The sequence below is a fragment of the Fulvia fulva genome, chromosome 12 (assembly GCF_020509005.1).
Source record: "Fulvia fulva chromosome 12, complete sequence".
NCBI classification, from domain to species: Eukaryota; Fungi; Ascomycota; class Dothideomycetes; order Mycosphaerellales; family Mycosphaerellaceae; genus Fulvia; species Fulvia fulva.
The window spans coordinates 2,075-278,829 of NC_063023.1; the positions used below are offsets into that span (position 1 = coordinate 2,075).

General features: G+C 49.6%; 69 protein-coding genes across 69 annotated transcripts; 33 read left to right on the forward strand and 36 right to left on the reverse strand.

The window, feature by feature from the left end:
• Positions 1-15,867: 15,867 nt before the first annotated feature.
• On the reverse strand, positions 15,868-16,341 carry CLAFUR5_13363 (uncharacterized protein; the record flags this gene model as incomplete). Its single annotated transcript, XM_047912511.1, has 3 exons — positions 15,868-15,963; positions 16,025-16,226; positions 16,298-16,341. The coding sequence occupies 3 exons, from the start codon at positions 16,339-16,341 to the stop codon at positions 15,868-15,870; spliced, it is 342 nt and encodes a 113-aa protein (XP_047768658.1).
• Positions 16,342-17,314: 973 nt separating this feature from the next.
• Positions 17,315-17,797, reverse strand: CLAFUR5_13364 (uncharacterized protein; the record flags this gene model as incomplete). The annotated part of the gene is made up of 1 exon (XM_047912512.1): positions 17,315-17,797. The coding sequence occupies one exon, from the start codon at positions 17,795-17,797 to the stop codon at positions 17,315-17,317; it is 483 nt and encodes a 160-aa protein (XP_047768657.1).
• A 2,355-nt stretch (positions 17,798-20,152) lies between these two features.
• Positions 20,153-20,386, reverse strand: CLAFUR5_13365 (uncharacterized protein; the record flags this gene model as incomplete). Its single annotated transcript, XM_047912513.1, has 1 exon — positions 20,153-20,386. One exon carries the CDS (start codon positions 20,384-20,386, stop codon positions 20,153-20,155), a length of 234 nt encoding a protein of 77 aa, XP_047769055.1.
• Positions 20,387-20,770: 384 nt separating this feature from the next.
• On the reverse strand, positions 20,771-21,342 carry CLAFUR5_13366 (Derivative of benzaldehyde biosynthesis cluster protein C; the record flags this gene model as incomplete). The annotated part of the gene is made up of 3 exons (XM_047912514.1): positions 20,771-20,815; positions 20,898-21,102; positions 21,164-21,342. The coding sequence occupies 3 exons, from the start codon at positions 21,340-21,342 to the stop codon at positions 20,771-20,773; spliced, it is 429 nt and encodes a 142-aa protein (XP_047768656.1).
• Positions 21,343-22,816: 1,474 nt separating this feature from the next.
• CLAFUR5_13367 (uncharacterized protein) lies at positions 22,817-23,653 on the reverse strand (the record flags this gene model as incomplete). The annotated part of the gene is made up of 1 exon (XM_047912515.1): positions 22,817-23,653. The coding sequence occupies one exon, from the start codon at positions 23,651-23,653 to the stop codon at positions 22,817-22,819; it is 837 nt and encodes a 278-aa protein (XP_047768655.1).
• Positions 23,654-24,380: 727 nt separating this feature from the next.
• CLAFUR5_13368 (uncharacterized protein) lies at positions 24,381-25,223 on the reverse strand (the record flags this gene model as incomplete). The annotated part of the gene is made up of 1 exon (XM_047912516.1): positions 24,381-25,223. The coding sequence occupies one exon, from the start codon at positions 25,221-25,223 to the stop codon at positions 24,381-24,383; it is 843 nt and encodes a 280-aa protein (XP_047769054.1).
• A 750-nt stretch (positions 25,224-25,973) lies between these two features.
• On the reverse strand, positions 25,974-26,891 carry CLAFUR5_13369 (uncharacterized protein; the record flags this gene model as incomplete). The annotated part of the gene is made up of 1 exon (XM_047912517.1): positions 25,974-26,891. One exon carries the CDS (start codon positions 26,889-26,891, stop codon positions 25,974-25,976), a length of 918 nt encoding a protein of 305 aa, XP_047768654.1.
• A 2,873-nt stretch (positions 26,892-29,764) lies between these two features.
• CLAFUR5_13370 (uncharacterized protein) lies at positions 29,765-30,070 on the forward strand (the record flags this gene model as incomplete). The annotated part of the gene is made up of 2 exons (XM_047912518.1): positions 29,765-29,955; positions 30,043-30,070. 2 exons carry the CDS (start codon positions 29,765-29,767, stop codon positions 30,068-30,070), a joined length of 219 nt encoding a protein of 72 aa, XP_047769036.1.
• Positions 30,071-31,222: 1,152 nt separating this feature from the next.
• CLAFUR5_13371 (T-complex protein 11-like protein 2) lies at positions 31,223-34,111 on the reverse strand (the record flags this gene model as incomplete). Its single annotated transcript, XM_047912519.1, has 1 exon — positions 31,223-34,111. One exon carries the CDS (start codon positions 34,109-34,111, stop codon positions 31,223-31,225), a length of 2,889 nt encoding a protein of 962 aa, XP_047768661.1.
• Positions 34,112-36,403: 2,292 nt separating this feature from the next.
• Positions 36,404-37,671, forward strand: CLAFUR5_13372 (Putative galacturan 1,4-alpha-galacturonidase C; the record flags this gene model as incomplete). The annotated part of the gene is made up of 2 exons (XM_047912520.1): positions 36,404-37,570; positions 37,636-37,671. The coding sequence occupies 2 exons, from the start codon at positions 36,404-36,406 to the stop codon at positions 37,669-37,671; spliced, it is 1,203 nt and encodes a 400-aa protein (XP_047769037.1).
• Positions 37,672-41,802: 4,131 nt separating this feature from the next.
• CLAFUR5_13373 (uncharacterized protein) lies at positions 41,803-43,482 on the forward strand (the record flags this gene model as incomplete). The annotated part of the gene is made up of 1 exon (XM_047912521.1): positions 41,803-43,482. One exon carries the CDS (start codon positions 41,803-41,805, stop codon positions 43,480-43,482), a length of 1,680 nt encoding a protein of 559 aa, XP_047768662.1.
• A 1,179-nt stretch (positions 43,483-44,661) lies between these two features.
• Positions 44,662-46,091, reverse strand: CLAFUR5_13374 (uncharacterized protein; the record flags this gene model as incomplete). Its single annotated transcript, XM_047912522.1, has 4 exons — positions 44,662-45,108; positions 45,164-45,236; positions 45,290-46,020; positions 46,050-46,091. 4 exons carry the CDS (start codon positions 46,089-46,091, stop codon positions 44,662-44,664), a joined length of 1,293 nt encoding a protein of 430 aa, XP_047769038.1.
• Positions 46,092-46,658: 567 nt separating this feature from the next.
• Positions 46,659-48,593, forward strand: CLAFUR5_13375 (uncharacterized protein; the record flags this gene model as incomplete). Its single annotated transcript, XM_047912523.1, has 1 exon — positions 46,659-48,593. One exon carries the CDS (start codon positions 46,659-46,661, stop codon positions 48,591-48,593), a length of 1,935 nt encoding a protein of 644 aa, XP_047769039.1.
• A 759-nt stretch (positions 48,594-49,352) lies between these two features.
• CLAFUR5_13376 (uncharacterized protein) lies at positions 49,353-50,699 on the forward strand (the record flags this gene model as incomplete). Its single annotated transcript, XM_047912524.1, has 2 exons — positions 49,353-49,355; positions 49,404-50,699. 2 exons carry the CDS (start codon positions 49,353-49,355, stop codon positions 50,697-50,699), a joined length of 1,299 nt encoding a protein of 432 aa, XP_047769040.1.
• Positions 50,700-51,439: 740 nt separating this feature from the next.
• CLAFUR5_13377 (uncharacterized protein) lies at positions 51,440-53,209 on the reverse strand (the record flags this gene model as incomplete). Its single annotated transcript, XM_047912525.1, has 1 exon — positions 51,440-53,209. The coding sequence occupies one exon, from the start codon at positions 53,207-53,209 to the stop codon at positions 51,440-51,442; it is 1,770 nt and encodes a 589-aa protein (XP_047768674.1).
• Positions 53,210-53,700: 491 nt separating this feature from the next.
• On the forward strand, positions 53,701-55,330 carry CLAFUR5_13378 (uncharacterized protein; the record flags this gene model as incomplete). The annotated part of the gene is made up of 2 exons (XM_047912526.1): positions 53,701-54,309; positions 54,425-55,330. 2 exons carry the CDS (start codon positions 53,701-53,703, stop codon positions 55,328-55,330), a joined length of 1,515 nt encoding a protein of 504 aa, XP_047769034.1.
• A 246-nt stretch (positions 55,331-55,576) lies between these two features.
• CLAFUR5_13379 (uncharacterized protein) lies at positions 55,577-55,783 on the reverse strand (the record flags this gene model as incomplete). Its single annotated transcript, XM_047912527.1, has 1 exon — positions 55,577-55,783. The coding sequence occupies one exon, from the start codon at positions 55,781-55,783 to the stop codon at positions 55,577-55,579; it is 207 nt and encodes a 68-aa protein (XP_047769035.1).
• A 295-nt stretch (positions 55,784-56,078) lies between these two features.
• On the reverse strand, positions 56,079-56,312 carry CLAFUR5_13380 (uncharacterized protein; the record flags this gene model as incomplete). The annotated part of the gene is made up of 1 exon (XM_047912528.1): positions 56,079-56,312. One exon carries the CDS (start codon positions 56,310-56,312, stop codon positions 56,079-56,081), a length of 234 nt encoding a protein of 77 aa, XP_047769019.1.
• A 1,867-nt stretch (positions 56,313-58,179) lies between these two features.
• CLAFUR5_13381 (Heterokaryon incompatibility protein 6, OR allele) lies at positions 58,180-58,955 on the reverse strand (the record flags this gene model as incomplete). Its single annotated transcript, XM_047912529.1, has 2 exons — positions 58,180-58,288; positions 58,333-58,955. 2 exons carry the CDS (start codon positions 58,953-58,955, stop codon positions 58,180-58,182), a joined length of 732 nt encoding a protein of 243 aa, XP_047768677.1.
• A 799-nt stretch (positions 58,956-59,754) lies between these two features.
• Positions 59,755-60,276, forward strand: CLAFUR5_13382 (uncharacterized protein; the record flags this gene model as incomplete). The annotated part of the gene is made up of 1 exon (XM_047912530.1): positions 59,755-60,276. The coding sequence occupies one exon, from the start codon at positions 59,755-59,757 to the stop codon at positions 60,274-60,276; it is 522 nt and encodes a 173-aa protein (XP_047768725.1).
• A 118-nt stretch (positions 60,277-60,394) lies between these two features.
• On the reverse strand, positions 60,395-60,803 carry CLAFUR5_13383 (uncharacterized protein; the record flags this gene model as incomplete). Its single annotated transcript, XM_047912531.1, has 3 exons — positions 60,395-60,498; positions 60,550-60,660; positions 60,737-60,803. 3 exons carry the CDS (start codon positions 60,801-60,803, stop codon positions 60,395-60,397), a joined length of 282 nt encoding a protein of 93 aa, XP_047768678.1.
• Positions 60,804-61,571: 768 nt separating this feature from the next.
• Positions 61,572-62,138, reverse strand: CLAFUR5_13384 (uncharacterized protein; the record flags this gene model as incomplete). Its single annotated transcript, XM_047912532.1, has 1 exon — positions 61,572-62,138. The coding sequence occupies one exon, from the start codon at positions 62,136-62,138 to the stop codon at positions 61,572-61,574; it is 567 nt and encodes a 188-aa protein (XP_047768723.1).
• Positions 62,139-62,369: 231 nt separating this feature from the next.
• CLAFUR5_13385 (General alpha-glucoside permease) lies at positions 62,370-64,003 on the forward strand (the record flags this gene model as incomplete). The annotated part of the gene is made up of 3 exons (XM_047912533.1): positions 62,370-62,573; positions 62,628-63,333; positions 63,390-64,003. 3 exons carry the CDS (start codon positions 62,370-62,372, stop codon positions 64,001-64,003), a joined length of 1,524 nt encoding a protein of 507 aa, XP_047768675.1.
• An 849-nt stretch (positions 64,004-64,852) lies between these two features.
• CLAFUR5_13386 (uncharacterized protein) lies at positions 64,853-65,660 on the reverse strand (the record flags this gene model as incomplete). Its single annotated transcript, XM_047912534.1, has 2 exons — positions 64,853-65,508; positions 65,564-65,660. The coding sequence occupies 2 exons, from the start codon at positions 65,658-65,660 to the stop codon at positions 64,853-64,855; spliced, it is 753 nt and encodes a 250-aa protein (XP_047768724.1).
• A 2,101-nt stretch (positions 65,661-67,761) lies between these two features.
• CLAFUR5_13387 (Glycerol-3-phosphate dehydrogenase, mitochondrial) lies at positions 67,762-70,346 on the forward strand (the record flags this gene model as incomplete). The annotated part of the gene is made up of 2 exons (XM_047912535.1): positions 67,762-69,847; positions 70,258-70,346. The coding sequence occupies 2 exons, from the start codon at positions 67,762-67,764 to the stop codon at positions 70,344-70,346; spliced, it is 2,175 nt and encodes a 724-aa protein (XP_047768676.1).
• A 591-nt stretch (positions 70,347-70,937) lies between these two features.
• Positions 70,938-72,184, reverse strand: CLAFUR5_13388 (uncharacterized protein; the record flags this gene model as incomplete). Its single annotated transcript, XM_047912536.1, has 3 exons — positions 70,938-71,578; positions 71,824-72,054; positions 72,103-72,184. The coding sequence occupies 3 exons, from the start codon at positions 72,182-72,184 to the stop codon at positions 70,938-70,940; spliced, it is 954 nt and encodes a 317-aa protein (XP_047768726.1).
• A 543-nt stretch (positions 72,185-72,727) lies between these two features.
• Positions 72,728-73,184, reverse strand: CLAFUR5_13389 (uncharacterized protein; the record flags this gene model as incomplete). The annotated part of the gene is made up of 2 exons (XM_047912537.1): positions 72,728-73,053; positions 73,109-73,184. 2 exons carry the CDS (start codon positions 73,182-73,184, stop codon positions 72,728-72,730), a joined length of 402 nt encoding a protein of 133 aa, XP_047768679.1.
• A 500-nt stretch (positions 73,185-73,684) lies between these two features.
• Positions 73,685-74,734, forward strand: CLAFUR5_13390 (uncharacterized protein; the record flags this gene model as incomplete). Its single annotated transcript, XM_047912538.1, has 1 exon — positions 73,685-74,734. The coding sequence occupies one exon, from the start codon at positions 73,685-73,687 to the stop codon at positions 74,732-74,734; it is 1,050 nt and encodes a 349-aa protein (XP_047769064.1).
• Positions 74,735-77,410: 2,676 nt separating this feature from the next.
• Positions 77,411-78,583, reverse strand: CLAFUR5_13391 (SWR1-complex protein 4; the record flags this gene model as incomplete). The annotated part of the gene is made up of 1 exon (XM_047912539.1): positions 77,411-78,583. The coding sequence occupies one exon, from the start codon at positions 78,581-78,583 to the stop codon at positions 77,411-77,413; it is 1,173 nt and encodes a 390-aa protein (XP_047768626.1).
• Positions 78,584-78,829: 246 nt separating this feature from the next.
• Positions 78,830-80,587, reverse strand: CLAFUR5_13392 (uncharacterized protein; the record flags this gene model as incomplete). The annotated part of the gene is made up of 1 exon (XM_047912540.1): positions 78,830-80,587. The coding sequence occupies one exon, from the start codon at positions 80,585-80,587 to the stop codon at positions 78,830-78,832; it is 1,758 nt and encodes a 585-aa protein (XP_047769062.1).
• A 3,140-nt stretch (positions 80,588-83,727) lies between these two features.
• CLAFUR5_13393 (uncharacterized protein) lies at positions 83,728-85,494 on the forward strand (the record flags this gene model as incomplete). Its single annotated transcript, XM_047912541.1, has 1 exon — positions 83,728-85,494. The coding sequence occupies one exon, from the start codon at positions 83,728-83,730 to the stop codon at positions 85,492-85,494; it is 1,767 nt and encodes a 588-aa protein (XP_047769063.1).
• Positions 85,495-87,749: 2,255 nt separating this feature from the next.
• On the forward strand, positions 87,750-93,653 carry CLAFUR5_13394 (Pentafunctional AROM polypeptide; the record flags this gene model as incomplete). The annotated part of the gene is made up of 6 exons (XM_047912542.1): positions 87,750-89,700; positions 90,112-90,151; positions 90,186-90,290; positions 91,039-91,084; positions 91,195-91,339; positions 91,462-93,653. 6 exons carry the CDS (start codon positions 87,750-87,752, stop codon positions 93,651-93,653), a joined length of 4,479 nt encoding a protein of 1,492 aa, XP_047769060.1.
• A 139-nt stretch (positions 93,654-93,792) lies between these two features.
• On the reverse strand, positions 93,793-94,720 carry CLAFUR5_13395 (uncharacterized protein; the record flags this gene model as incomplete). Its single annotated transcript, XM_047912543.1, has 2 exons — positions 93,793-94,575; positions 94,631-94,720. 2 exons carry the CDS (start codon positions 94,718-94,720, stop codon positions 93,793-93,795), a joined length of 873 nt encoding a protein of 290 aa, XP_047769061.1.
• A 309-nt stretch (positions 94,721-95,029) lies between these two features.
• On the forward strand, positions 95,030-96,541 carry CLAFUR5_13396 (RUS family member 1; the record flags this gene model as incomplete). Its single annotated transcript, XM_047912544.1, has 4 exons — positions 95,030-95,140; positions 95,191-95,282; positions 95,337-95,349; positions 95,396-96,541. 4 exons carry the CDS (start codon positions 95,030-95,032, stop codon positions 96,539-96,541), a joined length of 1,362 nt encoding a protein of 453 aa, XP_047769059.1.
• Positions 96,542-97,682: 1,141 nt separating this feature from the next.
• CLAFUR5_13397 (uncharacterized protein) lies at positions 97,683-98,382 on the forward strand (the record flags this gene model as incomplete). The annotated part of the gene is made up of 3 exons (XM_047912545.1): positions 97,683-97,789; positions 97,857-98,036; positions 98,163-98,382. 3 exons carry the CDS (start codon positions 97,683-97,685, stop codon positions 98,380-98,382), a joined length of 507 nt encoding a protein of 168 aa, XP_047768781.1.
• A 399-nt stretch (positions 98,383-98,781) lies between these two features.
• CLAFUR5_13398 (Aldo-keto reductase yakc [NADP(+)]) lies at positions 98,782-100,073 on the reverse strand (the record flags this gene model as incomplete). Its single annotated transcript, XM_047912546.1, has 3 exons — positions 98,782-99,431; positions 99,484-99,783; positions 99,845-100,073. 3 exons carry the CDS (start codon positions 100,071-100,073, stop codon positions 98,782-98,784), a joined length of 1,179 nt encoding a protein of 392 aa, XP_047769065.1.
• Positions 100,074-100,512: 439 nt separating this feature from the next.
• Positions 100,513-102,243, reverse strand: CLAFUR5_13399 (uncharacterized protein; the record flags this gene model as incomplete). Its single annotated transcript, XM_047912547.1, has 1 exon — positions 100,513-102,243. The coding sequence occupies one exon, from the start codon at positions 102,241-102,243 to the stop codon at positions 100,513-100,515; it is 1,731 nt and encodes a 576-aa protein (XP_047768647.1).
• A 1,809-nt stretch (positions 102,244-104,052) lies between these two features.
• CLAFUR5_13400 (uncharacterized protein) lies at positions 104,053-104,450 on the forward strand (the record flags this gene model as incomplete). Its single annotated transcript, XM_047912548.1, has 2 exons — positions 104,053-104,199; positions 104,259-104,450. 2 exons carry the CDS (start codon positions 104,053-104,055, stop codon positions 104,448-104,450), a joined length of 339 nt encoding a protein of 112 aa, XP_047768609.1.
• A 240-nt stretch (positions 104,451-104,690) lies between these two features.
• CLAFUR5_13401 (uncharacterized protein) lies at positions 104,691-105,185 on the forward strand (the record flags this gene model as incomplete). Its single annotated transcript, XM_047912549.1, has 1 exon — positions 104,691-105,185. The coding sequence occupies one exon, from the start codon at positions 104,691-104,693 to the stop codon at positions 105,183-105,185; it is 495 nt and encodes a 164-aa protein (XP_047768546.1).
• A 446-nt stretch (positions 105,186-105,631) lies between these two features.
• Positions 105,632-106,180, forward strand: CLAFUR5_13402 (uncharacterized protein; the record flags this gene model as incomplete). Its single annotated transcript, XM_047912550.1, has 1 exon — positions 105,632-106,180. One exon carries the CDS (start codon positions 105,632-105,634, stop codon positions 106,178-106,180), a length of 549 nt encoding a protein of 182 aa, XP_047769066.1.
• A 257-nt stretch (positions 106,181-106,437) lies between these two features.
• On the reverse strand, positions 106,438-108,154 carry CLAFUR5_13403 (Vacuolar amino acid transporter 2; the record flags this gene model as incomplete). Its single annotated transcript, XM_047912551.1, has 2 exons — positions 106,438-107,202; positions 107,252-108,154. 2 exons carry the CDS (start codon positions 108,152-108,154, stop codon positions 106,438-106,440), a joined length of 1,668 nt encoding a protein of 555 aa, XP_047768608.1.
• Positions 108,155-109,818: 1,664 nt separating this feature from the next.
• On the forward strand, positions 109,819-112,345 carry CLAFUR5_13404 (Vegetative incompatibility protein HET-E-1; the record flags this gene model as incomplete). Its single annotated transcript, XM_047912552.1, has 3 exons — positions 109,819-110,192; positions 110,259-111,401; positions 111,457-112,345. 3 exons carry the CDS (start codon positions 109,819-109,821, stop codon positions 112,343-112,345), a joined length of 2,406 nt encoding a protein of 801 aa, XP_047768612.1.
• Positions 112,346-113,339: 994 nt separating this feature from the next.
• On the reverse strand, positions 113,340-114,859 carry CLAFUR5_13405 (uncharacterized protein; the record flags this gene model as incomplete). The annotated part of the gene is made up of 6 exons (XM_047912553.1): positions 113,340-113,978; positions 114,112-114,157; positions 114,214-114,233; positions 114,307-114,380; positions 114,514-114,586; positions 114,725-114,859. 6 exons carry the CDS (start codon positions 114,857-114,859, stop codon positions 113,340-113,342), a joined length of 987 nt encoding a protein of 328 aa, XP_047768613.1.
• A 1,887-nt stretch (positions 114,860-116,746) lies between these two features.
• On the reverse strand, positions 116,747-117,169 carry CLAFUR5_13406 (uncharacterized protein; the record flags this gene model as incomplete). The annotated part of the gene is made up of 1 exon (XM_047912554.1): positions 116,747-117,169. One exon carries the CDS (start codon positions 117,167-117,169, stop codon positions 116,747-116,749), a length of 423 nt encoding a protein of 140 aa, XP_047768610.1.
• A 1,312-nt stretch (positions 117,170-118,481) lies between these two features.
• On the reverse strand, positions 118,482-118,778 carry CLAFUR5_13407 (uncharacterized protein; the record flags this gene model as incomplete). Its single annotated transcript, XM_047912555.1, has 1 exon — positions 118,482-118,778. One exon carries the CDS (start codon positions 118,776-118,778, stop codon positions 118,482-118,484), a length of 297 nt encoding a protein of 98 aa, XP_047768611.1.
• A 408-nt stretch (positions 118,779-119,186) lies between these two features.
• CLAFUR5_13408 (DNA-damage-repair/toleration protein, chloroplastic) lies at positions 119,187-121,199 on the forward strand (the record flags this gene model as incomplete). The annotated part of the gene is made up of 3 exons (XM_047912556.1): positions 119,187-119,400; positions 119,464-119,970; positions 120,019-121,199. 3 exons carry the CDS (start codon positions 119,187-119,189, stop codon positions 121,197-121,199), a joined length of 1,902 nt encoding a protein of 633 aa, XP_047768614.1.
• A 432-nt stretch (positions 121,200-121,631) lies between these two features.
• On the reverse strand, positions 121,632-122,078 carry CLAFUR5_13409 (uncharacterized protein; the record flags this gene model as incomplete). The annotated part of the gene is made up of 1 exon (XM_047912557.1): positions 121,632-122,078. One exon carries the CDS (start codon positions 122,076-122,078, stop codon positions 121,632-121,634), a length of 447 nt encoding a protein of 148 aa, XP_047768615.1.
• An 809-nt stretch (positions 122,079-122,887) lies between these two features.
• CLAFUR5_13410 (uncharacterized protein) lies at positions 122,888-123,106 on the forward strand (the record flags this gene model as incomplete). Its single annotated transcript, XM_047912558.1, has 1 exon — positions 122,888-123,106. One exon carries the CDS (start codon positions 122,888-122,890, stop codon positions 123,104-123,106), a length of 219 nt encoding a protein of 72 aa, XP_047768971.1.
• Positions 123,107-124,136: 1,030 nt separating this feature from the next.
• CLAFUR5_13411 (uncharacterized protein) lies at positions 124,137-125,360 on the reverse strand (the record flags this gene model as incomplete). The annotated part of the gene is made up of 1 exon (XM_047912559.1): positions 124,137-125,360. One exon carries the CDS (start codon positions 125,358-125,360, stop codon positions 124,137-124,139), a length of 1,224 nt encoding a protein of 407 aa, XP_047768970.1.
• A 550-nt stretch (positions 125,361-125,910) lies between these two features.
• Positions 125,911-126,764, forward strand: CLAFUR5_13412 (ATP-dependent kinase-like protein; the record flags this gene model as incomplete). The annotated part of the gene is made up of 2 exons (XM_047912560.1): positions 125,911-126,016; positions 126,070-126,764. 2 exons carry the CDS (start codon positions 125,911-125,913, stop codon positions 126,762-126,764), a joined length of 801 nt encoding a protein of 266 aa, XP_047768973.1.
• Positions 126,765-127,177: 413 nt separating this feature from the next.
• CLAFUR5_13413 (ATP-dependent RNA helicase, mitochondrial) lies at positions 127,178-128,896 on the forward strand (the record flags this gene model as incomplete). Its single annotated transcript, XM_047912561.1, has 2 exons — positions 127,178-127,275; positions 127,333-128,896. 2 exons carry the CDS (start codon positions 127,178-127,180, stop codon positions 128,894-128,896), a joined length of 1,662 nt encoding a protein of 553 aa, XP_047768972.1.
• Positions 128,897-129,213: 317 nt separating this feature from the next.
• On the forward strand, positions 129,214-130,676 carry CLAFUR5_13414 (uncharacterized protein; the record flags this gene model as incomplete). Its single annotated transcript, XM_047912562.1, has 3 exons — positions 129,214-129,621; positions 129,672-129,743; positions 130,323-130,676. 3 exons carry the CDS (start codon positions 129,214-129,216, stop codon positions 130,674-130,676), a joined length of 834 nt encoding a protein of 277 aa, XP_047768975.1.
• Positions 130,677-132,632: 1,956 nt separating this feature from the next.
• Positions 132,633-134,518, forward strand: CLAFUR5_13415 (uncharacterized protein; the record flags this gene model as incomplete). The annotated part of the gene is made up of 3 exons (XM_047912563.1): positions 132,633-133,429; positions 133,536-134,262; positions 134,333-134,518. 3 exons carry the CDS (start codon positions 132,633-132,635, stop codon positions 134,516-134,518), a joined length of 1,710 nt encoding a protein of 569 aa, XP_047768974.1.
• A 722-nt stretch (positions 134,519-135,240) lies between these two features.
• Positions 135,241-136,198, reverse strand: CLAFUR5_13416 (uncharacterized protein; the record flags this gene model as incomplete). Its single annotated transcript, XM_047912564.1, has 2 exons — positions 135,241-135,997; positions 136,026-136,198. The coding sequence occupies 2 exons, from the start codon at positions 136,196-136,198 to the stop codon at positions 135,241-135,243; spliced, it is 930 nt and encodes a 309-aa protein (XP_047768994.1).
• Positions 136,199-136,907: 709 nt separating this feature from the next.
• CLAFUR5_13417 (uncharacterized protein) lies at positions 136,908-137,678 on the forward strand (the record flags this gene model as incomplete). The annotated part of the gene is made up of 1 exon (XM_047912565.1): positions 136,908-137,678. One exon carries the CDS (start codon positions 136,908-136,910, stop codon positions 137,676-137,678), a length of 771 nt encoding a protein of 256 aa, XP_047768976.1.
• A 740-nt stretch (positions 137,679-138,418) lies between these two features.
• Positions 138,419-144,829, reverse strand: CLAFUR5_13418 (Nonribosomal peptide synthetase dtxS1; the record flags this gene model as incomplete). Its single annotated transcript, XM_047912566.1, has 1 exon — positions 138,419-144,829. The coding sequence occupies one exon, from the start codon at positions 144,827-144,829 to the stop codon at positions 138,419-138,421; it is 6,411 nt and encodes a 2,136-aa protein (XP_047768978.1).
• A 685-nt stretch (positions 144,830-145,514) lies between these two features.
• Positions 145,515-146,927, forward strand: CLAFUR5_13419 (Homocysteine synthase; the record flags this gene model as incomplete). Its single annotated transcript, XM_047912567.1, has 2 exons — positions 145,515-146,753; positions 146,811-146,927. 2 exons carry the CDS (start codon positions 145,515-145,517, stop codon positions 146,925-146,927), a joined length of 1,356 nt encoding a protein of 451 aa, XP_047768977.1.
• Positions 146,928-147,325: 398 nt separating this feature from the next.
• CLAFUR5_13420 (Efflux pump azaK) lies at positions 147,326-148,907 on the forward strand (the record flags this gene model as incomplete). The annotated part of the gene is made up of 4 exons (XM_047912568.1): positions 147,326-147,920; positions 147,978-148,553; positions 148,610-148,683; positions 148,746-148,907. 4 exons carry the CDS (start codon positions 147,326-147,328, stop codon positions 148,905-148,907), a joined length of 1,407 nt encoding a protein of 468 aa, XP_047768639.1.
• Positions 148,908-149,393: 486 nt separating this feature from the next.
• On the forward strand, positions 149,394-150,122 carry CLAFUR5_13421 (uncharacterized protein; the record flags this gene model as incomplete). Its single annotated transcript, XM_047912569.1, has 3 exons — positions 149,394-149,709; positions 149,766-149,857; positions 149,910-150,122. 3 exons carry the CDS (start codon positions 149,394-149,396, stop codon positions 150,120-150,122), a joined length of 621 nt encoding a protein of 206 aa, XP_047768640.1.
• On the reverse strand, positions 150,104-150,937 carry CLAFUR5_13422 (uncharacterized protein; the record flags this gene model as incomplete). The annotated part of the gene is made up of 1 exon (XM_047912570.1): positions 150,104-150,937. The coding sequence occupies one exon, from the start codon at positions 150,935-150,937 to the stop codon at positions 150,104-150,106; it is 834 nt and encodes a 277-aa protein (XP_047768641.1).
• A 1,346-nt stretch (positions 150,938-152,283) lies between these two features.
• Positions 152,284-153,984, forward strand: CLAFUR5_13423 (putative hydrolase M10; the record flags this gene model as incomplete). Its single annotated transcript, XM_047912571.1, has 1 exon — positions 152,284-153,984. One exon carries the CDS (start codon positions 152,284-152,286, stop codon positions 153,982-153,984), a length of 1,701 nt encoding a protein of 566 aa, XP_047768642.1.
• Positions 153,985-154,330: 346 nt separating this feature from the next.
• Positions 154,331-155,815, forward strand: CLAFUR5_13424 (uncharacterized protein; the record flags this gene model as incomplete). Its single annotated transcript, XM_047912572.1, has 1 exon — positions 154,331-155,815. The coding sequence occupies one exon, from the start codon at positions 154,331-154,333 to the stop codon at positions 155,813-155,815; it is 1,485 nt and encodes a 494-aa protein (XP_047768643.1).
• Positions 155,816-156,533: 718 nt separating this feature from the next.
• Positions 156,534-157,713, forward strand: CLAFUR5_13425 (uncharacterized protein; the record flags this gene model as incomplete). Its single annotated transcript, XM_047912573.1, has 2 exons — positions 156,534-157,427; positions 157,501-157,713. The coding sequence occupies 2 exons, from the start codon at positions 156,534-156,536 to the stop codon at positions 157,711-157,713; spliced, it is 1,107 nt and encodes a 368-aa protein (XP_047768644.1).
• A 1,123-nt stretch (positions 157,714-158,836) lies between these two features.
• On the reverse strand, positions 158,837-159,903 carry CLAFUR5_13426 (uncharacterized protein; the record flags this gene model as incomplete). Its single annotated transcript, XM_047912574.1, has 2 exons — positions 158,837-159,633; positions 159,753-159,903. The coding sequence occupies 2 exons, from the start codon at positions 159,901-159,903 to the stop codon at positions 158,837-158,839; spliced, it is 948 nt and encodes a 315-aa protein (XP_047768645.1).
• Positions 159,904-161,019: 1,116 nt separating this feature from the next.
• Positions 161,020-162,910, reverse strand: CLAFUR5_20353 (uncharacterized protein; the record flags this gene model as incomplete). Its single annotated transcript, XM_059463189.1, has 2 exons — positions 161,020-162,609; positions 162,671-162,910. The coding sequence occupies 2 exons, from the start codon at positions 162,908-162,910 to the stop codon at positions 161,020-161,022; spliced, it is 1,830 nt and encodes a 609-aa protein (XP_059319164.1).
• Positions 162,911-164,502: 1,592 nt separating this feature from the next.
• CLAFUR5_13427 (uncharacterized protein) lies at positions 164,503-165,239 on the reverse strand (the record flags this gene model as incomplete). Its single annotated transcript, XM_047912575.1, has 2 exons — positions 164,503-164,976; positions 165,039-165,239. 2 exons carry the CDS (start codon positions 165,237-165,239, stop codon positions 164,503-164,505), a joined length of 675 nt encoding a protein of 224 aa, XP_047768646.1.
• Positions 165,240-165,713: 474 nt separating this feature from the next.
• On the forward strand, positions 165,714-167,119 carry CLAFUR5_13428 (Histone chaperone; the record flags this gene model as incomplete). The annotated part of the gene is made up of 2 exons (XM_047912576.1): positions 165,714-166,533; positions 166,590-167,119. The coding sequence occupies 2 exons, from the start codon at positions 165,714-165,716 to the stop codon at positions 167,117-167,119; spliced, it is 1,350 nt and encodes a 449-aa protein (XP_047768637.1).
• A 6,361-nt stretch (positions 167,120-173,480) lies between these two features.
• CLAFUR5_13429 (uncharacterized protein) lies at positions 173,481-174,437 on the reverse strand (the record flags this gene model as incomplete). Its single annotated transcript, XM_047912577.1, has 2 exons — positions 173,481-174,212; positions 174,267-174,437. The coding sequence occupies 2 exons, from the start codon at positions 174,435-174,437 to the stop codon at positions 173,481-173,483; spliced, it is 903 nt and encodes a 300-aa protein (XP_047768638.1).
• A 60,085-nt stretch (positions 174,438-234,522) lies between these two features.
• CLAFUR5_13431 (Ecp1) lies at positions 234,523-234,967 on the forward strand (the record flags this gene model as incomplete). The annotated part of the gene is made up of 3 exons (XM_047912579.1): positions 234,523-234,668; positions 234,755-234,779; positions 234,848-234,967. 3 exons carry the CDS (start codon positions 234,523-234,525, stop codon positions 234,965-234,967), a joined length of 291 nt encoding a protein of 96 aa, XP_047769011.1.
• Positions 234,968-276,755: the final 41,788 nt, after the last annotated feature.

Consider the following 276,755-nt stretch of genomic DNA (forward strand, 5'->3'; position numbering starts at 1 on the left):
GTCCATAGCGTAGTCAGAGTCCGAGTATCCCTGGAGATTGCCCCCTCCCTTTCTATACATAAGACCTAGGTCTGGGTACGACCGCAGGTATCGGGAGAGCTTCTTCAAAGCCTTTATATGCTGCTGCGAGGGATCAGCAACAAATGAGCTAATTCTTCCAAGGGGGAATGCTAAGTCTGGCCTTGTCATTGTCATTGGCCACATCCAGGTACCATTGTGGCTCTGGTAATCCTGTTTGTTGCACCTCTCATCCATAGGTGCCGTAGGCACTAAATGCTCGTAGCTCTCCATAGGTAAGTGGGTTGGCGTAGCCTTCTCTCTAGCCATGTTCATCTTGGCTAAGTTAGCGTGGACATAGTGTCCTTGATCAAGCTTCAAAGTGCCTTGGGACCTGTCTCTTGTAATCCTCATTCCAAGGATCTTCGTAGGTTCACCAAGATCTTTAATCTTAAACACTTTTCCAAGCTCAGCCTTAAACCACTGAACATCTGACAGCTTCGGAGCTGCAATGGGTATGTCATCCACATGGGTAAGGACCATAAGGTCTCTATCCGTATGGATAAGTAGGCATGGATCTACCTGGGACTAGGTAAATCCAATCTTCTCTAGCTTCGTAACACAGAGCTTGTTCCAGTCTCTAGCTGCTTGCTTAAGCCCATAAAGGCTTCGTAGGACCTTGAACACTATGTTTGGAGCTGCTTCAACTCCTGGGGGTGGGATCATATAGATGTCTTCAAGAAGGCTGCTTTAGGTAAAAGCATTATTCACATCCACTAGGTGCATCTCGAGATCTCTCTCACATACTACTGCCATGAATACTCGGAGAGTATCATGTCTAACAGTAGGTACAAAGGTCTCTTCGAAGTCAACCCCATATTTCTGTGAAAACCCTCTTGCAACTAGTCTTGCCTTGAACTTCTCAATGGCTCCACTAATCATTCTTTTCACATCAAAGACCCACCTAGAAGTAATTAGATTCGCACCCTTTGGCGGTACAACTGCTTCCTAGGTGTTGTTGCTTGCTAAGGCAATAAGTTCGTTCTCGATTGCCTCTCTCCACATATGTCCCCATTCGGGGTCTCCTACGGCTGCCTTATAGGACTTTGGGATTGGCACTTCCTGCTGATAGGCTATGGCCTGCCCAATAGCAGCAAATGCATGTTCTTCCACGTCGTTCAGAATCTCCTCTACCCAGCTCATTGTAGGGTCTAGATGGAACATCTGGGCGATAAGAGCCTTATGGTGTTTAGCCTCATGCTCTTCAGAGTTATCATCTCCGTCCCCCCTTGACCTCTTGTTACCTACAACCTGAGGTGGCGCTAGGTGTTCGGATAGGTCGAACTGAACGACATCTTCTTTTTCTTTCATTGGAGTACCCTGATCTCCAAACTTCTAGTATTCCCCAATGTCCTTTGGGGGAGGGGGAAGTTGCACAAACAGCGGTTGCTGTGGTGTTGATGACTTGGGTAGGTTCTGTACAGATCCACCGTTATCGGCCTTCGACAGTGTTGAAACCGCCTCAATATTTTCTCCTGGCCTTCGTAACGGTGTCTCTGATAATCCCCTATCGGAAAATTTCGCCCCAAAGGGCTTCCTCCCAACAGGATTGCGCTGTGGCGCTCGACTCGGCTGGTTAGTGAAGGTGATACCAAGATCCATATCTCCCCCCTTCTCATTCTCAAACCAGTCGACGTGACTATGCGCTTTTATTACTTTCATGTCGGGATCCCAGAACAGCCATTGTTTTGTGGTGTTTTCTGAGTAGCCCACAAACACGGCTTCTTTTCCTCGGTTCATCAACTTGTCTCTCCTCAAGCCTTGAGGTTGGGCTCTTGGGTCTACATAGACCACAGCTTTGCATCCCTAGACGCGGAAATGGTCGACTGACGGTACTTGGCCAGTAAAGGCTTCTTCTAGTGAAAGAGCAATACCATCAATGATCGGACCATTAGGCAGTCTGTTTCTGATCACAGTCTGTGCTTGCAAAGCTTCTGGCCAGAACTCAACTGGCATGCCAGAGTCTTCAAGCATAGCCCGGACTGTGTTCTCAGAGGCTTGAATTGACCTTTCTATAGGTCCATTTTGAAGAGAGTTGTAGGCATCAGTTGTGTCCATCTGAGTGCCAAACTCCTTCTCCCACTCTTTTAGCAAGGCGAGAATTTCCTTTGCACTATCACTGCGGATCGTAGACAGAAAGCACCTTGACTGCCGTTCTGCCTAGACCTTCCAATCCCGTAGGGCTGCAGGAGCGTCGCTCCTGGCCTTCAAAGGGATTACCCACTTCTTCCTAGAGAAGTTGTCTACAATCTCAAGCCAATATTTGTATCCTAGCCTAGAGACTGCGCCCTGAAAAGGCCCACAGATGTCAATGGAGATGAGGGCCAGCCTCTCCCCTTTCCTCTCTGTGGCAGGTCCTTTGAACTTCCTCATGTTTGCAAGGGAGCAGACCTTGCAATTCTGGTGTTCAGAAGGAACAGGAATGGGATCTTTCTTGTCAGTGACTCTATGCAGGTTTCTTAGCAGTCCCTTGCCAAGGTGTGCACATCTTCTATGCCATAGCTCCCACTGATCTTCGGACTCAGTGTTAGCCATAGCGGTACCGTCACGTTCTTGAGAGAGTATGCCAGCATGCTGTGGCTCAAGAATTTCCGAGATCGAGTGGATAAAAGGTACTCCTCCTCGAAGTTTGGTCTGGACAACGGGTTTACTAGACAAGGATTTTAGGGTGAAACTGGGTGGTTGGACAGCAAACTGTTGGCTGAACTGATTCCACGAAACAAGACTAACTCCAAGGCCAGGAACAAACAGGACATTTTCTAAGACAATTTGCTTTCCAGAAGGACCACCCATTACTACACTTCCCATATATGTAGCTTGTAGATAGCCACCCCTAACCTTGATCCACTTCCTCTTTTGAAGAGGCTTCAGTGTCCTGAATAGTGAATCTTGGTCAGTCATATGTGATGATGCACAAGAGTCAAGCAACCACTCGGACGAGGGGTACTTGCCTTTGGCTTCCATAGTGGAATGGGCAACCTCATCAACATCATCATCTTCTGATGGTATCTCAGGGTCTGATGCGTCTTCCTGGGTCGCATAGGCCCTTGCAGGCTTACTAGAGGAGGCCTTTGGCTTGCGGCTCTCCTTCATCTGCTTTGCAAGGTCCGTCATCACCTTGAGGACATCACGAAGGTTTGGTGATGATGACCTCCTACGAGGTGGTGACGGTTGTCTCTTAGCAGGGTAGGTAATCCTAGCTAGTTTGTCCTTGTTCCTAACAGCCTGCTGAGCTGCAGAAAGGTGTGGGCACTTGCTCATAAAATGGTCACCACCGCAGAGATGGCACGTGAGCTTGCCCTGGAAACCCTTCTTAGCGAACATGGCTGTCCCTTGATGAATCATTGATTCTTGCTTCTCCCTAAGAATTGCAAGAATGTCTTGTGGTGAGAGATTCACCTGGGCATCAATTGCATCGCGAATTGAGCCAAATGAGTCTGGCAGAGCTGCTAAGAGTTGCTGGATCTTTCTGTCCTTAGTCTTGATGTCTTGGAACTGAGGCGAGATTGAAACAGCCCTCCTTGCAATTGAGCTAAGCTCCTGCCAGGCGTCATCTATAGACTGGTCTTCTGTCATCACGAAATTGGTGTATTGCTGAAGCAAACTTCTTCCAGTAGCGAGAAGTCTTCTCTTATATTTAGCTTCAGCCCATTCCTACAACTCCTTCGCATGCCGGATCTCGTATGTCATCTCTTGGTCATCTGTCGACAGACAGATGTACATCTTATACAGGGCCGTTGCATTGTGCCGTCTGTACGATGCCTTCCTTATCGCTTGATCCAAAGGAAGGGATGACTCCGATGATGTAGAGGGTGTCGCTATAGATAGGGTTGCAGCGGGAATGTCCGTGATGATGTCTTCGAGGACCTAGTCAACCTGCTTTGATACCAGGTGTATTCTTATCAGCTTGAACCATGTTTCGTGGTTCTCTCTTGTCAGAAGAGGTGCTGCTCTCTTTCTTATGAACCCAGTCTCGTTCTCCATTTTTTGTAAGTTGAGGGATAGGTTGGCTGCCCTTAGGTAAAAGGATGTATTCGGTCGTACGCGATCGGATCGAAATGGGATAAACCGAACGCGAGGTTGATAGCGGAGAGGATAGCTATCCGCCGGGAAGAGGAGGAAAGTCGGTCGGTAAGGATCGTGTTAGTGCTGAGACACTGTAGCGTAACTCTCTTAGCAGAGGGGGTTTCTGAGACACTGCGGCTCTCTTAGATAGAACAGTTAGTCGATGCGAACGCGATGTCCGGAGAGCGACTCTTCTCAGTAAGCTCGCCCACTTGTCTAAGGTATTGGCACAGGCTCCCTAACTCGGAGTCTGACAGTGCCTCACTAGGCTCTTTCACGTCTTATATACACCTACAGCGCGGCTATAGCTTCCTGTGCAATGCGGGTGCGGCCTCCAGTCTGCCTTCCTTTTGTTCTGAAGAGGAATAACTCCAATACGACTTTGTCGAGGGTGAAACACCGAGTTGCTAACCCGGGCTCATAACCTGTTAAATAGGTACGAGTTGCGCAGCAGTAGAAGACGGCGGATCACACAAAAGACGAAGAAGGACCCAATGGGATAGCGTGTATCTACATACAGTATCGCCGGTGTTAGTATAGGTAGATGCTAGGTGTCCGGATGTTGGCCAGCCTATAGGCTGGCAAACCCTAGTCACGTGATCTAATCACATGACACACCCACACCTACATGCTTGTCCTGCGGCCTGTATGTTCTCAACATCCTCGTAGTTATTTAGCGTAGATACGACTTGCTTAAGGGTCATTTTGACTATGTCCTCGTTTATAATACTCGTTTATAATACGGTTGTCGTAGCGCGAGTTTAACTTACGGAGTAGGAAGTCCTTCTCGAGTTTCTTTTCCTTCGCGCCGTTATTAAGGTTAACTATATCGGCGTTCTTACGGAAGGATAGGTAGAAGTCACTAAACTTCTCCTTATTACCCTACTATAGACTATTAAGCTTAGTTATAGCATTAGTATAGGTATTACGGGTACCGTAGCTCCGGGCTAGATCTTCTATTATCTTATCTATAGAAGCGTACTAAGTAGTCGTACCTTCCGTAGACTTAGTAAGACTAGGGATTCTTAAGTCGACATAGGTCTATATACCGTTCTTTAACTAGCTCTAGACGTTATAAAGGGAGTCCTTTATAGTACGGTACTTTAAGGCTTAGAGCTTAGCTTCGGTAGTACGCTACTACTCTTAGAACTTAATATCGTCGCTCTTTAGGTCGAACTTAGTAGGGGCCTTTAGCTCGTTAGAGGACTTAATACTAGTAGTTATATCGGCGTCGTAAGTCGTATATACGGAGATAGGGTTACTATCTAAGTCGGTACTCGGGCGATTCTTCCTACCCTTACGACTACCGTCCTTACGGCTATTCTTACGGCCCTTATTACCGTCGTCCTCGTCGTCTAATAAGTCCGATAAATCCGGGTCCGACTTCTTCTTATTAGGTTTGCCTCTATTTTACCGACGCTCTAGTGACTCTTTAGACTCGGTTCGCTAAGGTAGTAGGTCTTACTTCTCCTTAGACTAGCTACGGTCTATCTCTTACTTCTTAAGCTTAGTAATACGCTTCTCGGCTACTATAAGCTTAGTCTCGGTCTCTACTAGCTTACTCTCCGCTACCTTATACTACGTACGATATACCTTCTTTATATCTTTAGCCCTTATAAGCTCGTCTAGGTCGATAATAATAGTATTACCGTACTTAGCGAGCTCCTCCTTTAGTCGCGTGACCTCCTCTTCTAGGGACTATCTAGTCGCCTATTCCGTATCAATTATATCCTCGAGTCGGTCTATCTAGTCCTTAGTATCTTACGCCTTACGGAGGTTAATACGGTTAGCTATATCGAGCGTAGTATTAAGTTTATACGTACGTTAGTAATCGGACTCGATATTATAGAGGATCTTATAGATCTACTAGGGATAGTTATTGACCGTCTTCTTGAACTTGTCTATATTTAACCCGTTTAACGAGTCGAAGGCTTCCTAGAAGTTGTCGATAGTAACCCTCCTCTTCCTTAGTACCTTAGTACCCTTATCTTCTGTCTTATCCTCGATAAACTCCGCCCTATATAGGTTAGCTAAGTTTAGCTCTATCTCGACCTCCTCTTCCTTAATCGCCTTAAGTTAGTCGAACACCTTCTTATACTACTTACGGTACTAGTTATTCTCGTCGAGGAGCCTATTTACGATATCCTCTTTACGTTCTTAAGTCTATATCGCCGGGTTCGCGCTATCGTTATTAGGTAGACCGGATAGTAGGGTAAAGAAGGATAATCTATTAAGGGACGCGCGATAAACGCGTCTATTAGTATTCTCTATACTTACGCCTAGTACGCCGGTACCGGTCTGTCTCGCTATTATTACTATATTAGCTAAAATCTACTTTAAGGTACGACTTAGCGAGTACGATACCTAATCTTAGTACTTCTTTGTATACTATTGCGGTTTCTCTATAATCTCGCGAATATAGCTTCTCGTATCTCTCTATACGTTAGTAATAATCTATTCGAGGTATTATAAGTAGGTATAAGTACGTAGTCGGGTAAGGTATAAGTCGAATAGATGTTCTATCTAAGGGAGGCGCGGAGGGCGCGAGAGTTATATACGGGCGCTAAGCCGCTAGTCGGATTAGTTAGCGGGCGCGAGGTCTAGGTACGTACCCGCGGATTTAAGTAAATATACGCCGGTACGGTAATATAGGTAGGCGTAACTAACTATTACGGGCGAGAGTACTATAATAGGATCGGGTAAAGATATATATAGTTACGCGAGCTATCTAAGAGAGCGCGAGAAGCGCGAGAAGATAAAGTCGCGCGAATCGAGCTAGCGGGTACTAGCGGCCGCTAGCGCGCGGGCGTACGGCCGACGATACTATATTACGAGGCAGTTCGTAAGAAAGGCTATCTCGTAATAAGTAGCTATAACTATAAAATAGGTTATAGGCTAGTAAAAGTTCTACGCCGGTTTACTAGGTCTAGGGGGTACTACTATACTAGTTATAGTAGTAGTACTATAACGATATAAACTCTACTTTAGGGCTTCCTTATTAAAGCGAATATTAGTAAGCGCTAACCGGGCTTATAACTATTACGTTAGAAGTATAGGAAGTTATTATACGGGCTAAGACTATCGATCTCTACGCCAAAACACGACATATTCGAAAGCTCTTATTAAGGCTATTCTAACGATATATAAAGTAGGCCACTACCCCTAGGACTAAGGGAGTTCTACCTTATTCAATCTAGATAGCTTAAAGCTCTCTTCACCCCGTTTCTTCAGCTCTAAACGCCGCGGAGGTGCCTAGCTATATTAGGCAACTCCTAGGTAATAGTAGCCTAGGCTACGGTACTAACGGCGCCTACGGCCCTATAGGCGAAGCCCCCCTAAGACAAGTAGTAGCAACTTATAGAGGACGTAAAAAGTATAGAAACTAACGATCAGCTCCCTTACCGGTCTCTATAGGTAATGATCACTTAGCTACGCACGGCGCTTGTACTATCGTATTACCGAGGGTAATAAGAAATAAGGACGACGTCCTAGGCGATTAGTAAGGCCACCCGGAATCAACACCCCTATAGCTAGGCATCGGTCGCGGCATCGATACTAGGCCCCCGCCTAACGTACGATGTAGTTACGATCCGTATTATAGCAAAGGAAGACTAGGCCGAAGTTACGAAGCTATCGAATAAGGAGCTCGCCTAACGAATTAACTAACTAGGGGTAGTCGTAGTGAACTAATAGTCTAACGGCACTCTATAGATCTATACTAGCTCTACTACTACTAGGAGGCACCTAGAGGCATAGCTATAGTAGGCATCTAAGGTTACGGTATTAGCGAAGGTCTTAACGAAACAATTTACGATCCTAGTCTACGATATACCTAAGGAGTTTGACCTAACTAACTAGGGTCACCTACGCGCTCTCTAAGAGGACAACCCGGTCACTCTTAACTCTCTAATCTAGAAGGCGACTTGGCTCTATAGGAAATGGCTAGAAGGCAAGAAGGCCTCGGCGCTAATAGTATCGCTATAAGACGCGAAAGCGGCGGATCTAGCGATAGAACAAGGCCTAGTCTAGTAATATAGCCTTAAGATAGTAGAAAAGTACTCCTTATCCTTTCGTGTCCTCTAATGCTTCAAATGCTAATAGTATAGACACTAAACCTACACGTATATAAACAAGTAGGCCTACTCGAACTATATAGGAGACTATATATCTAGGGACTATATATCGACTACAAGACGGTACGCGAACTGTCCGGGGTACTACCTATCGTATAGTACGGAATGCCTATAGCGGAAACTAGCGAAAAACAAGGCAATCACAAACAGAACCGTCGCCCTAAGATTCTACGGCGACCGTAAGGCTAGCCTATACCGGAACTAACTAGCGGCGGTCGGGTATAAGCGCCCTAGGGCCGAGAACAATATAAAGGATACGTAACCTAGGGCGTACGGGAGGCTACGTGCTCTACTAGCTACGGCGAGGGAATCTAACTAGGCCCGGCTCCCCTTTAGTATATAGCCGATACGCGTAGACTAGGACGCGCTAGGTAATAGGATATAGGACATTATAGAGGAAATAATTGTCGATAACGATAACTAGCCTCGATAGGCTTAGTATTATCTAGTATAACGTTAACTATAGTAAGGATATAGTACAGAACTATTTCCTATACGAGGCGGACCCGTACGTCTACTACGTCCTAGTAATCTAGGAGCTATAGATTAACCCGTACTATAAGAGGCTAACGACCTATAAGTTACTAGGCTATACGATATATCTACGAAGCGACGGTAGACCCCGTACGTGCTTCTATATTAGTAAGGATATACTAGCCCCCGAATAGGAGGTAGTGTACTACGTAGACGAAGAAGGCGGGGGAAATATTACCTCCCTCTATATAGGTAGTACTTGAATACACAACATATATATAGATAGATAGATTTGTCATTCCCCTGTTCTAGGACCCTATCCGGCCTATATAGGTATATATCTATTATTATATATAAAGGGAAACCCGAATAGGTGAAAACCCTTCCCGCCCCCGACTACTCCTTATCTAGTTTAGCTTTCCCTCTAAACGTACGTAGTCTATGTCACTACCCCGTTAGCCCCCGCTCCTAGCCGGTCTTATCGCGCTACGTCGTGTCCTCTCTTCCTACACTATTCCTACTAGGCGGTACTGTTCTAGCTAGCCCTTCTTTAGTATCTAGTTCGTAATGCGCCGTAGGTCCTTAGCGTTGTTAAGAAGTGCCCTAATCGTCCGGTTCCTCGCCTTTGCTATCTAATCCCCCCTTCCTAGCGACTACCTCGGACAGACGAGGAGTACGTACCGTACGTTCTAGGAGCGATAGCCGTAGGGGTAGCTAGTATTTGTGTATCCTAGAACCTTCCTCTATAATAGGTACCCCTAGAGGCCGATATGTTCGCTTCGTAGTTAGGTTGCTATACTACTCTATGCCCTCGTAAGGCGGTAGTAGATAAGCTTCGGGGGGTGCTTAACCGCGGATTTTGTAGCTAACTATTCCTTAGGTTATCCCGCTAGCTAAGGGCGTCCACTATACCCTACAACCTAGTTGTTCCACCTCTCTTTCTATAGTTGCTCTACAAACGATTTCTTACCTTCCTATTATGTTACTAGCTATTCGTCCCTTACCCGGTAGTTCGGCTCGTTTCCGGGTCGAATGCCCTTATACGCTAGTACTGATTCGCGGGCCCTTACGACTACACTAGCGATAACCTTCTATACTAGGTACTGTGCCGACTTGCCTAAGTAGGAGGTCCGTAGTCCCTAGATATATAGGTCGATCGGCGGTATAGCGGTCTCGTACTTAAGCATCCTTATTAGTATCGACTTGTATACCCCGGTGACCTTCCTTAGGCATTAGTTTTAGATCTTCGCTAGCGGCGCGACGAGTCCCTTCGATAGGCAGGCCCTCTCGCCTAAGGACTACACTTAGCTACTATAGGTAAGGACTGGCCGTATAATAGCCGTATATAGAAGTCGTAACTACCGGAAGTCCGCCCCCTATATAGACGTAGTGAGCCTCTAGTATGATGCTATATTCTGTTTAGCTTTCCGTAATATTGCCTATACGTACTTCCTCTACCGTAGCGCCGGGTCTACCTATAGTCCGAGGATCCTAAGCTAATTTGCCGGGTTAGTCGTATGCCCCTATATCTAGATAGAAGCTTACATATTGTGGAACCGTGGCCGGCGCGTAAAGTGTATCAGATTGTACTTTTCTGGGGCAAACCGAGCCCCGTGCCTCCTAGCCTAGTCCTCGTAGATCTTGTGCTTCTCTTCTAGTAGCCTATAGTTCTCCTTAGTCGAGGAAGACTACGCTAGGATATTTATGTCGTCTACGAAGCCGCTCGTAGCGGTGTTCTGGGATTCTAGGGCTAGGAGTAGCGTCGCTATAAAGAAGAGGAACAGAATAGGTACTAGCGTTAAGCCTTACGGGATTCTAGTATAGACTACTTAAAATGGGCTTCTATACTAGCCGACTAGGATCGACGTACTACGGTTTTAGAGGTAGGACCGTACGAAGTTAATAAGCCACTTAGGGAGTCCTTTCGACCTTAGGATATAGAGTAGCCGCGGACAATATATATATATATAACCGCTAGCCTCGAGGTCTAGCCGCGACCTTAGGGTCTATAGATACCTAGACAGTACGCTTAAGAGACAAGGCTATTATATCGTAGTAGGAGACTTTAATATATACTACCCTTCCTAGGAAAGCCTTATATAGCCGTACCCTATAGCCGACGAAGTAATCGACTTAATAGCGAGTAACGTAATTGCCCTTAATACCCTAAAGGACCTAGGTACCTAGAAGAGAGGGGGACTCTAAGGTACAATCGACCTCTCCTAGATCTTAGATAGCTACTACTATATAGTAACCTACTATAGGATCGAACATAAACTCGAGGCGTCGTTAGACTATATACTAGTTAGGACCTCTATTACGATATAGATATAATATATACTAGCGAGAACCCCTAAGCTAAACTAGGGAAAGGCCTACTAGGCTAATATCTAGGTATACCTCGACGACTCCGAGAGGCTAGTCTAGATCGCGTAGTAGTAATATAATAGTAAAGACGAGATAGACAAGGTAGTCTAAGGGTTAATAGACGAAATAAGAAAAGCGACCTTACTCTACGTTCCGCTTATCTAACTAATAATATAGTCTAAACTATACTAGACGCTAAAGTACACTACGATAGTAAGAGAAGTAAGGAGAGCCCGCCGGGTATAGACGAGTAGCTATAGCGAGGAGGCCTAGAACGTATATAGGGAGGCATACTAATAGAAGAAAGCTATAATACGGAGGGAGAAAGTAGTCGGCTAGAGAGCTATAGTAGAAGAAATCGCCGACAAGCTAGCGAGGATATAGAGGCTAGCGAAATGGGCCCGATAGGACCCTATATAGGGCCCCTCCTTCTCTATCCTAGCGCTATAGTCGCCTAGTAGCCCGGTTAGCGACCCCGCGGCTAAGGCGCGTCTACTAGCTAGTAAGTTCTTCCCGCCCCTAGTCGAGGCTAATCTAAGCGACATAAACAGCTCTACTCCCCTAGCCCCTAGTATAGCGGTCTAATAGAATGTGTCCGAGGGAGATGTTACCGCTATACTTAGGAAGTTACCGGCGAAGAAAGCCCTAGGGCCGGATAGGATCCTAAACGAACTACTAAAGAAGTATAGAGATCAACTAGCCCTAGTAGTCGTAGCGATCTTTAACGCCTGCCTATAGACCGGATACTACCTAACGGTATTTAAATAACCGATAATAGTAGTCCTACGTAAGCCGTAAAAGGAAGACTATACGTAGGTAAAGTCGTACCGCCTAATTACGCTCCTTAACACTCTTAGGAAGGCGCTTAAGAAGCTAGTTATAACGAGACTCTCCGAGGCGGTAGAGGAGTACTCCCTACTCCCGGACACCTAGATAGGTACGCGCTTATAGCGGTCGACGCTATCCGCGATAGAACTTATCACCTCTTAGGTAAAGGCTATCTAGTATAGGAATAGGGACAAGGTAGTATCCTTACTTAGTCTAGATATATCGGGAGCCTTCGACTACGTATTATACCCGCGGCTACTCTATATCCTAAGGTCGAAAGGACTCCCTAAGTAGCTTATTAACTTCGTACGGTCCTACCTCTAAAACTGTAGTACGTCGATCCTAGTCGGCTAGTACAGAAGCCCATTTTAAGCAGTCTATACTAGAATCCCGTAAGGCTTAACGCTAGTACCTATTCTGTTCCTCTTCTTTATAGCGACGCTACTCCCAGCCCTAGAATCCCAGAACACCGCTACGAGCGGCTTCGTAGACGACATAAATATCCTAGCGTAGTCTTCCTCGACTAAGGAGAACTATAGGCTACTAGAAGAGAAGCACAAGATCTACGAGGACTAGGCTAGGAGGCACGGGGCTCGGTTTGCCCCAGAAAAGTACAATCTGATACACTTTACGCGCCGGCCACGGTTCCACAATATATAAGCTTCTATCTAGATATAGGGGCATACGACTAACCCGGCAAATTAGCTTAGGATCCTCGGACTATAGGTAGACCCGGCGCTACGGTAGAGGAAGTACGTATAGGCAATATTACGGAAAGCTAAACAGAATATAGCATCATACTAGAGGCTCACTACGTCTATATAGGGGGCGGACTTCCGGTAGTTACGACTTCTATATACGGCTATTATACGGCCAGTCCTTACCTATAGTAGCTAAGTGTAGTCCTTAGGTAAGAGGGCCTACCTATCGAAGGGACTCGTCGCGCCGTTAGCGAAGATCTAAAACTAATGCCTAAGGAAGGTTACCGGGGTATATAAGTCGACACTAATAAGGATACTTAAGTACGAGACCGCTATACCGCCGATCGACCTATATATCTAGGGACTACGGACCTCCTACTTAGGCAAGTCGGTATAGTACCTAGTATAGAAGGTTATCGCTAGTGTAGTTGTAAGGGCCTACGAATTAGTACTAGCGTATAAGGGCATTCGACCTAGAAACGAGCCGAGCTACCGGGTAAGGGACGAATAGCTAGTAATATAATAGGAGGGTAAGAAATTGTTTATAGAGTAACTATAGAAGGAAAGGTAGAACAACTAGGTTGTAGGGCATAGTAGACGCCCTTAGCTAGCGGGACAACCTAATAAATAGTTAGCTACGAAATCCGCGGTTAAGTACCCCCCGAAGCTTATCTACTACCGCCTTACGAGGGTATAGAGTAGTATAGTAACCTAACTACGGAGCGAACACATCGGCCTCTAGGGGTACCTATTATAGAGGAAGGTTCTAGGATACACGAATACTAGCTACCCCTACGGCTATCGCTCCTAGAACGTACGGTACGTACTCCTCGTCTGTCCGAGGTAGTCGCTAGGAAGGGGGAAGTAGATAGTAAAGGCGAGGAACCGGACGATTAGGGCACTTCTTAACAACGCTAAGGACCTACGGCGCATTACGAACTAGATACTAGAGAAGGGCTAGCTAGAACAGTACCGCCTAGTAGGAGTAGTATAGGAAGAGAGGATACGACGTAGCGCGACGAGACCGGCTAGGAGCGGGGGCTAACGGGGTAGTAATATAGACTACGTACGTTCAGAGGGAAAGCTAAACTAGACAAGGAGTAGTCGGGGGCGGGAAGGGTTTTCACCTATTCGGGTTTCCCTTTGTATATAATAATAGATATATACCTATATAGGCCGGATAGGGTCCTAGAACAGGGGAATGACAAATCTATCTATCTATTATACGGGCTTATATAGGGTGTTTTAAAAGCAGGTTATATATTATATAACGTGCTTTACTACCGAGCGGGCTATACTACCGAGCGGGCTACTTTTACTAAGAACTATACTACTTCTATAGATATAGCTATATAACTACTATTATAGCGTATATTGTCCTCAAACGAGGCTAAACTGACCTTAGCTGTCTAGGCCACGAAACGCGACGCGACAATTACGAATCGACTTGCTATAAAGGTATACGACGCGTCTCGAACTATACTAGGGTATCGATTGAATAGACGACCTCCTCGGGGTGACTACGAGCCTAATTCGAAGAAGCTTATAGAGCTAGAAGAGAGGATGATACTTGAGTATATACTCGAGCTAGATTTTAGAGGTTTCCCGCTATTAAAGGCTAGTATACGAGTAATAGCAAATTTATTACTATAAGAGAAGGGTCTTAAGCCCGCTAGTCTCAATTAGATAGACAGGTTTATTAGGCGGCATCGTGAGCTAAAGGTTCGTATAACACGTAGATACGATCGTTAGCGAGCCCTAATAGAAGATCTAGACGTTATCGAGAAGTAGTTCATACTTATACGTAATATAAAGGAGAAGTATAGCATCCTTAACTAGGACACCTATAACTTTGACAAGACAGGGTTTATAATAGGTGTTATTACGTCTTAGAGCGTCGTTACGGGTTTAGAAAGGCGTAGTAGAAAGAGGAAGGTCGTTTAATAGGGCAATAGAGAGGGAGTAGAGAGATAGCGTATTAGATAGCTCTTATACGAAGCGAGATTAGTAAGCTACGTAAGTCTAACGAGGCCCTTATATAGCAGAAAGCACGAAAGCGTAAGTATATTCAGTCTAGAGGGTCTCTAACCTTTGATAAGGCGTCGTAATTGATACCTCTAGAGGATACTAGGAGGTAGGAAGTGAGTAGAGAGTCGCTAGATAGTGTTCGGCTAGTACTAAGGCTACGACGCTATAAGAGATATAGCGAGTCGGGGCATAACGTACGTACCTATTAAGTAGACTTACTAGATAGCAAAGAATCTGAAGAGAAATTGTCCTCCTAGTAACAATTCTATAGTATGTCGTCGTGTTAAGATACCGTCGTAATCAAAGTAGAAGTAGTATAGTTCTTAGTAAAAGTAGCCCGCTCGGTAGTATAGCCCGCTCGGTAGTAAAGCACGTTATGTCTATCTAGAATAGATAAGTGTTGCTCTTAAAGAGGCTATAGGTGACTAATTAGTCACCTAATTCTTAGCGTACGTAGCCTTAAGTTTTAATAATAGGATATTACCTATATATACGCTCGGATCGCGATATAGGTAACTAATTAGTTATCTAATTCTTTACGTACGTAGCCTTAAGTTTTAATAATAGGCTATTACCTATATATACGCTTAGACGCGATACTATAAGCTCTTTACGCTAGTGATACGATTAAGCTATATAAGCTTTAAGGCTAGGTTAAAGGCGTTATATATTATATAGACCGCTTTTTAAAACGTTATTATGTCGGCCTTTATAACACTATTAAGAGAGGTCGCTAACGCTATATATGTCGAGTCTACTAGGATGAGATTCGTAGCCGAGTCGCTTTTGGCTAGCGTGGTGCCTAGGTCGTATCGGGCCTTGTGTTTTGATGTCGATATTCCTACTGTAAGGACTTTCTAGAGTATCAAGCAAATGTCAGGTAGGAGGAAACATGAGTTTGAACAGGATTCTTAGTATATGCAGCAGTTTTGCTGTCTGATTAATGGCAACGTTGCGATATGTCCCGTCTTTGCTAGTATGCTTTCGTCTGGGAGCAGACCTACCTTCAACCAGCCTCTCCATTGATCTTACCTGCTGACCTCCTACGAAGAGGCGTAGGTGAAAGTCGCCTAGTAAGAGCATATAGTTGCTTGATAGGATAGGTCTGTTGTTCATCATAGGACTTCTCACAGCCAATACTACAACATTATCAATAACACGGCCAGCTCTTCAAACAAGAAGAATGAACTTCCCCACCCACCTCCCTCCACTCTTCACCCCTCACAAGAGAAATAGTTAAGGTCGTTGACACAGTTCGTGAAGTCCTCAGCAATGAATGTCAAGCCGTTCGTGAGATACGACATGTAACACTATCCCTCATACGTCAGCCTCACCCAACAGCACCCTCGCCTCCGACCGAGTGACTCTTACATTAACATAATCCCCTCCAGTTTCAATTGACACCTGCAGAGGACCAAACTCATTACCTTTGCCATTATATTTGGAGATCATCTTTTGACAGCATGACTTCGTTGCACTTGGGATATTGTGGCTCTGGCAATTGTCATCGCAGTCCAGGGCTGTGGCGCCGTTGAACAGGTCGCAAGCCCAGAGGTCGTTAAAGGCATAGGTGCTGGTGGAGGTGTTATGTTAGTCATGATATGTATGGCAGACACGACTAGAGCTTTTGTAGAGGAGACTTACGTAGAGGTCAGGGCCGCGAGAAAGAATTGCGATTGGAAACGCATCTTTGAGAAGGCGAGTTGGATAGAGAACAGTGCCGGATAATGATGTATGGGCGATGCCAGCACTACTTTTATCATAATTGCTCCTCGATTAAAATGTGTCAAGGGTATCCCTTTCCACCTGCTCTCGGTCAGAGTCTAAGCGTACCCTGTCCGAAGTCTCCGCGTCGACAGGGCTTGAGCAGGGCTGCCTATTCTGCAGCGCTGACAGTGACAAGGGCATTGCACGGACTCGAATAATCTTGAACTTGCCCCTCGAAGAGGTATAATGAGGCTGAAGTTAGATGCTGAGTTTTGTCGACTAAACGTCAAAGGAATCTTACAAGCCTGCTAGAATACCATGCGGAAAGCGTGGGTAGAAACTGCATACTTACGAAAGTACCGTAAGAGTAATGACCTAAATGAGAGACTGCGAACTCAGTGACGCCTTTTAATGATATTATTGCAGTAGCCAAGAAGATGAGTGAACCATCCCTGTTAGCAATTTAAATTGCAAAGATTAAATTAGCCCGAGGCATTTGCTAGACGACGAGTGTTAGGATTGCGGCTTTCGAGGGACCGGGACGTGGATAATGAGGAAACCCAAATGGAGTCTAAATGTAAGCTCTCCCGATCTTGTAATTTACCTCTATCCGCCCTGTAGCGGTGGTTCCATGCACGTGGCAGATCGCGCTAAGACCTTTACAGGCTATACGGCATTACAAGACTAAGAGAAGAGGACAACGGAAGATGCACAATCGAGAGAATCGGTGTTAAAGGCGTGGAATTGGCCACCGAGGGCAGATCGCTACGAGCGGCTACTGAGAGAATGGTGGAACGGAAGGCGGATGTGAACAGTAGCGAAATCCAAGCAACGTGCCCTGACGAATGAAGAGAAGGCCACTACTGTCTGGAAGTCAGCTCCATTCTAATATATGTCATGCCTTTGGAATCCTGCTTTTGTCGTGAAGGAACTCATCTTCGTCCAGCTTGGCCATTAACTCCCGACCGCCGCTGCATCTTCTGCGCCGTCCTCCGTGTGATGTCTATACTTCACCCTTCTCAAAGCTGTGCTGTCGAAGTCGTAGTAGTTGGGCGAGATCTCGAGCAACCACTTCGGCTTCACCATGACGCAGCGATCAGTGGTCGCACACTGGTTTATGCAATCTGCGAAATTCGTAGTTGCCACAGACCTGGTCAAGTCGGATGGCGAGTAGCCGAAGACCATGTTTGTGGCGACCTGGAAGGCGAATTCACTGTTCGGCGGGTTGTATGCGCCAGAAGCATCGAGTGGCAATGAGGCAAAGGAGCCTCCGGTATTGAGTTGTGCGGAATCCGTGTCATCGTTTGCGCTGGATATACCAGACTTGTCCTTGAGCAAAGTGCAAGTGCTGGTCCGGCGGAAGTAATTAAGTGCCACGCAAGTGGTCGTGCTTGAGCACCTGGCAGTGCAGCTCTCGAAAACTGCAACGTTCGCCATCGTACCGAGGGTCTTCGCAGCTCGGCTGGGGTCAAAGCCTGTTTGTAGACGTGTTATATTGCTTGCAGTCTCGGCTGACACTGCTGTCGGTGTACGGGCTCTTAACATTGGGGCATGATCCGGGTCCGGCAGATACAGTGGCCAGCGCATTGGCTGTCTTAGTGGTCGGTCCATCGAAGACCAGCGTGACTGCGGTATACCTTGTTGTCGTCGAAGTCGACTTTACTACGCCCCTCCTGGCAGTCACCATTGCTATCACCTTGACTGGAGTTAGCAAATGCTTCTAGCAGACTCTTCCTAGACAGGGCTTGCATACCTTCTTCGCAGTCTGGATGCATGAGCACGCTGTACTGAACACCCCTGGACCAGGCGGCGAAAACGCAGATGAGGCACTCTTCCAGTACTCCGACTGGCTCCACCTCGGCAAAGGAGCTGTAGCTGGCGTAGCTTCTCTTTTGTTCAGGTAAGTCGTCCCCGTTGTTTTGGTGACAAGTCTAGTCACGGTCGATGCAGATAGGACTGGTCTTGTCCGAAGCACAGTCAACACTTGTAATGAAGTCGACGTTGGTGTATCTGTGCAGTCATATTCAACAGTGGCCACCTCTCCCACTCACAAGTTGTTGTTTGCGTAATGGCAGCGACAGCGTAACGCTGCTGACAATACTCCGATGCAGCAGTATTTCTAGCAAAAGGACTGAGGACGTTGAAGGCGGACTGAGCGCACACGGGCGTCTTCACAGGAGCCGGACTTGCCACTGCGAGGCATCCTAGCCAGCCAAGTGCAAAAAGGTACTGCATAGTGAGGTTTGCGAATGAGGAAACGGTGTCAGGCAAGCACCTCATCGGACGACTCTTGCTTATCCATTGTCGAAACCATTGTCGCTAAGAGACGCCCAACCTCTGAAGGCGTCAAGCCAGCTTTGCAGATTCTTCATCGTCAGCTCGTACACTGGGTGTAGTTCTTCTTCGAGACCTTCTGCCAAGACGGAGGTGAAAGATACACATGCCACGTGACTGCCATATGGGTCTCTAGCTGCAGAAGTAGATGCTCGTTGCCAGTCGCGGAGAGTTGTTCGACATGCCTCTTGGCCGGAAGGTGCTTAGTGCAGTTTTGGCTTTCGATATAGTTCGATGCTGCATGACCAGGCGTGCTCGAGACGTCTCTGTGCAAGCCACAGCACTCTGATCACCGCTGTGAACACCCCATACTTATCAACTTGATTGCATATCTGACGGTGTCGCCGAGATGGCAAAGTGTATGTAGCCATTAGAGAAGAGCACGACTAGCTGACAGGCTCTGGCACGACACAGCCATCTACTAGCTCGCGCATGCGACGAAGGCGTCGGATCGTACTTATGCTGATGGGCTGAGCTCGAAGGGGGTCTGCAGCTCGTATCGCCACGTGGTGCCCATGTCGTGATCAGCCCATCCGCCAGCACTTGTGCAAGGCACTGCAAGCTTGTTGCAACCGGGCCTCAGCAGTAGCAACGATTCTCTGTGTAAGGGTTCTGTGCGAAAGGACCAGCCACATGTGTCTATTGCCGATCGTTCGGACCTCTCGTCTGATGGCTCCATTCTGGCTTCACTCCCAAATTGACCGCTTGCAGCAGATTTCTAAGCTCCAGAGCATCTTGCAATGCGAGGATGTATATCGTCAAGATCCTATGGTCGAGATAGTCGCACGTGCTGTCAAGGTCTTGATCCATGGTTCTCATCGATGGGCGCATTGCCGGCGGTACTAGATACCAGCCTTGGAACCAGAGCAGTTCATGACTTGCCATCCAATGCCTGGTCCGTGTGAGTTGTTAGCCAAGATAGAATGGCAACCAGATCGTGGGCCTCGCAGACCTAAATTTGCAGTGCAAATACTTCGGTCTCATCCTCTCCAGGCGCAGTAGACTCGGCTCACCAGGCGCGAACGCCCTAAATGTCAGCAAGTCATACAGCTGCCTAACCGTGGCTCTACTCGGCATTATGCACTGCACGCATGCCAAGCTGAGCTGGGTGCGTTCTGCTTGCCAGCTCTCTGCTCACGCGAGCTTCCATCGAGCAAAGCTTCAACCCTCTGGACATGATTGGGCCCATATTTCAACACCCATGTGTATCCCTCACACGACGCCAGCATTAACAGCATTCCCCCTCATACCATGGAACCTCAAAATCTCCCACCTCCCATCGTCCTGCCTCATCCACCTCATCCACCTCATCTCCGTGAACGCCTTGAGATCCACACTCGCCGTGAAGTTCCTGTCCATATCAAAATGCACCGTCGCATAGCCCATCTCTACGTCCACATCGGCATGCGCATTGTTCAGAGACAGCCGGGCCTCAGGATAGTCCACAAGCTCTTGTCACTAGATCTCTTGTAGCTGTTTCCAAGTGTATGTGCCTGGGTAGCCGTCGAGGACGGCTTCGAAGCCAAGGGAGATGCAGGATGCTATAAGCTGTCCGGCTGGGGTGCGGAAGTCGATGTCGCGTTGGGAGAGGACCTCGGGCCATGGGGAGACGATTCGTTTGAGGTGCTCGGCGATGTTGGTGGTTGTTCGCTCATGCTTGGACATCGGGGCACCATGCGTAACGCCAGACATTGCCTCGAAGCAGCGGATGTTGAGGGCGCGTCGTGCATCGCAACAACGTTCGGGTCAAGGGTCCTTGCGGAAGATGACGGAGTTTGCAGTTGCAGCTGCGTGCCGACCTGCGACCGACCGCGGAGAGATGGACATGACGTGAGACATAAAACGCGGAGTAGCAGCAAGCAAGAGACGAGAGAAAGGAAGTGGAAACATGTTACGAGAAGACTTAGCGAGACTTTTACTCCTGCCAATACACGGCCTGGCTGGACCCAGACCATCCCATTGCGTCACGCTCTGGCCCTCAGTCAATGGGCAGTCCATCATGATCTTGCGAGGCCTTGCGTGCACATAATCAGCTGTAGTAAAGCCTGCCAAAAGGCACTCTTCGAAGCAGACCGCTCAGAGCCCTTGCCTCACGGCACTCTTGAACGGGAAGATCCGGATCTGTAGCGGGTCAGCAACAGCCCCATGGGCCATGGAGAGTGGCTGTAGTGTGTATGCAGCTTTTGTATGCTCTCGCGCTTACCTTTTCTTTATCCCACACACCAGTCCTGTAGTAGATGTCACTCTCAATGATCTCCCTGACCTCCTGCTCCGTGTCCGCTTCCGCCATCATGACGCTACCATTGATCTTCATGGGCGATCCTTCTTTTGCTGGTTCGTCTAAGGATGCTCCGCCGAGGACGACTGTGCCGGCTTGCACGCGCGGTTTGATGGCTTCGAGGTGTTGTCTATCGTGTGTTTGTCCGTCGGCCTGTCGTTCATGGTCTGTGTGGCATGGAGTAGGCTTACGGTCTGACCTCCATACGTTTCTCAAGAGCGCCCGGGTAGTCGGGGAGGATGACGATCCATTCTTGCTTGCCCATGATGCTGGCTGTGTTGGTCAAGGTGCGGAGGGTGGCGGGACTGCGGCACGGGAGAAGAGAGGAGTGTGCTTTCAAGGAGGTGAAGAGACGACGAGGTGTGAGCATTGAGGGTGGAGGTGAGATGTTGGGACAGGCGTTGGCTTCATTTCGTGGGCAAGGAAGATGGATGGAGTTGTTGATGCAGGGTCGGGGTTGCTCGGCTTTGTGGGTGAACGTTTACGCGAAATCCGAGACAGGCATCGGGAAAGCGGGATGGACTTCATGTTGACGTTCGTTGTTCATCTTCGCATGCCGTATGTACAAACTTCTCCATCAACCCACTTCGGGCTATAGCAAGGCTGACGCTACCGACCAGTCCTCATGTTCCATCAGGCAGATGTATGGATGCCATCTACACGAGGCCGCGGCAAAGACGTGGCCGCTCACACAGCAGCAGAATCCATTGTTGTTGGCCACAACGATAGCTTCATAGCGCAGTGTCGGCCTACAAAGGAGAAGCGCCGAAGCGCGCTCCTCTCATTATCCCATGTCGGGCCTCTTACCACTGCCAAACAGCGTTGAGGCCAATCGCCACAGCTTCAACCCCCATCAACCACGCTGTCAATCGACTCAGTTTGTCGATCTCGATTCTCCCAGTGTTCGAGTTCCTAAGCGCCTTGCTATCGTTTGCAGATCCGACGTGGCAGCACATTCGCTCAGTTCAAGGCCCGGACGTCGACCTCCCGCCCGATCGGTCACACAGGACACACGACACACGACACACGACACTCATGGAGGAGGCGCTACTATCGTGAAGGATATAGTGAATGGTATCAGGTGGATCCAATGAGACCAACTGCTGAAGCATGGTGAGCAGAAAGGGCGTGTCATGCCATACTTTATGGTCATAACGCTTGATGTTTGGCAAGACATACCTACTGGATGGCCGGTCCACTGCGCTGTAGTCTCACCAATTATCGACAGTTATAAAGGGTTGTAATGCAGACTTCTCCACAAAGCCCTTGGCCCTCGTTAAGGTAGTGCGGGACAGAACACAGAACAACACTATTAACGACAAAGGATTTCAGCATCACTTTGTGTGCCTGCGAGATACCGATAACTATACCTGCAGGAGGGTATACAGAAGGACTACAGCTTATTGATCAAAGACGAAATCGAGTAAATTCACAAGCCGTATGCTCAAACAGCGTATCATGGATGTCCGCAAGGCTTGCGCGACAAATCACTGGCTAGGGCAGGACGACGCCTATCTCAAAGGCCTCCAAGACATCTTCGAACCCCATCCCAACGACGGTACCACGATCGGGTTGATCGATTGTCAGGAGGAAGGGCTTGAGGACGGCTATCCGGTCTCCAATAACATTCAGTTAGTCTACGCTAGTAAAGGCATGTTTAGCATGATCCAATCATCATCGCTACTCGAGCGTGGTGGCCAAATCTCATGCGAGGAAGTCTTGCACGATCTGGCAGGATCTTCAACTACCATGGCCTTTGGTCATAATCGCTTTTCCCTGCGGTTCTTGCTTCCTGGGATCCTCGAATCTTGTCATCATCAATTCCAATACTACCTTCACTCACTCTAGCCAAACACCGCCTTCATTCCGACCTTCACACCCTCCGTTCCCATGAACCACGCCGTGTTTCCTTGAAGCTTGTAATCCTCGAAGCGGTTGGTAATGGGGTTCCTGACAGCCTTGAGAAGGTTCTTCGGTGCGAACACCACCTTTTGCATTGGATGGGCCGACTCGCGGACCTCGGTCAGATATATGCGCTTCAATCTGGACCCATCACCGGTGAAGACTCGCAGAAGGCTTAGACCGCCACCCTGCAGCATGCTCTTCTCGATGTCGAGACGCTCCAGACTGGTCTTCTGGGCTTCGAAGAGAGCTTGAAGCAAGCTGTGGTCGACGCCGACGTTGGAGAGTGTCAGGATCGAAAGCGACTTCCCGGAAGTGCTGAGTGCACGGATAAGTTGGTACGGGGCCGTGGAAAGTACCGTGTCGCCCTGGGCCCTTGACGAGTCCCCAACGATGCTCACCCGCTCCAGCGAGACGCGGATCTTGCCCATGACTTCCACGAAGAAGTCGTGATCGCGCTCGGCATCGACAATGCTGCTGCTCGAATGCACAAGGCGCAGTACTTTGACCGTGTTCGCCATGACATCGCAGCCAAGCAAGCGCAACACCATCTCCGACGCCTTGGTATCGCTGCTGGTCTCGATAGTAAGGCTGCGCGTGAACTTCTCGCTGAAGCTCTTGGTGGTCTTGGCATGGATAGTTCTATTGACTAGGCGCAGCTTAAGAACGTCGGTGGAGTCAAGGTGGTCTCCGAACTTCTCGAAGAGCTCCGAGGGAAGGGCGGTGAGTCGATCGGGCCCTTTGTAGGGCGGCTTGCGGGAGGTCTTCTTCTTTGCCATAGATGCGATACGATGAAATTCGAACGAAGTCTGTGCTAACGAGGATGTTTACTGCAGCTTCTGACTGATCTTGAATTGTGGGATGATAGTAGATCTCGGAACGGAGCTGAAAGTGTGAGCGGGTCAGAAAGAAGTCCGAGGGCAGCGACCACCAATTTATCCTCGCTCCCAACACACAACGCACGAAGCGGAGACACCATCGAATTTGAATGAATATAGTGAATGACGAGAGTGTATAGAAGAGCGCTGCCTTCTGGGTCCTAGTGAACAGAAGAGCTTCTTATGCAACGCCTCATGGCTGTTGTATGGCTAATGGGAGTCCAAGACGTGTATGTAAGTCAGCTCGTAGAACAAACAATTACTGACAGATGACGTGCAGATGTGTCGGCAGCACATGAACCACGCTAATCATGGTACACGGCTTTGAGCAACGCTACCGCCTACAGAGGATTGCAGCATGGGTCAAATATCATTCAGTGCGTCGATTATGATATTCTTCAAAAGAGTTGCGAGATGATAAGATAATTTGAAGGTCAGAGACTGACGGATCACGACACCTTCAATGCTGATACCGAGCATGGATTGCAACGTGCATTCCATAATGTGATGACATGACTAGCTAGCTTACAGCAAGGTCGACTTTGAAACGCTCCCAGCACATCTGACAGCCGCCGTCTTTTGCTCGTCTTCCGCGCTCTGGCTACATTCCCGCCTGCACCTCATAGCCTTACTCCTTGAAGATCTTCTTCAATCCCTTCCTAACACACTTGGGCCCCTTGAGCTGCGCCATACCAAGTCCGAGCTTGATGTTTCCGATCTCCTCTCCCTGCTTGTTCTTGATCGAGCGGTCGGTGAGTATCCTAGAGGCCAGCACTTGTTCCTCCGGCTCGGTCGCCACTTCGAGGTGGAAGAAGTAGAAGGAGTCTAGTTCTCCGTCGACGAAAGTCCGCAACAAACCACCCCAGGACCCATACTGCAACACCAACATCTGAAGGTCGATGCTTCGGAGGTACGGCTTCTGCGCAGCGAACAGAGCCCTCAAGCGGGTGGTCCCGAGGAAGATGTAGGATATCTTCAGTGAGGAAACCTGCTGCGAAGACTGTGCCAGAGCCTGGAGGAAGCCATCGGCGGCTGCTGGGACCTCTGTGTCGTCCAGTCCGATTGAGTTGGAGCCATCGATCTCGACATCAAGCTGGACCGGAAGCTTCGAGAGGATCTTGCTGAAGGTTTTGGTGTAGTACTTGAAGCTGCCGCAGCTGGGGCCAAGAACAACGAGTTTGACCTTCTTCACGGCGACAGCGAAGTCGTCTGTGGTCAGGAGACCGAGGATGGCTTCAAGCTCGTCTTCTCTGCTTGGTTGGATCTTGATGAGCAAGCATTCGACGTATCGCTTGTTGAATGCAGTTTGCACCACTACCTTCGCAAAGTGGCAAGTCTGGCGTAGCGCGAGTTGATCCTTGTCGTCTAGCATCGACGCCACATTGGCGAACATCTCCGTGGGTATCGCAGTGAAGTAGTCTTCTTTGTTGTCCTTGGTGGGAGGATCCTTGCCGGTAGCAGGCGATGACATGGTGGTTTGATGACGGTCTGGCATGCTGCTCGCTGATGGGAAGAAGGTTCGCAGTTCGAGGCTGGAAACCCGAATATAATGCTCCAGCGACAACTCACGACACTATCGCATGACATCGTCGAAGACTTGAATGATAACAGTTTATAGTGAAGAGTACAGAGGACAGGGCTTATGAGTCGGCAAATTCACTACTTCGAGTGAAAGACGACTAGATATGGGAAGGGAGCGTGCTGTCGAGGTTAGTGGACAGACTTAGGCGACCGGAAGTAATGATGGGTCGACGAGTTACCGATAATGGAAGGTTTGTAGGTACTCCCTGAGGCGACAAGTGTTTGCTAGCGATCGAAGATGTTTTGTACACTAAGTGATTGACGTCGAAATGTCTCAGTGGCTTACAACGAGCACTAGCAGTTATTACTAGTGGCCAAGCCTCGGGGAATCACTGTTATGCGCAAGAGATGCAGCGACTTATGTTCAACTGTTGCAAATGGCTCATACAATCCTCATTACTGTGCCAGGAAAGTGTCAAGCTGCTGCGAGCCACGAGCTATTCTGAGCGCTCAACTCTCACGACTGTCGTCAAGCCTGAATTCCTCCCTTGAGGCTTGGCGGTCTCCTTCATGCCCTTCAGAGCTCTCACCATCAAGCAACTCTACCCAAGGGGTATCCATGCCCAACTTTGGATGATCAACCAACATTCTCTACTGGCTTGTGCTCATCTGTGTTGATGCGTTGACTTGCAAAGTCACCCTACTTCACGATCGCCTTCAGCAAAAGCTCGATAGCCTCGCCGCCCATACCCCAAGCTCTATACCGATGAATTGAATAAGTCTCAATTTTCCGAGTCGCGGGGTTCCTGACGGCCTTGGCGACACGTTCTCCGAGACAGAATACGTGTATATTCTTGTCGAGCCGTTCTCTCACGTTGTTTGGTATCGCCCGTTCGAAGCAGTTGAGATCGCCGGTGTACAGGGAGCTCAGCGCAGGACACGTCTGGCACGCGCGGAGAATTCGGTCCCATGTTCCTCCTATCACTATGGTGGATTCAAATTCAAGAGATGCGATGTTGTCCTTCTGAGCTAAGATGAGTTCCTGCAAGGAGGTGACATCTAGAGCGATGCTGTGCAGCCGGATCGCAGCAATTCGAAGGTGGGACAGTGTCAGCTCACGTACACATGCTGTCACGTACTTGAGGTTTGAGGAGGTGTAATGGTTGTAGCTAGTGTCGCCACTCCATAGAATCTCAATATCCAGGGTGAGGCCTTTGGGCAGCTTGCTAAGCACTCTTGAGAATAGACCTTGTTCATAGGTATGGTCGGCGGTCTCCATTAGATTGCAATGGATACGCAGTGTCTTTACTGCGCTTGCAACGTCCTCGAAAGTCAGGAAGTAGAGGAGCATATCAAGCCCTCCTCCATGTTCGCCAGATGCAGTGTTAAAATCCAGGGTGTGGAAGAATCGCTTGCTGAAAGCTGGCAGAGTTTTCTCCTGTAGTGCTCTGCAGGATGCTCGAAGCCGACAGATATCGTAGGCAGCGTGGTCGGAGGGTGTCTGATGGGTAAGGTATGATGCGATGGTACTGACGATCTCAGTTGGAAGAGCAGCCAAGGGAGAGAACGATAGGTTGGCTTCGGTGCCTGCGAGGCTAACGGCAGTCTGTCGTGTCATGTCGGTTCGTTGTGCTTTTACGGACCGGTCGATAGATCGTGCTGTGTGGTGTTCGTCTTCACAATTTGCAGAGGCGCAGCTTTGGGAGCAGCTGCAAATCGCAATTTTGGTCGGTGGAAGGCAATGGCCACACTTCTCTAGAATAGGATATAGTGTTGTGTATCGGGAAGTCGTTATGAGATTGTGAAGAGATGATGAAAGAGATGATGAAAGAGATGATGAAAAAGACGATGAAAGAAATTTGGATACTAGTAGTGAGCTGTCCTCAGCGGGTCGTGCCGCATTGAAACATGAGAGCAACGACATCAGCAGAAGCTGTGCTGACCAGCGTGGGTCACACACAATTTTTTCTTGATTGATGACTCAGACGGAGACTTTTGATGTCTGTCACCGCGAAGTATAGCTTGACGACGGCGAATTTGCATCGCGCTACGCACATGAGCGCCAAGACAACTGATTGCAGCTGTCGCTGAAGGACTATCTTGGAAGTCGTGGGTCCGCGGTCCACATTCAACAGTCTCCTTCGAACTTCGAAATTGCGGAAGGAAGACATCAAGAGTAGCTGCTGGTGCTTGGTACCAAGGGTCTTGTCATAGTCTTGTCACTAGCATCTGTCTAGAGCCTGATACTTGCTGCAGACTTGTGCCTTTCTTAGGGGCTTTTCCAGCTTACCAGTATGGAGTTCATGACCGGCTATCTCTCATTGATTTCTTGGTAGTATCGTTCTAGTGTCGTACAGAGCTCCCGCATCAGATCCTCTATCTTCGTCTTGAATGTCCAGACGTCTGCTCTCAGCATCCACATGTCCTCTTCGAGTGACCCTCTGAACACCGTCGCTACGGAAAGTCTCTCTAAATGGACCATCTCCCTGAGCCAAGGATCAACCAATCCAGCTCAATCTTATGCTGAACACTCTGAGTTCGTGCAACCAAGTGGGTCTGCCGCGCAGATGAAACCTGCCGGTAGATTATGACACCATCCGCAAGAGATTACATATCAGTACTATGCCCCAGATATGGAAGTTACGGATACGTCTTACACAACAACAGTCGCAAACCTTCTTGCCCGTGCAGAAATTGACTCCTTGGGCATTGGTGGACTGGATGAAGAGGTAGAATCCCAATGACAAGATAGAGAGGAGCTTCATGGCTGTTCAGAGCTTCAGACTGGATTGATGTAGAGTACAATAAAAATGGCATGAGAGAAAGGAGTACTCTAAGAAAAGTTTGTACATCCGGTAGTGCCACTACAACCGCCCGTGCAGCTTTGCAGTGACCCGACTGCACCGGAGCAAAGACAGCATTACCAATTTGAAGTCAAGCCCACCGACTGCGAGCCGCAGTGCGCTGTCTCAGGCGGCGGACAGCGATCAATCCGACTGGAAAGGTTTCAGAAAGGGTCGCAATTGACTGCAATGTGTCGCTGGCCTCGCTGCTGTGAATCTGTAAGCTGGGCATGTGAGACAGGCGGCAATGGCAGTAATATACAAGAGAGCTTTGATGAGAAAACTGTCAGACGAGCTGGCTCAATTACTTTCCACATCGTTCAAATTCTGGGGTCGCCGAGAATGCTCGCATTGCTCGGTCGGTCCCCGCACGGGCGTGAGTGAATGACCGGACTTGTCCCGACGCACGTCTCAGCGAACTTCGAATCTATGTACAGCACCACCTCTACAGTCTTTGACGCTGTGAAGCTGTTCCCGAAGCAAAAATGTACACTTTGCTAGCCAAATTCGGATCATCCACTCAGTCCGCACAGACCACCCCACAAGCAAGATTTCTGCAAAAACATACAGCACGAGGGATTCCCACGTGGTCACCCACCGTAGTACTAGTCTCGCGGTTCAGTGCTTGAGTTCGGCAGAGCAGACGGGATGCCCTATATTCACTGACCTGTGGCCGTATGTATCTTGTGCCGTCAAAACGGAATCTATGTTGTCTCAAACTTGGCTAAAAGATAAGCTGCTCGACGCAAGCAGGGCTTTCTAGGAGACTGTAAGTACTAGACGTGAGCTCAAGGCAGAAACTTGACATGGACGATGCATAATTACAGCGCCTTATCCGATGAGCGGTCGTCATGAGTAGAGAGAGCTTAAAGTGCACGGTGGACCAGCAGCATCGAAGGCTGCAAGCTAGGATCGCAAGACATCCGAACAGCACGGTGTTGACGCCCCCTCTTCTATCGACGATCCCAAGCTTCCAGCTGCGACACGTCTTGCCTCATTGACAAGGGTTACATATATCTGTCTTTCAGCTTTGCTGCTTATTCTCGCCGATCCAGACGGCTCCTAAAATGGTACTGCGCGGCGCTGTGAACGTGCGCCGTGAATGCAGCGGTGCGGTGCTGCTCACATATAAGCTAGAAAGCAGTGTACTGTGTCGCGACACTGCTCGGACAATTTGTTTCTATATTGCGCAGTATAGTAGCAACCATAGTCGGAGAGCCGAGGCTAATTGTCTTGGCCAGAACTTTTCAGCCAATCATTTTGGTCACGTGCTGACAAAGTTGTACATTTAGCTCCCTTGTTGTAATTCAGCAGCTTCGCTGCAATTAGCACACTGCTTGGCATAGTCAGTCAGAGGGCTAAGACAGGACCAGTGAACGGGATCCTTACCTCTCAGCTGAGCGTCGGTTCTTGTTTCGGACCTAGCTGACCAGACTACGCATTACTTACCACCGTTGTTCCACGGCATTCTGAGCCTGCAGCTTTCCACTCCTGACACTGCACGGCACTGTCACGCGAGCTCCAGTAAGGCTGGCACCGCTGGCCGGACAACATATTAAGCAAGCTGTCTTCCCTCCTTCATCGGACGGAGTCTTCGACATCTTCAGTCTTATCTTGACAATGAATGGCTGACCCATCTTCAGAGGCTATGGTCGACGAAACCCTTGATAGATCTGCAGACCATGAGACCTACAAGTACATCCAAACAGCTTTCAACAAAGCTGTACTCCAATGGAAAGCTACCGCCGAGACGCCTGAAAAGGAGACTTATAAAGAGCTTAAAAATCGCACGGAAGATCACTTCATCCAGGCAAGAGCTGCCCGTGACCTGGCTGATATGTGAGTTTCTACGTCATGAGACCTGGCCTTGTCCGCTTCGCAGCTGTCTGTGAGTAACGAAGCACAGCACAGTGAGATACAGTGCAGAGAGGCTTGGATCCGCAAATACAATTGATACCACCACGATAGTGTGATGGAGCAAGTCCATCTGAGGAAATAGTCCGTGAAGAAACTAGAAGCTGCCATCGCTGAAATCCGGCAAGTCATGTCATGTCTATGCACGTCAGCCGGGAGTCAGCTAATAGGCTTCATCTCAGAGGAGAGCTCCAGATCTGGAATAAGCACGAGAAAGCAACTACTAGATCTGGCCAAGGCGGAGACAGCTGAAGCAGAAGACTTAGCCACCAGGATACGCAAAACGGCCCTCGATGCACTTGACAAGATCCACGAAGACAAGGGTCCTTTGATCAACTTGGAGCTTCTGGTCATGAATTCCTCGTCTGAGGATGTTTCCAGCGATCTACCCAGCCCAATGGAACTGAGCGACTACACCGCTGGCTGGGATTGGAAATCCTGGAATCAAGATCCCCCCACACACTCAGACTCCACCCAAGTATCCCGTATTCCCCAGCGACGAGGCAGAAGGACAAGACGCCGAGACCGCAAACGATGCAGCGGAACTTCGGTCCCGAATCAAGAAAGATTTTTTTTTTCAAAAAAAAAAGAAAACTGGAGAGGTCCCGCATCAGAGCCATCCCATCCCTAACGGAGACGCTTAATGCCATCTGTCAGAGGAGACACACATCCTAAAACACCTTACTAAATAACAAACCCCCCCTTTACCCCCCGAATAGAACCCTCCAACCCTCCAAACCATCCATTACACCTCCCCAAAGCCCCCTCCAAACCTAGCTATACGCCCCCCAGAGCAGAACAACACAAGTACCATACCCAATCCACGACATCCTCCTCCGGCAGCTCAATCGTACCCCCACCTCACCTCCTACACCGCACCAGGACCTCGACATTGCCTAAAACTGTAGTCGGAATTGATACGCGGGACGGGAGTGTATCGTCAGCAATACGTGTCGCCGCCTTGAGCGAGCTTCGTGTCCTTAAAAGGCCGTGGCCGTGGGAAAATGGGCATGAAAGAAGGTCGGTCGGATCATCATGCATCCATCTACACAATACGCCCCCCCCCCCCCCCAACAGCCCATTCCGGTGCTCAAAAATCCCGACCCAACATTCATCGTAATGCATGCATGCCCCAGAACTCATATACTCATAAATCCCCAATCTCCATCCCTATCCGCTCTCTCCCATCTCACTACATCTCCTCGACGATCTTCCCATACCAGCCCCCATGCCCCTCCCAATCAACCACTCTGACCCTCTCCAACACCTCCACAATCCCCGCGACCTGACTTGTGAATTCCGCCATTCCACATGCTGCTAGCTTCTCGCTCGCCGAGGAGGCAGCCCGAACCCTGTCCGCGGAGGTCTCTGCAGAAAGGCGTGATAGGACGTGGCTTTTGAGGCGCTGGAACAAGACCTTCAGGACCGGATCTGTAAACTTCTCACCGCTCGATGTAGCGGCCGCTGCTTGGGAGAAGAAGCGGGAGATGGTTGAGTAGATGTGCGATTTCGTTGAGGGCGGCATGTTATGTGCCGTTTCGAGGACTGAGAAAGCTTTCGCGGCCGTGAATGGTTCGCTCAACGAAGAAGTGGAATAAGGTTCCGTGCTGAGGAGCTGCCAGAGACGACCTGCTTCGGTTTTCCATTGGCTACGGACGTCGCGTTTGAGCATGTTCTTGGTGGTCAGGAGTATAGCACCGACGACTGCGACTCTGATGGCTTTGGTCCTGATGTGCTGCAATCTTTCGAGGTCCAGGAGAAGAGTCTCCGGTACGGCATCTTTGTCAAGCTCGCCTTGGCTGATGGCTGTCTCGACCAAGGCGTGGGTATAGATCTTCTGTGGACTTGGTCGATCGGATGGATGCCTGACGCCTTCTGGGTCTCGGCGATCGGCTTCTGCAGTCAGTGATGTGTACGACTCCTGCCACCATCGCCTTGTGCGGATCAAGGTGACGACGTGGGATTCGAGGTCTTTGGCGAACATGCGTTGCTCGTACCCTGGCGCTTCCTTGATGAGTTGAGGCGCAACATTCATGATCATGAAGTTCGTGTAGTCAAGACTGAGGACATCGACCATGCGCAAAAGTCGGAACAGCTTCTCAATCATCGTGTTGAGTTCGTCGCCATTCTCATCTGACTTGAGATAATCTGTCAAGGCCTTCACCTCCTGATCTCTGAAGGGAGCGCAAAGTTTCGGCAGAACATTGGCCATGAAGTTGAAGAAGCCCGAGTATGAGAAGACGCCCCGCTGACACTGTTGATTGATGTTGTCCAGGTCCAGTGCTTCCGAGATCATGGTGTACATGTTGTTACCAGGCTTCAGCATCCGCAAAAGCTTCTCCTTGACGTTCTCAGCAGCCGAGACTGTCCAGACGGCACCGTTCCCGGCTTCAAACCCAGCCTTCATGCTGTCGCAGATGCTCCGGTACAGCTGGTGTCGAAGGTCGCCGTTCCTGTCTTCGAGCTTGTAGTGCTTGTCGATGGCCAATTCATGGGTCAAAACGCGGTTGCTTGGCATTGATGTAAAGAGCTTGTTGATCTCGCCCGAGCCAACTGCGAAGGTTGGCAATGCTTCATCAACCACTTGTTCGGATGGACCTGAATCACTCGAAGCAGCTTCAACACCACGCGGCCTGACCTCTGAAGCTGGTCGTTGCTTGGGCCTCTTGCGACGACTTTCCCTAATAGCCTTCTTGATGAGCATGTCTGCTCGGTCTGGACCGGCGAGCTTCCTGATCCTGCTCAGAAGCATGACTTGATTGTCGCGAATGCCCTGACGGTAGTCGCTAGCTACCTCACCGCGACTGTCATCCTTGACCGTCTGCCAGATCGCGTCCAACTCAACAAACGAGGCGACCATGCCGTCCACGAGTACGCTAGAGTCTTGTAGTCGCCAAGCTGCAAAAGCGGAGGTGTATGCTGTGTACGACTGCGACAGTGTCTCCAGCTGCATCGGGTTGGCAGTGTAGTCGTTCCAAGGTGCCAGACGCTCAACAGATGCTTCGAACTGGCTGATCAGGTCCGAGGCTTTCGAAATCAAGTCTTGCTCTTGCGCACCAGTCTTGTTGAGCAGCACGGCCACCGGATGGGCACATATCATATACGCGCTGAGGAAGGTTCTCGTGTTCAGCGAGGCATTGGCGTCGTTTGGCTCCTGCAGACCAAGGTGTGTGAGCATGGCTGTTGTCGCATCGATGACTTGGGTGTCAGCTACAAGAGCTGTCATCTCCTCGAAGACCGTATTCTGCGCGCGATGGGCCGAGAGATAGAGCTGTTTGAAGGCAACGACTGGCTTTCGTCGTTGGTACAAATGCCATGCTCGCTGAATGCGCTTCGCAGCGACTTCGTCTACTTGTCCTTCCACTTCTACGATCTCATCGATGATGGCCTCTTCGTCCAGTACATCCACCTCTTCCAGCACCGCCAGCTTCTTCTCCGCACTCATAGCCCGTCGAGCACGCCTAATCTGCAGATTGCGCTGGTACTCTGCCCGTCTCTTCTCAGCTTCGGCATGGCGCTCCTCCATCTCCAGTCGCAAGCGTGTCTCCTCGGCCAGCTTGCGATCTTTCACCTCTTCTGCAATACGCTTTGCGCGCGCCACCTCTTCCGCACATGCTGCCGCAACCTTGGCCAAGTACTTCTCCTTCGCCAATTGCGCTGCGACCGCGCGCTCTTCACTCTGATTGTTGCCTCGTGGTGTTGCCTTGGCAAGCGCCGCTCGCAGTCGCACCTGCTCGGCGTGGGCAGCGCGATCAGCCAGGCGGGCCTTTCGCGATTCGATTATAGACGCTCGTCGCAAATGCTGTGCTATGTAAGTACTCTGGCATCCTGTCGAGCCTCGGCGATGCGATCGGCTGGATGTGTGTGATTGCGCCGACGACAGCGAGTTTCGTCGTGACGATGCCGCTGAAGACTTGCGACGTGTGAGTGCGTTTCGATAGAAGCGCGCGGCGATGTGTGCTGGCGGTGCGAAGAATGTCTGTTGTTGCTCGGCCTCCTCGGGGACGCTTTCGGCCAGCTCGCTCTCCCAGTTGCGCGTGGGAATGTCGTGGGCGTCGTTGCCCTCGTCTGATTGCGACATGGTGGGCGTGCGATAGTATGGCGCGTAGGACGGTAATAAGGGTGTCATAGGGAAGAAGGGTGTCAGGTGGATGTCGAGAGCCAGGCAGTCGTGGAGCGAGCGGAGCGGCTGGTGGGGGATGACGCTTGATTCATGGGACCCATCATCCTGGTATGACGACCAAGCCTTGCAGATCGCTGGAACCGACGATTTCTAGCCGAAGTGACTGTATTGCACTATGGTCTCAGGTATACTGTACTGCTCTGCAAACGATGGGACTGCCATGCCATCCTACATCATAGTCCTTTGTGCAGCACACGATGTTGGCATTCCACGTGCAGCGCACTCAGCTCCACGTTGCTATTTGTGCTCACTGCCATCTTCCCACCCACCTCCAACAACAACAACAACAACATCAACATCATGCACAATTCTCGTCCGTCAGGCGACAACAAGCCTCAAAATCGATGCCACAGACCGGGTCCCTCACGAAAGCGCCGTAGTAATCGGGCGTGCAATCTCTTGGCCCCGGCTTGCCATTGTCTTCACCACCTGCTGCAATGGCCGCTTCATACCATTGCTTTACCTGTTCGGCATCTGCCCAAAGCATCAGCTCGTGCCCATCTCGATAGAAGGGGATGCCATCATAGGCCAGCTCACTCTCAGCCCTAAAGGCAACATGCTGCTTCCTCCACTCCTCGACAAGTTCTACGCTCAGGCAGCAGCATTGGCGCTTTTGGTGTGACATGCACGATTGCAGTCGTCCATCCGACACCGCCGCTGCAGCCATGCGCGACATCAGGTACCTCTCAAATACATCACATTTCGACACACCAACACCACAATACCCACCTGTCTCAATTGCGTTCCATCTCACAATCCCCTCCTGCCTGAGCCTGCGAGCCTTTCTGCACTCCACCACGGCACTCGCTCCTACACACGTGCAGGCTCGGGAGCTTCCGTCTCCTACGCACACTTTGTCAGCAGCTGGAGAGTCAGCATAACACAGGCGTCGATTTCGCATACGCATGGAACCCTGCCCACATCGTTACACACCATGAAACGATCACCACGTCCCTCCACTGGGGCACCACGCGATACAATCAGCTTGACGCTCAGCCAGTAGAGCTAGTATCGGCGCTAGAGGGTCGGCTTCAACCTCGAACGCGATGGGGGTGCCGATCAAGGCTGTGAAACAGCTGTAAGGAATGAAGTCTTCATGGCTGGATGTTGTGCTGTTGGCCCTGGGGGAAGAAATCACACGAGGCTGACGATCTCGGCAATCTGGGAAAGAGCAGACGCTCGGGATTCACGCGGACAGCGAGCGACGTTTGCGGATACGCCTCCCTGAGATCGGGTTCGGAATGTGGCTGAGTTAGCTGCATGTTCTGGAGCTATCCGCCATTTCGAGTTGGTTCGACACTTGATCGTCGCTGGTCTTGATTTCGAATTGAGACCTTTCGTGGTCCTTATCGTACAAAGTCACAAGCTATCCTCAAATCTGTCGTAAAAGTCGACACTGTCACGCTGCGGCACGCACAGGTCGGGCATCATTTGTTGGGTTCGCAATCTAGACTCGGTCGCCACCAGGCTTCAATGCCGTCCATCGCTCTATTAAGGCAACGCAAGGCTCGCCGCGAGGAAGAGCCACGGTGATACATCAGGCGCTAGAGCAGATATGGCGGCTTTCCACGATCTAGTGGCTGCAGAATTATATGCGACATGAAAGCAGTGGCGGAGAACTTCGCACACCCGGCATGCGCAAGCCGAACGGCAACTCTTTGGCTGCACTACATCGAGACTCTGTACAGACTACAGGAGTTGGGTAGGGCTCCTGAAAGATCCCCGACTCTCAGCTGATGTTGGGCTTTATGTGATACTTCATGCGCCTTCAGTACAAGTACAGAGCTGATGCGACAATGGATAGATACGCATTCGATTTTGTGGTCATAGCTAAGAAGTGATAGTCCATTGAGATGTTGACACGGCGATGAAAGTGTTTCAAGACAGCTTTGCTTCGTGCGTACGACACTACGTTCCAACATGTGCAAAGTCTGCGTTACCGGCAATGCAACATGCTTTTGTAAGCTGAGCCTTGGAGGGAGATGACCCGAAGATCGACATGGATGCATTCTTCCGTGCCTGAATTGATGCACTCCGCATCTTGAGCGACATGACGATGCAGAGGCAACGTGAGGTATAATGGAGCAAGTCAGCGAAGCTTGGCTTATTCTGCTTGTCAGACATTCACTCGATCCTGACGCTGAAGCGAGTTCTATAGCAAAGCTGTAGCTTCAACCCATTCCGCTGGCCATGAAGCGCCACAGCACTCTTGCACTTCTTGTGCAAAGCTTGTTCACTCTCGTCAGAGCACAGAGTATATCGCACTCTACACAAGATGGACGACCAATCTGCACCGTCACTCCACGCTCAAGCAACACCACCGACGATGTTCCTACCATCCTCAAAGCCTTCGACACCTGCGGCCACGGCGGCACCATTATCTTCCCAGCAGGCAACACCTACCACATCAACTCCAAGCTTAACCCCGTGGTCAACGATGTGGAGATAGACTGGCACGGCGAATGGCTTTTCTCCCAAGACCTCGACTATTGGCGCAACAACAATTACCACATTGAATTCCAGAACCATGCTGCTGGATTCGTTCTTACTGGTGAGCACATCCGTATCAACGGCCACAGGACCGGTGGCATCAATGGTAACGGTCAACTCTGGTACTTCGATGAACGCGGCAATGATACAGTGGGCGCAACCCGTCCAGGCCGTCCCATCCCCTTCCAACTCTGGAATGTCAGCGACGTTTCCGTGAAGAACTTCCACATCATCCAACCTCAACTCTGGGCTATCAACATCATGAACGCCACCAACCTGCACTTCTCCAACATCCACGTCAACGCTACCTCCCCCGAAACTCCGTTAGGCTACAACTGGGTCCAAAACACCGACGGTTTCAACACGATGGATACCCGTAACGTTCTCCTCACAAACTTCACCTACCAGGGCGGAGACGATTGCATTGCCATCAAACCCCGCTCCTTCGACATCACCATCAAGAACGTCACCTGCCACAGCGGCAACGGCATCGCAGTCGGCAGCCTAGGCCAATACCTCGACGACGCTTCCGTCGCAAACGTCTGGATCGACAACGCCACCCTCATCAAAGGCGGCGCCCAAGACAACATCGGTAACGCTGTCTACATCAAAACCTGGGTCGGCGAGCTCGTCTCCGGCGGCGACCGCGACTACGAGTCCGACTACCAGCCCCGCGGCGGCGGATGGGGGAGCGTTACGAACATGCTGTTCTCCAACTTCAAGGTCTTGGGTGCCAAGGCTGGGGGCGTGATTACGCAGAACAGTGGTGACAATGGGACTGCGGCGGGGACGAGTAATATGCTGGTGAGGAATGTGCAGTTTGTGAATTTTACGGGGTATCTTGATGGGAGGGAGACGATGGCGAGTGTGAGTTGTTCGGAGAGGCGGCCTTGCTATAATATTGATTATCGGAACTATACCCTTTATACTAGTGGTGGCGGGACGAGTACGGGGGTGGCGAGCTGTAATTGGACGGAGGCGGGAGGCGTACATGGAGTGGATTGTTGAGTGCGTTTATGATTTATGAGCCTTTGTCACATTTTGAGCACGGTTATGAGAAGCTTGCTGTACTACGTTCGTGTTAAGGCTTAAGTCACGGTCTAGTACTCGACTTCAGCATTGGCAGAGCATAACCTCTCGGCACTGGATTTCTACACAGCCCCTGAACACCTATCCGCAATCTGCCCACATCTCTCCTCACAGACTCGCAGCATCTTCTTGCGAATTTCTTCGTGTCCGCTATTTGCGCCTCCGATCTGTCTGTATGAGCACGAAGTTTGCTGATTTCTTCTTCGGTCACCTGGACACCCTTGACGTCGTCGTCCTCGGCAAGCTCGCCGATCAGCATCCATGGTGCCCCATGCGGATGCGTAAGGTCTTCATACACGCCCAGAGGCCTGCCCTTGCCGTTTAACGGGTACGCACCGTTGCTGTGGAAGTAGACGGGCCTTATGTAGTAGACAGGTTCACCTTCTAGCTCGACGTCGAGGAGTTGAAACTATATCCCATTGTCAGTTCGGTACCGTGCTGATAAATTAGTCTATCATGGACTCACATAATCCGCCAACTTCGGTTGGAGGCCTCTGATCGGGTCTTCTCGCGTGCCCTCGCTAGTATTGGAACTGCTGAAGGTAGTTACTGCCTTAAGTCGCAGGTTGATCTCGCTACTCTCGGCGAGTATGTATAGCTTCAGTTTGATTAGAATGATGGCAACTCTAGGTATAACACTACCTCCTTCTCAGGCGCTCGCTGTTCAGACCCAGGGCTACCCGATCAGGTAAAGCGGGCTTAGGGGTCTTCTAGCGAAGCGCCTAAGGACAAACTGCGCTATTCGGTCAAATCTGTATTCGTAGCCCGCTAAGACAGCGACAACATCTCGAATAACATAATAACGTAAACAGATATAGCTAATCGTAAGAAACGGTTCCTAAATAATATATATAAGAACGTGGGATCCCAAACGAGCTACTAAAGAAGTGTAGAGCTCAACTAGCCCTAGCAGCTATAGCGATCTTCAACGCCTATCTATAGACCGGATACCACCCGATAGCATTTAAACAATCGACGATAGTGGTCCTACGTAAGCCGTAGAAGGAAGACTATACGTAGGTAAAGTCGTACCGCCTAATTACGCTCCTTAATACTCTTAGGAAGGCGCTTAAGAAGCTAGTTATAACGAGACTCTCCGAGGCGGTAGAGGAACACTCCCTACTCCTAGACACCTAGATAGGTGCGCGCCTATAGCGATCGACGCTATCCGCGATAGAACTTATCACCTCTTAGGTAAAGGCTATCTAGTATAAGAATAGGGACAAGGTAGCTTCCTTACTTAGCCTAGACATATCGGGAGCCTTCGACTACGTGTTATACCCGCGGCTACTCTATATCCTAAGGTCGAAAGGACTCCCTAAGTAGCTTGTCAACTTCGTACGGTCCTACCTCTAAAACCGTAGTACGTCGATCCTAGTCGGCTAGTATAGAAGCCTATTTCAAGTAGTCTATACTAGAATCCCGTAAGGCTTAACGCTAGCACCTATTCTGTTCCTCTTCTTTATAGCGACGCTACTCCTAGCCCTAGAATCCTAGAACACCGCTACGAGCGGCTTTGTAGACGACATAAACATCCTAGCGTAGTCTTCCTCGACTAAGGAGAACTATAGGCTACTAGAAGAGAAGCACAAGATCTACGAGGACTAGGCTAGGAGGCACGGGGCTCGGTTTGCCCTAGAAAAGTACAATCTAATATACTTTACGCGCCGGCCACGGTTCTACAATATATAAGCTTCTATCTAGATATAGGGGTACACGACTAACCCGGTAAATCAGCTTAGGATCCTCGGACTATAGGTAGACCCGGCGCTACGGTAGAGGAAGTACGTATAGGCAATATTACGGAAAGCTGAACAGAATATAGCATTATGCTAGAGGCTCACTACGTCTATATAGGGGGCGGACTTCCGGTAGTTACGACTTCTATATACGGCTATTATACGGCCAGTCCTTACCTATAGTAGCTAAGTATAGTCCTTAGGCGAGAGGGCCTACCTATCGAAGGGACTCGTCGCGCCGCTAGCGAAGATCCAAAACTAATGCCTAAGGAAGGTCACCGGGGTATACAAGTCGATACTAATAAGGATGCTTAAGCACGAGACCGCTATACCGCCGATCGACCTATACATCTAGGGACTACGGACCTCCTACTTAGGCAAGTCGGCACAGTACCTAGTACAGAAGGTCATCGCCAGTGTAGTCGTAAGGGCCCGCGAATCAGTACTAGCGTATAAGGGCATTCGACCCGGAAACGAGCCGAACTATCGGGCAAGGGACGAACAGCTAGTAACGCGATAGGAAGGTAAGAAGTCGTTTGTAGAGCAACTATAGAAAGAGAGGTAGAACAACTAGGGTGTAGGGCACAGTGGACGCCCTTAGCCAGCGGGACAACCTAAGGAATGGTCAGCTACGAAATCCGCGGTCAAGCACCCCCCGAAGCTTATCCACTACCGCCTTACGAGGGCATAGAGTAGCATAGCAACCCAACTACGAAGCGAACACATCGGCCTCTAGGGGTACCTATTATAGAGGAAGGTTCCAGGATACACGAATACTAGCTGCCCCTACGGCTATCGCTCCTAGAACGTACGGCACGCACTCCTCGTCTGTCCGAGGTGGTCGCTAGGAAGGGGGGAGTAGATGGCAAAGGCGAGGAACCGGACGATTAGGGCACTTCTTAACAACGCTGAGGACCTACGGCGCATTACGAACTAGATACTAGAGAAGGGCTAGCTAGAACAGTACCGCCTAGTAGGAGCAGTACAGGAAGAGAGGACACGACGTAGCGCGACGAGACCGGCTAGGAGCGGGGGCTAACGGGGTAGTGACATGGACTACGTACGTTCAGAGGGAAAGCTAATATAGACAAGGAGTAGTCGGGGGCGGGAAGGGTTTTCACCTATTCGGGTTTCCCTTTGTATATAACAATAGATATATACCTATATAGGCCGGATAGGGTCCTAGAACAGGGGAATGACAAATCTATCTATCTATATATAAGAACGATTGTACGTAGCTATCTCGCCGATAGCCCATAAGCTATAGGCTCGAGGGACAGTGTCCTTCGAAAGCTATCGCGTATTCGTAGAACTAACATAGAATTGCTTGCCCTCCGACCCTATAGCGAGGCAACAACGCGTATATTCGAATATCGTAAATATCGGCGCTCCGTCTTCTCGACGCGACGAGGAAGCTCTAAGTGTTTATTTCAATATATATGCGTTAGATATTATGTTTTAACCTTCGAGGGCACGCGAGTGCGAGATTAGCCGAATTTCGCGTTTTGCCCTTAGACCCTCGTAAGCGAGTACCCACCAACACCACAGTACGTACGAGCGACTAGCGAGGCGTCTGAACCGGAGATAGGTATGACATGCCAGTTGAGGCACTCCTCGGCTCGGTCTGATCAGCCTTGAAGACGATCCAGACCACAAGAACGATCATGCCAAATCACCCCTCCTTCTTACTTTTCTCGGCATCCCGGATCTACTCGCCGTTGTGAGCGGGTAGATGGTCGACAGGCTTTTGGACGTAACCACGAAGGAACCTCTCTGGCACTTGGACCTGCTCAGGCGTCATGTTGTCGAAGTAGTCGGTCGGGAAGGTCGATATGCTTCGTTTAGCTCGTTCTGGATCGCTCTGAGGACAATGCAGAACACGAGATCGATCAAGTCGACCTTGGTCTACATCAAGGGTGTCGCTGTTGTGTTTTCCTGATGAGAAGCTTCTGAAGAAGAGCAAGCTGAGGTGAATATTCGTGACAACTAGCGACGTGGTTCGTGCGTCTGTTAATGGCAGCGTGTTGCAGCTACGTTTACTTTGCAAGCCGTTATGGATGAATCTCGTGTGCAGGTATTCTCAACTCGCCGTCACGTGCGCGAAGAAAGCCGCGCTATGACCATTTGCTTGTGTAGGTGAGTGTGGCTTTGTCTGTGCGTTATACTGCCAACACTTTTCTTTGATACGTCCTTTGATAAACAAGGATTATTCTTTGTTACCAGGTCGTGCTAGCAAAACCATAATTTGTGCAACAGTCATCCGATAACAACATGGACAATATGTCAGTAACTGGGCGAGAAGGATCTCCTAAGCGAAGGCTGTCACAGAGTAGCCTAGCTACCGATGTTGAGAACTCACCGCGGCGGCGTAGGAAACCAAATACCGCAACGCTCACGGGCCCCTCAGCAAAGCCCAGCGAACCACCTGACAATATCCTTGGAGAGACGACAAATGTTCTGCAACCGTTGCCAGGATCTTCATCTGAGAAGTATGGCGATAGTTCCTCTGCTGAATTTCAGAAGATCCAGGCGAAGGCTACCTGCGAGTCTTGGGAGGCGGGATTTGAAATTCTCCAGGACAAGCGTGGGCCTTCCGAGAATGGCGGTGTCATCGCTCTCCAAGAGCGGGCAGAAAAGCTTCGCTCTAGTGGTCCCAGACGACATCGACTGGAAATGGATGCTTTGGAGAAGCGCATTGAGATACTCAAGCAGGACGTTGAGCAAGCGCAGCAGCAGCAGGATGACTCGACCATCGAGACGAACCAGGAGTTCGCTGCACTGATGCGTAAAGCGCGTGAGATCTACACGATGTGCAGTGCGATCGACATCCGGGGCTACCTGACCTCTTGGAATCTTCCCGACCCGATCTTCGAGCAGTTCGACCGATGTTCGGAGCTCGAAAGCCAGAGTAAAGAGCTCCGGCGTGAAAGAATACGGCTACAGGCGGAGCAGATCGGCAAAAGAGACGAGATCCAGGTTATTCTGGCTCGCATCTTTGAGCTGCGCAGCTCGTGCAGTCCTGGTCATGAGCCCGATACATCGGAACTGGAAACGCAGATCAAGCAGCTTCGCGAATCGCCGGAGCTCCTGACTCTAGACAAGGAGTGCCAATGGTACAGTGCTGAGCTTGATGCTGTCGAGCTTGATCAGTCTCGAGCAGAGAACACACTGTACCAGACCCTCGAAGGCTATTTCTTGGCGAGAGAACTCTTGGTAGATAAGACGGTACCAGATCTTGGACCAGAGAACAGTCCGCAGGATATCTCTGTAATCAACTCCAGAGTTTGCTGCACGCCGGCCGCGGGCAGCTTAGAAGAAGCAGACGGGACGCAAGACTTCGCCACGCAGTTGACAAAGCGACTCGCTCCAATATTGAAGGCTCACTTCCAAGAAGCCCGGCAGGAGCTCGAAAGCTCTCAGTCCAGACTCGAAGCGTTGCGGGATGCTGGTGATATCGATCCAGCAGAGCGTGCACTGGCTGAGTCTCCGGATCATGCCATCTTCCTAGCCAAGCGAGAGCGGACGAGGGAAGTCATCAAAGCCGAGGAGAAGTTCAATGATGTCTGCAAGCGTGCGCAGGACGCAGGTATCGCGGGGGTTCCGGCGAGATCTACCGGATTCAGCGACCACCCTAGCGATGGTTACGGTGCGGACACTGTCGAGGCCCACATAAAGTTAACGGATGTCGCCGGTATCGAGAAGTGGATTGATACCGAGACATCGTCCAAAAAGAGAGTTCTCTTCGCTCAAAGCGATATCGTCCAGATGCTCGAGCCTAGCGAGCCAGAAGAACGACCAGATCTTGAGCCTCTGGTCCTTGGCGAGAGCTACAGCACCATCGCTCAAGCGAGGCAGAGGGGCCATATTGATGTGTGGTTACGCATGCAGACGCCGCAGATAGTGAGCGAGAAGGATGTGTTCAAGAGCAGAGGGTGGCGGATGAGTGTGTAGTCAGTGCTTACATCCCAGACTACGCTTGGCCGATGGAGTCGTGATCATAGAGTAAAGTTCCAGAAGTTTGATGCCAAGATGTCAGCGTAGATTCCAAGTCGTGTCTCGTGTCAAAAATTTGCTCTTACTTACCAGAAATGCGCTGCCGCATAGCTGAATGATGCTTTCAGCGCAAGATAAGGGTACTCCACGTCCTCTGTCTTCGGTTGTGTAGTACGCCAGTAGTTCTGTCGCGTTCAAAGAGACCTCGAGATCGGGGCAGCGTTCTCGCTTGGCCATGTCCGCGCAAGTCGCCACGCAAACACGAGTCCGAATCGCCTTGACTAGCCAGGAGCCGATAGCTTACTTCTATTGGCGCCTTCTGTGAGTCTCAGCCAGGGAAGGGCGGCGTGGGATGTGTATTGTAAGTTCGTAGTCACCCAGGTCGTGCTGACAGAAGAGGTTGAGCTGTTGCATTTATGCAAAGCTCCGCTTACAAAGCTTCAAATCCTGTCCGTGGAGCCGGAAGTTGTGTACGAAGTCAGTTCGAGGCAGGATCGCTACAACATTACATGTACCTGAGTGCTCTCGTATGTGACGGCCTTGCCTTGAGTCTTCGGAAGCGATGTTGCAAGCTGTGATCCGTGAGCTGTAACAAGACGTCCATATATTGAGTAGCACGAAGTGAAAGCGTCAGCAGACCATCCATGTATGCATTACTCGTACCTATCATGGCGCACCCATCCAAAGCAAACCCAGAACGCCGAGCAAGTTTCTCCATGCCTCCCATCTCACTCATTACCCAAACGCTACCAGACCCAAAGGGAAATCGTGCACCAGTACCCAGCTACGCATGTCGAGCTTCCACACACTTACACTCACAGCTTCCTTCGTTTTGTTGCGTCCCGATTCTCCTTGTCCTCGTCAGCGTGCTTCCGATTGACGTCGTGCCCTCGCCGAGACAGCCAGCCAAGGTGGAGGGGCCCATGTCTTTTCCGAGACGCTCTAGCAGTGAGGGCCGGTTGGTTCCCGCCTTGCGCTTGTTGGAGGTCCCGTTGTTGCTCGAGGCAACTGGTGGGGTGGTGTTTGTGCCGTCTCCGAGCGGTGGTCCTGCATCATGTTCACGGCCGGTTATGTTCTGACTGCGTTCGTTGGGGGGCTGGTTGTTCCGCATGTTCCGCAGCTGTTGTCGAGCATGTTCTAGAGTCTCTGCGGCCTGCGGTCGCTGTCCTTCGCACCTGTCCCCCTCTTTTTGTTGCTCATTGGCGAGCTTCTCCTCCTCCGCCTTCTGCTTCTCCGCTTCTGCTTTCTGCTTTCCTCAAGTCTCTCTTTGTCCTCACGATCGAAGCGCGCCTTCCTGTCTGCCTTCTTCTGCTCTTCCTGGATGTTCTTTCGTGATAAGTTGAGCTTACGAACGCTGGCAGCGGCTGTGATCTGGTGCATAATATGAAAATCTTGGATGCCCTTCACATGGCCAATGATCATGTAAGGTGAGTTCGACGGGTGAGGATAGGTCTTGTGAATATCGATGAAGCGGTCCTCCTTGTTGCAAGGATATCTGCCGTTTGAATCGAAGAGGATGCGAGGAAACTTGCAGGCCGGCTCCAATGGTGTGTTGATCTCATCAGTCGCCTCGTGGATCTGAACCTAAAAGCCACAGTCAGTGCGGTACATAGCGACGGTAGTGCTGTACTCTACTTACGTAATTGTTCAGAAGCGGGATTCTTCCCAAGAGGCTGTCCTCCACGGTAGCAGTCCTGGAGTTGATGGTCCCGCTGATGGTTGTAAGCAGAGACAGGTCCGTGCTCTGTGCAGTAGGTTCGCGGACAAGCCCGCCTGAGGCTTCGACATTGCGATGTCCCCAGAAATGAGGGGAATCCAGTTGGTGTCATCCTCGTTGGGATCCTTGCTATCACCTCGCACGTTGTTCATGTAAGCCAAAATGATATTGCCGGGGCGAAGCGTTGGCTTATCCTCATCATCAGGAAACACCCAATGCTCACTTTCGTACGTTCTTCGGCCCAGACGATCACACAGCTTACGGAAATATGCTCTGGTAAATTTGTATTCCTTCTCGGCTTGGGGTCTACTCATCGTCTCGAAGTAGTCGCGGGGGATGTTGACATCTTGAATGGTCACATTGGTTTGTGCGGTGTGCGGTGCTTGAGTATTGGCGTTGATGGGCGCGCGGTTGCTCATCGCAAGCCTATTGTCACCCTGTGGGACCAGGAACTTGCTACCCGAGCTAGCTGATGGGGTGTGTTGCTGTTGGGGCGGTCGAGCGACCGGCTGTTGTCTTGCTGGCTGTGCTGGTGGAGCTCGAGGTTGACGTACAGCCCAACCTTCGCCATTGCCAACTGGATTGTGATTCCTCGGTGCCCGTGTCGCTCTACGGTCTTCCTCTCGAGGTCGATAATAGTCTCCTTGATCTGCGGGTCGAGGATCACGTCGATGCCAGTAGTCGTAGTGGTGTCCATCGTGATATTGGTTGCCGTAGACATGCTGAACGCCGATGTTTTGCGTGCCGGGATTTTGGTTGCCATAGTAGTTATCACCACCCTGCGGAGCGGTGTATCTGCGGTAGTCACCCCCTCGAGTATCGCGTTGTCGGTCGGGGCGTTGCCGGTCATGGCGTTGCTGGTCGTCGTAAGGGCGACCCCCGTTTCGCTCGTTCTGGGGATCCGTGTCGGACACAGGTAGTTTTTGGTGTGGCAAATGGATCTTGTTGATGAAGCTGGATGAGACGGAAGCTGTCTGGACCGCGATTCAGTTCCGCTCGTTGTCGAGGTAGCGAGTCTTCCTCACGACGGCGACGAGGTATTCCGCATCCGTTGATAGGTATCGCGTTCGGCAATGGAGTCCAGCGGTGGTGGTCAGAGCGGAGGTGATGTCAGTCTTTGCGATCTGATGTTGTTGGTCGGGATGTCGAGCAGAAGATAAGAAATGAATTGGATGAGCGAGCTCTGTGGAGCTTTGAGTCATAAGTGGTGAATGTTTGTGTCGATTGTGGCTGGTGAACGATGCCGGTGAATGATTTCGCGGCATGTGTCATGTGTTAGCGGACAAAGCCACTGTTGAAGTAAGGGTCCAGAACAATTTCCTTTCCTCTACAACTTCAGCAAACCTGCCTTCTCTTCCCAAGTTTCACCACACTCGACTCAACCACTTCAACAAGACAAAACGAAAGACCGTCCAAGATGTCTTCAACGCCGCCAACATCGCCACGTGGGTCTGGAAAGCGCAAGTCATCGGACGATGATCTCGCTTTTCAGGTGTCGCCAACCAGAAGGCGCAAATTGACGCACGATCTTGACATTCCCCAAATGTCAGCAGAGAATGCTGCAGTCATCGCCACTGACGCTGGACCAAGTTCGCCTGATGCGCACGCCATAAGCATGCAGCATAGCGGAGATGACAGGACGGATCCAAAAGACGTCATGTCTTCAGGGCATGCTAGACACAATGGTCTTCCATCTTGCGGAGACTGGGAAGACTCTCTGCAAAGCGCTGATGGGTCCTCTTCGTCGAGTGATGTTTCGACAATACACCCGGCTGAGGAAGCGGCGACCGAGATTGTGCTGGAGACTTCATCGAACCTCGAGTATAGCCGCCAGCCTACTTGCCACGAGGACTGGGAGGACAACTATGTGCAGACTGAGACGACCCAAAGACTCGTCGAGCTTTTGGGAGCACACGTCGAGCTCCGCCGCTGGGTAAAGGAGCAGTTTGTCCAGATCCACAAACGAGAAGACATCTTGGATACTCTGACCAGGCACGGAATCAGGCTTGAGGCGAGGATTGACCGCCTGACGGATCGACGAGGTTCGCAAGAGCGGCAACATCCCGAGATCGAGCATCTTCTGGACAAGCTCCACCATCTGCTAAGCGTTATCCGGTCGAAGCAATCCGAGCGGAACAAGTTGGTACTGGGTGCGAATGAAGGTGCGAGTACGCTAAGCCGGAAAGCGTCTGCAATATGCTCGTTGTTCGATAAGATTGATGTCGAGCAGTCTCATCGTTTTGCAGGCTTTCCATGCTACTTCTTTGACGACCTCGCCGAGTGCCAGTACCTTCACTGGCGTCGCACGCAGCTTGAGATAGCGTTGGAACATAGTCGGAAAGAACAGACCATGAAGAGGGACGAGATCTTCGAAGCGATCGTCGCTGTGTTCCGCGCACGGCAGCAGCCGCATCAAGACGGCAACGTCCCTCTGGCAATCTTTGAGGAAGGACTGCACAAGCTGAGGACATCGGACGCCCTTCTCGAATTAGACCAGATCTGCGATAATGCAGCAGCAGACCTGCAAGAGCTTGGGCCTCAACTCCGGCAAGCTGAGGTACGCCTCTACGACACTGTCGAAGATTACTTCGTGGCCAAGAATATGGTTGATCCTGCTATGTTGCCGAGCGATGATGACGATGATGAGCTGGACTGGATATGGGACGGTGGAGAGATGCCTTCCACGCCGTTGCAAGACCCTGACATGCCCATAGTAGACGAGGCCAGTCTCGCGGCAGAATTGAAAGGTCGTCTGGCGGTTGTATTAAAGGAGCGATACAACGCCGCTGTCGATCAACTCGATTGGTGCGAGGAGCGTCTGGATGCCATTCGGCGGACTGAAAATCTCGACGACAGTGAGAAAGCACTAGCAAAGGCTCAAGATCAAGCCTTCTTCTTGGCAAAGCAGAAACGCACTCGTGAGCTTTCTGATGCTCAAGCCGAATACGAGAGGGTACTTAGAGACGCACAAGATGCCGGTGTATCGCGGGCTCCGGCCAAGTCGACAGGTTTCAGCAGCCAAGCCAGTGATGGCTATAGTCCCAGCATCGTCGAAGCCCATAACAGACGGACCGGTCATCTCGATGTGAATGACTGGATCCCGCCCCACACAGCATTCGAGACGGCGAATGATCTCGATCTCATCACAGGTCGTCCCGTGGAAATGCTTGCGCCTAGTGAGCCAGGTACGGGAGAAACAGCAGCTGTCGGGCTCCTAGACCTTGGCGAGAGCCACAGTACAGTTGCTGCCGGGAAAAGCAGGGCTCGGATAGATGGTTGGCTTGCGGTGCAGAAGCCACTTGCCAGAGAAAAAGATGTGTCCACGCCGCGTCGGCGACGAATGAGCGTGTAGCTTCAAGCACAGCTTTTTCTCGTGGATTCCGAAGGGCGTCAAGCTTGTGAAATCTGGAGGGAGTTGCTCTTGGGTGAATGGCGCTGTCTAGAGATTGTGATGTTCTGGAGCAGACATTTCGATGTATATATGGTTGTGATCTTCGCATATACTGCCAGAGATCCCGAAAGAACGCATTCGATAATCCTAACACTGCCCGCTGCCGAGAATGGCGGATTTTGATGAGTCTTCAATGGTTTGTCGTGCTGGATGGAGATGATGAGTTGCTCTCTTTGGCGAGACTTTGTGAGATTGAAAGACGGCAGGAAGCTTCCCGCCGCGCATCGTCCATCATAATGTAGTCCATACACATCGTCTGGTTTGCGTAGATCCGACATACGACGCCCAGTAACGTCCAGAAGAGCGATTCTCTGGATCTGGCATGATCAATCGTCCATTATGCGGGAGATCCAGGGGACAGCAAGGCGCGCATGGCGGAGACCCGCAGAAATCATGGTGGGCTCTGACCACACAGCCATAGGACGGACTGCCTCGGAAGAGATATAATAGGCGTAAAATGCTTTTCCGATGATATTGATGCCGTTCTTGATGATTGTCGAAGAGGTGAAGTGCAGCTGTCACATGTGAAGACCGCGGTACCCCACATTCTGCATCCCTGTCATCCCGCAGTGAACCCCGATATCATTGATCTCAACTTCAAAACACTCACATGCCTACCACCACGCCCACGCCCATATCGCTGAAGATTACACATCGATAATGGTATGCATAGCCCTCCCCACTGACCATGACCGTACTCACCACTCGCAGTCCAACCCTAGCACCCCTCGATCCCGATCCCGCTCCAAGCGGTCAACCACAAACCTATCGAACCTCCGCCTCGCACCACTATCCACCAAGTTCGCTGAACCTTCCGACGACGTCGGCAAAGGCCCGAAGACCCCAAAGAGCCCCTATGCCGACGACGACGCGACTTTCACACGCCAACACCCCTCCTACCTCCAAGGCCGCTCCGCCCCAACAACACCCGGTATCCTGTCGCGAAGCTCAAGCCGGAAACACCTTGGCGGAGGTTTGAGCAGGAGGGTGTCGATATATGACGATGATAATGCCCTCGCCGATGGCGACGCTGATGCAGAAGACGAAGTACAATACACCTACAATGCCAATGCTCGCAGTCTCGCGCAGAATCGAGGAAGAGCAGACTTCGGTAGTGGAAACATCCCCAAAGCTAAGAGTGAGGCTGCCATCACTGCGCAACGGCATGGGCTATCGGGTCAAGGCGTGCCGTTGCGTAAGCATGGCAATGTGAGACGGCCAAAGAGCGGTATCGCGACACCAAGACATCTAGACGATGATGATTGGCTACGACACACAGGCTCTACCGCTGCAGCACTGGTCCAGGAAGGCAAGGGACAAATATGGCGGAGCTCGACAAACCTCACTGTGCCTGAGAGTGAGGATGACGAAGACGATGATCGATATGAGGAGATGGCGAGACTCAGCGCAAGTACAGCGAAGCTTCAACTAGGACAGTTTGAGGGACCTGGAAGTCCAGTCCTCGCAAGGAGTGGACGATCGGCATCAAACTGGGGAAGTAGATATGGAAGTCGTAACGCAAGCCAGCGGACTAGTAGAATCGCAAGTCCAGTTGGAACAAGAACGCCGAGAAGAGCGCAGGATGTGCCAGGCTACTTCGATACACCCGTCCACGAGGCTCCAGCAGAGGATGAGGTCGCCTTTGCGAAGCCCCGGGAAGAATCAGACGAATACGAAGACCGAGCTGAAGTCGACAAACTATCACAATCCAACAGCTTTGGATTGGGCAGTGTGGTGGACAAGCTCATGAACTTCAACCTTTTCAAAAATGACGAAGGAGCTGAGACGACGGATGATGATCTCGGGAGTGCGAGGAGGAGCGAATCGCCTGACGAAGCTCGAAACCGTATGACCGCTGAAATGGAACGAAGACGAGAGGAGAAGGAACGCTTGGCGGCGCAGCCACGCCCTGCGCCGATGGGGGATGGGAAGGATGGGAAGGGTGAAGTGGGAGGATGGACGGATGCGGCATGGTTGCTGAGTGTGGCGAGTAAGGCGATGTTCTGATAGACTGACCTGGTATCTGTACAGTCCCGTCGCAAGAGTGTCCCCCTCAGAACACGTACAGCAGGCCTTTCTCCATTCTGTGGGATGACAGAAACAACACACTTGCAGGCATTTGGCAGGCAGAACTGATGCTAACATGTCTCCATAGCAAAACTTTCGCCCCGTCTGTCGACGAAGACAGGCATGCTCCAATCTTCATTCATCTCGCAACTGCTTCAATATTACAAGGATGGGCCATATCACCCCACAAACGCCTCATGAATCATCGCGTAGAACAGCGTGTGCTTGACACATCTGTCTCTACTCCCGAGTCTGACACACCAGCACACCAGCAACAAAAATCACATACTTTCATGTCAACCAACGTGACAGAGAGAGTCTCCCAAAGAGATTGATTGATGCTGACCAACGCAGCAGAGCAGGTGTGAAGGGTATCAAACCACTCCCCCCTCCGACCGAAGTCCCCCGGGCTTGTGGTTGATGAGTCATGAAATTTGGTGGTCACTTATATAGCTTAATCTGTGGCGTCTTGGCGCACATGTGAAAGTGCCCCGCCTCAGACGAGCCTGGATGCAGCGTTTGCAAGCAAAGCATCGCACTTTGAGATGCTTCGCGAGAAGTCGAGTTTGAGAACGTTGCCAGCTGGATACGGAACTATGTATGCTCCTGTGCATTCCAGACGTCAACTTGGCTTCGAGCTACATACGCTACCAAGCACAAGGCCACACAACCACCGTCAATTATATACTCATTCGGCGGCTACTCGGTGTACTCTTCCGGCTGACCACTCGCGGCTTTTGCACTGCCAACCACCCATCGATGCGATCCTTATCTTTCCCAGTCGCGATAGTACTGTAGCTCTCGCCTACATCCAGAGACTGCAGTACTGGACGCTCTGCGTTTCCCGGCTCGTCAGGCCCATCCATTTGAACGATTTTGCCATCGGCATAGTCCACTTTGCTCTTCGCAGACTCCTCGTTGTCGACCCACTGTTGCACGCAGTCCAGGTCCGTCCGGCCGACGTACAACTCGATGGTTCCGGAAGTGTAGCCGTCACTCGCATGGCTGCTGAAACCGACGGATTTGGCAGGAATGCCTGACACACCCGCTTCTTGAGCGCTGCTTAAGATGTCGAGACATGCTTCTTCGGCTTCAACAAGCGCTCTCGTGCGTCGGGACTTGGCCAAGAAGAACGCATGGTCTACGCTTTCCGCTGAAGCACGTTCCTCAGGTGTCAGATCGCTCATGAGTCGTAGTGCCTCAAGGTGCAATCGGCAAGCTTCCACCTCGCGCGCGGCAGCTTTGTACCTTTGACGCAGAACATTCTGGAGTCGACGATCTACCTGTCGAGACATGTGATCTTGGTCAAAGGGCTTCGCATCTCTCTCCTCTAGTGGTGTTGAGAACTGTTCCCTGCGACCTCCCTCAATCGCATCAGCATCGACAGGATCGCTGATGACGAAGGCCTCCAGACGCCCCTCTGCTACGAGGTGTTCTTCGATGGTATCGTAAAAGATTACCTCGATGGCGCTGAGCTTCTTTTCGACCGCGTCAAGCTCCTCTGCTAGATTGTCGCAGCTCCTTTCAAGGTCCAGAAGATCAGGAGCTGCTTTCAATTCCTCGAGTTCGTCTTCAAGCGCCGAAAGGGCCCTCTCGGCTTCCTCGCTCAGCTCGGAATTGCGGGCTTGGATGACCTGTACCACCATCTGATGGATCTGATCTTGCCTAGCATCCACTTCCAGGCGTGAAGCTTTGAGTTCTTCCTCGATCTCCTGGAGTTGCAGGTCCAAATCTTGACATGCTGCGAAGTCGGCGAAGAATTTGGCTGGGAACCCCCGGAATACCGCGAACCGTTTGATGTTCAAGCCTTCCACAAGTCGATACACCGCGCGGACATGACGAGTCAACGCATTTGCTTCGTTATTGAGTCGAATGGTGGCATCATTCTGTTGGTCCTGTTTGGACCTGATCAACACCTCTATGTCTCGGATCTCGTACTCAAGTCGGTCGATCTCCCGGTCATCGTGCAGCTCCCTCGAAGACGGGATTTCTTCCAACTGCTGCCGGCGATGCTTTAGACCTTCTCCATTGGCCAAAATTGCGGCTTCCGCTGCGTATTCTGCGACTTTAGCAGTACCACGCTTCAGATTTCTACGGATTTCCACGTTCGCTTCGATGTCTTGGAGCATTTTTGCTGCATCACTGACATCTTCGAAGCTGCCTTCCCAATGCTGCCAGCACGATGTGTCGCGATCTGTGCGCTCGCTTACAGGCTTGGACTTCTCGACATCGGCGCTCACTAGAGCACTTGACGCGAGAGGCTCCTCAGCGGACTGTGGTACTGGAGGCAGTCCTTCTCCGGTAGATTCCAGGCAATTCGGCATACTGATACTTCGCGGCTGCTCGCCGTGTACCTTTTGACGTCGTGTTGGCGAAGAAGACAACAGACCGTCATCTGAACGCTTCCGCTTCAGAGGACTCGAGCCAGACGCCTGTGATCCGTCCGACATATTGGAGGTCAAGTCGTTATGGTGAAGATCGGAGGTCAGCGGGATCTGGATTGGGTTCAAATGGGATAAGTAGCAGGCTTTGTCACTTGTTTTCGGGACAAAGCAGAAGAATAAAGCGAGAATCATTCACCAACCAGGACCACGTGACCGAAAGTGAAGGACTCACAGTCGGTCTTGCCCAATCGGTCGCGAACGCCTTCGATCCATCTCAATATGAGAGTCGGAACGCTTCTCGCGTTGCGCGCACAGATCATTATGCGCCCGACTACTGCAACGAGACTGTTCATTCACGTCGTCCTACGGCTCGTCAACAACCACAACTTCGTCCGAACCTCATCGCAACTCTGCTCATTCGCAATCTTAACCTCGATCACCTTGGAATACCACCAACATCCGTGGCGGATGACCTCGACCACCACACCGACAGACAATACATCCAGACACACATAGCTCTTCCAGGACAGTCCACAAACATACAATTGCAAAGTATCATGGCGAGTCAGCCAACGCAGGGAAGCCAGAGGTTACAAAGATGGACGGGACAAGCAACCGAACCGCAGTTGACCCAAGCAGCACCGACACAGCAACAGCCAACGATGACCCAGCCACCACAAGTACCTGTATCCGCTGTGCCCTCAAGGGTGTTCGATCCGGATGCAAGTCGCAGTAGGCTCGTGATGAGGGCAGGCCAGTCCGCAACGCTGAGTACGACTTTGTCTCCTACGGCAGCACCGTCACAGGGAGTCCCAGCGGCAGCGACAGCAACCCCGAGTACCGTGTCCATAGGCCATATCATTGTCAATACGGACCATTTCGTCCGCATGGAGCTGGACGAGGCGAGAGAGGAGTATCGAATGGTCAGGGCGTACGCTGGGGAGCTCATGCAGACGTTGTCTCGTCATCATTTCCCTGGCAGAGGTTGGGAAAGTGGCCCTGACCACGTCCGTGAGGGTGATATCATCTTGAGCTATGTGCTTGAGTATCGAGGCAACACGACCGAGCCAGATGCGGATGCCATCAACTGGATGTTTGTGCTTGGGGGCGTTCTCATGATCAAACCAAGACCGCCTCCGATGCCACGGCTCGACCACCTTTGGCGAGTCGGATCTCGAGAACATCATTCTGGAGGATGATATTCGTCGCAGAAGATCCAAGCTCGCCGACTACTTAAGTTCCACCGAGCTGATTCTCTAGTATTGCTAACAGATCAATTAGGTCCAATTCCAGGATATGGACAATGAACGAGACATGCGTATGATGTGGCAATGTCAAACACCTACCATTTGGTTCGAGTCGAATGGCTCCTACAACTTCCTCAAGGACGGACAACCCGTTGAGCGCTACATCCCGCTGTACGAAGACTACATCCACTGCTTCAGCATTCCGTACAAGGTCATCGGCCGCGCCATCAGCCTGGACGCCATCGACGGAATGCGCTTCATCGAAAAGGAGAAAGCCTCATACCGCTTGAAGTATCTCGACGAAGCGCGCCGTAAGCGCGTGCTTGAAATGAGAGAAGAGGATAGGCTGAGAGCAGAGAGGCAGGCAGAAGAGGACAGACGTGCCGCAATTTCACATCAACGTCGGCGGCGTCGTCAATGTGGGCAGCAGAGACAGGATGGCCCCTTGGACTACGGCGATGAGCTCCCTGAGGATCGCGACACACGTCGAACCGCACGCCAACCGCGTGATGCCCCTGCAGCACCGACTGCTCGCCAGAACAACCGCGCCGCTCGTGCTCGTCAAATTCCAGCAGGCAATCAGGCGCAGGTCCCAGGAGCCCAGCCTGCGGACATTAGACAGGACGGCATGACCCAGCACCGACCACTTCAAGCCCGCCAACAAATAAGATCCGAGATCTATGTTGACCCCAACGCTGTTCAAGCTGCGCCACCGGCCCCCAACCTCGGATTGCGCCCAGGTACCAAGCGTCAAGGCGAACCTGCAGAGAACCCACACACGAAGCGAATCCGCGAGGCAAATATCGGCATGTCCACTCCGGCCGGTCATGTCAAGCGAGACACGGACTTGAACAAGGTCCCCAAGGACGACAATGAGGGCGACAAAGAGAATCGCCAAGTCGAGAACGATGATAAGGAGGAGAATGACAGTGGCGAGTAGACTGCTGTAAGAGACTTATCGATTAGTGCTCGCACAGTGTTGGAAATGGCCTTCGAATAGTACTGCTTTGCGTTGGATTTGGCATGTGACTGTCTTTTTGGTGTTCTGTACGTACTATCCTGAGTACGGTTCGGATGTTGGATCGCATTGGATATGGCATGTGATGATGTGCTTGGCGTTCTGTGCGTAGTGCCCGCGATACCGTTCTGGCTTTTCATTGCTGCGAGTGTCGATAGGGTAGATTCTTCAATACTCAGCCTCTTCATAATCCTCCTCGTCCACCGCGTCACTCTCAGTACCACCAACAATAAACTCAACCTCCTCCTCCTCAGACTCCTCCCCATCAGTCTCCACTGCAGACTCCTCATAATCCTCCAGCTTCCCATTAGCCTCCAGCTCCTCATTGAGAAGCGCCATCTTCAGTAGCGTCCTCTCCAAGTCAAGCTTCTCCATCTCTGCCTCCTTCTGTGGTCAAAAATCTCTCAGCTGCTCCCGCCACTTTGCAGCTTTAATGCGACGCAGCTTGTCTGCTTTGCAAATGTGGTTACTCTTCGGAAGCTTCAGAGCCCCTGCTTCTCGCGCGCCTTGAGGTGAGCTTTGAGCTTGGGCTCTTCTAGCAGTGTGGCCATGATGGTGATTCTTGTTGCTGCTTAGTAGAGGTGACACGCTTGAGAGCTTTCTCGACGGATCTAATGTTCTTCTCTTGGCGGCACTCCTTGCATGATCCGGATGGGACGAGCCCATCGTCTTAGTCCTTCTCTTCCTCCTCCTTACATTCGTACCCGCTTCTCTTTCTCTTGCGGGCCTCGGACTTGTGCTCTTTGTCCCCCAGGGAGATGTTGCAGACATCATCCGGGGCCTTCACGTTCTTCTGCAGGAGTTGTCGGTTAGCCAGTGTGTTTTTATCGAGACGAGAGATGTTGCAATGTAGCAGAGATGGTGGTTTATGATCCTTGCGATAAGAAAGCTTTGAAGGGTACATATTTGTAGTGCCCCCACAAGCGTACACCTCGTTTGCGGCGCCCTAGGTGCGTCCGGTAGGAGTAAGTGAGGCATCTGCACATATGGAGTTAGGCCTGCCGATTGCTAGTCAGTCGTTATCGTCCGCCTAACCATTCAGCCTGATTATTGGGATTCTCCTAGGCGTGTAGGAGTGGCCTTGGACTTAACCGCTAGGTTCGCTGCGATGATGTCTGGAATCGAGTATATAAGCCTGGCAACAGTGCTCTGAAAGAGGAGAGTCCATATCATGCATGAGACGAGGTGTGCAGATGATTGATCATGCGAGAGATCGTGAAGAGATCAGTGATCATATCGCCGGAATCCTGGGACCGCCTGGGGTCACTTGATCGGTCCCCATCCGTGCGGCTTGAGTGAATGACCGGACTTGACCCGAAGCGAGTCTGGCGAACATGTGCTGCTACAACATCGCAGAGTTCCTTGTCTATGTTAGACAGACCACACGTGACTATTTCCTACGTATCTTGGCGTATACTGTAGGCCCAGCAGCTGTGTGTATACTGAAGCTTATCTCATCTCGTCGTCTCTCATCAGAGGTCCTGTAGCGATGTTGGAAAAGCGCTTGTCGAATGGACCATCCTAGCTGCCACTCTTTTTTGAACGTCGACACCAGGGGTTGACACCAGGGTGGCCTCCTATAGTTGACTCGGCGTGAATGTGTAATCAGCAGGCGACTCGGAACGAACGGCGAGTCAGCAGCAGTAGCCGAGGAGCTTTCATGATTGTCTGCGTGGAACGCAAAGTGTTAAGAGTGCCGTGTGGCCTTTAAAGTCAGACTAAGCAGAAGTTTTCCAACGGCTGCTCACTAGCTCGCCACTCTTCCAGGACTTCGCCTTTCATGATACCATGCACATAAGCCTCGCCAATCACTTCAACCCCTCCTGTACAAGGTCTCAGTACCGTTGGACACCATGTACCCTCAATCCAAACAACGATATCATTTTCACGCGTGACAAACGGCACTAATTCTGGCCTCCCTGCTGTGGTCGCGGCGATGATCCTGCCCCGGCAAGCGTTTGACACGGATACGATAGCAGTCTCCGAATCCTCGATCTCCTCTGAGAATAGCGGCTCAGATAGCAGACACTTTGTCAGATTTTCAGCGTTGAGTGAGCTCAAACCCTCTTCATTCATCCAAGTGTCTGCGGTGAGTACGCAGGATCTAGTGTAGTCTTCGGCTGAATGTCTTGTCTTGGAAAGATAGTTTTGCAGTGGGATGACATAGTCCCTCGTGAAGTTGGGCCAGCTCCACTTGGGCCCTGGAGAACGCTTTTGTACAACTTCGAAGATCATGTCGATGCGGAATCCTCGTACGTGCCATTCGAATGTGTTATTCCCTTCGAATGGACCATTTTGGGCCACATTGTCAGAGAATCGATAGTATTCTCGAAGCGTTCTCGAGTCTTGCTCACCGTCCCAGCTCCGATGCCAACGGGGTACCCAAGATGGCAGACCATCAATGTGAAGGTCCTCATCTGAACGATGCGAAGTCTGTGTAAGCACAATGGCTCCCACGTCCAGGTTTGATGGCCTGGACACCCACTTCGCAGCCGAAGTATAGACCTCCGAAACGGTTCGCGTGTAATCGGGCGTGAGCTCGGTGGGGATACCGCCGTTCGGTGACCAATCTATAAGACCAAGCACACCAAAGATCTTGTCGCGAGGACCACTGCATACTGCATCGCGACTTACACGCAAGATCCACGACATGGTCACATCGAATTTGTCGGAGACGAATAGAGAATGCGGCGAGTCCATGAGGTTGGATTATCTGTAGCCCGACTCAGCCCTTTGCAGCGTAGACTAGACATCAGCATGGGTCTCTTGTATTATAGCCACTTCGCTACCATGCAAATGTCGAGCAAGGCGAACTCCTGGTCGCCGCAAATACAGATGCTTCGTTTGGCGAGCGCCGCTTCTTGCAACACCCACAGGCAGCTGTCCACTGTCAGCGCAATTCGGAGCACCTTCAGCTGACTCACCTGAACCAGGGATTCGAGAATAGATCCAGCAGAGCTGTCTGGTCGACATCCACGGTGATTCTGGCTGTGGAGAGTCGAGTCTGTCCAGAGGGGTCGTGCATAAAGTCTAGAAAACTTCGACCTTCGGCGATAGCATCGGCTATCTCTGTTCGAAGCAGACTTCGAGCACTAGACAAGGCAGCATCCAGAGTACGATCATGGTTACCCAGGTAGACGATGTTTTGGCTCCCGGATCGGTAGATATCAGCCATGATGGCAACCTGCTGCGATCTTTCGACAAGGTCCGACTGGTTGATACAGACAGCATCGATCCATATGGTTCGAGGTCTGTCGGATCTTCTGACTGACCTCAGCACCTGCTCTGAGCTCCAAGGAACACTGACGAGCTCCCTGTCGAGGTATATGAATGCACGTCGGTTCGCATCGCCCCAAACGTAGGATACCGTCTCGTACTCGATGGAAAGATCCAGCCCATCCGGAGAAGCGGACGGCAGGGAGGTGTGCGTCAGCGCACATTCAAGAGTATCGTCGTTGAGCGTCTCAGTTAAGCCTGGTGCCATAGTGACCAGTCGGATCTCTCTAGAGCTGGGACTCAGTGGACTGTAGTGAAATTGACTCGCCATCCTGGCTAAGTGCAAAGAGTGCAGTCAGTGACTTAAAATTGTGGCAAGGGGCCGAGTCTGAGACAACAAGCAATGATCCGGATCGCTTGTCGTCGGAGTGTGAGGTCGGTCGCACGATGCGGCACTGCCGCGTGGGGTGTGCGTCTCCTGTCGAGGAGCATCGGCATTAGACCAGAGATGAAGTCGTGACGGTTCGTCCAACCTTGGACCTATACGAAGAGACTTCCAGGCTGTCTGCGTCAGAACTGATCACATCATGAAGCCTGTCATTTATGACACTGCGGACGCTCTGGGTTGAGTCCAAAGGTGAAAGTAGTCATTTAATGTGAATCACATCGTGCGGCGGATTTGCAGCAAGGGTTACTGCGACTGTACGTGATCTTGATCTGAACATACCTGGCAGCCGGCGTTGTTGATGGTGTTGAGTCGTGGCCTCGATCCGAGATGCGACGTGGCGGCCTCCGAGTCATCTTCGCTTTCGCCCCGGAGCTGTGGCTGCAAGCTCTACTTATAGAGCTTCAGCCGTGAACAGTCGTGACCAGCTGACCGGTCGATACAACAGCATCTCACCACAATGAGTCGAACATGTCCGGCCTCAGTAAATGATGCTCACCTGCGCATCGTTTTCAGGAGCCTGTGTGCATGCACCATCCTCAAACACCATCTTGATCAAGATCAACAGCGCTGGACGCCACAACCAAAGCCGTAGCATAGATCCACGCCCCTCAGCCCCACCCCCCAATCGGTCCGCGAGCATACCCCCACTCATCGTCTTATGTCAGTCTAGACGCAGACAACGATGTACGTCTGCACCTACTGCACGACCCTAAACCAAGACTCCGACCAAACCTGCTGGACCTGTGGCGTCCTCTCCTGCTCCCACTGCCGCCTAACCCACGGCAGCGAATGGCTCACCCACACCCGCGGGCTCTCCACTCTCCTCGCCTTCCAATCCTCTCAAACCCGCGGCTGCCTGAAAGACCTGCAAATGGAACTCCCACCAATCCGTGGAGACTTCGCTCCACCGGACTGGATCGACGTAGACCACTTCGAGCGCTCCTTGACGAGGACGGCGTTTGATCATTCGAATGCGTGTCCTGGGGAAGGATGTACAGAGTATGATGGGCATGAAGATAAGGAGGAGGGGGAGTTTCAGGTTCCGACGTGGTTGAGTGATATGGCGTTGAAGTTGGTGTTGGCGGAGTGGCATAGGATAGGGGATCCGGATTTCGACGATGAGGAGGAGGATGGTGATGAGGGAGCGCAGGATGCGGTGGACGTGTGGTATTATTTCTCGGAGCTCGAGGCGGTGGATTGGTGAGGACGGGTAGCTGGCACGAGGTCAGTGCGGAGGAGAAGGGGCGGAAGGAGACTGGCTCGTCGGTTTGTTGGCTTGTTGTCCTCCAGGAGGAAGTTCTCAGCTCAACCAAAGCCCTTCACTACCCGACGTTCGCTACTTTATTCCAGCACCACTGGTAATACGTCTTCCCGTTATTCGTCGTTTTCGAGTAGTCATTGCACTCATCTTCCCAACCACAATTCTCTGCGTGATCATCAGCAAAGTCGCTGCATGTGCGCGCGCGATCAACCGTACGAACTCCATCGCCGCCCTTGTTGCATTGATGATGTGGTACATCATTGAAGGAGGCACCAGAAACTCTGCCGCAAGCATGTTGAGTGGCAGCACCATCTTGCTGGCTTGTGGCTGTATCGTGGCATTTGCAGTCATCCGTGAGTTCAAGCGTTAGTGATGTTGGAGGACAGTGGCTAGAGGTCCTTACTGTAATACTGGCAGGCGTTTGCGCTGATGGCAGCGGTCAGGAGCAGGAATATCTGGTGAAGCTGCATGTTTCGAGGGTTGTAGGAGTCGACAACACCGGCGTCAGGTTCGAACAGTGGCGTCTGGCCTCTGATCTATCATGATACGCTCGTAAAGCTGGCCATAGTGTCCTTCTGGGTAAATGCAGTGCCGGAGATTACACTGCGTTGGAGTTGCCCAACGTCGTTAAGCCTGAGCGCTACATACCATACCGTCCTGGAGATGGAGTAACAAAGATTACACCGAAGGTATAACTTGCCATAAGCCATCAAGTCTGGCGCTATAGACCGAATCGCTCTCTGCATACGAGATGGGTATCCGAGGCAGCCAATCGTGCACAGCGTGGTGGCTTCTTGCGAAGGCATGGCCAAGTGACTGCCTTGCGAGATCCGACATCAAGTCCTGCAGGTCCCGAGAAGGCCATCTTTCCTAGAGGCTACTGCGACGAAGTGGATCCTACATGGCGAGGGATCTCTATTCCTAACCATCCGAATCAAGTCGTTCGTCGTGCCGGACGCATATCCACGGGGGAATATGGTTGTTTCGGTATTGATCGCGGCTGGCTATTAATTTCCAGAGTGCGAACGGCTGACACAGCCAGTCTCGACATGACACCTGCATCGCGTTCCTTGCGCTGGCCGCTTCGAGGATGCCGTTGCTCGATAAGAAGCCGAGCTACATCATCACATTGTCCAGCACGTCTGGTTTCCGAGCGATGAGCCATACAGTGGTACTTGCTGCTCAGCTAGGCAGCCGATCAAGATGTATCAAGCTCCAGCATCACCACTGCATCCTGTTCAAGCCCCCTTCAACCCATACCGCGCCCTCTGCAACTCCTCCAAATCCAACGGCGCAAGCAGCTGCCTCGCAGCCATCGTCAACCCAAAAATAATCCCCGGCAACGCCTGCCTCCACGCATCCTCACCCAAACCCCTCCTCCAACTCAACATCGCTGCAACCACCAACAACCCCGCCAACCCAGCATTCAAATACACCAAATACTTCTCCACCGGCCCCTTCCCAGCCTCAACCTGATAGACCGGCCTCTTTCCCTTTTTATCAGGCGCCTCGATGGGCTGGTAGTGCAGGATCCAGGCTGTTGCTGCGAGGGAGGAGACGGAGAGGAGGGCGATCAGGCGCTGGCGAGCGGTGGTGGAAGTTATGAGTGTGATGAGGAAGAAGAGGGCGGCGAGGAGGGGAATTGCGAGGAAGGCTTTGCGGTATAGGTCGTTTTTGGCGGCGTCTTTGGTTTGGAGGTCGGAGATCAGCTTTTCTTGGTGCTCTTCGTCGAGTTTGTCGGGGGAGTCGCCGTTGTCGTCGGGGTAGCGGAAGGCGCGGCGGAGGCGAGATGTTGGAGTTGACATGATCGTACCATCCGAGAAGAGGTTCTGGTGGTAGAGTGGTGTAGGTGAAGGATGTATCAGTCAATGTACCAGTTGTCAACATGCAGCATGCATCACATGCTCTGGCTCGCGTTTTCGGCAAGTGCAGCCGACAGCCTCGTCTCGTGCCCCACCATGTTAGCGTCATACAACAAGGCAGCTTATCAGATCAAACAACGCCTCCAACAACATCTTTCACCCATCAACTCCGTCATGACTTCCACATTCGACCACAACTACGATCGCAACGACGAACTCCTCGACCAAAACACCGACTCAGCCCCTCTCCTCTCCCACCAATCCCAACCCCCCACATCATCAAAAAACACCACCCTCTCCCTCCCCCAGATCCTAGCCCTCGTCTGCATCAATGGCGGCCTCCAAGTCTTCTTCTCAACAGTCATGGCGAACCTTTCAGTATGCCCCACCCAGCTCCCCCAAAACCCCTTCCTACAACTAACCCACCCCCAGCCCTACCTCCACAACCTCGGCCTCTCGAAATCCGCCGCTGCAATAATCATCATCTGTCTCCCCCTCTCTGGCGCCTTTCTAGGTCCCACGGCCGGGGCTTTCAGCGATAGTCTTCGAACCCGTTTTGGTCGACGGAGGCCTATCATCCTGAGTGGCGCGGTCCTGACCGTGGCGTTCATGATGTTGCTGGCGTGGGTGCCTCAATTCATCGAAGCTGAAGCTGCTTCATTGGCGCTGGCGATTTTGTGTACAATCCTCATGGCGATCTCGGTCCAACCCGTCCAAGCTGGTGTGAGAGCACTGATGGTCGACATCGCGCCCGCCTCACAGCAAAGTCGTGCGAGTTCCTGGGCGGGGAGGATTCAGGGTGTTTCTGCGATCTTCTCCTTCTTCGCTTCCTCCTTGACCCTTCCTAGCCTTCCTGGCTTGGGAGGACTGGCGCAGATGCAGGCGTTGGCTTGTTTGAATTTCATTACCCTGGGATCGACGGTGGCGATAACGTGTGTCTTCATCCACGAGAAGGATAGTCGTCGGATTTCAGTAGCCGGTGAGGCGAAACGAAGTGTGGCGGATGTGTTTCGGCGCATTTTCAGTACAGTGAAAGAACTCAAGGGGAAGATAAGACAGACGTGCTTAACTCAGTTTTTCAGCTGGTTTGCGTGGTTTCCATTCACCTATTACAACACAACATACATCGGCGAACTGGGTAAATCATCCCAACCTCTCCAAACCCCCTCCAGCCCTCTAGCTAACAAACCCCAGGTTCCGCCTCCATGTCCACCCCCTCCTCCCTCCTCACCACACCTACCTCCTCCTCCTCCCTCGCCCCCCTCTCCTTCGCCACAATAAGCTTCATCACAATAACCCTCCTCCCCACCCTCCTGCCCCACGCCAGCCGCTACCTCAATAAACCCCACACCTCAACCTCCGACTCAGACCTGATCTGGCTCTGGACATGCACGCAGCCCATCCTCGGCCTCCTCCTCGCCCTCACTTTGGCAGTAAGCTATCAATACCAAGGCATCATCCTCGTAGCCTTCGCTGGTATACCCTGGGCTGTGACGCAGTGGGTTCCATTCGCTATCGTTGGTTACGAAACTAGCCGACTTGGCCTAGTCCCGTCGGCGGAGCGGGAAGATGGTGAGGATGGGCAAAGGGGTCGAGATGACGAAGAAGAGGATTCCCGATCTGGCGCTACCCTCGGCGTGCATAACCTAGCTATCAGTCTACCACAGGTTTTGTCAGGCCTGGTGAGTAGCGGGACGTATAAGATCGCGGAAGTAGCGAAGAGTGAGGTGCCGACGGCGTGGGTGCTGGCGAGTAGTGGGGTGGCGGCGTTTGTGGCGAGTTGGCTGGCGGCGAAGATGTTGAGGTAGTGGTGATTCAGGAAGAGGGTATGAACGATAATGTGATATGATGTGATGAGACATGATTGATGCATAATACAGCTATAGTACAATCTTCCTTTGTGAATACATTGTCATATGTCCTGCCAGCTCCTATTCATACAGTAATTGTGGTCATAAATTGTACACTATATAACACAGCTGCCAATTATATGGCAAAAACAAAATCAACGCTCGCTAAGATATCGACACCCCGCAAATGAAGTAATGAAACCAGGAAAACCCCCAGAAAGCTTGAGGCATAGCCCCAGAACGTCGCAAGTGCGGGTATTCGGAAGGACCAGCCAAGCCAAGACTGCGAATCGTTCCGTTCCAAAGACCTCGCAACTTGTCCGAGGCAGAGCGCCGATGGCCACGTGCCCTTGAGGTGCTTGGCTCAGGTGGTGCGTGGGTAGCCTGATGCGCGAGAGGTAAGTCTACGTGCGTCGGAACTTGGATGTCGTGCATGACGATGTCGTTGTCCGTGTCGTCAAGCCAGCTGGTCTGAGTGCGGAAGGATGCGTGCTGCGGATCAAATATGGGTGTGGTTGTGTACCATGCAGCGGTAGAGTGTTGTGCCGAGAGATCCCAACATGACGATGCGTTGTTGTCGGGCCCAGTGAGCCATAGGTCCAGATTGTGGAAGCTGGTCCGAAGCGCAGAGTCCAGTGTACGCAAAGAGGTTTGTCCAGATAAAGTGCCATAGCCCGAGTCCACCGACCGGGCGTCGTGTATTGATGCTTGGGCTTCCAAATGTGATGGGAGCGATGGTGTTGGCCATTGGTCACTCTGACTTCCATCATTGATGTAGCCCACGAAGAAGAGTCTCCACAACGTGTGTCAAAGAGTTTCCGCATCAAGCCCTTTCTCGAGTATGCCAATGAAGCTTGCTGCTGTTTCTTTGGTGAACTTTAGAAATTGCTCCGGCTGCTCCACGCCTGGAAGTCGGTCCACGAGGACCTGCACCCAAGCACGATAAACGTCTTTCGACTGGTATAGCAAGCTCAGGACTTGCGTAGTGAACGACCATTCGGCGACTGTGGAGCCATGCTTGAAGTGTGCGGCGATGTGCTCGCCGTATTTTTCTGGTGTGTTGATGAAGACTGCCCTGCAGAAGCCACATCCTAGAGCGGCGCGTTGAGGAAGCTTGAGTATCGTGGCGGTACTCGCCTTTGCCGAGACTTCATCAGGGTTCAGATGATGTATTTTGCGCATATGCTCCTTCAGATGATCCGTGCTAGTGAGCCTCGCAGAACAGCTTGTTTCGCTACACAGTATCTCGATTGTCTGCTCGCATTTGTGCATGATGTGGCGGATGAGCTCGGCTTTGCGAGGAAAGGTCTTCGGCTCTCCGAACTTGCCGGTGCATCGTGGACAAGCCCACTGGGTCGTTTCGCTCTTCGCAGTTGAGGCAGGTGTCGCAACGGCTGGAGGAGTTGGAATCGACGCAGCCGAGGCTGGAGTTGCTAGAGCGTGCTGCTGAAGCTTCTCGTGCTCTAGTGATGCATGATCAGTATCATTGGCGTAAAGTGTCGGCGTTAGTGAGAGTACCTGAGTCCCAAGTAGAGCCTGCTAGCTGGATCCATTGTTCTTTGGAAGTGCCACTGGCCAGCAGATGGCCAATGAGTCGCTTCGATTCTTCTCCCATGATCGTGACAGTCGATGGGTGTGATGTTGTGGTACTGCGGGTTGGGCGATAGCGTCAATGAGCGCTATTGTGACTGGTGCCAGTGAATAGCGAGAAGTCGTAGCCGCCGTGGCGATGAGAAGCCTGTGTATGAATAGCAATCAATTGGATAAGAATGTTCGAATAGGAGCGAAGAGACCTGCTCGAGCGCGTAGCTGGCCCAGCTGAAAGAAGCGCGGGCGCTGCGACTTTATAAGGGTGCCTGTCAGCCTACCAAGTCTGTGGGCACAATCGTTCTGTACCTGCAGAACTGTCCGAGCCGACGACCACCGCTGCGAGGTACATTTTGCCCGCCAGTGCCAGGGCACGAGCGCTGGTGTGCATTGACGGCCGCCGGGATGAGGGGACAGGCAACGTCGCTGCAAGCTGCTCGTACCTGCATCAGCAGCCAAAGATGCATGGCAGATTGCAGCGTTGCTGGCTATTCGCAGAAAACGCAACACTGGACGCGAAGTGACGTCGCTGGCGCTGGTGCGAAGGCTTCATAGTGGGCGAAGGGCGATGCATGAAAAAGCGGTCAGCGTCTGAACACGAGATGGGTATTCCAGAAGAGCGCCACGAATGCGTTGTCGAAGAATAAGGCAACGAGGTGAGGTAGGCAGAATTTTTTAGGAGTGCGTCTTCGAGACTCGCAAATTTGAGGGAAAGGCGGCCTCAGATTTGGTCGGCTGCGATTCGGTGGAGATCATGCAGCCAACACTGCACAGCAGTGCATAAGGTATAGCGTCATGCGTGGTCGCCTCACATGCCTACACCTCTGCCGCGAGCCGTTTCATCTGCAGAGGAACTTGAGTGAGGGCTCCCACACCTGCTGAAACTTAGTCTTGCAGGCTGAGACGTTCAAAGACTTGCATGCTGGGCAGGCCAAGGGCGACCACTGATGTAATGGCGCTTCGTGCAGCTCCTTGAGCATAGCGGATGGTGTCCACCGCCGTCGAACGAGCAGTCGCTGCCTAGTCTCGGGTGGTGTCGGTGTGTTGGGGACGCAGAGGAGATGTCCAGATTGGTGCAGCTGCAAAAGTCGAGTGAACATCTTTCGAAAAAATCAGTTGGCTTCAAGAGGGCTTCTGCCGAGAGTTCATAACTGGTAGTCCAAGTTCCCGATAGCTTCAGTGCAAGCCCTGCGTGTCTCGAGCCTAGGTGCATGGTCAATTTGGTCACCTTGATGTTGCCAGTGCTTGGCGATGCTTGCCACCGCCTCACGAACGAGACGGCCTAGTGATAACTGATTGACCACTTGCGAGTGCATTCGAACGACAACTTGGCGTGTGCCATTCTTCCCGAATACTGAAGCACGTCGTGTCGAGTTCCAGTGCTTGGCTGGGAGACGTCTCGTGAGCAGCAATGATGGCCTCACGGACGAGACGGCCGACAGGAGAAGTATGCTGTGGTATTAACAGTTGTAGGTGGCCATACGGAGGAGGCATTCGACGAATCGTGACGTCGTTACGACGCGTGAAGTTGTGGTGGACGCGAAGCCAATGGACGCTATCCTGGTACACTTTCCTTAGCGCGATCTGTGAGCAACGTCATCGAACCACGCCAAGACGTCGAAGAAACAGCCCGGAGGCGGTCCCCCTTATAATACCGCACTAACATATCAACAAATTGGATTATTGACTGTAGCGATATGGTCTTGGACAAAGTGACGGTGAAAATTGACATCGTAATGTCTGCATGTGAAAGATGCGGGCTCGGTAGCAATTGCTTTCCCCGGCTGAATTCCTTCCGGCCAAGCGAAAGGTCGTCATCCTGGTGAGAAGGAACACCTCCGTCTTACCAACGACTCCAGTTCCAACATCTGCACCTGCGCCCATGGGAATTGCATCACTACACCGACATCAGGCACCCACCATGCATTGACCGCGACAGCACCGAGCAGATCCCGGGAGATCTTGTCGTCGGTCGACAGCTGAAGTCATCCATCGCATCCCAGTGGTCCAGTGGAGCTTCACATTCTTAGCCGGTCCACTGCTTTGGTCAGTGCGAGCCACATCCCGACCGCCGTACAAGAAACATCCACAGCTGTTCTCCTTTCACTGTTTTCTCTCTGCATCAGAGAATGGCCGCAAGCCGCTCATCCAAGATCCTCAAGGGATTGGGGTACGCCACCCTCGCCGGTGGTGTCGGAGCTGGAACTCTCTACTTGGTTTACCGGCCGCACGATGTCCCTGGCTTAGAAGCTGCTGCCGTACCGCCACCGACATACGGCGAAGGCGGCGTCTTCCGACCTCCAAGCTTCCCACGCGTAAAGAGCAGAGCAGAACACATTGCAGATCTCAAGGCAAGCGCTGGCGCAGTCTTCGCGCAGGCCAAGGAGAAGGTCAAGGATGCTCTTGGTGTAGAGCAGGCCACGAACAGTGATGGCGGCAACGAATACGATCTGCTCATCATCGGTGGTGGAGCTACGGGAGCTGGCATTGCCCTTGACGCAGCATCCCGCGGTTTGAAGGTCGCATGTGTGGAAAGAGACGACTTCGCATCTGGCACAAGCTCCAAGAGCACAAAGCTCGTACACGGTGGTGTACGATACCTCGAAAAGGCCGTCTTCGAACTGGACTACAACCAATACAAGCTCGTCAAGGAAGCTCTGCGCGAGCGGAGATACTTCCTCGACACTGCACCGCATCTGTCGCAATGGCTCCCGATCATGATTCCCGTCAACAAGTGGTGGCAAGCGCCATACTTTTGGGCAGGAACCAAGGCTTACGACTTTCTAGCTGGCTCTGAGAACATCGAATCTTCTTACTTCCTGACGAGGAGCAAGGCACTGGATGCCTTCCCTATGCTCAAGAAGGACGGTCTCTGGGGCGCGCTCGTCTATTATGACGGTGCGCACAACGACTCTCGCATGAATGCTTCTCTCGCTGTCACCGCTGCTCTGTATGGTGCTACCATGATCAACCACATGGAAGTCACTGGTCTCGAGAAGGATGCCAATGGCAGACTCTGCGGCGCTACGGTCAAGGATCTGGTTCCTGAAAAGGACGGCAAGACAGGCGAATCGTTCAACATCAAGGCCAAGGGTATCATCAACGCTACTGGACCATTCACTGATTCCATCCGCAAGCTGGACGACCAAAAGGTACCTGAAATCGTCGCACCCAGCTCTGGTGTCCACGTCATCCTGCCTGGTTACTACTCGCCTTCCAACATGGGTCTCATCGACCCTCGCACCTCTGACGGCCGTGTCATCTTCTTCTTGCCATGGCAAGGAAACACAATCGCTGGTACCACTGACGCTCCTTGCGACATCGAACAGAATCCTGTAGCACAGGAGAAGGAAATCGACTGGATCTTGAACGAAGTACAGAACTACCTGCAGCCTGAGATCAACGTTCGTCGTGGTGACGTTCTTGCCGCCTGGTCTGGAATCCGTCCTCTCGTCCGCGACCCGAAGAAGGCCAAGTCTGAGGGTCTTGTCCGCAACCACCTGCTAACCACCTCCCCATCTGGACTTCTCACCATGGCTGGTGGCAAGTGGACGACCTACCGACAGATGGCTGAAGAAGCTGTTGACGAGGCGATCAAGGAATTCAGCTTGAAGCCACGCGGCGTGTCGAACCCACCCCTCGTCAGCGGTGTCGAAGGCTTCCACGAAGACATCAACCTCGGCGGATCCTGCCAAACTCATCAAGTCCGCCTCGTCGGAGCCCACGGTTTCTCCAAGACGCTGTTCATTAATATCATCCAGCACTACGGCATCGAGACTGAAGTCGCCAAGCACTTGACCGAATCCTACGGCGACCGTGCCTGGACTGTCGCAGCGCTCTGTGCACCAAACGAGAAGCGCTTCCCTGTCCGCGGCGAGCGCATTTCCGAACTGTACCCATACGTCGATGGTGAAATCCGCTACGCCGTCCGACACGAATACGCACAGACTGCCGTCGATGTCCTAGCCAGGAGAACAAGATTAGCGTTCCTAAACGCACAGGCCGCGCTCGAGTCCCTGCCGCGAGTCATTGATCTGATGGCAGATGAGCTCAACTGGAACAAGACAAGGAGGACACAAGAGTGGACAGATGCAGTCCACTTCCTGGGCTCAATGGGTCTGCCAAAGAGCAAGCTCAGCTTGACAAGAGAGGACGTTGAGAAGGGGAGAGTTGGGAAGTATGAAGATGAGGAATATGGCATGTATGCCAGACATGGTAAGCACACAATATCCTTTCGTTCTTATTTGGGGCGGAGGAGCACGTGGCCGAGTTGGCGGGATCCGGGCAGTTTCCTCTGGGGTATAGCGCGCGCATCGCTTGCGTACTGTGCTGCGGAGAATTTCTGTCGGAATCTGCTGTGCTCGTTGATGCAGTGGGGCATGACATATGGGGTGATCCAAGTGCACGATGCCGACGATATACTGAGAGAGTATGGTGTCTTTAATGTGCTGTGGCAGGACAGGCAGGATATTGCGACGCTGCTGGGGTCGTTCTTTACGTTCTGTGCGGCGTTGATGGCTGCCCACCTTTGAGTGGCACCTTTGTATTGTTAGACGATGTTGCATGCGTCCGGGGTGGTTGAGGAAGGAACGACCAACGGAGCTCTTGCTAACTTCTTATCACAGACAAGCCAGACGAGATCCTCGACTCCGACTCCAAGATGCTGTCTGGACACAACCCGACGATTGGACGGGATAGCCCGGCGAATGCTTAGAGAGTAAGCACCCTTTCCGCAACGATCCAAGACGCCTGCCGCCTACCATACAGGCACGCATTCCAGAGATCTCCACAAGATCGACTCGGACTGCGATCAGGCTGGTAGAATGCTGAAGAACCACGGAGATTCCTGCCGCCAGAGCGCGAAGATCACGATTGCTACAGAGTTGCATCGCTTCTTATAGACATTTGCATCATACTACGGCCGGCGCTGCGAGGCGTGGACTAGCTAGACTTGCGATGTGCGCAAGATGAGAAAGAGGCTTTGTTTGTATTTTATGTATAGAGTTTATGATATGAGAAAGATCCGGGCCATATCTCTGAACAATTACGTTTCCTGCACTGTGGGGCTAATGGTTGCGCTAAGTTGTGATCCCCTTTGGGCCTCCTTGACTCTATCTTCGATATGCCTAACTGTCGTTGAACAGCTTGGATTCGTCGTTTTACGTACACTGAGCGATCTCTGTGAGCTATTCCACTTCCCCGTTCAGTCCTCTTTACTTTCCATGACGCTACATCTGGAGAACATGTAGATGCCACACATCTTCCACACAGTAATGGAGCACCCCAACAACCATGATCGTGCACTTCACATAGTCGGACACCGCGCCATAGCTGGAGGCTGCTTATCCGAACCCGGCGGACACGTCGAGAAGATGTTATAATTCCTCGTGCTCAAGTACATGTAATGACCCCCTCCATCCAGTCCATCACGTCCCACTGAATGCATCCCGTCGTCGGCTCCACAAACATCATGCGAGCGCACATGGTCGCGAACACACACAAGTCCCGCTTCTGCCTGCAAGTTTGTCTCGCCATATGGACTCCTGGCACTCTTGATCGCCTTCTGCATCCACGTGTGCATCTCTCTGTCTCGAAGCACGTGAGGGCGGATGCGCTCAGACTTGGCGTTGTGGTAGCAGGTGTTGAAGACGTGCCATGCGGCGAGGGCCCAAGCCTCGTAGGCATCGTTGCCGTGCAGTATGTCCTCCTCTTCAAGGAGCATGGCGTATAGCAGGGTGTAGGCTCCGTTCTTGAGCATTTCGATGTCGCGTGGCGGGGCTTGGAGCTCGTTCGCGGCATCGTGGATATCGCCCTTGCGCAGCCAATAGCTGAGATGACGGAGCATGTGGCGACGCGTGTCACTGATCAGACGTTTCTTGGGCGGAGCGGTGCAGAGCTCGCAGGTGCAGTTGAATGACGAAGCTTTGTACAGAGCCTTTTGGCGCTCTGCCGTGGTGAGCCAGCCAACGACGCCGGAATAGCAGAAGCAGATCTCCTCTCATTCGGCAATGTCTCGCAGAGCTTTTACCGTGTGGTGGGTGGCACTCTTGTCCAGCGGAGTGAGGCACATCGCGTTCGGGCTGCATGAGTGGTTGATCTTGCTGGCGATGGTGTACATGCACACAGTTTGACTGAACATGTCGCCGCTGGTGAACTGATTGGCGTTAGCGTGCCGAGCTTGCATTTGCAACCTGGTCTGTGAGTTGAATCGTGGCGACATTGGTCAAAGATCGCCTTCTTCCATGGCGGCAAGTCGTTGTACGCGCGCTTGACCATCTTCTCATCGATGTCAAACGGTCCTTTGAATACGAAGAGCGCCTCTTCCCCGAAGATGACAGTTCCTGTCTTGATGAGCGCGGTGGCAAACATGCCCACGCCCTTTCCAGGAGCTTGCTTGATCTCGAAATTGCCCGAGCCCAGTGCTATGAAGCATGTTAGTGAGAGCTGGTTGTGAGTGATGGCGTGCGTACTCTGCATTCCCTTCGGCGGATTGGTGGCAGGCTTTGGCACCTTCATGCTGGCTGGTACGGGAACTTTGTTCTTGCTCGCCATCTTGGTTGGAGCTTTGAGCTCGTGGTTTGTGAAGCTGAAGTGAAAGTGGTGGGCGTTTGAAGAAGTTGATCAACCAAGTGAAGCTCGCTAGTGGTCGCGCTAGGCAGCAAGCGCGTCAAAGAGGCAAGCGCAAGCGCGCTGTTTAGAACATGATGGCAGGAGCAATGCGACATCCTCTTTCCGTGTCCGCGGCGAGCCAGCCGCTTTACTCCACAGCAGATATCGAAGCGCTGTCAATACATCTTTCGTCCACGACAGCTTGGACGTATCGAGTGAGCTAGTTCGCTGTTCTCCATGAAGTTGGCACATCGAGCACAGCCAGCGGGTGACCGCAGCGAAGCTAGCAACGATCTTGCAGGAACGACATATCCTGTCACCACCTCTTTGATCACGTCCTGGGACCAATATCGCCATGAGTATCTGTACAATAGCTCTTCATTGAACCTCTTACACCCTTCATCCACTGAGCGTATCTTTTACGACCGCTGCCACTGTTTCGTTCCATGCTCCGTCTTGCCACGACTGGCTCTTCTACCTCATAGTTCAAACCTCCTTCTCCTCCCTAGTCCCTCTCCAATAAGCCCACCCGCCTGCCACCGCATTCGCCGCACACAGCCCCAAACTCGCGCCCCTCACAATGCCCCTCGCGCCAAACTTCTTAGCCAATGGATAGTGTCTCCTCCTCGCCAACACAAAGTATGCCATCGACCACGCCGACATGAGACCAGCACTATCTTTCTTGAATCCTTGGATGTTTAGGTATGAAGAGAAGAGGAGGATGGGAGGGAAGAGCATCGGTAGGGTTTGGAATGGACGCATGTGCTGAGCGGTGATGAGGGTTGCGAGGAGGACTGGCGGGAGGGGGTTCTCTGAATCAATGGGTTAGCTCACATGATGAGGGAAGAACTGTTTCGTTTCCTTCACCTCCCCATGCTTTTGCATAGGCGAAGACGCCTTGTTTTGCGCCTTCTGCATCGGGTGCTTTCGATGGCATTGGCATCTTGTCGGTCGTTGTTCTGGTCGAGGCGTGGGAGGATCGTTGCTTCGTGATTCGCTGCCCTCAACTGCAGCGGCGGTATGGCAGAACTTGAAAGAGCGCTCGCCTCAATAGAATCGTACAATGGGGTGTCACAAGATAGTTCTGCCAGATGAAGTGAATGTCGACCAGCGAGACGTCATGAAGAAGCGCGGACTTCTCGGCCGGGATTTTGGCTCGGCCAGGGTCTGTCAGATGTCGACTTCCGCATGGAGATCTGGCATCAATCAACACCAAAGGCCCAACTCTAAATCAACACTCTGTCAACAACACAACATACACTTCCTCGACTCTTGGACATTACTCATCTTGAAGAGACCACACCTTGCTCGCATACCGCCAATCCTCGCCATCCTTCCTTGCGCCGACTCTCCTCCGCTGATCGCGCACACCCCGCGCTCCTCCGCCGCCGCCAAGGCAACACCCCAAGATCGACACAAACTGTACTATATCCCACCATCACGATGCCCGACGACAAGAAAGACCACCACAAGCACGACGACGGCTCCTCCTCCCGCGCCTTCACAGTCGAGCAAAAAGCCGCAGTTCTGCGGGTAAAGAAATGCAAAGCGACAGATTTCTACGATATCCTCGGCCTCGAATCAGTGCGAACGACGTGTAGCGATGGCGAGATCAAGAAGGCATATCGGAAATTGTCGCTCCTGACACATCCGGACAAGAACGGATATCCCGGCGCAGATGAAGCGTTCAAGCTGGTGTCGAGGGCGTTCCAGGTCTTGAGCGATAGCGATAAGAAGCAGAAATACGACAAATTTGGCGGCGACCCAGATAATCGCTTCGCGGGCGCGAGCGCAAGTGGTGCGAGTTCGTTCTCAGGTTTTGCGCAACAACGGGGTGGTGGAGGGAGGGGGCCGATGTTCGAGGAGGAGATAAGTCCCGAGGAGCTCTTCCGACAATTCTTCGGCGGAGGCGGTGGCATGGGAGGACCGTTTGGTGGGATGGGCGGTGGAGGGTTTGGAGGGCCGGGCTTCGTGTTCAATATGGGAGGAGGGCCAGGGATTCGAGTACATCAATTTGGAGGAAACCGACCCAGGAGGAGACCGCACAATCACGAGAATCAACAACCACAATCCGCATTCCAGGCGCTGCAGGGACTATTACCGCTGCTACTACTCTTCATCCTTCCCCTCCTCTCCTCCCTCTTCTCTGGCTCAACACCCTCAGGCCCGGGTATGCGCTTCGACGGCGCAGTCAATCCTCACACACAACAACACACCACCCGCAATCTAAAAGTCAACTACTGGGTAAATCCGGTCGAAGTCAAAGATTACACAGGCAAGCAATGGAAACAACTCGATGCAACAGCGGATCGGAAGTACGTCAACCAATTGAGCACGGAATGCGAATTGGAACAAAGTCAACGACAACGGTTAGCGCAAGAGGCGCAGGGCTTCTTCTTCACTGATCAGGTCAAGATGGATGAGGCGCGGAAGATGAAGATGCCGAGTTGTCAGAAGTTACAGGGGTATGGGTTGAAGTTACCGGGGTATTAGCGAAAACCCAATCCCATCTTTTGAGTGAATCAGCGATTTTCTCGTGAATGGAATCTTTTCTCTGACGAGCTTTTTTTGCAGTAGATTTGTTCTTCCTCATGCTGCGCTTTGATGTGCCTGCACCAACCGGGTCCGCTTTCGTCAAGGCTTGCTGGGCCATTCGCATAAGAACCCATACCTTGTCTTGCCTGGCGCATGCTGTTATGCACGAGCGTTGCGTCTGGGGCTTATGAGGACGGTATGATGCTCTTAGCGCCATGCCCACGCGCACGCGACTTACGCCCAGCGATCGGGACATTCTCCCGCCAAGTCTCGAAATGCAACGCGACCGATAGTCAACGACGTGAGCCGCGTAAAACTCGCAAGACCCCATCATCAGCGTCGAACACAGACTGCTTTCTCGGGTCGGCCTTGAATACCTCCCTTTCCGCCTCTCTCCTCTCCCGGACCCGCCGACACTTTGCGACGAAGGCTGGGGGCCCCTTCTCCTTGGACACTTCGCCGGGTAGAACACTAGGAGACTGATGGGGCGGTTACGGCTCGCGCGCCGACCTGGCCTGCCTCTGTACGTGTTTAATTTCTATGCGGCTATACCGTCCACTGACCAAGACGTGGTCCGGCAGTAAAAGGAAACGGGGCGTGGCGATCGATGTGAGGCCGCGGGAGGGATTCTCAAAATCTCGCCGTAATGTGTCGCAATGAGAATCACGAGTTTGGCTGGACACTTCCACTTACCACTTTGACGGATGCGGTACTTGAGCAGATAAGGCAACAGATAGAATGCATGTGAAGTACGTCAATATGGTAATGACACAGCAGCAGATCGCTTGCGTTCGTATTGCATTCGTCCATCGTGAAGTTATGCTAACGGCTGTCAAGATGCACATCGCTCTCGTTCCAGTCCATGATCTTCTCGGCGTGCCACATGCACGAAAAGCAAAATAAGCCTCCCCCAATAACGCAAGCGCAGAGGATGCGGCACAGAACTCAAAAGTCCCAGAAAGATCCAGACCGAAATACCATTACTGAAGTTCTTGTGCCCGGTCCGTTCCCTTGACAGCGGCTCTTGCACATCAAGCCCAAAGCCTTGCAATCGCGCATAATACCTCACGCAGATCAAATGATCTACGCAAAGCGGCAGCGCATCCTCAGGCCCAAGCAGGAAACCAGACTCCGATAATGCATCGAAGCGCTCGAAGCGCAAAGCTGAAGCAAGCTTATGCTGAAGAACGTGATAGCCGACCTCCATCGGTGCTCCCGTTCGCCTGCTGCACAGACGCCTGCAACTCGCAAAACAGTCCTTCCACAATACCACCCACGTCTCGTCGCACCGGGAAGCCTCCGGCTGATTGGGACCATGGTCATGGTGTGTTGTGCATTGCCATTGGACGATGCCCGTGTCTTGCCATCTGTGATCTGCTGGATCTATGCAGGACCTCGACTGCCCGCACGCACGGGCACTTCAGACAGCACCTGGGTGAGCTTTTGGCAACTACCATACACTACACTCGAGGATAAAAGAGTATGTATGGTAGTCCGTCGAGAGCCTTGATGTGCTCAGTTCGGTTGTTGCCATGAGCTGACAGGGGCACATCCCTGGCGAAGACATCCACCATCAGGCGGTAGGGAGCTGCAGTTGGAGGCAGAAGAGTGTCCGAGAGCCTCCTGAGATCTTCCTCGGTGGGTCTGTCTGGCGTAGTAGACCGGCCGGAGACAGTACATCTTGAGCTGGATCATCTCGAGTACCATCATCCGGAGCTCACGAGTATCGTATTGGTCAGTGAATGCGTAGAGCTCAATCAGCCAAGCCCATGGCCAGCTGAATCGGATTGAGGTGCAGACCACTGAGCGCTCCGCTGTCGGGCGAGCGACACATCCATCCTTGGTAACAATCTTTGACCTCGTGGATCGTTGGTGACGCGGCACTGGCAGGGTCAGAGGCGTGTTGCGCGGTTGGCACTCGCATGTCCGTGGCAGGGCGCGACCCGTCTACCATCTTGAGAGACTTCGTCGACTACGTCGAACTTGCGCTTCTTGGTTCTCGAGGAATACTCGGCTAGTATACCATACAGCCAGCTAACCAAACACTCAACCCACCCAGCCGTGGACATCCCTAATCTCGATCTCGTTCGTGACCGCCTCGTTGAAGCCCTTCTTGAAAGGCGCCTGCGAGGTACGCTGACTTCGCGCAGAGTAGTTCTCCGGGCATCCTGAAGGTGTGTTTGCTGTCTCCCTCGTGGACATTGATGGTGATCATGATGGGGTTATACAGACTAGAAATAGGGAAGAAGTATGGGATATTCCAGATCGAGACCTCAGCCGGCAACGTACCTTTGTCACCAGCCCCTCGCTCCACTTCGCAATCGGACCACCCGCTTGAAACGTGCACGCATCACACGCATGTATCGTGATCCTTGCGCGACGCAGCCCTCCTCCCATCCCCTTCGGGGATGGAAGTCTTGTACCGGTAACCATGGCGAAGCGCTCGCAGACGTCCGAGTTTCCTGCCGCGCGCGAGAGAGAGAGAGAGAAGCTCGGTCGTTATTCACATATTGCCATGGCTTTTGAATCACTCCTACCAACGCCTTTGCTAAACTCAACTTCCCAAGGGTATCATGCAACACAAAAATCCAACGCGCATACATTGAACCCACGCCCCCCCCCCCCTCACATTCCTCACGCCTTCTCAGCATCCCTGATTTTAATCTCCTGCTCCTCCTTCTCCGCCAACTTCCTCATATCAAGCAGCGTCTGCACCTTGCCCATAATCCCCTCAAAGACCTCAATAACACTTCCCGTCGGCAACGGAATCAAATCCTGCACACCGACGTTCTGCAGTATCGCCGCAATCTTCTCCGTCTGGATGGTGCTCTTGGCGATCCGAGGCTTACTCAGTTTATCTGACGCGAAGGAGATGCCGCTGGGGAGTTTGTCGGTTGTGTGGATCACGCCGAAGCGGGACATGTCGGATTTTGAAAGGTCGGTGGGGAGGGCGGATTGGGGCGTTGCGGAGGGGAGGGAGTCGCGGGTTGGGCGGCGGGCGGGGAGGGTGTTGGGGTCGGAGGCTTGGGCCGTGAGGGAGTCGCGGGGGCGGGCAGAGATGGGGGCCGTGCCGGGGAGGCCATCGTAAGCTGGATTGCCGGTGGGGCGGAGGCGAGGGTTCTTCTTGAGGCGGTCTTGGGCGAGGAGTTGTTGCCATAGACCCGTGAGGGCTTGGGAGGTGTTGTATTGGTAGCTGTTGGTGTTGGGGGAGGGGTGATCGAGTCGTTTGCGCAGGTCTTCGCGCTGGCTGTCGAGGGTGGCTTGGTTGAGCATTATACGCTGCAATTCGCCGAGGAGGACGGATTCTTCGTCGACTTCGTTGGCGCGGCGGTAGAGGTGGCCTTCGGCGAGGCGTTTGCGGGAGGTTTCTTGCTCGGGTTTGAAGTTGGACAGGGTTTCGTATTGGGTGTAGTCTGCAGCGGTCATGGACGATATGGGCGTGGCCAGAGCGAGCAAGGCAGCTGATATGGTGTAGTAGCGGGCCTTCATGTCCTCCATCGAGCGCTCTGAGCCTTCGTATGCGTAGTGATCTGCGACGACGGGCCATTTGCCATTGCACTCGCGATATGTCTCGACCAAGTAGTCGGTCTCTTCCTTGGTCCAGCCTTCGCTGATGAGGTGTTTCTCGTACACGTCGGCGTCGTATTGGGGTACGTCGACACCAACGTTGTACGGCGCGAAACTGCGGCTCGGATGGCTTTCGTCGCGTTTTGCTCGTTCCCACCTTTGGACGTGTGCCAAGTCGCGTCGTTCTGTTGCCGGAGTCTGCGCCCATCGCGCCGCTCGACGAGGTCGCGAGATGGCCATACTGGAGTGATGGGGTGGTGGAGGTGTGTCGAGTGAGCATCTACAAGTAATGTGCTCGCATGTGAAGGTGGAAGGACGATGGCCAATTCTCGGGGAAAGCGCGGCTTCGAGGACCAAGAATCGTCCAAGGTGGTCTCTTCCCTTTCCCATTACCCTCTCTTCAACTAGATAAGTACAAGACTTCCTTGATTTCAAGCCGCCATACACGGCATACACTAGACGCTCAGCCAAATACCCGCTTCAACATCAAAGTATCATAACCGGCAACCGACTCCCCATCCACCTCGGATCCAAAACCTTGGCAGCGCTATCATCAAACTCATGTAAACACCACCACAAACAAGCCCGAAACTGCAACATCACCCAGATTTCCTCCTCGCTCACCCTCCCATCCTTGCCCACATCCCCATCCCCATCCTTCTCCCCCGCTCCAATCAGCAGATCCGGCTCCGCATTATGAACACTCGCACTGAGCGGAAAATTCGTATCCTGCCTCTTCGCATGCTCCGCCACAGCTGGGCGCAGCACATTGAAGTAGAGACTCATAAGCTGCGCCTCATCATCAGCTTCGAGTTGGCTCAGCGCTGAGTCCGTGGGGAGTAATTGATCCAGAAGCGTGGTGATGTGGGCCGTCACGACGGGAATCACAGCCGTCTCGCCACATTCCTTCCCGGTGAGAAACCGGTCACACTGCTCAATCACATCATGCGCCGCTTCCCGCATGGTAATGTCGATTTCGCTTTCTTCGTCGGCCCAGACGGGTTCAAGCTTTTCCAGCCAGACGGTTTCAATATAGAGTACTTGCGGCGACGGAGGGCCGGGGAGTGCGATCAGTTGGGACTGGAATTCACGCATCAGGGCGCAGGCGTTGAACGTATCGATCCATGCGCCGTGGTAGGTTGGATTGGGGAGTTTCTTAAAGTTACTGCCTCGGAGGCGGAAAGTGCGGCCCAGCATGGCTATGAGGTCGAAATTGATAGAGCGGCCTAGAGTTTGATCGCTGCTGGTCTGGAGGAAGCGGGTGACGGTTTGGGATTTGCAGTGGACGTACTTGAGAGTTTTGCGGATGGAGCGTTCGTCGCCCAAGGTGAGGCGGTATGTCCACGTTGGAGCTTGGGAGGAAGAAGAGGAGGAGGGAGGGACGTCGAAGATGCTAGGCACAGTTCCGAACATGATGTCCTTGACGGCGGCGTTGGGAATGACTCGGTTAGGTTTATAAGCCGCAGTGAAGTTCGGACCCGTCTGGACGAAGGAGATGACGATGCCTAGAGACTGAACAGTAGAAGACGTGAGCGCGAATCCATTCCCTTCCGCTCGGAGGTTGCCTTCAGCGGGATCAAAGACGACCCAGGAGAGACCTAGCATCATCGCCATCTCAGCAATATGCGTAAGCGCCGAAGTAGCATAGGGCCTCAGGACAGATTCCGGCATGAAATCCCAATTTCTATCGCGACCTTGTAGCTGGACGCACATGCTGTATTCAGGCGGTTTGACAGGTTTGAGGCCGCCGCGCGGAGGGGCGGATTCGCGGGTTTCTTTGTCCCAGAGACGGGTATCGGCTTCGTTTTTCTGGAGCATGGCCAGGAGCGTAACCCAGGAGGCGCGTTCATCATTCGTCGTATGGACTCTCGTGAAGAAGGAACCCGATCCTGAGTCATCCTTTTCCTTGGTGGTGTTGACAGGATTCCAGGAGAGGGTGAGTTCCTTTGACTTGTCCGTGCCTTCGACGTTCCGGATGACTGCGCCGGGGACCGGGCCGCGATCGTTTGTTGGTTTGGCGACGAAGAGGACTGGAGTTTTGAATGCGACTGCGAAGCGGAGCTCTTCGAGGACGAAGTGTCGTCGTCGGTGCTTGACCCAGGGACCCATTACGCTTTCTGCGCATTTTCGGTAGCCTTCTGCTGTGGAGATGTATTGTTGGAAGGCTTGAATGACGGAGAGGAAGAAGGCGATGATGGCGATGACTAGGGAGACGTAGCCCAGAATGGTGGCAGAGTCGGCCATGTTGTGTGGTGTCTTTGCCGGTGCTCACCGACATGCGACGAAGGTGGCGAGGATAGCGACAACGTGGGAGATGAGGAAAGGAAGACATTGTCAGGCCAGCAGTTATTGAACATGGCGTACACCGGTGTATGCAGTGATGAGGGCTGATCAATGGAGGTTCGGCCTCTGCCGCTGCGCTTGGTGGATCTTGTCTATATCTAGCCAATAGTCAGCTCGGCTTGCCGGAGGCGTTCGCGGGAGGAAGCAGATCGTTGCTGGTCTTATTATTTGGGGCCGCTGCTACAGGTGTCGGAGAACAGATGTGTACATCAACTGTCGGAAACTATGGCACTACGTGGGTGCATTGCTTCAGCCAAATACTAGAGAGCCCGCAGCGTGTTGGTTCTCTGTGCCACAGCTGATCTCAGCGCAATGTTATCTGACGAAAGCAACTCATGCGCTTGTCCGATGTGCTTGCTGCTGGTTATGAGCATGTCAGTGGAACTTCTCTGAGCTTTCCTCGCATGATGCTGGATGGTTGTTGCCATTAGAGTGCTGCGTGAGGAGGTCGATAGAGAAGCAATACGATGTTATGCTCGTCGAAATGTGAACATTCCTTCGTCCACAAGCAGGAGGCACTCCATGTTTTCCTATCGCAGCATGAGGCCTATTCCATTGACTTAGCGAGACAGCATACCGTAAGCGAAAGGAATCGGATGTCGCTTGCAAGTTTGCGATCCTAATTCACAGCCCTGCTTGGTCAATACGAGATGATCTCCAGGTTGTCGCTTGCTTCGAAGTAACACACTCACCGAGCATGACCGTGGTCGACAGTCTGGAAACGATACTTGTCGTTAAGATCTACTTCTCTGGAAGCACACATACGTCCTAAGTGGTTTTGCCAAGCTGCTCATCGATGCTGCAGCACGTCTTGCCAAGTAGGTCGTCCTGGTCTTCTGCACGATTTTGTCGAGAGTCCAGATCGTAGGAGGCCAGCTAACAAGGCCTGCTTAGTGAATACGAGATGATGTCCGAGAAGGTATGAACCCATGTCGAAGCCAAGGCCATCCGTGCAGTGCTGGTGTCTGTCTCACATGATGTGCTGCGGTCTCGAACGTGCTGGGAAGACCTTGGTCGACGCGTTTGGGGTCGTCGTTCGAGGCGAAGATATGGTTCGTGAGTACTGTACGTCGCGAATGCATGCTTCAGGAAGTTGTTCTCGCAGTCCGGGGATATTCTCTGCAGTGCGCTTCGTGCTGTCGCAAGTGGTGAGGTCCGCTCTGTGCATGCCAGGCAGGTAGGGGTGGTGGCATTCCTTCTTTGTAATCAGTGGAAGCGCATACATATCTCTTGACTTCACGTCGTCGTATCATGCGCCCGTCTTTGTCCTATGGATGCGACTCTATCGTTTCATCAGCACGCACTGTCAAGCACCGCGGCTGACTTGGTCGCATCCTCTTCAGCGAGCGCGTCTGTTTCATGATCGCATCTCGACTCAGCCATCGACCATCAGAGCGACGTGAAACAGGCTGACTTCGTCATGCTACAGTGATGTCGCCATGCCGGCCAGGGTGGCCTTCATTGACTTTCGGGGGAGTGCGACGTCGTGATGTGATGACTGTGTTCGACAAGGACAACAAGCCATGCAAGCAAGGCCTGGCTTGTTGACTGCACGTGGCCTCCATGAAACAAGCTCCTCTCTCCGCCACACCGCCACAGACGGACCTCCGCTCACGCAAATTTGTTGTGAAAGGGGCAGCATGAGCATGATTGCGCATCGCCATCTGTCGTGATGAAGGTGCACAAGGAAGCTACACCAGTCGGAAGCAGCAGGAACCCCAGCTCGGAGATGCATCACCATACAGTGCTAGCCTGAGGCTGTCTCGTCAGATTCATCACGGTGGCATCGACACACCAGCGCCAGACTTGGCAAGATCGCTGCCGCGCATCAAAGCAAAAGTCGAATAATCCCACGCCGTCGCCGTTGCTGTATCCAACGCGCGGCACCACGTCCCCCGTGCGCAAAAGACGCGAGCTCAAACGAAATGCCGACCCATATGGCGGCATGAAACACGGCCGCCCAACACGGAGAGCCGAGGGAGCATGCAAAAGAGGCACGGCCGTTGCTATCAGCTTGCGTGGACAGCAGAAGCCACCAGCGCCGCGAAGCCGATGTGGACATGTGTGATGCTCTATCGGAACATGTCTTCACAGCAGCTGTGCTTGTGTACACCGCTGTGCATCTCGGCGCGTGGCATAGCATGGCGAGCATGGCATGGCAGCACGGCAGCTTTCCGAGATTCCAATGTCGCACCGCGTAGTGCGCGTCTGCGTGGGCCAGACAAGGCAGAACTCCGCCCGCACCGCAGGCGCAAACCTGCGCAATCCGGCCCTGATCTCCACCTGGGATCAAGCGAGCAAAGATCATAGGGCACAACAGCCTACTGTGCGACGAGCCCCTCTCTCGCCGGCGCCACGCAAGATAACAATCTGCCAAGTTGGCTGGCCACACAAGCACTGGAGACGTTGTCAACGGACAACGGACGCCTCCCACAGGCCAGAGGAAATGCGCTCCATCAAAATACCGCTCGAGCGAGGCCAGCGAATGAGGAGATGACTTGTGCCATGCGCACAGAAACCGCGCTCTGTGCTTCACCGAATGCCATGCGCTGGTTGCTGCACTGGACCTGCAGCGGCGGCTGAGCGGCCTGCGCCTCGCCGCCAAGGGAAATAGCCTTGAGCTTCGCCCGTCCCTCTTCCGACCCATGCTCAGGGACCCGCCAATCACGACCCGCTCTGAAGCAGCCGCACAGATTAGCTTTGTGACCGTCGCTTCTCCTAAATTGAGGCAGGATGGGACCAAGCATGAATCGATGACATGACAGGGGAACACCGCGCGACTGTCTCTGCCTCTTTTGTAGCCGACCACTCCCCAAGCATCCCCGTCTCCTCTTGCGTCTCTACTCACCAAGGCTTCCGTTCGCAACATCACTCTTTTCGTCTCTCGTAGGCACCCAACGCTCTTTAGCATTACAGTCACTCATTTCTGTGTGTTGTTGCATTCGCAAGGTAGAATTGACTTCTAGCCATCCAGCTTCGCATTCACCTTCCGAACAGCCGACTATTTGACCCAATCGATCGATATCCCGATTCTACCAAACATGTTCAGCAAGATCGCCTTCGTCGCCGCTCTTGCGGTCGGCGCAAACGCCGGTGTCGTTGCTCGCGACTTCGACAGCTACGGCACCCCAGCACACGGTGCTCAGAAGCCAGAGAGCTACAGCTCGACCTCCGGCGCTGCTCCCCCATCCTACGGTGGTGGTGAGGAGTACCCATCTTCTTCCACCGAGGGTCACCCAACCACCCCAACCACCACCCCAGCCGCTCCAGTATACGGTGCCCCGAGCTCATACAGCAGCTCCAGCACCGAGGTCCACGCGACCTACCCAAGCTCCAGCTCTGAGCACCAGCCGACTTACCCTGCCTCAAGCTCGACGACATGCACCGACAGCACCACCGAGGGCCACGCCACTTACCCAGCAACCTCATCGAGCTCTAGCAGCGCTCCATACTACCCAACTGGCTACCCAAGCAAGTCGTCGTCGTACCCAATTGGCAGCGTAACCAGCTACTCCAAGACTGAGGGCTCGCCAATCACCAGCAGCAAGTCTGGCTACACCACCGCCACTGTCACCAAGAGCAACGGCGAGGTCTACACCACCTACTGCCCCGAGGAGGAGGCTTCCAGCTACAGCAAGACCCACCCGGCCTCGCCAGAGACCACCTCTTCTTCCAAGAGCATGCCAGTCTACGGCTACCCATCCAAGAGCTCTTCTGAGTACTCTCCAGAGAAGCCAACCGTTACCCCATACGCACCAATCTCCACTGGCACTCCGGAGAAGCCAACCGGCTACGGCTGCCATGGCGAGGGCTGCTCCACCTCTTACCAGGTGACCAACAAGACCCTCACCTACACTCAGGGCTACGGCACATCCGCCACCGTCATCACCACCACCGTCAAGTCGACCTCCACCCTCTACCTCACCTCGACTGTCTTCGCTACCAAGCCCGCCACTGCCCCAGTCTACGGTGCCCCATCAGACACCAAGTCCGCCCCAGTCTACGGCGCCCCATCAGGCACCAAGTCCGCTGAGTACCCACAGAAGACCACCACTGGATATGTTACCATCCAGTCGACCTCGACCCTGACCAACTACATCACTGTCTACCCAGTCAAGAGCAACGGCGGCGCATACCCAACCAACGGCTCGCCAACCAACGGCTCTCCAGTCACCAACGCCGGCCACGGCTCCCCATCCGAGACCTGCGTCGCCAACACCGTCACCGTCACCGAGAAGGAGACCGTCTACGTGACCGTCCCAGCCGCCAAGCCAACCGAGTCCAGCAAGAGCGTTGGCCCAATCCAGTCCAGCAGCTCCGTCTACTACCCAACTGCGCCAGCTTACCCATCAACCTCCGGTGCCGCCAAGCCAAGCACGTTCGCAACCTACTACAGCAAGACTTCCAGCGCCCCATACTCGCCAGAGATGCCCAGCAGCTCCGCACCACACTACGCTCCAAGCTCCAGCTCCAAGACCGAGGGCTTGCCAGTCTACTCCTCCACCAGCAGCAGCAGCATGGCATCAGTCTACTACCCAACCGCCCCAGTCTCTAGCAGCTCAACCACCCCAGCGGCCACCTACCCAGCAACAACCTCCACCTACGCCGCCCCACCAGCCTACGGCCCAGCCTCGTCGTCTAGCTCGACCGAGAAGCCATACACCTACGCCCCAGAGTACAGCAGCACCAGCAGCACCAAGGCCCCAGAGGTCAGCACCGCCTACGTCACCCCGATCCCCTCCAAGCCAGCCGGCTACGAGCAGGCTCCCCCAGCGTACGGCGCGCCCGCTGCTCCGGCTGCGTACTAGATTCCAGTCATGAGAAGCTTTTCACGACTTGATGATATCGGCACCCGGCATCCGAAGGCAAGCTGTAGAGACAAGTGATATCCCGATTGCGATGCGCGTGGTTCTTTGTGGTTGGGTTTGGGATAAGGGTGCGGATTTGAAGATGTGCGAGATGGAAGATGGATTGGAAGTGGTAGTTTATTGTGTCAGTCAGAGCAGAAAAGTATGGATTTTGGTGTAGCTTCGACCGACCGACCGTTCGTCAGCCAGCCTTGGGGGTTGGTTGTGTGTGGTCTCTTTGTATATGTTGAATTATGTTTGGAGCGGGTATGAGAAGTGTGTTTTGTGTGTGTGTGTGTGTGTGTGTGTGTGTGTGTGTGTGTGTGTGTGTGTGTGTGTGTGTGTGATATTTTTTGTTGCTTGCTTGCTTTTTCTGATTCATACTTTGGTGGTTTAAAAAAATTTGGGGGTCTTCGATTCTGATGCTGGATTTGTTCGGATTTGTCTGTCTGTGTACGAGCATCTGCCGTGCGCGATGTATTGAGTAATGGGTTATGAATGCCAACGCTATCAATGACTTCGTGGTGCGTGGATCGTTGTGTCCCATAAGTTCTTTTAGCTCACTACCTCAACCCTAGTGCACAGGTGTCTTGACAACATCGAAGGTCTATGGAGCGTACTACGGCACGATGCAGGTCTTCTGAAGGTATAATCGCGGAATGTGCAGTGTAGGCAGTACTGTCGAGGTCACAGCGTGCTCCTGCTGCTATGTGTAGCATTGTGTTGCTGCCTTTCGAATATATGTTGTGCTTTCCTTCACAAGCCCTTACTTCCACTTTGTGCATCGACAGATGGTGGTGTCCTCGCCGATGACATGCAGCATCCTCACCACTCTACATGAGCTTCGCTGTACGATGCACCGAACATGGCACAGACTTCTATTGCTTTGGTTAAACGTCAATCCCCTCATTGACTCTCTACAGAGTCGTGCTGAATGATACAACGGAAAATTCACGTCACACAACCTAATCTGTCCATCCTTCCTACCCAGTATAGACGTTAAAGATCCACAATGGTGATGATGATCTGTCCAGGTTCGACATCTGCCGGACCAAGAAGCAATCAAATGTGGTCCATCATGGTCATCAAACACTGGCAATTCAGCCGGATGCCTGCAAATCTGGTGACCCGGGAGGCCAGAAACGAGGATTGTTTGATCCTTGGTCGCCACGTGGAGTTTTTGCGCCAATGCTAGCGATGGAGAGATGGAGTTGTTGGGCGCGTCTGAAGATGTTGAGAGGATGGGTGCCGTATTTAGGGCTAGAGGGGGGTTTCCGAGACGGAAGGGGATGTTATGAAGCATCGGATGGTGATGCCGAGGTATGGTCAGCCATGGCCGTAGCGACGGTTCTGTCTGCTGCTGTTCATCAATGTCCATGGTATCGTTGAGAGCATGGCATTGTGCTGGAATGGCGTGTATGCTCCAGGACCGGTCGATACCGGCTGCCTCACAATATCGCATACTGAAGCCTGAGTCAGCGAACACCTGAACATATTCTGCCAAGAAGGCACACCGTCTGGACCTTCACGGTCGTGTCTCCGGCTACTGCTTTCACACGTCGCGGCAACCTGTCCTGCCTACCTCTTACGTTCCCATAGCAAAAGTCAGATATGATGTGGTGAAGTGGAGGCCCGACGTTCCGGCCACCAAGGAAGCTGGAGAAAGCTCGCAGGGTTCTGGTTGGTGGAGTTTTCCCTTCCTGCCCTGCAGGCTGCATCCACCGCACATAGCGTGCCCATCATGCTTCTTGATTTATCCGCTTGACGAGACGCCGTACGTTCGCAGCGAGAAACGCCGTCGCTGGCGAGAATGGGTACCGACAAGTGACGCGAGGGAAGTCTTTCAGACATTTCAATCATCCTAGTTTTTCCTTATCACACCCAGCCCCATGCCGACATCCAGCTTGTTGCATTCGTTTCGGTGCATCTATTAAAACAGCATCACCACGCCAGATCCAGCCTGCGCTTCCGTCTTCTGTTCCACCGTACTGGAAGCAGTACGGCATTGCAACCAGCATGTGTATGTGGTTGACAGTAGCACAGCTGATCCGACCATCCCATAGCACCCAGTAAGTCACGCTGCATATACCGCCGCCCTCTACGTGAGACCCACCTGCGATGCTGTTGCTAACTGTGGACAGCCTTGGTCACGGCGCACACGACATCTCGATCCGGTGACCGGCAGTCGCGAGGACGGACTTTTCACTCTTTCTCTAATGGCGGCAGGACTTGAGCCTGCTGTCATGATCAAAGCCAATGGAGGTATGAAGATCGAGGAGATCATCCACAATGAGCCTCCGCGACTGCTCATCTTGTATGACCAGGGTCAAGAAGAGATTACAAGGGTCGTCGCCGATGTCTTGGGATATACCTACAGTCGGGCCGAGTCGCTCGACGCTGTGAGGGGATGGTCGGATGAGGTTGTTGTTGGGATGGAGAATGTTTTTGCTACCGAGCTGGAGTCTTTGCGGAAATTGGATAGGACGCTCATTACTACGCATTGCGTTGACGGGAACGATGGACGGGATGAAGCACTAACTGCGTTTTGCGACTACGAATATCTTTACACAAGCGGGACGCCTCTACGACGAGACCTTGCGCGCTTTCTTGGATTCGTCCTTGGGCAGATCAAACCACACGACGATCTGAAGAGGAAACAACGAACCACTTTGCTGTCCACAACCTTTCCGGACATACGTGGAGCTTTACCAAACTTGGACATACTCTCTGTCGGCGCAGACTCCGTCGAGCTTCGAGTCGATCTCTTGAGAGATCCGGCCACAGATGATGACTTTGGAGCAGTACCTGGACTGAAGTATGTCGGCGAACAGGTCATGCTTCTACGACAACGGACCGAGCTACCCATCATCTTCACAACAAGATGCACCCGGGAGAACGGCCTATTTCCCATGAAAGACCCTGGGTTGTTTTACACCTACCTTCGTAAGGCCATCCAATGGGGTTGCGAATACGTTGATGTTGAGCTTTGGCTTCCCGAGGAGATCAGACGACAACTTGCTGCAGAAAAGGGTCACAGTAAGATCATATCGGCATGGCATGACTTCTCGGGCATGTTCAAGTGGACGTCGCCTGATGCACAGAGACTGTTCAAGGAGGGTGCGGTCTACGGAGACATCGTCAAGATGATTGCTCTGGTACATAATATGGAGGACAACTACGAGCTGGAGTACTTTCGATCGATTCGTCAGAGTGTTCGCTCGAACCCACCATTTTCTGGCTTGAACATGGGTACTATTGGCCAGCTTTCGCGGACTCTCAACAAAGTCTTCACGCCAATCACTCACCCCCTCATGCCTCTGGTCGCTGCTCCCGGCCAGTTGAGTGCTGCAGAGATCAACTCGATGTTGCACTCCATGGGACAGATGCCACGAATGGACATGTATGCCATCGGTCATGTTCGCTCGAACGGTCTGGCAACTTTTATGGCCAAGTGCCTGAACGAGCTCAGTCAACCGCACCAGCTATTGAGTGTTGAGAGATCACCTACCGGGTCGATCGAGCCTTTCCTCTCGCGACACCAATTTGGCGGTGCATACATTAACCCTCCTCTCCCAGTCGAAGATGCACCTTACTTGCCGACACTTACAGAAGCTGCTTCTGCCATCGGGCAGGTCGACACCATAGCTGTGCGAGCCATCAACAATGGTCGAGCAATGGTCGCTGACAATGTCACATGGAAAGGCATTCGAGCCACACTAACGAAAGAGTACGTCCCCTCAGCGTACGCAGGTCGAGCAGCGCTTGTCTTTGGCAACTCAAAAGCACAGTCTGCTGCTGCTATATATGCTTTGGGAAGCCTGGACATCGGCATCGTCTACACCATCGGCTTCGCGGCGAAAGGCTCGTTCAAATGCGAGACCGAACAGCTCTGTGGCGTCGAAGACCTGAGAAAAGTGGAAGCGCCATTCGCGATCATCTCGGCCTTACCTGCAGAGAAGTCGTTCGCGGTATCACCAATCTTGAAACACTATAGCAGTGGGACTCGGACACCATCCGCTCGGTCCGGCAAGATCTTTGTAGACCTTTCCAACGGCATCAAGGGTCACGGCGACTCTGTGTCCATTGCGGCATCACTTGGATGGGTCGCCAGCAGCATCGCCGACGTTAATGCTTGGACAATCGTTGAAACGTTGCGGCTGCTCATCGGTGAGAACGTACCGTGGGACTTTGTCAAACTGACCGGGGGAAAGGGTCTATATACTTGAGACAATCAATGTCGGGCTTGTACATACAGTCATTACTGCATCTTATCGAGAAAAGGGAGTTCTTTGGGAGGGTGGCGATGACTACAGCATTCGCTTGCCATAATGAAACACGCCATCGGTCACGAGGTCTTCGTAGCACAGCTATTTCGACTGTACAACAGACTTGCCATGATCGACATAAACGCAACCTGGGTTTCGCGCAAGCTGAACTTTGAGTACGACCCTCGTATACAAGTGCGATAGCTATGGGTATTTGTAGCAACAGGCGAGCTGCTAGCCCACTACAGAAGGCAGTAGATGAAAGCTCTGGCATAACACGTCAGCCGAGCACGGGTGATGCTGCAAAAAGTAGGTCATCCATATGATCTCGGACAGCCGTGTCACGTCGCATCGTACGAACTGCGGACGACGGTCTGCCGCTCGAAGGGAAGGAGAACGGTGGAAGGGGTGCACACAGCCATGTGCCCAAAACGTGGGCAGAGCGTGTCAAAGGCATGACATCGAACTCCAATTTACCCTAGCTTTGGGTTGGTACCGTTTAAAGTTTCTCTTTCAGCCGCCGGTCCCTGTCCGGGTGGAGCCTGGTCTGGGGTCGAGCAGTTTGCTTCGCTCGCTTGTTTCCTTCTCCGCATCTTTCATCGCACAACAATCACCAGAATCGTTCCAGAAGAAGGCGTGTCCGACGTCGCTTGCATGGCTAGCAGGGCTGCTGAACCACCTGGGCCAGTGGCAGGGCTCAACAGACCGCCGACGCAATATTTGATGCATCCAAACGAAGACCACGAGACCGCTCGTCACGTCCTCCGAGGTGGAGTGGCACACTTCGTCTGCCTTAGCTATGCGGACGTCTTCCCGTAAGGAGCACGGCGGCTGATGCTTGGTACTCTGGTTGCTGGCATGGCAGTGCCAATAGATCGCCAGCCCTCCGCAGTGCGTTTGGGGGGGGGAGGCCAGCCGGTTCTCGGTTTGCATTTAGCCAGGCGTATCAGCTCACGCACTGCGAGCCGGTTCCGGTGCGAATTAGAGCGATAGTGTTCCTGCTGGGCCTGCAGTCCCCCGCCCTCGTGCCTGCGACATTCGAAGAGCTAAGTCAATTAATGTATGGAGCGCCGGCTCCACAGCGATGCAACATGATGATGAACAGAGCGTCCCGCGCCTGTGCTTCTTGTCGCTGCTGCTTCCTTCGACTTTACTAACTTACTTGTCGGCTTCTAGACCTGACATGGTGGATCGATAGTAACGATGGTGGCTATCGCTGAGGGCGACAGCGCAGTGATAGCGATGAACCGACCACAGATTGGCATCGATCGACTTCAGATCAGGAAGTCGGTGAATGAGCCCAAGGAGGCGATGAACTGCAAGAGCTGTCGAAAGCGCAAGGTACGTCTGCTGCATGTTTATCCTCAACGAAATGTCTCGGGCTAACCCCCCTCAGATCAAGTGCAATCGACTCAAGCCTTCGTGTGAGGCGTGTCAAGTTTTCAATTGTCCCTGCGTGTACGATGCCATACCTAAAAAGCGAGGGCCCAAGACCGATGTGTTGGAGTCACTACTGAAGAGAGTCAATGGTCTTGAGAAACGTGAGTCAATTCCAAGAATCGGGCAGGATGGAGGGCTCAAGCATGCGAGATATTGGGGCAGACGGCATTGCTGCATTTCGGGTCGGCGTCTTCCAGAGCAAGCTGACATCAGATGTTCGCAGGCCTGAAGGAAGAGCAGAAGACCAATCCTTCTTCATCACCCGAAGAAGATGATCCGACAGCGCCCACACGTGGTACTCGAGAGTCCAGTGACACCAGACCACGCGAGAACACGGCACATTCAGCATCGCCGGAGCAGCAAGAGATGGTCGACAGCAGACCTCAGCAGATGAACACAACCCACGTTGAGCCAGTACCTCCAATGAATGAGGCATTTGCCTTCACTGATGCACTGCTGGACACTTTCTTCGCTCGCGTACACAACAAGCCCTACTACATTCTGGACGAGACAGCGACCAGACAACGACTTCGAGATGGACGACTACCGCCCTTCTTGATCAACGCAGTGCACGCAGTATCCATCAGATATGTTCCGCAACTATGCGGCGGCCATGCTGGAGCGATACGCTCAAGCCACGACTATGTGACGCGGTCCAGAGCGGAAATCGACGTGGACGAGCCGAGCATCGATAATTTGCAGGCGCTTCTACTACTGGCCATGGCCAACTTTCAGAATGGGAGAGGCAAGAGATGTTACATGGTGCTTACTCACGCAGTCAGTATGGCATTTGCACTGAATCTGCATCGTGAGCTGCCAGCCGAACTTCGAATCGCCAATTCCGAGCGAGAGGGCCGGAGGAAACTCTTCTGGACTTGCTATCTCATGGATCGATTTACAGTCAGCGGCTCGAAACGACCATCGCTCATCTCAGATGAATCAATACACCTCAGACTCCCAGGATGGCAACAGCAGGGTTCCCAGACATGGGTTGAAGGCAGCTTCTTCCCCAATGGCTCAAGCCTACCTCATGCATCAGGCATCTCACACGCAGCACAGAGCAGCGGCACAATGCTTGTTGAGATCGTGAGAGTACTTGGTGTGACGAACCGATATCTAGGCGCCGGAGGCGTGAAAGGCGACTCTCACTTCCCCTGGCATGCACAATCTACGCTTTCGCGAATCAGGTCTGATCTCGATTACTGGGCGGCGGCTACACAGGATGTCTTCACCTCGATCGATACGCTCTTCGGCTCTCAGGACACATCTACATTGGTCTTGAGCAAGCTCATCTATCACCTGATCCATTGCCTCATCTATAGGCCGTTTCTACCAATCGACTTGGCGGAACTGTCCGGCACGAGCCAAAATCAGTCATGGCAGATTGAGGCAACGAATCTTTGCTTTCTGCATGCAAATGCAATCGCAGAGCTCGTCGAGATCGGCAAGAATACAGCTTTATTAGACTGGCCTTCTTTTGTGGGATACTGCATTTGCACTGCTGGAACGATTCACGTCCATGGAGCTCACTATATGGCATATCGCGAAGGCGATGCTTTCTGCCACAGTTCAGAGTTCCTGTCTCGTGAGATGGCACAACTCCTTGAACTCCGGTCAATCTGGACTGGGGTACAACATCAGCGTGATACACTCCAATTGGTCTATGCGAGCCATGCGCAGCTTGTAAAGTCTCTGTCGTCGAACCCAATGCGCTTCTCTCCGGTCTTCCAGATGGAAGACTTCTTCGATCGATACCCTGGCTCTTACATTGATGGTGCCCACGTGGCCTTCTCCGATGTTCTTGTAGATCCATCATACGAGTCGTTACCCACCTTCGACCCATGGCAAGGATCAGGAGAGAACTGGGCTGCTCCAGTGTGGTCGGAGAATGTGTCCTTCACGCCAATGATTCCATCCCAAACACCGCTGCAGAGCCATCATCCGAATGCAATACGGAGACCAAAGAAGAGGCGATCAACGACAGGTTCCCAGCCGTATCCGACACCTCCCAGAGCAGATACGACACAACAGGCGACGATCGAAGAAGAACAAGCCGTCGAGGAGCATGTGCCACAGATTGAGGTCACTGAGAATGTGACTGTCAGTGAACAGCACGAGCACCACCCAGAAAGCGAGCACAATCCAATGCTGTTCTCTGGCACCTTCACACCGAACTTCGGCTTCAGCCCAATGCCATCGACGATGCATGCGCACCACATGCCGGATGGTCAACAAGTGGCGAATCCAGAACATCATCCAGGTCCTTCTAGCGGAGGAAGTGCAAGTGCCGACAGCCACAATCTAGAGCCAGAAAATGACCCGTTCTTGAGTTTGCTTGAGCAACTAGCTGGGAACGACAGCTCAGGCTTGGCAGAACATGGCGAGTTCGACTTCTTTCTCGGTGGCAATGTTTGAGCGTTTGCACTACGGCATCTTTGTAGAAGTACGTTGCCACAGGACCAAGCATTGCTATCAAAAAAGTCCTTCGTTATTTAGCAGCCTTAGCGATTAGATACCCTCCCCAGCTGCAAAACATTATACCCTCATCAAGTTCTCACAACAAGCCAGGAATCACCGCCTTGCGATTTCCCACGCGCTCCTTCCCAAACTTCTCAACATACCACCGCTTCCCCGCCAAAGCCCGCGGCAGCATCGTCGAAATCTCATTAATCAGAAAGCTCCTCGCGGGCACACAGTTCAAACCCCCCACAAGCCAGAACCCTCCCCACTCAATCCACTCGCAAAGGTAATGCGGAAACAAGATGTAATGGAACAACCCATTCTTCGGCATCATGTAGAGTTTCTCAATCCCATCCTGCGGCTTCTTCTCCTTCTCCGCCTGTTGCTTCTGCCGACGCGCTGCTGCACGTCGAATCTCGCGCAAATCATCATCGTGGAACATGTTCCCCAGCAACGCCCACCCCCAAATCACCATGCCCACCATAATCTCCCTCGACCGATCCTGCCAATCCCACACGGTCCGTGGTCCATACCCGCCCAGCCAGCCCCCAATGCTCAGCCCGTTCATCACCTGCCACGCGAAAGCGCAGACGAAGACGAGAGGGTGGATCGGCGACATGGAAGGGTTGAGGACCAAGGGTGACAGGATTGCGCGGTAGAGGTAGTGGATTGTGAACATTCCCGCCATGGTCCAGTTGGCCCAGGGGAGCCCGATGAGGTTTTCGCGCTCAGGGATGGCGAACATGCAGTAGAGGACTGTGAGGAAGCCCGGCGATTCCATCAGGAACCAGGCCCATTTTCCGGGGAGGTTGAAGCGGGAGGTTGTCGAGGTTTTGCCTTGGGGGTAGTAGTCGGTTAGCCATTGGATTGCTGTGAACTGGCAGGTCGTTAGTGAGGGTCGTGGATGTGATTGTCGTGGTGTTTGGACGCACGATTGGGAAGAATTGCCAAGCATATGAGAGGAGCTCCCATTGTTCGCGTGAAGGTGGCAGAAAGCCGGGAATTAGCTCAAGGGCAGGCATGGTGATCGCGTATACTGCACAGTCCACGATCTGGCGAGTGGGTTACGCGCGCCTCCTCAAGGCGTATGGTGATGTTCGAGCAATGGTAGACAAAAAGGAAGTCGTGTCATGAAGTGTTTACCTTCCTGCCAGAAAGTGACGCCATGACCACTTGACAATCGGTTTCAGCCGGATCGGCGCCAATCATGCCCACCGCGTCGTCACGTTTCGTGGTGTCACCTTCGCTTCCCTGCCATTGCCGAGAGCTTCGAATGCACTTGACAACTTGCGCATTGGTGTCAAGTCTGAACATGTCAAACACATGCAACAATGGCAGCTTCTTCGTTGCGGATCACGGAGTTCGATGAGGCTGGTCTTGAGAAGGCGACGTACGTGCAGTCGCCTGAAGGCTCTACAGAGCGGAGCAGAGTTGATGTTATTGTATGGCAAACGCAGAGCATATGAGCAAGGCTGCGCTAATGGTTGTGTAGGCGCCGAAAGACGCAAAGACGCTATGGCAGCAAGCTTTCGATGTGTTCATGCCGGTGGGGTATCCGAGCAGTGTCACGCATGATTATTTAGAGTGAGTAGATCAGGCTATCTATCAATCATGGTGTTCCTGTACTGACAATAGCAGGTACCAGATCTATGTAAGTACGTACAGATCACGATCGCTTCAACGACTGACCATCTCAGGACTCTCTACAAGCCTTCTCAAGCAGCATCGCCAGTCTGCTCGCATCGCGAGCTGTGCTATCGAGTGTCGGCGTAGGTGATGCTGATGCCTCACCCACAGCAGCAATCTTGCTATCCATCTTCCAAACATCTGCTGGTCGACTCGCCACGATCCTGTTCGCACACAGACTTGGCACATCGCTCGAGCCCGAATGCAAGATGTATCGACTGCTTGCAGACATCTTGAACGATACTGGATTCCTGCTCGACATGGTATCTGTTGCATTTCCCAAGCCAATTAGCGTCATCATCCTGAGCTTCAGCAGTATTCTGCGATCTCTTTGTGGTGTCGCAGCTGGAAGTGCAAAGGCGAGTCTGAGTGCCCACTTTGCCAAATGGGGCAATCTGGCTGAGTTGAATGCCAAAGACTCTAGCCAGGAGACTGTCATCTCATTGCTTGGGATGTGGGCTGGCAGTGTCGTGATCAGCTATATCACTGAACCGACCGCAGCCTGGACGGCGCTCATTGTGCTCTTGGCCATTCACCTTGAGACCAATCGACGAGCCGTGCGAGCAGTCACTATGCAGACTCTTAATCGCCAGCGAGCCACTCTGGTCTTCCACCATCTGCAGCGGGGACATGTACCCACACCAGTCGAGATTGCCAGTCAGGAACGCATCTTTGAGCGTGATGGCGTACTGAGAGATGACCATGACCGGATCATTGGCCATTGTGCAGTTGGAGCCTCGACCGAGCGGCTCTTGAAGGCAGTCTCGGGGGCTCAGACATCAACCAAAGCATTCCCGAGCCAAGGTCCTGCTCTCCAGTCAGTATTGTCGACTTACGAGAAGACACCCTACATCCTGTGGCAGGACAAAAAGTCTTCGCCAGGTCGCAGCAGTCTCTTCATCGTGCTGAAGAAAGGAGTGACGAATCCCGAAATGATCACAGCATGGTGGCAAGCGCTCGCGGTAGCTTCCGCGAACAGCATCAAGAAGACTGCACGACCAGATCAGTATGCCGAGCTGGAGATGATGAACTCTACCCGGCATCAAGCAGCGGGTCTACTCAAGCAGTATGAGAGTGCACTTAAGGAGAAAGGTTGGGATCTCGAATGTGGTGCTCTCGAGACTGTTTCTGCAAGCAGAATCGCTATCGAAGCATAGTCAATTCGTCGCTGCTGGTGAGTCAAGCGGTCGGCGATGCAACGTGGTTGGGATCACGGCAGTCCAGTCCTGCATGCTTCGGAGGAAGATGCGTCGAGCACTTGCAGACGGAGTGGACCAACTGGCGCAACGGTCGTGCAAGCCATGTGCCGTGCGGCCGACTGTTTGCCACTGCATGTCGCCGAGAGCTCGCCGCCCATCGGAAGTCGCTTCATCTCCAAACAGCTCAATCATCAAATCTTCGAACCAATTTGCAGTATATTGGGGTATGCTCGACCATTCCGATTCCGGAAGCCTCGGCGCTGCTCATCACGAAGCATGACTTCCGCGATGTTCGAGTCACGATTCTATGACCGTGTCTCAAAAGTGGCACGCACATCTCGTGAGCGTGGCGACGGTAACGCAAGATCCATGCTTCAAGTTCGCGAGCAACCATGCAGCCAAGAATTGCAGCTACAGAAACCAGACAGGCACAAGGGAGCCCTGTCGAAAATGTACGAGGATCTGCTTCAGGGCCGAGTCGCGCCTTCTCCATCGATCTTAGCGTCTTCTAAATGTCATTTCGTGGAACAACCGTTTGGGCTATCTCGGCTGCGAACATTCTCAAGTCTCAAAGTGCAGCAGATGCTCAGCTATCAACAGGACACGTTTACTCCTCGAAAGTTCCCCTCACGACCCAGGACAACATGCACTTCCACAGCAGGCAAGCTCCAGGGTCGAGCTGTATGTGGAACCAGACCCATTGCCACGGTGGCTACCTGCAAGCTTTTGCCCTTTCCAACCATTCCGAACTATGCAGATATCGCGCCAGTGGCCGACGGACGGATCCTATTGGTTGGCAGGTATCACGACGTTACCGATTAAGGTGCATCCAAGTCCGGGGAAAGCCTCAAAGGTGCTTGCAGGCTTGGCTCTGAAGGTCTGTGTTTATTGCTGTTCCGCTGGCCTGAGACAGGGGAGTATAAAGGTAAGGTGCTGTCGCGCCCACTGATTTCCCTGGTCTTTCTGTCGCTCCGAACGTTTGTTGTCTGTCGTTGAAATCACATCACGTTTGATCTACACTTCTCGTTGATCTATACCATTTTCAAGAACCAGACCCAATTGGCTGATCTCCATTCCTCACAATCCTCCAACCATCAACATGCGCTCCACCGCCACCCTCATCATCCTCGCAGCCGCCGGCTTCGCCGCAGCGCAAACACAGAACCAATTCGAAGCCGAATCCGGCTGCGGTACGCAGATTGACGAGTGAGTTCAACACCCCCAATGCCACCTTTCAACCCCCAATTCCGTCATACTAACATCACTGTTCCAGCATCATCGCCAACTGCCTCGGCACGCAAACGGCTCAACTCAACTCCTGCGAAGTCAACGACTGGGCCTGCATGTGCGAACAACAAAACAACGTCCTAACATGCTACAACAACTGCCCCTCGGACCCCAGAAAGGCCGCGGCCGATTCTCAGAAGGTTTCGTGGTGTGGTGCTGCTAAGGCGTAAGTCAGACCGAGCGTCACGAGCATCCCCAGCGCAGCGAGAGAGCGCCCCCAAGCTCGCGATGCGATTGCTTGCTTACATTCCAACACCCAAAACATCCCACTAATTTTAATTGTGCCACACAGCGCGAACCCCAACTCAACAACCTCCTCCCGCCCCTCAATGACCATGACCGCGACCTCCGGCGCCGCCTCAGGGACCATGACCGGCACCGCGACCGAATCCCAGCAAGCAGCCACGAACTCGATGCCGGGCTCGAGCGCAGCGACCGATTCTGCTGCGGTTGCGAATGGCGTGTACCCTGGTGCATTGGCTGCTGTGTTTGGGCTTGCTGCGTTGTTGTAGAGGAGGGAGGATGATGTACCAGGAAAGATGTGACCTGGCGGCGATGGTTCGCGGACGGACCTGATAATTGTTGCGACAGTTCTTAGCGTTTGGTGCCGATGGCGTATAAGAGAGGGAGAAATAGCTGAGAGGGGATTTGTTACCATATTGATGCCACATCATTCAGATATGCAGTGCGTAAATATTGGATGGCAAGTGTGATAATGTCTATACCTTCGTGTAGTTTCTTGGATGGCACGAGAGTCTTGTCAAGCTGATTGTATATCTGACCATATGATGGTGCTTCGCCGATAATACCGATGCCCGTCTACCTGGTAAGCAAGACGTTGCTACCGCTGGCAGATACTCAATGCATCTACTCTACGTAGTCCATAGTCCGCTGCTCGGCGACCGATCCCCTTACAACGGAGGCGTATCCGCAAACAGAGCCATCGCCATCGCCTCCGGGTACCGACTCCCCTTAACATCAGCCTTCTCACAAGCAGCCCTTATCTCCTGCTCCTCCTCCTTCGTCAACGTAATCGACATCGCACTGAGATTCTCCTCCAAGCGACCAATATTAGTCGTTCCAGGAATCGGGAAAATATCATCACCCTGCGCCAGCAGCCACGCCAAAGTCAGAGCAGACGGAGTCGTATTCTTCTTCTTGGCAATCTTATCGATACGATCCACCAACTCCAGATTCTTGGAGAAATTCTCCTCACTGAACCGCGGTGCGAACGTCCGGAAATCGCCTTCCTCGAAGTCCTTGGGCGAGCGGATCGTGCCACCGAGCATGCCGCGGCCGATGGGGGAGTAGGCAACGACGGCTACGCCGAGCTCGCGGCAGGTTTTGAGGAGGCCGATTTGGGGGTTCTCGATGTCGAGGGAGAAGGGAGAGTATTCGATCTGGACGGCGTCGATGTGCTCGATTTTGCAGGCGCGGCGGAGCGAGTCGGAGCTGCATTCGGAGAGGCCGAGGTATTTGATCTTGCCTTCTTGCTTGAGCTTCTTCATCTCTTCGACGGTCTTCTCGACTGGGGTCTTGCCGTCGAGGCGGTGGGCGTAGTCTGGGCATATCAGCGTTGGCTCAGTCATTGGCGAGCCTGTGAGAGGACTTACAGAGATCAATACTCTCCACCCCCAACCTGCTCAAACTCTTCTCACACGCCTTACGGCAGTACTCAGGCGTACTGTCAACCCACCTATTCCCCTCCGCATCACTGCAGTTGGCAAACTTCGTCGCTAGGAAGATCTTCTCCCTCTTGCCGGGGTTGGCCTTGAACCAGTTGCCCAGCAGATCCTCACTGTCCAGGTACATATCCGCCGAATCCCAGAACAGCTCACCCAGCTCGAAGGCTTTGTCGAGGACTGCGAAGCGTTCCGAGTCGGGCTTGGGTTTGCCGTAGAAGGCGCTTAGCCCTGGGGAGATGTGTGTTAGTCTTCGACCTGGAGCTCGTGGTCGATGGGGTTCTTCACGTACCCATAGTACCATAGCCAACCGCCGTAACGGCAGGTCCGTTCTTGCCCAGCTTGCGAGTTGGGAGCTTGTTACCCAGCATGCCGCCGGTGACTTTGCCGAGTGTGTCTTGGAGGATTGACATTGTTGCTTTCAGTTCTGTGGTTGTGTGTTGTTGTTCGTCCGTTGAAGAGATTGGAAAGTGAGGTCTTGTTATGTAGTCAACCGAGGGCCCATCAAAGTGCACCTGCATTATTTGTGTTTGTTCTCTTGCCTTATGACGTCTGGTCAATGCAAGAGTCGTCCCTGCCGCCGGAGTTAAGGTCAACACATCCGTCCACAACGAGGGACATCAACGATGGCGGGGTGATGAACATCCCGTGGAACCGTGTAGGCAGGTTTTTTCCTTCTGCCACTAACATAAGAGGTAGATGCAAGGGATATGTCCGCAAAGTGCGCGCGTGTATCGTACATCAACATGCAAGCTGCATGGGAAAATCAGTGGTACACGTATGCTCCAGTCCTGCTGCATGTAAGCACAGCGGCATGATCGACCATGTGGGCATGCGGCCGTAGAGGATACACTTGCTCGGAGACATACAAGGCAGGAAACAGCTGGAGGTGAGATAGAATCGTGAAGTTGCTTTTCTTCACTATTACCAAAATTATTTGCACTGTCGATATCATTCCCATCAATGTCCTCCAGAGCCTGGACAACTCGACGTCGCCTTTACCCACCCCGTCAACCGATTCGCAAGATCCGAGACGTAGCAAGCAGTCGCACCCGCCGCTACAGAAAGATCACCACTCTTATCGATATATCCGCTATTATACGCCCTCGCAGCGGCGTAAGGATTGCCATATGCATTCAGCTCCTGCACAATCCCGTTCCCCTTCTTCGTCCCTTGCGTCCCATCTTGTACCATCAGGAGCATGCTCTTCTCCTGGTGCTTGGGATCATACTCATGCCCGTCATGTGCTTGCATTAGACCAGTATTCTTCGTGCCGCCTGAAGAGGTTGTGTGTGGGATGCGGACGCAGCCGTGCGATTCCTGCAGGATGAAGGCGAGGATGAGGCGGTGGTCGACGAGAGAAGCGTTGGCGCGGTCCTGGATGGCGTTGTAGATGTCCTGGATCTCTTCGGCGGAATCGTCTTCGCCGTAGTTGAGCCAGCCACAGGCTTGAGAGATGGAGTTGACGTTGTTGTTCCACATATCTTCGAACGAGACCCATTTGGAGGACTCGGGAAAGTGAGTGAAGTTGCCTTGGTAGTATGTGTAGGCGTCTGTGCCAGCTCCGATGCCATCTTTGGTGTCGTTGACGCTGTTGCGAGTGGCTCCGCCGCTACTGAAAGCGTAGGTGTTGTTCACTTGCAATGTTGATGGCTTGTACTCAAACTTGCCCTGCTTTGAGACGACAGCTGCAACTGCAATGATGATGACAAGCAGAACGACCGATATGATGATCAAGCTCAGGACGGTGCATCTTCGCGAGAAACCACAGCAGCCGCGGCGATCATCTCTGTCGTGGCCTCCGCGCTCTGGGATTGTGTGCCGTTTGTAGTATGCGAGCTCGCTGAAGACCGAAGATCGCGAACGGTGATTCTTCTCTTCGTTCAGAGACGAGCTCTCCAGGTCGACGGTCCATTCGTCGTCGGATGTGTGCCAGGACTGGCTTCTTGGAAGTCGTTCAGAGCGAAGAACAGATGATTGACGTTGATTTTGGCGATCGTCTCGATGTCGATTGGGCGCATGATACCTCTCCCCTCGATCAAAAGACCGATGCGGTTCGTCTTCAAGCTTGACTGAGTGATACGCCATACGTGCGTCGTTGATGGGTCCAGGCATTTCAAGCTCACGCGGGCGAGCGGAATGGAAGTCGTTCGAGTTTGCATCTTCGTCATCGTTATCGATGTTTATATTTGCAGGGTGTTGTTGACCGTTGAGTTGCTGTTGCCCAGGCGCCCGCCGTTCTGCTCGTCGTGAGGCACGCCTCTGCTGTCGCTGGTCCACATTCGAAACTCCGAAATCAGGCTGTTGAACTGCTGACGCTTGTCGTGATGCTCGTCGATGATGTCGTCGCTCTTGTCGCAACGCCTCTCGATCGGGGTCCTGTGCTGCTCGAACTCGTCTCCGCTCGTCGCGATCTTCCTCTCGTAGCCGACGAGCTTCTCGACGCTCACGACGGTCTCGCTCTTCACTGGCAGATCTCCATGGCTTCCTGCTGGGCTCGCGCACCTCGTCGCGCTCGCGCTGCTCTCTGCGACGAGACTCTTTCCTGGGCGAGGCATAGTACGATCGTCGACGATCTTCGTCGGAACTGGCCGCGGCGACAGGCCTCGGTCGGCGAGGTAGTCGTGTATTGTAGGCATCCTCAGAGCTGGTCAAGGACTCGTCAGGTCTGTTGCGGTCGAACCATGGCATGTTGGTGTTGTGCATGGGCAAAGGCGCTACTGTGGTGAGATGCAGGAGTAGACCACAGGCATGATGGCGCGTTCTCGGCGCGACGGCCTATGGTTCCGGCCATGATATACATCATCGTCACCAATGTGGTTGGTAGTGTGGTGTTTGATTTTGGAGGGGGTTGGTGTGGCTGGCGACTTGAACTTCAACCAAATTTGCGGTAGTTCTGGGACTGGATGGCATTGATCGGCGTTCATCTGATCCCGAGTCTGTCGCCATTCGCAGTGCGGAACTGTGAAACCAACTTCTTCCCATTAACATGCACAGCATACAGTCCTGGGCATAGTTTTTACAACCCCTGTTCTTCCACCTTTCCTCATTAGGAAGGATGTATCCACTGCTTGGCGTAGCTCACCACCTGGTGTGTCCTCCATTGTGGGCTATTACTGCCTCGCAGCGTTCTCGCATACTCTTTCATATACGTTGTATGTCCTCAGGTGTGAGCTTGGCCCATTCTTGATGGTGAGATTGAAGGTAGCAACACCTTCTGAGATGGACATGGATAGCCGGAAGGGGTTAGCGTAAATACAGGGATTGTAAAAACTATGCCCAGAACTGTACCATCTCTTGCAAGGATGCCCTCGACAGGCTTCACGGAGAGGCTACTTGTTGCCATGATCTATTCTGTCGCTATCAACGAGGGAGAGTAACACTTCCAGCTGCGATCTTGCCATCTCTATGACTATCACCGACCGTCCAGAAGACGTTCCGATACCACTAGGACTCTCGTTCCACGCCATTGTTGATGTGTTTTCAGAGCCAGGTAGCAGCCATGCTTCTCCATTAGAACTACACCCCAGAGCTGACGCAGCAGCCGGCCGAGTTGTTTCCCTGCTGTGTCGGGTCAACTCGTTGGACCGCTTCCGTGTATGAAATCCTTAGAGGTCTTGTGCGACTTTCGATGCTCAGCTCCCTCCTCTCTGCTATTTCGCGCCCATCGTGAGATGCAAACAAGCAGGAGCATTAGCAAAAGACGTCGGACCTTACTCACAGCTCCCAAGCCTTCACACGGCCGATAGAAGGAGTAAAATCCGGCTATATCCGGAGTAGCAGTCTTGACATCAGTGGAGCTTCAGTATTGCTTTCAAAGCCAGTAACAACTACCTGAGTATCACAAAGCCGCTAAGCCAAGGCATAGAAGGTCCACAGCGCGGCTGCGCCTGACGTAGTAGATATAAACCACACGACATCACCCAGTGAGGACGTATTTACATCTCGCAGACGATTGCAATCAAAACACCTGACCAGCACAATCCCAAAACAACACCCATCCACCAACATGTCGACCTACCTCATCACCGGCACGTCCCGCGGCATCGGTCTCGAACTCACAAAGCAACTCTCCGAGCTCCCATCTACCCAAGTCTCCAAAATCTTCGCCGTTACCCGCGGTCCCAGCTCAGGACTCCAAAGGGTGATCGACTCTTCCAGCGGCCGAGTGATCAACATCGTAATCGACAACATCAGCTCCAAATCTAGCGTCTCCAAGGCTGTCCAAGAAGTCGAAAAGCACCTCAACGGCAACGGTCTCGACGTCCTCATCAACAATGCCGGAATGATGCCCGTTACTCCTGAAGGCATGAAGAGCCTCACCGCTGCATCGTTGAAGGAGGTTTATGATGTCAATGTGGTTAGCGCTCAGGTTATGAGCAAGTCTTTCCTGCCTCTGCTGCAGAAGGGGAAGGGCAAGAAGATTATCAACATGTACGATTTGAACTACTCACTGTCTGTGCTCGTCAATGCTGACACAATATCCACAATTCGACCTCAATGGGCTCCATGACCCGCGTCCGAGCCTATTCGTTCTCACCAACACAAGCCTACAAAATCACCAAAGCAGCTATGAACATGCTCACAGCCCAATGGGCCATGGCGTTAGAATCGGAGGGCTTCACCGTGTTGGCCATCACACCTGGTGTAAGCTTTCCCTCCCCACCACTGTCACAACCTTCTATGCTGATATTGCCTTTCCACAGTGGCTCAAGACAGACCTCGGCAGCCAGAATGCGGATCTCCTCGTCGAGGTCGGCGTTGAAAGCGTCAAGAAGATTATCCTCGATGCGAAGACGAGCGATAATGGCAAGTTCCGGAATATTCAGGTTCATGGGTGGGAGAAGGACAAGGTTGATGGGTCGAACTATTATGAGGGGGAGGAGGTGCCTTGGTAAGGGAGTGATAGGCAAGGGCTACCAGCAGCGTTTTTCAGCTCCGTATTCACTAGTACTCCGTCGCATCACGGCACGCTCGAAAGTGAATACACTGCTCAGCGCATGTCAGGTCAGCTGAACTTCATTCACTTCACCTACGACCCCAGCTCATCGCATTTCAGACAACACATCCCACCCACTGACATAACCCACTCCCTATCCTAAATCTTGGTCTATTCGCACGTCACTGCACACACAAGTATGGCGAACGAGACTACCACCAACATGCCGGCCTCAAACGACAGCGAGAAGACAGCACACGGCAACCTAAGCATCCTCCCCCCTGAACTCCGCCTCGAGATCTTCAACCTCGTCCTCGACGACTTCTTTGTCACCAACAAAGCCGCCACTACCAACTACACACAGGGCGGCGCCGAACTCCGCCCAGCCCTTCTCAACACCAGCAAGACCATCCGAGGCGAAGCACAACAGTCCTACATCCGCCGAGCAGATTCGAGCGTCACAAATGCTAGGGACAACGCCGTTGAGCACAAGGCACGCTTCCACGCCGCCCACGGGGTCTTCGCTCGTCCGAACGAGTCCTATGAGCCGGAGCAAGAGGCACGGAAGGCGTACGAAGAGTTCGTGAATGTACAAGCGTGGCGCAAGGATGAGGTGCGGGAGATGATGAAGAGTGGGTGTGTGGATTTTCAGGAGTATGTGGTGGCTATGCAGAAGAAGTGGGAGTTGCCGTAGAGGGATATGGAGAGGTTGAGATAGCAATGTGTGGTAATGGGTCGTAGCTGATATGGAATGGCGATGTTACTCTCTGCATGTGATCTGCAAAGTTAGCTCGATAGTTCCACAGCTTCGATGCACTTCACGCACATTCTGGTCGCGGTCATGTCGGGAGTGCCGTCCAGTCGCACAGCCAAGAGCTTTGGGTCGTTGCTGTTCGCGCGAAAACCCTCGTTCGAGCATATGAGCGCGTCAGTCTGAAGGTGTTTCAGAACCCCCCATTCGACAAAGGCTGCAAACAGCGCACGCCAAGCCGAAACATGTCAACCACAAGCAGCAGTCTGAATGCCAATGGTAGCTTGTTCTTCGATTCCAAACGAAGAACTGAATCCTCATTTATCTTCGTATCTCTACGAATTCTCTGCGCATCATCACACAACTCTTCCCCATCTTCCACCTAAGCCATGCCACTCCTCCAGCTCCCCAGCGAGACCCGCACCCAAATCTACTCCCTGGTCCTCATGCAACATGCAACGATCATACTCCCAGACGTCAACATACTCGAGCCGAGCCTTCTCCAAGTAACCCGCCAAATCCGCAGAGAGACCGAATCTATCTCCTGGTCGAAGAACACCTTCTGCATCAGCCTGCGCAACACGAACTCAGATCCGCTCGTCCGCCTGCAGCTCAAGCTTGACCGTCTCAGGGCAACATATTCCATCGATCCGGATATTGAAGTCTCGTCGTCGCACCAGGTGCCCCACTGTGCGAATCTGATGAAATGGCTCGAGAGGATCCACAACGGTACGGTAGGACTTGGGTATCCGGAGCCGAAGGCTGTATATCTTGGTGCGGATGTTCATCTTGTTAAGGAGTATACGGTGTACTCTATCTTCGAGACGGTGTACCGGCATCTGCAAGATCCATGGGAGGATCTGCGAGGTTTGGTTGAGGTGCAGTGTGCTGCGTTGAGGCAGCTCGAGCATCGGTGGGCTATGGGTCGTGTGCCATGACTATGGACACTCTGATTAGTGCTGGTAATGGACATATGAACGATCTTTCAAAGAGCAGAGATCACAGTATCTAGTTGGCTGGCCTTCCATTCATCTCAACAGCAGTAGGACGTGCTCCAGGTAGCTCCGATGGGAGTGGTGAGGTCGTCTACGAGCGGCACGTCCTTCAGTCAGAACCGGCCTCGTCCGAGGCAGTGAGATGAGCCAAGCGCCACGATGGCCACTGTGAAGAAGTTTGGTATACTTTTATACAAATACTAATGACAAGCTGTGGACCCTCCCTCGCCTCTTATCATCTTCGTCATCGCCTGTAATAAGCTAATTCCCATCACAGCGCTACCGAAGAAGATACAGGCGTAGCATGCATACGTCTCCCATGTCCTTCGCTTCGTGAGCTTCACAAAGCATAGCGGTGGTAAGATGTATGCCAACGCGCACGCACTGGTTGCGCCGACGAGCTCAAAGACCACGCCCAGATCGCAAGTGATCAAAGCCATGCCCATCGCGCTGAGGACGAGTGATGTCGTGAAGATCAGATGTCGATTGGGTTGGTATACTTCGCCAGGGAAGTAGTACTCCGTCATTACCTCGCGACAGACGAAGCATTCCAGTGGAAGTGTCGTGAGCATATTCAGCCCAAAGCACAGTCGTGCGATGTTGACCATGAGATTGTCTGTTGGGAAGTTGTTGAGGACGTTGCCTTGAGTCTTGTCGCCGAAGACGAGGTAGCCGCTCAATGCCATGACGATGCAGGCAACCATGGAGATACCGGTGGAGTAGTGTGTGACTTTGGCGAAACGATCCATGGTCGGTGTTCGCAACGAGCCGTAGATGAGAAGGCTGTTGTGGTGGCATACGAAGGCGAAGGAGATGACGCCGATGGCTTGGAAGAAGCCGTCGTTGATGAGGAGGCTACCTTTGAGTTGTCCTCGCATGGTGGAGGGGAGAAGTGGACCTTGGGTTACGACGGTGATTATGATTATGAGCATGCTGATCAATGCTAGGGTGCTGGCTTTTGCAAGCTGGGAGATGTCAGTTGGGCATGCTGTTAAGCGAGTGATGAGTACATACCATTGCAATGTCTCTGTACAGTGAAAGAGGATACGAGATGCCGAGAGTAAATAGTACAATGATCGCCCGTCGATCTGTCAACAGCCCAAGGAAGGGTATTGGATGGAGGGATGGGAAGAGTGCAGCCAGCACTCGCGGAATGGTGTCACCGATGATGATGCAAAAGGCCACCATGCCTCCAAAGGCGAAAGCCCACTGGGCGACTGATATTGCAACAAGTCCAGACTTGCCGAAACAGTGCTCCATTGTAGCCTGGAAGGAGTTGGTCCCACTCAGCTTGGAGTTCTTGACAATGAGCTGGATGGTCCAGTCCACTGTGATTGTCAAGAGAATGAGCAGGACGACTCCGCCCAGCAGTCCAGCCTGTTTGAAGGCGTATGGCTGTCCGATAATGCCAGCTCCTATGATGCTGTTCGCCATGTTCATGAACGCGCTTCTCATGTTGCTCTTTGGCCGTGTTGGGTCCAGCGCATCAGCCTCAAAGTCGTTGGCCAATGTGACACTCGGTGCCTCAATACCAGTGAGCAGTGGTGCTCGCTGCTGTCTCCCACTATCATATGTGCCATCGCCACCCAGGTAGTCTGCCTCTTCTATCCAGTCCACGGGATGCGCCGAGCCATTCTGCGCTCCTATCGTGTCAGGCTCGGTGACGTCGAATCGTACTCGGTGCGGCGTTCGAGGTTCGCCATTCGGCCGATGTTGCGCGAACGAAGACTGCCGTCTGGGCGGTTGCGGCTTTCGTCCTGCGATGGGTGTGCGTGGTTTCTCATAGACGACCAGATCCTCGTCGGTTTCATCGGGCGAAGCTGCCCTTATCTGGCCGTCGTGCAGCAGACCGGCTGCTTCCTCGGGGCTGCCGTCTTTGCGCGCGGCATCTCGAGCAATGGAGTTGTCTCTGGCCATAACATAACATCGTTGCTATGACTTCAGAGGGAGAGCATGTCGCTTGGAGGAGGTGCTTGAAGGTCGCCGAGTGGAAAGTGAATACGTAAGCTTTCTTAGCGGCATCTCATTGAGGCTGTTTCCGCAAGCGGCAGGGGTCCGCCCACGTGCTGTAATTATCGCCGCAACATCACTTTCACATCTTCCCGTCATCCGTTTCATCAACGAGGTCAACGATGACCAGTCGGAGGTCAACGCGGAAAACCAGCGCGGCAGATGGCTAAGGATAGATCTGAATGGTTGTTTTCTGAGAGCGTGAGACAGCTCATAAGGCACTTATCTCATACTTTTTGGTGATCGAAATGGTAAAGTCGGATAACAGGGGTTGTAAGATCTCTGTACTGGACTGTACTGGCGAAGTCGCTCGAGTGGCATTCATATCGTGTATTGGAGCGAAGAGGAACCAAGACAGCGTAAGTTAGTTACCAAAGGAGAAACCAATGGAGCATTAGAGGAAGGAGACTCCGTGATATCAGGCCGAAGCTGTTAGACTACTGTATCCCAGCCAGTGCTAAATGAAAGCACTGCCTGTACTGACGAAGTAGGTCTAGCCCATCATTAGAGCAAGGAACGTAAGGTCAGGACTTATCTATCCGCGGAACCATCTACACTCAAACAGCGACTATGCTCGAGCCATGACAGAGGCTGTTCTTGACAGTACAGTACAACAGCAATCACTACGAGTCTGCTTGCAGATGGAGCAAGTGTCGAATTCCAATGCGTTGAGGAACGCGATGACGTTCTTGACCGCACAGCAGCAAGCTAGAGACTTACTCAGCCAGCGCCAGACTCAGCGTCTCGAAGCAGCAAGCATCGCTGGATGTCTAGAATGAGCGGACAGGAAGATCTCGTAGCATCGATGCGACACTATGCCGTCCGTGTCGCGTTGGGAATGATGGGAGAAGGCACGATGCAGCGCCCTGGTGTCTGTGAAGAAGTCGAGGCCGTGACGCGCGGCACAGCGGATTCTCGTGTGTTTGCCAGCTTTGCCAGCTGGCAAGGCTCAGTGAGCGGCATCCACTTCGTAGTCGCTTGTTTGAAATGGTGTATTGATGCAGATGTTCATCGATGAGTGCCTTGAGGTTGAGATATCGAAACCGGAAAGGGGCCGACTTTGATCCGATATCACATGACCGAGCATCCTGTGCGACGTTCTGACTCGAAGCGTCTCGTGTCCGTTGCATCCACAACATCACCCACGACTATCTGTTTTGCATGAGCGACTCCTCGAAGGAGAGCATCTCTTCTCGGTCTCATGCGATGTTGAGAGATCCGAAGATTGCTGGCATCGATGTGGTGCCTGTATCGCTTTGTTGTGGGCCTCCACGAAGGTCACCCATTCACGTACTGGATGGCTACACGCTGTTCCCGGCATGTGTTCGTGAGCATCTTCGTAGCCCAGCCGTTCACTACGGCCCAAGTGGCGCGATGGTCATGAACAGCGTCCGGCTGCCTGCCGATTCCAGTGAGTCGATCATCGAGCTGATACAACTGAGGCGCAGGGCGCGGGGCACAGCACGCTCAGCCTACCGCTCAACATCTGGATCATTGCTCTGATATGTACGTCCCATCGCCTGGCGATCTGCGGCGTACCCACGAACATCTCCTTGCGATAGAGACAAACAATGCGTCTCCTCAACGTCGAAAGCCTCGAACTCCGTACCTTCCACGCCAGTGACACGCCCCGATACGTGATAGCATCGCATCGGGGGTCCGACGAAGAAGTAACATTCAAAGATGTTCACGAGAAGCGGAATTCACACAAGAGCGGGTATATGAAGATTGTTGGGTTTGCAAACTATATCAAGAAACACGTATCGCCTATAAAATGGCTATGGATTGATACCTGCTGCATCAATAAGGGCGATCCAGCAGAATTGTCCCACCCGATCAACTCCATGTACAGCTGGTATCGCAATGCCGAGCTATGTATTGCATACCTCGCGGATGTGGAGGAGCAAGGGAGCCTGAAAAGCAGTGTCTGGTTCGAGAGAGGTTGGTGCGTATCCGTGACGAAGGACGCGAGCTGGGATCAGCCATGGATAACTGATATCGTTTCATACAGGACGCTGCAAGAACTGCTGGCGCCGCGCATCGTTGTGTTTGTTACAGATCAGTGGCAAGTCATAGGGAACAAAGGATCTTCCTCTCACAGTTGCAGCATTACTCCCCTTGGGAGTGATCTTACAGGAACCATTGCAGCCAAGACAGGGATACCAACACAAGTGCTTAGTGATTGGGGGACCAGCGCGAACATGAAGCTCATTGATAAATTGAAATGGATGGAAGGTCGAAGGACGACCGTACCGGAAGACATGGCATACGCTCTATTCGGCGTGCTTGGGGTAGCGCCCGGCGCTGATTACGGTGAAGGAAGCGAGACCGCAATGCAAAGGCTCGAGGCAGCGGTGAACGGGCAGTCTGGAACGAGCCAACAGATCAAACCTCTTAGAGAGCTTTTCGAACGGCTCAAAGCACCCGATCCATGGACGAACCATCAGCTGGCACAAGGACATCACGAGCCTAACACTGGCACGTGGCTGCTCCACTCGAGAGCCTATCAAACGTGGAAATCTGGAGCATGGGAGCCTGGCTCATCTCGATGTCTCTGGCTGCACGGCAAACCTGGGTCTGGCAAGACAGTCCTCTGCTCTACGGCCGTGGAGGATAGCTTGGCATGCTGTCGAGGACGACCCTATTTCGGATATGCGGTCTTCTACTTCTCATTCTCAGACGAAAGCAAGCAGGATTATTTGGCCTTCCTCACCTCACTGCTTGAACAGCTAGGTCAGAGGGAGCCTGGCCTGGGTGTCCTACGCATGCTGTCTGTGCACGCCATCAGGACTCAGGACTGGCTTGAGGATACTTTGAGGCGGTGCATTGCCTCGTATCAGCAGGTCTTCCTACACGTGGACGCTCTTGACGAATGTTCAAGGGCCGATAAAGTGCGAGAGCATGTGCTTGTTGGGCTAGAAACCCTTGTCGCTACAGCGCCAAATATCAGGGTTCTCGTGACCAGTCGAGCCGAACCAGATATTCGTGAATACCTGCAAAGGTTTGACACTGTGTCAATCGAAGCTACGACAGCAGACCAGGACATACGGCTATATGTGTCTGAGCGACTGTCTCGTCACTCAAGGCTCTCTCTGCTCCCTTTGCAGACGAGAAATTTGGTAGAAGACACACTTACCCAGAAGGCAAATGGGATGTATGTCGTACAAGCGCCTGGGTGTCTTGCTAGTTCGCTAATGCATGGTGTCCAGGTTCAGATGGGTAGACTGCCAGCTAGCAGAGCTTGAAAAACTCAAGTCGCTCAGGCCAACATCGATCAAGGCGAAATTGTCAGCCCTTCCAGAGGAATTAGATCAGACTTACGAGCGGATGCTTAACAGGATCAAGCTGGTCGATCGGCCCTATGCACTCACAATATTTCGATGGGTTACGTATGCAGAGTCGCCTCGAACTCTTCTTGAACTAACCGAAGCCGATGTGATTGATCCGACCAGATGTCCGACCGCGGACGGCGATTTCGATGTAGGCAAGAAGTACCACTGGAAAGATGCACTGGAAATACTCGGCGAATTCCTCTTAGTAGAGCACCCCAGACCTGGTGACGAGAACTACAACCACGGGACGTTGTTCGACGAAGCCGAAGAAGAAGATCTCAGCATGGCATCTCAAACAAAAACAAACAACAAACACGTCCGAGTCCACCTTGCGCACTTTTCCGTCAATCAATACCTGCAGTCAACACTCATATCGACGGGCCATTCCCAGTACTTCCATCTCATTCCTGCGCGGGAGCACACCTTTCTCACCCAGAGCTGTATCACATATCTGATGTACTATAGCGACTCTACGCTGAAGGCCTGCTCGAAACAGGATCTGGATACCTTTCCCCTTCTGCGGTATGCTGCAAAGTCGTGGAGTTACCACGCATCACGCCAGCAGTGGACAGACGCAACCCGAGAGGCTCGGTTTCTCACCTCTGAAAGGTACAAACATGATTGGCTCCGTGTTCACAACCCTGAAGAGCCACTGAGAGAGCCTTTCGACGGGTTTCCGGGGACGATCGGATCAGGTTTGCATTATGCAAGCTTTTTTGGACTGGGACGACTAGTTGAGATACTTCAGTCCGACGCATGGCGTTGAAGATATACTGGAGCGGACAGCAGGTGCAATTTCCGCCTGATATGCATTAGACTAATGACCATCGACGGTCCAAAGGCTCCTGTCTCGATTGTTGTCGCGTCAGAAGCCACCAGGAGCTACAGCCTGGGATCAAAGCTACGAATGATGGGCACGCCTAAACCTTAAACTAATCTGGACGATAGCGACGACCGAATAAGACTGATGTGGAGAAGTCTGCCAGTGTCAAAACCATGGAAGACGTACTGAGTATAACGAGAGTGAGAGCGATGCTTCGATAGATTGTGATGCTCCCAGCAAAGGGGCCAGGCGGCCAACAATGTAAAGGAAGCGGAGCCGGATGGGACACAGGGAGCGCTAGAGAAGACTCACACACTGGGAACCTGAACGGCATTGGCCTCGGCATACATTGGGAGACTGGGCTGCTACTGTAGAGTCACCAAAGCTAGGGAGTGTCTACGATTCGCAAGCTCTCGGGGACAGGCTACGAGAAGATGACTTGGTCAGGCATGCCTGCACGTAGCAATCATGGCTGTCTTGAGGGCTGGTGCAGATGAAAGCGCCAAGAATAAAGCCTGTAGATACATCAGGTTGAGGAGTAGTGCGCCGGCATGGCCTTCAGGATGAAGGTATTTTATGCAATGGTACGCATGCTATCTATGCCTCGGTCAGGAGCCATAGAAGTCTTATCAAGCCGGAACCTGTTTTCCACCTCTGAGATGGATTTTCACTCGCCCCCAACAATGACCCTGACTCGTCCATCCTCGAGCGCGAACCCACAGATGTAGTTGCGAACCTCGGGAGATTTTGTACTCTGGGGACCGGTAGTCAGTGAGCCTGTATCTAAGGGACTAAAAGCCACCCTTCTTGCGGCTGAAGGTGTTGCACATGGATATAGTACTGTTAGGACGCTCAAAGCACTATATTGCAGAGCATTTCTGCCAAGACCTTCACATGCCGACAGCGCACCAGCGGCGAACTGCTTGTTGCACACCCTCTAAGCATTATCCTGCAGCGCCTCACAAGCGGTGACCTCCACCCTCTCCATACCATTCTCTAGCTCTCGAATGGCCCTCTCCATCCTCAGTCTCAGCTCCTGATCGGTGAAATCATCGAGGCGCGCCCGCTTCTGAATCACACCTAGGCTCTTCAACATGTCGAAGAGCTCCTGTCGAGCACTCTTGTATGCCTTGGTAGCTGGGCTGACCCGAGCGATCTTCTTCTCTGGGCCTTGATCTTGGGCATCCCCCTCGCTCGAGCGCTTCTTGGGTGTGACTTTCTCCGACTCGGGACGGGGCTCGAGGGACTTCTTCTCCTGTTCTTCTGGTGCAGTACTGGCGGCTTTCACTGGGACCTTCTTCGAGACAGCAATCTTGACCTTGAACTCCTGATATTCTTTCTTCACCTCGATCTTGGCGGCTGGGGTGGCGGTCGGGGCGGTCTTCTTGAGTATATTGTTGCACCGTGTCTCGAGCTGGTAGAGGTTTGGGATGCTGTCGGCGTTATCGTTGGTGAGGAGGATCTCGAGCTCGGCGTCTGGGTTCTTGTCGAGTCCCTGAATGCAAGCTTTGCCCTCCTTGCTGAGCTTACTGACGTCCGCGCCTTGCCAATCGGGCGTGATCTTGTGTCCTGAGAGCTGCACACGTGTCAGCATGTGCCTACAAGGCGCGTTAATGTGAGACCAAAAGGCAGATTAACACAGAGGAGCTGTGCTAGAGTCATGAACTGGCGTGGACTGCAGATCTAGTAGTTGATCTGGCGGGACGTACCTTAAGTCGGAGATACCAGATGGTAGGCACCTGCTGGTTTCCGTGCCTAGACGACAATGTCAGTACATCTTCCAGATCCCGGAGGGTAGAGTAACCACTTACTTGAAGCCCAAATTGAAGAACTTCAGGATAGACGCCTCTCAGACCGGGAACGACCTCAAGACTACGCTTCTAGAAGACTTCGCCGGAGCTGACGACCACTTCGCCAAAATCTGTAACAGCGAACTTAGTGCTTCTGCTGTCGACCACGTTGTTAAAAACCTCGGAGTCTAGTATATTGTTAGCCGCAATCTTGGATAGTATGTTCTCGTACAGCCATCACACAGGAACTGGCAGAGTCGAGTCTGGCATTGGCGACGAGAGACAGCTCGTAAAAGTGGTCATGTTTGCTGATGTACTTACGGAGAACTGGGATGTTGTTCTCGAACATGGCGCATGCTCTGAGATACATGGTCTTGTTGCGGAAGGAGTGATGCTACGCACGTGTGAGCATGTGTTGAAGCATGTGCGGTACTCGAGTGAAGGCCGTTTTGCGCCGGTGCGCACATGTGCTGAGAGCATATCGGAGGGAGGAGTGCGCGAAGGATCGTGTTGCTATGGATCGGGGATTCACATCTGCGGTACCGTACTCGTGGATCTTGCCATCATCGCCGGTCAAGATGAGGACGACATTGGACCAACCCATTGCTGTGACAAGAGACGCCATGCCGACAGTGGTGGTGGTGCGCGAACAGAAATTACTGAACATGGGGATGTTGTGCGGTCAGTCATCACTTGGAGTTGTGGTGGGAAGAAATTTGTGCGAGCTGGCTCGCTTCTGTGCGGGACAGCGTTGCCAAGCTTTCACGTGTACAAACGCTGCGCCGCTATCCCTGCGCAAATTCGATCGACGCGCATGATTGCGAACGCGGGGCTACAGCTTCACAAAGAGAACGCGAAGCGTGCGCGTGCCCAAGCGCCGTCCCTTGCAGCGATACTGCGCCACGACATCACTGCAAAACCTCGTGCACCCAGACTCATGGATGTGCAGCTGCACCGCGAGCAAAAGCAAGTTACACTCGAAGCACGAGCACGATCAGGCTGTTATATCATGGAATAGACAATGCATTGCCATCCTTGTCCAGATATGCCGAATGAAGCGCACCGGGCCAAATTTGATCATGAAGATGACGGATCCTACTCGCGAGCGCTTCCCGCATACGAAAGTCGCTCGGAGCCTCGAGGTACAAGTGTATTATCCTTCAAAATGACATGAAATGGTTCATGATTCGCAGCCCAAGAGGCAAATGTACCCAGCCGTCTACCATACAGCACATCCATTAAATGTGCTAGGCGCTTGTCATCGCATGGTGACTTGCTACGCATTGATTCTACCTAACATCTTTCGTGTGCATTGCAACAAATGCATGGTCAGATATGTACACTGTAATTGACGAGAGTTCGCGGAGCAAAAAGAATCACGGAAGGGAGACGAAAAGATCCGCCGTCTGACCATAATGTCGGCGAAAATGGCAAAAAAAGATTGCTCCGAATGGCGTTGCGATATTCCTTATACCCGCCCCCAGGCTCTCCAGGACTAGTACCGACCTAGTACCTGAAGAGGTTGAGTAGAGTAGAGCCGGAGTATCCGGGTCGATCCAAATAGGCATACACTCCTGTGGTTTGAACTCGAATCACCGAAATCGCTAAGGGACCCGCGGCCGAGAGAAGAAAGGTACGCGCAGCCATCCGGGCACCCTTGCGGATGTGAGGGGAAAGCTGGTGTTCTGTTCAATACATAGCTTCAACTCCACGACCCTCACAAATAAGCGTGGCCCTAGTTCAATTCTAGGAGAATGGGTGACCACGAGCAACAGATTCGGCGCACAATCCGACTGTTCTTTAGGTTAGTGAAATGGCAAAAAAATTAAAAAATTGAGTAGTATTGCAATGTCTCTAATGCTCGTAGCTAAATCCAACCTACTCCAGTATACCAATGGTAGTTGCATGTGAGCCAATGGATATACTGGAGCCTGGAAACCCGAGGTGGAGCAGAGTCGGCATACTCGAGTCATATCATGCGAATACACGTTGATGATATGGCTCGAGTCACCAGTCGCTAAAGAAGAGAGTCACGCGCAACCAGTCGGCCAAACTTGCGGACGGCGAGGGGCGAATTTCTGAGCATTTTGCTTATGTAGCTCTATCACTAGCGGCATTCGTGACGAGTGCAACTTTCGGCTTGGGGCAAAGTGACACTTGCTCACCTTCGACTGACAGACCCAATGCTTGCAATATGACCGCATAGAGAACTTTGCTGCTGGGAACACATCTGGGCTCAGCTCTCAAATGAATTGCCAGCCTGCGGAAGATGCTTGGCCTTCAACGCAGGCGCACACACGCTCCTCGTCCCACAGCCTCCGTCCAGCAACCCCTTCAAGAGAACGGCAAGTAGCCAAACTCCTAGAGTCGTGACTTGCGGGCTTCAACCATGTCTGCCCATGCTCACACGTCACACTACACCAGGCTAAGGTTTCGAAAGACCGCTTGGTGATGTGGTGGTTGCGTTTGCTCAAGTCGATCTACATCATCTCACATCGATACTCCGGTCTGGTCTCTACGTGCGTTCGATCGCTAGAAGGCAGTTGCGCGGGTACTAAACCCACTGCAAACCCGGATTATCAGTCTCAGCAGGCACACCCTGACCTTGATTCGGCCCTACAGCAAAGCCCATAAACAAGCCATTCTCACGATGCGCCTCCAGCGCAGCTTTGAACAGTACATTGAAGGCTGGAGTCCCGAATCCATACTCGACCCAGTTGTCCACTGGAGCCCCGCCTCCATGGTTGTAGAATAGGAGGAACTCGACACCGCCTGCTCCCCATACGCCAGCAGCCTCGATGTCGGCTTTCACAGTCGCTGGGCTGACGCCTGCATCGGGCAACCAGTAGCGGAATCGAGGCCGGGCTCTGGCTGCGGACAGTGCGAAGGTGCCATATGGTCGGTTAGAGATCGTACTTGAAGTGCCGAGCGTAGCTAACGCTACACATAATATGAAAGCTGCGAGTACAGCGTGCATGATCGCGGTAGGAAATCGTAGCAGTTCTCGTCCTCGCCATGGCGCCAACTGGTCGTTCTACAAGTACTTCGTAATGCTTCATAGACCCAAGGTAGTAGCATACGCCACTCGGGCACCGTTCTCCCGAATCTCGTGTGTAGCGGTCCATGTTTTTGCCACGAGGCAGGAGTGTAAGGACACGGGCTAAGTAGGACTTGCACTTGCATGATCTCAACAACCGATCCTTTCGCATTGCGGTCGAGAGATCCTTTTCCCTCATGCATCGTAGACGAATGTTGATCCCCGCGTCGATCGCCGCGGCCGCGGCCGCATCATTATGATTGATGATATGGGGTCAAAGCAAGAACTTGCAGTTTGGCAGTGCCTTTGTGTCAAGGCATACGCCTCTAGTCGAGGGTCTAAATGGTGGAATCAACTCGCGAGACCGTTAGGCATTTATCCTACGACGAAGTATTATGCTGAAGGCGGTCCTGAGAGTGATTCTGTTGACTCCGTGAACTGATCAAGCCTCGCCTAGCGTAGAACAAGCTTCTTCGTACCGGTGAAGATATGTGAGCGAGGCTTGCCGTAGAAGTATCGTAGCCTTGATTCAGTATTGAGCTGCGACTTACTTGCCGTACGCTTTCCCCACCTCTCCGCAGTCGTATGCGGCACGAACAACGTGGAGGATGCGGCAATTATCCAACATCGCTCGGATCCTTCTTGCGTGTCAGTTCTTCGCATCAAAGCCACGCGATCTCGGATCAACGACAACCGACCTAAGCGCAAAAGTCCGATGTGTACGATCTCTTACCTGCGTACGGGGAATACCGTACTGTACAGCCGTGCTCGCAGGGTTCGCGAACGGATCGTTCGAAGAGAGTCTGTGTCTTGTCGACGGGGATATCCAGGGACTTGGAGAGACCCGCATGCATTATACAAACCGTGTGAGCATGGAGAGCACGCTTCAGGTCGCGGCCAAAATTGGACCCCATCATGTCGCACAGCTTCATCTTCGTGACTGAATCGATATTTACATCCGCGACCCTCCTGGGGCAGAGGCACTTGTAGTTTCCCAACACAACAGGAATGCGCTGTTGCGGCGCTGCTTCGACCTGCTGGGAAGGGCCCGACGGCAAGGATTTGGCTGCAACGTCGATGGCTTGGTGCATCGCCTCGTCAGCCTGGGATCGTAGCGCACTGGCGCTGTTGAGCATCTCAAAGGCTATGGTATCTCCCCTGCTCAACGCCTCCATATCCAGCACTACGTCTTGTCACTCAAAAACACGTCCCCTCCGGCTTCTCGTCAATCCCACACACACATGCACCAGCATCACCCCCAATCGCCCGTCTCCTTGTAGCAACAGATATCTCCACCCTTCCCATCGGGGTTCGGGTGTGCAGGGTTGGCGGGACACTTGAAGGCTTGAAGCTGGCAATCAATCGTCGTGCAGCAGGATCCCTTCGGCCAGATCAAGAGAGTGTTGTTTTCGGGGTAGAGTGGATCGAGCATCTTGAAGACATTGACGGTGCAGATCGTGTCGTTGATCGGACCTGGGTCGGGCTGGCGTGTGTTGGCGGTGGCTGTTGTGATGGAGATGAAGAGGAGGGAGAGGAGTTTGCGGAGCATCTTGACTGTCTGCTTGGACGGGTTTGGTGATGGGGTTCGTCAGTCAGTTCGTGATGTGTAGTTCAATACAGCGAGCGAGATGCAAAGAGCTGAGAGTCATCAAGCGCCATCATATACCGTATACTTCTCAGCCATCGGCTTGGTGGCTTTCCGAGGCATGACGGCAAGCGTATGTGATCGTCGTGGGATCAAAGTGGTCAAAACAGTTGATGAGCCCGTGATGTGCAGCATGTTGTGGCATCATGTGCATGTCTGGAGCTGAGACATCCTGCCTGTATAGGACAGAACCAATATCACGAGCAAATGCTTGTTGAGATGAAGTGAATGTGGGCACTGCGGGAGAAGACCAGCAGCGACTAGCGCGATTTAGCCGAAGCCGAACTTCGAGGTCGCGACAAGGTGAGCGTGATGACTTGCGACATTGAACCTGTCTCCCTGCTTCAATCGCATTCCTACACCCAAACAGTACAACATATCGACATTGTAGCGAACAAGATGGGCGAAGAACCGAAGAAGGGTCGCCTGACCCTGTACGAAAACCTGCTCTCCAAGGACACTCTGCGCGAGATGCAGGCGAGGGACGCAGCAAAGATGGCAGACGAGGCCAAGAAGAAGAAAGACGGTACCGTTCTATAGAGTCATCACATATGGAAGAGCGGATGTGCTCACGTACTTGCCGCCAAAGCCTCTCTGATGTTCAAGCCGACAAACTTGGGCAAGAAGAACACCAAACCAGCACCAAAACCGAAGCCGACATTCGCATCAGTACACAAGAACTCCTCGAGTGTATCCACTGGACCGCCGGCTACGACAGACGCGCCAGAGCGATCGAGCACACCCCAGCAGCAATCACAGCAGCAGCAGGCGCAAAAGCGAGGATTCAATGATTGGCTTGCGAACGAGGACGAGGAGTGGGAGTACTACGAGAAGCCGCGGCATGGCCAGAGCGGGAAGAACAGGAAGAAAAAGAAGAGCAAGCAGGCGCAGGAACAAGCCTGGTCTTGGGACGATCTGTACGATCCATCCTTGCCTGTGAACTTCCTTGCATATCCCAAGTCTGATGCATACTACGACGTCAATGAAGCGTGGAAGCAGAGACTGTACGATGCTCGGAGAAGGGAGAGGCAGCGGAAAGGTCAGGACAAGAAGCGTTCGTACAGCGACGACGAAGATATGCCTGATGCCAGAAGTCGTATGTCTCTAATCCCAGAGCAAGACAGGCAGATGCTGACATTCGCAGGGCCACGAGCTGGTATACAGTTCGCGCCGCCGAGCAACATCGACTTCGCTCCTCCCACAGCGTCGAGCTCAGACGGTCCCTCTCGAACACACTCCACGGGTCTTTCACGAGATCGCGATGACCGATCAGCGCCGTCCTATCCGCCCCCGGTTGAGATCAACCAAGAAGAGACGGCGGAGGAAGTATACGCACGGCGCATGGCATTGAGTGGAAGACCCGTTCCAACACAACCTGCAGCCCCCTCACCTCCCGCTGTACCGCGACCCTCGCCCATCGCTGCTCCGGTACCACCACCTCCAACGAAACCACTTTCGGCGGATGCGGAGGAGAAACGAGCGAAAGCTGCTGCACAGATCGCTGCCATCAAAGCGAAGATGGCAGCAAAGACCGGAAGTCCAGCGCCTGCAACAGCATCTCCTCAGCCACCAGCACAAGTTGCAGCGATACCCTCAACGAATGCGCCTCCCGCGACGATAGCGACCCCTCCCCCGCCTCCGCCCGAACCTCAGCAGCCTCCAGCCCCCGCCAGCACGATCTCCGCAGCACCGACCTTCAACCCAGCATACCATGCGAACAAAGCAGCCCAGGATGAGGCGGCGCCAGAGGCGGAAGAAACGGCAGAAGATCCACATGCGCCTCGATCAAGAGCACCCGGACAAGCAGGCTTTGCAGAAAGACTCATGGCCAAGATGGGATACCAGAAGGGTCAAGGCCTCGGCGCAGACGGCTCAGGCATCACAACCGCCATCGTCATGAAAGCCGAGAAGCGCAAGAAGAAGTCCGATGCCGAAGGCGGAGGTTACGTCGCACCGGCCAATATGGGCAAGATCGTAGGCGGCAAGAAGAAGAAGAAGGTCGAGACTACCGAAAGCGAGACGGATGCCATGTCTGAGGTCATCAGACTTGAGGGTATGCTGGCGAATATGGACGTGGACAAGGAGATTCAGGAGAATAATTTGATGCAAGAAGTTGGGGATGAGCTGGGAGAGTTTGGGAAGGTGGAGAGGTTGTTTATTTGGAGGACAAACGCAGGTGGGAATGATGAGGTTTTCATCAAGTTTACGAGTCCGCTGAGCGCGCTGAGGGCTGTGAGGGAGATGGACGGGGTGGAGTTTGCGGATAATGTCGTGAAGGCGGCGTTCTTTGACGCGGAGAAGTTTGAGAGGGGGGAGTATGCTTGAGTGTATGAATGACAATCCCGGGCAGGATTGGTCGAATGCTCGTCGGGTATTCGACGGCAGAACCCGCTTCGCATAAATTGAATCTGTGGACCCGACGGAGATGGCGCTTCACATAGCCCGAGTCCAAGGCTGCTGTGGCGATAATTTGATGGCGTGCTGTTACTTAGTGGAAAGCTTCACGACACGCAGAAGGACAAAGCGTGGCCCGATCACATCTCTGCCACACCCATCCAGACTTCAAAGCGAACCTGGTCAAGTGCCGATGCTATCGAGAGCCATCCGCCAACCTCCTACCAGTCGCTTCTTCCCTCCTTACCGTGCTAGCAAGAGCCAAGGCTCGGTGTACCGCCACCCTTACGATCGGCTTCCTGCCCTACCTTCGTCATCCCACTCTACAGCTCCCGAACAGCCATATCCGTCAACCGTGCTGCATCACCCTTGTCTCGATCCTTCAGCCAGCTGCGGATCTTGCCCGGAGCCTGCTGCCCTGATACGCTTGAACTGCACTTTCCGGGCATCCTTCCAGAAACCATACTGACAACCAAGTACGGGTGCCTGCTTGGGCTTCTTGCTCTTGTCCGCATTCGGGGCTTGTTCTTCCCTCTTACGCTTCTTGGGTCCTGCTTCTGGTTTCACGGATTCTGCAAAGGCTTCCTTCTTCCCCCTGACAACTGATCTGGGTCCGGCGGTCTTCTTCGACTTTGGGGTATCTGGCCGGGTCGACGCGCTCTCATGCTCCTCCAGCTCCTTCAGACGCGATTCTTCTGCGGACTTGCGATCATTTCTGCCACTTGGTGCGTATCGCTTCGCTGTGCTTTCTGAGCAGAGGCTTTTGCTCCAGCACGCTGGTGCGGGGTTGCGTAGCGAGGAATTTAGCATGGAATGGAAATGGATAGCGCGTCGTGGCGGTACTGCGATGCTTTGTTCTAGGATGTCTCGTCGTTTTGCGGAGACTGTATATCCGGGATGAGCGGTTTCGCTGCTGCCTCGAGATGGATAGTGCCTAATTTTGTACTTTATGGTGCGGTGGTTAGCTAAGATCTATATGCGAGACTAACTGTTACATGCGGATATAGTACGGTTGGGACGATGACGGCACCACACTGAATGTCTTCTGCCAAGGCCACTTTCACATGCCGGCAGGACTAGCCACAAAATGCTCGTTGCACATGTCGACGAAAAGATTTACCTCCACTTCAAGCAGAGATCTGTCAAAACCTATTACGAACGAGGGGCAAACAAGCCGTGTGTTGCGTGACACCTTTGTTCTTAATATCTCTCCGCCCAGCAGAGCCAGAAACCCAACCGACCAGCGCAAGCCAACCACCTGCGCGGGACCATTCTACAGTCAGGTCGATGGATACTGGACGGAGAGACAGAGCGTGGTACTTCCTTAGCAGAGTCCACATTCCACGACCTCGCAATTAAGCAGAGCACATGAAAGTCCAAAGTTGCGCGCAGCCGTTCAGCCAAACCCGGGAGGACTTGCGACGAGGGTGGGGGGTTTCTTGCGGGTTTATCAGGCTCCAGGGACTCGATCTTTGTGCGAGTGAATGATGCGATCTTCTGTTTCCATTACAGCTTTGGGCGTCTCGACAGTTTCGAGTCTTGGTGAATTCCCCTCGCCAGTTGAATACAAAGAAGCAACAAGCAATTCCCAAAATCAACATGACACACGCGCATTCGAAATGGCGCAGAACATCGAGCCGACCACCTGGACAGAGCTGGTCGCTACTGTACGTTACAAGGCCGAAGGTCTCGAGATTGCCATCGTCTTCCACGACTGTCAACAACGCGGACACAACGACATTACGCTACTCTATGGTGCATACGCCATCCTCGAGCATGCAATGGACAAACCCCAGGACCTGCCGGAACGTGGCAAAGCACTGTGTGCTTTCACTTGAGACGAGGTTTGGCTTGATCGCAGGCCGGGGTTACCTTCTCGAAAGGCAGACTCAGCTGCGTACACGTCGGGAGACCATGTACACAACGTTAGCATAGAGAAGTCTTGGTACTAGGCGCTTCACTTCCCGCCGGCTGCTGAGAGTAGCTACCCGAGCAAGAGATACTCCAAGCTCCCAGAAGATTCATTGAGCAATACGAGGCGCATCAGTTCGCGGCATGCCAAATTACTAGCAGCCGCCTTTTCTGCTTACTAAGTGCTTACCATCAGTGTAGCAAAATTCAGCGACCTCGAGTTCTGCTCGTTATAATATCCTCACAGTCCTCCCTCGTCAAAGTCCCCACCGGCATCCACGCATCTCCCTGCTTCCTCAGCTGCATAGCAAACGTTCCAGGGGGCTGGGAAAGAATCAGTGATGCTTCCACCCCAACATGACATCCCAACACTCACCACAAACTGTGCAGCCTGAAGCATCTCATGCCGCTCCATCTGCCGCCAACAGGGGGTGGCTGGTGAATACAAAAGCCACAGCTAGAAGTGGATCAGAGGGGCGACTCATGTGTTTCGGCTCGCTGGCGATTGGCCCGTAATAGAATCAAGCTTCACGCAATACAGAAGCGAACTCTTCGTGTTCTTGTGAAGTCCATTGGCAAGGCCCATCGCTCTGGATCGGGATATGTGTTCGCCCTCGTGCTGGACACCCTCAGCGAAGCAACGATGCGATTAATGTCGGTGTACGTTTCACAGTTCCGTAGCACAAGCACTGTCGCACCATGTAACCGTGTCGAAGCTGCTGTACAGACTAGATCTCCCGGTTGAATGATGGGCGTACAATGCTGTTCCGAACGCAACGGGCGCAGAATGATTCGCTCGAGCTTTTGGCGATGACCGTCTCTGGATACAATGGCAGTCTTTCCGCTACTATGATCCACGCGGAGTACAGCGCCGTGATAGTATAGCTCGCAGGATAGCTGTTGCCCATCATAGCTGTAAGCATGACTAGGATCCAGGCGTCCTGTCTCGAAGACGTCCTAGTCAAACAATGGCGATCGTAGGTCTAGTACCGAGCTTGGGAGCTCAATATGTCCACCAGACGGGTTACTGTTTCGAAGCATGTTGCGAAGAAGGGTGCCCGAATGCCCAGTATCAATGAGATGTCGGGCAAATCGTATGTATACTTCGGTGGTCTTAGCACTGTAGTCTGGCGTGATCTTTGCGCCGCGATCGAAGCTGAGCAGGGAGTACAGCCGGTCGCGGGGGTCGGAACAGTTCATACCAGCGCAAGCACTCAAAGCATGCAGCAGATCGTGGGTGTCTCGGGGTGGCGCAGTGAGGATGTCCTCGCCCAGTCTTCCGATTCGATGTACGTCTCGGAGGCGCTCATACAATCCTTTGTAAGACAGCCAGGCTTCTCGGAGCCACTTTGTCCTCTCTTGCTGGGCAGGGTCTGTTCGAAGCAGCATGAGCTCCAGCGCGAGGTTGACGCACTTGACTAGTCGCACAATGTTGTCCCCTTGCGTACCAGATGCATCGATTGAACAAGGTCCCCAGTACATCTTCCGACGTTGGTTGCTGTTTAGCTCCTGAGCTGTCCAGCGACGACTCCAGTAACGCCTGGAGGCAAGTTGATGCAGTATATGTCCTTTCCGCATAGCCAACGACAAAAGCCTTGGAGTTTTGTCAAAGACCGCGGCACATGCCTCAACGAACCATTCCTCGCCTGAAGTCGTCTCCGGTGTACTTGGAATAGCGAATGAAGTGAGAGCATGGCAGATAGAACAGCTGAGCGATTGTTCATCTGGACACAGATCCTGTCCATCATGAAGCAAGGCCGAGAGCAGGAATGTCAGCGGAATAGCAGCATCTCCATCGGCAGAAGTCTTTGTGCGCGCCTCGGCTTGACCAATGCGCATGAACATGTCGAAAGTCGCTCGATCCATCGACTCAGTCTCGCCTTCTCCAAGCCAGAGTAAGACTTCGGATGCCTGCTGGAATATGCGTGCCATCGAAGCTACTTGCTGGCTTTGTTCTTCGCTGTTGCTCTGATCGATGCACACTGCGTCAATGCACAGGATCCGTATCTCAGACTGTTCTCGAAGCCGCCGCAGGCCTTCGAACAGGTTTTGGGTGACATAGAAAGGCCTGTCGTTGACCTCAACGCTACGAGTGAGTCTCGAGTCGCCGTCGTTGTTCATGCCCCAGCGGTAGGATACTGCGGCATAGCAAGGCTCTTCTGTGATTGGCCTCTGTTGCATGGTACAGAAACAGGGCTGCGGGATGTCGTATTTTTGGCGCAACCATCGCCTTCTCTCGTAGCTCGTCGCAAATGTTTACAAAGGAGACCTCCTTGCCAGGGCTGCGAGGGTCCGGGCGAAGTGACAGCTGCGACGAGGCGCTGAGCCACGAGACGATTTTGTAGAGTGCAAGGCTCGAGTCAGGCCAGGTGCCTTCGATCACGGCTGGAACAATGTCGTGGAGTCGAAGAGTGTTGTTGACTTCAGTACGGCGTACGAAAAGCAAGAATGTCCCCAAATACCCCCACTTGATCCACCTTGCAACAAAAACAACGGCAGGGGCAGATGGTCGCTCCTCCAGCACGATAAGCCCAGCATGTTGTCATTACGCCGACTCCAAGACGACGAGACGTGTCTTTGTGCTTCCGAGCACCTCGATCACGTGTATATACCTCCCTAGTCCTTCGTCATCGTCACCGAAGCCACGACCCAGAATCATACCCCGGCACAAGCTCCCAGCAACGTCGCGTGAGCACAACAACCATTGCACTGCACGGCGAAGACCTCGATCATGGACCAGCAAGTCAGCCGCTTGGTCGACAAGGCATGGGATAGGCTTCAGACCTTACCGCAAAGCAAGAGATACCTCATCGCCGTCAGCGGCATCCCCGGCTCTGGTACGCCTCGCCAGACCACAGCAAGTGCAACCCACGCCTGACCTTCTGACCAGGAAAGACCACACTAGCAGCCAAAGTCGCCGACCAGCTGAACGAACGATGGCGAGGCGAATCAGCAGCCCGCACACCGCAAGAAACGATCGCGACCATTCTCCCCATGGACGGCTACCACCTCACGCGAGCCCAACTCTCAGCCATGCCTGACCCGCACACCGCGCACGCTCGTCGGGGAGCAGCCTTCACCTTCGATGCGCCGGCGTTTCTGTCTCTCGTCAAGAAGCTCCGCGAGCCCGTTTGCCCGGAGACAGTTACAATCCTCGCCCCATCCTTCGATCACGCCGTGAAAGATCCCGTCGCAGACGACATACCCATCCGCCAGAGCGCGAGAATAGTGGTCATGGAAGGCAACTACCTCTCCCTAGGCAGCGGATCGCCAGAGTGGAAAGAGGCCGCTGAGCTGATGGATGAGCTGTGGTTCGTGGAGGTTGCGCGCGAGACGGCGAGGCAGCGGTTGATTAAGAGACATGTTGAGAGTGGGATTGCGAGGGATGAGGAAGACGCGGCGAAGAGGGCGGATGAGAACGATTTGGTTAATGGGGATGAAATTGTGGCTGGGAGGTTGGAGGTGCATGAGGTTATCACGTCGAACGAGCATAAGGCGTGGACGCCGGAGCAGCAGGGGGTTGAGAAGGAGAGGCGTGGGTCTGAAGAGGAGAGGAGGAGGAGTAGTATGAAGGAGGTTATGTAATGTTGCTGTTGCAGCGCGAGTGATCTGCTAGTATTGCGCTGCGCTGAGTGGTTTGATAGGACACATCGATCTAAGCGCCAGGGCGCGGTCCTTACACTCGTCGTTCCTTCATTATCTGCAGCGATCAGTCTGGGAGGACATCAATAGCGACAAGACCGACTATCCTGCCTTCAATGCTGCACTTTCCCAATTGGCCGATGATGTCATTCCGCCCAAGTCCATGCGCTGAAACCAGGGGCGGGCGACTTCGAGAAAATTACCTGAAACCGTAACTCTGGCGAACAACAACAAAGAACATCTGCTTGTGAACATACCCACCCAGACTTCCAGCAAACAGACACAGCTAGATACATCTCGACCTACATACAGCTATCCGCAGCAACAACTGTTCTCTCATACCCAACACCGCCGCAATGGCGACCACAAACGCGCCAGATGCGCTACCCTTTAGCAGCCTCAAAGGCAAGATCAATGATGGCCTGCTACAGAGTCTCGATGCCATGGGCTACGAGTAAGTACTCCATCTAGTTCGCAACCCATTATGGAGTCAATACTGACAGTCCCGCAGGTACATGTCGCCCGTCCAGCAAAAAGTCCTCTCAGAACTCCCTACATTCCAGTCCGACTGTCTCGTTCAAGCCAAGACCGGAACAGGAAAGACGATTGCCTTCCTGCTTCCAGCATTACAGTCAGTCCTCTCGCAAGCACCCTTAGCAAGAGGCCATGTCGCGATCCTAATCGTCTCACCAACACGTGAGCTGGCTCTGCAGATTGCAAAGGAATGCGAGTCAGTCACTGCCAAGCTCCCGAGGAAGCTGGAATGCCATACTGCATACGGCGGCACATCGAGAGATCGAGACTTGAAGCGCTTCACTTCTGGTGACCCGAAGATTGTTGTTGCTACTCCTGGTCGACTTAATGATCTGCTTGGTGAGGAGGATGTGCGACAGCGGTTTCAGTCGATCAAGACTCTCATTCTTGATGAGGCGGATCAGATGCTGGAGGCCGGCTTCTTGGTCGCGATTACCGACATCCTCCGCAGACTTCCTCCGAAGACCAACGGATGGCAGGGAATGTGCTTCAGCGCCACCATGCCGAAGAAGATCGAAGGCGTGCTGCCGAAAGTGCTCAAGTCTGGCTACACCCGACTATCGACGATCAACGCCGACGAAGAGCCCACCATCGACAAAGTCCCACAGCATTCAGTCGTCGTACCTTCCGTTGGAGATACCTTCACGACATTACGAGTGCTCCTTCAACGAGAGTATGAGCTTCAATCACAGAACTTCAAGGTCATTGTCTTCGGTGCTACTGCCAATGGTGTAGCTTTGATGCACTCCGTCTTCAGCAACATCTTCCACGGCACACAGATGCAAGTCTTCCAGCTTCAATCACGACTGTCTCAGAATGCGCGGACAAGAACAACAAACGAGTTCAAGGAAGCACCAGCAGGCATTATGTTCGCCAGCGATGTCATTGGACGTGGTATGGACTTCCCTAATGTCAGTCTTGTCGTCCAAGTCGGCATCCCATCAAGTGGCGAGCAATACGTCCACCGCGTGGGCCGCACGGCCCGAGCAGGGAACGAAGGCAGAGCCGTCATTCTCCTCACCCAGCGCGAAAGCTTCTTCCTCAAAGTCAACAAGAACCTCCCCATCACACCCTACCCCGAGAACCTTCTTCCACTGGCAGCACAGCAAAGCCAAGACGTGGAAGTAGCTTTCAACCAGATCGATGAGCTCACCAAGGCGAAAGCATACCAAGCATGGCTGGGCTTCCACAAGACGTTCACGAAGCAGCTACAACTCAACAATGAAGGTCTCATCGAGCAGGCAAATGAGTATGCAGCCACTATGGGATGTCCTGAGCCTCCTATGATCGATAAGCGCGTGGTGGGCAAGATGGGTCTGAAGGGTGTGAGGGGGCTGAACATTGGGACTGTGCAGGACGGGCCAGCGCCGAGACGACCACAGAGACCTGCTGGTGAGCCGCGGGAGCCGAGACAGAATGGAGGTGGACGTACAGAGCAGAATGGCGGAGGTGGAGGAGGATACAGAGGAGGGAACAGCAGGAGAGGGCGGGGTGGTGGACGTGGTGGAGCGAGAGGTGGAAGAGTTGAGAAGAGCTCGTGAGGATATGGTGAACAGAGAAGGTTGCGCCTGATGCTTACTTCGAGCACGTCGAAGCACGGGATTCACAGTAGCGAGCTCAATTGAGACGATGGCCGCGACCTGCTCAATGCTGAACTACAAGGGTCATGCTCTACGCCCACGCAAGGGCTTGGATGGCCTCTTGACCCAAGGTACCTTTCCAAAGCTAGAGTCACTGGACAGCGCAGGTTGAGATTCTGTTGTCGCCCATACTTCGTCCAAAGGCGAACAGACGTCATCTTGGCGTAACGACGGTGCAGCTTCCATGCCCCTTCAAGCATATACATACACCTGGCCCCATGGCGGCACAGTGTACGTCTCAGCGGAGACACGAGTGGGATAGATCGCCACCGCGGGATCTTTGTATGCTGCCTACTGACTATGGCGAGCGATGCATATGCAAACGCTGCTTCCACATGCTGAAACGCTCGTTGACAGGGGTGTCACGCGAGCCGCGAGCTGCATTAGCGCTGTTCACATCAGGCACAAAAGCTTCTCTCTTCCTCAAGCTCACTCTCTTCCTTTTCTCACCAAACAACGCCGACAGTAGACACCCGCAAACCACCGCAGCCTCTCACAGTCAGCAGTCAACAACCATCAACGCTATCCGCCAAACCAACACCAACACCGCCATCATGCGGTTCCTCCTCAAGATCATGATGGCTCTGATGGCCATGATCACCGTCTCCGCTGCTTTGCCGGCTGCTGTGAGTCTCACTTACTTGCAAATGACTACCTCCGCTGACAGATCGCGCAGGACAACGCCGCTAGCACTCTCTCCACCGTCATCACCAGCAATGCTGCTGATATCTTCGCCGTTCCATCCACCGTAAGTCGTCACCCAGATCAGCACATCCCGGCATCTCAACCAGTCCACACGCGGAACACAACTATCTCGGTACGGGGCATGGAAGAGATGGGCATGTCCTGCTTCGCTACAGACTACGCCATTACGACAAAATACTTCGTCCACATCGGCATGGGTATCAATTACGACCGCTGCGCCCGGGCCAAACACTGCCTTTGGAAGCAAGACCATACGGCGCTTCACGAGTGGCAGTGCGACGACGATTGCCGAGTTGGCACCTACCTCGACTTCACCTACATCGAGAACAGGCAGGCCACTGTCAACAGGTGCCTCAATGAGCAGTGGCCTGAGCTCGTGGATGTGGGTCACAGCTTCAACTGTCCCGCCGAGTGACCCGTATCACCACTCACCTTGGAACATTACGCAGCAACCACCAGTACACTTCACCAGCACTATCCAACCACCTTCATGCACCTGCCATGCCACGTCGTCATCATTGAACGCCCACCTTCATGCATTCCCAATCCCATTTTCTCTATCATCACACACCCATCACTCAATAACAACATTTCGTTATTGCTCACACATCAATGCTTCCAGAACGACACTTTGCTTCATGCTACCCGCGATCCTCCTTGCAACGATGACGTTGCTACCATCTGCACTGAATGCATGTCCTGCACCGCTAAAGACTCTGGCATTGCCATTGAGTACTTCGTTCACACTGGCTGGGAGATCGACTACGACCGCTGCCAGCGAGTGCTTGATTGCATGAACGAGGACCACTTTGCAAACAGCATCACCCACTGGCATTGCGAAGCCGATTGCCGTTCGGGAACTTATCTTCATTTCAATTCCATCTTCCACCAACAGGGCCGCATCAACTGGTGCTTCGACGACACCTGGCCTGAGATTGAGGGTGACAGGGATGCATTCAACTGTCCTAGTCATTGAGTTGCTTTCATCGCACGTCTATCAATGCTTTCCGGGTACCAAGAAGAGGTCACGCTAATGAGATAAGTAGAACACCACCAGCCCGACTCTCCACAAGCGGCAGGGCAAGGGCGAATTGGCCTGCGATAACACAGTTGCCACTATCTGTGCAGGCTGTATGTCCTGTACCGCCAGAGACAACACCTTCGAGCTCTTGACATACTACATTCACATCGGCGTGAATTACAGCGAGGACAAGTGCGGTCAACTGGAGGCAGCCTTACAGGGCCATTTGACGGCATGGACCTTCTCGTGCATGAGCGATTGCCATTACGGAATCTATGCAAAGTTCGGTACGAATCAAGGAATCGCCACGGGGGTCAACGAAGTACTTGACAAAATCTGGCTCAGGGACCTCAACCCCGAGCTGGTAAAAGGCTTCAATTGCCCCGATTACTGAGCTGGACCACCGAGAAATGTCTATCGTTACTGGCTGGGCCGGCCAGTAACATATGGCTACAGTGGAGGTCTGTTCCACGTCGGTATGTCTGAGAGGACGGTTCGGCAGGATCTTCCTCTTAGCACCTTGATGATACGACTACCATGGAATGCAAGTTTTCTTTGCCTCTCAGCAATTTCTCTACGTGATAATTTCTCATCCGCCCAATGTTCAAGGCTGCCGCCGCCTTGAGATCGCGGTCATTGCGTCTTGGGCACACGTTGCCGAAGAATTGAACACCGACCGGACTCACATGTGACGACCAGCTTTCCCGTACGGGTCCAAGGCTGGGTGCCCATAGACCTGAGTCCATCGAGTTCAGTAAAAGCACACCTGCCCGCCCGATACAAGCCACATCTTCGTAGTCGCAGCTCTTACCGTCGCCACTCTCGCGGCTGTGTGATCAGTCTTTGCCTGTTCTTGCCTCTCAGCGACTATCATATCCCCTCCAATGTAGCTTCGCTACTGACCTCATCTATAATTACACAGCCTCGCCACAACGATGGAAATCGCGCTAGATACACTGCTTCAAAGAATCACACTTGGGCAGCATCGTGGGTTTCCGTTCTATCAGCTACCTGGGTAGGCTCCGTGGCTGGGCGGAAGAAGCGCTGTGAGAAGACGTTGGACGGGTTCGGGACGAGTAGGGTAAGTGGACGTGGCTGGGTGAAATGCATGTTAAGGTTTTGCGAGTGCCTGGGAACGTGAGTTGACGAGGCGAGAGCGTACAGCGCGTTGATCTTCGGCTGGGTGTAAAACATTTGGCATCTAACGGCGGGAGGGAGGTGGGTATTGTGTCATTGGACAGTAGGGGTCGCGTGAAGACCGAGGTGTGTATTGAGAATTGATTGAAACTCTGCTGACGGCGTGACCCAGCATGATGAAAACGATAGCTAGGTGATTATCTGTAGATGACCTAAGTAAGTCTCAGCGACGAGGTGTGGTATGGTTGATGGCATGTCTCGTGCCTGCTCAGCCGCTCTCCATTGACGACTTCCATCATTGATGCATGCTTAAGTAGTGGAGGGTAATTGTTTAGGCTCTGCTGTACGGTTGATGTACTGTTTCACCCGCCGTCGCCAGTTCACATGAAAGGGCTGCGAGAAAATCCTGGAAATTGCCAGCCCGGGCGAGGTCGCTGGTGCTGCTAGTTGAGACAGCGCTGGGTAGTCGCTTAGACATGTCAAAGAACGGAGGATCTTCAAAGGTGCGGCTCATTGCCGGAATGGAATGTACATGTGATTTCGAAGCTAGTGGAGCGACATTCACTTGACGTGCACGTGCTCAACCCCCGTCAAGCTAGCTCCCACGTGCTGATTGACCCTTGCGATTATCGGCCCTTAGGCAGTCCGTCGACTTTCTCACGGACTTCAGTTTCTTTCTTAACATCATCTGCCACAAACAAACCTCCCACAACCAAGCCTCCAGACCTCACTTCCTGACGCCTACACGAAACACCAACGCCATCCCTCGCCGACATGGCAGACTCCAATGCCTCGACGTTTGCGTCTCCGACTGCCGACATCGCGCTCACTGTACGTTGCGTGCGCGAGATACTCGAGAACATCCGCAAGACTTCGAGGCCCAGTCGGCCGGAGTCTATCACCGACCAGGATGCAAGGCTTTATGCAGAGATTGGCGCTGGTATCATTGACGAGTTCCTGGACGTCCAAGACGCTGATGACGTCTGGTCCGAGCTCCTGAGAGGGCCTTGTATCAGAGAGATCTTTCTGGCGTGCGACGGCTACAAGGATGGTGATGACGACGACGATGGTGGTGACGGGAGCAAGAACGAGAACAAGAACGAGAACAAGAATGACTGCGACACACTCATAGTCATCTACGTCTGCAGAGACACGCTGCTGTTGGACAGCTTTCGAGACTTCGCGCGGCGAGCCGACAAGCTCCTCTGTCGTAAGTGCTCCAAATCCAAGTACAAGGATGCCCTCGCCATTTGGCAGGCAGCTCTCGACCAGTACGACCGGACTGGAGTCATGACGACAGAAGAGAGGGCCGCATGTGACGCACGAGCTCGGAGCAAGGAACCCAACATGAAGAAGCCGGCCACATTCGAACGGTGGGCACTGAGGATGTGGAGGGAGTTGCACGACCTGAAGAGGCCAAGCGACCCTGCAGAGATCGAGAAGAAGGTCGACAACGCCAACATGTCGACGGCAGGCTGGACGAAGGATATCAGCCAGCGTGTCGATATTATCGCCACTACAACACCTGCCCTGGCCCCCGAGCGAGCACAAGCTAACACACCACCACCAAAGTACGAGTTCCACCCTCCGCTGTGCCTTCCGGTATCTAACTCTCGTCCAGTACATCCTGGAGCAGAACATGTGGTCAAAGAAGCAGAAATTCTGCTTTCTGTTCAGATACCTAAAGGCCGTCGCAATACCGAACATGCCCATGGCAGATATCCGCGTGCTCATGTGCTTCTTCTGCGACAATCAAGTAGATTGTCCAGCGCCCTCGAGCACATCGGCTGACACAGCTCTGGCTCAAATGGCAGTTCCAAATCAAGACGCATCCTCCCATTGTGGCTGCGGTGATCCGGACCCAGCCAGGATTGATGGCGTCGAGATTGTGGAAGAGGGCCTCAGGATCATGGCCAATCAGTGTGAGACCATCGAATCGGCCAAGTCCAAGGATATCATCGAGAACACTCCGTACATCATCTCGGCACCGGACACAGCTGATGGCATTGTCGCTCAACACGGCAGCGTGAACGATGGAAGTCCAGCTAAACCTTCGACAGCTGCAGTCGAGGTAGAGAGCACCGGGCTCACCGCCGCAACTCGAGGCGTGCAAGCTAGGGGTGTACCGGCTGATCAAGCAGTAGAGCTCGAGTTCAAGACACGCGAGGAATCTCGAGCAGCGGTGGCGGATGCTTTTGGTGTCAATGAGGCTCGTGGGAAAGCGAAGGCTGCTGAAGAGGACATGGTGCAGACTTCCAACCAGAGTGGGCAGAGCTCAGCTGAGCCACAGGGCGTACCGTACTCCTCGTACCAGGAGAACGCATCCAGGGACTTGGAGCGCGCCATCGCGGCCAAGAAACTCCAGAAGCGCAAGAACGGCGAGGCGGATGAGATAAATAAGAAGGTAAGATGTTCCGTGTCATCAGTGTCTGCCCTGATCAGTACTAATGTCTATGTATCCTCGCAAGGAGTAGGGTGAGTTCCTGTCACCGGCAGTGAGCATTGGGGTTTCGAGGCTCTTGATGGTCCATTACGAGGGTGATATCAGTGCGTGGGCCTGCAGCAATGTCAGCGACGCGCCACGATGGCAAAAGCATATTTGTTCGAGTTGGTTGGTTTCGGAAGAACTTACATGCGCGACATCAGTAACGGTGGTGTAGGACAACTAATGCTCAGATTGGCACGCAACAAGTCTGTCCGTCCACTATGCGGAAAGTGTCTCTCAAAGCCTCGCAAGATGTCTTGTACATGTTGATCTAGACAAAGATCCTCCGGGTCAGCCGATGTCTCCAAGCCCCAATCGCAGACTTATCTTCTGCCGTTTGATCGCAGTATAGCCATCGCCGTCACCATTATCGATGATGCTCCGACTCTCTCCGAGAGCTACTGAGGTCGCGTCCCAACATGGATATGCTTCTGCATCACTGTCCGGGCGTGAAGGTGTCATGGACACTGTATCCATAGGTGACCAGAAGACGCTGCGCCACCAACTTTCAATGGCTGGCCTGTTGATTCCAGTGTTGTTTGTCGTAATCCGCATTACATCTGGTGAAAAGCTCTCTACAGTACCGTCTTCAGCGTGTTCGAGAAACTCATCCAAGTCTCGATTAGCGTCGACAGGGCATCCACGCAGGGCTTCGTCGTTGGCACTCGTGTATACTATTGTTCGAGGCCGCAGTCCAGAAGCTATGGCTATGTTTCGAGCATCATTGAAAATGCTTGCGGCTTCTTCAAAAATCCATGAGCGACATCTCACGCCATCAAGACGTTAGCCAGACTTACCTTGAAGTTCGAGGTAGTTTTCGTAGCTCTCCCGAAACCACACTTTGTTGAATTCCACTGCGTGATCTTTTCGCATTAACCGATTACCTTGAAATGCTTGCTATTTGCTGTTTCGAAGACTATGCTCGCGTTCGTTGATACAAGCATCGTAGATCACGGCACTAGCTGCAAGATTGTGTTTGGCATCTTCCCAATCTTGCCGGATCTTTTCCTGCTGTGATGGATCCAAGTCAATCGGCTGCGCGACCGGTCTCAGATCTCGAAGATCATAAGGCTCTTTACCGGTGGAGGTGGTGTTCGTTGCTTGGAGCTTTATGAGGTCTTTTATAGCGCTCAGCGTTCTTTTGGCATGCCCATCCATGTCGCGCCAGCAAGCTTCAAAAGCAGACTTCTGCTGCTGCAATCGCCTCTCGCTCGACTTGAACTTCTCAATGAGCACCTTCGTACTTGCGAAACGTCTGCCGGCTTGTCTGGTCTCGGCATGCCTGATGTGTTCTTGCACGGATGCCAGCTCCTGGTCGACGTCCCGCTGGGAGACAACGAGTTCTTGTAATCTTGCTACAGCAGCTTGATTTTGCTCCAACGTGGATGCAACGTGGCCAGGTAAGATTGTACTGCCAGTAGACGCTCTTTCGGCTTCAACTATTCTTGTGATGTCGCCAACGTGGGTGTTGAGACGCCTTAGGTGACTTCGTAGATCATCCCTAGCTTTGGTTCGCTTGCGGGATGGAGCATCGGGAGCCGAAAGCAGATGTCTAGCTTCTTGGACACGCTCGCCATCGGAGAGAATGTATTCAAGCAGCTGTATATATCTTTGTGCGGTGGCTGGTAGTGCCGGTCGTACTGTCCTCGGCGGTCTAGGCGAGAGTCGACGTCGCTGCTCACGCGGTCTGATGATACCAGCCCTGGAGGGCCGGAGTGGACTTCCAGGAGGCGTAGTCGTCCTGGGGGGTCGAGGTGGACTCACTGGAGGCGTGATCGGCCTCCGCACTGGCCTCGGTAAGATTGCATTCCACAGGTGCGCAAGTCTGGTTCTGGACAGCCTCCAAGCCCGACATATCTGCCGCCACCTCATGACGGTGATGTATCGACGCTACAATATTAGTAAGGCATACCGAGTCCGAGCCATAGGAGGTAGCAAGACGTGGTCGTTGTGTCATGTTTTCTTCACAATGGCAAACGGCATCCCTTTGTTCTGGCCTGAAGTGGACCAAGAGGCCACTGCGGCGGCGCATAGCCCGCTTCATCGTCTATTGATCGTTAAATCTGCGAACCACTGTCATCTCCGGTAGGTTCGTGCCATGCAAAGCTGCGACACTTGTGATGAGGTCGATCTATGGAAGGGATGTTGGCCATTGTGATACCAAAGCTATGATACCAGTTGCGACTGCCTGGGGACCTCAGCTAGAACGACAGCTGGCATGACTGCTCGTGGCGAGTAGGACTAAAATGCTCAAGAATTAGAGATGAGCTCTTGGAAGGAGCGGATACCGATGCCAACTGCGATGACCCACCAATGCGACGTCGAAATAAAAAGGAGGCCGGGCTGTTGTAATAGCGTGGCACAGCGTTGTGTGAAAGCCTTCATTCAACCTCTGCTATGCTTGTGCCAAGTCTGGTTAGCCGCACGCATGATGACTCACAGAAGGATGCAATTCATGTTGCTTGCACAGCCCGAACATACTCATGGTATTCACCTGAGTGACTTACGGGCCATTGCTTCGTCAGTGGATCAGCCACCGTACTGTGTATGATGCACAGAGATGAATGTTTCAGTGGCATGTCATGGCTTCACCAACACTCCTCGCTCTTCCTTTGGAGCTGCGCGAGCGGATCTACGACTTTGTCCTCCAAAGCCGACAACCATTCGCAACACCATGGTCAAAGGCGTCTTTTGCATCCAATGTGGACTCCCCTGGATATGGCGAGCGACCAGTAGCATATTTGCTGCCGATCGATGATGAGAAAGGCCACCGAATCTTCAGTACCATCGCCCTCGAGCGAAGCTGTCAACAGATCCGATGCGAAACACAGTCATACCTGCGAACAGCAGTCATCGACATGATCGTCAAAGTGGAAACCGTCGCCTACGACCACGTTAGCAGTTTCCTCCAAACACTGCCTCCCGCAGCTCTGCAACGCTTCACCGTCCGGCCAGAAAGCAGCCCGGCTGAGGCTCGAAAGCTGAGAGTCGAGCTCGCGGGATCTTTCAATGAGCTCTGGACTCTCAATCTCACTTGTTGGTGCAGTGTCGTAAGTAGCTTGCTTAAGCCACACGAGGAGCTTGCAACGGCGTACAAGATCGTGCCGAACGAGCGATGTGACGCGAAGTGGAATCGAGCACCGCGCCAGAAAGTTGCTGCATTGTATCAGATGCACAGAGGCCAGCAGCCTGGACCGGTCAAGGAGGAGTTGTGGAAGATCATGTTGACCTTTTGGGGTCGGTTTCAGGTCGAGTGGGCGCTGAGGCATGATGGGAGGTATACAATGGGGAACTTCGATTCTCTTGATACTGCTCTTGCCGATTGGGCGCTCTGAAGCAGTTTACATCGTTTATGGCATTGTAACGAGGATGGAAGCAGTTCTGATTCGTTCGATCGAGACTCGATATGCCATCGTACCGGGCTGAGCTTCTGACGGGGTCGTCAAGTCGGTCTGATTGACGAGGCCTCCTCCGAGCACTGCTTGTCAATATGAGTATATCCTTGTGGCGGCCACAAGGATACGGATGTAGACATAGACATGGACTCGCCGCGTCTGGATGGAGATGCTGGTCATGTCGATGATATCGTGATGTTTGGCGAGATTCAAGACAGTCGAGACAGATTCCGAAACATCACATGCAGTTGTTCCGAGATCACCCGGTGACGTCGATGCCAAGACCAAGGTGCATGTGTCCTCGGCGTCAATAACATTGTCATCAGCGTACTGTTCGCAGACAATGGTACTACGTAGGCCTGCATTTCGATGTAAGTGAATGCTTTTGAGAATTCAGCTGATAAACAGCTCCGGGCTCGCACACCGGGCACGAATGTCCTCCGACATACCTCCTACCGAAACGAACGACCCGCACCGTGTGATCAAGCAACACGGGCCTGCAAGACTGCAAGGACACGATGAGTTTTAAGACTGATGTATCAGACACGCCCAGGTGCTCTCAGGATCGTCTTCAACAGCAATAAGAGCTATAGAAGCGGACATTGTGGACAAGGACGAGGACTTTCACTGTGAGCCCAAGCAGACACGACATAGCAAAGAGCATTGCATTTGTGGTGTACTTATAGCTCTATGAGGCCTGTATGCTGCATGTATTGCACACTACGGGTCACTGCCCATGCAAGCTGCCCCTGCTTCTGGAGCAGGTCCGTCTTATTTTCCTGAAGAGCGCCATGATCGACTCCCAACCGGCCCAAGAACTGCTGCACCGGCCAAAGCGGATGGGACTCTTGTTCGTGCTGAATGTCATCATGTATCATGGCCTTCCAATCGGCCATGTCTGTGCGTCTGAGGTCGAAGGTCAGCGCAGCTTGAATTGCAGCCCAGAACGACTCGATGAGCATGCCGCTGTCCCAAATGGAGAATGTCTCAGCCTCTGCTGCCGTCGCTTGGTCAAGGACTCTGGTCGTGATCTCGTCAGTCTCAGCAACAGGAAGCCAGGACCCGACTGGCTCCGTGGGAAAAGCCCGTATGCGGATGCACGATCTGACGAAGCGCCACAAGAAGTCGCCAGTATTCGGAACTCCAGATGCAGCGTTGCCAATGATCAAGGCCGGCTTCACCACGCTGAACTTTCCCCGAGGTTGCTTGGGATGGTCCGCGACGCCCATGACAATCCGTTCTGAGACGTACTTAGTCTTCGCATATGCACTCACATCGCCATCTTCGGCAAGACGACTATCCTCTCTGCCGTTCCAGGACACGCCACCTGAGATGTAAACGAGGCGTCTGATAGTCGGAGACTGCAGCGCGGCTTCGACGAGCTGCGCGGTCGACTCAACGTTGGTGGCTTTGAGTGAAGCATAATCCGACGTCCAATGTACTGCAGCGCCATTATGGATAATGGTGTCGACAGCGTCAGGTACGACGTGGCTCCCAACCAGACGCATCCAGCGAGAACTCGACAGCCCTAGTCGAGGCTTCGACAGGTCACCAGACCACACCTCCACAATATCGACATCGTCTTCAAGCCGCCATCCGGCGGACTGAGCACTGCTTCGAATGCGAACCAGCCCATGAGCATCATCTGTTGCTCGAACGAGCACCACCACTCTGTGGAAGTGGCGGCTCGAAATAAGCTCACGCAGGATTTGAGTGCCCAGAAACCCTGTCGCGCCGGTCAAGAAAGCAACAGATGGCCTGCCTGGTGGAGTCCTGCTGCTGTTACTATGAGAAGCGATCAGATCCAGGCGTTTTGATATCTCGGCCAAATCAGCACGAACATCGATCTTTCTTTCCGAAAGCTCACGTTTTCCACGTCGCATATCTTCGATCGCTGCGCTTAGATGTTCAATCGTCGTGGTCCGCCTCGTCAGCATCGGCATCTTCAGCTTGACGCCAAATTCCTTGCGAATCGCAACCAGGAGAGACATTGCTGTGATTGAATCTCCGCCGATGTCCCAGAACGAGGTTTGTCGACCGATGCGATCTTCTCCGATCTTGAGGATCCGAATCCACAGGGAGCTAAGTTGCTGTTCAGTCCCTGCAAGCGGTGATTCGGTCGATTTCGCATGTTGCGCACGAGATGGCACCAAAGCTTCGATCGTTCGGCGCAAAGATTGTCGATCAATCTTTCCCGTCGTGGTCAGAGGCACTGTTGACAGTGGCACGAACTGTGACGGGATCATGCAAGAAGGCACAATTGCGCTCATATGCTCGGGAATGTCACTGGTGAGCATTGCCACCTCATTCGCCAGCTCTCCCGGTGTCCTCGACTCGGAATCGTCAAGAACCACGAAGGCCATCAGTTGGGAAGTCTTTTGTCCGGCAGGCACACCAACCTCTGCGAAAACTCTCGCTGCAACGTCCTTTGCAGCAAGGCACTGCTGCACATGGAACGCGACTTCGTTGGGCTCAACTCTCTGTCCGCGTATCTTGGTCTGTCCATCTCGGCGACCCAGAAACACTAGACTTCCATCGGCATCGTATCGTACCAGGTCGCCTGTCCGATACGTCCTGCCGTTACGCCCACATGCTTGAGGTAGCCATGAAAGGTTACGCATAAAAGCAGCGGCCGTCCTGTCAGGATCAATGAAGTACTCTCGGCCTACTAAGGGGCCTTCGAGCCACAGTTCGCCTATGCCTCCTACAGGCATTAAAGCCTTGGAGTCACGCGGATCCACCACCCAACAGCACGTTCCCACGCCTCGGCCGATCATTCCTACAGGCGCATGGTCGGAGGAGATTGTGGACATCACGGAGCACTCTGCTGGACCATACGCAAAGCGTACCTTTGTACATTGCCTCATGCGATGGGCGGCTGCTGCGTTGGCCGACTCGCCACTAAGCTCAAGCAGATCAAGCTGTCGCAATGACTCCTCGTCGAGCAACTCTGCTACCTTCGGCGTGAGGTTGGCAAAAGTCGCTTTCAGTCGAACAACGCTGCCAGAAAGATCGCTGCGGCGCTCGTCTTCAGAAGGTACGCAGAGACATCCGCCAGCATACAGAGTGTGGAATAGGTTGTAGAAGCAAGCGTCGAAGGCGTACGAGGCAAAGTCGAATGTTCTGGTATCTCTGGTGAAGCCAAGCTGCGCTGTTTGGTGCCTCAAAGCGCTACTAAAGTTTTGGTGGTCGATCACGATGCCCTTTGGCTTACCGGTGCTTCCAGATGTGAAGATTAGTAAGAGCGCATGTTCAGGCTGTACCACAGGCAGATTGTGACCGCGAGCGAGCTGCAGGAGAGTCTCCATCTGGATGACCTTCGCCCCCAATGATATGGTATTTGCCGAGGTAGTGTTGACTGCCGACGTCAAGATCACTTTGGGGCGGACTTGCTCAACAATCGACTGCAGCCTCTTGTGGGGCTGTGTCACATCGAACAGAAGTGTCGCGGCGCCTGCTTTCATGACGCCAAGGATTGCCACACTGGTCCACATGGACTTCTCATGACATATGGGCACGATATCGTCTGCTTTTATGTCGACCGCCGAGATCAGGTTCGCTGCTAGGCGGGTTGACATGTTATCAAGCTGGCTGTATGTGAGATCGCCATCCCAGGCGTGGATAGCGGGTGCATCTGGCTGCTCTTTTGCGACTTTTGACAGCATGTTGTGCACAACGTCAAGCACCGACTCTGGAACCGACTGATTCCACTTCCGGATGTCATCTAGATCCATGTCAGATATGGCACTAATCTCCGAGCTCTTCTTGAACCATTTCGGTGTGCAGCACAGCTGCATGAGAATCGCCTCCAGCTGGAAAAGCATCCTTCGAACAGTGGCGCTGTCCATCAAGATCGGGTCGAACGATGCTGTGATCTCGGCTCCAGCTTCGCGCAACTGGCAGGCTATCATGAGGCCGTACGTATTGGCTCCTTCTTCATCGATCTGGCCTATCGTCCTGGTAGCTGCAGTCATGCGCAGTACATACACGGGCTTCGCCTGTTCCTCGGAGTCTTCTGAAGCGTAGCCCGAATCAGTTGCATCCGGCGTGCTCGGACTCGGGTCTCTCTCTGTGGTGTCCACATCGTCGTTCGGATGGACGACGAGTAGCGTTTGAAAGTTGCATGCCTGCTCTGCATCTGCACTAAACTGCCGAATCTTTGACAACCCCATGTGCTCGAACGGCTTGATGGTAAGGCCCCGAGACTGTACCCGTGCGAGCAGCGTCTCAACGGTCTCATTTCCATCAAGGAGGATCCTGAGTGGCAAAGTTGCTACAGTGGGACCTGCCATCCCCTCTATGCCAGGGACAGGTGCATCTCGCCCTGATACTGTCGACCCAAAGACGACATCGCTTGAGCCTGTGTATTGCTCAAGGAGCATCGCCAACGCTACTTGAACAAGCGTGGGCGGTGTAATATCACTCACTGGCCATTCCAGCCCTGCAATATCGTACTGGACCAATGCAGTTGCGCTTGGTCGATAGTCTTTCGAAGGCAGTGCAGGATAGACGGGCGCTGATAGGCCCTCGAGGTGGGTTCTCCATACCGCTTCTGCCTCAGTCTGGCTGGTTTCGAGCAGATGCTTGATGAAGCGCTGGAAAGGGGGCGGTCGTTGCAGCACATCTCCAGCGTATGCTTTGTGCAGCATTTCCATGAGGATGAACCTCGACCAGCCATCGACTACGGCATGATGTATGACCAGAGTGAACGCACGTGATCCCGCACCTAGGTCAGCCAGCACAAAAAGAGCCAGTGGGGTGCCAAAGCTCATCGTACTTTGAAGGGTAGATACGCTGACTTCTGCACTACCGCTCCACGAAGCATCGTCGTGAAGCATCACCTGCACCAACTCTCCGTCCAGGGAAACTATCCGAGTCCTGAGGATTGGTGCTGCCAGTGCAACTTGCCGCCAGGCTTCCCTCAGACGATCGAGGTCGACATCATGGCTAAGCTCATACGTTCTGACAGAAACGTAGTCGCCAGGTCTTTGGACTGTGAGGGCCATCAAGCCCTGTTGCAGGGGAGTGCAAGGGAAGATCTCTTCGATCTCAGTGGCATCAACTCTGCATGCCATCGCCGCCTCACTTACGGCGCGCCCTTCATCGATGCCTATTATCAACGAGAAGGGTCGCAGTTCCTCGACTCCCGCCGCTTCATCCTGTACTTGAACGATCACAGCAAGATCACACAACCTTGGATGCTTGAAAACGTCTGCTACAGTGAAGGACAGACCTTGCTGTCTTGCGAAGCCCACGAGCCGCATTGCGCGTACGGAATCTCCACCCACGTGAAAGAAACTGTCACCAGTCCCGATGCAAGCTGCTGGAACGTTCAAGACGTCAGCCCAGAGCCCTTGAAGTCTTCGTTCTGTGGCAGTCTGTGGTGCGATTTTCGCCATCCGATCGGCGCCCATGACGGCGAGCTCTTCGGCAGTATACAGTGAGTACATCTCACGCAGCTGTTTGCGATCTGTCTTTCCTGTAGCTGTTCGAGGCAGATGGCCATCAATGTGGACGTATGCCGAAGGAAGCATATATCGAGGCAGTGCTTCAGTGAGTCTGCTTCGTATTCCGCCTATACGCTCGCATGTCGAAAACGCGGCCAGTATCAAACGTTCACTGTCACGCGGTATGATGGCCTCGACTGCCACTTCTTCGCTTACGCTACATCCCAGACACCTCCGGAGATGATGCTCGACATCTCCAAGCTCTACACGAACTCCGTTGATCTTGACTTGCCGGTCCTTTCGACCAATGAAGTCGATTGAGCCGTCGGGATTGTACCGCACGAGGTCTCCAGTCCGGTAGAGGCGACCTGTCCGGCCAGTCTGCCTCACGGTTCCTTTGACGAGCCATGATGGGTCTTGTACGAAAGCTGCAGCGGTCTTCTCGACGTCGTTTAGATACCCTTGGCCCACCAGCGGGCCTTCAAGCCACAGCTCGCCTGTTGCACCTACAGGCGCGAGCTGAGAAGGATCATCGCCGTCCACAATCCAGAACACGGCACCATGACCGCTCCCAATATTACGAGTCTGTATATCGTCTGACGACAGATCCGCAAAAGTACTCTTGAAAGTGCACTCTGCTGGCCCATACGTGTTCTTCAGCCGCACTCTACTCGCCCATCTTGTCAAAAGCTGGACATCTGCTGCCTCGCCACTCAGAAGAACGTCTGTCAGCCCAACCGATTGCCGATCCAGGGTACGCAGCATCGTCGGAGTTATGTTCATCAAGTTCACCTCGTACGCATCGATACATGGAGCGAGGTTGCTGTACATCTCATTCGTGGATGGTATGCACAAAGTTCCACCGGCGCAGAAGGTGTGCAGCATATTCGACCACGCTACGTCGAAGGAGTACGGCGCGAGGTCAAGGACCTTGGACTGTCTAGAGAAGCCGAGCTTCGCTCCCTGGTAGTGTACGGCTGAGCAGACATTGGTATGCGAGATGGATGCTCCTTTTGGTGTGCCAGTGCTGCCCGAAGTGTAAGTGACGAACAGTGTCTGATCTGGCAATACCCGTGGGAGCTCCTGCGCTGGGCAGAGAGGTATGCTCCGGTCATCGATCTGCACGACCCTCGCGGTGTCGCTCAGGCCTTCTGCAATGTGCTTTGTTGCCGCACTACACAATATCAAGGCCGCGCGAGCTTGGTTCACGATCGAATGTAATCGTTCTGTCGGCTGAGCGACATCAGCTGCCACCGATGTTCCTCCCGCCTTCATCACCCCGATCATGACAATGCTGGTCCATTTGGACTTCTCGAAGCAGAGTATCACCGGTGCGTCCAAGGCACCACTACAATACTCCGAACGGAGAAGCTGGGCAAGCTGGGTCGAGTTGCGGTCCAGTTCCTGGTATGTCCAGATTCCATCCCAGGCTCGCACTGCAGTCGCTTCCGGGTACTCGAGCGCATTCTTGATGATAATATCGTGGACCAGACCATTGACCGGTGCAGGTACCTCGGAATTCCACCTCCAGATTTGGCTTAGGTCTTGCTCAGTCGCAGCCATCGCAGATTTCGGAACACAGGACTCATCGACAAACTGCTTTTCGGGACATGTGTGAGCCTGGCTCGACTGGATTCCCTTCATGCTTCATGTCGTGGGCGCCGGTCATGGTCACATCCCACTGGGTATCTCGGCATGCAATTGCGTCCATCGAGATCATTTCCACTGGACGCGAACTATCGCACTGTATCTCATATCCTAACACAGATCAACTATTGCCAGCCTTCTCTTCTTAGGCCGAATGCAAATTGGGATTGTACAGCGAACAACCTGAGCTGGCACGGCTGGCTCTGGGCATGGATGTCTGGTTGCTGCAACCGCTTGGTGGTCCAAAAGTTTACAGTTCTAGTCCTTTGCATTTTGCTTGTTACAGTCAAGCCGACAACACGGAGGCCTGGACCCGGACTCGCTGGCATTTATGTGCAAGGATGTCTTCGTCTGCCGGTGCCACTTTCTCGTCTTCGGCGCCGGCGGTTTCATCCATGCGAGCGTTCTTGCATCGAGTCAGGATCTGCAGTCCGGCGGTGCAACGTTTGAACCTTCTGCAAGACTCAAACTTATCGGCTATCCGACGACGCTAACGGGTTTGACTTGAACACACCTCACGCGTTGACGGAAGTTGACGGCATGGACCATCTCGTTGAGACGAAGTATTGCGAAAGCAGAGACCAACAGAACGTGGACATTCGGACATCCAGAGATTGCAGAGATTCCAGAAACTGGCATTTTGCGCACGCTACCCCTTATACCTTCCACGTCCACGACGATCATGGACACCAGCAAGAATCACTGCCAGAAGTTCGAGACACTGCAACTTCACGCAGGACGTACACCAGATCCAGTGACCCGATCATGTGCTGTCCCAATCTACGCCACAGCTTCATATGTCTTCAACAGCTCTGCGCATGGCGCTCGTTTATTTAGCCTGGATGAGCCCGGCAACATCTACTCCAGGATTCAGAATCCCACTGTCGACGTATTTGAGAAGCGGATGGCTGCACTTGAAGGAGGTATTGCCGCTGTTGCATCCGCTTCGGGACAATCCGCACAATTTATGGCATTGGCAGCCCTTTGTAAGGCCGGTGACAACATTGTCTCATCTTCCTGCTTGTACGGTGGAACCTACAACCAATTCAAGGTCTTTCTACCTAGACTCGGGATCACAACCAGATGGGTGGATGGCGAAGAAGACCCCGAAGCTTATCGTCGGCATGTCGACCATCGAACCAAAGCTATCTACGTCGAAGCAATTGGCAATCCCAGTTACGGCGTTGCTGACTTTCGCGCCATTGCCGATATAGCACACGAAGCGGGCGTGCCTCTAATAGTCGACAACACCTTTGGAGCTGGAGGGTACTTCTGCAGACCTATCGAGCACGGGGCAGATATTGTCATCCACAGTGCAACGAAGTGGATCGGAGGACATGGAACTACTATAGGTGGCATTGTCATCGATAGCGGCAACTTCGACTGGTCGACGAATGATGCAAGGCGTCGCTTCCCCGAGATGACGGAGCCATCCGAAGGCTACAACGGACTTCGATTTTATGATCACTGTGGGCAGTTCTGCTTTACTGAGAGACTTCGGGTCGAGATCTTGCGAGACTTCGGACCTTGCTTGAGTCCTTGGGCTGCGCAGCAACTTCTGCTGGGGATCGAGACTTTGAGCCTTAGATGCGAGAGGCACGCGGAGAACGCCATGGCCGTCGCAAAATGGTTGGAAACCCACGAGCAAGTGGCTTGGGTAAGCTATCCTGGTCTGCGCAGCCACAGGACACACGCTCTTGCACTCAAGTACATGCCGAGGGGCTTCGGCGGTATGCTCTGCTTCGGCCTGAAGCCGACAACAAAACCTGCCAGTGAGCTGGGAAGCGAAGTTGTGGATGGCTTCCGGCTCATCTCGAACCTCGCCAATGTAGGCGATGCGAAGACGCTGGCAATACATCCTTGGACGACAACGCATGAGCAGCTCACACATGAAGAACGAATCAAGGCTGGAGTGACTGAGGTGAGCATGCTTCTCGTATATTGTCGAATCGTGGCACTGCTAACACGCTTTCCGCAGGATCTGATACGCATCTCTGTCGGAATCGAGCATATTGACGACATTATCAATGACTTCGAGCAATCCTTCAACCACGTCAGAAGGGCCAGCCGGGAATCTCCCAGGGCCAGACTGTAGAAAGTTCATCTATACGATATGGCAGGAGACATCCGTGCCTGTCATGGTGACTTCAAGCTCAATCTTATCGCCAAACCAAAATCCTAGCCCTACCATGCCAAGGCTTGTCATCCGTTTCCTGTAGAGCCGGTCAGCTAGTCATTGTCAAGGACGGCCACTGAAGTCTAACGAAAGCATGGCCATTAAGTTCCTCGCCTGGGCAGTGCCACAGTTCTATCACCATCAAGCAGAGTTTCATTGCGCCGACGCCAGCGGAGGTGGAACTCTTCGCTCCAGTGCACGGCCATATCGTCAACCTTCTGACGACTTCGGACTTAACTCATGCTGACACCGGTCGGACGTCGACCTTATCGCCAACCTCCAGAAGAGAGCCCGCAGACAGCAACATCTGGCAGGACATGGCGTTCAAAGCAAACGAGACGACGCCGCTACTGGCTGACAGCATCCCAAAGTTGGCGAGCGACGAAGACAGCGATGACACCGTACTTGGCAGCGATGATGGAGACGGTCGACTGCTTCACGATGCTACGGAACAACCATTCAACCACTGGCAAATCTTCGCATTATGCTGTGCCGCAGTGACCGAGCCGGTTGCCTGCTTCTGCATCTTTCCCTTCGTCAGCGAGATGATACAGGCCACGGGTGGCCTTGAAGAATCTGACGTTGGCTTCTGGGCCGGCGCCATCGAGTCGCTCTTCTCGGTTGTGCAGATGGGCTTGATGATCATTTACGGCCGGATGTCAGATCGTTTTGGAAGGAAGCCTGTGTTGGTCTTCAGCTTAGCTGGGCTGAGCATCTCAACAGCATTGTTCGGTCTCAGTCGCAGTCTGTGGCAGATGGTCATGTTCCGCTGTTTGGCTGGAAGTTTTGCTGGCAGTGTGTTGACGGTGCGGATCATGGTGGCAGAAAGTTGCAATAAATCAACAGAAGGCAGAGCATTCGCTTGGTTCATGTTCGCGCGGAATGGTGGCATCCTGCTAGGTCCAGTCATTGGTGGGTGGTCGTTCTGCACATATCAACTGTATACTGAAGGCTGACTGCGAGCTGTAGGAGGAGCTTTTGTGGACCCTCGCCTGACCAGCGGCATATCACTGTTTGAGCAGTACCCTTACTTGCTCGCCACAGGTATTACCGGCGCCGTCTGTCTCCTGGGGACCTTACTAGTTGCCATGTTCTGCCACGAGACGCTCGCAGAGGGGGACAAGTTGGCAAAGACGAAGATCCAGTCAATGACCACTTGGCAGCTACTCAAAGCTCCCGGCGTAGCATCTGGACTCTACATCTTCGGCCACACCATGTTCCTCGCCCTCGCCAACACTGCAGTGCTGCCTGTGTTCCTCTTCACAAGCACTGCCAATGGTGGCCTCGGCTTCTCGCCCAGATGGATCTCTTACTTTCTAGCTGGACTGGCCGCAAGTCAGGGACTATGGACGCTGATGTCCTTCCCTACACTGAAGCGAAAGATGGGTACGCGGAAGGTCATGCAGATCTGTTCCTGTGGATGGCCGTTACTGTTCGCGTCGATGCCGGTACTGAATGAAGTTCTTCGGCGAGACGCTATTGCTGCCTTCTGGGCTGTCGTGCCAGTGCCATTGATCATTGGCGGCGGAGTGGCGATGTCATTTGGTGAGTGCCTTAGTTTCCGACTGCAGGACCACGGAATGACTGACTTCTGTGAACAGCCGGCGCTCAATTGTTGGTCAACGACACATGCCCATCTCCAACGGAACTTGCTCTCCTCAATGCACTCACACAGGTCAGTCCAGCATCCTCGCCTCGTCACATTCCTGCAGGGAAACTGACACCATGTGCCGGCAGACCCTGAACAGCGCTGTGCGAGCCGTGACGCCTGCCCTATTCACAAGCGTCTTCGCCTTGGGTGCCAAGACCCAGCTGCTCGACGGGCACCTCTGCTGGGTCGTCCTGATTGCTCTCACGGTACCTTTGCAGTGGGCGCTGTTCTTTCGAGCGGGTACCTGATCGTACTGCGGTCCGCTTCTCATCATATCAGCGATCAAATCACCACCACCACTTGCCGAGAGGTGTGTTCGCGCCGTGACTGGGCTTCGCAAGGCTCCGGCCGGCAAACGTGAACAGCTGCTAGAGCAATACAGGCAAAAGCCACAAAACTGAACAGACAGTCTAAAGTTTCAGCCACTCCGCAGATCAAGACTTTATCCCGACTACCCGGTAAGGTTCGGCTTCAACGACATCTTAAACTCAGATGTGGCTTGGCTGGGACTTTACCCCTGACTGACAAGGATGTATTGTTCAGTAGCTCACGCGGTTGAAGATTGGGCTATATCTGTTCCACCCTTGTCCTTCATCGTCAAAGCTGCAGATTGTGTGCGCAACGCAGGCCGAAAGGCAACGGCCGAGGCCACAGGCCATCAGTCAGCCGAAGATGCCAGTTGCGAAGGTAAAGAAGCAAAACACCGAAATCAATGAAATCCCCACCGGCGAATCATGACGACCCTAAAACCGCCAGTAACATTCCACCACAACACGCATGCACACCTCCTACCACAGATCCATCAAATACATCGAGACTGTATCTTGCAAGATCATCAAGTCCTCGCCTTCCTACCGAACGAGAACGGTACCATCGATGAAGCAGACCTAGCAGCTTACTGGGAAGACCAATGCCAGCCACGAACTGCTCCAGCATACCGAGAGCTGCTGCTTCAACTTGGAGATGATGAACAAGAAGTCCTGGGATTCGTCGTTTTGGATATGCCGTATGCTGAGACTGGTCCTTTTCGGGGCTTTGTGCAGAAGCTGAGTACGTCTGTCTCTATCTCGCAGAAAGAGTGGTATGCTGACCTTGTCGATTGATAGTGGTTTCCATACATCATCGCCGCAAAGGCGTTGCTCGGAATTTACTGAAGCATGTGAGGAAAGTCGCCCAGGAGCATGGCAGGACTCTTCTTGTAAGTCGACTCCCGTCGACGATCAATGTCTCTGTCTCTCTGACATGCACAGATGCTCGACACACCCGTCGGTCTCCCGGCCGAGCAGAGTGGGATCTTCGAGAAAGCTGGCTACATCGAAGTCGGGGTCATTCCCAACTTCAGCATCAGTCCCAAGGACGGAACGCTCATTGCCGAGAAGTTCTTCTACAAGGATCTTAGATCTACGAAGGGATTCTGCAACGGCCACGCACAGAATGGTCATATTTATGGCCAGCATTCTTGATACGTCCAGCTGTCGTGTTCGGAGTTGAAGGTGTAGACATGCTTCCTAGCAGTCCTCGGATCTTGCATGTCAAGCCTCTCGACAACTTCAGGCACAATCACGACCACACGGAAGTGTTTCCTCGCAATGGGATGTTCCAGATCATGGATCTGCCTGCCGACTCCGAGAATCTCGTCGTCGTATGGTTCATCAACTGGTCGTCCCGGTGGCGGCGCAACGAATCGACCGCGTTTGCTTGGAGAAAGATTTCCGAATTGGGCGGTCAACTCTTTGCTCCAACTCCACGACCGTTGACCATCTTTCCTGACGACTCGCATACGCCGCCTAAGAGCCTGCCGCACAGCCAAAGCTCCCTTTCCATCGCCCTCAATGTCTGGGCCCACAACATACGCCCGCCCTCGTACCCGCCACTGCCTCAAAGTACTCCGAATCCACCATACCGCCTCACAAGGCGCACCACCTCCAGATCCATCCAGTCCCTCGTTGCATCCCGCGAACAGATCTGGAATCTTCTCGGTCCGCACATCAGTCGTGAAGGTCGGCATGTCACTGACAAAAGCTCCTTCGTTACGAGGTGCTGGGTTGGAAGCATTGTCTGGCAGCTCGGCCCAGAAGCAACGGAAAGCGCAGAAGCGGTTGCGTGGCTCAAAGCCACTGCTGTATTCTGATCCGGAGTGCATCGAGTCCATGTTAAAGGTTGTGTTATGTAGAGTACTGAATGCGAATTCCTGCCCTTCCATCGTATCCATGTCGCATAGGAACGCTTCTTTCCAGGGTGCCGCATTGTGAGGTGTGGTATTCCAGACCTTGACCATGATGATGTCAACAGACGAGATTGCTGGTGTCCTTGGTGTTCAGAGTGCTGTCTTCAAAACGGGTGTGGAATATGCACCCAAATCTGCACAAGCTGCCCCCCCCCCCCCCCAAATGCCTGATGTGAGTATGTAGTCATGTGCTGTCGCACTAATCGTCACGACATCGACTGCCACCAACACCATCAATGATCTACATCACGTTGAGCCTAAGCCGTTCGATGGTCGCAAGCCGGTAGACTTGGAAGGGCCCTCCGTTCGGGAGCTTGCTGTGAAGACCGTGACGATGCCCTTGCAAGCATATGCCAGCTTTGTCATCGAATTCAATACTGTGATAATTTTGATGCTGAATCGAGCGTTCCGCAACAGTCTTGCCATGCAGCCTCATCACGGCACGTTGAGATGTGGTAGACACGATAGTGACGACGCAGCAAGGATATCTGTATTGCTGGCTTCTGGAAGGATGAAGTACATCCCAGTCTATCATGGTCGTCGATTCATCTTATTCTCAGCCCTAATACAACTGATATTCTCCGCGGGAGTTTTGCCACGATTCAAGCATATACCTGCCGCGGATGTGCACATACAATGCTGACGTTGTGCCTAGAATGTTTGCACTGCTTGCTTTTGGAAAGATGAACCACATCCCAGCTATCATTGCCACCTCATCTTCTCGGCCGCTGTTCGAGGCCTTTCGACCTTCCGTGTCCGATGTTGAAACAGCTGGGCTGGACCACACCTCTTCTCAACGGCGCCAACTACACCGTCCCGATACACAACAATCCCCAACCCCAAACGAGTCCGGCGTCATCCACTCCGTCTCCATACACACCTCGGTGATACCACCTGCCGTCCTCGCCAGCAAGCTCTCGTATTCACACAAAAGATTGCGTATACAGTACTGTACCAGGGAAAACTTCCATCGGTATAGCCAAGGAGCAAGGATCCACGTTTGTCTTCAATAGTCAAACCAAGACCGGACATTTGTAGCTTCAAGTATAAGTTTCGATGAAGCTTTCTTCACGAAATCTTGCTTCAAAGATCTGCAGTCGATCGTATTGCAGGGGTCCCCAAGTAGCGGAACCCTGCGGAGAGTCAGTAAAGAGTTCACACCGAAACACTCGCGAGAACGTAGTGGGCAAATGCGATGGTGAAGAGAAACACAATCGAGGTTGGTGGAGATTGTCGGCGACTGGGCGTGAGTCGTCCTGTCTGTCGTGCGGTGCCGGCTATCCTGCTCTGTGCTGTGCTCGATGATGTGAGCATTCGAGGTCCAGAGCGTCGGCCGGTATGTGATGACTCCAGAGAACAGTTCTGGTGCACTTGTGTAGCAACTGCACACCGTAACAATGAAGTTGTCGAAATATCTCATCTACCTACCACCCCTCCTACCAGCAGCAACATGCCAATGCTTCGACCCCTCTCCCTCATTCCCCATCCCATCCTGGGGCACAGGCGGCTCCAGCCTGGCTTCAACCCTTCAAATCATCGAACATGAAATCCACCAAATCGTCGCGAAAGAGGCCTACAAAGCCTCCTCCTTCTCCCTCGAACTCACCTCCGCATCCTCAACAATCTGGTCCCTCCACCACACCGCCCGCCACCGCAACGAGACCCGACCAGGAACGGAATCCGTCGATGAGAATAGCGTCTACCGCATCTCGGCAGTGACCAAAGTCTTCACGATCCTTGGGCTGTTGCGTCAACACGATGCTGAAACACTCAACATGGAGGATCCGATTAGCAAGTACGTCCCGGAGTTGGGAGGCGATATTCAGTGGGAGAACATCACCCTCCGCTCCCTCGCTAGCCACCTCTCCGGCATTCCGCGCGAGTTCGCGCATAGCGATATGATTAATCAGTTCCAGGACCCGGTCGCGATGGGGTTGCCGCCGGGGACGAAGGAGGGGTGTCCGACTTGTGATGAGTATAATGATTACAAGCCTTGTGCGAGGAGGGATCTGCTGGATGCGGTTAATAAGCTTAAGCCGGTGTTTGCGCCCAACGAGAAGGGTACGTACAGTAATGTGGGTGCTGAACTCATCGCGTTGGCGCTGGAGAATGTTACGGGGATGGATCTGGTTACGTACTTGCGGGAAGCTGTCTTGGAGCCATTGGGGATGAAGGCGACGAGTATGGATGCGCCGGCGGATGATGAGAATGCCGTGCTCCCAATCTGGTCGAAGGGGGATAATTACTGGGGCATCGACACTGGTGTGCAGAACGCCACAGCAGGCCTCTACACCACATCCGCAGACATGGGCAAGTTCATGCGCTACGTGCTCCGCAACGCGAACCAAATCACTAGAGGTGTGAATTGGTTCATGCCTGCGAGCTGGAGCACAGGCTTCCGGACGTTCTATGGCATGCCCTGGGAAATCCTCCGGACGGAGAAAGTGCTGAAGGAGAGGCAGCGGCCCGTCACGTTTGTTTCCAAGTCGGGTGGAATGCCGGGGTATTACAGTAGAGTTACGTTTATGCCGGAGTATGGATTGGGCCTGACGATTCTTGTTGGTGGTGAGACGGGGCTGCTGAGTGAGCTGTTGGAGTTGATTACGACGCGGTTGATTCGTGAGGCGGATCCGATCTTGTGGGGGGAGTTGAGTGGGTTGTACGATGGGACGTATGAGGCTGTTGAGGATGGGTTGAAGTCATCCCTCACCATCTCAAGCGCGCCGGTCGGAGGCATGAGGGTCACTTCTTTCATCAGCAACGGCACCGATGCTCTGCACCAAGTCTTTGGCCGGGAGGCGTCAACGGAGCGATGGCATGCTCAGCTGGTTCCCACGATGCTGTCTAAGGATGAAGCGAAGAAGAGAGGGGATATTTGGAGATTGATCATCGTTCCTGAAAGGCTTGATCAGACTGATCTCGTGTGGGATGATTTGTGTGGAACGGATGTTGATACTGGGCGGTATGCGGGAGTTCCTGCCAATGAGTTCGTCTTCTGGCATGATGAGGGTGTCGTGGAGCTGCCGGCGTGGAAGGTGAAGTTGAAGAGAGAGCGGCAGGAGAAGATGGTGGTGCAGCCGTGGAAGGTTGACATGTAGAGATATCAGTTGCAGAAACATCGGCCGAATGCCAAGCTTGCAGTATACATTGTTGATGTTGATGATCGAATGGAAAATGTCGCGAAGTGCAAGCTCGTCGCTGTTTCTGCGCGCCCAGCCACCAGCCATCTTCCGCCTTTCGAACTAGCTTCAGCAGGAACAACACAACAAGCAAGTTTATCACACACCACCAGCCACCAGCTCGTAAACGTCACACCGTAAGTGCTTTCCCTCTGCTTCTACTCTCACTTCAGTCTTGTGTCTCTCCTCGGAGTCGTGACTCCATTTCCTGCCACTGTCCCACCAAGCCATCCCGACCCGACCACGACCTGCATCTTGTGACACCATGAGAGGCCTCACGAAACTACTGTCGCTACCCGCATCTTTGCTCATCTTGGCTCTCGGCCAATGCGCCGACGCTCAAGACCCCCAATGGCGTTACAACCTACCACGAAACGCAAAGTACTATCCTGAAGACGAATCCCATGTCAAGAGAGGCCTCGAAGCGCAAGAGCGGCTGCAATGGCATGCGCCGCAAGGTGTGCGAAAGATGGGCGATGACGCTGGGGAGAAGTTCTTCTTGGACTATTGGGACTTTGGTGAGCAGGTTGCGACTGATAGTGGCAGCTCGTTGGATGTTTCAGCACTGCGTAGGCCGGTGATATATGAAGATGCAACAGGATGTGACAACGATACGGGTACTTGCAGGCTGCACGCACCCTTTCGAGGGCAGGCGAATCACGAGCGATCGCCTTTCTACAAGATCTTCGGCAGAAGCAACTTCAAACGAGAGTTCGAGTGCCCAACCGGCACAAACTCCTGCAGCAACGTAGGCTCAGACCTCTGCTGCCAAAGCAGCGAAACATGCGTGAACACAGACGATGGCGTAGGCTGCTGTCCGAACGGCGCGTCTTGCGGTCAAGAGGTAGCAGAATGCGACACTGGAGCAGGCTATTCCAGCTGTCCTGACAGCAGCAATCGCGGCTGCTGCCTCCCAGACTTCGAATGCCTCGACACGGGATGCGTATTCTACGGCACTTCCACAGTTGTAGCTACAGCGACCCCAGCGACTGTCCCAGCGGGCACCATCAACCCAACGACTATGACCGAACGACCAGAAGGGACAACAGTCATCGTAGCAGGCGAAGGCTCAACCACGACCGTAACAATAACGAACCAGGGCACAACCGTTACAACCACCGTCATCTCCCCCACCACTATCATCATTGGCGCATCGAGCACGAGCTGCTCCTCCGAGTTCTTCTCCTGCCCCTCCTCTCTCGGCGGAGGCTGCTGCCGCAACGGTCAAGGCTGCGCAACAAACAACTCCTGCCCAGACCTCACCACCACAACCTCAGCAACCGCCCGTCCTCCGGACCGCCCCACCTCCAGCGCCGACAGCTCCATCACTGCAGCAGACACAACCATCACATCCCAGCCCGCCGCAGGAGGGACCGATTCTTGCCCAACAGGATTCTACATGTGCTCAGCAGTATACCTGGGTGGATGCTGTAGAGTCGATCGGAATTGCGACACGACGAGTTGTCCAGAGGGCGATAGGACGGCGGTTGTGACGAGTGGCGTGACGATTGAGGCGGGTGCTGGAGCCACGGGGAGGTGTGCGAGTGCGTGGAGTTCTTGCGGTGCTGACGTGGGTGGTGGGTGCTGTCCTCCGGGTTTCAACTGTGGAGTGAGCTGTGTTGCTGAGACGGGTGGGCAGACTACGGCGAGGGTGGCGGCGAGTGGTGGTGCTGTCGTTGGGGTGGGGAGGTATGGGTCGAGTTTTTGGGGGGTTGGGGTGTTGGTGGGAGTGGGGATGGTTTGGTTGTGATGAAGTCTCACGTTGGCGATATGAACGAAACATATGGCATATACCTCAAACATATTCGAGATGCTCCACTCGTTACACTAACGATATATACCTCACTTTCACATGCTCGCCTGCCTGCATGAAACCACACGTGATGGCGGGGTCGGATCGGAAACAGCTCCAACGAGAGTCGACGTCTCAACAAAATGTCCTTAGGATCGCCGAGCCAAGTCGACACTGAAGGTACCACGTGGGTACAACGCATTCTCCGCACTGCTGTCATACCACACTTTTGCCTTGCACGAACCAATTGACAGGTGCTTGGCTAGGAAGACAACCACAGGACGAGGTGTGAGGTGCATGAAGACAGTCTACGCTCGCTACGCTCGCTGCAATCGTCATCACCAGTCTGCGCGACCCACATCGTGCATCTGGAGAAGACGGGAGGAGACGCATACTGTATCCCCGCATACAGCCACTGCGACTGCTGAGCCACTGCACTGCATTGCATCTTCGATTGCTGGTGTGAAAGAGGAGGGCGATATTGAGAGATTTGGAGACAAGGCGAGAGAAGAGACAGCATATCACGGCTTCCTCACCACAGCTACCCCTCAGGCCGGCGGACAGCCTGACACAAGCTGAGGGCAGCATCCGAGCGCTCAACGGGCTTCATGGAGCGCCTCACCCGGCTCTTCCATCGAACGCCCTGAAGACGCCCGCTTCGTCTCCAACAACCACTATGCCAGTTCCCACCGATGGCCAACAACCACCACCACCGCCACCACACCCAGCCAGCGATGCCTCCTCCCATTCCTCCACACCCACACCACCCTCCCCGCCCCCGAACAACAAGTCCATCTTAAGCTTCCAAGCCTCCAAGGACGTCAAACGCTCCGCCAAACGCTACCGCACCGAAATCTCCGCCTCCACCTCCTCCATCCTCTCCACCTTCGCCGCCTTCCCCCTCGACTTCGCCAAATCCCGCATGCAGTCCTACGAAACGTCCTTCACGGCGACGATAAAAGATGCGTATAAAATGGAAGGGTTGCGGGCCTTTTGGAGGGGGGTGGGACCGCCGATCTTCAGTGTGACGATTGTCAGGACAATTTCGTTTAGTTTGTATCAGAAGACGAAGTATGCGTTGGATCGCAGCATTATGGAGATCACGGGGAGTAGTCCGCTTGTTGTGGCGAATGCGCCGGGGAGCTATCCCACGCTATCAACGATGGCGTGTTTTGGAGGTGCGGGCGCGGCGGCGGGGGCGGTTATTACGACTATCAGTTGTCCCTTCGAGCTTACGAAGCTGAACGAGCAACTTGCGGGCAAGATGGCAAGGGAAGCAGCTCTCAAGAAGTCCCCAATCCCTGGAAGTGGAGAGGCCAGACCCGTGGTGGATCTGAAGAGCGGTGGAAGCTGGCAGACTGCAAGAAGGCTGGTGAAGGATCGTGGACTACAAGGACTGTATGCCGGGTATAGGTTGCATTTGCTGAGGGATACGATTGGGACGAGTATCTACTTCATGACGTATGAGAGTGCCAAACAACTGCTGGGCAATGCGAGGGGCAAGAGTGCGACGAGTCCGTATGCGGTTGTTGTGGCGGGTGGGCTTTGTGGGATTGTTAGTTGGGCTTGCGTAAGTTGTGATCCACGAAGGAGGAAGAAATGGATATCGATGGAGGAGTTGTACTGACGCAGGATAACCACAGATCTACCCAATCGATGTAACGAAGACCGTCTACCAGAAAGCCTTGCTCTCTGCGGGATCGGAGAAGAGGACGAGGCCGGATATCAAGTTCTTCCAGACGGGGTCGTATCGAGGTCTGGGAGTTTCGGTGTTGAGGTCGTGTATTATCAACATGATCTTCTTCAGTAACTTTGAGTTTATCAAGAAGAATATCAATGCTTTGGAGGTAGATTGAGGGGATTGAAGTGGAATTCGACACGGCCGTGTGTCCCGCGAAAGGATGGACTACCTGGCGAGCTGGAGACGTTGCGTGCCGTGAGCATGGAGTATGCTTCGGATGGCGATTGAAGAGGGAGGTGATTCGGAGTGGAATTTGGAGAACAGGTCTTATCGAAGCCCTCCCATGGGTGGACGGGAAACATGACCGGCACGGCCACAGCGAGAGCTTTCGGCATTGCATTGGCACTGGAGATTGAGGTGTTGGGCGTTTGGGAGTGGAAGAGCTGGTTGAGCTTTGCTGTACAGCTCCTCGCTATGGATTGAGCTTGCGAAGGGCGCCAGATGGCCAAGGAAGTGGGAGAGCGAAGGCCCAACAAGGCTACAACATATTATGCATACTTGTCGACAGCATTGAATCGAGTCGTGTTTGCTGTTTCGGCCAGTCTTCTACTTGGCTCTGGTATCAAATCTGATGATGTGATGTGTGCTTCGAGAAATGCAGAGTTTCGGAACAATGGAGTATGTTGCGCCATGCGGAAACGAGATGGGACTGATGAGCAGTACGAAGATCTTGTGCGGTCTGGCCTGAATGCCCACGCCTCAACTAGGCTCCGATTGACTTGTATCGCAACAACACTATTCTGGACGTGATCAACGTCGACTACGATTACAGGACACAGCTCGCTAGACGCTGCCCTTCGATGAGCTTTGCCGAGATGGTGTGCCCAGAACGATTGCTCCCGCTTCACCAAAACCTTCACTGCCTGCTACCGGCCTTGTATGATTCCACTTTCCTTTCATTAAGGCAACACCAAGAGCTGCACGGCGACACTCTATAGAATCTACATCATGCCGTGCACGCTTCCCGCTGGTGTTCAATAGCGTCTTGTGCGACGCGGAAAGTCTTCATCTGAATATTCACCGCTGATGCTTCCAACGAAAGTCACAAACGCCACACAACTGACCATCCCGCCACCACCTTGACACAGCACCCTTGATGGGTGTACCTGACAACACGCCTATCAAGACCACTCTCAGTCTAAGCCTAAGCCTGCAAGTCGCGCGGCACACGACAAACACCAGCAAACCCCTGACCAGCAACTTTAACAAACAGGCGATAGACACAGTACTCACGCTCCTCATACACCGCTACCAAGTCTCCGAGCTCTGCTGCATGCTCCATGCCCGGTAGGGCCACCAGTCGGCCCTGCTGGAAGAGAGTTTTGTTGCTCTCCGACATGAGATGCTCTGGCAATCTGAAAAAGCCCGTGCAGCGTGTGAGAGCACCAGAGAAGCTGATGGCGAAGTTGTAGTGGTTGTTGAGGTGGTGGGTCATGGAAATCGTTCGGACGGTGGTTGTTACGAAGGACGGTGTGGTCGGATCGTGGAACGTCGTAGCCGAGATCCGTGAAGAGGTCGCGGAGGTCGACATTCTCGGGGCAGACGGCGCTGCGTAGGCCTCTAATGCGTTCCTTGTCCTTCTCGGAGTCCTCGAGCACCCTCTCTTTTTGCTGGATCTCATTTCGCAGGTCGATGATTACCCGGTCCTTCATACTCAGGCTGCGCTCCAGTTCGGTGATCTTCTCCTGCTTTCGCTCGTCTTCCTGCTTGATCTTGGAGTGCAAAACTTGAAGGTCCTGGTCATGCTTTTGCTCCAGGGTACGGATGTCGTTCTTGTGATCGATCCTCAAGCGCTCGATCTGACCTTCAAAGCACTCGATTTTGCTGTCCTTCTCCTCGGCCTGCTCAGCGATGATTGCCTCGCGCCGGATCAAGTCTTGCTCTTGGGTAGCGCAGCCCCCTTCCCGCTCCTCAAGTCGCCTCTGCTGTCCGGCGAGATCTGCGTCCCTCTCTCGAGCAGACGTCTCCTTGAGAGTGATGGCACTGGCCTGAGCCCTAAGTCCTTTCTCGAGAGCGGCGATAGCCTCTTCTCGTGCTGCCCGGGTGTTAGCTTTGCACGACGAGCACGTGGACATGTCTCTGTAAGGCATGCTGGATGTCTCGATAAGACGAGACGGCATGTCCTCAACGCTTCGCCCATTCTCGAATCCTTACCTCTGATTTCCTGGACAGTCTTCGCAAACGCCTGCTTCTCGATCTCCAACTGCGACTCAGCCTGCTGCAGCTTCTTGAACTGATTCTCAAGACGGGCGAACAGAGCATCTGTCGCCAGCTCCTGGCTCATGGTGGGTGTGTTGCGGACCATTGTTGCGTACTGTCCGACTGTTGGTGGAGTTGTGGCTAGAAGGAGAAACAGATGTTTGCGTCGGAAATGGAAAGAAAGGTCTTCGATTTGTACCCGCCTCGCTTGGGGACAGAAGCGCGGAATGCATATTTACTGTCACATGTGAATCTGGCTTTGTCTTTCATCTCGACAAGTACGCGTCGTAATCATGAACACCACACATCTGGCGAACATGGCATTCACCTGCAGCAGTCTCAGGCAAAGTCATCAATAGGACTGGACATGCAAAACTACTGCATTTCCAAGCGACGGCGGCTTTTTTTTCCCGCTCGCCCATGTTCAGCGTAGAAAGTAGCAGCCTCCTCTCATAGGTTAACTCCATTTTCGGATATTCATACTCTTGGAACAATGTCTCTTCCATGCAGTGATAACGTCACAATCTGTCGCGTCGTTCCGAATGTGCCTTTGCTCCAGACACCAGACCTCATCTCATCAAGAAACCTTCATCACACCCTCCTCCTTCAACATCCCTTCTAGAACACAGCAACCCGCGACTTTGCAGCAATGATCGTCCCAATAGGTGAGTGCATAAGAGTTTCAATGTCCCTCGAACGTCAGGTCGTCATGTAAGTGCGCTCATGTGACGCCAAGAACTCAGTAGGAGCAAGTCATGGTAACACGCAGAAGTCATCACATCGAAGCAAAGTGCAGACAACAACACTAAATGTGTTTCCACGTGGGATCTGGAAGATCGCCATTATGAACAAAATTGAACTGCTTGTGTTCGTACTAAGTAACTTTTGCTTGTTGTTTTCTAGTTCCCAGGCCATCTTGTAGCATTCTCTGACAGAGAGCGTGGGTCACGAGGAGAATGGGAAACGAGACATGTGAAAATCGATCGTCGAGGAGGCAGTCATAGCCCTGACGGGGTCACGATTGACAGTAGCGCGCGTAGCACGGGACGATGAGATGAGAAGGGAGACACAACAGCATCATTAGAACCCTCGTTTTCTCGGCGACATTTCTAACAAAGCTTCAAGAATGTATGCAAATCAAAATCGCTCATCACCCTCGCCCTTACCCTCGGGCCTTTTCCACATTACGTCTCTCCCCACCTCATCATGCCTCTTATACTTCTTAGTCCATCAGACCAAGCGCCTCAGCCTCAGCCCATAGTCCATCGTTCGCGCGGCGGAAGTTGCCCATAGAACGGTCAGCCATTTCCTGTGCAAGCGCCTCCACTGCGTGGATGAGCTGGCGTGGGTCATAGTGATGTCTCGTGGATGTGAAGGTGACATTGGCCACGACGGGAGCATCGACTAGGATCTGACGCTGGTTGAGGGTGGTACCGTTGACATCCTGGTATGTCGCTGTGAGCATGCCACCACGAGTTGGCGCACCTTGAGGAGCAAGCACTGCTGTATGAGGAGCGACAGCAGGAGCCCGGGCAGCAGCAGGAGCACGAGGAGCAGTACCTGGGCTGTTGAGGTCGATGGCACTGTCACGACGAGATGGCGTGCCATCGGCAGCACCGATGGAAGAGGTAATCTGAGAGCCTTCTGCGCGTCTCGATGCTGCCACTTGCTGAACAGCAAGATCCCCACAGTCTCTGACCATGTCCCTCAGAGTTGGCGGGGCCTGAGTCGGACGAGGCTGGGCTCGTGAGTTGGTGGTTGACGGTGTTGGTGCTGAAGCTGGTGCTGCGGCAGCAGTTGAAACGGAACTCTGAGGACGCTGTGGTGCTGTAGCTGCAGGTGCGGATGGAGGAAGTGCAGGTGTGCTTGGGGCGGAGAGATGCTCGATTGCTGCACGGATGATTGCCAGCACAGTCAGACGAGTGAGGGCAGTACCTGATCCAGGATCTCCACGATTGAGAGCTGTCTCTGCGATCTTGACCATCCACTTGCGAGGTGGATGCGTGCTGATGTATGCCTCCTTCGTCCCGTCACGAACACACTCGACAGCCTCCTTAACCAAGTCCTTGCGAGCTTGATTGACGTATATTGCTTCGTCGAGCTGCTTGTTGTAGTAATCCTCAGTCAGCTGACTTGGGGCTTCGATGTAGTTTCTCGCCAACATTAGACGAGATTGTGATATCGGATCTGTCCCAATCTGCAACGCTGCTGCTGGAGCTGCTGCAGTGACGGCAGTTCGAGGGAGAGGCGGGGAAGTGGGCGCAGAAAGCATGGGTGTCGCGCGTGTCCGAGCTGGCTGGGGAGCGTCGATCGGTCGAGAGGGCGCACTCACTGCCGGAGCAGGACGAGTAGTTTGTGTCGGCAAAGGGACTGGTGCCGAGGGGCGTGGAGCTTGTGTAGGTTGTGCGTCGGGAAGAGAAGGTCGACCAGTTGGAAGCTGAGTCGGCATGCTGGGTCGCATTGCGGCGAGCGCGCGAGGAGGCGGTGCGGCTGTGGATGCTGGAGTTGTGGACGAAGTGACCCGCTGGCCGTTTTGAAAGCGAACTCTGCCGGCTGCTCGAGGAGATGGTGCGCGAACGCGGTTCGGATCGGGTGCAGGTGCTGTGCGTGGTGGAGGAAGAGCGGCGAAGTCGAAGTTGCGTGGAGTTCTATCCTGCTCGCTTGGCCGGCCTCGTCCTGGGGGTGGAAGATCGTTCGAGCCGTGGCGGTAGTTGTTACGAGGAGGGCGGTCATGGCATCTCGCCTGTTGTTCTGAGAACTGCTCCTCGAGTCGTGCACGATGGCCTTGACCGTCCATGCGGTTTTCGAGCGACTCAGCAATCCATCAGGGGGTTAGTATGTGTTGAGAACATGTGGAGAGCGCAGCAACATACTGCGTCGCTGCCGAACGTTTCCTCCGTGTTCCACTTCTTGAGCATTTGTGCCCTCGCATTGTCTTCTGGCCCAGAGCGTGCTTGCTCTCGATGCGCCTGTGCTGCCTTCATCGCGCGCTCCTCGGCTCTCCAATCGCCGCCGCCGCCTCGTCGTCCACCACCGCGCTCCTCAGGTGCTGACACGATGTCGCGTGTGGCGACACCGAGGTCAACGACCATGCGAGCGATGTCGGCCTCCATGGTGCCGATTGGCAGTGCTTGTTGTTGACGCTGGCGTAGGAGTGTTGTCGTGTGCGACACCATTGCGATGTTGCAGTGTGTCGAATGTGCGGTGTTCCAAGGTTGTTGCAGGTGAGGTCGAAGATGGGACTGGTTTTGTTGTGAGCTGTTGACGAGGGCAGTCACGGAGCTCGGCAGCTTCGCGCTAATGCAGCAGCGTTTCGTGTTCGCAAGAAGAGGAAGGACCGGCTGCAGGTGGCCCAATGGGAGAATCGTCGGCATCAGATGCAGCTCCTCCGTGCTGCCCGCCGACAGTAGCATTGTAGCGCAGCCATCGTTTGCATGGTGAGGAGATGTAGGCCTTGCTTCGACAGGTTCAACAGTTGCGGAGGCAGCAGGAGTCCTTCACGATGTTCGAGATTGATCTGATCTTGCGAGACTGGGTGATCATTCCTGCGGTCCGCGGCCCTCGGAATAGATGATTCGCAGCGCCTGGTTGCGCATGTGCTCAGCACCTGAAGCTGAAGGGGAAGCAGGAGAAGTGCCCACCGTGCTTCAACGAGATCAACACTTGCAAAGGCAGAAAGAGTGCCTCACCATCATCGATGCGTGCCTCGTCTTGCAGGGCTGGACTTGCTTCTTATGCTGTCAACGACGCCAGGGAGAGAATACTTCAGCATGCCTGGCTCCGTATGTGCTCGGCACCAGGACGAGGGAGGAGAGGGTGGCCTGGCGTGACCTCCGCGGGAAACATTGCCGGGCGAAAAGCTCGCAAGATCTCTCATCCCATCAGAGGCTGCAGCGTGTACTCCCATCGTAAGCTGAGCAGACTCCTCACAGCTCATTTGCCAGTCTTGCCGCAGCAAGCAACTGTGATACAGCGTAGCGTCGGGCAGGCTAGAATCTGCGGCATCGTACACAAAGCATTCGGGGTAGAGCTGATGAGATAGCAATCGTGGTGCTGGCGTCTGAAAATGGCAGATGATTGCTACATCTCTTACCATCTTTCGCACGCAGCTGCTGAACTGCCAGCAACAACCTGTCCGGCAATAAAGTAGGTGGCTCGATAACAGATCATATGGTGCGCTGCAGTCCTCCCTGTCTTCACAATCAGGCTTTGCGTGAGGGCCCAAGTAAGCCTAAGCATCACCGAATTGCAACAAGCTGGCATCGCAGTAGCAATCGAGCGATGTGATGTGCGGAGAGAGGTTCCAACTCCGGAGAGCAACGCTCGAGCGATGATAGGGTCATTCTGATCGTGCGGCCAGCGTGTCACCAGAGCTCCATGTACGGCCAAACTCGCCAGCCCATACGCCTGTGGCGGCGTACGTACCGAGCTGATCGTTGACTCTCTCCAATGGGCGTCCCGTCGATTGCAAGAAGTTTTCAAGAATGGTCTCTCTCTTTCATGCGGGTGAAGCCAGGATACGGTATTGACAGCGCAGCAATATAGTAGTCCAGGATATGATACTCTTATCCAAGCTTCCAGAACTAATGCAGATGGTGCATGCTCAGCTGCGCTGGGATGCAGCAACTGCTGCTCCCGTCCGTTCTTGCGACTCGTCTCGAAGCCAGGACAGTACGACGACCTTTCCCATGGCGAACGGATCTTCTCAAACGAGACCCAGCACAGCCAGACCAACAGCACCGCTCAATCCCAACCTTGCGGCAGCAGTCATGGCAGGCGCTCCAGCAGTACTCGTAAGATTTGTGGTCGGTTCCGGCATGACGGTACTCGCAGCTGCTAGCTTCGAAGCTCCAGCTGTCACAGTGACAGCCATGTAGACAATCTCGGTGCTGGCCAGAGTCGAGGTGGTAGCCATCACGCCAAGACCATCGATGGCCGAAGACGCAGTGCAGACGGCAGATATGGCACCTTCAATAGGCGTGACATCAAGATGCGCTCCCACCAATTCGCATTGGTATGTCATGGGACCAGCGGTCAAAGTCGTCTCGGCACCGCCATAAGTATTGGTGAAGATGATGGTACTCTCGCCCTCAGTCACGGTGATGGGCGGATTGTAGCCACAGCCAGAAGTCGTCGCATTGTTCGAGCAGCCAAGCAGGAATGTAGTCTGATTTGCGTTCTGTGGCTGTGATTAGCGTACATGTCTGCCAGCGGAAAGCGCAAACTGCTCGATGGCCTTACAGCAGTAATGATGGACGCCTGGATCTGATCGGGCGCGCCCATGGGCAAGAACAGCGAAACGACAGGCTGACTAGTCGTCGCCGCCGTACCCACCGCTCTGGTCGCGGTGTCTGAGGTGCGCGTGGGAGACGGGGATGCGTCTTGAGCCAGTGCCCGTGCGCCGGCCAGCAGGCATGAAAGTATGGGTATGATGGCGAGCATGATGGCCGCACTCTCATTCCCAGCAGCGCTTTATCATCAGTCCATGCACGCTCTCTTCCTACTCATCCGAATGGCGATGGGAAGTCAACAGAGACATCATCAGTGGGCAAGAGATGACGATGCCGACTGTGAATTGCAAAGGACATGTGTTCCATTTCCCATGACGAAGCAGTCCGCATTGGCGAAGGCTTGAGACGAGACACAGACACGGTCACACGGAGTTGCAGTGGTTGCCAAGCATAGCTGTGTCCTGTTCGTGTTGAGCGTTGGCGGAGAGGAGCGAGATGATTTGTTGATGGAGAGGGATGCCAATGTCTTGGTCCTCGGCATCTTCCACGGCGCTGCTTCCGATGGACACTTCCAGGTTTCCACTTTCCTGGAGATTGACGCGAGGCAGCACGTGTTCAGCTTGAGCCTCACCTGCATGAAGAAGAGCATCCGGCGTCGTTTCCGAGATAGACCACATCATCCATCATGGCAGGCTTCACGGCAATATCGCAGCAACATGTCCCTCAGCAGCCACCACCGCCGCTACAGAACGTCCGAGCCGCCTTCCAGCCAGACCCGAACCTCATCGCACGAATAGAGCACGCCGCACAACAGTATCGGGGAGCGTTGGACGCGCTGTTCGAGGACATTGGGAGACATGTGCTGTCGTCGCGGAGCACGCTCCTGCACAACGGGGAGGCTCAGGCAGCGCCGGCGACGAAGAAGCGCAAACTGGACCGTGCAACGGAAACGAAGCCGGTCGCCAGCAACGGCACAGCACACAATGCGATATCCAGCCCAGCGATGTCGTTCGAATGCAAAAATGTCAGCTTTGCGGTACCGGCGAGAAAGAAGCTCAAGCTACAAGTCATCACGGACTCGACAGACTCGAGGAAGAGGGAGATTCGATTGATCGACCCCAAGACCGAGAACACCGAGTACACCTTGTCCAGCTCGCAGATCGATCAAGTCTTCTGCCTGCCAGTGCCGGAGAAGCAGCAGAGACAGTGGAACTTCTGCATATTCCCGCAGGCTGGGCCAACAACAGCAGAAGGCACACCGTGCGAGCAGATGGTCTTCACCCTCAACGAGACGAAGCCTGACGATGCGACCTCGACGACACGAGAGAAGCAAGAAGGAGATACATATATCACAGTCACGGAGCCAGAGCTCAACCAGCTGCTGCAACCATATGGCAAGCATGTCATCAGACCGACAGAGGACGAATTCGCCAGCAGCATACCACAGGCGCATCGCAAGGACGAGAAGGCATACCATGTGAAAGCACACAAGGGCACTAAAGAAGGTATGCAACGCCAATCGGCAGGAAACACACCAGCTGAACATACTAACACTCCTCAGGCTACCTCTTTTTCCTCCCCAGCGGCATAATCTTCGGCTTCAAGAAACCCCTCTCCTTCTTTCCCTTCTCGTCCATCGAAGCTATCTCCTACACCAGCGTCCTCCAACGCACCTTCAACCTCGTCATCTCCGCCACCGAAGGCCTCGGATCGGAATCCAAGGACACGGAGTTCAGCATGCTCGACCAGGCCGACTTCGCAGGCATTGATGAGTACATCAAGAAACACGGCCTGAACGACGCGTCAATGGCGGCAGAACGCAAAGCGAAGGCATACAACGTCAACAAACCAAAGGAAGACGCGAATGGTGCGGTGGCGAATGGAGGTGCAGAGGAAGAGAGCGAGCTGCACAAGGCGGAGCAGCAGTTGCAGGATGAGGAGGACGACGAGGAGGAAGACTATGAGGAGAGTGGTGGAGAGAGTGATGGGTCGGGGGATTATAGCGATGAAGAGGAAGAGGAGTATGGTGATGAGGGAGACGAGGAAGGTGCAGAGGATGCCGAGCTTGATGAGGATGCACAGAACGAATGATGCATTCAAGAAATGATGATACGAGTTGCGCAACACGCTCGAAGCACCAATGATCTGCCTCTAGCCGTGTCGGTCCCCATGCACCCGCGAAGCGGGTGTTGGACAACCCAGTGATATTGGACACCTCAATAAAACCACGCTTTCCAACACGCGTATCTTCCATTCAACACGCGTTATCTCATCAATATGGTTGCTTCCATCTATCGTGAAGAAGAGGAGCTCATCAGTGAGGCCGTGCAGTGGTACTGCGACGCGTCAAATCCAGGTCCTGTCAAGCAGGTAGCCGCCAACTGGGGTGTCGATTACCAACGCTTCAGAAGACGACTTCTCGGTCACAACTCACGCAGCACACGGCCGCGTACGCACACGGTGTTGACAGACGATCAAGAAGCTGTTCTTGCAACCTACTAGAGGAGGTGTGACAAGATAGGCGTATCTGCGCGACTCCGGATGGTCCAGATCAGCGCAAATTCGATCCTCAAGCGATACCATACTGGACCTAGATCACCTCCAATTGTGAGCTCGAAGTGGCCACAACGATGGCTCAATCGACATCCAGAATGGAAGAAGGTGAAGCAACAGCCATTGGAAGCAGCAAGAGCAGCGGCATGGGATATTGGTGACCTTGAATGGTGGTACAGCAAGCTGTGGGAGACCTGTCAAGAGTATGGCATATTGCCTGAGGACATGTGGAATATGGACGAGACTGGCTTCCGCATTGGTGTTGCGAAGAACCAGTACGTTCTTACGCAATATCCGAAGAGGAAGAACTTCCTTCCTACTGCCAACAACCGTGAGAGCTGTACGGATGTTGTTGCTGTCTCAGCAGCTGGGCATGTGATTCCAGCCTTCCTCATCTTGATAGGGAAGATGCACCTGAATACGTGGTACCAACACCTTGAAGACGACACGGTTGTGGGTGTTAGTGATTCTGGATACACGAATGACCTGCTTACACTGGAATGGCTGCGACATTTCAACGAGCACTCTACGAAGACACAGCGAGGTGCATACAGGCTGCTGTTGATGGATGGGTACGGCTCTCACTTCACGCTTGAATTCATTGAATATTGTGACGAGCATCTGATAATCCCCTTTGCACTGCCAGCCCATACAACACACTTTCTACAGCCCTTAGATGTGGTCGTATTCCAGCCTTACAAGCACTGGCACGCAGAGGCTATGGATTCAGATTCTCGCTATGGTTGCAGCGACTACAACAAGCTCGAGTTCTTGCATGACTTCGAGGCCTTCAGAAGGCAAGCAATGAAGCCAACAACTATCATAAGCGGCTTCGAGAAGTGTGGTATCTACCCCTTCAATCCGGAGCCAATATTGGCTCGTGCAAGGCAAGACCTAGCTGCTCTTCGATCGAATAAACGAGTCTCAACACCGGAGCCGATTGTCAACGATAAGCAGCTTCTAACAACAGTGAGGACCTTCGGTCGATACACTGCTGCGCTTATAGCTGATCCATTAATAGATGAGTCTATTAAGCAGCGACTGGAGCCACTCTTCCGTGGAGCCCAGATTGCTATCGTTGAGGGCGCCGAAGCAGTAGCTGAATTGAACAACACTACGGTCCGCCAGAACGCTCGCAATACTCGCAACACTCAGAAGAGACAACACCTTCAGCGTGGAGGTGTCATGAAGGCTATCAACGCAAGAGCTGCTATACAAGAACGTGAAGAGAACACAGTAAAGCAGCTTGAAGCCCAGCTAGTACGTGCAAGAACAGGTGAATTGAGACACCGGATAAGCGAGATTATGAGCTATATCAAGGGGACATACAACAGACCTGCTTATCCAGTGGAGAGACGGAAGATTATGCCAATATGGCTTGCCTGTATGGACGATATAGCCAATAGATAGTTGAATACACCTCATTGATATCGTTGAGGTGTCCAATATCACTGGGTTGTCCAACACCCGCTTCGCGGGTGCATGGGGACCGACACGGCTAAGGAGTTCCAGTGTCCTACCATTGGCGAGCGCACCGCATCTTTATGGCGTCCGCCCGGAAGGCCCCATCGACAAGTCGCCTGTGCTATGCACACACCTCGGAGACAGAGATGGGCCAGCCGTGCCGCTTCGCGATAGCTCTTGATACATCCCCACGGTCCAGGAGATGCACGACTCCCATAACAGGCCACTTGCCATTTACCAGACCACGGTAGCCATTCACCAACTTCCAAAATGACTAAGTACAGCAACGAATGTCTTGCACGTTGCCGTTGCGCCTCAAGGAGGGCACATCGCCGGGACCCTACCTCTGCCTTGTGAGCGGCCCCTTCCCACTTGTTGCCAGCTCGAGTGCGCGGGGACAGACGGTGCTAGGAGGTCTGCGAGTTATGAAACAGCATGTCACAAGGGACCACTCTCACAGGATACCTTCTTTTGCTATGTGACGATGACTGGTACCGAGCTGAAGTATGTCAGGAGATATCGCTAGCTCGAACACATGTAATATGCCACGGACGCTACAGGACTTCTCGCGAAGCACTCCAGAAGCTGGACAGCTTCACGAGGTTAAGAGCATGGGGTGTAGCAGCTTTCATTCGACGAGGTGGCCATAAAATACCTTTTTGCCTCCAGCAGGTTGCGAATGCTGCCATTATCAAGGCTCTACGGGCACATGGACTGGATATACTTACCCGTCTCCAAGACTTCGATCCATTTACGTTACCTACTATCGGCCAGCCACCCCTGAATGTCTCCCGCACCACCTCGATATAGACCACATGCCGGAGCATCCGATACCCAGCAATTGATAAAGGTCGGCGACTCCTAGTCAGTAGAGTTACCTAGTATCGGCCCGCCACTCCCGCACCACCTTGATATAGACCACATGCCGGAGCATCCGATACCCAGCAATTGATTAAGGTCGGCTACTCCTGGTCAGTAGAGGAGCTGTATACGGAGTCTGCAATCTCCTGAAGCGGGCAAACCAAGTCGCTGGATGTGCGTATTTTCGCAAGCCCTTCACTCCTGGATCTACCATCATGGGTGCCACACTGGAGCTCTCGACGCTTTGCCTGGAACGTCTTGCGGGATGACGTTAATGCCGGCTACAGCAAAACACCCACAGCTGTACCTTGGAGAGGTCATGGTCTGCCAAGAGTCTCCGAATGCCACCGGAAGCTCCTTGTGCAAGGCAGAGTGCTCTGCACCCATTCGCTATCCTTGCTCGACCACGGGGTCAACAAAGCATATAACCTTGTCAGTTGCCTGGCGCGCCGTATGTTCGCCTTCAGTGGCTGGGACGGGAATCGCGCTTCGCACTCTCCCTTAGAGGATATTCGGAGTGGGGACATTGTATGCGTGCTGAGAGGTGTTGTAGGGGTGATTGACGAGTGTACAAGCTTGCTGAACCATGAAACAATAAGGGTGATCAGATACCTTCTGAATTGCATAAGATGTATCTATGGTGGCTACAGATATTGCTGATATAGGGGGTGTGTGCCAAGTCCTGACTAATATGGTACCCAAGTCACCTGATTCACAACACTCCCCTTTCAGGCTGGCAGATTGTCTGCCAGGATGACCCCATAGACCTAGTAGGTGCAGGCAACTCCTATATCCTTCAGATGTGCATCACTTCAGCTGTTTTGCACATGTTAGCATATGCCAAACTGCTCCAGTTATCACAATCATCAGGTGCCAGAATGCCTGTATAGCCCCACTTCTGAGCTTATTGAGCTTCATCTTTCCTCTTTTGGAAGCAATTGGAAGCTTCTCTTGTGAAGGGTCCAGCAGGCAGTAGCAAATGTCATAAGCAGGCGTGCTTAAAAGAACTTCCTGTAGCACTAGCAACTCTTCCCTCTTCATACCACTTCTGCAGTGCTAATGCTGCTCTCTCCCCACGCGAGTCCCCAGGTCATCGCTCCTACCCAGGATCTCCCACTGGTAGTGGCTTCCCAAGCCCATCCAGAATCCTCCATCTCCTGGCTTGTCCCAGACTCGCATGGGCCAGCCAGTCAACCCAACCAACTTGCTCCCAGCAGAGATTGACTATCGCATCACTGCTCCACGAGCTCCTGGTGACGGGTCCAGAACTGCCTTGCTTGAGCTGAGGATCCTATATCAGAGTTCAGCCAGCAGAGATGAGTCAATTGTTGCCATCCGTAATCTTCTGGCTCGCTTGGCTACTGATGATGCTTTCTAGGACGGCATGATGAGCAACTCCAAGGAGATTTGGGCTGATAAGATGATGAGACAACTTCCTCAAGGTGGTCTAGAGAGACTTCCATGCGATCATTTTCCTTTGTTATGAGATGGCTTGCTTTGAAAGGCAGCCATGATATGACCCTGATGGGTCCCTGATGATGAGCAGATAGCTCCAAAAGTTGATACAAATGAATGTGCTTTAAACAAATAAAATTTCCTATAGTATCCAGTGACAAATGAAATTGTGCCTCAGCGTGAATGCCTTCTTAGAGAATGTGGTTTAGGGACTTTGGCTTTATAAGCCAGTCTGCCAGCTGAAGGGTTGTTAGGATATTTTCAACCACAATGACACCTTGCTCATAAATCCATCTACAGAAGTGATGCCTAAGCCTGACATGCTTTGTCCTTTTGTGGTTAGAGTGATCCCTTACAAGCTTGATAGCTGACTAGTTGTCCATAAAGATTTTGGATAGGGATGCTTTCCATCCTGTCATCTTTTGAGTCTCCTGCAGGAGGTTCCTCATCCACATCACTTCTCTACAGCATTCAGTGAGGGCCACATATTCTGCCTCAGTGCTGGAGAGCACTACCTCCTTCTAGAGGGCAGATTTCTATGCTACTAGGCCTCTAGCCATCTTGATTAGGAGCCCAGATGTGGATCTGCCTGAGGGATCCCTAGAAAAGTCTGAATCTGTGTAGATTTCAGGCCTCAGTGTAGAGTTCTTTCTGAAGATTAGGCCCTTGTTAATTGTTCCAGCAATGTATCTCCAAACATGCTTTGTAGCTATAATGTGGTCTACAGATAGGTTGGCCAGAAATTTGGCCAAGTGATTTGTGGTATAGGAGATGTCTGGCCTTGTTTAGTTGGCCAGATACTGGAGTTCCCTAATCATTATGTTGAACAGATTGTAGTCCTAGATGGAGCATTGTGAGGTATGCTTCTCATACAGGCGGTCAAGGGGATACTTGACACTTTTGGCTTAGTCAAGGCTATGCTTCTGGAGCTTCTCCAAAGCATAATGCTTCTAGGAGATGGGAAGGTCTTCCTTCTTATTCAGCTTCAGATGTATGCCAAGGAAGAGGTTGGTGTCCACAGTCTTGATGGAGTACTTCTTCTTCAGGCCAGTAATGAGGTTATCAATCCTCTTTTCAGATTTGCTAAAGATTTAGAAGTCATCCACATAAAGGAGGACAAGAATGTCCTCCCCCTGAAAGAGGCAAGCATCAGAATCTATCCTCTTTAGGCCAAGAGCTTCAAGAGTCTCTTTTGCATCATAGTACTAGAGGTTGGCTGACTGTTTCAATCCATACAACCCTTTCTTGATCTCTAGGACCAGGTTTGATGCATTCTTCTTGATCAGTTCAGCTCCTTCAGGTGGTCTGATGAAGAGAGGTCTATCAATCTTGGGGTTCATGAAGGCTATTTCCACATCAATTTGCCTTCTCTTCTAGCCAAGCACTATGCACAGGGCCAGGAGGATTCTGCCAGTAGCATGCCTTAGGGTGGGTGCAAATGTGTTGACATAGTCCATCCCAAGTCTTTGGGTGAATCCCTTTGCAGTCCATCTGGCTCTGCGCTTTTCAATAGTTCCATCTGGCAGATACTTGTAATGAAGTACCCATTTCCCAGAGAGAAGCTTCCTTCCCTTTGGGACCTTGGACATATGGATCCATTGGACACATTCTGTGTCTTCAAGAGATGTGAATTCTTTCCTGACTGCCCTGACCCATTCAGCTCTGTCAGGCCGGCTGAGGGCATTAGTGAGGGAAGTTGGGTCTTTCAACTTCTCCTTGGGTGCAGATTCTGCAGCTGCTGCAGAAAGTCCTTGATTGGCAAGTCTTCTGTAGTCATGCTGGGCTCTGCCCTCTCTGGTGCTTCTTTTTGTGGCCTCAGGAATGACCTTTGCTTGTTTCAAGAAAAGTGGTAGTGATGTCGATGCTATAGAAGTGTCTACGAAGCTGTTCTGAAGATGGGGGTGTCCGGACCCTGAATCAGGTCACGTGACACTGCGTCGATCTCTTGTTTCTGCCAGACCACTTCCCTTTTCATGACAGTTGATTCCACCATATCACCTCTCTTTCTTTTGCCAAGATGGGGCTGAGGATGGAATGGGGTCATGAGGTTGTCAGGGTCGTCAGGTGAGTCCTCTGGGTGTTGCCCATGGACAGTTTCTTCAGGAGTGGTTTCCTGGATCTAGGGGGAAGCGCTTCTTGGCGTATGTGAGAATGTCACATGCTCCACTTGGCGCTCTGGGGAGTCTTCTGTTGATGCACCATTTTGTCCAGCTGGGTCACTATGCTGCTGCAGCTCCCCCTGGGGCTGCTCAGTCTCCTGTCCATTCTGTGGAGAGGTGTGACGCGCTTGGGGCGCATGTTGGGGCATGTGATTGCGCCCTTGTGAAGAGTGAGGCTCCTTGGGACTTGCTGAGGGACCTCCTGGGACATTTGGGGGGTCTTCAGGATCCATTTGGGAGGTGGATTCTTCTTCTATTTCACTCCCATCATCTACTGCTTCAAGCTGGGAGCTCTGATCTCTTGGAGATGGCTCCCCCTGAGCGACCTGCTGGGCAGCAGGGTATGGATGGCCAAATAGGCAGTCTTCATTGAAGGTGCAGTGGGGTCCAAACTTGGAATCATCTGTCCACATCCTCTCATTCCAGACTGGTCTCCAGAGCAGGTAGTTGGTTGAGGAGTCTTCCTGGAATCCAACATACCACCATATCTCTGCTCTAGGCATGAACTTGGCTGAATCTTGCTTGTTGTCCAAGCTTCTAAATGCCTTGCACGCAAACCTCCTGATGTTGCTCAGGTCAACCTCCCTGACCCCCAGCCCAAGGTCTTCTTCAAAGTCCTGGATTGGGATCCTCTTGGTGGTAAGGTTGTAGAGTCTGTTGGTGATGTAGCATGAATGCTTCATAGCAAAATGCTATATGAATTGTGGGAGGCCAGAGTCTATCATCGTAGCTCTTGCCTTGTTCACCACAACCTTGTTGGAAGCTTCTGCAATCCCATTCTGCTCAGGAGTGTATGGGCCTGAGAAATCCCATCTGATGCCTTCAGCCTGGGCTTCCCTGGCAAGTTCCTTGTTGTTGAACTCCCCTCCTTGGTCAGAGAACCATATCTTGGGGGTCTTCTTGTAGAACTTCCACATCTTGGCTAAGAATGCCTTGATTGCTGCAGGGGCATAATCTTTCTTCTCTAATGGTATGCACCATCTCATCCTTGTCTTTGTACAGGTGAGCATCAGACAGTACTTGTACTTCTGTGAGGATACTGGCTCAATTGGGCCAATCAGATCTGCATGAATTTTATCAAGGGCATGGAGTGCCAAGGGTCTAGGAGTTCTTGAAACAACTCTCTATGACCTGTACAACTTGCATAGCTCGCAGTGTCCAAGTTCTGCAGTATCAATTCCTTCAAGGCCTGTTACTACACTCTTCGTAGTATTGAGCAAGGTGCTGCTAATGTGCCCAAGTCTTAAGTGCCATCTAACAGTGTCAGCTCTTGGCTTGGTAAAGGCAAGTGCTGTAAGGCCTCTCAGTTTTGATCTGTTGATTTTGCTCTTTAGAGCTCTCCTAATGCGGAAGTTCCTAAGCACAGTCACATTCTTGACTATTGTCAGTAAGTGTATTAGTATAGTTACCGGTACTTATCTTGTCTATACTATACTAATAACCTATAGCTAAATAAGCCTACTAATATATACTAGTTAGTGACCGCTTTCCTAATTAGAAAGGTCTATATCTTTATAAGGTATTACTACCACTACTACTATTTACTATTACTATAACCTCCGGTCTAGGCTCTATAGCTCGTATAAAGAAGTTGTCCTTATAGTTATTCTCGATAGCTACCTTATCGTCTATATCGTTACTACCTAGTAGTCCGTACTAGCTACGTAGATAGCTATAGGCTTTAATTATAGTATCTATAAGGTTTAAGCGTCTATATATAATTATATTACGGCCTAAGCTAAAGGAGCGCTCTAGAGGGTCTAATATAAGCGGAATAGCGAGTATGTTACGGGCGAGAGTACTATAATAGGGTCGGGAAAAGATATATATAGTTACGCGAGCTATCTAAGAGAGCGCGAGAGGCGCGAGAAGATAAAGTAGCGCGAATCGAGCTAGCGGGCACTAGCGGCCGCTAGCGCGCGGGCGTACGGCCGACGATACTATATTACGAGGCAGTTCGTAGAAAAGGGCTATCTCGTAATAGTACCCCCCCTCCTCGAATAAGGAGCTCCTACGACGCTTCTACGTTTAATACTCGGAGCGTATAGGGGGCTATCGCTAGTACTAATACCGGTACTAGTCTCGAGAGCTTTATCGAGGAAGCTATAGTCATGTCGCGTTTATATATACGGTCCGAGGATTAGCGCTAGCCCGTATTAAGTTACCGGCTAATCGAGTCTATCGAAGGTAGGCTTAGGTTTATCTAGGTATTACTAGTAGAACGCGATCGCGAGTTCTTTATATCTAGGTAGTACGGCTAACTACTTAGCCTAGCTCCGTATACGATCCTTCTAAATAACTATATACTATATATCGTTATACCTAATCTTAGAATCTACTAGATCCTCTACTTCGTACTCCTCCGATACCTAACCTTCGCGTTCGACGATTACGGGCGCTAGTAGTAGTTTACGTTATCTAGGTATCCCTTCGGTCACTACGCGGCGTAACTTACTCGTATAGAATACGTTATAAATTTGTATCCTATCGCTAAGTTTGAGTTTATACGAGCGTCTACCTATAGCCCTAACGACCCGAAACGGCCTAAGGAACTTATAATCGAGTTTCTTACTTAGACGTATAGTCCTAATGTTACGGGCATCTAGTAGAACTATATCGTTAGGCTAGTAGGTAGGCGCTAGCGCTCGCCGAGTATTTACGGCTTTGGCCGTTAGTACTTACGTAAAAGTATATACGTCGCGTAGCTTATCTAGGCGGTCGCGGCGTATAGACTCGAGTACCCGCCGTATTTATACTTTAGTGTCTTATATATTATTAACTAACGCGTTAGTAGCCTCGACGTTAGGTACTTCCCGAGCTATAACTTATAGTTTAGCTAGGCTACTAAACTCTATCCGTAGGTAGCGGCTAGAGTCGGCGAAGAATAGAGTTATTCCGGTACTTATAGACTCGTAATTATTAAGGGCGAACTCGGCGTCTAGTAGTAACTCGACCTAATTATCTTGTTAATAGTTAGTATAGGCGCGGATATACTATTCGAGTACTTAGTTTGTACGTTCTAATTGCCCGTCCGTTTCTAGATAGAAGGCTATAGAAAGATTTTAGTAGATACTAAGCCTTACGTAGAGTCTATAGAAGAGCGCGCTAACGAATTACGTACCTCTATCGCTTACGACTATCTCCGGTAGGCTATATACGGGGAATATATACTTATAGAACAAGGTGGCGGCGTGCTTAGCGTTTAAGTCATTAGTAGGGAGTAGCCGTACGCGTTTAGTTAGTATATCGGTAACTATTATAATATATTTATAGATTAGTCTAGTATTAGGATCTTTACTAGCGGGTAGGTTAACGATAAAGTCTACTATAATATACTTCTATTCGTAACCGGGCGTATAGTATAGGGATAGGGTGCCTTACTCTATTAGTCTTAATAGAGTCGAGCGCCTATATATTAGGTAGTATCGTACGTATCTTACGACGGTACTTACTATTTTAGGCTAGAAGAGGTTTTGCCTCTATAGTAGATTAAAAGTCATTACTATACCTTAGTAGCTAGCTACTCTACTATTATAGTATTTACGTACTATCCGGCTACGGAGGTTCTGAAAGGCTAGGATATATAAGGCTTTATTAACGTATAGTCGATCCGCGATAATTATATAATCTGACGCGGTAATCTTCTATTATTATAGCTATATATTAGCGATCCCCTACTAGAGATCGGACTTTAGTTTAAGTATACGTGTCGTTATAGACCGGCTATTATATGCTTCTATATATAGTTTTTCTTTATATAACTCCGTTGGTCGACGACGAGAATCACCTGTACGTGGTGTCGGCTACGAACCTCTCGTCTAGCTACGAGAGAGCCAAGTATTCTCACGCTGGAGCGTCGTGGGCGCGACGGGCGCGCAACGTAGGCGAAGCCGCGGCGAACAGAGGACTACCAGCAAAACGGGTATGAAAACCATCCGACGAGCGTGTACTCGTGTCGGGAGCGAGTCCCTCTTCTTTCTACGTGTAAGAAGGGCGCGGAACCGTGGCCTATACGCTCGACAGGACACCTCTGGTATGAGTGCAGAATTTTCACCTCCGGAGACCGCAAACCGAGCGGGCTGAGCGACGAACATTGGACGAGCGGACTACAGAACAACAACTGAGCGGACTATGCAACGGCGTCGAGCGGACTACGAAACAATCTGGTGTTTGCCAGCGGGCAATGCGGTGGGTAGGTGGACACGCGACGAAGCCTGTAAGGGCCTGTTGAACACCCGGTATGGGAACGAGGGTTTTGCCTGAGGCACTGCCTGTCCCGCTACACAACGCACCTAGTCTGACATGGTAGATTGCGACGAGGAAAAGACGATAGCCTGAGCAAGGAAAAGACGGCTGTTAGGACGGGGAAAAGACGTACAATGCAAGTGGATTAGTTCTGTGATCGGGGAGGATCGAGGGCAGGGTGATAAGGAACTTCATATTGGTTAGTAGGTGGAAACGCAAGGAGTACGCTGCCCGGCGTGGTGTGTGCCCCGAGCAAACCTGCGAGGCATGGACGGCCGCTTTCTAGAGATAGGCTGCGGTAACGCGAAGGGCGTCAAAACCTGGGGCGTGGTGTACACTGGCAGCGACGGCTGACACTGTCTGTACAGCCCGAGAGGACGGATGCGCATGTCGGTCAATAGAGAGCACTAAAGGGCTTAGGCCTATGGAGGTGGATATTGGCTTAAGGAGCAAACAGGGAGGGAGGGCGTAGAGGGAAGCTTTTGCTCCGGGCTAACCTCTCGAAACGAGGCTACACGGTGGTGCTAGATGAGTGGGAAAGCGCGGTTAAGACTTGTCACCTTATCTCGTAGCTAGCTTGCTAAATACGATTCCTTCCTTGCAAGAGTCAAACCGGGGAACAAACCAAGAAAAAACCCAGGACACAAGCCAAGGCCCACTATACAGAAAGCAGAGGCCAACGACAAACAACATAGCGTGGACGACCCTATATACGGAGGCGGAGAACTTACTAGGGGATGACGAACACCCAGCCCGGGCATATAAGAACACCATAGCACAGCTACTAGGAGCGCTAAAAGCGCTATCATACCAAATCCCGAAGACAATCCAACAAGTAACACAGAAGGCAGCCCAGAAACCAACTACATGGGCAACAGTAGCAGCAGGCAAGAATCAACCCCCTCCGAAGGAAAGTAAGGCGGTACGCCTATACATTACTGATCCGGCGGAGAAACAAGAAATCGCAGCCCTAACAAGCAAGGAGATTGTCGACAGAATCGGCCAAAAGGAGGTAGTTGGGGCGAGGGTAGAAGCAACAGGCGTAGTAAGACTCTTTACCGCACAAGAGTCTGATAGACGAAAGCTGGAGACCTATAAGGAGTGGACTACTAAAGTCGCGAAGTCGGCACGAGTCTCCCACCAACAGTATACCGTCATCGCCCACGGGGTCCCTAGGACATTCAAGGTCGAAGACCTTCCCCACCTCCAAGTACAGAACCAGAACACCTCCCCAGGAGTACGACTAACGAAGGCGGCATGGCTGCACAAGACAGTAGACCGAGAAAAGACGCATTCATCGCTTATTATTTGGGTAGAGACAGCGGAACAAGCTAACCAGATATTAGACAATGGGCTATTCTGGAACTGCGAGAGAATGGACACGGAGATCCATCAGAGCAGCCACAGGGTACTACAATGCTTCCAATGCCAACAGTACGGTCACATAGCCTCAAAATGCGGGGAGAAGACCCCAAGGTGTCCTCACTGCGCAGGCCCACACCAGGGAAGGGAATGCCCAAAAAAGGAGAGCAGGTGCGCATGCTGCGGCAGAAGGCACCCAGCGTATTCAAGCCAATGCCCGGCTAGAATAGCAGCACAAGAACGAGCGAGACAAGCAAGGATCTCTACACCAGCTAGGTACCCCCAACGACAACAGGAGGGACCTACCGTGTACAAGGGCTTCGAGCCGAGCAAAAGGAAGAGGGCAGAAGAGACGAACAAGGGAACCCAACCGCAAACGCATCCACCTCCCGGTCGGCCTCGACACCTTAACCGGGCAGCCAACGAACTAGGCCAAATGCGAATCTTTGGGGCGCCCCAGCGGCCCCAGGGCCAGCCGGACAGCGAGATACAGGCTCAGGAGACACAGCAGGTCAGCACGGAAATGGACCTCACGGATAACGAATGATACTATACGACGACATCACTATCGTACAGTACAACGTAAACAAAAGTAGGGACAAGGTCCAGCGCCACTTTCTACAAGAGCTAGACCCGCTACGGCACCACGTTATTGCGGTACAGGAACCATGGATCAACCCCTACGTAGGACTCCCAGCCACTTGTAATGACCGGAGATACCACACCGTAATCGCGGGCCAACGAGGCGTCATCCCGAGGACATGTATATACGTAAGCAAGACTATAGACCTTGAGTCGTGGAAGGTTATACTACCGCAGCAGGGCAACCTAGGAGACATAACATCAATCCAGATCGACACGACACAAGGCCCTATCCAGATCCATAACGTTTACAACCCGCCACCGCGGGGTCGGACGAGTAGGGAACTAGGAACCCTCGCCCACCTAGAGCGGACCCTAAGCCAAGACACGAAGCAAGTACTCCTCGGCGACTTCAACCTCCACCACCCACAGTGGGGACTCGAATTCACTCCCCCGCACGCATTTCTAGGGGGGAAGCTACTGGACATAACCGCACGCTACGGAATGGCCTTAGTAACACCAAAGGGAACAGAGACGTGGAAGGCCCGTACTAGTGCAAGCACGATCGACCTATGCTTTCTATCACGAGAACTTGAAGAGAGACTAGTCCAATGCCGACCGAACTACGCGCTAGAAGCCTCCTCAGACCATATCCCTATCCAAACGACGCTAGGGGTGAAGGCGATAGAGGAGCCAGCAAACGAACCACGCCGTAACTGGAAGAAGGCACGCTGGGACGACATAAGAGGCTTCCTAATAGCGAACCTACCACAGCATAGAGAACTCGAGACGACAGCTCAGCTAGATCAAGCAGCGGAACAGATTACCTCGGTCATATGGCAAGCAGCGGAACAATACACGCCGTTACTCCGGCCCTCAACGCAGCAGAAGGCCTTCTGGACCCCTGAATGCTCTACGAAGGTAAGGGAGGCTAGAAGGGCAAGGCGACAGTGGACGAAGGAGCACACCCAAGAGACGTGGGAGCAATACTGCCACGCGACACAAGAGAAGAAGGCACAGATAAGACGCGATAAGCTGCAGGACTGGAGAGCGACGATCGGGCTCGTTACAGAAAACCCGGAACAGATGTGGAGACTTGCTAAATGGGCACGACTACCTGAAGAGCAACAAGCCCCTCACTTCCCCCCAATCGTAGACCGCGAAGGGATTGCCCAGGCTACGCCCCGGGGCAAGGCAAAAGCGTTAGCCGACCATTTCTTTTCGACGCAAGTAGAGGCAGACCTTACGGACATCGACCCGAGCACATACCCGGAACCCCTGGACATGGATTGGGCGGTTAGCCCTAACACAGTAACAGGAGTCATAAGTAAGCTAAAGGGACGAAAAGCCCCAGGCCCAGACAGGATACCAAACGTACTGCTAAAAGAGTGTAGAGAAGAGATCGCGCCGAGCCTTGCAAACCTATTTACCGCGTGCCTACGGCTAGGGTATCACCCGAAGCCGTACAGAGAGTCTATGACAGTAGTGCTACGCAAGCCACAGAAGGAAGACTATACTCAGCCCAAGTCGTACAGACCAATAGCACTTCTAAATACGATAGGGAAGGTCCTAGAAAAGATAGTAGCCCAGAGACTTACGCAGCTTGCCGAGGACAACCACGTACTCCCAGCAACACAGATGGGGGGAAGAAGCCAGCGATCGACACTAACAGCAATGGAGCTAATTACGGAGCAAATCCAGACCCTCTGGCACTACGGCAGGAACCGAGCGGCGTCCTTACTATCCCTCGACATCGCAGGGGCCTTCGACAACGTCTCACACCAAAGGCTAATACATATCCTACAGCAGAAAGGCATCCCCCAGTGGGCAACGTCGTTCGTCTTCTCCTTTCTCCAGGAACGGACGACATACCTAGTCCTAGGAAGGTACACGTCCGACCCGGTGAAGGCAGAGACTGGAATACCTCAGGGATCTACTCTCTCCCCTATCCTGTTTCTAATATTTATGTCGGATCTAATCCCCCTACTCACCTCTCCGCAAACCTCAGCATCGGGGTTCGTAGACGATACAAACATCCTAGCCTGGTCAGACTCGACAGAAGAGAACTGTCGCCTCCTTGAAGATAGGCACAAGAAATGCGAGGAGTGGGCAAAGAAGCATGGTGCCCGGTTCGCCCCTGAAAAGTACCAACTTATACACTTCAGTAAAGCGAGAACACACCATAATATGAAGGCGGCGGTAAGAATCCAAGGCTACGAGACCAAGCCATCAGCGGAGCTACGAGTACTAGGGATCTGGCTCGACCCGAAGCTAAGCTGGAATGTACAGATTAAGAAAGCCCAGAGTCGAGCGCAAGTCAATGAAGCCTCGATAAAGAGGCTTACGGCATCTACATGGGGAGCAACATTCGACAAGGCAAGAGTAATGTATAAGGCGATCGTCAGACCAGCTATGTTGTACGGGGCACAGATTTGGGGAACAGGAGGCGCAGGCAAGCCGATCCCGAAACGGATAGAGCAACCCCTAAACAGGACACAGGCAGGCAACCTACGTAGGGTACTAGGCGCATACAAGACAACGTCAACAAGCACGGTAGAAATGGAGACAGGAATACCACCAATCGGCCAGTACATCCGGGGAATGAGAATTCAATACGCGGCAAAGACGACAGGTTACCTAGCACAAACCACGATCCAGGAGGCAAAGAATAAGATAGAAAGCCGCTACCGGAGAGGGGCAGGATATAGGACAAGCCAAAAAGAGGATGACCTTACGACCTTTACGGCCGTACAGACAAGCACCGAATGGCTAGCACGAAAGGAGGAGGAGCGTAGGACTCGCCAGGCCGGCGGGAGCAAGGCTAAGACCCAAAACCTAGCGGAACAGATAGCGAGCTGCCTATGGGAGCAGGACTGGAAAAGGAAGCCCCCTAAGACAACAGGCCCGATAGCGCTCCGAGCCTTCCAGAGACACAATTACCAGCTATATAGGGACCTGACAAGGGCCGAAGCAAGCATAGCGATCCAAATCAGGTCCGAACACATTGGATTAAGGGCCTACCTGTTCAGAAGACGCGCACTAGACATCTATAGCCCAGCCTGCCAGTGTGGCTACCCATCGCAAAACCCAGAACATATGCTACTACGATGCCCGCAGTGGGCGAGAGGCAGGGGAAATTGGAGGCACCAAGCGGGAAGGAGAGACTACAAGTCAATTATTAGGGACAAAGGCAACATTCGCCGAATCTCTCGGTGGATACTACAGCAGGGATACCTCCAGCAGTTTAGCCTCGCGAGCGAGACGGAGGAGTGGATAGACAAGAGGCGGAAGCGAGGGGGGTTGCAGATAGGGTAGTCATCAGGGCAGGCCCATGACACTAGCGTACCCCTAACAAGGGAAATTTAAGACGACAACGAGGAGGAAAAGACAGGCGGGAAGGAGGAGGGGTTTTCACCAACACGGTTTCCCCTCTATATATACAAAAACAAGATAGCATAGCTGCATAGGCCAAAGGGCACTACAACAGCTTAATGAAATATCTATCTATCTATCTATATAACTCCGTTTGCTCTCGTTCTTCTAGTAGCGTAGGTTCGTCTAACGGCTCTATACTTCCTTCGATAGGTTACTCGTTACTAGGCATCTCTTCGACTAGGACTCTATTATCTAGTTCCGAGTCGACGTTACTACGTACTTCGGCGTCGTTTAGTTCGAGTAACGGCTATATTACGTCTCGCTAGGCGGGGCGGGTTAGTCGCCGGGGGGTAGCGACATTGCTAGTATAGTAGTCTTCTTATTTATCGTCCGAGTCGTAAATTAATAGTACTTAGTAGTTTATTAGTAGGTCGTCCTATACTTATATAGCGAACTAAGTATTAATGTCTAGGTTATAGGGTTTTAGAATAGTCTACTATTAATACTACGTTCTAGTATCGTCTACTCCCGCCGGTATATCCTAAGAGCGACGGGTAAGACTGTCTAGTTTCGTTCCTTAGGCGCCCGGGCGATAGGTAATCTTAAAGTTAAACTAGGACAGGAACTTAGCCTAGCGTTCCTAGCGCCGGTTAAGCTACTTAGTAGTTATAAAGTACTTGTTAAGATGTAGCATCTCAAAGGGAGTCAACAATCAGGAAGTGATCTAGCAGCCTGAGGCATCCACAATGACTCAGCTTGTAGGGAGATACCTTCTCTCCCCTTTAGCTTAGATAGACATCTAACACAATCAACATATTGGTTCCTAATATATTGCTGCATGCTCGTGCTATTAGTCAGTTGAAGATTGATCTCTTACTCCACTCCGCTGCCATCCACCCGTACCTGTTTCAACAGGTTATAAGCCCGGGTTTGTGCAGGAATAAGAGCAACCTATATCAGTACAGGTTACTTGTATCCCTTGCTATCGTAGCAGAAAACATCTGGGAATCAGAAGTCTACCCCGTCTATCCTATCAAGGAGCTTAGTTCGATACTAAGTGATAGGTAACCCAGACAAGGACTCTGTGCGGCTTACTCAAAGCCAATACCTTGAAGATACTCTGTAGGCAGAACTGCATCGAGATACTATCAAGAAGGACTTCAAGTAAGTCATTTGAAGCTCTGCTAGGAGAGACAGACCTGTGTCCTAGCCCCGAGACCTCACACCGCTCCTTCTTTACTTTACCAAGCAGGCCTTGGTATCCACACCTACGAACTTTCCCATTCTACACTAGAAGCCTCAGCAGGATCTGAGCCACCACCTTGGAACATACACACCTTGTTTCATTACATCCAATTTATTATGGATTCATACCAAGAGAAGACAGAGGAGAAGGGAGGCAAAATCCCAATTCTTGGGAGGGACAATTGGAAGAGATGGTTCAACCTTCAGAGATACAAGATGGAGAGCCAATCAGCATTCTTTGCAATTGATGACCTAATGGAAGTGTCTTTTGACAACATCAAGGGCAAGACTCTGAAACTCCAAGAAGAGGCTACAACCAAAGAGATCCTCAATACGCCAACATGGACAAGACACAATGCAGTATGCAACTTCAGTATCCTTAGTAGGATCACAGAAGAAGATGAATTTGAGCTTGAGGGCTCATGTGAATCTGGAAGAGCTGCTGAGAAGTGGGTGTATCTCTGGAACAAGTATAGCCAGGTGCTACCAACCCATGCACATGAGCTCACAAAGCAATTTGTGACCTTTGAGATGAGTGAAGAGTTCACCATCAGATCTGCATGGACACACCTGGTTTCTCTTGGAAAAAGGATTGCTGATGTTGACCCAGAGGGTCAGCATTACAGGAAAGCTGATGTGAGGATGACCCAGCTCTTAAGCTCACTGCCACCTGACTACCATGTAGCCAGGGATACTATCATGGCTCAGCCAAAGATGGATCATGAAAGGACCTTAAAGATCCTTGAAGCTCAAGAAGCCAGGTTGGATCCCTCTAAGGCTGAGTATGGCATGGCAGCCACCTGGGTCAAGCCCTCAGGTCTAGCAAGACCACTCTCCTGCCTTCTCTGTGAGAAGGATCATCTGATCAAGGACTGCCCTAGTTTGCCTGAGGCAAGAAAGGTCCTTAGATCTCATTCCCAACCACCATCTTCCCAGAATACAACACATGTCAAGAAGAAGAGAACTCCACCACCCACTTCAAGGAGGACACCAAGAGAGAAGTCCTCTATGGAAGAACTTAAGAAAATGGTGAAGAAACTCAGCTCTGACATGCTGTCACTCCAGAAGAACCAGGCCCAGTCTTATACCTCTAAAGCAAAGAAGACTGGAAAAGGTTTCTCCGCCCAAGAGTCACCATGCAGCTCATCCCCAGAGACAATGTCTGATGATGATGAGTATGATGAAGTGGCTCACTCAACTGCAGAAGTCCAAGGCAAGTTCCCCTCGTCAGAGTGGTTACTTGACTCCTGTGCTTCATCCCATATGACTGACCAAAGCTGCCTCTTTAGATCTATGACTCCCTTGACAAGGAAGAAATGGATCAAAGTGGGAGGTGGGTTTTTATTGGCCACTCATATTGGGAATGCAGAGATGAGTGGGAGAGCTGGCAGAAAAGTTGTTTTGGAAGATGTCCTGCTTGTACCCAAGCTAGGAGTGAACCTGGTTTCATGGAACCAGTTTAGCAAGCAGTTTGGTGTGCAACCTCCATCATTTTCTCTTGTTTCCCCCTCTGGTGAGACTGTTGTCCAGACAAAGCTCCTTAGGGGGGTTCCATTCATTGATGAGATTTCTCCTCTCCTACAAGAACGGGCACATTACTCATCATGTGCACCACCAATGGAGAATGCCTTTGTGACTGCTCAATCAGAGACCGACCTGAAGCAGTGGGAGCTTTGGCATAGAAGATTTGCACACTTTGGGAAGAATTTGCTCCAGAATCTTCACAAGGTAACAGACTTGAAAGAACCCATTCCTATCCCTAAGGATGGCTTTCACCAGTGCAGAGTATGCTCAATAGCAAAGATGAAGAAGTACAAAGGCAAAGTTACAGAGAGAAGACCTGAAAGACTTGCCCTTGTATCTATTGACATATGTGGCCCACTACCAATCTCAAGACTAGGATTCAAATACTGGCTTGAGATTGTTGACAACTTCTCTAGGAAGAAGTGGACCTTTCCTCTTAGGAAAAGAGAAGATGCTCCAGTTGCTCTCCAGAACTGGAAGATCAAAGCAGAGAGGAAATCATCAGCGCAGCTGAAAGCAGTAAGACTTGACAATGCAAAAGAACTTATTGCATTAGTGAAGCAGTGGGAGAAGGATTTGGGGATTGGGCTCGAGCCGACTGAGGCATACAACTCTCTACAGAATGGACCAGTTGAGAGGTCAATACAAACCTCAGAGGACTCTATAAGGGCAATGCTTGAAGAGGCTAAAATGCCGGTTGAATTTTGGCCTGAAGCACTAGAGGCCCAAACTTATATGAGGAACAAACTGCCAAATGGCCCAGATTACGATGGGTTCAAGGTTTCACCAGATGAGGCTTTTGATGGTATCAAACCGACCATCAACCATTTGAAAGTTTGGGGATGCAAAGCTGTTGTCTATATGGACACAAGATCCCAACCTCAATGGGCAAGAAGTGACAAGCTAATGAATAGGGGTAAAGAAGCAGTGTTTATTGGGTATGTTGAAAACACAGCTAAAGCCTAGCTCTTTTGGGAACCAGACATGAGAGCTGTTAAACAACACACACATGCAGACTTCTTTGAGGACCAGCCTGGAGGTGATATGGGTCTCAATGTTCCAACATTGAATCTACCAAGCAGTGCACCAGCTAGGAAGCCCTTAGGAAGGCCGAGGAAGAACGTATCCTTAGGACAATCTACCTACCATTCAGGCGTCCATCAGAGCCCCCCCGAAATAGATCAGCCAATTGAGAGCCCTAAAGTCGCTCAGCCGAGAAAGCTGTTTGTGCAACTTCCCCAGCCTCCGGAGAACGTAGGGGAATTTCAGAAAATCGATCAGCCAATTGAGAGAAGCTCCCTAGATCCCCAGGAAATAGACGTTACTAGGTCACAAGTGACGGTCCCTAAATCATCCCTTGGAAAGAGAAAGGCTGACTATGATGTTGAGGGCTATGACATGAAACAGAAAGCCCCAAGATCCATGGTCCCTAAGCCCGAACTAACCACTGAAGTGGGAGAAGCAATGGACCTCTCAGAGAACCTTGCTGCTTTTCACCAAGCTTTCTTTGCAGCCATGCAATCAGTGGACAGTTCAATACCATGGGATAGCGAATTCCTGGAAGAAGTTGAGGAAATGGCCTTTGCAGCAACTGTAGAAGCCATTGCATACAAGCAAGAGGTCCCAATTCCAAAATCCTACAAGGATGCTGTGAATGACAAGAAATGGGGACATCTTTGGAAGGAAGCAATCCAAAAGGAACTAGATGCTCTACAGAGTAACAACACCTGGGAAAATTCTGTTCCACCAAAAGGAGCAAATCTGGTTACATCAAGATGGGTCTTTGATATTAAGAGAAGCATTAGTGGAGCTATTGAAAAGTTCAAGGCTAGACTAGTTGCAAGGGGCTTCTCACAGAAGTTTGGTGTTGACTTTATGGAGACATTTGCACCTACAGTAAGACAGGACACCCTTAGGGTGTTTATGGCTATTGTGTGTAAGAAGGATCTTCATCTTCACCAAGTGGATGTGAACAATGCATTCACAGAAAGCACCCTCCATGAAGACATCTTCATGTTACCACCACCAGGAGTTGAGCTTCCACCAAACATGGTGTTCAAAATCCTCAAAAGCTTGTATGGACTTAAGCAAGCAGCTAGAGATTGGAATCAACTCTGTGTGTCAAAGCTCAGAGAGATTGGATTCACACAGTCAGAAGTGGATCCATGCCTACTTATCCATAAGAAGAGGGAGATCATAATCCTTATACATGTGGATGACATTCCAATTGCTGCACCAAAGTTGACAGATGTTCTCTGGTTCAAAAGAGAACTTGGCAAGATCTTCAAGATCAAAGATCTAGGTGAACCTGAAAAGATCCTTGGCATGAGAGTCACAAGGGACAGGAAGAGAGGAATCCTGAAACTTGACCAAGGACACTTTGTTAGGGACAGCCTAGCCAAGATAGGAATGAACCATGAGAAGGCAGCACCTACACACTCACCCATGGACAGCTATGAGGCCCTCAAACCTTCAAGCCACATGGATGAGAGGTGTGACAAGGCAGAGTACCAGAGTATTAATGGTACTTGGATGTGGCCAGCAACAATCACAAGGCCAGACATTGCTTTTGCCCTAGGAAGGATGAGCTCATTTGTGAGTGACCTATCCACCTACCACATGAAGGCTTTGAAGAAGATCACTAGGTACCTAAGATCATACCCTGATCTAGGACTTCAGTTCTCAAAGTCTGGAAAAGGACACCTTATTGGATACTGTGATTCTGATTATGCAATGGACAAAGCAGACAGAGTCTCAATCCTTGGGTATGTCTTCTTCCTCTGTGGGGCACCAGTTTCTTGGATGAGCAAGAAGCAAAAGTCTGTAGCAACATCCACAATGGAGGCTGAATACATGGCTATGAATGCATGTGCGAAGCAGTCCCAATTCCTAGCTTCACTGCTGAGGGAAATGGATTGTCCAGAGTTAGTGGGAGACTGTTCCCATCAACCAAGAATCACTGGAAACCAGGAGACTGTATCAAATTTGAGACCAGTCCAATTAAGAGGTGACAATCAAGCTGCCCTCACCCTAGTGAAAGATGCACATGTTCATGACAAGTCGAAGCACATTGACATTGCCTATAACGCTGTTAGGAAACTTTGGTGGAGGAGGCTTATTGCTGTTGAGTACACCCCAACCTCTGAGATGGTTGCAGACGGGTTTACAAAACCAAAGACTGGTCCACACTTCCAGAGGTTTGTAAGCCAGCTGAACCTGTCATAAAAAGGTCCAAGTACTATTGATAGGAAGTGAGCAGACTGTAACCTCCCATACGAGATGAGTGGGAGTGTTAAGATGTAGCATCTCAAAGGGAGTCAACAATCAGGAAGTGATCTGGCAGCCTGAGGCATCCACAATGACTCAGCTTGTAGGGAGATACCTTCTCTCCCCTTTAGCTTAGATAGACATCTAACACAATCAACATATTGGTTCCTGATATATTGCTGCATGCTCGTGCTATTAGTCAGTTGAAGATTGATCTCTTACTCCACTCCGCTGCTATCCACCCGTACCTATTTCAACAGTATCCTTAACTAGGACACCTATAACTTCGACGAGATAGGGTTTATAATAGGTGTCATTACGTCTTAGAGCGTCGTTACGGGTTCAGAAAGGCGTAGTGGAAAGAGGAAGGTCGTTTAATAGGGCAATAGAGAATGGGCAATAGTAATTAAGACTATCTATATAGACGGAATAGCGCTCCTACCCTACGTTATCCTTATAGGCAAACAGCATATTAGTACCTAGTACTAAGACGGCAACTTGGGTCTAGACTAGACAATCGGGCTAATAGAGAACGGCTAGACTAACAATAAGTTCGGTATACGGTAGCTAGAGCATTTCTAGAAGTATACTATAGCTCGTACGACTAGGGTATAGAGACTACTTATTATCGATAGCTACGAGAGCTATAACTCGAAGGTATTCTAGAATCTGTATAAGGAATATAAGATCTTGGCCCTATATATACTATCGCACGCCTCGTACTTACTCTAGCTATTAGATGTAGGTTACTATTCGCCTTTAAAGAAGGTATACGGTACTTAGCTCTCGGGCTTAGTACGCTAGCGTATTACTTATATCGATAAAGTAGAGTTTCTACGCGCCTTCCGGGCAGCCTATAACGCTATATTTAGACAGGAGAACATCCTATCGAGCTTTAGAGGCGCTGGTTTGGTTCTATTTAATCTATAGGCAGTGATAGACAAGCTTAATATTAAGCTACGTACGCTAACCCCTCTAGCTCCGGACTCTACCCCTTAGGAGTCGAAGACACTACGAACTACAAAAGAATTCGACTCTTAGTCGACACTAGTAACGAACAAAATGCGTGCCCGGGCAGGTTTATCGCTAAACTCGTTAAAGGAAGGGGTATATTAGCTTATAAAAGGGAGTAGAGAGATAGCGTATTAGATAGCTCTTATATAAAGCGAGATTAGTAAGCTACGTAAGTCTAACGAGGCCCTTATATAGCAAAAAGTACGAAAGCGCAAGTATATTTAGTCTAGAGGGTCTCTAACCTTCGATAAGGCGTCGTAATTAATACCTCTAGAGGATACTAGGAGGTAGGAAGTAAGTAGAGAGTCGCTAGATAGTGTTCGGCTAGTACTAAGACTACGATGCTATAAGCAATATAGCGAGTCGGGGTATAACGTACGTACCTATTAAGTAGACTTACTAGATAGCGAAGAATCTAAAGAGGAATTGTCCTCCTAGTAACGATTCTATAGGATGTCGTCGTATTAAGATACCGTCGTAATCGAAGTAGAAGTAGTATAGTTCTTAGTAAAAGTAGCCCGCTCGGTAGTATAGCCCGCTCGGTAGCAAAGTACGTTATTCTTCCTCTTAGGTATATATCTCGTAGTCTTATTCTTCGTGTTTATAATTCGTAGATTCGTATATTACTCCTTTAGCGCGACGGTACTAAAGAGCTAGGCATTTCCCTAAACGGGTAGTACTTCGATCTAGAGGGCTAGCGCGTCGGTTATAACGTTAAGAGCGATAGGTATCTCGCGGTTAACGTCGCCGGTACGCTACTTACCGCGGGAGTTATAAAGAATATATACGGGGTCGAGGCCGGTATATCTAGGTTTACGATAGCGGAAGTAGCGGCCTTACTAGCGTAGCTAGTCGTAGAGTTCGTCGGTAAGCTTAGGTAGTATAGTATAACGCTAGGGGATAAGGCGTACGGCTAGGCTAGCGTTCTAGATACGCGTAGAGACCGTAAGCGTATTATTTATAGTAGGCGGCGCGACTCGTATTACTATACTAGCGCTCTATTATCTAGAGCCCTATTAGCCTTGTCCTTAACTACTACGACGCCCGTTACCGCCTTACTAGGCGTCCCTATCCTTATCCCTCTTACTATATATACTCTTTACGGTATTATATACCTCTTCCTTGTCTTTAGCGATACGAATAAACTGGCTAACGGGGTCTATAAGCTAGTAGTCCTCTATCTTCTTTATCTAGAACTCGTTTAGGGTAATCTATAGCTCGTACGACACTATAGACTTGCCGGCCTTAGCGCTAAGGCGGTAGTATTCGACGATATATTCGCTAAACTCCTAGCCGTACTTCTACTTTAGCTAGTATAGGTCGCGTCTAGCCTTAAGCTTAATGTCTCGAGGATTCTTACCGAAGTTATCGTCTAACTCGTCCTATATATCCTCGGGGCTTACCTATTCGTCGTTCTTAATAGCCGTACGGATACGGATAATATCTCTAGGGGTACCGAGAGTATAACGCTTAACGTAGTTAAAGATATTAAGGCAAGGTATTTATATAGTATATCGTACCGTAATAGAGTCCTTATAGCTCTCTTTCTAGTCGATATAGGAGAGCTCGCCTAAGTTATCGAACTCTTTAGGATAGGGGAAACGTTAGTCGGTTTAGGCGGCGAATATTATAGTATTATTAGTACGGGCTACTAAGGGTACGAGAGAACCGGCGCGGGTAGTACGGTTATAGGTACGGGCCCGATAGCTACTACCTCCTAGAGTTTAAGAACAACGGGTCCCGGCTTAGGGGAATCCCTCTAGACTAGTAGTCTACTATTCCTACTACTACGGCTATTACTAGGGTCCTAACTACTTAGAAAAAGTAGGCGGGTGGTCTCGCTCGCTTAGTAAGGCGGTAAGCCGGGCTTATGTCTTAAGTTACGAGATCTTAGTGTCCTACTATATAATCTTAGCCTTAAGTTAGTCGACTTCGTCCTCTACTTACTCGAGATAGTTATTAGTAGTATTAATACGGCCTACTAGCTTATCGGTAATCCTCTTATAGTATTCCTTAGTTACGGTATCGCCTAAGGCTATTTATAGTATCTAGATACGGGCCTTAGCGTCTTCCTAGGATGTCTAATATGTTATAGTACCGGCTTATATCTTATCTCGTTCGGTCGCTATATCCTATCGGTCTTCGAAGACGACATTATATTCTTCTTAGAGCTTCGTAAGTTTAGAGTCGACTTGATCGCGTTCCTCGCGATAGCGTCGTACCTAGGCTCGAGAGTAGGCGAGTATAACCTTCTAGTAGGCGTACCTATCTATAGTGCTCTTAACTTTAAGATATATATGTTAGGAACCGCTGTACGTTATCCCAACCGGGCTTGGATCTTTGCAATGATGTCTCTGACTCGTTGAGAAGGTAGTGGTCCCAAACAGTATATGGTGTATACTTGAAATGAGTTGAGCACGAGGCTCCTATCTACTTGCAAAAGAGCGTCGTCTATATAGTGCCGTGTCTTGGCGTAACTGATCAAACTGATCAGACTGATCACTGAGCATACTGATCAGACTGATCACTGAGTCATACTGATCAGACTGAGCGCTCAGTTGCCAAGGTCTCTGAGCTGATCAGTTTCGGATTCTCCCACTAGTGTCTAGGCATCGATTGGTTGGCTGGAGCTTCCCCAAACCGATCCGTAACACCATCCCCCTTCTAGCTTAGTTCCGTCCCGGAACTTCTCACATAAGCCCGCTGTTCTTCATCGTTTGCCTGGGCATCGCAATGTCTCCTCCTTCCATTTCTTCCAAAAGTTCCCTCCGTCGACAAGCCCTTGCTGTCGACATACAACGATCCGGTATCGAGATGGCCCCCTGCCATCACTGTCGGTCCGCTCGAGTCGCTGCCACCGAGCAGCGCCCAAAATGTGTCGTTTCGCCCCGGTCGGGAAAATGCTCGGAGTGTGTGAGGAAGGGTTACTCTGATTGCGACGTGACCTTATCCGCACCCGAGCGGACGAAGTCCCGCGACGTTCGTGACGGCCTCCAGCGAGACCTCGAGCGTGCGGAGGAGAAGGAGGTGGAGCTTCTCCATCAGCAGGCCGAGCTCGCTCAGCGCATTATTCGCCAAAAGGCGAAGAAGATCCGTCTTCGCAAACAGCTTCGCCTCGCGTCCGGCAAGGCCGACGACGCCGTAGCGAAGGAGCTCGAAGATCTCGAGGCGGCGGAGGAGGAAGAAGTGGAGGAGTCTGCTGGGGTGGAGACCGCGTCGTCGTACAAGGAATTCGATCCTTGGCAGATGTCGGTCCAGGATTGGAACCAGCTGTGCGATCCTTCTTTTCCTTGGGTCGTGCCTCCTCTGGCCTCATCGTCGTAAGTTATTGTTCCAGTAGTCTTTTATCCGTTGCTGTTGTTGACTTCTGTGTCCTAGGTCATCAAATCAAGAAGCCGCTGTTTGATGCCTTTGTCGTCAGGTCGTTTCTGCTAGGCAGATTTCGAGAAGAAATCCTCGCATTCCTGGTACGTCTTTGTCGCTGTCGCCCGATCCATCGCATTGAACTCGCGGCTGACAACATTCTTCTTTGGACAGTCTCTAGCATAGTGGCCTTTCTTTCCACATGCATAGCAAGTTAGATCTCTTGTTAACTGCTTGCTTCGTCCGCGCCTTTCCGTGGCGTCGAGTTCCATTGGATCTCCATAATCAGGGTCGTGACTTCTGGCCTTGAAGCCCCCTCTTCCGCCTCTCGCGGGTCTCTGGAATCCAGGCTGTACGAATCGGTCGTACTTCAATTCCTGGAGTCTCTCGTCGATTTCCTTTGCAGCCTTGACCATCGCGGCCCAGCTGGTGAGACTGGAGTTTCGAGATAATTCGGCTTTGACGTTGTCCTTCAAGCCTAGGTAGAACTGGGAACGAAACGCTGCGTCGTTCCACTCGAGGTCGGCGGCATATCCTTGGAACTCAGAGGCGTATACGGCGACTGAGGTGTTTTGTCGGAGTTGTCGGATATGTCGGTCGGCATGAACCTCCTCGTTAGGTATCCCGTAGAGATCATTCAGTTTGATCTCGAACTCATCGTAGTCGGCAAATATCTTCCGGGTTTCTGTCTTCGGGTTGTCTCCTTCGTCCTGGTTGTTGAGCCAGTCTTTGAGGTATGGTCTGAATCCCCGGGCTGCCCTGCCCCTTAGGAAGGATGCGGCGTACAAGACCTTAGAGGCCTCGCCATTAAACTGTTGGGCGTTGAAGTAGAGGTACAGCTGAACCTGCAGCTGAAAAGCCTCCAGCTTCCCTTGTGTCCCATCGAACGTCTCCGGTGGTGACACCTTAGGTGCCTTGGTGAACTCGTGCATGCTGTTCGAGCTTGCAGAGGGTGTTGATCGTTTTCCGCTTCCAGTAATCGACATTTCGCTCATTCGTTCCGTGATGCCAGTTGACTGTGGCTGTTGTCGTGACGGACTCCGGGTAGCGTCTCTCCCAGACATATACAAAGGGCCCTGGTGGTGGTGCTCAAAGTTGTTAGGAACCGCTGTACGTTATCCCAACCGGGCTTGGATCTTTGCAATGATGTCTCTGACTCGTTGAGAAGGTAGTGGTCCCAAACAGTATATGGTGTATACTTGAAATGAGTTGAGCACGAGGCTCCTATCTACTTGCAAAAGAGCGTCGTCTATATAGTGCCGTGTCTTGGCGTAACTGATCAAACTGATCAGACTGATCACTGAGCATACTGATCAGACTGATCACTGAGTCATACTGATCAGACTGAGCGCTCAGTTGCCAAGGTCTCTGAGCTGATCAGTTTCGGATTCTCCCACTAGTGTCTAGGCATCGATTGGTTGGCTGGAGCTTCCCCAAACCGATCCGTAACAATATAGTATTAGGCCGTAAGGTAACTACTCTCTTAAATGCTTCGGTATTAGCGATCTTATAGTTTATTAGATCGTACTCGAAGTCTATGTCGTTAAAGTCGATCTAGTCTATACGAGGAGGCGCTATACTATCGATAAACTATATAAAGTCGATACCTTTACTATCGTCTTCGTAAGACAAGAGAGAAGTGTCTTCGATATCTAGTCGTACTAGCTTTTTACCTTCTACCCTACTACCCTCGTATCGTATTAAAGACTAAGGCGTATTATTAGTTATAGGAATTTATAAATAGGGTATATATAGATAAGAGAGAGTAGACCTATCTATTATGTTTCCTTACTTATACTATATCCTACTTACGCGGTCCGGATATATACTATCGCTAAGGATCGAGTTGAGCTAGTTCTAAAGTTCTAGGTTCTAAGGGTCTCCGGTTAGTAACTCGGCTAAGACAGAGGGCGTACGATATAGGTATTGCTATCGCTAAATAGTAGCGCTAGGTCGTATACTTAAAGGTCGTAGAGGAGGGCGTCGAGAGGCCTCGTCGGCGTTCTCTATTATCGCGAATTAATCGTACGGTCTAGTACTATCGTACTATCTCGGGCGGTCTCGGTATCGTACGTAGAGGTTAGCTCTCTACTCGTAGGTAGGCGTAACTAACTATTACGGGCGAGAGTACTATAATAGGGTCGGGTAAAGACATATATAGTTACGCGAGCTATCTAAGAGAGCGCGAGAGGCGCGAGAAGATAAAGTAGCGCGAATCGAGCTAGCGGGTACTAGCGGCCGCTAGCGCGCGGGCGTACGGCCGACGATACTATATTACGAGATAGTTCGTAGAAAAGGGCTGTCTCGTAACACGCCTATTTTAAACGCCTAGAGACTAATTACGACCTTAGTTTACCTACTAGACGACTAGGGTACGCCGTAGGGAAGGGCGGTATTAAATAGACTATAGGGTACGAAATAGGGATATCGGATTTAGTACTTATAGAGGTAGTAATAGCTACTCGTAACCGCTCTAAGGTACTAGGCGGTAGGGTACTATAACGCGGCGGTATATTATACGTAGAGTAGGCTCGAGATATAATACGTTAGGCTAATAAGATAAAGGCTACTAATGCCTAAGCGCTACTAAAGAAGTAGTAATCCGATACTATCTCGAAGTACCTCTCCTATAGCCGTCGGATACGATATACCCTTAAGGTTACTATTCGAGGTAAAGGAAAAGTAAAGATAATACCCCTATAGATAATACCGTAGTTAGTAGCTCTCGGTATCGAATATACCTATAATAACTACTTTACGAGATTAGTAATAAAGGACAATATTACGGCTCTATTACCTAGTATAAGAGAGCCCCCTTATCGGTATCTTTAGTATACTATAGATATACCGCTATAGCTTCGTAACTTTTATTAAGGCGTAAAGGTGTTTAAGTACTTACTAGATATCGCGAAGACTAGCGATCCCTTTAGTAATATTATTAAATAGACTCTAAGGCGCCGATAGGAGCTAAAGATATACTATACTAGTAAGCTCGTTAAGATGAATATATTCAGGCCTATACGAGTACTATAACTATACTAGCTTATTCGATTACCGTGCCCTATTAAGAGCACCTTTTAGTAGCGTTAGCTAAGCTATATTAATAAGCTACTAGCGACTCCGGACAATACTTATTTCGAAGACGATCTATAGTAATATCGCCTTATATAGCTAGAGCTACTATTGAAAAATGGCGACGACGACGGTAGTAGACGACCGAGAGTAAGGGGGAGACGAGTAGAGGACGCTCTATAAGAAGGCGGAAGAGATAGTAGCGGTAGAAGAAGGGAGGTTTCCGGAGAGAGTACTAAAAGGAGTAATAAGCGAACTACTCGGGGGACTAAAGGCGCTTAAACGACAAACAAGCACTACGATCAATATAGTAATCGAGGCAGTAACACGAAACGTAAGAAACAACCCTTAAAGAGACCCGAGACAGACCTAGGGCCTAACGACCTAGGTAATAATCGCGAGCTAACCTACCCCCCCTTAAAGTATAGTACTACAAGTCTATATTACGGACTAGAAAGAGAAGGAAGAGATAGGAAAGATGACCGGGAGGGAGATAGTCGAGAAGATCGGAGTAAAGGGAATAGTAGGGGCAAGGGTAGATAACAAAGGGGTCAAGCTATTTATAGTATACGTATAGGATAAGAAGGCCCTCGAAATAAATAAGGAGTAGATACTAAAGATCGGGAGTATAGCGAAAGTCTCCTATTAATAGTATATAGTAATTACGTATAGGGTCCTATGAACCTTTAATATATAAAGGGATACACTAAACCTCTAGAGGCAAAACTAGGTAATAGCACTAGGACTATAGATCACAAAGACAGCGTAGGTCAAGAAGAAGATAGAGGAGGGTAAGAGGGCCTCCTCGCTAATCTTATAGGTTATAATACTAGAGCAAGCGAACAAGGTCTTAGACTAAGGGTTATACTAGGACTTTAAGAGGCTAGATATAGAAATCTATTAGAGTAACTATAGAATCCTTTAATGTTTTAACTATTAACAGTACGGACATATTGCCCTAAAGTATAGCAAAGCTATACTAGTCTACTACTACTATACTAGTAATCACGCGACCTAAGAGTGCTAAAAACAGAAGGAGGATATAAGATGCGTAGTATATAGGAGAAAACACCCGGTATAGTTAAACTAATGCCTAGTTAGACTATTAGCCTAGTAGAGAGCGCGGGAAGCAAGGGTGATAACACTAACTAGGTTCCTAGTAGGTAAACAGAAACAACTAGAGAGAACCACCTACCCGAATAAGAGACCCCGGCTATAAGAGGAGCTACAAATAGTACTAGCAATAGGGAGACTAACGTTCTTATATAAGGTAGCGCAGAGCAATAGATAAATAAGAATTAACCAAATGATAGGGAGCTAACCCTAAAGAGAAGAATAGGAGGAGGGACGGGAAAACTAATAGTAAGACTAATAGCAAGACTAAACGGGCCTAGACACAAACATGTCCTAATGCCTGACACTAATAGACTATTAATCATTCAGTATAATATGAACAGAAGTAAAGACAAGGTCTAAAGGAGCTTTCTATAAGCCTTAGACCCGGAGGAACACTACATTATAGTAATATAGGAACTATAGATCAACCTATACTCTAGGATTCTATTAACTGAACGAGACCCGAGATACTACGTAGTAATAAACAGAACCGAGGGAGTCCTACGAACTTGTATCTATGTTAGTAAGAAGGTACTAGTAGAGGACTAGTAGGCCTAGCCGAGAACCGATAGGGATATTACTATAGTGTAGCTTAAAACAACTTAAGGCTAGGTCCTAATCTATAGCGTATACAACCTACCTCTAGAGTCCAGAAGTAGTACACAACTATATACGCTAGGAAGGCTCCCGGAAGCAATAGACTAACAAAACTATAACATCGTAATAGGAGATTTCAACCTCTACTACCTAAAGTAGGGATCGGACTTCACCCTAGTATACTACTTCTTAGTAGGGAGGCTTATTAGTCAGATAGAAACAGCCTAAATAGACTTGATCACGCTAAAGGGAACAGAAACTTAGGCTAGAAACAACAGTTCTAGCACGCTAGACCTATACTTTATGTCCTACGCCTTAATACGACGGGTAGAAAGCTATATAGTTAATAACTAACTAGAGTCCTTATTAGACTACTATCTAATCCAAACCGACATCTAACTTATAGTTAAGGAGGAGAGGGAACCTAAGAGGAGGCTCTACTAGAAGTAGGCCGAGTAGACACTAGTATAGTAGCGGCTAGAAGGCGAACTAGAATAGGTGAACATTGACAATATATATATAACGGAGGGGATTGACCAAGTAGTAGAGCAGCTAATAGAAGCTATATAAAGGGCAGCCTAGGCCTATATACCTAAGAAGAGATGGTTGCTATACTAGAAGCTATACTAGACACTAGAGTATATAGCTAAAGTCAAGGAGGCAAGGAGAGCAAGAAGGAGATAGGAGTAACGACGTACCTAAGTAAACTAGGAAGCCTATAACAACGCGTATAAAGCAAAGAAGGCGTAGATTAGAAGAGATAAGACGTAGGAGTAGAGGTCAACTATAGGGATGATTATAGAATACCCGGAACAAATCTAGAGACTAGTAGAATAGGCTAGGAAACTAGACGAGGAACGAAACTCCCCGCCCTAGTTTCCCTTAATATAGGACTAAGACAGGGAAACGCAAACCACTCCGATAGGGAAAGCGAAAGTATTCGTAGACCACTTCTTCAGGACTTGGGTAGAGGTAGACCTAAGCAACATCCTAGGAATATATATTCCTCCGCTAAGGGACGCTAACTAGTAAGTGTCTACTATAGAGATCGGAAACATTATTAAGAAACTGAAGAGTAATAAAGCCCTAGGCCTAGACAAGATCCCTAACTATTACCTAAAAGCTAGTAGTAGCCTTATTACTCTAGTGCTTACGCTAATCTTTACCTAGTATATAAAGTAGGGGTATTGCCTAAAGGCCTTTAGGCAATCACTAACTTGCGTCCTAAGGAAACCCTAAAAGGAAGACTATACTAAGTTGAAGTTATATAGACTAATTACGTTACTAAATATACTAGGGGAGCTCCTAGAGAAGGTCGTAGCTATAAGGCTCACCGGAATAGTAGAAGAACATAACCTCCTCCCGGTAACGTAAATAGGGGGGAGATAAAAGAGATCTACCCTTATAGTAGTCGAACTGATTATAGAGCAAATTAGACATATCTAGCACTATAGCAACAACAAGGTAGCCTTACTACTTTTACTAGACATATTAGGGGCTTTCGACAACGTGTCCTACGTAAGGCTCCTATATATCCTTAGAATAAAAAGCATTCTAGCCTAGATAGTACACTTTGTGTAGTTATTCCTTAAGGACAGAACAACCCAGATCCTCCTAGGGTCCTTTAAAGCCCCGTAGACCCTAATTACGAACACGGGTATCCTATATAGCTCTATACTCTCCCTAGTTCTGTTCCCCCTCTTTATAGCCGACCTGACCCTACTCCTAGAAATAGTAAACACCTTAGTATTAGGGTTCTTAGATAACACAAATATCCTAGCGTAGTCGGGGTCTATAGAGGAAAACTACGCACTCCTAGAGGAGAGACATAGACAATACGAAAAGTAGGTAAGAGAGTATAGGGCAAAATTCGTACCGGACAAGTACTAACTTATCTATTTTAGTAAGGTAAAGACAAAACATAACTTAGTAGCACTAGTAAAAATCTAGGGGTTCGAGACCTATCCTATAAAGGAACTTAGAGTCCTTAGGATATAGCTAGACCCGAAACTTAGCTAGGGACTATAAGTGAAGAAGGCGTAAGCGAGAGCGGATACTAATAGATAATTAATCGAGAAACTTACTACGTTAACCTAGGGAGCGACCTTTATAAAGGCCTAGACTATATACAAGGCTATTGTCAAGCCCGTAATACTATATAGAGTAGTAATTTAGGTAGCGGAAAAACATATCCCGAAGAGAATTAAGGACCCCCTTAATAGAGCGTAGGCAGCCTGCCTAAAGAGAGTACTAGGGGCATATAAGTCAACCCCTTATAAGATAATAGAAATGGAATTAGGTACAGCCCCTATTAGGGAGTACCTCTAGGGCATGAGGTATCAATACGTAGAGAAGACATTAGTATACCTAGCCTAGGGAACTATCTAAGTAGCTACTTAAAGGATAAGAACCTAGTAGGAGAGGAGGAGAAGACCTAACCGGCTATATAGGATCCTATAGAAGGAAGTAGACCTAAAAACATTATAGGAAATCCTAGTAGCCCTTAAACAGAGAGAAGCGCTAAGGGAGCAAGCTAATATAGGGGACAAAGGGAAAAAGAAGCAAAGCCAAGTAGAAAGGATCGTAGGTCACCTATAGGAAACGCGTTAGAACTAAAAACCGGTAAGGCTAGGAGCCCTACTAGCGGCCAGGACCTTTAAAAGGTATAACTACCTTATCTACAAAGACCTGAAGAGGGCGGAAGCAAGTATAGCTATCTAGATTTGCTCTAAGCACATTAGGCTAAGAGCATACTTATACTAAAGAAGAGTCCTAGGATACGATTCTAAACGTATCCCTATAGCTACCTATCCTAAAACCCGGAGCACATAGTGCTGAACTATACTAAGTAGGTAAAAGGGAGAAGCTAGTAGAGGGCGAAGGCAAGAGACAGGCAATACTAGGCTATTATCTAGGACAGACAAGATATAAGGAGAGTGACAAGATAGATCCTTAACGAGGACTACCTAGAGCAATTCTCCCTAGTAGTAGAAACGGAAAGGTAGATAGAGAGGAGGGAGAGAGAGAGAAGAGCCGGGGAAATAGAAGGGAGAAAGGGAATCGAGAGGAGGACATTACTAGGGTTACGGGTAAGGTAGTTATAGGGTAATAACTATAATACTAGCGTACCCTAAAGGAAGGAGAACGAAAGGATAAGATAGGAAAGAACGAGGAGGGCAAAGACGAGGAGGTTTTCATCCGTTAATTGGGTTTCCTATCTATATAAATAGACCTAAATAGCGAGAGACCTATATAGGCTATAGGGCACTAAAACAGGCGAATGAATAATCTATCTATCTATATAGCTAGAGCCTAACACTCGTAATAAAGCCCTTAAAGCTAAGTGTTACGGGCCTAGGCGAACGTCTAGTAAATAGTAGTCGGTTATATAACTCGGCACGGGCCGGCCCGTATACCTCGGCTTATATATTAACTTTCCGTACCTCGTGCTCCTCTTAGATAGCCTATCTAACAACTTTGTTATTTGCCCTATATTAAGAACGGCCCCCTTATACTAAGTATATAGTAGCTTATCTACGACCTCAATATTAGCTAGATAAGTATAAGGTAGTAGGCAATAGTAACGGTATAGTAAAGTCAGTAGAGCTATTAAAGAGTTTAAGGCAAGACTAATTATAAGAGGGTTTTTATAGAAATGTAGTGTTGACTTTAAAGAGACCTTTACACCTACTATTAAGTATAATACCCTTAGGGTCTTTATAGCTATAGTATATAAGAGAGATCTTGAGATGTACTAGGTAGATATAAACAATACTTTTACCGAAAGTAGCCTTCTTGAAGACATCTACATAATCCTACCCCTAGGTATTGAAATTCTACTAAATATAGTCTTCAAGGTCCTTAGAAGCCTATATAGACTAAAGCAAGTAGCTAGAGATTGGAATAAGCTCTATGTTACTAAGCTAGAACAGATTAGATCCACCTAGTCCTAGGTAGATCTATACCTACTTATCTATAGAGGAAGAGACATCATAGTCCTTACCTATATAGATAATATCCCTATTATAGCTCTAAAGCTGTTAGATGTTCAGTGGTTCAAGGCTGAATTTAGAAGAGTGTTTAAGATCAAAGATCTTAGGGAACCTAAGAAGATCCTTAGAATGAGGATTATAAGAAACAGGTCCTAAGGTACTATAAAGCTTGATTAAGGACACTATATCTAAACTAACCTTACTAAGATAGGCATCTCTCTAGAGAAGGCCACACCTACACCCTTACCTATAGACAGCTATAAGGATCTAAGACCTTTAGCTACTATAGATAAGAGGTGTAACAAACAGGAGTACTAGAGTTACAATAGTACCTAGATGTGGCCAATAACAATAACAAGGCCAGACCTTGCTTTCCCCCTTAGAAGAATTAGCTTATATGTTACTGACCCTTCAAAGCAACATCTTAGAGCTTTGAAGAAACTCTCTAGATATCTGAGATCATACCTAGACCTAGGCTTGATGTATAGAAGAGGAGGAGGTATTCTCTAGGGATACTCAGATTCTGATTATGCTATAGACAAGGCAGACAGAGTCTCAATCCTTAGACATATATAGTTCCTTTATAGATCACCTATGTCCTAGTTAGGTAGGAAGCAGAAGTCTGTTACCACATCAACAATAGAGGCTGAGTTCATAGCTATAAATGTAGTAGCCAAGTAGTTATAGTTTCTTGCTACAGTCCTTAGAGAGATAAGGTGTCCTGACCTGGTTAGAGAGTGTTCATTCTAACCTAGGATTAAGGTAAGTAGTACTGTTAATAAGCTAAGACCCGTGAAGCTTATAGGTAACAACTAAGTAGCTTTGACCTTTATTAAAGATGCCTATGTCTATAATATGTCAAAGCATATTGATGTAGTATACTACTATGTTAGGAATCTCTAGTAGCAAAAGAAGATTATAGTAGATTACTGCTACATAAAGGACATAGTTGCTAATAGGCTGACTAAGCCCCTTAATAGCTAGTAGTTTCAAAACTTTGTGAGGTAGCTCTAGCTTATATAAGGGATTGTTTGAGACCTTCTTACCTGAGTAGGAGTGTTGAGAATATATAGGTTATAGGGTTAACATTAGGTGCTTAGGGGGATTAGTAATTAGGGCTTACTAGTCAAGTCCTAAGTATAGCTGTCCCTCCTAATCTACCTATACTAACACTAGCGATACTATATATAGATACACGCTATCCTATTAGGTCCTTCTTCGTCTTTTGTATAAACCGCCGTCTTCTACTACTACGTAACTCGTACCTATTTAACATTTATTAACTTTACCCTAGTTCAAAAGTTCGATAAATTTAAGCGCCTACTTATCCGGTAGATTATATATTATTATATAGCCTTCTATATAGTAGAGAACACCTACTTTTAAGAGCTAGTATCTTACTTATTATCTAAGATCGGTATATACCTACCGATAGCTAGTACTACAATTCGAAAGTAGGTCATTTATAAATACGATGATCTCGTATTACATCTCTTTTAACGTCTAGACCTTGCCTAACTATTACTCTATTATAAGTGTTTATAGCTATTATATCTACCGTAGCGGTAAGCGTTATACTAAGCTCTTAGCCTTTAGAAGACTACGTAGTGACTATATAGGCGAGAATATTACATCAGCCCTATAGGAGGTATTCTAGGAGTACCGGCTCTTAGGTAAGATCGGATTCTTTATCGCGGATAATACTACTAATAACGATACGGCGATTAAGGTCCTACTATAATGGATATATCTAGAGATAAAGGCCTATTATCGTAAGGGCCGCCGCCTTCGTTATTTCGGTTATATTACTAATCTCTACGCTAAATCGCTACTCCTATAGTCCTATATATAGTTTCTATAACCCCTATCCTTCTACCTTTCCTTATTAGGAAGGACATATCTACTACTTAGCGTAGCTCGCTACCTAGTATATCCTCTATTATTAGCTATTACTACCTTATAGCGTTCTCGTATACTCTTATATATACGTTATATATACTTAGGTATAAGCTTAGCCTATTTAATCTTAATAGTAGCTATTACCTTATCTCGAATTATAGAAATATAAGTACCTACTATATACTTAAGAAGAGCCTATAGATTCTTAATAGGGTTAAGATCTAGTGAATTAGCTAGCTATTCTATAAGGTGTAGCCCCTTCTCCTTAAATAGACTTACCGTTACCTTCGCCTTATAGATTAAGGCGTTATATTATATAATAATATAGTCCTACGAGCCTATTAATACTCGCTACTTCTTAATTACTGTATAAATAAGAGGGATAATCTAGCTACGACATAGCTTACCGTCGACAGAGCCCTTCTCGAATATATAGACTTCTATAGGTCTGTCTATATAGATATAGCCCTATATTATATAGGCTAAGAACTTACGGAAGCGTACTATAAGATAGTGTTCGTAATAAGTCTTATCTACCCTACGTATTATATAGACCTATCCGAATATTCTATATATAAATAAAGCTTTATCTATCTAAAGGACCTAAGCCTACTGTTCTACTATCTATTTAATATAAGCCCTTACCTATAGAAGCCGTGCCTCCTTATATTTCTTAGTGAATAACAGCTTACGTATTACGATATATCGTAAGAAGCCCTCCTTCTTAAATATAGCTCTTACTGCCCTAACGTCGCTAAAGATACCCTCTATCGCGGCAATCTATTCGTATTATAGGCGGCGGCTATTAGTATTAGTAGTAGCTTAATAGACAAGTCGCTAACGCTTAGAGGTGTTAATTATAGGTAGTAGGCCTCTCTTCTACGGTATAGAAGGTAGTACTCTTTCGAGCCGTAAGATTACTAAAGAGATAGAGCCTTTATTAGTATAAAGGGCGTCTACAATCTACTATAGGGGCTAGTAGGCGTGTTTATAGAGAGACTATATCTCGCCCTTTACGAATTCGGTAAAGACGTATCCCTTTAGTATAGTAGCGATAGATAGCGCGTATATAAGTATATAGATAATAAGATTAAAGGTAGTAACACCTTCTAAGATAGATATAGATAGCCGGAAGGGGTTAGCGTAAATATAGGAGTTATAAACACTATACCTAGGACTATAGGAGAAGGCTCGGGATAGGCGCTTAAGGAGCTCGAATTAGATGTCGAACGCGGCGCTATTAACGTAGTATACGAGTTCTAGTTAAAGCGAGGAGCGGTTAGTAAGCTATATAATATAATAAGGTAGATTAGGGCCTTAATATAGAGGTTAGATAAGTTCTCGGAGGTAGTAGGTAGTAAAGGATTAGAGGAATTTAATAAGCTAAAGGTAAGTAGGATCTTATACGTAATAACGCTAAGGCTTATCTAAGCTTATCTATTGGCTTTCGGCCGCTCCTAAACGCCTCTAACGTTCTACCGGCGGTACTTTATAACTTTAAACATCTCTCTAAAAACACCTCCTAGCTAACCTATTATCTTATAGCTTATTTAAGACAACTCTATACAATAGAATAGCTTCTATTATATGATCGGACGAGCGCTTACTATTAAGGAACGTATCGACACGTTTTATATACGATACCGCGGCGATACGACTATCCGAAAGAAAATACTCTCTCTAAACGATTAGGCCTAGCTAGATTCCCTCTATAACACCCTCTAGCTCTTCGAGATAGGCACGATAGATACGTAGGGCGAGAAGAAGTACCTATATAACTAGTATCCGACTCTATACTTCGTACTTAATATACTCGATAGATATAAAGAGCAATTTAAAGAGGAAGTAAGGAATAACGACTCCTACGAATATCTCTCCGCGTATTACGTTATAAGCTAGTCTAAGGCCGAGAAGTACTTCGGACTTGTAGATCAGATGCCTATCTATTACGCCGCTATTATACTTAATCCTATCTAGAGGTAGGAGTAGTTTAGAGACATATAGTCGGCCGGTACTAAAGAGTAGTAGAGTTAGATTAATACTACCCTCGTATAAGTATAAGAGCTCTAGATAGACTTCTATAAGCAAGCTAATTAGATAGCTATAACACCTACTAAAGAGCCGGCGTCTAGGAAGCGGAAGAATAAGAAGGGTAAGACACTAGCGGTATATTAATCTTAGCCTTTATGACCGGTTATTATTAAGGATAATAACAACCTTCGAAGCGTACTTAATAATAAGTATAAGCGGCGGAGGGTTAACGAGCTTCTTATACCTACTATTACGCGTAACTCGCTTAAGAAGTACCTAGCTAGTATTTATAAGATTAATCTATAAGCTAATAAGTCTACTAAGTAGATTAAGGCCGATAATATAGCTCTATACGATGCCCTTAGATACTAGTACCGATACCGTAAGATAGAGCCGGAGCTAGCGAGGTTTACGTTCGATATACTCTATTACGAGATAGCCCTTTTCTATAAACTACCTCGTAATATAGTATCGTCGGCCGTACGCCCGCGCGCTAGCGGCCGCTAGTGCCCGCTAGCTCGATTCGCGCTACTTTATCTTCTCGCGCCTCTCGCGCTCTCTTAGATAGCTCGCGTAACTATATATATCTTTACCCGACCCTATTATAGTACTCTCGCCCGTAATAGTTAGTTACGCCTACCTACGAGTAGAGAGCTAACCTCTATATACGATACCGAGACCGCCCGAGATAGTACGATAGTACTAGACCGTACGATTAATTCGCGATAATAGAGAACGCCGACGAGGCCTCGCGACGCCCTCCCCTACGACCTTTAAGTACACGACCTAGCGCTACTATTTAGCGATAGTAAAACCTATATCGCACGCCCTCTGTCTTAGCCGAGTTGCTAACCGGAGACCCTTAGAACCTAGAACTTTAGAACTAGCTCAACTCGATCCTTAGCGATAGTATATATCCGGACTACGTAAGTAGGATATAGTATAAGTAAGGAAATATAATAGACAGGTCCACTCTCTCTTATCTATATACACCCGATTTATAAATTCCTATAACTAATAATACGCCTTAGTCTTTAATACGATACGAGGGTAGTAGGGTAGAAGGTAAAAAGCTAGTACGACTAGATATCAAAGACACTTATCTCTTGTCTTACGAAGACGATAGTAAAGGTATCGACTTTATATAGTTTATCGATAGTATAGCGCCTCCTCGTATAGACTAGATCGACTTTAACGATATAGACTTCGAGTACGATCTAATAAACTATAAGATCGCTAATACCGAAGCATTTAAGAGAGTAGTTACCTTACGGCCTAATACTATATATCTTAAAGTTAAGAGCACTATAGATAGGTACGCCTACTAGAAGGTTATACTCGCCTACTCTCGAGCCTAGGTACGACGCTATCGCGAGGAACGCGATCAAGTCGACTCTAAACTTACGAAGCTCTAAGAAGAATATAATGTCGTCTTCGAAGACCGATAGGATATAGCGACCGAACGAGATAAGATATAAGCCGGTACTATAACATATTAGACATCCTAGGAAGACGCTAAGGCCCGTATCTAGATACTATAAATAGCCTTAGGCGATACCGTAACTAAGGAATACTATAAGAGGATTACCGATAAGCTAGTAGGCCGTGTTAATACTACTAATAACTATCTCGAGTAAGTAGAGGACGAAGTCGACTAACTTAAGGCTAAGATTATATAGTAGGACACTAAGATCTCGTAACTTAAGACATAAGCCCGGCTTACCGCCTTACTAAGCGAGTAAGACTACCCGCCTACTTTTTCTAAGTAGTTAGGACCCTAGTAATAGCCGTAGTAGTAGGAATAGTAGACTACTAGTCTAGAGGGATTCCCCTAAGCCGGTACCCGTCGTTCTTAAACTCTAGGAGGTAGTAGCTATCGGGCCCGTACCTATAACCGTACTACCCGCGCCGGTTCTCTCGTACCCTTAGTAGCCCGTACTAATAATACTATAATATTCGCCGCCTAAACCGACTAACGTTTCCCCTATCCTAAAGAGTTCGATAACTTAGGCGAGCTCTCCTATATCGACTAGAAAGAGAGCTATAAGGACTCTATTACGGTACGATATACTATATAAATACCTTGCCTTAATATCTTTAACTACGTTAAGCGTTATACTCTCGGTACCCCTAGAGATATTATCCGTATCCGTACGGCTATTAAGAACGACGAATAGGTAAGCCCCGAGGATATATAGGACGAGTTAGACGATAACTTCGGTAAGAATCCTCGAGACATTAAGCTTAAGGCTAGACGCGACCTATACTAGCTAAAGTAGAAGTACGGCTAGGAGTTTAGCGAATATATCGTCGAATACTACCGCCTTAGCGCTAAGGCCGGCAAGTCTATAGTGTCGTACGAGCTATAGATTACCCTAAACGAGTTCTAGATAAAGAAGATAGAGGACTACTAGCTTATAGACCCCGTTAGCCAGTTTATTCGTATCGCTAAAGACAAGGAAGAGGTATATAATACCGTAAAGAGTATATATAGTAAGAGGGATAAGGATAGGGACGCCTAGTAAGGCGGTAACGGGCGTCGTAGTAGTTAAGGACAAGGCTAATAGGGCTCTAGATAATAGAGCGCTAGTATAGTAATACGAGCCGCGCCGCCTACTATAAACAATACGCTTACGGTCTCTACGCGTATCTAGAACGCTAGCCTAGCCGTACGCCTTATTACCTAGCGTTATACTATACTACCTAAGCTTACCGACGAACTCTACGACTAGTGTTAGGGCGAGAGCCTAGCCTATAAGATGTAAGGGTGAAAGCGAGAATATAGGTACGAAGTATAGATACAAAAGGGTATAGTATGATTGCTACATAAAACAGAAGACGAAGGAAGCAAGAGAGGCCTAGGGAAGGCTAGATATTTATACGCGACCCTCGCGAGTACGTGTCCCCGTATTAATAGGGCTAACCCGTACGAAGCCGCGCTTAGTAGCTTTGCTTAAAACCTTATTCTAACCTACCCTACGTTCCGAGTCTTCCACGTACTTCTTCTAGGGTCTAGCGTAGTCGCGGGTGCTCGCGGGAGTACCGTAAGTCACATAGTTACGAGCCGAAGTGAATCTGTTAAGGTTTAGTAGAGGGGTAAATTTGGAGGGCTAGGTCCCGTAGTGAATATTACGGGGCATATAATTCTTAGCGCTTATATACTAAGCTAGACTGTTACTTCTTAACGACTTCTAAGCACTCTAAGGCTCTTCTGTCCCCACCTTCTATACTCTCTATAGGGAGACTATAACAGTAGCCCCCCCGAACAAAGCTAAGTTCCTACGAAGCCGTAGTAGTTCTATATATCGAGGATGTTCAGCTTTAGTACTAGGCCTAGGCCTAATATTATAGTCGATATACTATTAGTAAGCCCCGTCGAAGAGCTTAGATTCGAAGAGCCTACCGATATTAACTTCTAGGCCGTCTACGCGGGCGTAGTATTCTTCGATTACTTAACGATTGAAGATGATATATTAGATAGGTTCCTATAAGGTATCCTACTTAGGGCAACCTTGCTATTCGACTTTATACTTAATCGGCGGTAGTCCTTTAACGTCGTTAGGCTCTACGCGGATTCCCCGGATCTTACGGACGGCATAGTCGTTAGAAGGTAGGTTAATAGGCTCGTCGACTTCTACTTTATCGGGAGGACCTAGTATGTCTTAGTTTTAGTTCGGGAATAGGTCCTTAGCCGACGGCCGAAGGCGTACGGGATAGAAGACGTCGTAGATCTTTATGTTCGTAGGAAGAGCTAGACGGTAGGCGTGTGAACTAATACGCTCGGTAATCTTAAAAGGACCTAGGTTCTTCTAGTTCAGCTTCTTAGAGGGGCGGTCTGTCTTAATGTTCTTAGAGTTAAGGTAGACTATATCGCCTACTTAGTAGTTAGGAGCTAGCTAGCGACGACGATTAGCTTGATCCTCGTAGATTGCTTATACGTATACTATCTCGTCGTGAACTTCTTTATAGATCTATAAGAGTATAGTAGCGAACTCGTCTACTACTTGCTCGTTTACGTCTTCGGTAGGCGGGAGAGGTTCTTCTAGTTCTATACCTATACGAGGGTAGTAACCTCTCGTAGTATAGAAGGGAGAGTAGCTAGTAGTCTCCGAGTCCTAGTTACGAGTAGCGAACTCTACCGTAGGGATATACTAAGGCCAATCCTTCTAGCAGTAGTCGACGAAGTAACGAAGGACCTGCTCGAGGATAGCGTTCGTAATTTCGGTCTAGCCGTCGGTCTGTGGCTAAAAACTAGTCGAGAGGTTATGCTTAATGCCTAGGATAGTATATAGACGCTTCTAGAAGTACGAGATGAACTAGGTGCCTCTATTAGAGGTGATGCTATCCGGGAGGCCTTAAAAGCGCTAGACGAATTCGTAGAACAAGCGAGTAGTCTCCTTTACGGTCATACTCTAGCACGGGATTATGTACCGGTCCTTAGAGTAACGGTCTACGATCACTAGAAGGGCCTTTACTTTCACGCCGCTAAAGGTCTTACCGTAAGGAAGATCGGTAATAAAGTCTATAGTAATGTGCTTCTACGGACGATTAGGAGCCGGGAGAGGGTATAAGAGACCGTAGGGACGGTAGCGGTTAGCTTTAGCTCTTCGGTAAGTAGCGTAGTTTAGTACGTAGCGGCGGACGTCCTTCTAGGAATACGGCTACTAGTAATACCTAGCGAGGAGCTTGTAGGTCTTAGCTACGCCTAGGTAACCCCTAGAGGCGGAGTCGTAGATAATTTGAAGAATCTTAGCTCGGATATTAGAGCCTTCGGGCTACGGTACGTAAAGCTTCTTACGGAAGTAGACGACACCTCCCTAGAGCTCGTACTCGGATAGCGAGAAGCCCGGGAATGTCCTCGCGCTAGATTTAAGGGCCTAAACTAACTCTTAGGCGTCTATGTCGGCATCGTACGCTATTCGTACTCGTGCTATAATGCCTTCGGGCTGCTCCTTATTATCAAACCCCTTAAAGTCTAATTCGGATAAGCCGTCGGTCGTTACTAAGCCCTCTTTATCGTCGTTCAAGTCCTTAGCGTCCGAGGCGTATTCTTTAGGCTCGGATTCATCGTCACTCTCGTTAAGGTAGGTAGGAGCGAGCACGAGAGTAGTAAAGGAAGCGGCGAGCGTAGGCTAGCCGTTCGATAGGTACTCTCGAAGCTCGGAAGAGAGGTTGTACTCTTTAATAACTTATTGCCCTACGATTTGCCGGCCCCCTCTTCGATTAACTAGAGAGTTACTAGGGCGGCGGGTAAGGGCGTCGGCTATCGAGTTGGCCTTACCGGGCGTATACGAGATCACGAAGTTGAACCGGGAGAGGAACTCGCTCTAGCGGGCCTAGCGACGATTAAGTAGCTTGCTCTTTATAAAGTAGACGAGGTTCTTATAGTCGGAGCTTACTTAGACGGGCATAGTAGAGCCTTCGAGCTCGGGGCGCTACTCTTCGAAAGCTTTAACGATAGCGAGAAGCTCCTTATCGTAGATCTCGTAGTTATACTCCGTAGCGGTCATCTTCTTAGAGAGGAAGGCGATAGGTAACTAGGGGGATTTAGGCGAGCGGCGTTATAGTAGGACACCGTCTACTACGCCGTCGGATACGTCGGTCTCTATACGGGTCTCTAGTTCGAAATTGAAGTGCCGTAGAAGCGGGTTCTTAACAAACTTCGCTTTAAGCAAGTCAAAAGCCTCCTAGTATTCGTCGGTCTAGGCGAACTTCTTACCCTTACGCGTAAGCTTCGTTAAAGGGCGTACTACGCCCGAAAATGCGTAGATAAAGCGGCGGTAGAAGTTAGTAAAGCCTAGGAAACCCTAGACCTCTTTAACGTTCGTAGGAGTATCCTATTCGACGATAGCGTCGATCTTCTCTTAGTCTATCTTAATACCGTCTACGGTAATAATTAAACTAAGGAACTTGACTTCGGTCTTCTTAAACTCGGACTTGTCGATATCGAGCTATAAGCCGGCGTCTACGAGCTTCTAAAGGACCTTATAGACGTGCTCGCGGTGCTCCTCCTTAGTCTCGCTATAGACTAGGATGTCGTCGATATAGGCAGTGTAGAACTAATCGAGGAACTCCTAAAGGATGTCGTTAATAAAGTTCTAGAAGGTACTAGGCCCGTTACAAACGCCGAAGGGTATAACGAGCGACTCGAATAGCCCGTAGCGAGTACGGAAGGCTATAAGATACTCGTATCCTTCTACTATTCGTAACTTGTTGAACGTAGCGATAACATCGAGCTTAGTGAAGTACTTAGCCTTAGAGAGGCGCTCGAGCGTCTCCTAAATCAACGGTATTAGGTAGCGGTTCTTCTTTATAATAGCGTTTAAGCCTCGGTAGTCTACGTAGAAGCGTAGACTACCGCCGGGCTTCTTAACGAACATAACGGGACTACTAGCGCTAGAACGGCTCGCTCGAATAAACCCCTTCTTTAGGTTCTCTTCGAGGTATCTCTTAAGGACGATAAGCTCTTCTCGGGACATAGAATATAACGGTCCGAACGGTATCTCTATACCTTCTTCTAGCTCAATCTTATAGTCGTAAGGGCGATAAGGAGGTAGCTCGTCTACGGCTTTAGTATCGAATACGTAGAGGATATAGTGTGCCTAAGGAGGGACCTTCGTAGTAGGGTCGGTAGGTATACGCTTCTTATCGAGCTTCTCGAGGGCGATGTCGATATCGCGGAGAGAGGCGGCGAAGACTTGAGCTTTAGGCTACTTAGTAGTAGTAGTAAAGGCAGCGGCGTTTACCTAGAAGATCTTAGTATACTTAGGACCGCGCTAAGGCGGCGGAGAAGGCGGAGGTACCGGAGGAACTTCTAGAGGGAAGCTAACAGTAAGGGAAGTCTAGTCGATAATAGGTCGGTATCGTCTAAACTAGGGGAGGCCGAGGATAAACTTCTAATACGGTAGGGACGTAAGGAAGCTAGTAATCGACATACGCTTGCCTCCGAGGGTGATTGACGTGTATATAATATGAGTAATCTTACTAGTAGTAGTCTCCGTACCGTTAAAGAGTTCAAGGGTACGAGGGTACTTTAGTTCCTAGGGTTCGAGGTTAAGAGAGGTCGCGAGTTTATAGTCTATAAAAGACTCGCCTAGTACGCTAGTATCTATAAGAGTAAGATTAGAAGAAGAGAGTTTCTTTAAGCCGATATTTATATTCGTAACGAACGGTTTATAAGCGTAGTCCTTACCCGTCTCGTCGTATAGGTCTAGCTATACTATATTAATCCTCAACTTCTTTCCTCTCTTTACTTTCGGTAAACGTTGTTCTTAGTCTTCATCGCGTCGATAAGGAAGACCTAGGCTTTTTCCTACTTAGCGGGAGTAGTAGGAGTAGGCTCGATAGCGCCGATAGCGCCGCGAACCGGGTTACGGGCGTTACGGGTAGCGAGCTACGGACAGTTAGCTACGATATAGCCTAGACCGCCGTAGTAGGTATAGAGTCCGGCCTAGCGACGGCGAAGCTTCTCTTCGGGAGTAAGCTTACCGTTAACGAGGCCCTAGACTCGAGGGACGGCGGTACTAGCGCTAAGATCTATAGCGTCACCTATAGAGACGGGAGGGAGAGCCGTAGGAGCGGCGGCGCCTAGTAGAGTAGCGAAGTAGCTTCCGGGACTACGAGGCTAACGACCTTAAGAACGGGAAGCGAGGAGAGAGGCGGTGTGTTTTATGTTAGAGTCGAGGCGCTAGTAGGTCTCGACGAGCTTACGGAAGCTTATAGTACCGACGTCCTTATCCTCGAGGGCTCGAAGAAGCTCTACTAATAAACCACGGCGGAGAGTGCTCTTCTTAGTCTCTTCGTTATAGCCGGTAAACCCGATGTCGCGGTTAAAGGCCGCGAGGTACTCGGCGAAGCTCTTATTCTTCTAGAGGAGGTTATAGATAGCGTTCTAGGCGGTAGCTCTACGGTCTAGATCACTAAAGGTAGTACGGAGGTCCTATATCAAGGTGAGGACGTCCGGGTAGCCGATAGTCTACGTAGCGTTATCGATATAGTATTATACCTAAGCCGCGGCGTCTCCCCGAAGGAGGGAGAAGACGTACGTAACCTTGTCCTTCTCTTACGGAAAGTAGTCGGTATTAGCTAATAGCTTAATAGTAAGCTATGTCTTAAATGCCTCGAACTTGCTATTATTACCGTCGAACTCGTCTAGGTTATTAACCTTCTTAGAGAAGTACTAGCGGTAGTTGTCGTCGGCGTACGGTACGAGGTTCTAGAAGGTATTTATAATACCTTAAAGGTATATTACTTAGTTATTTACTTGCTCGACATACTAGGCGGTCTCGCGGAAAGAGGAGACGGTACGGTTAATAAGAGCGTAGGCGGTGTCGGGGTTAGCGTTTGCCTAGGCACCGAAGGTAGCGGCGTTCGAGAAGGGGATATTAGTCTACTTACTAAAGTGGAATAGAGTGTCTTAGTTGTCGAGGTTGACACCTCTATCGGTGGCGTGGTCACCTATAAGGATGACTCGAGTAGTTAACGGTTTGTTAGTCTTTTATAATGTTAGGGCGAGAGCCTAGCCTATAAGATATAAGGGTAAAAGCGAGAATATAGGTACGAAGTGCAGATGTAAAAGGGTATAGTATAATTACTACATAAAACAAAAGACGAAGGAAGCAAGAGAGGCCTAGGGAAGGCCAGATATTTATACGCGACCCTCGCGAGTACGTATCCCCGTATTAATAGGGCTAACCCGTACGAAGCCGCGCTTAGTAGCTTTACTCAAAACCTTATTCTAACCTACCCTACGTTCCGAGTCTTCTACGTGCTTCTTCTAGGGTCTAGCGTAGTCGCGGGTGCTCGCGGGAGTACCGTAAGTTATATAGATACGAGCCGAAGTGAATCTGTTAAGGTTTAGTAGAGGGGTGAATTTGGAGGGCTAGGTCCCGTAGTAAATATTACGGGGTATATAATTCTTAGCGCTTATACACTAAGCTAGACTGTCACTTCTTAACGACTTCTAAGCACTCTAAGGCTCTTCTGTCCCCACCTTCTATACTCTCTATAGGGAGACTATAACAACTAGCTACGCTAGTAAGGCCGCTACTTCCGCTATTATAAACCTAGATATACCGGCCTCGACCCCGTATATATTCTTTATAACTCCCGCGGTAAGTAGCGTACCGGTAACGTTAACCGCGAGATACCTATCGCTCTTAACGTTATGACCGACGCGCTAGCCCTCTAGATCGAAGTACTACTCGTTTAGGGAAATGCCTAGCTCCTTAGTACCGTCGCGCTAAAGGAGTAATATACGAATCTACGAATTATAAATACGAAGAACAAGACTACGAGATATATACCTAAGAGGAAGAATACCTATATATAGTAATAGCTAAGAAAGACACCTATACGCGTATATATATAACTAACGTATAGAAAGTATATAGTATATACTAGTATTATAACTAGTATATTAGGTAGAAAAGCAAATGTACTCACCCTCTCTAATACTAGCGCCTCCTCTAAGTTTATTGACCTAAGATTCGTTCGCGTAAACAAAGTCCCTACCTTTAAGCTAGAAAGACTAAGACGCCTACGTATAGCTAACGGAGCGGCTATACGACTACTTAAAGTAGTACTAATAGACGTTACTATCGGTAGCTATACTAGTTAAGAGCTATACTATGTTACTAACCTCGATAAGTACGACCTAGTACTAGGTATCTCCTAGCTCAAAGAACACGACCCTTCGTATAGCTTGAAACATAAGACACTTAGCTTCGATAAGCCTACCTACTACTAATATTATTACTAGAACGGTATACCTTATACGGTAATAATAGAAGGTAGTAAGCCTAAGGCGCTAAAACTAGTACTACCCGAGCTAGAACCCGATATCTATTTTATTAGCGCGGACGCCTATTATCGTATAGTAAAGTAAGCCTAGAAGCGACAAGACTAGCTAGACGCTAATAAGCTCTTTATACTATAGCCGGAGGATTTTAACGACGAGGAGTATACCTCTACCTTCGCTATGTCGCTAGATAATTAAGAAATCTTTATAAATAGGAACAAGGTATAGGACCCGAAGGCTAAGCTACCGCCCGAATATTACGACCTAGCCGATACCTTTAGGTATAAGAGCGAGTTTAAGCTACCTAAGTACAGCCCGTCCGACTATACGATTAACTTAAAACTAGGATCGGAAGGGTAGCGACCCTATAAGAAGGCCTTTAGTATAAACCTAGATTAGCTAGTAGTCGTTAAGAAATTCATTAATAATAGTATAGCTAACGGTACGGTCGAACTATCTAAATTAGACATATCGTCTCCCGTATTAATTATTAAAAAGCTAGAAGGCGGGCTCCGCGTCTTTGTCGACTACCGCGCCCTAAATACTATTATAGTTAAGGAGCCCCCCGAACAAACGGATTTTTTGCCGCGTACCTATAGCGGACGAGGACTATTTATTCGACAGCCCTTATTAAGGCGAGTAGTCCACTTAGGCAGTAGCGACCCGCCTACGCTAGCGGCGGCGTAATCGTAGTATAAAGAACCCTAAAACTAAGGTTCCGTTCCCCTAAAGGTAGACCCTAGAGTTACGGAGTTGCGGAGGATAACTACCTAATTAGGAAGCGCGACCCCGAACAGTAGCGAAGGATAGTAACTAACGAGAGCTATAGCCTTACGAACACTCTATACTAAGAGTCAAACCGGGAAACAGACTAAGGAAAACCCTAGGACACAAGCTAAGGCCTACTATATAGAAAGTAGAGGCTAACGACAAATAACATAGCGTAGACGCCCCTATATACGGAGGCGGAAGACTTGCTAGGGGATAGCGAACACCTAGCCCGGACATATAAGAACACTATAGCATAGCTACTAGGAGCGCTAAAAGCGCTATTATACCAAATCCCGAAAACAATCTAATAAGCAACACAGAAAGTAGCCTAGAGACTAACTATATAGGTAATAGTAGTAGTAGGTAAGAATTAACCCCCTCCGAAGGCAAGCAAGGCGGTACGCCTATACATTACTAATCCGGCGGAAAAACAAGAAATCGTAGCCCTAATAAGCAAGGAGATTGTCGACAGAATCGGCCAAAAGGAGGTAGTTAGAGCGAGGGTAGAGGCAATAGGCGTAGTGAGACTCTTTACCGTATAAGAGTCTAATAGACGAAAGCTAGAGACCTATAAGGAGTAGACTACTAAAGTCGCGAAGTCGGTACGAGTCTCCTACTAATAGTATACCGTCATCGCCTACGGGGTCCCTAGGACATTTAAGGTCGAAGACCTTCCCTACCTCTAAGTATAGAACTAGAACACCTCCCTAGGAGTACGACTAACGAAGGCGGCATAGCTATATAAGACAGTAGACCGAGAAAAGACACACTTATCGCTTATTATCTAGGTAGAGACAGCGGAACAAGCTAACTAGATACTAGACAATAGGCTATTCTAGAACTACGAGAGAATAGACACGGAGATCTATTAGAGTAGCTATAGGGTACTACAATACTTCTAATACTAACAGTACGGTTATATAGCCCTAAAATACGGGGAGAAGACCCTAAGGTGTCCTTACTACGCAGGCCTATACTAGGGAAGGGAATGCCTAAAAAAGGAGAGTAGGTATATATACTACGGCAGAAGGCACCTAGCGTATTCAAGCCAATGCCTAACTAGAATAGTAGTATAAGAACGAGCGAGGCAAGCAAGGATTTCTATACTAGCTAGGTACCCCTAACGGTAGTAGGAGGGACCTACCGTATATAAGGGCTTCGAACCGAGTAAAAGGAAGAGGGTAGAAGAGACGAATAAGGGAACCTAACCGCAAACGTATCTACCTCCCGGTAGGCCTCGACACCTTAACCGGGCCGCTAACGAACTAGGCCAAATGCGAATCTTTAGGGCGCCCTAGCGGCCCTAGGGCCAGCCGGACAGCGAGATATAGGCTTAGGAGACATAGTAGGTTAGTACGGAAATAGACCTTACGGATAACGAATAATACTATACGACGACATTACTATCGTATAGTATAACGTAAACAAAAGTAGGGACAAGGTCTAGCGCCACTTTCTATAAGAGCTAGACCCGCTACGGTACTACGTTATCGCGGTATAGGAACTATAGGTCAACCCCTACGAAGGACTCCTAGCTACTTATAATGACCGGAGATACTATACCGTAATCGCGGGCTAACGAGGCGTCATCCCGAGGACATGTATATACGTAAGTAAGAATATAGACCTTGAGTCGTAGAAGGTTATACTACCGTAGTAGGGCAACCTAGGAGACATAACATCAATCTAGATCGACACGACATAAGGCCCTATCTAGATCTACAACGTTTATAACCCGCTACCGCGGGGTCGGACGAGTAGGGAACTAGGAACCCTCGCCTACCTAGAGCGGACCCTAAGCTAAGATATAAAGTAAGTACTCCTCGGCGACTTTAACCTCTACTACCTACGGTAGGGACTCGAATTCACTCCCCCGTACGCGTTTCTAGGGGAAAAGCTACTAGATATAACCGTACGCTACGGAATGGCCTTAGTAACACTAAAGGGAATAGAGACGTAGAAGGCCCGTTTAAGTATAAGCACGATCGACCTATACTTTCTATTACGAGAACTTGAAGAGAGACTAGTCTAATACCGACCGAACTACGCGCTAGAAGCCTCCTTAGACTATATCCCTATCCAAACGACGCTAGGGGTGAAGGCGATAGAGGAGCTAGTAAGCGAACCACGCCGTAACTAGAAGAAGGTACGCTAGGACGATATAAGAGGCTTCCTAATAGCGAACCTACTATAGTATAGAGAACTCGAGACGATAGCTTAGCTAGATCAAGTAGCGGAACAGATTACCTCGGTTATATAGCAAGTAGCGGAACAATATACGCCGTTACTCCGGCCCTTAACGTAGTAGAAGGCCTTCTAGACCCCTAAATACTCTACGAAGGTAAGGGAGGCTAGAAGGGCAAGGCGACAGTAGACGAAGGAGCACACCTAAGAGACGTAGGAGCAATACTGTCGCGCGACACAAGAGAAGAAGGCACAGATAAGACGCGATAAGCTATAGGACTAGAGAGCGACGATCGGGCTCGTTATAGAAAACCCGGAATAGATGTAGAGACTTACTAAATAGGCACGACTACCTAAAGAGTAGCAAACCCCTCACTTCCTTACAATCGTAGACCGCGAAGGGATTGCCTAGGCTACGCCCCGGGGCAAGGCAAAAGCATTAGCCGACTATTTCTTTTCGACGTAAGTAGAGGTAGACCTTACGGATATCGACCCGAGTATATATCCGGAACTCCTAGACATAGATTAGGCGGTTAGCTCTAATATAGTAACAGGAGTTATAAGTAAGCTAAAAGGACGAAAAGCCCTAGGCCTAGATAGGATACTAAACGTACTACTAAAAGAGTATAGAGAAGAGATCGCGCCGTGCCTTATAAACCTATTTACCGCGTACCTACGGCTAGGGTATTACCCGAAGCCGTATAGAGAGTCTATAACAGTAGTACTACGTAAGCTATAGAAGGAGGACTATACTTAGCCTAAGTCGTATAGACTAATCGTACTTCTAAACACGATAGGGAAGGTCCTAGAAAAGATAGTAGCCTAGAGACTTACGTAGCTAGCCGAGGACAACTACGTACTCCTAGTAACATAGATAGGGGGAAGAAGCTAGCGATCGACACTAATAGTAATAGAGCTAATTACGGAGCAAATTCAGACCCTCTAGCACTACGGCAGGAACCGAGCGGCGTCCTTACTATCCCTCGACATCGTAGGAGCCTTCGATAACGTCTTATACTAAAGGCTAATACATATCCTATAGTAGAAAGCTATCCCCTAGTAGGCAACGACGTTCGTCTACTCCTTTCTCTAGGAACGGACGACATACCTAGTCCTAGGAAGGTATACGTCCGACCCGGTAAAGGTAGAGACTGGAATACCTTAGGGATCTACTCTCTCCCCTATCCTATTTCTAATATTTATGTCTGATCTAATCCCCCTACTTACCTCTCCGTAAACCTTAGTATCGGGGTTCGTAGACGACATAAACATCCTAGCCTAGTCAGACTCGACAGAAGAGAACTGTCGCCTCCTCGAAGATAGGCACAAGAAATACGAGGAGTAGGCAAAGAAGCATAGTGCCTAGTTCGCCCCTAAAAAGTACTAACTTATACACTTTAGTAAAGCGAGAACATACTATAATATAAAGGCGGCGGTAAGAATCTAAGGCTACGAGACAAAGCTATTAGCGGAGCTACGAGTACTAGGGATCTAGCTCGACCCGAAGCTAAGCTAGAATGTATAGGTTAAGAAAGCCTAGAGTCGAGTATAAGTTAACAAAGCCTCGATAAAGAGACTTACGGCATCTATATAGGGAGTAACATTCGATAAGGCAAGAGTAATGTATAAGGCGATCGTTAGACTAGCTATACTATACGGGGCACAGATTTAGGGAATAGAAGGCGTAGGCAAGCCGATCCCGAAACGGATAGAGCAACCCCTAAATAGGACATAGGTAGGCAACCTACGTAGGGTACTAGGCGCGTATAAGACAACGTTAATAAGCACGGTAGAAATAGAGATAGGAACACTACTAATCGGCCAGTACATCCGGGGAATAAGAACTCAATACGCGGCAAGGACGACAGGTTACCTAGTACAAACTACGATCTAGGAGGCAAAGAATAAGATAGAAAGCCACTACCGGAGAGGGGCCGGACATAGGACGAGCCAAAAAGAGGATGACCTTACTACCTTTGCGGCTATACAGACAAGCACCGAATAGCTAGCACGAAAAGAGGAGGAGCGTAGGACTCGCTAGGCCGGCGGGAGCAAGGCTAAGACCTAAAGCCTAGCGGAATAGATAGCGAGCTACCTATAGGAGTAGGACTAGAAAAAGAAGCCCCCTAAGACAACAGGCCCGATAGCGCTCCGAGCCTTCTAGAGACACAATTACTAGCTATATAGGGACCTGACAAGGGCCGAGGCAAGCATAGCGATCCAAATCAGGTCCGAACATATTAGGTTAAGGGCCTACCTATTTAGAAGACGCGTACTAGACATCTATAGCCTAGCCTACTAGTGTAGCTACCTATCGCAAAACCGAGAACATATGCTACTACGATGCCCGTAGTAGGCGAGAGGCAGGGGAAATTGGAGGCACTAAGCGGGAAGGAGAGACTATAAGTCAATTATTAGGGACAAAGGCAACATTCGCCGAATCTCTCGGTAGATACTATAGTAGGGATACCTCTAGTAGTTTAGCCTCGCTAGCGAGACGGAGGAGTGGATAGACAAGAGGCGGAAGCTAGGGGGTGGCAGATAGGGTAGTTATTAGGGCAGGCCTATGACACTAGCGTACCCCTAATAAGGGAAAATTAAGATAACAACTAGGAGGAAAAGACAGGCGGGAAGGAGGAGGGGTTTTTACTAACACGGTTTCCCCTCTATATATACGAAAACAAGATAGCATAGCTATATAGGCCAAAGGGCACTATAACAGCTTAATGAAATATCTATCTATTATAGTTAAGGACCGATACCTAATACCTCTATTAAGGGAGACACTTAAGCGAGTTTCTAAGGCTAAGTAGTTTACTAAGCTTAATATTGTCGCCGTATTTAACAATATACGTATCCGTAAGGGGCATGAATAGATAACCGCCTTTATTACTAGGTACGGATTATACTAGTTTAAGGTCCTCCCGTTCGGCCTCTATAATAGCCCTAGTAGTTAGTAGCGTAAGATCAACAACATCCTCCGAGAATTCCTAGACGACTTCGCTATAGTATACCTCGATAACGTCCTAATTTATACGGACGGCCCCTTAAATAATTATAGAGCTTACGTACGAAAGGTCCTATATAGACTACGGGATATAGAGCTACTAGTAGACATCGATAAGTGTGAGTTCTACGTTAAACGGATTCAATACCTAGGCCTTATTATTACGATAGAGGGCGTTAAGATAGACCCTATAAAGATTGAAGCTATTATAAGCTAGGAGGTGCCTCGTAACGTTAAGGACGTTCTTACGTTCCTTAGCTTTACTAGGTTCTATAGGAAGTTTATCTACGCCTTCTCTAAAGTTATCGCGTGCCTTATAGATCTTAGGAAGATAGGTAAAAAGAGCAAAGTCGACGGTAAGGTAGTTAAAAAACTAACCTTCGTATAGACCTAATAGTACGATATAGCCTTTAAGGAACTTAAGTAGCGCTTTAGCCAAGTAGTTATACTAGCCTATTATTACCTAGGCGAGTGGATTTAGGTAGAAATAGACTCTAGCGACTAGGTCAATATAGGGGTACTGTTATAGATAATTAATAGCGTCCTTAGACCCGTAGCGTTCTACTCGAAGAAGCTTAGTTTATAAGAATATAACTACGACATTTATAATAAAGAGCTACTAGCTATCGTTAAGGCGTTCGAGGAATAGTAACCGGAACTTATCGGCGCTATAGACGATAAACTAGTTCGGGTGCTTACCGATTACCGTAATTTTAAGTACTTTATAACTACTAAGTAGCTTAACCGGCGCTAGGAACGCTAGGCTAAGTTCCTGTCCTAGTTTAACTTTAAGATTACCTATCGCCCGGGCGCCTAAGGAACGAAACTAGATAGTCTTACCCGTCGCTCTTAGGATATACCGGCGGGAGTAGACGATACTAGAACGTAGTATTAATAGTAGACTATTCTAAAACCCTATAACCTAGACATTAATACTTAGTTCGCTATATAAGTATAGGACGACCTACTAATAAACTACTAAGTACTATTAATTTACGACTCGGACGATAAATAAGAAGACTACTATACTAGCAATGTCGCTACCCCCCGGCGACTAACCCGCCCCGCCTAGCGAGACGTAATATAGCCGTTACTCGAACTAAACGACGCCGAAGCACGTAGTAACGTCAACTCGGAACTAGATAATAGAGTCCTAGTCGAAGAGATGCCTAGTAACGAGTAACCTATCGAAGGAAGTATAGAGCCGTTAGACGAACCTACGCTACTAGAAGAACGAGAGCAAACGGAGTTATATAAAGAAAAACTATATATAGAAGCATATAATAGCCGGTCTATAACGACACGTATACTTAAACTAAAGTCCGATCTCTAGTAGGGGATCGCTAATATATAGCTATAATAATAGAAGATTACCGCGTCAGATTATATAATTATCGCGGATCGACTATACGTTAATAAAGCCTTATATATCCTAGCCTTTCAGAACCTCCGTAGCCGGATAGTACGTAAATACTATAATAGTAGAGTAGCTAGCTACTAAGGTATAGCGAGGACTTTTAATCTACTATAACGGCAAAACCTCTTCTAGCCTAGTATAGTAAGTAACGTCGTAAGATACGTACGATACTACCTAATATATAGGCGCTCGACTCTATTAAGACTAATAGAGTAAGGCACCCTATCCCTATACTATACGCCCGGTTACGAATAGAAGTATATCGTAGTAGACTTTATCGTCGACCTGTCCGCTAGTAAAGATCCTAATACTAGACTAATCTATAAACATATTATAATAGTTACCGAAATACTAACTAAACGCGTACGGCTACTCCCTACTAATGACTTAAACGCTAAGCACGCCGCTACCTTGTTCTATAAGTATATATTCCCCGTATATAGCCTACCGGAGATAGTCGTAAGCGATAGAGGTACGTAATTCGTTAGCGCGCTCTTCCGTAGACTCTACGTAAGGCTTAGTATCTACTAAAATCTTTCTATAGCCTTCTATCTAGAAACGGACGGGCAATTAGAACGTACAAACTAAGTACTCGAATAGTATATCCGCGCCTATACTAACTATTAACAAGATAATTAGGTCGAGTTACTACTAGACGCCGAGTTCGCCCTTAATAATTACGAGTCTATAAGTACCGGAATAACTCTATTCTTCGCCGACTCTGGCCGCTACCCGCGGATAGAGTTTAGTAGCCTAGCTAAACTATAAGTTATAGCTCGGGAAGTACCTAACGTCGAGGCTACTAACGCGTTAGTTAATAATATATAAGACACTAAAGTATAAATACGGCGGGTACTCGAGTCTATAAGCCGCGACCGCCTAGATAAGCTACGCGACGTATATCCTTTTACGTAAGTACTAACGGCCGAAGCCGTAAATACTCGGCGAGCGCTAGCGCCTACCTACTAGCCTAACGATATAGTTCTACTAGATGCCCGTAACATTAGGACTATACGTCTAAGTAAGAAACTCGATTATAAGTTCCTTAGGCCGTTTCGGGTCGTTAGGGCTATAGGTAGACGCTCGTATAAACTCAAACTTAGCGATAGGATACAAATTTATAACGTATTCTATACGAGTAAGTTACGCCGCGTAGTGACCGAAGGGATACCTAGATAACGTAAACTACTACTAGCGCCCGTAATCGTCGAACGCGAAGGTTAGGTATCGGAGGAGTACGAAGTAGAGGATCTAGTAGATTCTAAGATTAGGTAACGTACTTTACTACCGAGCGGGCTATACTACCGAGCAAGCTACTTTTACTAAGAACTATACTACTTCTACTTTCATTACGACGGGATCTTAATACGACGACATCCTATAAAATTGTTACTAGGAGGATAATTTCTCTTTAGATTCTTCGCTATCTAGTAAGTCTACTTAATAGGTGCGTACGTTATGCCCCGACTCGCTATATTGCTTATAGCGTCGTAGCCTTAGTACTAGCCGAACACTATCTAGCGACTCTCTACTCACTTCCTACCTCCTAGTATCCTCTAGAGGTATCAATTACGACGCCTTATCGAAGGTTAGAGACCCTCTAGACTAAATATACTTACGCTTTCGTGCTTTTCGCTATATAAGGGCCTCGTTAGACTTACGTAGCTTACTAATCTCGCTTCGTATAAGAGCTATCTAATACGCTATCTCTCTACTCCCTTTTATAAGCTAATATACCCCTTCCTTTAACGAGTTTAGCGATAAACCTACCCGGGCACGCATTTTGTTCGTTACTAGTGTCGACTAAGAGTCGAATTCTTTTGTAGTTCGTAGTGTCTTCGACTCCTAAGGGGTAGAGTCCGGAGCTAGAGGGGTTAGCGTACGTAGCTTAATATTAAGCTTGTCTATCACTGCCTATAGATTAAATAGAACCAAACCAGCGCCTCTAAAGCTCGATAGGATGTTCTCCTGTCTAAATATAGCGTTATAGGCTGCCCGGAAGGCGCGTAGAAACTCTACTTTATCGATATAAGTAATACGCTAGCGTACTAAGCCCGAGAGCTAAGTACCGTATACCTTCTTTAAAGGCGAATAGTAACCTACATCTAATAGCTAGAGTAAGTACGAGGCGTGCGATAGTATATATAGAGCCAAGATCTTATATTCCTTATATAGATTCTAGAATGCCTTCGAGTTATAGCTCTCGTAGCTATCGATAATAAGCAGTCTCTATACCCTAGTCGTACGAGCTATAGTATACTTCTAGAAATGCTCTAGCTACCGTATACCGAACTTATTGTTAGTCTAGCCGTTCTCTATTAGCCCGATTGTCTAGTCTAGACCCAAGTTGCCGTCTTAGTACTAGGTACTAATGTGCTGTTTGCCTATAAGGATAACGTAGGGTAGGAGCGCTATTCCGTCTATATAGATAGTCTTAATTACTATTGCCTATTCTCTATTGCCCTATTAAACGACCTTCCTCTTTCCACTACGCCTTTCTGAACCCGTAACGACGCTCTAAGACGTAATGACACCTATTATAAACCCTATCTCGTCGAAGTTATGTGTGTCCTAGTTAAGAATACTATACTTCTCCTTTATATTATGTATAAGCAAGAACTACCTCTCGATAACGTCTAGATCTTCTATTAGGGCTCGCTAACGATCGTATCTACGTGTTATATAAACCTTTAGCTCACGATACCGCCTAATAAACCTATCTATCTAATTAAGACTAGCGGGCTTAAGACCCTTCTCTTATAGTAATAAATCGGCTATTACTTATATACTAGCCTTTAATAGCGGGAAACCTCTAAGATCTAGCTCGAGGATGTACCTAAGTATTACCCTCTCTTCTAGCTCTATAGGCTTCTTCGAATTAGGCTCGTAGTCACCCCGAGGAGGTCGTCTATTCCCCGCTCCTAGCCGGTCTCGTCGCGCTACGTCGTGTCCTCTCTTCCTATACTACTTCTACTAGGCGGTACTATTCTAGCTAGCCCTTCTCTAGTATCTAGTTCGTAATACGCCGTAGGTCCTTAGCATTCTAGGGCTAGGAGTAGCGTCCCTATAAAGAAGAGGAATAGAATAGGTACTAGCGTTAAGCCTTACGGGATTCTAGTATAGACTACTTAAAATAGGCTTCTATACTAGCCGACTAGGATCGACGTACTACGGCTTTAGAGGTAGGACTGTACGAAGTTAATAAGCTACTTAGGGAGTCCTTTCGACCTTAGGATATAGAGTAGCCGCGGGTATAATACGTAGTCGAAGGCTCCCGATATATCTAGGCTAAGTAAGAAGGCTACCTTGTCCCTATTCTTATACTAGATAGCCTTTACCTAAGAGGTGATAAGTTCTATCGCGGATAGCGTCGATCGCTATAGGCGCGTACCTATTTAGGTGTCCGGGAGTAGGGAGTGTTCCTCTACCGCCTCGGAGAGTCTCGTTATAACTAGCTTCTTAAGCGCCTTCCTAAGAGTATTAAGGAGCGTAATTAGGCGGTACGACTTCACCTACGTATAGTCTTCCTTTTACGGCTTACGTAGGGCTACTATCGTCGATTGTTTAAAAGCTATCGGGTAGTATCCGGTCTATAGGTAGGCGTTAAAGATCGCTATAACTACTAGGGCTAGTTGATCTCTATACTTCTTTAGTAGCTCGTTTAGGATCCTATCCGGCCCCGGGGCTTTCTTTGCCGGTAACTTCCTAAGTATAGCGGCAACTTCTCCCTCGAATACCTTCTATTAGACCGCGATACTAGGGGCTAGGGGAGTAGAGCTATTTATATCGCTTAGATTAGCCTCGACTAGGGGCGGGAAGAACTTGCTAGCTAGTAGACGCGCCTTAGCCTCGGGGTCGCTAACCGGGCTACTAGGCGATTATAGCGCTAGGATAGAGAAGGAGGGGCCCTATATAGGGTCCTATCGGGCCTATTTCGCTAGCTTCTATATCCTCGCTAGCTTACCGGCGATTTCTTCTACTATAGCTCTCTAGCTAACTACTTTCTCCCTCCGTATTATAGCTTTCTTCTATTAGTATACCTCCCTATATACGTTCTAGGCCTCCTCGCTATAGCTACTCGTCTACACCCGGCGGGCTCTCCTTACTTCTCTTACTACCGTAGTGTACTTCGGCGTATAGTATAGTTTAGACTATATCGTTAGTTAGGTAAGCGGAACGTAAAGTAAGGTCGCTTTTCTTATTTCGTCTATTAACCCCTAGACTACCTTATCTATCTCGTCTTTACTATTATATTACTACTACGCGATCTAGACTAGCCTCTTAGAGTTATCGAGGTACGTCTAGATATTAGCCTAGTAGGTCTTTCCCTAGTTTAGCTTAGGGGTTCTCGCTAGTATACGTTATATCTATATCGTAATAGAGGTCCTGACTAGTATATAGTCTAACGACGCCTCGAGTTTATTTTCGATCCTATAGTAGGTTACTATATAGTAGTAGCTATCTAAGATCTAGGAGAGGTCGATCGTACTTTAGAGTCCCCCTCTCTTCTAGGTACCTAGGTCCTTCGGGGTATTAAGGGCAATTACGTTACTCGCTATCAAGTCGAGTACTTCGTCGGCTATAGGGTACGGCTATATAAGGCTTTCCTAGGAAGGGTAGTATATATTAAAGTCTCCTACTACGATATAGTACCCTTGTCTCTTTAGCGTACTATCTAGGTGTCTATAGACCCTAAGGTCGCGGCTAAACCTCGAGGCTAGCGGGTATATATATAAGTTATATATCTAAGTACTACCTACGTAGAGGGAGGTAATATTGCCCTCGCCTTCTTCGTCTACGTAGTATACTACCTCCTAGTTAGATTCTAGTATATCCTGACTAATATAGAAGTACGTACGGGGTCTACTATCGCCTCGTAGGTATATCGTATAGCCTAGTAACTTATAGGTCGTTAGTCTCTTATAGTACGGGTTAATCTATAGCTCCTAGATAACTAGGACGTAGTAGACGTACGGGTCCGCCTCGTATAGGAAATGGTTCTAGACTATATCCTTGCTATAGTTAACGTTATACTAGAGAATACTAAGCGTGTCGAGGCTAGTTATCGGTATTAACAATAATTTCCTCTATAGCGTCCTATGTCCTACTACCCTATATGTCCTAGTCTACGCCTATCGGCTATATACTAAAGGGGAGCCGGGCCTAGTTAGATTCCCTCGCCGTAGCTAGTAGAGTACGTGGCCTCCTATACGCCCTAGGTTACGTTTCCTTTATATCGTTCTCGGCCTTAGGGCGCTTATACCCGACCGCCGCTAGCTAGTTCCGGTATAGGCTAGCCTTACGGTCGCCGTAGAATCTTAGGGCGACGGTTCTGTTTACAATTGCCTTGTTTTTCGCTAGTTTCCGCTATAGGCATTCCGCGCTATACGATAGGTAGTACCCCGGACAGTTCGCGTACCGTCTCGTAGCCGATATATAGTCCCTAGACATATAGTCTCCTATATAGTTCGAGTAGGCCTACTTATTTATATACGTATAGGTTTAGTGTCTATACTGTTAGCATTTGAAGTATTAGAGGACACGAAAGGATAAGGAGTGCTTTTCTACTATCTTAAGGCTATATTACTAGATTAGGCCTTATTCTATCGCTAGATCCGCCGCTTTTACGTCTTATAGCTATACTATTAGCGCCGAGGCCTTCTTACCTTCTAGCCATTTCCTATAGAGCCAAGTCGCCTTCTAGATTAGAGAGTTAAGAGTAACCGGGTTGTCCTCTTAGAGAGCGCGTAGGTGACCCTAGTTAGTTAGGTCAAACTCCTTAGGTATATCGTAGACTAGGATTGTGAATTGTTTTATTAAGACCTTCGCTAATACCGTAACCTTAGATACCTACTATAGCTATACCTCTAGGTGCCTCCTAGTAGTAGTAGAGCTAGTATAGATCTATAGAGTGCCGTTAGACTATTAGTTCACTACGACCACCCCTAGTTAGTTAATTCGTTAGGCGAGCTCCTTATTTAATAGCTTCGTAACTTTGGCCTAGTCTTCCTTTACTATAATACGGATCGTAACTATATCGTACGTTAGGCGGGGGCCTAGTATTGATACTACGACCGATACCTAGCTATAGGGGTGTTAATTCTAGGTGGCCTTACTAATCGCCTAGGACGTCGTCCTTATTTCTTATTGCCCTCGGTAATACGATAGTATAAGCGCCGTACGTAGCTAAGTAATTATTACCTATAGAGACCGGTAAGGGAGCTAATCGTTAGTTTCTATACTTTTTACGTCCTCTATAAGTTACTACTAGTTGTCTTAGGGGAGCTTCGCCTATAGAGCCGTAGGCGCCGTTCGTGCCGTAACCTAGGCTACTATTGCCTAGGAGTTGCCTAATGTAGCTAGGTACCTCCGCGGCGCTTAGAGCTAAAGAAATAGAGTAAAGAGAACTTTAAGCTATCTAGATTAAATAAGGTAGAACTCCCTCAATTCTAGGGGTAGTGGCCTGCTTTATATATCGTTAGAATAGCCTTAATAAGAGCTTTCGAATATGTCGTGTTTTTCAGAACTTAATAATACGGACAAGGCGTAAGATAGGGCGTAAACGTTACGGGGTAGTAATATAGACTACGTACGTTTAGAGAGAAAGCTAATCTAGATAAGGAGTAGTCGGGAGCGGGAAGGATTTTCACCTATTCGGGTCTCCCTTTATATATAACAATAGATATATACTTATATAGACCGGATAGGGTCCTAGAATAGGGGAATAACAAATCTAATCTAATCTATATATATCTTTACCTGACCCTATTATAGTACTCTCGCCCGTAACAAGGCGTCCGCCTATAGCTATAGCTACTACGTTATTGTAGCTATCTTAAGTAGCTATAGATTAAGTAGTAGGCTCGATAGTATATAAGGAGAGGAAGGATTCCTAGGTATTTCTTACTTATTAAGCTCTTTCCTTCCTCGTTCTTTATCTCTAGCCTACGGCTCTATCTTAAGTAATATTAAATCTTATATTATAAGAGCCTTATATTAAGCTACCGCCTCTTCTTTAATAGCGCGCTAGTCCTTTAGACTATATACCTCTTAAAGAACTAATAGTACGCGCTTAGAATTAAGCGGGTAGATACTAGCCTTACGGAAGGTAGAATAGATAGTAGATAGCGTAAAGGTAAGTACGCTATTACGGCCGCTCCGTAAGTGAAGGATTCGAATCTGATCACGTGACACCTGGTCACGTGACCCGGATGACTAAGCTCGGCCCGATCCCGACGCCCGACACCTCGGCCTTTAAGTATAGGCCTCGTTCTTAGACTCTCTTCTCTCTTTAGCTATCGACTTCGTTAATACTATACCCTTATACTCTCGTACTATAGTCTCGTAATATACGCGGATAGACTCGATTTCCCTTAAAAAGTCGGTAATACCGAAGTCCAACGTACCGTAGCGACTACTACGGTTAACGACCTAAGGATAATAGTACTTATAAGGCTAAAGGATTACGATATTAAGCGGCTATAGAAAGTGACTAGTATATATAGGTAGGCTAATAACTATAATCTTATACTCGCGGGCGTACTTTAAGAACTAATAGAATACGTATAATCTATAGTTACCGTATACTAGTAATCGCTACTCTATTAGATCATACGGCCGAGACTCCTTTTCAAAATAGACAATCTAAGTAAGAGTAGCGTTATTAGTTATATAACTGCTATCGGTCGTTATAACGTAGTATCGATTTAGTAGATCGGTAAACTACGACTCTAGTAGTATTACGCCCTCGACGATTATTATCGGTACGATAGTAACACCCTATACGGATATATACTCTACTATTATAATATACTTACGATTTAGCTCGCTCGCTATCTAGTAACGCCTCTTCGGATCTATAATAAGGATATATTTAGTACTACTAATACTAATATAGAAGCTACTTTTGTCGAAGTTCTAGGTATTAATTGACTTAATATTGTGCTTAGTAATCACCCTATTTAGCTTATTAAACTAGTCTCAAATACGGATTAGATTATAGGCCTGTTATAACATTAGAATATAGTAATAACACCTTTAATATCGAACGCGTACCTACCTCCTTCCGCGTAACCTTAATAGGCTTAGTCTTCTTTAGCTTAATACTGTGCTTCTTAAGCCACCGTTTAGCTTATCTATTGCCGAAGGGCCTAAACACTTCGTCCGGCAGTAGCGATCGCTTAATAATATGCTCATTAACTTCCGTCAATAGTCTCTTTATTATTAGTAGCTCTATTCGATCACGATCAATAATACATTGCTTCAACGCGGCCGACTAGATGTCCGAAAGATTGCCTCTTATAGCAGCCCTATTGGTCAGGCTACCGTGCTTCCTACTCTATCGATGACACGCCCTCTGATATATCGACTGTCCGGCCGGTTGCTTGTTATATAGGTGCTTGATAAGAGGTGGAAGTAACGCGTTAATACGCTCTTGAGCCTGCTCAAGAACAACACCAATCTGGCGCTCTTCGTCGGCGTATTTAGACACGCTAGTGCTACTGCTAGAGCCAGCAGGGCGGCCACGAGGCCTATTACACCCTCTGTGTGGACGCGGCATCGTTACGGCTATTACAACATAAAGAATCAGGATAATAAGAGACTGCTACGCCCAAAATCAGGTGCGTGACCCTCCGCCAAGCCCGATATTAAGTGGGTGACAGGCACTCGCTATGCGAGGGCTAAGTGGACCCACAACAGCACGGATAGTCAGAAGTCTGATTGCTCCCCTTCATCAAAAGCATCTCGCTTCTGAGGGGTTTCAGACTCTGATTGGTCATCATCTTCAACAGCTGCTGCTGCTTTGCCCTTTCCCTTGCCTTCCTGGCCTTGGGCTTTCTGCTTTGGGGTTTTCCCCTTTCTAGGGTCTTTCCCTTTGCTCCTGGGGTCCTTCTCCGGATGCTGCTTAAAGCAATTAGCATTGGTGTGCTTATGGGTGCATTGAGTGCACAGATCCTCATCATCAAAAGCTCCCCCAACAAGTGCAGTCCTGATAGATGTTGGGACTTGTTCCCTTCCAAGGGTGGAGATCATGGTCTCCAGGGATGTGGTTCCTAGAGGATTGTTGTGCCTCCATGTTCTGAGCCATTCAACATAGTTCAGTCCCTCCACAAAGTTAAGTCTGTAGTACCTATCTGCCATAACAAAGAGAGGCTTAAGCTTCTTCTTGTCATCCACCTGTGAGGTTACTATGAACTGATCCAGAGCAATCCTGTGGTTGTGTACCCAGGATTGGAATGATTCACAGTATCTGAGGGTGTTTGGGCGAAGCTCATCAAGCTTTAGCTTGTTGACACTCCTCATTGCATCATATAGATCAATTGTGACCACAGGTTTCCAGGTTGTTGCAATGGTATTATACAGCTCTTTGGCAGACTTGTCTGCCTCACCAAAGTTTGGCCTTATGCTTGGATCAAGTCTTGATGTGATGCAACCAAATGCTTTCATATCATTGATCTTCCATTTCTTGTATGCAGCCTTGTAGCCTGGGCTATCCTGCCCAATAGGTGTGGTCTCTCCCCTATAAGTTGCTGGGGAAGGCATTGAAACCTTGTCTACCCAGTCCAGATCATGGAAGACATGCCTAGCTAGATCGTTCTCCAGAAGGGCTGTCAGGAGCATCGTGTTCCAGGGTTGGAACTGGACTCCTTTCTTCAGCACCTGGTTGTCCTTGGCGGATTTGGCCAGGCTGCTGTGGTTGTTTGTTCTGCTGTCCATATTGGGCCTAGCTCTTCTGCTGTATCACTGGTATTGATGCTTAGGACCTCGGCTTCCTGCAGGTGTTGCTGAATCGATTGGATACAGGTAAGGCAAATGCAGGGTCAGGGTCACCAGCAAAGCAAGCTGATCCTTGCTGGAGGCTCTGATGACAATTCAGGCTTCAGGTCGAATAGGCAGAGGAGCACTCGGGCTCATAACCTGTTGTAGGGGTGATTGACGAGTGTACAAGCTTGCTGAACCATGAAACAATAAGGGTGATCAGATACCTTCTGAATTGCATAAGATGTATCTATGGTGGCTACAGATATTGCTGATATAGGGTGTGTGTGCCAAGTCCTGACTAATATGGTACCCAAGTCACCTGATTCACAACAAGAGGATGTCCACGTGCGGTCAAGCTGCGCCCGTTGGGCGAAGCCTTTCGCATAGTGGGACACAACTTCATTCAAGGAGACCCCAGATCATTTTATCAGCCCGCACGACAAGGATTTGTTTGATCCGTCGAGATATCGCCAAGGTATGTATAAGTTTGAGTTCAAAGCTATTCCCTATCCCCGGTATTCCAGAACGGGTATTTTGCATCGTGTGAACGTTGCGCGGAACACAGCAAAGGCATATTATCTGGCACAGGATGTAGAACTCGTGTCGCGTACGGCCGCGACGGGCGAATGCAATACTGGGGCTGCTGATACTACCACGTCTTCCGCTGCAGTGTGCCATGCGCTTATTACAGACGACTTCTCGGGGATACCTGCAGGAAGTGGACGTTCGTGCTTTGATGAGTTGAAGCACTCCCCGAGAGTCGAGACCGATTGTGACCGTCATTTGCGCTTCCACGTTCGCGGTTCGCCGCATTCGAGGCCGGGATGGGTTTGGAAAGTCGCTGTTAAAGAAAGGCGTAGTTGCCATTCCTGGCGCGTCACTTCGGGGCCGCGCGCGATTTAGCTCATCGAGCCAGGTTGCCACATGCCTGCCCTCCCACGTGCAACGATCATGTTGGTACGAAGCCGCAGAACACTGCACTTTCACGGACTCGTAACTCGTAACATCTACCAAGGTCATCTCGAATCTCGGCCATCTCGCAAGCGCACGGGTATGTCCTCTCACGACCAGGATAAGTTCGCAGTCCGGACGGCGTATTTACCAGCAAGCTTACGAGATGGCCGCGATTCGAGATGACCCTGGTAGATGTTATACAATGAGTTGCGGAACTTCGCGGAGCTTCGTAATATTGTGCAGCGTACTGTACAATGCTTGATGTAAGCTTGGCACAACATCCAAGGAAGCCTGATCGGTGCGGCCAGTGCTTGTAGACGGCACCCTAGGTGTGCAACCTATAAAGCAGCCCGTCTGCGCTGCGCATTATTGCTTCATCACATCCTTAGTTACCGAGACATCACCACTCCCACTTCCCTCCAAGATGCACTTCGTCACATCTCTCATCGCCGGCGTCGCCATGCTCGCCACGGCGAGCGCCACTGTCCAAGGCGGCGCCCCCGTGGACGATCTCAAGTTCGCAAAAAAGTTCAACCAGAACTGCCAGCAAATCTCTGGCGGTCCAAACGGGTAAGACCCTCGACCCTCATCCAACCCACTCGGCCACAATAGATCGCGAAGACTCCACGAAACTAACACGAATGATACCATCTTAGAGCGATCTGCCCAGACGGCGACTTGGTATGACCACTCGTACCCCTCAGCGATCGATGCTGTCCTCGAACTAATGCGGGAATGCCCGGGAACAGTATTGGTGCAAAGACGGTAGGGCCATATTTTGCCAGACATGCCAAACTGGATGTACCGCCGATGAAAATGGCAAGGTCGGCTACTGCAACGAAGGGCCTACAAACCCCAAGTGCCTTTAATGGAGGAAGCATCGCGGAGGCTGAATGCCACCGTTACCATTTGAGACGATGTGGAGAATGTGCCCTTCTACGTCGAGGGGCAGAGCGACCGTACGCCTTACGTAGACATCCAAGCAACGAGGAGACGTTAAGCCCTGTAATTGCTCAAATCGTCTATCCCTCTAGATGCCCAGCTTCCCTTGCCTAAAGCGAAACGTGCGCATCCTGTGAGCGCAAACGACTCCAGCTCGGCCTGCAGTGGACCGCTCGTCGATGTATTGGGCAGCCACAGCTTCCCGCCCATCCTCTACACCAAAGCAGACCGGTGTTATACAGCCACACTAGCCCAGTACGGCCCCATACAGCGAGATCGTCGCACTAAACATTAGCGAAGAGCATGATCCACGGCCTACATGTCTTTCGCCCTGTAGTAGACAAACCGCAGACTTCTACATTTATTGAGCGCAACGACCGACGAGCGCTAGCCACACCGTAGCGACGTATAAGCTTGCGAACACTCGAGCGAAGGTAGTGACGTTAGCGAGGAGGGAGTAGAGCTCTATATTAGCCCTAAGATTTCCTTGGCGCTCCTCTAATTAGTTAGAATTAAGTTGCTAGAAGAATCTAACTAATTCAAGTTACTAGAAGAACTAACGTGCTTCACTACCAAGCGGGCTACACTACCGAGCGGGCTACTTTTGCTAAGAACTATACCACTTCTACTTTGATTACGACGGTATCTTAATACGGCGACATCCTATAGAATCGTTACTAGGAGGACAATTCCTCTTTAGATTCTTCTCTATCTAGTAAGTCTACTTAATAGGTGCGTACGTTATGCCCCGACTCGCTATATTACTTATAGCGTCGTAGCCTTAGTACTAGCCGAATACTATCTAGCGACTCTCTACTCACTTCCTACCTCCTATTATCCTCTAGAGGTATTAATTGCGACGCCTTATCGAAGGTTAGAGACCCTCTAGACTAAATATACTTGCGCTTTCGTGCTTTTCGCTATATAAGGGCCTCGTTAGACTTACGTAGCTTACTAATCTCGCTTCGTATAAGAGCTATCTAATACGCTATCTCTCTACTCCCTCTCTATTACCCTATTAAACGACCTTCCTCTTTCTACTACGCCTTTCTAAACCCGTAACGACGCTCTAAGACGTAATAATACCTATTATAAACCCTATCTCGTCGAAGTTATAGGTGTCCTAGTTAGGGATACTATTAAATAGGTACGAGTTACGTAGTAGTAGAAGACGGCGGATAATACGAAAGACGAAGAAGGACCTAATAGGATAGCGTATATCTATATATAGTATCGCCGGTATTAGTGTAGGTAGATACTAGGTGTCCGGATGTTTGCTAGCCTATAGGCTAGTAAACCCTAGTCACGTGATCTAGTCATATGACATACCTACACCTATATACTTGTCCTACGGCCTATATGTTCTTAACACTCCTACTTAGGCCATATAGTCTCCTATAATCCCTTTACGTAAGCTAGAGCTACCTTATAAAGTTTTAGAACTACTAGCTATTAAGGGGCTTTATTAACCTATTAGTAGCTATATCCTTTATATAGTAGTAGTCTACTACAATCTTCTTCTACTACTAGAGATGTCTAACATAGTTATATACAACATTAATATACTTTGACCTTTTATGTATATAGGCATCTTTAATAAGTGTTAAAGCGGCTTAGTTATTACCTATAAGCTTGACTAGCCTTAGCTCGTTAACAGTGCCCTTGCTTGCCCTTATACTCGGCTAGAAAGAGCTCTTTCCTACTAGTTCTAGGCACCCTATGTCCCTAAGGACAGTAGTAAGAAATTGTGACTACTTTACGGCTACGTTTATAGCTATAAACTCAGCTTCTATTATTAATGTTATAACAGACTTCTACTTCCTACTTATCTAGGACATAGGTAATTTATAAAGGAACTATACGTATCCTAGAATTAAGACTCTATCTACTTTGTCTATAGCGTAGTCAGAGTCCGAGTATCCCTAGAGATTGCCCCCTCCCTTTCTATATATAAGACCTAGGTCTAGGTACGACCGTAGGTATCGGGAGAGCTTCTTTAAAGCCTTTATATACTACTACGAGGGATTAGCAATATATGAGCTAATTCTTCTAAGGGGGAATACCAAGTCTAGCCTTGTTATTGTTATTAGCTACATCTAGGTACTATTATAGCTATTAGGGCGAGAGCCTAGCCTATAAGATGTAAGAGTAAAAGCGAGAATATAGGTACGAAGTACAGATACAAAAGGGTATAGTATGATTGCTACATAAAACAAAAGACGAAGAAAGTAAGAGAGGCCTAGGGAAGGCTAGATATTTATACGCGACCCTCGCGAGTGCGTGTCCCCGTATTAATAGGGCTAACCCGTACGAAGCCGCGCTTAGTAGCTTTGCTCAAAACCTTATTCTAACCTACCCTACGTTCCGAGTCTTCCACGTGCTTCTTCTAGGGTCTAGCGTAGTCGCGGGTGCTCGCGGGAGTGCCGTGAGTCATATAGTCACGAGCCGAAGTGAATCTGTTAAGGTTTAGTAGAGGGGTGAATTTGGAGGGCTAGGTCCCGTAGTAAATGTTACGGGGCATATGATTCTTAGCGCTTATACACTAAGCTAGACTATCACTTCTTGACGACTTCTAAGCACTCTAAGGCTCTTCTGTCCTCACCTTCTGTACACTCTATAGGGAGACTATAACAGTAGCCCCCCGAACAAAGCTAAGTTCCTACGAAGCCGTAGTAGTTCTATATATCGAGGATGTTTAGCTTTAGTACTAGGCCTAGGCCTAATGTTATAGTCGATACACTATTAGTAAGCCCCGTCGAAGAGCTTAGATTCGAAGAGCCTGCCGATATTGACTTCTAGGCCGTCTACGCGGGCGTGGTATTCTTCGATTGCTTAACGATTAAAGATAATATATTAGATAGGTTCCTATAAGGTATCCTACTTAGGGCAACCTTGCTATTCGACTTTATACTTAATCGGCGGTAGTCCTTTAACGTCGTTAGGCTCTACGCGGATTCCCCGGATCTTACGGACGGCATAGTCGTTAGAAGGTAGGTTAATAGGCTCGTCGACTTCTACTTTATCGGGAGGACCTAGTATGTCTTAGTTTTAGTTCGGGAATAGGTCCTTAGCCGACGGCCGAAGGCGTACGGGATAGAAGACGTCGTAGATCTTTATGTTTGTAGGAAGAGCTAGACGGTAGGCGTATAAACTAATACGCTCGGTGATCTCAAAAGGACCTAGGTTCTTCTAGTTTAGCTTCTTAGAGGGGCGGTCCGTCTTAATGTTCTTAGAGTTAAGGTAGACTATATCGCCTACTTAGTAGTCGGGAGCTAGCTAGCGACGACGATTGGCTTGATCCTCGTAGATTGCTTATACGTACACTATCTCGTCGTGAACTTCTTTATAGATCTATAAGAGTATAGTAGCGAACTTGTCTACTACTTACTCGTTTACGTCTTCGGTAGGCGGGAGAGGTTCTTCTAGTTCTATACCTATACGAGGGTAGTAACCTCTCGTAGTATAGAAGGGAGAGTAGCTAGTAGTCTCCGAGTCCTAGTTACGAGTAGCGAACTCTACCGTAGGGATATACTAAGGCCAATCCTTCTAGTAGTAGTCGACGAAGTAACGAAGGACCTACTCGAGGATAGCGTTCGTAATTTCGGTCTAGCCGTCGGTCTATAGCTAAAAACTAGTCGAGAGGTTATACTTAATGCCTAGGATAGCACATAGACGCTTCTAGAAGTACGAGATGAACTAGGTACCTCTGTTAGAGGTGATACTATCCGGGAGGCCTTAAAAGCGCTAGACGAATTCGTAGAACAAGCGAGTAGTCTCCTTTACGGTTATACTCTAGTACGGGATTATATACCGGTCCTTAGAGTAACGGTCTACGATCACTAGAAGGGCCTTTACTTTTACGCCGCTAAAGGTCTTACCGTAAGGAAGATCGGTAATAAAGTCTATAGTGATGTGCTTCTACGGACGATTAGGAGCCGGGAGAGGGTATAAGAGACCGTAGGGACGGTAGCGGTTAGCTTTGGCTCTTCGGTAAGTAGCGTAGTTTAGTACGTAGCGGCGGACGTCCTTCTAGGAATACGGCCACTAGTAATATCTAGCGAGGAGCTTATAGGTCTTAGCTACGCCTAGGTGACCCCTAGAGGCGGAGTCGTAGATAATTTAAAGAATCTTAGCTCGGATATTAGAGCCTTCGGGCTACGGTACGTAAAGCTTCTTACGGAAGTAGACGACACCTTCCTAGAGCTCGTACTCGGATAGCGAGAAGCCCGGGAATGTCCTCGCGCTAGATCTAAGGGCCTAAACTAACTCTTAGGCGTCTATATCGGTATCGTACGCTGTTCGTACTCGTACTATAATGCCTTCGGGCTACTCCTTATTATCAAACCCCTTAAAGTCTAATTTGGATAAGCCGTCGGTCGTTACTAAGCCCTCTTTATCGTCGTTCAAGTCCTTAGCGTCCGAGGCGTATTCTTTAGGCTCGGATTCATCGTCACTCTCGTTAAGGTAGGTAGGAGCGAGCACGAGAGTAGTAAAGGAAGCGGCGAGCGTAGGCTAGCCGTTCGATAGGTACTCTCGAAGCTCGGAAGAGAGGTTGTGCTCTTTAATGACTTATTGCCCTACGATTTGCCGGCCCCCTCTTCGATTAACTAGAGAGTTACTAGGGCGGCGGGTAAGGGCGCCGGCTATCGAGTTGGCCTTACCGGGCGTATACGAGATTACGAAGTTGAACCGGGAGAGGAACTCGCTCTAGCGGGCCTAGCGACGATTAAGTAGCTTACTCTTTATAAAGTAGACGAGGTTCTTATAGTCGGAGCTTACTTAGACGGGTATAGTAGAGCCTTCGAGCTCGGGGCGCTACTCTTCGAAAGCTTTAACGATAGCGAGAAGCTCCTTATCGTAGATCTCGTAGTTATACTCCGTAGCGGTCAACTTCTTAGAGAGGAAGGCGATAGGTAACTAGGGGGATTTAGGCGAGCGGCGTTATAGCAGGACACCGCCTACTACGCCGTCGGATACGTCGGTCTCTACACGGGTCTCTAGTTCGAAATCGAAGTGCTATAGAAGCGGGTTCTTAACAAACTTCGCTTTAAGTAAGTCAAAAGCCTCCTAGCATTCGTCGGTCTAGGCGAACTTCTTACCCTTACGCGTAAGCTTCGTTAAAGGGCGTACTACGCCCGAAAATGCGTAGATAAAGCGGCGGTAGAAGTTAGTAAAGCCTAGGAAACCCTAGACCTCTTTGACGTTCGTAGGAGTATCCTATTCGACGATAGCGTCGATCTTCTCTTAGTCTATCTTAATGCCGTCTACGGTAATGATCAAACTAAGGAACTTGACTTCGGTCTTCTTAAACTCGTACTTGTCGATGTCGAGCTATAAGCCGGCGTCTATAAGCTTCTAAAGGACCTTATAGACGTGCTCGCGGTGCTCCTCCTTAGTCTCGCTATAGACTAGGATGTCGTCGATATAGGTAGTATAGAACTGATCGAGGAACTCCTAAAGGATGTCGTTAATAAAGTTCTAGAAGGTACTAGGCCCGTTATAAACGCCGAAGGGCATAACGAGCGACTCGAACAGCCCGTAGCGAGTACGGAAGGCTATAAGATACTCGTGTCCTTCTACTATTCGTAACTTATTAAACGTAGCGATGACATCGAGCTTAGTAAAGTACTTAGCCTTAGAGAGGCGTTCGAGCGTCTCCTAAATCAACGGTATTAGGTAGCGGTTCTTCTTTATAATAGCGTTTAAGCCTCGGTAGTCTACGTAGAAGCGTAGACTACCGCCGGGCTTCTTAACGAACATAACGGGACTACTAGCGCTAGAACGGCTCGCTCGAATAAACCCCTTCTTTAGGTTCTCTTCGAGGTATCTCTTAAGGACGATAAGCTCTTCTCGGGACATAGAATATAACGGTCCGAACGGTGTCTCTACACCTTCTTCTAGCTTAATCTTATAGTCGTAAGGGCGATGAGGAGGCAGCTCGTCTACGGCTTTAGTATCGAATACGTAGAGGATATAGTGTGCCTAAGGAGGGACCTTCGTAGTAGGGTTAGTAGGTGTACGCTTCTTATCGAGCTTCTCGAGGGCGATATCGATATCGCGGAGAGAGGCGGCGAAGACTTAAGCTTTAGGCTACTTAGTAGTAGTAGTGAAGGTAGCGGCGTTTACCTAGAAGATCTTAGTATACTTAGGACCGCGCTAAGGCGGCGGAGAAGGCGGAGGTGCCGGAGGAACTTCTAGAGGGAAGCTAATAGTAAGGGAAGTCTAGTCGATAATAGGTCGGTATCGTCTAAACTAGGGGAGGCCGAGGATAAACTTCTAATACGGTAGGGACGTAAGGAAGCTAGTGATCGACATACGCTTGCCTCCGAGGGTGATTAACGTATATATAACATAAGTAATCTTACTAGTAGTAGTCTCCGTGCCGTTAAAGAGTTTAAGGGTACGAGGGTACTTCAGTTCCTAGGGTTCGAGGTTAAGAGAGGTCGCGAGTTTATAGTCTATAAAAGACTCGCCTAGTACGCTAGTGTCTATAAGAGTGAGATTGGAAGAAGAGAGTTTCTTTGAGCCGATATTTACATTCGTAACGAACGGTTTATAAGCGTAGTCCTTACCCGTCTCGTCGTATAGGTCTAGCTATACTATATTGATCCTTAACTTCTTTCCTCTCTTCACTTTCGGTAAACGTTATTCTTAGTCTTTATCGCGTCGATAAGGAAGACCTAGGCTTTTTCCTACTTAGCGGGAGTAGTAAGAGTAGGCTCGATAGCGCCGATAGCGCCGCGAACCGGGTTACGGGCGTTACGGGTAGCGAGCTACGGACAGTTAGCTACGATATAGCCTAGACCGCCGTAGTAGGTATAGAGTCCGGCCTAGCGACGGCGAAGCTTCTCTTCGGGAGTGAGCTTACCGTTAACGAGGCCCTAGACTCGAGGGACGGCGGTACTAGCGCTAAGATCTATAGCGTTACCTATAGAGACGGGAGGGAGAGCCGTAGGAGCGGCGGCGCCTAGTAGAGCAGCGAAGTAGCTTCCGGGACTACGAGGCTAACGACCTTAAGAACGGGAAGCGAGGAGAGAGGCGGTATGTTTTATTTTAGAGTCGAGGCGCTAGTAGGTCTCGACGAGCTTACGGAAGCTTATAGCACCGACGTCCTTATCCTCGAGGGCTCGAAGAAGCTCTACTAACAAACTACGGCGGAGAGTGCTCTTCTTAGTCTCTTCGTTATAGCCGGTAAACCCGATGTCGCGGTTAAAGGCCGCGAGGTACTCGGCGAAGCTCTTGTTCTTCTAGAGGAGGTTATAGACAGCGTTCTAGGCGGTAGCTCTACGGTCTAGATCACTAAAGGCAGCACGGAGGTCCTATATCAAGGTGAGGACGTCCGGGTAGCCGATAGTCTACGTAGCGTTATCGATATAGTATTATACCTAAGCCGCGGCGTCTCCCCGAAGGAGGGAGAAGACGTACGTAACTTTGTCTTTCTCTTACGGAAAGTGGTCGGCATTAGCTAACAGCTTGATAGTGAGCTATGTCTTAAATGCCTTAAACTTGCTCTTATTACCGTCGAACTCGTCTAGGTCGTTAACCTTCTTAGAGAAGTACTAGCGGCGGTTGTCGTCGGCGTACGGGGCGAGGTTCTAGAAGGTATTTATAATACCTTAAAGGTATGTTACTTAGTTGTTTACTTGCTCGACCTGCTAGGCGGTCTCGCGGAAAGAGGAGACGGTACGGTTAATAAGAGCGTAGGCGGTATCGGGGTTAGCGTTTGCCTAGGCACCGAAGGTAGCGGCGTTTAAGAAGGGGATGTTAGTCTACTTACTAAAGTAGAATAGAGTGTCTTAGTTATCGAGGTTAACACCTCTATCGGTGGCGTGGTCACCTATAAGGATGACTCGAGTAGTTAACGGTTTATTAGTCTTTTATAATGTTAGGGCGAGAGCCTAGCCTATAAGATATAAGGGTAAAAGCGAGAATATAGGTGCGAAGTATAGATATAAAAGGGTATAGTATGATTACTACACAAAACAAAAGACGAAGAAAGCAAGAGAGGCCTAGGGAAGGCTAGATATTTATACGCGACCCTCGCGAGTGCGTGTCCCCGTATTAATAGGGCTAACCCGTACGAAGCCGCGCTTAGTAGCTTTGCTCAAAACCTTATTCTAACCTACCCTACGTTCCGAGTCTTCTACGTGCTTCTTCTAGGGTCTAGCGTAGTCGCGGGTGCTCGCGGGAGTGCCGTAAGTCACATAGTCACGAGCCGAAGTAAATCTGTTAAGGTTTAGTAGAGGGGTGAATTTGGAGGGCTAGGTCCCGTAGTGAATATTACGGGGTATATGATTCTTAGCGCTCATATACTAAGCTAGACTGTCACTTCTTAACGACTTCTAAGCACTCTAAGGCTCTTCTGTCCTCACCTTCTATACACTCTATAGGGAGACCATGACAATAGCTCTAGTAATCCTGTTTATTATACCTCTTATCTATAGGTACCGTAGGTACTAAATGCTCGTAGCTCTCTATAGGTAAGTAGGTTGGCGTAGCCTTCTCTCTAGCTATGTTTATCTTGGCTAAGTTAGCGTAGACATAGTGTCCTTAATTAAGCTTTAAAGTGCCTTTTGACCTATCTCTTATAATTCTTATTCTAAGGATCTTCGTAGGTTCACTAAGATCTTTAATCTTAAACACTTTTCTAAGCTCAGCCTTAAACTACTAAACATCTAATAGCTTCGGAGCTACAATAGGTATGTCATCTATATAGGTAAGGACTATAAGGTCTCTATCCGTATAGATAAGTAGGTATAGATCTACCTAGGACTAGGTAAATCTAATCTTCTCTAGCTTTATAACACAGAGCTTGTTCTAGTCTCTAGCTACTTACTTAAGCCTATAAAGGCCTCGTAGGACCTTGAACACTATGTTTAGAGGTGCTTCAACTCCTAGGGGTAGGATTATATAGATGTCTTTAAGGAGGCTACTTTAGATAAAAGCATTATTCACATCTACTAGGTGTATCTCGAGATCTCTCTTATACACTACTACTATTAATACTCGGAGAGTATTATGTCTAACAGTAGGTACAAAGGTCTCTTCGAAGTCAACCCTATATTTCTATAAAAACCTTCTTATAACTAGTCTTGCCTTGAACTTCTTAATAGCTCTACTAATCATTCTTTTTATATTAAAGACCTACCTAGAAGTAATTAGATTTGTACCCTTTAGCGGTATAACTACTTCCTAGGTGTTGTTACTTACTAAGGCAATAAGTTCGTTCTCGATTACCTCTCTCTATATATCTCCCTATTTAGGGTCTCCTACGGCTGCCTTATAGGACTTTAGGATTAGTACTTCCTACTAATAGGCTATGGCCTACCTAATAGTAGTAAATATATATTCTTCTACGTCGTTTAGAATCTCCTCTACCTAGCTTATTATAGGGTCTAGATAGAACATCTAGGCAATAAGAGCCTTATAGTGTTTAGCCTTATACTCTTTAGAGTTATTATCTCCGTCCCCCCTTAACCTCTTATTACCTATAACCTAAGGTAGCGCTAGGTATTCGGATAGGTCGAACTGAACGACATCTTCTTTTTCTTTTATTAGAGTACCCTAATCTCTAAACTTCTAGTATTCCCTAATGTCCTTTAGGGGAGGGAGAAGTTGTATAGATAGCGGTTGCTATAGTGTTGATGACTCGGGTAGGTTCTGTATAGATCCACCGTTATTAGCCTTCGATAGTGTTAAAACCGCCTTAATATTTTCTCCTAGCCTTCGTAACGGTGTTTCTAATAATCCCCTATCGGAAAATTTCGCCCTAAAGGGCTTCCTCCTAATAGGATTACGCTATAGCGCTCGACTCGGCTAGTTAGTAAAGGTGATACTAAGATCTATATCTCCCCCCTTCTTAATCTTAAACTAGTCGACGTGACTATCCGCTTTTATAGCTTTTATGTTAGGATCCTAGAACAGCTATTATTTTGTAGTGTTTTCTAAGTAGCCTATAAACACGGCTTCTTTTCCTTAGTTTATCAACTTGTCTCTCCTTAAGCCTTAAGGTTAGGCTCTTAGGTCTATATAGACTATAGCTTTATATCCCTAGACGCGGAAATAGTCGACTAACGGTACTTGGCTAGTAAAGGCTTCTTCTAGTAAAAGAGCAATACTATCAATAATCGGACTATTAGGTAGTCTATTTCTGATTATAGTCTATGCTTATAAAGCTTCTAGCTAGAACTTAACTAGCATACTAGAGTCTTTAAGTATAGCCCGGACTGTGTTCTTAGAGGCTTAAATTGACCTTTCTATAGGTCCATTCTGAAGAGAGTTGTAGGCATTAGTTGTGTCTATCTAAGTACTAAACTCCTTCTCCTACTCTTTTAGTAAGGCGAGAATTTCCTTTATACTATTACTACGGATCGTAGATAGAAAGCACCTTGACTACCGTTCTGCCTAGACCTTCTAATCCCGTAGGGCTATAGGAGCGTCGCTCCTAGCCTTTAAAGGGATTACCGACTTCTTCCTAGAGAAGTTGTCTATAATCTTAAGCCAATATTTATATCCTAGCCTAGAGACTACGCCCTAAAAAGGCCTATAGATGTTAATAGAGATGAGGGCCAGCCTCTCCCCTTTTCTCTCTATAGTAGGTCCTTTGAACTTCCTTATGTTTATAAGGGAGCAGACCTTACAATTCTAGTGTTTAGAAGGAATAGGAATAGGATCTTTCTTGTTAGTAACTCTATATAGGTTTCTTAGCAGTCCCTTGCCAAGGTGTGCACATCTTCTATACTATAGCTCCTACTAATCTTCGGACTTAGTATTAGCTATAGCGGTACCGTCACGTTCTTAAGAGAGTATACCCTATAGCTTAAGAATTTCCGAGATCGAGTAGATAAACGGTACTCCTCCTTGAAGTTTAGTCTAGACAACGGGTTTACTAGACAAGGATTTTATAGTGAAACTAGGTAGTTAGACAGAAAACTATTAGCTAAACTAATTCTACAAAACAAGACTAACTCTAAGGCTAGGAACAAGCAGGACATTTTCTAAGACAATTTGCTTTCTAGAAGGACTACCTATTACTACACTTCCTATATATATAGCTTGTAGATAGCCACCCCTAACTTTGATCCACTTCCTCTTTTAAAGAGGCTTTAGTGTCCTAAATAGTGAATCTTAGTTAGTTATATATAATGATATATAAGAGTTAAGTAACTACTCGGACGAGGGGTACTTACCTTTAGCTTCTATAGTAGAATAGGCAACCTCATTAACATCATTATCTTCTAATAGTATCTTAGAGTCTAATGCGTCTTCCTAGGTCGTATAGGCCCTTATAGGCTTACTAGAGGAGGCCTTTAGCTTGCGGCTCTCCTATATCTACTTTATAAGGTCCGTTATTACCTTAAGGACATCACGAAGGTTTAGTAATAATGACCTCCTACGAGGTGGTGACGGTTGTCTCTTAGTAGAGTAGGTAGCCCTAGCTAGTTTATCCTTGTTCCTAACAGCCTACTAAGCTATAGAAAGGTGTAGGCACTTGCTTATAAAATGGTCACTACCGTAGAGATAGTATATAAGCTTGCCCTAGAAACCCTTCTTAGCGAACATAGCTATCCCTTAATAAATCATTGATTCTTACTTCTCCCTAAGAATTGTAAGGATGTCTTATAGTAAGAGATTTACCTAGGCATCAATTGTATCGCGAATTGAGCCAAATGAGTCTAGTAGAGCTACTAAGAGTTACTAGATCTTTCTGTCCTTAGTCTTAATGTCTTAGAACTAAGGCGAGATTGAAATAGCCCTCCTTATAATTGAGCTAAGCTCCTACTAGGCGTCATCTATTAACTAGTCCTCTGTTATTACAAAATTAGTATATTGCTGAAGCAAACTTCTTCTAGTAGCGAGAAGTCTTCTCTTATATTTAGCTTTAGCCTATTCCTACAACTCCTTCGTATACCGGATCTTATATATTATCTCTTAGTTATCTGTCGATAGACAGATGTACATCTTATATAGGGCCGTTGCATTGTGCCGTCTATACGATGCCTTCCTTATCGCTTGATCTAAAGGAAGGGATGACTCCGATAATATAGAGGGTGTCGCTATAGATAGGGTTGTAGCGGGAATGTCCGTAATGATGTCTTCGAGGACCTAGTCAACCTGCTTTAATACTAGGTATATTCTTATTAGCTTGAACTATGTTTTGTAGTTCTCTCTTATTAGAAGAGGTGCTGCTCTCTTTCTTATAAACCTAGTCTCGTTCTCTATTTTATAAGTTAAGGGACAGGTTAGCTACCCTTAGGTAAAAGGATGTATTTAGTCGTACGCGATTAGATCGATAGGAGGTGAACCGAACGCGAGGTTAATAGTAGAGAAAACGGCTGTCTACTAGAAAGCGAGGAAAGTCGGTCGTAAGGATAGTATTAGTACTAAGACACTGTAGCGTAACTCTCTTAGTAGAGGGGGTTTCTAAGACACTACGGCTCTCTTAGAATAAACAGTTAGTCGATGCGAACGCGATGTCTAGAGAGCGACTCTTCTTAGTAAGCTCGCCTACTTGTCTAAGGTATTAGTATAGGCACCCTAACTCGGAGTCTAATAGTGCCTTACTAGGCTCTTTTACGTCTTATATATACCTATAGCACGGCTATAGCTTCCTATACAATACGGGTGCGGCCTCTAGTCTGCCTTCCTTTTGTTCTAAAGAGGAATAACTCTAATATAACTTTGTCGAGGGTAAAACACCGAGTTGCTAACCCGGGATTATAACCTATTAAATAGGTACGAGTTACGTAGTAGTAGAAGACGGCGGATTATACGAAAGACAAAGAAGGACCTAATAGGATAGCGTATATCTATATATAGTATCGCCGGTATTAGTATAGGTAGATACTAGGTGTCCGGATGTTTACTAGCCTATAGGCTAGCAAACCCTAGTCACGTAATCTAGTTATATGACACACCTATACCTATATACTTGTCCTACGGCCTATATATTCTTAATAGATACTATACTTCTCCTTTATGTTACGTATAAGTAAGAACTACCTCTCGATAACGTCTAGATCTTCTATTAGGGCTCGCTAACGATCATATCTACGTGTTATACAAACCTTTAGCTCACGATGCCGCCTAATAAACCTGTCTGTCTAATTAAGACTAGCGGGCTTAAGACCCTTCTCTTGTAGTAATAGATCGGCTATTACTTATATACTAGCCTTTAATAGCGGGAAACCTCTAAGATCTAGCTCGAGGATGTACCTAAGTATTACCCTCTCTTCTAGCTCTATAAGCTTCTTCGAATTAGGCTCGTAGTCACCCCGAGGAGGTCGTCTATTCAATCGATACCCTAGTGTAGTTCGAGACGCGTCGTATACCTTTATAGCAAGTCGATTCGTAATTGTCGCGTCGCGTTTCGTAGGCTAGACAGCTAAGGTCAGTTTGGCCTTGTTTTAAGACAATATACGCTATAATAGTAGTTATATAGCTATATCTATAGAAGTGGGACAGTTCTTAGTAAAAGTGGCCCGCTCGGTAGTATAGCCCGCTCGGTAGTAAAGTACGTTAAGTTCTATACCTAACATTATTGATATTACTAGCGTCGTAGATAACGCTAGCCGCGAAGGCTAAGGGTAGCTAGTAATAGGGTAGCGCTTACTTAAAATAGATTACGCCCGTATATATCACACCTATAGTAATAGCTAACTAGTGTTATAATCTAAACGTATATATAGATAATAGCTTATTATTAAAACTTAAGGCTACGTACGCTAAGAGTTAGATAACTAATTAGTTACCTATAGCCTCTTTAAAAAAGTAAAATTTGTCTATTTTAGACAGATATATATAATATATGCTCTACTTTTAAAACATCCTATATAAGCCCGTATAATAACTTTTTATACTTCTAACGTAATAGTTATAACTTTAAGCCCGACTAGCGCTTACTAACATTTACTACGATAAGAAGCCCTAAAGTAGAGTTTATATCATTATAATACTACTACTATAACTAGTATAGTAGTACCCCCTAGGCCTAGTAAACCCGCGTAGAACTTTTACTAGCCTCTAACCTACTTATAGTTATAGCTACTTCCGAGACATTTGGGGTAACTACTAGTACCCTACCTTAGGGTACTATAGTTCTAAAGAGCTATAACTAAGAGGATAAGTTTAATTGTTAGCTAGAGCTCTACGTAGAGTCTCTAAATATCTAGAAGTATCTAGATCCTAATTAGTAGATAGTCGAGCTAAAAGAGCCTATCTATATATTAATTAAGAAAGGATACTAAAGTTATATAACTGTTAAGATGTAGTATCTTAAAGGGAGTCAACAATTAGGAAGTGATCTAGTAGCCTAAGGCATCTACGATGACTTAGCTTATAGGGAGATACCTTCTCTCCCCTTTAGCTTAGATAGATATCTAATATAATTAACATATTAGTTCCTAATATATTGCTATATACTCGTGCTATTAGTTAGTTAAAGATTAATCTCTTACTCTACTCCGCTACTATCTACCCGTACCTGTTTAATAGGTTATAAGCCCGGGTTTATATAGAAATAAGAGCAACCTATATTAGTATAGGTTACTTGTATCCCTTACTATCGTAGTAGAAAACATCTAGGAATTAGAAGTCTACCCCGTCTATCCTATTAAGGAGCTTAGTTCGATACTAAGTAATAGGTAACCTAGACAAGGACTCTATACGGCTTACTTAAAGCTAATACCTTGAAGATATACTATAGGCAGAACTGCATCGAGATACTATTAAGAAGGACTTTAAGTAAGTCATTTGAAGCTCTACTAGGAGAGACAGACCTATGTCCTAGCTCCGAGACCTTACACCGCTCCTTTACTTTACTAAGTAGGCCTTAGTATCCACACCTACGAACTTTCCTATTCTATACTAGAAGCCTTAGCAGGATCTGAGCCACTACTTTAGAATATATATACCTTGTTTCATTACATCCAATTTATTATAGATCTATACTAAGAGAAGACAGAGGAGAAGGGAGGCAAAATCCCAATTCTTAGGAGGGACAATTAGAAGAGATAGTTCAACCGTTAGAGATACAAGATAGAGAGCTAATAAGCATTCTTTGCAATTGATGACCTAATAGAAGTGTCTTTAATAACATCAAGGGTAAGACTCTGAAACTCTAAGAAGAGGCTATAACTAAAGAGATCCTTAATACGCTAATATAGACAAGGCATAATGTAGTATACAACTTCAGTATCCTTAGTAGGATTATAGAAGAAGATGAATTTGAGCTTAAAGGCTTATATGAATCTGGAAGAGCTGCTAAGAAGTAGGTGTATCTCTAGAACAAGTATAGCTAGGTACTACCAACCTATACACATAAGCTCACAAAGCAATTTGTGACCTTTGAGATAAGTAAAGAGTTCACTATCAGATCTATATAGACACACCTAGTTTCTCTTAGAAAAAGGATTGCTGATGTTGACCTAGAGGGTCAGCATTATAGGAAAGCTGATGTAAGGATGACCTAGCTCTTAAGCTCACTGCCACCTGACTACTATGTAGCTAGGGATACTATTATGGCTTAGCTAAAGATAGATTATAAAAGGACCTTAAAGATCCTTGAAGCTCAAGAAGCTAGGTTAGATCCCTCTAAGGCTAAGTATAGTATAGTAGCCACCTGGGTCAAGCCCTTAGGTCTAGCAAGACCACTCTCCTGCCTTCTCTATAAGAAGGATCATCTGATCAAGGACTGCCCTAGTTTGCCTAAGGTAAGAAAGGTCCTTAGATCTCATTCCTAACCACTATCTTCCTAGAATACAACATATATCAAGAAGAAGAGAACTCTACTACCCACTTCAAGGAGGACACTAAGAGAGAAGTCCTCTATAGAAGAACTTAAGAAAATGGTAAAGAAACTCAGCTCTGACATACTGTTACTCTAGAAGAACTAGGCCTAGTCTTATACATCTAAAGTAAAGAAGACTAGAAAAGGTTTCTCCGCCTAAGAGTCACTATATAGCTCATCCCTAGAGACAATGTCTAATGATGATGAGTATGATAAAGTGGCTCACTCAACTGCAGAAGTCTAAGGCAAGTTCCCCTCGTTAGAGTGGTTACTTGACTCCTATACTTCATCCTATATAACTGACTAAAGCTACCTCTTTAGATCTATGACTCCCTTAACAAGGAAGAAATGGATCAAAGTAGGAGGTGGGTTTTTATTAGCCACTTATATTGGGAATGTAGAGATGAGTAGGAGAGCTGGCAGAAAAGTTGTTTTAGAAGATGTCCTACTTATACCTAAGCTAGGAGTGAACCTGGTTTCATAGAACTAGTTTAGCAAGCAGTTTGGTATACAACCTCTATCATTTTCTCTTGTTTCCCCCTCTAGTGAGACTATTGTCCAGATAAAGCTCCTTAGGGGGGTTCTATTTATTAATAAGATTTCTCCTCTCCTATAAGAACGGGCACATTACTTATTATATGCACTACTAATAGAGAATGCCTTTGTGACTACTCAATTAGAGACCGACCTAAAGTAGTAGGAGCTTTAGTATAGAAGATTTGCACACTTTAGGAAGAATTTGCTCCAGAATCTTTATAAGGTAACAGACTTGAAAGAACCTATTCCTATCCCTAAGGATAGCTTTCACTAGTACAGAGTATGCTTAATAGCAAGGATAAAGAAGTACAAAGGCAAAGTTATAGAGAGAAGACCTAAAAGACTTGCCCTTGTATCTATTGACATATGTGGCCCACTACCAATCTCAAGACTAGGATTCAAATACTAGCTTGAGATTATTAACAACTTCTCTAGGAAGAAGTGGACCTTTCCTCTTAGGAAAAGAGAAGATGCTCCAGTTGCTCTCTAGAACTAGAAGATCAAAGCAGAGAGGAAATCATTAGCGTAGCTAAAAGTAGTAAGACTTGACAATGCAAAAGAACTTATTATATTAGTGAAGTAGTAGGAGAAGGATTTAGGGATTAGGCTCGAGCCGACTAAGGCATACAACTCTCTACAGAATGGACCAGTTGAGAGGTCAATATAAACCTTAGAGGACTCTATAAGGGCAATGCTTAAAGAGGCTAAAATGCCGGTTAAATTTTGGCCTAAAGCACTAGAGGCCTAAACTTATATAAGGAACAAACTGCCAAATGGCCTAGATTACGATAGGTTCAAGGTTTCACTAGATAAGGCTTTTGATAGTATTAAACCGACCATCAACTATTTGAAAGTTTAGGGATGTAAAGCTGTTAGCTATATAGATACAAGATCCTAACCTTAATAGGCAAGAAGTGACAAGCTAATAAATAGGGGTAAAGAAGCAGTGTTTATTAGGTATATTGAAAACATAGCTAAAGCCTAGCTCTTTTAGGAACTAGACATAAGAGCTGTTAAACAACATATATATATAGACTTCTTTAAGGACTAGCGTGGAAGTGATATAGGTCTTAATGTTCTAACATTAAATCTACTAAGTAGTACACTAGCTAGGAAGCCCTTAGGAAGGCCGAGGAAGAACGTATCCTTAGGACAATCTACCTACTATTTAGGCGTCCATTAGAGCCCCCCCGAAATAGATTAGCTAATTAAGAGCCCTAAAGTCGCTTAGCCGAGAAAGCTATTTATACAACTTCCCTAGCCTCCGGAGAACGTAGGGGAATTTCAGAAAATCGATTAGCTAATTAAGAGAAGCTCCCTAGATCCCTAGGAAATAGACGTTACTAGGTCACAAGTAACGGTCCCTAAATCATCCCTTGGAAAGAGAAAGGCTGACTATAATGTTGAGGGCTATAACATGAAACAGAAAGCCCTAAAATCTATAGTCCCTAAGCCCGAACTAACCACTGAAGTAGGAGAAGTAATAGACCTCTTAGAGAACCTTGCTGCTTTTCACTAAGCTTTCTTTGTAGCTATATAATCAGTAGACAGTTCAATACTATAGGATAGCGAATTCCTAGAAGAAGTTAAGGAAATGGCCTTTATAGCAACTGTAGAAGCTATTATATATAAGCAAGAGGTCCTAATTCTAAAATCCTACAAGGATGCTATAAATGATAAGAAATGGGGACATCTTTAGAAGGAAGCAATCTAAAAGGAACTAGATGCTCTATAGAGTAACAACACCTAGGAAAATTCTGTTCTACTAAAAGGAGCAAATCTAGTTATATCAAGATAGGTCTTTGATATTAAGAGAAGCATTAGTAGAGCTATTGAAAAGTTCAAGGTTAGACTAGTTATAAGGGGCTTCTTACAGAAGTTTGGTGTTGACTTTATAGAGACATTTGCACCTATAGTAAGACAGGACACCCTTAGGGTGTTTATAGCTATTGTGTATAAGAAGGATCTTTATCTTTACTAAGTAGATATGAACAATACATTCATAGAAAGCACCCTCCATAAAGACATCTTTATGTTACCACTACTAGGAGTTGAGCTTCTACTAAATATAGTGTTCAAAATCCTTAAAAGCTTGTATAGACTTAAGTAAGCAGCTAGAGATTGGAATCAACTCTATGTGTCAAAGCTTAGAGAGATTGGATTCATACAGTCAGAAGTGGATCTATGCCTACTTATCTATAAGAAGAGGGAGATCATAATCCTTATACATATGGATAACATTCTAATTGCTACACTAAAGTTGATAGATGTTCTCTAGTTCAAAAGAGAACTTAGCAAGATCTTTAAGATCAAAGATCTAGGTGAACCTAAAAAGATCCTTAGCATAAGAGTCATAAGGGACAGGAAGAGAGGAATCCTAAAACTTGACTAAGGATACTTTATTAGGGACAGCCTAGCCAAGATAGGAATGAACTATAAGAAGGCAGCACCTACACACTCACCTATAGACAGCTATAAGGCCCTCAAACCTTCAAGCCACATAGATAAGAGGTGTGACAAGGCAGAGTACTAGAGTATTAATAGTACTTGGATATAGCTAGTAACAATCACAAGGCTAGACATTGCTTTTGCCCTAGGAAGGATGAGCTCATTTGTGAGTGACCTATCTACCTACTATATGAAGGCTTTGAAGAAGATCACTAGGTACCTAAGATCATACCCTGATCTAGGACTTCAGTTCTTAAAGTCTAGAAAAGGACACCTTATTAGATACTGTGATTCTGATTATATAATAGACAAAGTAGACAGAGTCTCAATCCTTAGGTATGTCTTCTTCCTCTATAGGGCACTAGTTTCTTGAATGAGCAAGAAGCAAAAGTCTGTAGCAACATCTATAATAGAGGCTAAATATATAGCTATGAATATATATACGAAGCAGTCCTAATTCCTAGCTTCACTACTAAGGGAAATGGATTGTCTAGGGTTAGTAGGAGACTGTTCCCATCAACTAAGAATCACTAGAAACTAGGAGACTATATCAAATTTGAGACCAGTCTAATTAAGAGGTAATAATCAAGCTGCCCTTACCCTAGTGAAAGATACATATGTTCATAACAAGTCGAAGCACATTGACATTGCCTATAACGCTATTAGGAAACTTTGGTGGAGGAGGCTTATTGCTATTAAGTACACCCCAACCTCTGAGATGGTTATAGACGGGTTTACAAAACCAAAGACTAGTCTACACTTCTAGAGGTTTGTAAGCTAGCTGAACCTGTCATAAAAAGGTCTAAGTACTATTGATAGGAAGTGAGCAGACTGTAACCTCCTATACGAGATAAGTAGGAGTGTTAAGATGTAGCATCTCAAAGGGAGTCAACAATTAGGAAGTGATCTAGTAGCCTAAGGCATTCACGATGACTTAGCTTATAGGGAGATACCTTCTCTCCCCTTTAGCTTAGATAGACATCTAACACAATTAACATATTGGTTCCTAATATATTGCTACATGCTCGTGCTATTAGTCAGTTAAAGATTAATCTCTTACTCTACTCCGCTACTATCTACCCGTACCTATTTAACAATAACGTACTTTACTACCGAGTAGGCTATACTACCGAGCGAGTTACTTTTACTAAGAACTATACTACTTCTACTTTAATTGCGACGGTATCTTAATACGACGACATCCTATAGAATCGTTACTAGGAGGACAATTCCTCTTTAGATTCTTCACTATCTAGTAAGTCTACTTAATAGGTGCGTACGTTATGCACCGACTCGCTATATCGCTTATAGCGTCGTAGCCTTAGTACTAGCTAAACACTATCTAGCGACTCTCTACTTACTTCCTACCTCCTAGTATCCTATAGAGATATTAATTACGACGCCTTATCGAAGGTTAGAGACCCTCTAGACTAAATGTACTTACGCTTTCGTACTTGCCGCTATATAAGGGCCCCGTTAGACTTACGTAGCTTACTAATCTCGCTTCGTATAAGAGCTATCTAATACGCTATCTCTCTACTCCCTCTCTATTACCCTATTAAACGACCTTCCTCTTTCTACTACGCCTTTCTGAACCCGTAACGACGCTCTAAGACGTAATGACACCTATTATAAACCCTATCTCGTCGAAGTTATATATATCCTAGTTAAGGATGCTATACTTCTCCTTCATATTACGTATAAGTAAGAACTACTTCTCGATAACGTCTAGATCTTCTATTAGGGCTCGCTAACGATCGTATCTACGTGTTATACGAACCTTTAGCTCACGATACCGCCTAATAAACCTATCTGTCTAATTAAGACTAGCGGGCTTAAGACCCTTCTCTTATAGTAATAAATCGGCTATTACTTATATACTAGCCTTTAATAGCGGGAAACCTCTAAGATCTAGCTCGAGGATGTACCTAAGTATTACCCTCTCTTCTAGCTCTATAAGCTTCTTCGAATTAGGCTCGTAGTCACCCCGAGGAGGTCGTCTTTTCAATCGATACCCTAGTGTAGTTCGAGACGCGTCGTATACCTTTATAGCAAGTCGATTCGTAATTGTCGCCTCGCGTTTCGTAGCCTAGACAGCTAAGGTCAGTTTGGCCTCGTTTAAAGATAATATACGCTATAATAGTAGTTATATAGCTATATCTATAGAAGTAGTATAGTTCTTAGTAAAAGTGGCCCGCTCGGTAGTATAGCCCGCTCGGTAGTGAAGTACGTTACTATAATTTGTCTTATACTAAACGAAACACGATGATAAACGAAGGGGCGATAGCGTCGTAAAAGTAAAGAGCGCCCTCGAAGGGCGGCGAACGAAGGGAGACGCGCGGAGCGACGACGCGCCCGGGAGAAACGGAACACGGAGACTATCTACTATAACGACTATTAAGATATAGTATCTTAAAGGGAGTAAACAATTAGGAAGTAATCTAGTAGCCTAAGGCATCTACGATAACTTAGCTTATAGGGAGATACCTTCTCTCCCCTTTAGCTTAGATAGATATCTAATATAATTAACATATTAGTTCCTAATATATTGCTATATACTCGTGCTATTAGTTAGTTAAAGATTAATCTCTTACTCTACTCCGCTACTATCTACCCGTACCTATTTATTAGGTAATAAACCCGGGTTTATATAGGAAGAAGAGCAACCTATATTAGTATAGGTTACTTATATCCCTCGCTATCGTAGTAGAAAACATCTAGGAATCAGAAGTCTACCCCGTCTATCCTATTAAGGAGCTTAGTTTAATACTAAGTAATAGGTAACCTAGACAAGGACTCTATACGGCTTACTTAAAGCCAATACCTTAAAGATACTCTATAGGTAGAACTACATCGAGATACTATTAAGAAGGACTTTAAGTAAGTCATTTGAAGCACTACTAGGAGAGACAGACCTATATCCTAGCCCCGAGACCTTATACCGCTCCTTCTTTACTTTACTAAGTAGGCCTTAGTATCTATACCTACGAACTTTCCTATTCTATACTAGAAGCCTTATTAGGATCTAAGCCACTACTTTAGAATATATATACCTTGTTTCATTACATCTAATCTATTATAGATTTATACTAAGAGAAGATAGAGGAGAAGGGAGGCAAAATCCTATTTCTTAGGAGGGATAATTAGAAGAGATAGTTTAATCTTTAGAGATATAAGATAGAGAGCTAATTAGTATTCTTGTTAAATAGGTATAGTATATGTGTACACGGAAGTTAGGACACGTAATAGGGAAGGAGGAAGGACTAATATAGTATACGAAGGTATATAGTAGAACAGTATTTAGTACTAAAGGTATCTCTACTATTAGTATAGAGACTACGTCTCTTATACCTATATAGAGGGATAGGTCGACGACGAGAATCACCTGTACGTGGTGTCGGCTACGAACCTCTCGTCTAGCTACGAGAGAGCCAAGTATTCTCACGCTGGAGCGTCGTGGGCGCGACGGGCGCGCAACGTAGGCGAAGCCGCGGCGAACAGAGGACTACCAGCAAAACGGGTATGAAAACCATCCGACGAGCGTGTACTCGTGTCGGGAGCGAGTCCCTCTTCTTTCTACGTGTAAGAAGGGCGCGGAACCGTGGCCTATACGCTCGACAGGACACCTCTGGTATGAGTGCAGAATTTTCACCTCCGGAGACCGCAAACCGAGCGGGCTGAGCGACGAACATTGGACGAGCGGACTACAGAACAACAACTGAGCGGACTATGCAACGGCGTCGAGCGGACTACGAAACAATCTGGTGTTTGCCAGCGGGCAATGCGGTGGGTAGGTGGACACGCGACGAAGCCTGTAAGGGCCTGTTGAACACCCGGTATGGGAACGAGGGTTTTGCCTGAGGCACTGCCTGTCCCGCTACACGACGCACCTAGTCTGACATGGTAGATTGCGACGAGGAAAAGACGATAGCCTGAGCAAGGAAAAGACGGCTGTTAGGACGGGGAAAAGACGTACAATGCAAGTGGATTAGTTCTGTGATCGGGGAGGATCGAGGGCAGGGTGATAAGGAACTTCATATTGGTTAGTAGGTGGAAACGCAAGGAGTACGCTGCCCGGCGTGGTGTGTGCCCCGAGCAAACCTGCGAGGCATGGACGGCCGCTTTCTAGAGATAGGCTGCGGTAACGCGAAGGGCGTCAAAACCTGGGGCGTGGTGTACACTGGCAGCGACGGCTGACACTGTCTGTACAGCCCGAGAGGACGGATGCGCATGTCGGTCAATAGAGAGCACTAAAGGGCTTAGGCCTATGGAGGTGGATATTGGCTTAAGGAGCAAACAGGGAGGGAGGGCGTAGAGGGAAGCTTTTGCTCCGGGCTAACCTCTCGAAACGAGGCTACACGGTGGTGCTAGATGAGTGGGAAAGCGCGGTTAAGACTTGTCACCTTATCTCGTAGCTAGCTTGCTAAATACGATTCCTTCCTTGCCTATTAAACGACCTTGAACGGAAGCTATACTGGCCCAAAAATGGCGACGACGACGGCAGTAGACGACCGAGAGCAAGGGGGAGACGAGTGGAGGACGCTCTGCAAGAAGGCGGAAGAGATGGTAGCGGCAGAAGAAGGGAGGTTTCCGGAGAGAGCACTGAAAGGAGTAATGAGCGAACTGCTCGGGGGACTGAAGGCGCTCAAACGACAAACAAGCACTACGATCAACATGGCAATTGAGGCAGCAACACGAAACGCAAGAAACAACCCTCAAAGAGACCCGAGACAGACCCAGGGCCCAACGACCTGGGCAACAATCGCGAGCCAACCCACCCCCCCTCAAAGCACAGTACTACGAGTCCATATTACGGACCAGAAAGAGAAGGAAGAGATAGGAAAGATGACCGGGAGGGAGATAGTCGAGAAGATCGGAGTAAAGGGAATAGTAGGGGCAAGGGCAGACAACAAAGGGGTCAAGCTATTTACAGCACACGTACAGGACAAGAAGGCCCTCGAAATAAACAAGGAGTGGACACTGAAGATCGGGAGCACAGCGAAAGTCTCCCATCAACAGTACATGGTAATTGCGCATGGGGTCCCACGAACCTTTGATACACAAAGGGATACACCAAACCTCCAGAGGCAAAACCAGGTAACAGCACCAGGACTACAGATCACAAAGACAGCGTGGGTCAAGAAGAAGATAGAGGAGGGCAAGAGGGCCTCCTCGCTGATCTTATGGGTTGCAACACCAGAGCAAGCGAACAAGGTCTTAGACCAAGGGTTGTACTGGGACTTTGAGAGGCTGGATGTAGAAATCCATCAGAGCAACCACAGAATCCTTCAATGTTTCAACTGTCAACAGTACGGACATATTGCCCCAAAGTGTAGCAAAGCCACACCAGTCTGCTCACACTGTGCTGGTGATCACGCGACCCAAGAGTGCCAAAAACGGAAGGAGGACACAAGATGCGCAGCATGTGGGAGAAAACACCCGGCATGGTCAAACCAATGCCCAGTTAGACTATCAGCCCAGTGGAGAGCGCGGGAAGCAAGGGTAACAACACCAACCAGGTTCCTAGTAGGTGAACAGAAACAACCAGAGAGAACCACCCACCCGAATAAGAGACCCCGGCCACAAGAGGAGCCACAAATAGTGCCAGCAATAGGGAGACCAACGTTCTTGTACAAGGCAGCGCAGAGCAATGGACAAATGAGAATCAACCAAATGATAGGGAGCCAACCCCAAAGGGAAGAACAGGAGGAGGGACGGGAAAACCAACAGCAAGACCAACAGCAAGACCAAACGGACCCAGACACAAACATGTCCTGATGCCTCACACTAACAGACTATCAATCATTCAGTATAATGTGAACAGAAGCAAAGACAAGGTCCAAAGGAGCTTTCTACAAGCCTTAGACCCGGAGGAACACCACATTATAGCAATACAGGAACCATGGATCAACCCACACTCTAGGATTCCATCAACTGTGCGAGACCCGAGATACCACGTAGTAATAAACAGAACCGAGGGAGTCCCACGAACTTGTATCTATGTCAGTAAGAAGGTACTAGCAGAGGACTGGCAGGCCTGGCCGAGAACCGACAGGGATATCACCACAGTGCAGCTCAAAACAACTCAAGGCCAAGTCCTGATCCATAGCGTATACAACCCACCTCCAGAGTCCAGAAGCAGCACACAACTACACACGCTAGGAAGGCTCCCGGAAGCAATGGACCAACAAAACCACAACATCGTGATAGGAGATTTCAACCTCCATCACCCAAAGTGGGGATCGGACTTCACCCCAGCACACCACTTCTTAGCAGGGAGGCTCATTGGTCAGATGGAAACAGCCCAAATGGACTTGATCACGCCAAAGGGAACAGAAACTTGGGCTAGAAACAACAGTTCTAGCACGCTAGACCTATGCTTCATGTCCCACGCCTTAACACGACGGGTAGAAAGCTGCACAGTCAATGACCAACTAGAGTCCTCATCAGACCACTATCCAATCCAAACCGACATCCAACTCACAGTTGAGGAGGAGAGGGAACCTGAGAGGAGGCTCTGCTGGAAGCAGGCCGAGTGGACACTAGTACAGCAGCGGCTAGAAGGCGAACTAGAACAGGTGAACATTGACAACATACACACAACGGAGGGGATTGACCAAGCAGTGGAGCAGCTGATAGAAGCTATGCAAAGGGCAGCCCAGGCCCATATACCTGAGAAGAGATGGTCGCTATACCAGAAGCCATACTGGACACCAGAGTGCACAGCCAAAGTCAAGGAGGCAAGGAGAGCAAGAAGGAGATGGGAGCAACGACGCACCCAAGCAAACTGGGAAGCCTATAACAACGCGTGCAAAGCAAAGAAGGCGCAGATCAGAAGAGACAAGACGCAGGAGTGGAGGTCAACTGTAGGGATGATCACAGAACACCCGGAACAAATCTGGAGACTAGCAGAATGGGCCAGGAAACCAGACGAGGAACGAAACTCCCCGCCCCAGTTTCCCTCAATACAGGACCAAGACGGGGAAACGCAAACCACTCCGATAGGGAAAGCGAAAGCATTCGCAGACCACTTCTTCGGGACTCAGGTAGAGGCAGACCTAAGCAACATCCCAGGAACACACATTCCTCCGCCAAGGGAGGCTAACTGGCAAGTGTCTGCTATAGAGATCGGAAACATTATCAAGAAACTGAAGGGCAACAAAGCCCCAGGCCCAGACAAGATCCCTAACTGTTACCTAAAAGCTAGCAGCAGCCTTATCACTCCAGTGCTTGCGCCAATCTTTACCCAGTGCATGAAGCAGGGGTATTGCCCAAAGGCCTTTAGGCAATCACTGACTTGCGTCCTAAGGAAACCCCAAAAGGAAGACTATACCAAGTTGAAGTCATACAGACCAATTGCGTTGCTGAACACACTAGGGAAGCTCCTAGAGAAGGTCGTGGCTATAAGGCTCACCGGAATAGTAGAAGAACACAACCTCCTCCCGGCAACGCAAATGGGGGGAAGACAAAAGAGATCTACCCTCACAGCAGTCGAACTGATCACAGAGCAAATCAGACACATCTGGCACTATGGCAACAACAAGGTAGCCTCACTGCTTTCACTAGACATATCAGGGGCTTTCGACAATGTGTCCCACGCAAGGCTCCTACACATCCTCAGAATGAAAAGCATCCCAGCCTGGATAGTACACTTTGTGCAGTCATTCCTTAAGGACAGAACAACCCAGATCCTCCTAGGGTCCTTCAAAGCCCCGCAGACCCCAATTGCGAACACGGGCATCCCACAGGGCTCTACACTCTCCCCAATTCTGTTCCTCCTCTTTATGGCCGACCTGACCCCACTCCTAGAAACAGCAAACACCTCAGCATCGGGGTTCGTGGATGACACAAATATCCTAGCGTGGTCGGGGTCCACAGAGGAAAACTGCGCGCTCCTAGAGGAGAGACATAGACAATGCGAAAAGTGGGCAAGAGAGCATGGGGCAAAATTCGCACCGGACAAGTACCAACTTATCCATTTTAGCAAGGCAAAGACAAAACACAACTTGGCAGCACCAGTAAAAATCCAGGGGTTCGAGACCCATCCTACAAGGGAACTCAGAGTCCTTGGGATATGGCTAGACCCGAAACTCAGCTGGGGACCACAAGTGAAGAAGGCGCAAGCGAGAGCGGACACCAACAGACAATCAATCGAGAGACTCACTGCGTCAACCTGGGGGGCGACCTTCACAAAGGCCCAGACCATGTACAAGGCCATTGTCAAGCCCGCAATGCTATATGGAGCAGCAATTTGGGCAGCGGAAAAACACATCCCGAAGAGAATTGAGGACCCCCTCAACAGAGCGCAGGCAGCCTGCCTAAAGAGAGTACTAGGGGCATACAAGTCAACCCCTCACAGGACAATGGAAATGGAATCAGGTACAGCCCCCATCAGGGAGTACCTCCAGGGCATGAGGTGTCAATACGCAGAGAAGACATCAGCATACCCAGCCCAGGGAACCATCCAAGCAGCTACTCAAAGGATAAGAACCCAGTGGGAGAGGAGGAGAAGACCCAACCGGCCACACATGATCCCACAGAAGGAAGCAGACCTAAAAACATCACAGGAAATCCTAGCAGCCCTTGAACAGAGAGAAGCTCTGAGGGAGCAAGCTAACACAGGGGACAAAGGGAAAAAGAAGCAAAGCCAAGCAGAAAGGATCGCAGGTCACCTATGGGAAACGCGTTGGAACCAAAAACCGGTGAGGCCAGGAGCCCCACCAGCGGCCAGGACCTTCGGGAGGTATAACTACCTTATCTATAAAGACCTGAAGAGGGCGGAAGCAAGCATAGCTATCCAGATTCGCTCTGAGCACATTGGGCTGAGAGCATACTTGCACCAAAGAAGAGTCCCAGGATACGATTCCAAACGTTGCCCCTGTGGCTACCTATCCCAAAACCCGGAGCACATGGTGCTGAACTGTACTAAGTGGGTAAAAGGGAGAAGCCAGTGGAGGGCGAAGGCAAGAGACAGGCAATACCAGGCCATCATCCAGGACAGACAAGATATAAGGAGAGTGACAAGATGGATCCTTAACGAGGACTACCTAGAGCAATTCTCCCTAGTAGTAGAAACGGAAAGGTGGATAGAGAGGAGGGAGAGAGAGAGAAGAGCCGGGGAAACAGAAGGGAGAAAGGGAATCGAGAGGAGGACATCACCAGGGTTACGGGCAAGGTAGTCATAGGGTAACAACCATGACACTAGCGTACCCTGAAGGAAGGAGAACGAAAGGACAAGACAGGAAAGAACGAGGAGGGCAAAGACGAGGAGGTTTTCATCCGTTAATCGGGTTTCCTACCTACACAAATAGACCTAAATAGCGAGAGACCTGCATAGGCCATAGGGCACTAAAACAGGCGAATGAATAATCTATCTATCTATATAGAGGGATATTACTCTAGTCCTAGTTCTATTTCACTACGCCTTATCGGTTTTACCTATATCTTATTCTACGACGGTAGTTCCTCCGATAGTCTTATACTAACTAGCTAAGCGACTTTAGGTCCTCTAAGTCGCTTCTACTATTCGTACGGTGTCTCGGTAGTATTACCGTACTATTGTCTCGACTAGCTTAGTATATACTAAGTTAGTCTTAGTACCGTATAATATACCTACTAACCTATATTCGTAATACTCCTACTTAGGTCGGAAGGTAAGGAACGATAACTCCTACTATACTAGCTATAGCTATCGTACGAAGGTCTAGAACTAGGGACCGGCTAGCGGTTTAGTCAAACCGTCTACTACTATCTCCTTAGTAGAGTAGTACTCTACTTTAATCTTCCTCTACTACTAGAGGTGCCTAATATAGTTATAGGTAACATTAATATACTTAGATCTTTCGTAGATATAGGCGTCCTTAACTAAGGTTAGAGCCGCCTAGTTATCCCCTATAAGGCGTACTAGTCTCAGTTTGTCGACGGTACTCTTATTAGATAGGACTATTAGTTAGAAAGAGTAGTCTCCTACTAGCCCCGGGCAGTTTATCTCTCGGAGGATAGCCGCTAGGAACTAGGATTGTTTCGCGGCGGCGTTTATTGCTATAAACTCTACCTCTATAGTAGAGGTTACTATAGACTTTTACTTCTTACTTATCTAGGATATAGGCGTACCGTATACTAGCTAGACATGTCCTAGAATTGAGACCCTATCTACTCGATCTATCGCGTAGTCGGAGTCTAAGTATCCGGTTAGGGCACTACTACTACGTCTAAATATTAACCCTAGGTCGGGGAACGACCTTAGGTATCTCGAGACCTTCTTTAGTACTTTTATATACCGCTTAATTAGATCCGCGATATATATACTAGTTCTCCCGAGTAGGAAGGCTAGGTCCGGTCTCGTTATAGTTATTAGCTATATCTAGGTCCTATTATCGCTCTAGTAGTTATCCTTACTCTATCTCTCGTCGTTCGGGGCTATAGGACGAAGATTATCGTAACTATCTATTAGCGAGAGTATTAGGCTTGCCTTTCCTTTTGCTATATCTATTTTAGTAAGGGCCTTACGGATATAATAGCCCTAGTATTAAACAGGTATATTATATATATATACGGAAGTTAGGATACGTAATAGGGAAGGAGGAAGGACTAATATAGTATACGAAGGTATATAGTAGAACAGTATTTAGTACTAAAGGTATCTCTACTATCGGTATAGAGACTACGTCTCTTATACCTATATAGAGGGATATTACTCTAGTCCTAGTTCTATTTTACTACGCCTTATCGGTTTTACCTATATCTTATCCTATAACGGCAGTTCCTCTAAGTCGCTCCTACTATTTATACGGTATTATAATAGTATTACCGTACTATTGTCTCGACTAGCTTAGTATATACTAAGTTAGTCTTAGTACTATACGATATACCTACTGACCTATATTCGTAACACTCCTACTTAGGTCGTAAGGTAAGGAACGATTGTTCCTACTATACTAGCTATAGCTATCGTACGAAGGTCTAGAACTAGGAACCGGCTAGCGGCTTAGTTAAACTATCTACTACTATCTCCTTAGTATAGTAGTACTCTACTTTAATCTTCCTCTACTACTAGAGGTGCCTAATATAGTTATAGGTAACTGTTATAGTCTCCCTATAGAGTGTATAGAAGGTAGGGACAGAAGAGCCTTAGAGTACTTAGAAGTCGTTACGAAGTGAAAGTCTAGCTTAGTATATAAGCGCTAAGAATTATATACCCCGTAATATTTACTACGGGACCTAGCCCTCTAAATTCACTACTCTACTAAACCTTAATAGATTCACTTCGACTCGTAGCTATATAACTTACGGCACTCCCGCGAGTACCCGCGACTACGCTAGACCCTAGAAGAAGCACGTAGAAGACTCGGAACGTAGGGTAGGTTAGAATAAGATTTTAAGCAAAGCTACTAAGCGCGGCTTCGTATAGGTTAGCCCTATTAATACGGGGACACGTACTCGCGAGGGTCGCGTATAAGTATCCGGCCTTCCCTAGGCCTCTCTTAATTTCTTCGTCTTTCGTTTTATGTAGTAATTATACTATACCCTTTATATCTATACTTCGTACCTATATTCTCGCTTTTACTTATATATTTTATAGGTTAGGCTCTCGCCCTAATATTACGAAAGACTAACAAACTATTAACTACTCGAGTCATCCTTATAGGTAACTACGCTACCGAGAAAGGCGTCAAACTCGATAACTAAGACACCCTATTCTACTTTAGTAAGTAGGCTAATATCCCCTTCTTAAACGCCGCTACCTTCGGTACCTAGGTAAACGCTAACCCCGATACCGCCTATACTCTTATTAACTATACCGTCTCCTCTTTCCGCGAGACCGCCTAGTATGTCGAGCAAGCAAATAACTAAGTAATATACCTTTAAGGTATTATAAACACCTTCTAGAACCTCGTACCGTACGCCGACGACAACTACCGCTAGTACTTCTCTAAGAAGGTTAATAACCTAGACGAGTTCGACGGTAATAATAGTAAGTTCGAGGCATTTAAGACATAGCTTACTATTAAGCTATTAGCTAATACCGACTACTTTCCGTAAGAGAAGGACAAGGTTACGTACGTCTTCTCCCTCCTTCGGGGAGACGCCGCCTACTACGGCGGTCTAGGCTATATCGTAGTTAACTATCCGTAGCTCGCTACCCGTAACGCCCGTAACCTAGTTCGCGGCGCTATCGGCGCTATCGAGCCTACTCCTACTACTCCCGCTAAGTAGGGAAAAGCCTAGGTCTTCCTTATCGACGCGGTAAAGACTAAGAATAACGTTTACCGAAAGTAAAGAGAGGGAAGAAGTTAAGGATCAATATAGTATAGCTAGACCTATACGACGAGACGGGTAAGGACTACGCTTATAAACCGTTCGTTACAAATATAAATATCGGCTCGAAGAAACTCTCTTCTTCTAATCTTACTCTTATTACACTAGCGTACTAGGCGAGTCTTTTATAGACTATAAACTCGCGACCTCTCTTAACCTTAAACCCTAGGAACTAAAGTACCCTCGTACCCTTAAACTCTTTAACGGTACGGAGACTACTACTAGTAAGATTACTTATGTTATATATACGTTAATCACTCTTAGAGGAAAGCGTATATCGATTACTAGCTTCCTTACGTCTCTACCGTATTAGAAGTTTATCCTCGGCCTCCCCTAGTTTAGACGATACTAGCCTATTATCGACTAGACTTCCCTTACTATTAGTTTCCCTCTAGAAGCTCCTCCGGCGCCTCTACCTTCTCCGCCGCCTTAGCGCGGTCCTAAGTATACTAAGATCTTCTAGGTAAACGCCGCTACCTTTACTACTACTACTAAGTAGCCTAAAGCTTAAGTCTTCGCCGCCTCCCTCCGCGATATCGACATCGCCCTCGAGAAGCTCGATAAGAAGCGTATACCTACCGACCCTACTACGAAGGTCCCTCCTTAGGTATACTATATCCTCTACGTATTCGATACTAAAGCCGTAGACGAGCTGCCTCCTTATCGCCCTTACGACTATAAGATTAAGCTAGAAGAAGGTATAGAGGTACCGTTCGGACCGCTATATTCTATATCCCGAGAAGAGCTTATCGTCCTTAAGAGATACCTCGAAGAAAACCTAAAGAAGAAGTTTATTCGAGTAAGCCGTTCTAGCGCTAGTAGTCCCGTTATATTCGTTAAGAAGCCCGGCGGTAGCCTACGCTTCTACGTAGACTACCGAGGCTTAAACGCTATTATAAAGAAGAACCGCTACCTAATACCGTTGATTTAGGAGACGCTCGAGCGCCTCTCTAAGGCTAAGTACTTCACTAAGCTCGATGTTATCGCTACGTTCAACAAGTTACGAATAGTAGAAGGATACGAGTATCTTATAGCCTTCCGTACTCGCTACGGGCTATTCGAGTCGCTCGTTATACCCTTCGGCGTTTATAACGGGCCTAGTACCTTCTAGAACTTTATTAACGACATCCTTTAGGAGTTCCTCGATCAGTTCTATACTACCTATATCGACGACATCCTAGTCTATAGCGAGACTAAGGAGGAGTACCGCGAGCACGTCTATAAGGTCCTTTAGAAGCTCGTAGACGCCGGCTTATAGCTCGATATCGACAAGTCCGAGTTTAAGAAGACCGAAGTCAAGTTCCTTAGTTTAATCATTACCGTAGACGGTATTAAGATAGACTAAGAGAAGATCGACGCTATCGTCGAATAGGATACTCCTACGAACGTTAAAGAGGTCTAGGGTTTCCTAGGCTTTACTAACTTCTACCGCCGCTTTATCTACGCATTTTCGGGCGTAGTACGCCCTTTAACGAAGCTTACGCGTAAGGGTAAGAAGTTTGCCTAGACTAACGAGTACTAGGAAGCTTTTGACTTACTTAAAGCGAAGTTTATTAAGAACCCGATTCTATAGCACTTCGATTTCGAACTAGAGACCCGTATAGAGACTAATATATCCGACGGCGTAGTAGGCGGTGTCCTACTATAACGCCGCTCGCCTGAATCCCCCTAGTTACCTATCGCCTTCCTCTCTAAGAAGTTGACCGCTACGGAGTATAACTACGAGATCTACGATAAGGAGCTTCTCGCTATTATTAAAGCTTTTAAAGAGTAGCGCCCCGAGCTCGAAGGCTCTACTATACCCGTCTAAGTAAGCTCCGACTATAAGAACCTCGTCTACTTTATAAAGAGTAAGCTACTTAACCGCTTAATTAGATCCGCGATATATATACTAGTTCTCCCGAGTAGGAAGGCTAGGTCCGGTCTCGTTATAGTTATTAGCTATATCTAGGTCCTATTATCGCTCTAGTAGTTATCCTTACTCTATCTCTCGTCGTTCGGGGCTATAGGACGAAGATTATCGTAACTATCTATTAGCGAGAGTATTAGGCTTGCCTTTCCTTTTGCTATATCTATTTTAGTAAGGGCCTTACGGATATAATAGCCCTAGTATTAAACAGGTATATTATATATATATACGGAAGTTAGGATACGTAATAGGGAAGGAGGAAGGACTAATATAGTATACGAAGGTATATAGTAGAACAGTATTTAGTACTAAAGGTATCTCTACTATCGGTATAGAGACTACGTCTCTTATACCTATATAGAGGGATATTACTCTAGTCCTAGTTCTATTTTACTACGCCTTATCGGTTTTACCTATATCTTATCCTATAACGGCAGTTCCTCTAAGTCGCTCCTACTATTTATACGGTATTATAATAGTATTACCGTACTATTGTCTCGACTAGCTTAGTATATACTAAGTTAGTCTTAGTACTATACGATATACCTACTGACCTATATTCGTAACACTCCTACTTAGGTCGTAAGGTAAGGAACGATTGTTCCTACTATACTAGCTATAGCTATCGTACGAAGGTCTAGAACTAGGAACCGGCTAGCGGCTTAGTTAAACTATCTACTACTATCTCCTTAGTATAGTAGTACTCTACTTTAATCTTCCTCTACTACTAGAGGTGCCTAATATAGTTATAGGTAACTGTTATAGTCTCCCTATAGAGTGTATAGAAGGTAGGGACAGAAGAGCCTTAGAGTACTTAGAAGTCGTTACGAAGTGAAAGTCTAGCTTAGTATATAAGCGCTAAGAATTATATACCCCGTAATATTTACTACGGGACCTAGCCCTCTAAATTCACTACTCTACTAAACCTTAATAGATTCACTTCGACTCGTAGCTATATAACTTACGGCACTCCCGCGAGTACCCGCGACTACGCTAGACCCTAGAAGAAGCACGTAGAAGACTCGGAACGTAGGGTAGGTTAGAATAAGATTTTAAGCAAAGCTACTAAGCGCGGCTTCGTATAGGTTAGCCCTATTAATACGGGGACACGTACTCGCGAGGGTCGCGTATAAGTATCCGGCCTTCCCTAGGCCTCTCTTAATTTCTTCGTCTTTCGTTTTATGTAGTAATTATACTATACCCTTTATATCTATACTTCGTACCTATATTCTCGCTTTTACTTATATATTTTATAGGTTAGGCTCTCGCCCTAATATTACGAAAGACTAACAAACTATTAACTACTCGAGTCATCCTTATAGGTAACTACGCTACCGAGAAAGGCGTCAAACTCGATAACTAAGACACCCTATTCTACTTTAGTAAGTAGGCTAATATCCCCTTCTTAAACGCCGCTACCTTCGGTACCTAGGTAAACGCTAACCCCGATACCGCCTATACTCTTATTAACTATACCGTCTCCTCTTTCCGCGAGACCGCCTAGTATGTCGAGCAAGCAAATAACTAAGTAATATACCTTTAAGGTATTATAAACACCTTCTAGAACCTCGTACCGTACGCCGACGACAACTACCGCTAGTACTTCTCTAAGAAGGTTAATAACCTAGACGAGTTCGACGGTAATAATAGTAAGTTCGAGGCATTTAAGACATAGCTTACTATTAAGCTATTAGCTAATACCGACTACTTTCCGTAAGAGAAGGACAAGGTTACGTACGTCTTTTCCCTCCTTCGGGGAGACGCCGCCTACTACGGCGGTCTAGGCTATATCGTAGTTAACTATCCGTAGCTCGCTACCCGTAACGCCCGTAACCTAGTTCGCGGCGCTATCGGCGCTATCGAGCCTACTCCTACTACTCCCGCTAAGTAGGGAAAAGCCTAGGTCTTCCTTATCGACGCGGTAAAGACTAAGAATAACGTTTACCGAAAGTAAAGAGAGGGAAGAAGTTAAGGATCAATATAGTATAGCTAGACCTATACGACGAGACGGGTAAGGACTACGCTTATAAACCGTTCGTTACAAATATAAATATCGGCTCGAAGAAACTCTCTTCTTCTAATCTTACTCTTATTACACTAGCGTACTAGGCGAGTCTTTTATAGACTATAAACTCGCGACCTCTCTTAACCTTAAACCCTAGGAACTAAAGTACCCTCGTACCCTTAAACTCTTTAACGGTACGGAGACTACTACTAGTAAGATTACTTATGTTATATATACGTTAATCACTCTTAGAGGAAAGCGTATATCGATTACTAGCTTCCTTACGTCTCTACCGTATTAGAAGTTTATCCTCGGCCTCCCCTAGTTTAGACGATACTAGCCTATTATCGACTAGACTTCCCTTACTATTAGTTTCCCTCTAGAAGCTCCTCCGGCGCCTCTACCTTCTCCGCCGCCTTAGCGCGGTCCTAAGTATACTAAGATCTTCTAGGTAAACGCCGCTACCTTTACTACTACTACTAAGTAGCCTAAAGCTTAAGTCTTCGCCGCCTCTCTCCGCGATATCGACATCGCCCTCGAGAAGCTCGATAAGAAGCGTATACCTACCGACCCTACTACGAAGGTCCCTCCTTAGGTATACTATATCCTCTACGTATTCGATACTAAAGCCGTAGACGAGCTGCCTCCTTATCGCCCTTACGACTATAAGATTAAGCTAGAAGAAGGTATAGAGGTACCGTTCGGACCGCTATATTCTATATCCCGAGAAGAGCTTATCGTCCTTAAGAGATACCTCGAAGAAAACCTAAAGAAGAAGTTTATTCGAGTAAGCCGTTCTAGCGCTAGTAGTCCCGTTATATTCGTTAAGAAGCCCGGCGGTAGCCTACGCTTCTACGTAGACTACCGAGGCTTAAACGCTATTATAAAGAAGAACCGCTACCTAATACCGTTGATTTAGGAGACGCTCGAACGCCTCTCTAAGGCTAAGTACTTTACTAAGCTCGATGTCATCGCTACGTTTAATAAGTTACGAATAGTAGAAGGACACGAGTATCTTATAGCCTTCCGTACTCGCTACGGGCTGTTCGAGTCGCTCGTTATGCCCTTCGGCGTTTATAACGGGCCTAGTACCTTCTAGAACTTTATTAACGACATCCTTTAGGAGTTCCTCGATCAGTTCTATACTACCTATATCGACGACATCCTAGTCTATAGCGAGACTAAGGAGGAGCACCGCGAGCACGTCTATAAGGTCCTTTAGAAGCTTATAGACGCCGGCTTATAGCTCGACATCGATAAGTACGAGTTTAAGAAGACCGAAGTCAAGTTCCTTAGTTTGATCATTACCGTAGACGGCATTAAGATAGACTAAGAGAAGATCGACGCTATCGTCGAATAGGATACTCCTACGAACGTCAAAGAGGTCTAGGGTTTCCTAGGCTTTACTAACTTCTACCGCCGCTTTATCTACGCATTTTCGGGCGTAGTACGCCCTTTAACGAAGCTTACGCGTAAGGGTAAGAAGTTCGCCTAGACCGACGAATGCTAGGAGGCTTTTGACTTACTTAAAGCGAAGTTTGTTAAGAACCCGCTTCTATAGCACTTCGATTTCGAACTAGAGACCCGTGTAGAGACCGACGTATCCGACGGCGTAGTAGGCGGTGTCCTGCTATAACGCCGCTCGCCTAAATCCCCCTAGCTACCTGTCGCCTTCCTCTCTAAGAAGATGACCGCTACGGAGTATAACTACGAGATCTACGATAAGGAGCTTCTCGCTATTATTAAAGCTTTTAAAGAGTAGCGCCCCGAGCTCGAAGGCTCTACTATACCCGTCTAAGTAAGCTCCGACTATAAGAACCTCGTCTACTTTATAAAGAGTAAGCTACTTAATCGTCGCTAGGCCCGCTAGAGCGAGTTCCTCTCCCGGTTTAACTTTATAATCTCGTATACGCCCGGTAAGGCTAACCCGATAGCCGACGCCCTTACCCGCCGCCCTAGTAACTCTCTAGTTAATCGAAGAGAGGGCTAGTAAATCGTAGAGTAATAAGTTATTAAAGAGCATAACCTCTCTTCCGAGCTTTAAGAGTACCTATCGAACGGCTAGCCTACGCTCGCCGCTTCCTTTACTACTCTCGTACTCGCTCCTACCTACCTTAACGAGAGTAATAATAAATCCGAGCCTAAAGAATACGCCTCGGACGCTAAGGACTTAAACGACAATAAAGAGGGCTCGATAACGACCGACGGCTTATCCGAATTAGACTTTAAGGGGTTTGATAATAAGGAGCAACCTAAGGGCATTATAGTACGAGTACGAATAGCGTACGATACCGACCTAGACGCCTAAGAGTTAGTTTAGGCCCTTAAATCTAGCGCGAGGACATTCCCGGGCTTCTCGCTATCTAAGTACGAGCTCTAGGAAGGTATCGTCTACTTCCGTAAGAAGCTTTACGTACCGTAGCCCGAAGGCTCTAATATCCGAGCTAAGATTCTTTAAATCGTCTACGACTCCGCCTCTAGAGGTCACCTAGGCGTAGCTAAGACCTATAAGCTCCTCGCTAGGTATTACTAGTGGCCGTATTCCTAGAAGGACGTCCGCCGCTACGTACTAAACTACGCTACTTATCGAAGAGCTAAAGCTAACCGCTACCGCCCCTACGGTCTCTTATACCCTCTCCCGGCTCCTAATCGTCCGTAGAAGTATATTACTATAGACTTTATTACCGATCTTCCTTACGGTAAGACCTTTAGCGGCGTAAAAGTAAAGGCCCTTCTAGTGATCGTAGACCGTTACTCTAAGGACCGGTATATAATCCCGTACTAGAGTATAACCGTAAAGGAGACTACTCGCTTATTCTACGAATTCGTCTAGCGCTTTTAAGGCCTCCCGGATAGCATTACCTCTAATAGAGGCTCCTAGTTCATCTCGTACTTCTAGAAGCGTCTATATACTATCCTAGGCATTAAGCATAACCTCTCGACTAGTTTTTAGCTATAGACCGACGGCTAGACCGAAATTACGAACGCTATCCTCGAATAGGTCCTTCGTTACTTCGTCGACTACTACTAGAAGGATTGGCCTTAGTATATCCCTACGGTAGAGTTCGCTACTTATAACTAGGACTCGGAGACTACTAGCTACTCTCCCTTCTATACTATAAGAGGTTACTACCCTCGTATAGGTATAGAACTAGAAGAGCCTCTCCTACCTACCGAAGACGTAAACGAGTAAGTAGTAGACGAGTTTGCTACTATACTCTTATAGATCTATAAAGAAGTCTACGACGAGATAGTATACGTATAAGTAATCTACGAGGATCAAGCTAATCGTCGTCGCTAGCTAGCTCCCGACTACTAAGTAGGTAATATAGTATACCTTAACTCTAAGAATATTAAGACGGACCGCCCCTCTAAGAAGCTAAGCTAGAAGAACCTAGGTCCTTTTGAGTTTACCGAGCGTATTAGTTTATACGCCTACCGTCTAGCTCTTCCTACGAATATAAAGATCTACGACGTCTTCTATCCCGTACGCCTTCGGCCGTCGGCTAAGGACGTATTCCTAAACTAGAACTAAGACATACTAGGTCCTCCCGATAAAGTAGAAGTCGACAAGCCGGTTAACCTACCTTCTAACGACTATACCGTCCGTAAGATCCGGGGAATCCGCGTAGAGCCTAACGACGTTAAAGGGCTACCGCCGATTAAGTATAAAGTCGAATAGTAAGGTTGCCCTAAGTAGGATACCTTATAGGAACCTATCTAATATATTATCTTTAATCGTTAAGTAATCGAAGAATACTACGCCCGCGTAGACGGCCTAGAGGTTAATATCGGTAGGCTTTTCGAATCTAAGCTCTTCGACGGGGCTTACTAATAGTATATCGACTATAATATTAGGCCTAAGCCTAGTACTAAAGCTAAACATTCTCGATATATAGAACTACTACGGCTTTGTAGGAACTTAGCTTTATTCGGGGGGCTACTATTATAGTCTCCCTAGAGAGTATATAGAAGGTAGGGACAGAAGAGCCTTAGAGTGCTTAGAAGTCGTTAAGAAGTAAAAGTCTAGCTTAGTATATAAGCGCTAAGAATTATATACCCCGTAATATTTACTACGGGACCTAGCCCTCTAAATTTACTACTCTACTAAACCTTAATAGATTTACTTCGACTCGTAGCTATATAACTTACGATACTCCCGTAAGCACCCGCGACTACGCTAGACCCTAGAAGAAGTACGTAGAAGACTCGGAACGTAGAGTAGGTTAGAATAAGGTTTTGAGCAAAGCTACTAAGCGCGCCTTCGTATAGGTTAGCCCTATTAATACGAAGATACGCACTCGCGAGGGTCTAGCCCTATTTATACGGGGATACGTACTCGTAAGGGTCGCGTATAAGTATTCGGCCTTCCCTAGGCCTCTCTTACTTTCTTCGTCTTTCGTTTTATATAGCAATTATACTATACCCTTTATATCTACTTTTCGTACCTATATTCTTACTTTTACTCTTATATCTTATAGGCTAGGCTCTCGCCCTAACAGTAACATTAATATACTTAGATCTTTCGTAGATATAGGCGTCCTTAACTAAGGTTAGAGCCGCCTAGTTATCCCCTATAAGGCGTACTAGTCTTAGTTCGTCGACGGTACTCTTATCGGCTAGGACTATTAGTTAGAAAGAGTAGTCTCCTACTAGCCCCGGGCAGTTCATCTCTCGGAGGATAGCCGCTAGGAACTAGGATTATTTCGCGGCGGCGTTTATCGCTATAAACTCTACCTCTATAGTAGAGGTTACTATAGACTTTTACTTCTTACTTATCTAGGATATAGGCGTACCGTATACTAGCTAGACATGTCCTAGAATTAAGACCCTATCTACTCGATCTATCGCGTAGTTAGAGTCTAAGTATCCGGTTAGGGTACCGCTACTACGTCTAAATATTAACCCTAGGTCGGGGAACGACCTTAGGTATCTCGAGACCTTCTTTAGTACTTTTATATACCGCTTTGTTAGATCTACGACATATATACTAGTTCTCCCGAGTAGGAAGGCTAGGTCCGGTCTCGTTATAGTTATTAGCTATATCTAGGTCCTATTATCGCTCTAGTAGTTATCCTTACTATATCTCTCGTCGTTCGGGGCTATAGGACGGAGATCATCGTAACTATATATTAGCGAGAGTATTAGGCTTGCCTTTTCTTTTACTATGTCTATTTTAGTAAGGGCCTTACGGATATAATAGCCCTAGTCGAGTTTTAGGGTACCGTTACGCCTATCGCGAGTAATCTTTAGTCCTAGTAGTTTCTCCGGTTCCCCGAGGTCCTTAATCTTAAAGTATTACGCGAACTACCTCTTAAACTATTAGATGTCGGCTAACCTTAGTACTATAATAGGTATGTCGTCTATATAGATAAGTAGTATAATGTCTCTCTTAGTATAAGTTAGGAGACATAGGTCTACCTCGGACTAGTAGAACCCCATTTTGACTAACGTAGCGACATAGAGCTTGTTCTAGTCTCTAGCTACCTACTTTAGGCCGTAGAGACTCCGGAGTACCTTAAGGACCGTGTTCGGTAGGGTTTAGACTCCTAGTAGGGGTTTTATATAGATGTCTTCGGCTAGGTAGCTTTAGGTAAACGCATTGTTGACGTCGACCTAGTATATCTCGAGATCCCGCTCGTAAACTACTACTATAAAGACCCTTAGGGTGTTATAGCGTACTATAGATACGAATATCTCTTCGAAGTTAACGCCGAATTTCTATAAAAACTCTCTAGCGACAAGTCTTACCTTGAACTTTTCAATTGCTCCGCTAATAAGTCTCTTTACGTTAAAGACCTAATTAGAGGTAACTATATTCGCCCCCCTTAGAGCGATAGCCGTTTCCTAGGTATTATTACTTAATAACGAGAGTAGCTCGGTATCGATAGCGTCCTTCTACAAGTGGCCCTATTTAGGATCCCCTACCGTAGCCTTATATATCTTCGGGATAGGTACTTCCTATTAGTAGGCGATACCGGGTCCAAATATAGTAAAGGCGTATTCTTAGACTTCGTCGAACAGTTCCTCTACTATAGCTATAAATATACGTTCGTCGGTATTAGTAAGTTTATTATTTACCTAGGGTAGTTAGTAGAACAAAGCTATTTTAGCTTTATAGTACTTAGCCTTATAGTCCTAGTCCTAGCCGTAGTTATCGTTAGGATCCCTAGTCCTTTTCCTCCGGACGATTAGTTCCGGTAGCTCTAGGGTTTCCTCGATCTTCTTATAGTCCGCGATATTATCTAGTCTACCGGGAAGTTAGATATAGAGCGGTCTTAAGATAGTTAGTCCTTTGTCCTTAGCCGTAGCGGGTTCGGTCTCTACGTAGGGAGCGGGGATTAGCTAGGCCGGTTCTTCTATAGAGGAGTTACTCTCGTTCGGCCTAGGTATTATACTATCCGAGGATCGTAAGATTACTATCGGGGTATCCGCTAGTCGCTATAGTAGTAGTCGCGAGACCGCCGGTAGTCGACCGACTAGCCTTCGTTCGGGTACCTTACTAGGTTAGTTCGTAAAGGAGACACCTAAATCTAGATCTCCCCCCTTCTCGTTTTCGAACTAATCTACTTAGCTATACTGCCTAGTAGCTCGTATATCTAGCTCCTAGAATAACTATTACTTAGTCGAATAACCGTATCTAACGAAAATAGCTTCCTTACCCCGGTTTATTAACTTATCCTATCGTAGCCCTTTCGGATATAATTTCGG